This window comes from Penicillium rubens, assembly GCF_028828025.1.
Source record: "Penicillium rubens strain IBT 27055 chromosome Unknown utg000002l_segment0_segment0, whole genome shotgun sequence".
In the NCBI taxonomy this organism is placed as follows: Eukaryota; Fungi; Ascomycota; class Eurotiomycetes; order Eurotiales; family Aspergillaceae; genus Penicillium; species Penicillium rubens.
Window position 1 is genome coordinate 7395737 of NW_026890600.1, and position 270323 is coordinate 7666059.

The following is a 270323-nucleotide window of genomic DNA, read 5'->3' on the forward strand; positions in this document are numbered from 1 at the left end:
GGAAGCTCTTTAGTATATAGAAGCTTCTCGAAGAATAAGACATTTCTTATAATATACGCACTAGATATCTCACCGACGGTAAGGGAGACATTGTAGGTTACGTAGATACGACTTCTAGCGTCCTATACCTTATTAGTCCTAAAGATAAAGATCTAAACGAAGTCCTATCTGACTCTAACTCGGATAAGGAAGATATTAACACTATAAATAAGGTGATAGCTTATAAAGTATACCGATATCTTAGTTATACCGGAAAAGCTCGTATTGCTTCTACACTATAGTATATAGAGTAGCTAGGTGATAATAAGTAGTATAGTATAGAGTATTTTGACTATAACGCCTATTTTTGTAGTAAATCGAAATAAAAGATATCTCGTGAACCCTAGGCTAGAGTGTAAGACGTAGTATAGAAATTCCACGTTAACACCTAGCTAATTAAACCTACTAGACTAAATAGGGAGAACTACTAGCTACTAGTTGTTAACGATACTACCTATCTAATCGAGGGGATTATACTAAAGAATAAGAGCGATACTTTTTATAAGCTAACTACCTTCTATAAGAAGATTAAGCTACTTACTAGTAGATACCCTAGGATCTAGAGGATAGATAGCGGTACTAAATTTAAAGAGTTTATTAAATAGGGTGAAGCGAAGGGAATAACTTTCGAAATCACACCTCCGTACACTATAGAGCTAAACGGCACTATAGAGCGTTTCGGCGGATATATCAATGATATATAGAGGACTATAATTATTAATGCCGGTATATTAGAGGATATATAGCTATACGTAACAGAAACTACTATTTATATCTATAATAGACTAGTTAATCTAAAGACTAAGGTCTCTCCGCTCACGCACTAGCGTAAAGAGCTAGAAATTAAGAACCTTAAACCCTCTCTTAAGTATCTCCGACCCTAGGGGTCCACCGCTTACATATATATTCCGAAGGCGAAGCGCGTATAGGTAAGGAAAGCGGCTCCTAGAGCGTAGAAAGAAAAGCTAGTAGGATATAAGGGGGATAGAGGTCATATTTATAAAGTATAGGACCCTACCACAAAGAAAGTAACGACTTCTTATAATATCGGCTTTCTATAGCTAGGAGATAAAGATAATATAGGACTAATACTAGTTTAACCCTATCCTAACCTAAAAGGGCTAACGGATAATAGTGATAACGCTATCGGCTTTATACTAATTTCGCTTATAAACGACGAGGAAGACTCTACGCCTAAATAGTAGTAGTAGGTTATACGCGTATAGCCTGTATAGCTAATATAGACGCTAGCTTAGTAGAGGTTTATATAGACGCCTATCACACTATCTACAATTTATCTTCCTACTATTTACGGAAGTGTCTCTACTATACTAGAGACACCGCGTGAGAAAATATAGTAGTAAAAGGCTATCGCCGCACCCCCTATATGTTAACGCAAGCTTTTTTAAACCCGTTTACCTATTATTTATAAAGAGCCTATTATATCTAGAGTAAGACTAGACTTTACTAAGGCACTAGAGCAAACGGTTTAGTAGGAAGCTTTATAGTAAGCTACCCTAATTTATTAGAGAAGGACTAATTTCGGAGAGAGACTTCGCGTATTTATAGCGTAGGTTTCTTAGCTAGCTAAAAGTATAAAGGAAGTTCGTAAAGAAGCTAATAATATTAAGAGAAATGCTATTACTAGGTAAAGCTCTAAGATAGCTACGTTAGATAGAACTACACCTTCCTCGGAGAGATAGAGAGCGGATTATTAATACCCTTTCTCTTCTCCGTAGTAAGCTCCTTAGTAGTCTGTCTCTATATAGCAAGCTAGTGTGTCACCGCGTTATAAGATTATATAGGCTATAGAGATAACGATATAGGATATACCTTCTAGTAATAAAAACACACCTATTATAGCGAGATTAGAGATATCACTAAGTCGTGAGATTATCTTAATTAAATCCTCGCCTAATCTAATTATATAAGATCCTACTACCCCGGTTCCCCCGCCTCCCCGCCGATCGAGATAAGCGAATATCGGAATTCCCCCCGAGCGATACTATAACCTAAAGTAGAAGCTACTTACCGTCGAGTATAAGAAGCGAGACCGAGATATATAGCGAGCTACTACGAGAGCAAAAGCGAAGGACTTAGGCGGTAATAACTTGATAGAGGGTGGTAGAAAGGGGTCTATAGGACCTAGAAGTGCTATAATAGCTATATTAGTAGAAAAGATTAATATTAATAAGCTATTTCTCTATAATAGAAAGCTATTATATATAAAAGACGTTAATTTACTATCCACCTATAAGTAAGCCTAGAAAAGTCCTTTTTAGACTTAATAGGAGGATGCTATATAAAAGTAACTTAATAATCTAGTAGTAAAGGGGATATAGAGTCTGATTCTTAAGCCGCTAAAAGCTAAAATTCTGCCTAGACAGTAGAGATTTACTATAAAAACTAATATATATAACGAAGTGTACGGCTTTAAGGCTTGATAGGTTATTTACGGCAACTTCTAGGAGAAGGATAGTAGAGAAACGTACGCCCCTATTATAGCGGAATATATAATCAAGATAGTGTTTACTCTTATCGCTATCTATAGTCTTAAATAGAGATAAGTGGATTTCACTATAGTATATCTAAATACTTTATAAGAAGACGTAGAGACTATCTATATAAGATAGCCTACCGGCTTCGAGTATACTAATACTTCTAGTGATAAGAACTAATAGGTATATACGTTTAACTAGGCGCTTTTCGGACTAAGGGACTCTACTTACCTTTAGAATAAAGAGATAGATAGTAAGCTACGCTAGATTAGTTTCTATCCGCTTAAAGACGATCCCTATATCTATATAAAAGGCAAAGGTATAAATTTGACTATTATAATAATCTATATAGACGACTTTATTATTACCGCGCTATAGGATAAAGATATATAGTAAGTTGTCGATACGCTCCGCTAGTTCTATAATATAAAAGACCTTAGTGAACCGAAGTAGTATTTAAACTACGCTTTATATAGAGACTATACTAATAGGACTATTATAATATCCTAGATAGTATATATATAGAAGGTTCTTCGCACTACTAATATCTCTAGATAGAAAGAGACACCCCTACTAGCTATATAGAGAGAGACACTAGCTAACGCTATAAACGTTCTCGATAACGAAGCTTTTAACTAATATTAGTCTATTGTTAGTATACTAAACTAGTTAGCTATTAAGACGAGACCTAATATCCGTTTCACTATAACCCGTCTTTAATATAGACTAGCAAAACCGACGTTTTCTAACTATAAAGCAATACTATATATTATTAAGTATCTTCGTAGTCACCTAGACCTTACTATCGTTCTTAGTAGGACTAACGAACTCCGCTTTCACGCGTATACTAATACGTCCTATACTAATTGGGAAGATAGTAAGTCCACCGAGGGTTCGGTATAGTATCTAGCTAGTTCACCCGTTATATAGGCTACTAAGAAGTAGACAATTACGGCGAATTCAACCACTATTGCTAAGTGGTGCGCTCTTAATCAACTATATAGGGATACTATATAGCTAAAGAAAGTCGCTGATTCATTCTAACTTCCGCTCTATTGTCCTAAGATCTACACAGATAATATCAATTCCTAGCTTCTTCTCTCTAAGAAAGGCGGAAAGTTAGCAAATCGATAGCTAACACTTCGATACTTCTTCGTTAAAGACGCAGTTACATAAGGTCATATTGACATTAAGCGAGTTGATACCAAGAAAAATGCAGCTAACGGATTCACGAAAGCTCTAGGCAAAGAGCAATTTAAGACCTTTACTAACCTACTTAGTATGGTCTAAATCATCAATTACAACTATGACAATATGGAGTTTTTTGATATCGCACGTAAGAGATGGGTTTTGTATAGAGATGCAGTCAGGTCTATAAGGGGGATGTTAGAAAGATCACGTGACATCACGTGATGCCTTCACAGGTAGATAGTCCCAGACAGCCTCTCACCTTCAGTCTCTTCTTTTCCCTCTCTGTCCATTTCAATACATACGATACTTTCTCCATTGATTAGCATCGTAGCATTTCCATGAGTATATAATAACGTAATCCACTAGCGAGCTGGCCACACTAGCGAGCTGGCCACCCTACAAAAAACGCGTCCATGAATTAGCACTTAGTCAATTAAACTATCTACCATGCCACCAATTCGCTCCCAATCCTCCAAAGAATCAACTGAGCAAGAGGGTAGGATCTTATTAGCTATCAAAGCTTTTAAAAATAAAGAAATCTCTTCAATTCGTGAAACTGCGCGCCGTTTCAAAATCCCCCGTTCAACCCTTTCTTCACGTCTTACCGGAATACAACACCGCGCGAATTGTCGCGCAAATTCGTGTAAACTAACAGAAATTGAAGAAGAATCTCTTTAAAAATGGATTCTCTCTATAGATTCCCGGGGATCAGCTCCCCGGCCGTCTATGGTACGAGAAATGGCGAATCTTCTCCTTGAAAAGCGTGGCACTACCCCGGTTCTTTCGGTCGGCGAAAATTGGGTGACGAAGTATGTGAAAAGGCATCCTCTCCTATCCTCCCGGTTTTCGAAACGGTATAACTACGAGCGTGCGAAATGTGAGGATCCAAAAGTCATAAAGGACTGGTTTGATCTTGTTCAAAAAACCATCCTACAATTTGGGATCCACCCGGACGACGTTTATAACTTTGATGAGACGGGTTTTGCTATGGGATTGACAGCGACTGCGAAGGTTATTACGAGAAGCGAATACTACGGTCGGCGAGCACTTTTACAACCTGGAAATCGTGAATAGGTGACGGCTATCGAGTGTACGAATGCGGCTGGTTGGGCCCTTCCACCGTGTCTGATTTTTAAAGGCAAAGTCTTTATTGAATCTTGGTTCGATGGTCTTCCTTCCGACTGGCGTTTCGAAGTTAGTCCTAATGGCTGGACTACTGACGAAATTGGACTTCGCTGGCTTGAAAAGCTCTTTATTCCGACCACTTTTGTACGGATGAAGGGGGTATATCGGCTTTTAATACTAGATGGCCATGGAAGCCATTTAACACCGAGGTTTGATGAAATTTGTGAAAAAAACCGGGTTATACCAATCTGTATGCCCCCGCATTCATCCCATCTTTTACAACCTCTAGATATAGGCTGTTTTGCGGTGTTAAAACGAGCCTATGGGAGACTGGTTGAATTCCGGATGCGGTGCGGATCCAATCATGTGGATAAATTGGACTTCTTGGATTCCTATCCTACCGCACGAATGGAAGCTTTTAAACCAGAGATTGTTAAAAACAGCTTCCAATCTGCCGGTTTAGTCCCTTTCGCGCCAGAGAGAGTGATTTCGAAGCTTGATATTCGGCTTGCTACACTAACCCCCCCCCTAGCCGGGGTAGTGATTGGGATCCAAAAACACCTTCAAACTGCAGGCAATTGGAAAAGCAAGCTTCCTCTATCAAAGCATTGCTTCGTACGAGATCAGGAAGTCCCCCAAGTCCGCTGAATTCCGCTATAAATCAGGTTTTAAAAGCTTGTCAAATGACGATGCAATCCGCTGCACTTCTGGAGAGAGAAGTGAGTGATTTACGTAGTGAAACCGAGAAGAAGAAGCAAAAGCGTGCTAGATCTGGGAAGCATCTATACGCAGAGAGCGGTCTCTCCGTGCAGGAAGCATCTGCGCTGATTATACAGCCGGTGGAAGTAGCTGAACCCGGTCCCGGTCAGCATGGTGAATCAGGTTTACAACCGCGTACAAAACCCCCCCGGGGGTGCGGAGTATGCAGGAAGCCAGGACATAGGAGAGAGACATGTCCAGATAGATGATGTTTTTTTAAAAATTTAATTTAATGGCGTTTTGGTTGAGATAAATGGATTTGAAATTAGTATGTTGGATAAAGTGGCCAGCTCGCTAGTGTGGCCAGCTCGCTAGTGGATTACGTTAACTCTAATAATATAGAGGGCGTACTCGCTATATTTATAATTAGTCTTTCTACTACTTAACTAGTAGCCTATTAATACTAAGATAATCTACTACTAGAGCTATAGAACTAGAAAGAAGTAGTAAATCACCCTTTTATAGAAGGCTTCCTTACTATAGTAGGACTTAAGGTCGAATTAATTAAGCTTTATAGGATATATAAAGTATATCCTCCCCTATAAGATAGGAGTATCTAGATACTTCCCCTAACCTAGGTATTTACCTATAAATTCGATAGTAACGGCTTTTTAGTAAAGTTAAAAGTAAGAATCTATATCTATAGAGACCTCTAGATAATTAATTCGGAGGAAAAGTATATATAGCTATACTTACTATATATATTACCTACGCTATCTTTATACTTATTACTATATTTAATCTCGATACGATATAACTTAACGCTATTAATACCTTTCTAAATAGCGATCTCGATAAAGTTATATATACGTAAATACTAGAAAGATTCTATAATAGAGGTAAGGTATAGAAGCTTTTTAAAGCTCTATATAGACTAAGAAAGTCACCCTACTTATAGTAGTAAGAAGCTACTTATATCCTTAAGAAGCTAGGATTTAAATATATCCTAGAAGACCTATATCTCTTTATTAGAGATAGGATTATTATCTTCTTCTATATTAATAATAATATTATTATATACTACCGGCCGAGGCTCTAAGAAGCACTCTAGCTATAATAAGAACTAGAGAAGCACTAGAAGCTTTAAGAAATAGGAGAAGCTTTATAGTTTCTTAGAATACGTATTCTCCGAGATATCTAGAAATATAAGCTCTAGCTTTACTAGGATTCTTATATCTCTTCTATAGCTACTAAATACGGACTTATATATAATCGTAAGTATTTAATACGGCTTCTAGCGAATCGGATAAATAAGTTTACTAGCGTTATAACTAGAGAGTAGATCTATAAGTATTAATAGAAGCTAGGCTTAGCTCTCTATCTAATAGTTATTACTCGCCTAGATATAGCGAAAGCGGCTAACTATCTCGCTAAGTTCCTAATAAATCTAGGACTAGAGCACTAAAACGCTATAAATCGGCTAATTTAGTATCTATATAATACCTAATATCAAGCTCTCGAGTTTTATCCTACTTATAATAATCCTACACTCTAATTCTTAAGTAACGCTTCCTTTAGTAATTATATTAATTAAAAGAGCTCGGAGGGCTTCCTTTATAAGCTCTTTAGCGCTACTATTAACTAGAAAGCTAGTAAATAGAAGATAGTCACTACCTTAATAATAGAGGCGGAGCTACTTACTATTTTAGAAGCTAGTAAAATAGTAATATAGTAGAAGAGGCTTCTTAATATAGTCGGACTTAATTATAAAGTAGGTCTTACTATCGACTATAATAATAAGTAGATAGTTAACTTACTAACTCGCGAGTAACCTTAGATATATATAAAACTCCGCTATATAGATATTTATAACTACTAGCTTCGCTAGGAAATTAGTACTAGCTCGATTTCTATTCGCTAGGTTATAACTACCGATATATAGATAGATAGACTTACTAAGCTACTTCTATTATAGTCTTATAAGGCTTTTATAATATCTCTCGGACTTATTAATATTAAGCCTTTAGTAGAAGAGTAGATTATATAAAGATATTAACTTCTATAGAGCCTATAGGTGGCTTCTAGGGGGGTATATCGGCCGGAATTACTCCTTTCCTATACGTTTATTTAGTCCTTTATTTTCTCTATATAGTAGCTACCTTAGGTATCACTTACTAGCCTTAGGTATCACTTACTAAGCTATTAGCGCTACTTTATAAGCCTAATATAGGCTAAATAGCTAAGTATATCTACTCTTTATAAAACACACTCGCTTTACTTTTCTTACCCTATTATATAGTAGTAGTATTAAGTCATATAGTACACTTCTCTCGTCTATCATAAAATAATCTATTTCCCTAAATTTAGCTTTATTAGCGATCTATTTAATATATATATAGTAGTCTATACTATTTCTAGCTAGAGGTTCTTTAGAAAAGCTAAATCTTTAAAAAGCGCTCTCGTTTTAGTAATAATTACCCCTTTAGATCGCTTTATAAAGCCGTTTTACTCTAGAGTGCTAATAACTATTATCTATATTATAATTCCGTTCTTTTTAAGAAAAGTGATAGTCTTACTATCTATTAAATCTTTATTATCTAAATAGAAGATATAAATTAGAAGGTTAAACTAGTAATAAAGTAGAGAGAGGAAAGTATAAATAGCTTACTAATAGCCGCTTTTCCGCTTATATATCTCTCCCTAGTGATAGCGAATCCTATCTAGATAGAAATAAGAAAGCTAGATATAATTATTATACCCTAGTTTAAATATAATTAGATTAAAATAAATATAACTAAACGGTCTAAAAGGGGTCCTTTATACTCTATATAAGATTTACTACTACTATCTATTTAGCTAGTAGGTTTTATAAAGGTTAGGATTATAAGGTTTAGTATCTATAGTTAGAGAGAAATCTTTAATAATCTCTATCCTATTAACTATAATTATAAGCTTTTTAATACGCTCGCTATATAGATAGCCGAGGCGCTAGTACTAATAAATAGCGGAAGCCTTAAAAGTAAGGGGCTATATTATATATTTTATTATATTAAAAGTAGTAGTTATAAATACTATTAGAAATATAAAACCTACTTATAAAAGTATAAAAAAGTTCTTAATCTCTTTTAGCTTATAGAACGTTTTACTAATATTTTTATTAATAATAGTAAGTTTATCGAAATTAGCTTTATATCTATACTTCTTTATTAGTATAACCGAAATTAGATTATAATAAAAACTAAGGGAATACTCTATATCTAAAAGAGTAAGATTAATAGGCTTTCCGGAGCGTCCGATAGTCCTAAGTCGGACTTTACTAGTTCTATAAAGCTATATAGTAGTATTACCTACTTTTAGAGTCCCCTCTATCTCTTTAAACTTAATAAAAAGACTCTTATTATTAGAGATATACTTACTAGTTATAGAATTAACTAGCTATCTATCTCTAATAGAGCTTTATATACTATTTATAAAGAAGGATATATTAATAGGTAGTAAAGATAGTATTATTAAAAAACTACTATCTTTATCTTTATCGATTAGTACGAAGTAAGACTAATTTAAAATCTCCTTCTCTTCTAAAGTAAGCTTATCCTAAAGCTCTTTTACTTTATTTTAAAGCCTCTATAGGAGCTTCTTAATATTCTCTAGTATCTTTTTATTAACTTCTAGATCTAGTTTCTAGCTATTAAGTCTAGACGCCTTTATTAAATAGGAGTATACTATAAAAAAGTATCTTTATCTATATATATATATTAGGTCCTCTCTTTTATTTAATTTCTTTAAACTAGATTTAGTATTATTATTAAAGGAAGAGGCTAGTTTTACTTCCTTTTCTTTATTAAAGATTATAAAAATAGCTAGTATAGCTTTATTTTCTTTCTTTTAGCTAAAGAGTACTTATTTAAAGTAGTAAGTACTTATAATACTTATAAAAGTTATCTTATATTTCTCTTTAAAAATCTTAGTCTATTAGTAGTAGTAAAATTAGGGTTCTAGCGGTATATAAGTTTAGAAAAGGTTATAAATAGTATTATTATTATCTTTAATAAATTTAATCTCTACCTTTTTATATTCTTAGTAAAGGTTCTTAACTCTTAAAAGCTAGTTATTAACTATAGAGTCTTTAATAGGTATAAAAAGAAGTTTATACTATAATCTATAAAGAAGCTAGATCTATACTATATTAGAGAATAAAAAGCGTTTTTATAGTATTTAAAGTAGCTTCTTTATATTATTAATATTAACTATTAGGTACTAAAGGTTAATAGCTAGTATATTCCTAATCTAGTTAGCTACCTTTTCTAAAGATAGTTAAATAATCCTATATTTAGTAAGATCTACTTTATAATCCTTCCGATTATATTAATAATCTATTCTTCCTTCTATAGTAAGGCGCTTTATCTCTAGATCTTTCTTATACTACTTACTACTTTAGTCTAGTTAAACTAGCTTTACTAGTATCTTTAGCTATTTCTCGTTTTCGAGCGTTAGATCGATATATTCCTAAACGTTAGACTTCTTAGCTATTAACTCTATCTATATAATCTAGATCCGCTATTATACTAAGTTTTTAAGGATAATTTATACCCTTAGGGTACTTCCTATATCGGTAGGAATATTTAAAGAAGTAAAGTTATTATAAAGGAGTGATATCTTAGCGTTATATAGTGTTATTTTCTTTATTATTCGTCTTCGGAGGTTAGTAGAAGTAAGGTATAGCGTTAACCTTCTTTATACTTAGGGGTATAGTACTTTCTAGTAAGCGACTATATCGTTATAAATCGATAAGGGTATTTTTAAAGAGTTACTAGCTAACCGGGCTTATAACTAATAAACGAGAGAAGTGTACTATATAACTTAATACTACTACTATATAATAGGGTAAGAAAAGTAAAGCGAGTGTGGTTTATAAAGAGTAGATATACTTAGCTATTTAACCTATATTAGGCTTATAAAGTAGCGCTAATAGCTTAGTAAGTGATACCTAAGGCTAGTAAGTGATGCCTAAGGTGGCTGCTACATAGAGAAAGTAAAAGACTAAATGAACGTACGGGAAGGGAGTAATTCCGGCCGACACTTCATAATCAGACGAAAAGGGGGGGGGGGGGGGGTGTGTAAAGATCAGACCGACTGTAGATATACTCTGTGGCTGGAGATATTCGGGGGCTGTGTCTTTTACTAAGGCAATACCATAATAAATGGCACTCGTATTGAAAACTGACTGCTAAGAGCGACCTTTCCGAAAGGGGCACTAGTCCATTGCCAGCAGGTTAACTCCATTGCCAACAGCGCTTCCCCTAGTAATTATAAGTAAGCTTAATAAATCTTTCACTTCTTAGTATCTAGTATAACTATATACTAATCGGTTCTTCTTCTTTATTATATTCACTAGTATTAACTAGTCTCTATAGATTAGGGGTTAGGGTATATAGGTTATAAGTAGCGATAGTTTCTTATTTAGTCTCTTTATTAAGTATAGGGATAGGCTATCTATCCTAATTTATAGGTAGGTTTTATCTTAGACTAACTATCTTAATTAGTTAGTAGTTCTTAGTTCGGTACGGGTTCGGGATTAATATAGGTTAAGGTCTTAGCTATATAATACTAAGAAACGAAAGTGGGGATATAATAGGGCCGAAACTAATTAAATTAATAGTTTATATAGCCGTACTATTATAAAGAAATTAAGAGAGGTACTTAGTATTATATGACCTACTAGTTCTTTATAAGAAAAGAGTGCATTTAAATTTAGAATACTAAGTACAAGGGGGGAAAGAGAAAAAGGGGAAAGGATCGACACTATAAGATCCTTTTATACGTCGAGACCTCTAGTCGGGGACTTTAGGCAGAAATCTCTATCGAACCTCGTCCTAGACTCTAGTCTGTCATATGCCGGAAACAAATATCAAACATTATCACGTGACCGCAAGAACCTCCAGATCGTCACACTTACTAGCCTTAGGTATCACTTGCCTAGCTATTAGCGCTACTTTATAAGCCTAATATAGGTTAAATAGCTAAGTATATCTACTCTTTTATAAAACACACTCGCTTTACTTTCCTTACCCCGTTATATAGTAGTAGTATTAAGTCATATAGTACACTTCTCTCGTTCAACATTATGCTCTAGAAAGTGATAATATGCGTGGAGAAGAGAGGAAACTATCTGAACTAGCTAGCTAATGTGTGAGGGAGCAAAGGGAGTCACGTGACCCAGTCACGTGATCTCTAACGCCTTTCTTTCTTTCTCTTCCTTCCATATACTTAATAGTTTGAACAAATTGCACTCTTTTTCATAAAGATCTGGTAGGTCACATTTGACACCTTCGCACATCTATATTCACATCTTAGGACTCGGTGTTAGGCATAGTGCTAGGTATCGTGCTAGGTATAGGTGCTGACAAAAGTGACTTATTTTTACTATATATTTATATACAAATTGTAGGTATCTGCTATAGTCCGATAGTGTTAGGGGTAGTTTAACACAAAGGCGGTGTGAGGATTTAAAGGCGGTGAGGAGGTCGGTAGGCAGATATAGGTGCCGAGGTAAAAGCGGTACCCGATTAGGAAGGCGGTACTAAAAATTCAGGCAGGAGGGGGTCCCGGCCCTAAATATAGGAGAAAACCGGTTTTTCTCATGTCAATACATTGATCTACACTTTCATCAGAATTTTTTTTTATTTTTCTTACTTATTTTTATCATTTTCCCCTATAACCTCCAAGAGTATAAGAAACAACATATCACCACCCCTTTATTAAACGAACACTAGTTTGCTTGACATGAGTCAACGTAACAAATTAAAAAATAGAGTAACACGTTCATAATCAATTTCTGACCCAGGTGGGCCACACTTCGGGACTCCTTTGGCAGGCCCAGCAATAGCTTCCAAGTCGACCCTTGTCATGCCAGGATGCAGATGGAGATCATATGAAAGTGTAGCCCCATCACCAGATGAATGAAGACGCTGCATACCCATGAGTGTAATAATTTTCACTTGTCTCTGGGAGGTACTAGCCGCTAAACGAGGCCTGACCGTCAGTATATTATGCGACGGAGGAAGGTGGATCGTGATATTCTGTTGTGAAATAAGCGACGAAGGCGGGATATCTAGGCAGAAGTCCGACTGCAACGACAAAGAGGCATGCGTGAGAACCCGAACATTACGAATCAAAGCCATCCCTGGATCTGACTTGTAGTTAGCTAGAAGTCCTCTAAATCCAGTGGAAGTCAAACCTTGGCCTGATCGCCTCAGAAGCGAATCCATGGGCGATGAACCAAGATGCAGCTGGTGAAGAACATGGGCTAACAATGAGTTAGCAAAGGCCGGGAGCCGAGGAACACTTGCACTTGGCGACAATATGTCTACCAAGCGTAACGTACCTGAAGCCGAAGATGAATGGCGAGCGATATCTGAAGAAACACCAAAAGACGCGTTGGGTGGATTTTGCGAAGTGGGAATTGTTGGGGCATTTGCTTTGGTCACCGAGCTCAGTAAGCCTTGGGCGCTCATTGAACTGTTCTGTTGTTTCTCTGAGCCAGATGGTGTGTTTGTGGTGCTCGACCTGGTACTATCAAGCTGCCCCCCAAAAGACCATCCTCGAGGAATTCTATTGATTTCTTGACCTGCTAATCCAGCCCCGGCAATATCCTGCTTATGGCTAAGGGATTGGTTCTTGGATGTGACATCTGAGGGTTGTCCATCGATTTTGGATAGTGTATCGGAGCTCTGCCCAGGCATTTTCAAGGTTAACCTCTGCGCCACTGGGGGCACAGCAGTGCCCACTTTCAATTTGATGCAAGACGTATCAGGGGCTCCATCTACCTCAAGGGGGTCCGGAATAAGCTTTTTAGCTTCGGCAACCCGCCGGTGGAAGTGATCCTGGGCCTCTAGTGTCAGCATGCCGAAAGGGACAGATGGCGAGAGCCTCGCGGTATAGGCTTACCTCCAAAACTCCCGCGAGAATAGAGATATCGCTGTCGTCTTCGTTATATTCCCTAGCGTTTCGCCATACATAGCTGACCTCCTCTTCAAAGGACTGCCATGTAGGATATGCGGTGGTTCTGGATGAATTCTTCCTGCTGTCGGTACCACGAACTCTTTTTTGAATGCTTCGTAAGGACACTGGATGTTGGATGATCTCATAATAATCCCGGTATAGGTTCCGGTCTGGCTTCCCAATGAACGGGTAAGAAACATCCTGGCCACTGGTTCGGGGTGTCAGCTTTAAGCAAAGGCTCAGGATCGGTGATACCAACTCAGAATCCTTGAGTCGGGTCAACTCGGACATAATCTTGTCCTGTGCACTCTGAAGAGTATCACTTTCAAAATCTGCCTCGGGCTCGGCCTGCGACTCCGGGGTTCGATCTGGTTCCTCTAGTGACTCTGAGTCCGGATGCGACGACGCATGATTGGACTCTTCGGGAGACACGGGATCATCGTCCTATCACACCCACCGCAGCTTGGGTCAGCATTTGAAACACGCGATCCGATCTATGTGCAAAACAACGACATCGGATAGTGAATAGAGACATTTGAACAGCGTAGATCGAACTGTCATAGTAACGATGTCGCGATTGCCCTCCATGCAAGCAGAAAGGGCCAATCGATATGTGCTTAATGCAACAATTGATACTTACGGAAACCTTTCGGCGTTTCGTTCTACGAAACTTCATATCTGGAGAAGCTGCGGCAGCCGCCCGTCGTTTCGAGGTCATCTTGGATTAGTTCTGATAACGTCCCGAGTCGCGAGTCAAGTCACACATTGAAGATAGTAATTTGTGACAAAATACCAACAGAGGGACTGAAAATACAGAATTTAACAGAGTGTCAATTGTTTGAAAGAATTACAAGTAGTGATAGAGTATGGCAAAGGGAGATGTCCGCATAGACATTCCTCGTCTTAAGACGTGTTGCCGACGCGTTTCATCCCACATTAGGTAAGCCTGACCCGCAGCCCTGGAAGTGGGTCCACTGATATTATATAATTCAGAATGGTACGAAAGAATACATACCATAATTACAAACTTGATCAAATGTTTGCATTCCGTTACTATGTACAGTGTGTTGGACATTGAAGCAACTGTAAATTTCTATACTGGCTTTCACCACAGTGTAATTTTCGTTTGGCTTTGATCACGTGGCTAAAACAACAGCGACTGGATTGATACCTGAGGCATCCAATTGTTGTTTCCCTCCCCCACTATTTTCCCGAGTCCCGCAAAACAAGCCCGGTGGTTGTTGTTTCGACAACCCTCACTCTTTTCTCTCTGCGTCACTCTTATACTCACCTGATCACTCATCCTCGGTATCTTTGGTCCTTCGATACAACGTCATATTACATATCTCTAGGGCCCCTACCCTGTGAGTGTACGTTTTCAATTGCCGTCACATGCGATAATCATTCAGCCACATTGTGAGCCGCATCCTCAGGCTACTTATTTACAGGCCTTGTTGCTTGAACAAATGGAGAAGACTGATATTGACAATCTGTATAGCCTCAGATATCTTCGTTCTGTCATTTCTTCTCATTCCGCTATCCCAATGGACATCGACCCAGCTCGGCGCAACAAGAAGCCCCGTCTTCTTTTGGAGACGGAGCGCGAGAAGCTTGATGAATTTGTGGACTCCATTCACTACTCGGCAAGGTGAGGACCTTATGGTATTGTGGTAGACTCTCCATTGACTCCTCCATATAGATACAACGACGACAAATTTGAATATCGCCATGTGCAGCTCCCAAAGAATATGCTCAAAAAAATCCCCACAGACTACTTTGACAGCTCTAAGGGGACTCTGAAATTGCTTTGGGAGGAGGAATGGCGAGCTCTGGGTATTACACAAGTACGTTGAGCATAATCTCAAGATTTGTATGGGTTCTAACAATTGCTTGCAGAGCTTGGGATGGGAGCATTACGAGGTTCATGAACCTGAACCTCATATCTTACTGTTCAAGTCAGTTAATTGCAAACTTCTCCCTTGGATGTATCACTGACCGTCGTGTAGGCGCCCTCTTAACTACCAACCCCCCTCCAACAATAAGTTAGCATTGATTGGCGGTGTTGTACTTGGAGATATGAGCAGTTGAGAAGACATTGCTTTATGTTCGTTCATGGCAGGCACACGCATTCGCAATATTGCTCATTAGCGTCCACAAAAGCTTCACAATTGAAGTTCTGGAATGAGACCAAGTTTCATTTTCTTCTTACCAGCCATTTCATTGACACGCTAGACCAGGCTCTCTCTCTCTCTCTCTCTCTCTCTCTATCATGCCATCCGGAAGACCAACATCTGCCTTATCGCACGCACCTGGACTGTTCTCGCGTGACCACTAAACCGCGTTCTTTTGAACTCTCCGTACTAGACAGTGGTTCCTGAAGTTGATGTGAGAATCTTGGAATATCATCCTAGTGAAGTTATCCTATGTCGAAGGGTGTTGTGAGTGGGGGGCATGTACCTCCTCTGCTTGGTTCCTCTAGTTGATGCTTGAGGGGAAGCAAACAGACCAAGCATTCACAAAAGGAGTGGAGAAGTAGGAAGGTAGGTATATGCATACCTGGACCATCCACTTAACGTCGTCGGTCGTTTGGTTTCACAGCTTTAGTTGCCTACCTAGGTATTTTGCTAATGGTTAGCAAATCAAGTAACTTCTTTCCATTCCCACGCTGCCTACAACTCTCGCTAGTTGGTCGCATGGCGTCTTTGTTGCGCATATAATTTACCACGGAAGGACATGTTGTATTGCGCTAGGTAGTGACGGAAGTAAGGATCAAGCTGATCAAGTAAAACATAGGGTCCACGGGTACTTCCAAGGTTAGTAATACACACTACAACCCGTGGACCCGTGGACCTTTTGGTAGTAATATAGATTTATATGCTTATATGCATATTGTAAATAACCCCTTGAGAGTGTCATTCAAGCCCAACCTTGGTAGTCCCTGCTTGCATTGAAAGATGCGCCTCCTAGTACTTTATATATTCACCTGGAAAAGGCACGGGCACCGAGTATTAATAACATTTGGAGCCATGGCTGCTTGTGGTAAATATAGAAGTGATCTCGAATTTGTGCTGAGTCACTAGAACTGCGGAAAAACATGTACCTACATAGTAGTATTCATACAGACGTCAAGATGAGTCTTAAGCTCAACATACAATCCGTGAACCTGAAGGGAAACTAGAATATCTTAGGCCTTGAGATGAGAACACTTAAAAAGTCCTGAGTATATGTGATCAACTTCCTAATGCATTCTGTCTCCTCATGTTCAGATCCTTGAGTGTCATTTCCACTGTTCGCCATTCACGTTTGGCAGGATCATACTCGCCTTTCACCTCAAATCGACAAAACCCGTTAGGTCCCTTCAACCCGACTGGACCCGTGATAAAGAAGGCTCCACGGCGAGCAGACCCTGGACTTTGAGCCCGTTCATGGTTCAAGCGTAATTTGAATGCCTGTGATGCCAAGTGTAGATCCGAGCCCGGGCCGAGGTCTGGTAACGGTAGCCGCTGTAATAGAGATATGAGGGAGGATGGGTGGTAGTTGGTGTTCTCGGTATTAGGCGGCATATTTTCTTTGAGCCCGTCGCCCAGAGGTGGTTGTAGCTTAGACTGATCCTTTTGGCTAATCCAGTTCCCTCCTTTGTCACCGGGCGCGGCAGAAAAATCATTCAACAAATCAAAGGCATTCAGCGGCTCCCCTGCAGGTTTCCTGAAACGATCCAATTGCCTTAGTAATAGTACCAGATACGCATCTCTGATTGCTAGAGCAACATGAACTGGTTTCATGAAGGTCTGTAACCTGTCGCCTATTTCGGGGTCCATCGGCTTCGCGACCCACGATATACTGTCGTCTTTGATCTCCACCCTGTCTACTGTCAGTACAAGAACCACACCTTTAGAGATAAGCAGAACATACCCCGATCGCACATATCCCGGAGGGGCACGGTTTGGAAACTGATGGACAAGCCAGAATCCCGTGAGGGCGAGAGGCTCTCCAAGTATCTGTGACATCTGCCTCCCCGCATTGTCTAAAACGATTGTAGCGAGTTCATCTATACTCGTAAGCGAGTGATCTTGAGCGGGGATTGTATCGATTCCTCACCCCTAAGCTTCTCAAGCTTCTTCCGATCCTTGGATAACTTCACAAATTCTTGCCATTCTGGATCTGATGTAGTGTACAGCTCGCCTTGTTGCAAACGAGACCAGCCAAGCGGTATGAACAGCGCTCCCTCATTTTTGGCTTCTTTCCCGGTTATTTTGCCGCTTTCCAAGGAGGTTTGGCGTGGGGCTATCCCATCCGGGTTGGTCACAGGAGGTAGATCAGCATCGTCAATGTCGTCATCAAATCGTATCAGCACGAAGGTGCTCCAGAGGTGGAATGCGGTGCCGTACAGAAGACATTTTGATATGAACGACCTGAGGGATTCTACGTCAGTCTGACCAAAGAGACATTGGTTTTGCTATAAGATGGGGTCTCCTACCTTATCCAAGGCCGTCTAAACCTCACACGTCGTACATTTTGTGATTTTGAAAAGTCGGAACGAGGGTGTGTAGGACTGAAGAGAGACGAGCGTGCGTGAGGACTTCGAAGCAGATACCTGAGCCGGAGCATTGGGAAAAGCCAATCCCTGCAATGATTCTCACTAGAGTATCATCTCAATTTGGGGGTAAAAAGGAATGGACAGAATCCTTGAAGACTGATATACACGAGGATCTGGCTTGCGAGTGTGAGGTGAAAGGCTCGGCGGTTTAGTGGATTATGTAACATGCGGCATTGCAGCGTCCACAGGTTGCCTACCGCATATACACTGTAACTAGACACGTACACTACTATAATACATACATGCACTAGTGCTGAGCCCTCAAAATGAAAATGGCATTACTACTGGAACAAACTCCTGGGCTAGAGATTGATGACATGGACATTGCATGTAGTACACAGTAGATCACGTGATATCTTTTTAGTGATATCTTATCAGGTGCCCCCAAGTCGTCCACGGGTCCGTAAGCCAAATGGTATTCTGTCCTTGACTGCCCGCTGTTTTACCCAACAAAACACCAAATAACCCCCAGAGAGAGTCTTGAAGTGGGCATCGCCACGTCTGCCAAATTAGGCTTATTTTACATCTGGCCCTCCCGATTCTAGCAATATGCGCTGGGTGTCCGCCTTCTTTGCCCTGGCACTAACAGGTGCATTGCAAGCAAATGCCCTGGATGCTACAATCTTCACGTTTCCTCCCAAGACAGCAAGCTATCCAACTGCTAATCCCAACCGACAAACAATATCAGAAGATGAGGCTCGACTGGTCTTGGAGCTACGCATGAAGTCCTCTGTAGCATCGGTCCTCGGAATGGTAGATGGAGACACTGTGAACCGCTTGAACCATTTTGCTCAGGATGATCCCACTCTCTTTGGGGGAGCTACCGGGGGGATTGCTTTCAAGAAAAGCATCTTTATTTTGGAAGGGATTGACCAGGAAGTTGGTAAGTGGAGGTGGATTCACACTTGACTGGAAACATTGGCTAATGTCCCTGCAGCCCTAGTCATGCAACAAGCCCAACCAGACCATCTTCATGTTCCTCAAATTTCCTCACCATTTATCAATCCTGATCTCCTGGAATCATTTACCGAAAGCAGCACTACTGCGAAAGAGGACCGTGGACAAATGTGTACATACTACAACGATGCTGGAAGGGCTTCATCATCGACATCCCAGGTAGCAAAGCCAACTTTAATAGTATCAAGGTGCTCTCGCTAATCTTCCAGTTATACCAGACACCCGAGGAATGCCTATTCAGGGACCCCATGTTTGATGATGAGTCTGATCTGCTCGCCCGTGACTTCATTATGCTAGTCGATTCAGTGGAATCCTGGGCAAGCAAGGATCACAAGGATTCGGCTCTGAAGTTGTCCTTTAAGGTATCGACTTTCCCCCCTATCTCATTAGTGAACGATGTCTGATCCGACGCCACCAATTTCAGGATATGTCTGGTGATTATTCTCTTGGAACCAAGCTCCTAGAGACATTGCTTCTTCACCTAGCTCAAATATCATCGACCAGCCACCGTGAAATCACGACCGTGGTTTTACCTGCTGGTGTTAAATCAGAAGGACTCAGCCGCCGAGGCGCGAAGCAATCATTGGCACCAGTCAGCCAACGAAACGCCTTCAGGAGGTCGATGCAGATTTCTGCACTGCAGTCAACCCTAGCGCCTATCTGTCATGCTTCAAACTCATCGTGTGCCGAATCTACCAATGATTGCTCCGGGCATGGTTCCTGCTATCTGAAATACGGCTCGGGTGTTGAGGGAACTACAGGCAATTGTTTCGCATGCCAATGCAAACAAAGTATTGTTCGGAATAGTGATGGTACCAGCAAGACAGTTCAGTGGGGTGGATCAGCTTGCCAGAAAAGAGACATCAGCTCACCTTTCTTCCTCGTTGCAGGGGTGAGTCTGTTTGTCATCGTTCTGGTTGCTAGTGCGATTGGGATGCTTTTCAGTATGGGCTCACAGGAGCTACCCAGTGTCATCAGCGCTGGTGTAGGTGGTCCTAAGTCTCAGATGTGAACATATGGACCTGTATAGGTGTTAGGGGGTGTTTTTCCTTTCTTCCTTTGCCATCTTTTTAGGGGGCAGGGCTTCATGTTCTTTGCCTCATTTATCCCTTAACCTATAAGAGAAGAATATGTTGTATAATGTGTACAAGACGGTACTATGTACTCTGGTGTTGCGCACCAAGAGACATATAGATATTCAACTAGTAACAAACCATTCAGCCCGCTAAATGGACTAAGAATTGGTGGAGAAGCAGTGGCTGCAGTAGCACCATAGGACAAAGTTCCCCATGGCATGGAATAGGATGAGAGACAGAGAAAGACAATTCATGAATCGGCTGGTGGCCACATGTGCTCCAGTGCAAGTTGCGCAAATAAAGATAAATTACACATATCAAGTCATAAACAAGGAAAATAAAACTCCAGCCAACATTCCAGATGTGGTTCCGGCATGAAAATGAAGATTAGTCAAATCGTGATGGGGTATGAAAAGGGTAGCAGCCAAGATCTATCATGTGGTACCAGCTTCGACTTGACGAGGTGTGCGTCTTTCAGAAGGCAGTGGATCCACAGGTGAACCCCCAACTACAGGTGGTCTTCTTGACGAGGGATAATGGAAGGAACTCTGGCGGAGTCGAGTGGGAACGAATCGAGACCAGGTGGATTGACCCGGAGAATTTGAGGCATGGGCTGGGTTCCAAGGCTGATCATGCCCATTCCGCACATGCTGTTCCCGGGTTGTAGATATGTCTCTTCCCTCCGGTGTCGATTGAAATATTCGGCTAGGCAAGCCCATCTGAGCCCGGAATCCATTTGCCCTGCCACCATTCCAAGCAACTCGAGGAGGCCTGGGAATTGCATCCGGATGGTCCCAAGCTATCCGACGACCCTGGCGATCCATGACAGACTGTGCTTCAGTCTGTGCGTGGGGTTTGGGTACATAGTAATCGGTTTTGCACAGAGGACAACATGCCCTTCTGCTGGTCAGCCAGGGGTCGACGCATGAGGCATGGAAAGCATGTCCACATGCAAGTCCCCGGATATCATCATCGTCCTCAATGATGTCCAGGCAAATCGCGCAAGAATCGCCAGGGTTGGGCAGAAGATCAGCAGAAACAGCATTACGAATATAGGCACCACCATCAGCATCATGGCCCTCGAGATCAATGTTGATGTTTTCATTCGCCAAGGATTGCTGCCATTTCTCTTCCTGCGTACCTGCACCGGTGGATTGCTGAGTAGAAGGCACCCCAGATACTGTAGGGCCCTTCTCTTCCGAAGTCTGCACTGGTGGGCCATCTTGCAGCTCTTGGATGGGAGTTCGTGATGTGTCGTTGGAATCCACGTGGCCATGGCCATTGATGGATGGTGGTATTGCAGCTGTGTGAAACCCAACCGCCGTTGTCACGATACCACCATCATCTTTTAGGCTCTGTGGTCTGCTATTCGGAGCCGTGATACCTCCTTCCGTTGAAAGACCCTGGTTGGCGCGAGATGACCTCCACACTTTGTACTTGACGAGTGGAAACCGCCCGTTTACCTCGTCCATCGTCATTAGCCGTTTCTCCCTTCTCCTGCGATGAGGTCGTGGCATGGTGACCAAGTCTATGGGCTCTCCTACTTCCTCACTGCGGAGCTGACGGTTTCGTTGATTGTATCGAAAGCAGTATTTGACTCCCACAATGATCCTGCGATGACCGTCAGATGCCATCTCTGAAATGCTAGAACAGGACAGAGGGAATATGAAGCGACATACCATAGATTTGTGAATACAACACCGAAGCCAAGAGCGACGAAGAATAATAAAGGTGAGCTTGTAGCATTATTCGAGCCCGAACCCTCTCCGCCGCTACTTGCAGTAGTGGTGGCAGCACTGCTAGAGGCTGATGTTGAAGACATTCCGACTAAGGTTCGGTATGAAAATGACCGCGCTGGTCCCACCCGGAACGGCGTCACTCGATTATTGTTGGAAGTCTCAGTTGCCCCAAGTTTGATCCTTCATGCCTTGAGTTGGGTGTACAGGGCAACCCTGTATGTAAATTCCGGGCCAGACTCCAGCAGATTAAGTCCAAGGCGACGAGAAGGTGGATAGGAACGATCTAAGGGTATGTACCCCCCATGCGACAGAATGTTTGGAGATTAAACTTGATGGCCTGTCACAGACGATCGACCGCAAGCAGAACACACAGAACTTCCTGCGAAGAGAAGGTGAATGCCGAGGGTCGATCTCATGTCATTATTGGTAGTAAGAGCAGAGGGAGGGTATGGAGGGAGAGGGGGGAAGAGAAGGATAGAAAGAGAGAAAGAGAGAAAGAGAGAGGGAGATACGGAGTAGAGAGATAGAAAGATAGAGTGAAAGTGGATCAAAGAGGCCTTTAATGATAGAGACTGACACCTGAGGCTGTGGATCACGGGACTGTTAAGAGTCTTCCCAGGTAGATTTTCTCTGAGCAGGGGATGAGACAAGGGCTATTTACACCCTTTCTTTTCTTTTCTCTTCTTCTATTTATTTGGAAATATATTGTGTGCATGTTATTGCTTACATATGTAACCACCTTCCAAGGTACATATAATGATGGCCTGCAGCGGCCATAGAACATTTCAAGGCTTCAACTATCTGGTACTGTAAATACACGTTTACCTTGTACAACTGTATAGTACATGTACTTACAGTCAGTACGCATTAATCTTAACACCCCTCACCTCCCATATCAAGTCTCTATGTACCGCCTAGCAAACCGCTTATCAAGTAGTGATTTAAGGCGTCTGAAGTGTCGTAAGTATCTGGTATAAAAAAGGATTTTGTGCCTCGGAAATAACATTCTAGTCAATGTGATTTTTAGCAGAGCAAGTATGTTAGGATTAATGCGGAATCACTGTATATCTAGGTATGGATAGTATGACACGTAGGCAATTATTCAGTAACCCAACAATTTGTACCTAGGTATACAATAATGCATTTCGACTAATGAAATCTGTATGATCAGTTCCAGGATATGCTTATATTCATTATATATTCATACTGAATTGTAGTTAGGTATGAGAGGTTGATATAGTACACTCCGGGACTTCAAAGGTGCAGTGGGACCTCCGAAATATTGGGCTAAACCTTTGTACCTACCTAGATATACCGCCCTAACTATATACCGCCTCCATGTTTTAAACATGCTGCCATAAGAATACATAGTCGGCCATAGTCTTCTTAGTTGTCTCCTCAGTACATAGTTAGTCTTCTCCGGCAGTCTTTTCATGCGCCTTTTCAGTGGTCTTAGGTCTTTTTTGGCAGTCCCCTTAGGTACATGCCTTTCGACTGCTAACCTCTTAGCGCTGGATCACGTGGCTGCACGCTTACCCATATTCAGAAGGACCGGCAGAATTTGGGAGGGTGGTATATCTGGGTATAAAGGCTCAGCCCGATATTCTGGAGGTCCCACTGTACCTAGGTAGTTCTTGGTTCGTAGTCCTTTTAAAAAATGCCAGTTACCTTCCTATCTCTAAAATGAAAGAAGGCTGTAATGTATACATGTATATCCCAGAGAGGTGGTCAATATAAAGTCCTGCATGGCCACTAATTTGACTCCGTACCTTCCGAAATCCCCTGCTTCACCTGGGGGGTCTATCAAAATGCAAACTTCCCTCTTCATCACATCTGCACAACCCCAGTTTCGCTATGGCCGAACCGAATCCAGTGGTTTTCTTTGATATTGCCCTTGGAGGTAGGTTTCATTGTTTGCATGTGATGGCTTAGGCATTTGAGTAGTCATCTAACTTGACGAACCCTGCTAATATAACCACAGGCGAGTCTCTAGGTCGAGTGAAAATGGAGCTGTTCGCCAATATCACCCCACGAACTGCGGAGAATTTCCGTCAATTTTGTACTGGCGAGAGCAAGAACCCCAAAGGGCAACCCCAGGGCTACAAAGGAAGCAAATTTCATCGAGTGGTAAGTTGATGAAGCTCCTTGGATATCGATACCGAATTAATGCTCGCTGCAGATCAAAGATTTCATGATCCAGGGCGGAGATTTCATCAATGGCGATGGGACTGGGTCATGTACCATCTACGGCACCTCGAAATTTGCTGATGAAAATTTCACTCTCACACATGACCGTGCCGGTTTGTTAAGTATGGCTGTAAGTCTGAACTCGAGACTAGCTGTCTAGCTTTCTATATTGTAGGAATTTTCATTAACGACAACAGAATTCGGGCCCAAACACCAATGGTTGCCAATTCTTTATCACAACCACGGCCACACCATTCTTGAACAACAAGCATGTGGTCTTCGGCCAGGTGATTGACGGGATGGATCTCCTTAAAATGGTTGAACACACGCGTACTACTAAAGACAAGCCCAACCAAGATGTAACGATTGTGCAATGTGGAGAGATGTAATGATAATTACACAAATGGAGTGATATCTGTGAAACAGCCACGTCCTACAAATCTATAGCTCCTAGAATTGTGGGAAAAGTGTCCGAATTATGGAAATATATCAATTTCATATGGCTTCAGTAACCAGGACCGTTTTGCGGATATTTCATAGTGATCGGCACAGATATGATATATCCGAATCTACCAAAAAAAAAAAAAAAAAAAAAAAAAAAGGATAAAAGACTTCACAGAATCATGCCCTTAGGTCTAGAGCTTAAACTTATTCAGATAATCCGCAGCCAGTGAGATAGCCTCCTCGACCTTGTCAGTGTTGGTACCGTTACCAATGGAAGTAGGCCCCTTTCCTCCTGCTTTTCCTCCCACAGCGCCAGAGACGACGGCTGCCCAGTCGCTTGCCGAAGCACCTTGGTCACTCAGTCCCTGTGTCCAAATCAGTATAAGAATCTCTAATATTTTACTATTTGCTTTCCCCAACTCCAACATGGGAAAGACTTATGTAGCCTGCTACTCACCTGAGAGATGTAACATCCGTGTGAAACCCGACCTTGTTCAGAGTCCGCAGCCAAGAGATAGACACTTTTACCCTGCATCTTTGATTTGACATGGTTGAGGGATTCACTGACAGCCTTGGCATTGGCAGAGATCGGAAGCTGGACCACAAGCCACGATTTGTCTTGATTTTCGGGCGTCTCAAAATACGAGGTGATAGCCTCGACTGCCTTCTTCGATTCCAGTTTTTGTTGGGCCTTTTGGCCATCGAGGACCTGCTTATTGATCTTGGCAAAGCGTTCGCGGAACTTGGCCTTTTGGACGGCGGAGATTACAAGCTGGTTGAGATCCACCTGGACTTGCTTAGCCTCCTGTTCCTTTTCGGAGCCCAAAGGCAATGCGTTCAGCCGATCAAGACGCTGTCCGAATTCCTCGGCAACTCTCTGCACCTCATGCGCATCCTCTCCAGTGACGGCAATAATTCGACGAACTCCCTTGGCAATGCCACTCTCCTCCAGGATGATCAAGTCCTTGATATCGCCTGTCTTCTGCACATGAGTTCCACCGCAGAACTCGATGCTGACTTCCTGCCAACGGGGATCTTTCACATTCTTCAGGATCTCCTCCAATTCCACACCGACAGAGACAACACGAACAGGATCGGGGTAAGTCTCGCCGAATACGGCCCTAACGCCGGAAATTTGCTGGGCAGTGGCAAGCGGAAGTTCTTGAGAGTAAACCGCACAGTTCTGTCGGATATACTCAGTCGATTTCGCTTCGATGTTCTCGAGCTCGGCATCAGAGATTGCGGTTTTGTGGGAGAAGTCAAACCGCAGCTTCTCAGCGGCCACTAGGGAACCCTTCTGCTCGACACCATCGCCTAGGACCTCCTTCAGAGCGAAGTTCAGGATATGGGTTCCGGTATGGTTATTCCGGATGGGCCAGCGTCGGAGCTCATCGTACTCGCAAATGACAGAGTTGCCGACAGTAAATGATCCGTATTTCATGAAGCCGGTGTGTAGAACGTATCCGGCGTAAGACTGTACATCGCCAACTTCAAGCTCCGCTTGTCCGTCAATGATGATCTTGCCTGTATCATTTTCCTGGCCACCCTGTTCGGCATAAAAGTTCGTACAGTCGAGAATGATGCCAAGCTGTGCTCCCTCGGGGACATCGTCAGTGCTCTTGTGGAAAGTCTTCCCGTGGTAGATAGCCTTGACGTGAGCAGTGATGTTACCTCGGCCGAATTTAGGCGAATCATCCGTTTTTTGTACGTCGTTCATTTTCTCCAGCTTGCCTAGATCATGGACATCAAGCTTGACTGTGTTCTCAGCAGCCTTCTTTTGACCTTTGCTGGCTTCCTTCGCCTTCAAGCGAGCCTCTTCAAATTCGACATCATCGATGCGGAGACCACGTTCCTCGGCCATGATTCGAGTCAGATCAACAGGGAAGCCAAAGGTGTCGTACAGTCTCCACACATCGGCACCATGGAGCATATCGGTGCCTTTGACTTTAGCCTGTTGAGCGTATTGCTCGAACTGCCGCTCACCTCTATCCAAAGTCTTGGCAAATGACAACTCTTCCTCGTCCAAGATTTCTACAACATCTTGCTGCTTGCGCTTGAGTTCAGGGAACATCTCACCCAATTGATCCACAACAGTCGGCACTAGCTTGGCGAAGAAATTTCCAATATCGACCTGGAAATATTTCCGGGCATACCGAGCTCCTCGGCGTAGGACACGGCGAATCACATAGCCCCGGCCTTCGTTGTTGGGAATGACGCCATCCGAGATAGCGAACATCAAAGTCCGCACGTGGTCTGCAACAACACGGTAGGCTGTGTCAATTCCATCGGCGTCATCGGCGCCAAATTGGCCGCGGTATTCCCGGGCCCCAGTGGTATTCTGGATAGCCTGGAAGATCGGAGTGAAGACATCGGTATCGTAGTTGGAAGGCTTGTTCTGGAGAATGGACACCAGTCTTTCAAAGCCCATTCCGGTATCGACGTGTTTGTTGGGGAGGGACCTCAAGGAGCTATCCGGCTCGCGGTTATATTGGATGAAGACGTTGTTCCAGATTTCAAGCACATTTGGGTCGTCTTCATTGACGAGATGAGCAGCGTTGCGCCCACCGATCCGATCATAGTGCACTTCACTACAAGGTCCACATGGTCCTTGATCACCCATTTCCCAGAAGTTGTCTTTCATATCTCCAGGAAGAATGTGAGATTCTGGAACGCCCACTGATTTCCATAGTTCTTTGGCTTCCAGATCCGGTTCCAATCCACCAGCTTCATTGCCCTCAAAGTAAGTAACGTAGAGGCGATCGGGATCTAGCCCGTAGACTTCTGTCAACAGGGTCCACGAATAAGTGATGGCTTCTTTCTTGAAGTAGTCGCCAAAACTCCAGTTGCCGAGCATCTCAAAGAAGGTCTAGAGATTTCGTCAGCATTTCTTCTATTTGACGATAGGAATGGGTTCCAATACTCACATGGTGGTAGCTATCCTTGCCAACATCATCCAGGTCCTGTGTCATGTTAGTCAGTATACTAAACTCCTTCTAAGACCCCTCTAGCGGTTTCCAGGGCACACCCACGTTATGTTTCCCACCAGCACGGAGGCACTATCCAATTGTATTAGCAACAGTCCCAAGTCGGATATTTTAGTTATTGTGGAGATATCCAATACCTTTTGCGAGTTCGTTGCGCGCTTCATCTTTCCAAAGTCCGACGAGGCATCAACGGTGCCCAGGAAGATGGACTTGAACTGGTTCATTCCCGCATTGGTAAAAAGCAGAGTCGGATCCGATAGAGGAGCGACAGGGGAAGAAGGGACTGTATAGAGGAATTTCAGGTCAGTCAATGTTGTTGGCGGGGGCGGAGGGGTAGGGGGAAAAAAAAAGGAATGGGCTCAACGCACCAAATGTATGGCCATTTTGTTTAAAATAATCTAAAAAGGTATCTCGGACTCGCTGAGCAGTCCATTCTGAGCCGGGAGAAGCCATCCTGTCGAATGTGGGAGGGTTGGTTGCCAGGGAGTGAACAAAGCAAGAGGAGAATGTTCTGGGTTGATTTCTGCGAAAGAGATGAGTCAAAGCCCGTTCCCCGTTCGTCACCAACCCAGAAACCCGCATCGAGCAAAGGAATCTGACTCCAGATCTGTGCACTTAGTTCAACCACCTTTCCCCCTTTTTCATTTGCTTTATTATCACACACTTGCAAATACAAGAGAGAGAGAGAAAGAGAGGGAGATAAGAAAGTGTGGATGGCGGGTGAGGAAGGTCACGGGAAGAAGCGTCCGGCCGAAGCTGACCCCGATGGCGCACAACCGTTAACGAAGAGATTTGGACACCTGCGAATAGGTAGGCAATTGAGGTTGGAGGTTGTGGAAGTTGTTCAAGTTAACATATTTTGTAGATAATAGCGTGCCAATCTCCGCTCGGGCCAAACCCAAGGGGCATATCCAGCATAACCAACACCATGACTACATTGACCACATTGATCACCAACATAATCGACATAACCATGAGCTTTCTGACCCAAACGATGCAATGATCTTGGATGACACCAAGCATACGACTTACATTTACAACCTGGATCAAGAATTAATGGAAGCCGAGTCTCCTGGTTTGGTGTTTTCACCATTTGCGGAGAAAGTGCTCTCAGTCCCTCAATCCGTTCTATCCGACTCGAAACCCTCAGGTAAAGAACTTGTTCTTTATACGGAACCATCTTCCCTCACGGTTCCCAGGGAAAAAGATAATGTTCGAAAGGCAATTCTTGAATCTCGAGCACGAGCTAGAGAGAACAAGACTACGGAGGATTTATACGATGATCCGATGGATATTGATAGTTGAAGTGTGAAATACGGAGTACATAGATAATTAGAATAGCGAATTGTATAATTTTGTACCTATTAGACATCTTAAGGCAAATGTACCCTTATAATAGACAATAGATGTCCATATGTATGCTACTACTAGTATATAGTATATAGTATGTAATATATGTAATATACTACCTATGTTGTACTCCGTACACGGGTGAGAATAACCGGAACCACGTGACTCACCGCTTCCGAAAAATTTTCTGGTTTTTTTTTTGTGGCTCCGACTAAATAATGCACTTTGATAAAAAAAATTTCCTCTCTCCCCCACCATCCCTCTTCCCATTCCTCCCTCAAAATCACATCTAAAATTTCACAATGGCCGATTCTGAGGTTTACGACGGTGCTGTCGGCATCGATCTTGGTGCGTTTTTGCTACTCTAAATTCGATCGCACAGCCGCTAATTGCCATTTTTCGTTTTTAGGCACTACCTACTCTTGTGTTGCCAACTACGAGGGCACCAATGTCGAGATCAGTACGCTTTCCCCCCCCAAAAATTCGATCTTTCCATCTTTCTCTCAAATCTCTCAAATACTGACTATTTGATCAGTTGCCAACGACCAGGGTAGCTACACTACCCCCTCCTTCGTCTCTTTCACCGACAAGGAGCGTCTGATTGGTGATGCCGCCAAGAACCAGGCCGCCATGAACCCTGCCAACACCGTCTTCGATATCAAGTGAGTTGGAAAAAAAAAAAATCTCTTGCCCAGCCCATCAATTCGAGATATGCGCATTCTCCACAATTACAAATTCGTTCTGACTCAAATGGAACAGGCGTCTGATCGGTCGCCGCTTCGAGGACCCCATCGTCAAGAAGGATGTTGAGTCCTGGCCCTTCAAGGTCATCGACCAGGGTGGCAACCCCGTTGTCCAGGTTGAGTACCTTAACGAGACCAAGGTCTTCTCTCCCCAGGAGATCTCCTCCATGGTCCTCATGAAGGTATGGCGAAATATATATGTCATATTTGTGGGATTTGTTTGCTGACTAGTTGGCACAGATGAAAGAGGTCGCCGAGATTAAGCTCGGCAAGAAGGTTGAGAAGGCTGTCATTACCGTGCCGGCTTACTTCAACGACAACCAGCGTCAGGCCACCAAGGATGCCGGTGCCATCGCTGGCCTGAACGTTCTCCGTATTATCAACGAGCCTACTGCTGCCGCTATCGCCTACGGTCTCGGCGCCGGCAAGTCTGAGAAGGAGCGCAACGTCCTTATCTACGATCTTGGTGGCGGTACCTTCGATGTCTCCCTGCTGAACATCCAGGGTGGTGTCTTCACTGTCAAGGCCACTGCTGGTGACACTCACCTTGGTGGTCAGGATTTCGATACTAACCTCCTTGAGCACTTCAAGAAGGAGTTCCAGCGCAAGACTGGCAAGGATCTCTCCGGTGATGCTCGTGCTCTCCGTCGTCTCCGCACTGCTTGCGAGCGTGCTAAGCGTACCCTGTCCAACGCTACCCAGACCACCGTCGAGATTGACTCTCTCTTCGACGGTGAGGACCTCAACTCCTCCATCACTCGTGCCCGTTTCGAGGACCTTAACGCCAAGGCTTTCTCTGGCACCCTCGACCCCGTCCAGCAGGTCCTCAAGGACTCTGGAATTCCTAAGAACAAGGTTGACGAGATCGTCCTTGTTGGTGGCTCCACCCGTATTCCTCGTATTCAGAAGCTTCTGAGCGACTTCTTCGATGGCAAGAAGCTCGAGAAGGTAAGACGAGACAGCACCACTTTATCTAACGTCTAAGCCTAGTTACTTACAACTTTCTCTTAGAGCATCAACCCCGATGAGGCTGTTGCCTACGGTGCTGCCGTTCAGGCCGGTATCCTCTCCGGCAAGGCTACCTCTGCCGAGACCGCTGATCTGCTCCTTCTTGATGTTGTTCCTCTTTCCCTTGGTGTTGCCATGGAGGGCAACATCTTCGCCCCCGTTGTCAACCGTGGCCAGACCGTCCCCACTATCAAGAAGCGCACTTTCACCACTGTTGTCGACAATCAGAGCACTGTCCAGTTCCCCGTCTACCAGGGTGAGCGTACCAACTGTGCTGACAACACCTCCCTGGGAGAGTTCACTCTTGCTCCCCTTCCTCCCATGCGCGCCGGTGAGGCCGCTCTCGAGTGTGTCTTCGAGGTTGACGTCAACGGTATCCTGAAGGTCACCGCCACTGAGAAGACCTCCGGCCGCACTGCCAACATCACCATCTCCAACGCTGTTGGCAAGCTTTCCAGCGCCGAGATTGACCAGATGGTTGACGGTATGTTTTCTCTGTTGATTCTATTTCTTTTTGACTATATGCTAACGTGACTTTAATGTAGATGCTGCCAAGTTCAAGACCAGCGACGAGGCCTTCACCAAGCGCTTCGAGTCTCGCCAGCAGCTCGAGTCTTACATCTCCCGTGTCGAGGAGATTGTCTCCGACCCTGGCATGTCCATGAAGCTCAAGCGCGGCAACAAGGAGCGCATTGAGTCTGCTCTCAGTGACGCCATGGCCCAGCTCGAGGTTGAGGACTCCACCCCCGAGGACCTTAAGAAGAAGGAGCTTGCTCTCAAGCGTCTGATCACCAAGGCCATGGCCACACGGTAAATGCATACATGGGAAGACATGAACATAGACTTATGGCCAACGAATTTTCCTCTTTTTCCCGGGACTCTGCTTCTCAGGGAATCTGCACCATGTAGACCTTGGGCAGAGTTGGTCTCTGTCACGCTTTGTTTATGAAGCCGGGCAACTTGGGCGCAGTTTTCTTTTCTTGAAAAGTATGATTTGATTTGTTTTTTGTAGACGAAGTTCGCCATCTGCAATTTAATGACATTGTGATGATCTCCTTTCGTAATAATTGGAACACTTTATAGTTCTATACCATGCATGGTAATATTGGGGTTGAATTTCTTATTTTCTTTTTCTTTTCTTTTTTGGCCGCGAGGCTGAAAGGCGGGTAACGTGAGAGATAACTTCGGAACTGTCCACCTCCGCCTCACAACTTTCTACACCAACCACTTCTACCATGCAACGCATTATAACCCAATCCATTCGCTCCTCTTGCCCTCGTCTTGTTGTGCGCCCTCAAGGGACGCAAGTGTTTCGATTTTCATGTCTCCTACCCCGAACACAGCGCGGCGTTCCTCTGAACGTGCGTGAGTTTACCAATTCGCCTGCCCTATACAAGAAAAAGGACAAGGCCAAAAAAGCTTCAGCTTCAGCTTCCGAGCCAGAGGAAAGCTCCAGCGCTCCTTCCGAAGATCCCTTTGATCTTTCCCAATTACACAATGGCATTTCCACAGCTGTTGCTCGGCTAAAGGATGATCTGTCCAAGCTTCGCGCAGGAGGGCGTTTCAATACCGCAGTCCTAGAAAGTTTGAGGGTCCAGCTGAGCAAAGATAGCAAAGATTCAGTCAAATTGGGGGATCTGGCGCAGGTTGTGCCCAAGGGAGGACGCATGGTTACTCTTTTGGCGGCCGAAGAGGATGTAAGTTCATGCCACTCGACCGCACTGATTTCTTTTCTTGTCGGGGACGTGAGCCTGATATTGCTGTACCAATAGGGAACCAGTACTAATACACTTTGAGCAGCACTTGAAACCTCTTACTTCAGCAATTGTCTCCTCAAACCTCTCCTTGACCCCTCAGCCTGATCCCCACAACGCCCTCCAGCTCAACATTCCTATCCCACCGCCTACAAAAGAATCCCGGGACAAGAACGTCCAAGCTGCCAAGCAAGCATTCGAAAAGGCCGCCGGCGTAGTGCGTGACTCTAGGGGTGCCATGCATAAACGTCTTCAGGATATGCAGAAGAAGAAACTAGCTCGGCCAGACGACGTGCGCAAAGCCCACGACCAGATGGAGAAGGTTACAGAGCAGGGCCAGAAAGAGGTGAAGGATGCATTTGAAGGGGCCAAGAAAACATTGGAACAGGCATAAAAAGCCCGATTGGCAAGCCAAGGAAGGGTTATGAAAAATTATACATATAGCCTATGGCAATGGGCGTTTGTAGAATAATACTTTGTAATCTAGGTACAGGCATAGGCACAATTGTGAAAGATAGGGGAACATAGGGAAATGAACCCGGTTAACGAAGCAAATATAATACAAATCACTCTCTAGCACTCAGTTCACACACATTAAACGCTCTTGGTCTTGCGGCCAGCAGAGACAAGAGATTCAATCTTGGCCATGAACTGTGAGGTCTTCCCAGTCGTCTGGTAGGTCCCGTTGTTCCTGAGGTTCTTCGACACCTCTCCCAATACGGCATGTCCGTCTTTGCCGACTTCAAACTTGGGGTAGTTCCCCTGAACGAACGTTTCCATGAGAGACTTGGTGTTTGCTGCGTCAATGGGACTAAACTCGACATTCCGAGGCTCCACAAGGTCACCCTTGCGCTGTGAAATTCGATCGGCACGAAGCTGAGCCAATCGTTTGGTCTCTTCCAAAGCCTCGGCCTTATCATTTTCATTGTGGAACAGAACACTCTGGCCCTTCCATAGGCGCCTTCCAAGCTCATAGGGCGCGATATAGCCATTGGCAAAGCGGCCGCCCAGGCTGGAAAGCTTTTCATAGACAGCAGCCGAGCGCGAGTTCACGTCTGTGGGAATTGAAGGCCAGGTCTCTTTCAAGGTAGAGTAGTTGATCTCCTGGGGCTCGTAGCGAATAGGGGTTGGCCGGGATTTGATGATTTGCTCTTGCAGAATTTGGTCGATAGCCGCCGCTTCGGCATCTTCGCCCTCATCATTCTCCGAAGATCTTGCGTTCCTGCGCGGGCCGTTTCGGTTACCTTTGGCGGCTTTGGCAGCTTTGGCGGAGGGTTTAGGTTTGCGATTTGGGGGTTGGTTGCCGCCTCGAACGTTGCGTGATCTCGGGCTGCGGATAATCTTAGGTTGCTCTCCACCGCTAGCTCGTGCCGCCGCAAAAGATCTAGCGTCAATCACTCGAGGAGGACGAGTTTGAGACTGGTTGGTCCGAGCTGGGGGGCCATTGTGATTGCGAGGTCGGTGGGAAGGTGTGGCCGATGAGGGGCGGGAATTTGGTTTACGGTTGTCTAATGGGTGTCAGAATTCAAACTCCCAATGGCCACAATAAGTGAGAGGCAGTTGTACAACTGTATTTATCTCAATGTCTGCTTCCCTTGTATGTACTTACCGGATGGCTGGGTTCGATCTTCGGCCACTGTACGAGTACAGGAGAACTGGCGAGCAGGTGTAGAAAGACCAACTTTTGCCCGTTCGCAGTGCAGGGAGATCTGTCTCAGCTGTGGCCGAAACATATTGTAATCTGAATGAATCGGATCGTACGCCTAGAGCGCTTTGGCGAAGAGACTTGATACTGTTAGACGCGGAAAGATTGAATGAAGAATTGCAGTCACGTGAGTCACCGCCCTCCTCCGGGCTTCCAAGTAAACACCCCATTGTCAACTCTTCCATTGTTTCATTGCAATACCTTTCTGACTGCCAAGATGCTTCGTCGAAAGCCAACAGCTATTGCTATTACTTCCGAGGATGTTGCTGCTTTTGAAGAAGCCAGACTTCGCAAACTGTCTGAAGAAAACAAACACCCAGAACAGCACGTAAAGGGAACCTCCAATGTCAACCTTGACCCCAGCGATGAATTGAAACCACTTCCAGGTGACAAGGCTAGGATTGTCCGGACCCGCGAAGAAAGAATTGGCGTTAGTCGGCGCGGTTGACTGTCCACGCCACGATCTTGAGCCCCTAGACCACCATTTCATGTTGCTATGACTTGGTCCACAATACGACACTTGGATATGAGGTACATAACCCGATCATGATCTAAATTACTTGGAGTTTCTCTCTGGGTGGCATTATTCACCATTAACAAAAATGAATAGGGCAAGATCTTTGTTGAAAACATAACACTCGTCCCATACATCCCACACCATCTTCCTCGTATGACAGCATATGCAGCGAGTGATCGAACAATAATAATAGAGCATGGTGTTTTCTAAAGCACCAGACGATCATGACATTGATAGGGCATGTGTTTCTTTTTGCCGATATCTACCAACATCCTAGCATATCCCAGCATTCCCCCTATGGTTACCCATTGGCTGGGACATTGACTCAACACTGGAGAAGTAATGATACATTGGAAAATCTTGACAGTACAGCAAACAATGTACATTATTTTGTTGAGGACACATCTATCGAGCATCCTGATAAGAACTGATGCTCTAAGAGACCCCTCTCTTTTGGCTTATTTCAGGATTTATTCGTTCTGATCAGTGTCTTTTCCACGACTATCAATTCTTTCCTGAATTCAGTCTACCAAAGAGACCAATTAAAGCAAGCTTTTGACGTACGACAGGACTCATGCATCAACTATCATCCCGGCCGTTTAAGAGATGTCATGATGTTTGGGCATCTCTACCTCAGACCTTTCTTCATTGGGCCATGCCTATGTCCCTGGTGCTTGTAGTGTAAAAAGAAACAGAAATATTCCACAGGGGAAAAAAATGGAACAAAAAAATGGAATATACAGTGACGATAGCAATGGTTGGCTAGGATAGTGAGACAAGAACCAGCAGGCCAAGAAGGGAAATCGGGGGATTGGACGGGAGAGAAACAAGGTCGTAAGATGGTTTGGTATTTGTGCGTCTTATCCTCTTTGGCGCTTGGACATATTATTGTCGGAGCTAGCATCAACTGGATAATTCCATCGCCGTTTCAGCCCTTGTGGATCATACACACTGGCAACACTTTGCTGCCAGTCTCGTGCTGAAAACACAACTGGAGGTGTCTGGAACTGCGAAGGCGAGAGAGAGTGGGTAGATGTGACAGAGGGCACTTTGTTGGGTGTCTCGTATTGGATAGGGTATTGGGGGTTCATAACGTTTTGTACACTCGGTACTGAATTGTTTATAGGCATTGGTGGGGAGTTTGTGCTGACGGTAGAAGGGTTCACGGAGAAGGCCATGTCCCATTGACTAGAGTGAAAGATTAGTATGAGACCAAGCGAGAGTCGAGTGTTGAGAGAAGTGGATCATGTACATACGTGATGATTCGGGTCGGGTCCCAGTGATTTTCATCGACCGAAGGGGCATCTAGAGGATGAGTTGTTGAAGGCTGATGGGCAACCATCCCGAGGGATTGTATCTGGGAAGATGTGTCGGACTTCGAATCTTCAGCACCAGCCGAAATCGGAGGGGTTGCCGGGAGCGGGTTGTAACGCACTCTGGATTGGATTTGATTCAAGTGCGGATGGTAGTGCGCATCCATAGGTGGACTGGGATGGTAGGGTTCCGAGGGACTGCCGTATGGGAAACTGGGCTTCAACTCGAAAGGACGCTGCATATCGGCGGAGAAAGCCAGTCTTAATGAATCGATCTGAGCCTGAATCTCCGGCATGGGCCAGGCGGCGGAGCATGTCTCGAGAATTCTCATATGACGAGTGAAGAATTCTCGGGCATCTGAATTGAACTCCGGGTCGGGGGAGGTAATTGCAACCTACTCGTATTAGAATGTCTGTGCTACGAAAAAGAAAACTCCCACAGATTGTTAAATGCTTACCAGGTGCAGCATCGTACAAGTCAGGATACAATATATGGCAAAATTGATGCCTCTTTGCATGTAAAGTAGGCCAGATAGCCCGAACCTCTGCAAGATGGCTTCTTGTAGTCGACAGAGGCTTTTTGCCGAGGAGTAGCACAGTGACATATGGATCTTCCATTCACCGCCGGCTGCAAAAGATTGAGAAGCGAAAAGCTGAGGGCGATGTAACAAAATAATGGCGAGGTGGCAATGAGAATGCATATTACCCACAAAATGAGATGGAAGCCACGGTGGAGAGCCATCGGCAGGATAGTTGACCTGTAGGTCTGGAGGAAGGTTGCGAAGCCAGTCTGCGAAAAGCGGGTTGTTTTGTACAAATCGGGCATCTGCGCCCCAGTCCTTTTGCTTCTTAACTTTGTGATAGATATCTGTAATTATGCGGATGTGGTGCGCATTGCGAACGAAATAGGCGTATTGTCTTGAGCGGTCGATCTCGTAATGATCGAGACCTCTGATATCCAGCGTCGGACGCATTTCCACTGTCTCAGGATCGACCCCGTAATCCGAGCGGCCTACTTTAATTAGAAGCTGTTGATTCTAATAAAGGATGGGACGGAGATAGACTTACCTTGGGGCCCGCCGATCATTACCTCAACCACCATGAGAGCCTGCCACACTCTTGTGTGCACCAAGCATTCAATTGGACCCAGTCCACACGGCCTGCCTTCAGCGTGGTTACTGTAATGTTCATGAATGTCCAAATCCTTCGCCATTGAGACAATAGTCTTGACGGTCTGCCACGACCGATAATAGTACCCTTTCTTTGGCAAAGATTCCCTTGCTTTTAGTAGCAGAAGTAATGCTTGGATAGTACTCAAACGTGGCACATCCATAAAGCTAGTCTCGTGTCCTATAAGATGTCAGTTTTTGAAGATGGCTGCAGGAATGTTCAATATTGACTTACTATTAGCCAAGGCAAGCCACTGCGCGCCTTCTGCGGGCTCATCAGATAAGCGGCCCGCACAGGCAAAAAGGGCCTCGAGAAGAAGGGGAGAGATGGAATGGCGATCATGCTGCCATTGATAGTACAGATGGGCACGAGATACGACAGGAACATATGGATGTATCTCATCAAAGTAGATCTTGAAATAAGCCATAACGTCGTCTTCGGCAGGCATGAGCTCGGGGGAATCCGAATCGTCACGCCCGATCCGGTTCTGAGAGGTGGGAGTTGCTCTTCAACGTCGTCCTGGACAGGGGCCTCGGGTTCAATTCGATCGGTGCGTTGCCTTCTAATGTATGGAGCTATGGAAGGGTGGGAGTGTTAGCCAACAGTCGCGGGAAAATACATAGAAAGGCAATGTGCCATACCAATCCCGCTCTCATCAATCTTCAACTCCCCAAGTACATCGCTGAGGTTTTCTGCAGTTGACTGATCGTTATCAACATACACGTTCCGATCTGATGATCCCATAGACGGAGTCTGCGGCCCCGGAAACATCTGAGGCTGTTGATAAGTTTGGTGCGACATTGCCATCTGTGGTGACTGAAGATCGTTGTAGATGGCGGGTTGAGCCTGGGGAGGGACGAATTGCGAATACATGCTCATTTGATCATACGAGGAAATAGTGTTCACAGTTGGCTGACTGTTGTCCTTGAAGATCGGGGCGACCGGAAATGTATGAGAACCCTCAGGTGCGCTAGAGGGTCCTCCGGTCTCGAGAGTAGGCTCGCTCTGGCCATCAGGGAGAAAGTCTCCATCTTGCCCGATGGTCGGAGGGACACATACCAGCTTTAGACGAGTGCATGCAGAACAAGGCCACGTATTTGTCGTAGCTGCGTCACACTTGATTTTCCTTTTTCGGCAACCGTTACAGGCTCGCATCACTAAACGCCAGGCTGGTCAGTATTTGTTGACTCGTCATGGGCGCTTTTCATACCCTTCAATCTCTTATGTCGGTTATGCTCATCAACAAATACATAGTCTACACCAACGAATAGTTAGTTGCCAATGCAACATGCAAGGAACGGATGGTGCTTAAGGGACATACTTTTCTGGCCTTCTCTCGGGGGGCCCGCTGGGGGCGCAAACGAATAACCTTGCATACTTGGCCGTTTGATAACAAGTGTTGAGTTTGTAGAATGGCGTAGACTGTGGCAGTTGAGGTAACTCAAGCTGGTATTGGGACTATCGGGGTATCAAGAAGGAAGGAAAAAAGACTGTGCTGGACGTTCTATCCACAAGGACCCGCCTCGGGAGATTGAAGGACGTTGTCGGTTTGTAGGTGAGAGACAATGCAGAGGTCGAATCTCGCCCTGCGAGATAAGGATTTGCCGCGAGTGTTCTAACTGCGCCCAGGAGGCGATAGGTCTGAAATGAAGAGCAAAGGCAGAATCGTGGGATGCTGGAGTAGTCGAAGTCCGAGCAGATTAATCGGGGCAGACAAACAGTTATGGTCGCGACAAGCCCCAGAGGCGCTGGTCGATGACAGACTCCAGGTTGCTCAAAGGCTGTGATTGACTTGCCGAGGCTCCGCAGAAAATTGATCGGCAGAAGTTGCGAAAGTCCCAAGAAGTGCAAGTGTTCTGCAAGGCAATTTGAGAGGTTTGGCTCTCGGCAAACCGAATGCGACGTATATCAAGTGCGTGAAGCTGGACCGAAAAAGAGAATCAGGCTGACTCGGGGCTGGAATGCACGTGGTGAATAAATAGCTGATTGCTGTTAAAGTACGGGGCGGATTAGCGTCGGTTCCCACACATATAATCCAGCTCAACTAAGACAACACAGAAGAGTATCGAGAGTTCCCCAAGGGCAACTGCTTACAAATCGGATAAGTAGAAAGGGTTTGGGTGCATATCCATCGATATCAATGTCACAAGGTACTCCACATTTGAATCAACGAGCCTGGCGCATAGCTCAATTGGGAGGGAATATGTGGAAGAAGCGCGGAGCATTAGGAAGAGCAACCCAGGTTCACAAGTGGAGACATGGAGACATTGGCGAATGGGCTGTAGGGCTGTTTATTGAGAAAAAAAAAAAAAAGAAAAGGGGAAAATTAAATTGTGTGAGAGAGGGAGAGAGAAGAAGAAGAAGATCAGAAGCTGAGGGGTGGTGCCAAGTTGTGGAAGAGGATCCAATAGCGCCCGCCGCTGTGGATTTTCCCAGGGTGGAGGGGCGATCCGGATTGGATTTTCTATGTTGTATACGGGATGTAGGGATCTAATTTGGATTATATACGGAGTAGATGATCTTATACTTGGTTTATTCTATAGCAGGGAATTATTCCAGCTGATTTCCACGTACGGAGTATAACATATACATATATCTATATATACAACATAGGTAATAGCTATATAAGAGTTATATTAGTAGTTGGTGAATAAGGGATGAGGGCGTCTCCACTTAGGAGTGATACTGTTACCTTAGTGAATCAGTAGTACAAAGTTATTTATGCTATTATGCTATTATAATGAGTTATTATGTACGGGGTACACGGAGTACTTCCGAGGTTATATAGAGGGAAGTACGTGTTATATGCTATATACCTAGGTATCTAGGTATACTACATGTATGTAACTATAACTGCAATGATGCAATAGTGTCACATAGGGAAAAAGTAAATAAGTAAATGACCTAAGAAATAAACAATCCACACTCCAAAGCTTTCTAAATAGACCCAAATATTCGAGAAAAAAAAAAAGAAAAGAAAAGAAAACGAAAAAGACACGTTCTGGTGAAATATAGAATTAGGCCCAAATTGCCGGGGAGACTTCGGATAAAAGTGATTTTCAAGCCCGTCGATCTTCCCGAGCCACTGGGATTGTCAGGTTACATATTCCGTACATACATAGTAGAACTTTAGCCCTATTATTAGGGATATATAGGGACATATTAGGACCGTTAATGATCCCAATATAATTACAGTATAATGCATAATCTATACATGTATTCCTTATAATAACTACATAGTTAATATACTAAATCGCGATATATTAAAATTGGAAAAAAAAAAAAAAAAAAAAAAAATTCAAAATACAAGATAGGGTGGTTTTACAGACGGTACTTCGTGCGGAGTCATTACCGAAGACTTCGCACGTGAACATATGATAAACTGATAAACGTTATCGCAGTTCTGACCCTTCTACCACTACACCTTACTCGCCACTCTCTACTGGTCCTTGTATCTATTTCATCATGGCGGAAATGCAAAATTCAAACCCTACGATCCTCAATTCCGCTGATCTCCCCACGCGGTTGCGACCCACCGCCACTCGCAAGTCCGAGTATGGTGGTATCTTCACATCGGCCCTGCCCCTCGCCCCAGTAGACTTTGAGAGTGCCCCGTCATCTGACTCAGAGGATGACAACCTACTAGAGGAGCCTATTGATGAACAGGAGATATATGGTAAGATCGGATACATCTCTTCAGCAAAAAGCCCCGGAGATGATTACCCTTGCTCAGTCCACTAAAACGATCAGATCTCATCTCGTCGATCTCCGACCCGGAACATCCAATCTCGCTCGGTGAATTAGCCGTGGTCTCTCTCCCAGATATCGAGATCAAACCAACCCTTCCTGATGTCCCTGACTCGCCTCTGCAAACTGTCACCGTGCTGATCACGCCCACAATCACGCACTGCAGTCTGGCAACCGTCATCGGTCTTGGCGTCCGCGTTCGTCTGGAACAGTCTCTCCCCTCAAGATTCAGAATGGATGTCCGAATTAAAGAAGGTACACACAGTACCGGAGACGAGGTCAACAAGCAGCTCGCTGATAAGGAGCGGGTTGCCGCAGCCCTAGAGAATGGTGCATTGATGGGGGTCATTGCCAAAATGATGGAGACTTGTCATTGAAATTTCGGAACCACTTTGTACTATAAACGGGGTAATCCATCGATGATGCAAATCCCTAGGTAACGACATATCACCAGCAGATAGACCAGGTCCTTTCGTGTCACGACCGCCTACGATGAATGACTCTAGATCTTGAAGAAGCATTGGGATGAGTATTAGAAGTACATATGAACTTTGCTACCACCACAAGATTGTTTACACCGGATCAAAGGACTCCCCTTCCGAATAGCCAACCCTATTTTGAGCAGTGAAAATTTTGAGATCATGAGTCCAGCACGCCACTTTCCTTCAAACCCTTCCAGAGCTCCGGCTCCAAAAACTTACTCACAGTAACATCTTCAGCCAGACCCTTGCGCCTCCGTGTTTTTAAGACAAAGTCACGGGCAGTAGCCATGGCCGGGGCCATCTCCAATGGTTTGAGCTTGATATCCCGGTCCAGTGGGTCACCAGGAACCACACTCCATTTATCGAACGCAAGGTTTACCATAGCTTGACCTTGTGTGTGAATTCGGAGATCGGTCTCAAATCCAAACGAGTCAATCACTGGGATTAAACCACGTACAGAGTAAAGAGGCGTTCCCGCAATGGGACCGTCTGACAGGACGTGACCTCTTCGGCGGGACAAGACTGTGTACACCGAAGCCACGGAGTCTGCAGGTCCTGTCATCGTAACGGAATAGATCGGCTCCATGAGACGCGGAGATGCCATAAGGAACGATGAGTATACAGCACGGCGGGCTGTAGGGATAATCTGGCCCCCACCGCGGTATATGGCCTGATCGGCCAGGGACACGTCTGTGAGCCTGAACTTCGTGTTTCGAATGGCTAAATTTCAATTAGTGTCACATTCGTCATCTGCGCCGAAACCGCAAGGTCATTGGCGAATGAGGGGGGGGGGGGGGGGGGGTCAAAACTTACGTTCTTCACAAAGAGGACCTTCCCGTGTACCCCAGCTGAAGCCTTGAGTGATAGAGTCTCTAACGGTACCGAGGAGTTTCTTATCCACTTGAGAGGGTAAAGTGTCATCTTGGAGAATATTGGGACCCATTTCATCCGGTCCGAACGCCCAGATGCTTCGCGCTGCAAGCTTATCCCAATCGTAATTGTCCTCGAAGTATCGGGCAACCTTCCGAATAGGGTCCTTGATACTGACTTTGCCACTTTCAATATCCTCTGCAATCCCATCATCTAAAGGCTCCGCAATCATGGTGATTTTATTCTTCTTATTCGGGGTGATGGAGTAACACATGATGGCAGAGGTTTCCACCACAGTCTCACAGAAGCGTGTAACAGGGTCGGAGACCTTGATCTCCATCTCTGAATATAGTCTCCGGAGATCATGGAGCACACAGTCCATGTAAAGCTCACCGGTTCCTAGAACCACATGCTCGCCAGATTCTTCAACCTTGGTTGAGATGAGGGGGTAGCTCTTGTTGATTTTCCGCAGTCCATCCAACATCTTGGGGAGTTCTGATGGATTGACCGGCTCAACGGCGACCTTAAACACTGACTCGGTCATGTGCCGAATTGGACGGAAGATGTACGCCTCCTCGTCATCTTCGAGCTTCAGGGGCACCAGCGTCGCAGTCTTGACAATGGAGTTGTCGACGCCACCCAAAAGAACCCAGTTCCCGGCGGGGACACCATTGGTCGGGATGTTGTAACGCGTTTCCGCAATCCACGTGTCGGAGATGGTCGCCACTACCATGTCTTCCTCATCCTCTGGTGTGTAGCCCTCACCGAGGACACGGACCTGCTGACCAGGTCGCGCGGTACCACTCATAATCCTTCCAAAAGAGTGGAAACTTCCGGCATCGGTACTGCTGAAGAGTTTGGTGACATGGATAACCAAAGGTCCGTCTTGATCACAAGCGACCATTGAGGCCCCAACCTTGGTATCCACAGGCCCAGTGTAGTATCGCTCCAATGCTCTCTGGGCACCTTCCACAGGGGAAGGAACGTGCTGGACAACCATGTCCACAAAGCCAGTGGCCGATCCAAAGAATTTCTCACAGACCAGACTGAGCAGCTCCTTGGCATCGGTCTTAAGCTGAGATGGCTTCAAATGGACGCCGACGCTAGCCAGAGTCTCTTTCAAATCCTCGGGGCTCTCGCTTAGTGTGTGAGAGTAGAGCTTGTAAATCGACTCCAATACAAACTTGACAAATGACCGCTTTGCGTTCTCCTCCACTCCTTTGCGAGTGAACTTTCGGCTCTTGGGATTGTAGAAGATGTCACCCCAAAGTCGCGCAGCAAATTCTGCCGAGTCTAAGCTCGGATGATTGTCTGCGTACATCCGGGCAAATGACTGCAATGTAAAGCACCAATTCATCGAGCTTGATGCAAATGCAACATTACCCTTCTCCGGGCTCAGTCGTCGTCGCTCGCCTTGCCCTGGCAAGATGTTCTCGATAATCGTATTTACCTCTTCAATCACATGCTTCAACTTGAAATAGGCATCATTGGGAGGAAGCTTGAGCTCGAGAATGAGTCGATCCATCTTGTTGACGACCAAGGTCAAGGGAAGATCTTCCAATACTGCATGTTTGATAATCTGCTCGGTGTTCGCCTGAACACCTTCGACAACATCCACAACCAGTACCACACCGTCAGCTAGGCGGATAGAGGCAGCCACCTCATCGACAAAATTCACGTGCCCGGGGGTATCAAGGAGGTTGAGCAGGTGAGATTTGCCTTTAGTGCTTGGGAGAACGAGACTCATCGGTGCCGACTTGATTGACACGCCCCGCTCTCTCTCTAGGAAATGGACATCAGTGTATCGCAGTTGTTCTTCCCTCTTCCGCCCTGTGCGCTTCTCCAGTCGCTCTGTTAGGTCGTGCGTGAATTTGACCAACATATCCATGAAAGCAGTCTTTCCATGGTGCAGGTGACCAACGATTGCGATGTTTCTTGTCTGTGCTGGAAAGTTCAAGAGATCAGACATGAACTCCCGAGAGAAATGTACGGGTGGGAGTTCAGTCTCTGCAATCGCAAATTTCTTCTGCTGGACGGGGGCAATGATGGGCTCTGATAATGGTTGGGCATCTTCCTCCTGAACCATAGTTTCGACATCCTCGCCGTAAACTTGTTGTGCGCTGGGGTAGTATTGCTTATCTTCGTGCAATATGACCGCATTCGAAGGACCCTCTGGGGAAGAAGACACAATCAGCGATATTTTAGACTGTGAATAAGACACGTTGACATACCATCGACTTCCATCAACTGTTGATCATTTATCTCCTCTTCTTCTTCATCATTGAAAGCCTCATCAAACTTGAAGGCTTGAGGTTGGACATCTTCATGATGCTCCTCGTCGGATTCCGCATCACCGATGTAGTTACCAAACCTAGGCACAGTTAGCAAGGTTGTAGATTCAATGAGTTAAATAAACATACTCATCATAGAGGTCATCCATAATGAATTGTAGAGAAAAGGTGTGAAGGTTAAAAAAAAAAAGAGGGACTGTAGCTCCAGACGCGTGTCGGAGAAGTTGAGGATCTCAACTTTCACTTGGTCCGAGCGTTTTTCGGAGTACTCGTGCCTACACCGTACAGCTCCTCACTCCCCACCATACAATTTCACTCTTATAGATGCCCCTCCCTCTTTGATCTGGATTATTTCCCACTTCTCTCGACTTCTGTATATTCCTATATTCTCTACTTCTGCTTTTCCCCCTTCCAAAATGTCTTCTCTTCCTCCTGTCTACATTGTTTCTACTGCCCGTACCCCCGTGGGCTCTTTCCTGGGGTGAGCATTCCTATATTCTTCCTTCCCCCCCCCCCTGAAGACTTGATCTGACATTGGTTACTGTAGCTCCCTTTCTAGCTTGACTGCTCCTCAGCTTGGTGCACATGCCATCAAGGGTACGGCATATCAAACTATATTCTACCTACCTTCAATGCTAATAGTACTTTACAGCGGCTGTCGAGCGGGCTGAGGGCATCAATGCCTCTGATGTCGAAGAAGTCTTCTTCGGTAACGTTTTGTCTGCTGGGTGAGTTAACTTTACTACATACTCTAGCGCAATTGAGACTGACATATTTTCGTTTATAGTGTTGGACAGAACCCCGCCAGACAGTGCGCCATCGGTGCTGGCCTTACCGAGTCTACCGTCTGCACCACTGTCAACAAGGTCTGCGCTTCTGGCCTGAAGGCCATTATTCTCGGTGCTCAGACTATCATGACCGGAAATGCCAATGTTGTTGTCGCTGGTGGAACTGAGTCCATGTCGAACACCCCTCACTACCTGCAAACCTCTCGCAGCGGTACCAAGTTTGGCAGCCAGACCCTGGTTGACGGTATCCAGAAGGATGGTTTGACTGATGCCTACGGCAAGCAGGATCTCATGGGTGTTGCGGCCGAGGAGTGCGCTGAGGACCACGGTTTCAACCGTGCCCAGCAGGATGACTATGCTATCCGCAGCTACGAGAAGGCCCAGGCTGCCCAGAAGGCCGGTGCTTTCGACTACGAGATTGCCCCTATTGAGATCCCCGGCTTCCGTGGCAAGCCTGGTGTGACTGTTTCCCAGGATGATGAGCCCAAGAATGTGTGTACATCTTGTCTGCGTCAAATTATTGTTGGCTTTTGACTAACCATTCCTCACGGCTTTTAGCTCAATCCTGAGAAGCTCCGCGCCATGAAGCCCGCCTTCATCCCTGGCACTGGAACCGTGACCGCCCCCAACTCTTCACCCCTGAACGACGGTTCCGCCGCCGTTGTCTTGGTTTCCGAGGCTAAGGTGAAGGAGCTCGGCCTCAAGCCTATTGCCAAGATCCTGGGTTGGGGTGATGCCGAGCAAAAGCCCAGCAAGTTCACCACTGCTCCTGCTTTAGCTATTCCCAAGGCCCTGAAGCACGCCGGTGTGACACAGGACTCCATCGATGCCTTTGAGATCAACGAGGCATTCAGTGTTGTGGCTCTTGCCAATCTGAAGCTCCTTGGTCTCACCGAGGACAAGGTCAACATCCACGGTGGTGCGGTTGCAATTGGACACCCTCTCGGGGCCAGTGGTGCTCGTATTGTGTCTACCCTGCTCGGTGTCTTGAACGCCAAGGGGGGCAAGCTTGGCTGCGTTGGTATCTGTAACGGAGGTGGTGGTGCAAGCGCCCTGGTGATTGAGTCCATTTAAAGAGTAAACTCTGTTGATAAAAAAAAACAGGGATGTGAAACGACCTTCGATCTTTGCATGTGAAATACCAAGTTCAGTTTTGACGGGGCAGATACTCGGTGATTTTCTGCAGACATACCCCATCCTGCAGCGATGAACATTTGCAGTATCAGTACCCATTTTCTCGGTATCTAGAATAGTTAATGAGATATCCTTGTGTGTTTATACCCTGAATTCCACTGGTTGCTTCGTATTTGTCTCGGATGAAGAGAAGAGTCGAGTTTGAGGGTCGATCTTCCAGCATTTCAACGTCAAGGCATTCAGTTCGTATTATATTGCCATTTCTATCTCGACTCGTTGAAGTTATTCGTGGATTACAGTTGCAATATCAGTATAGGTAGCGGATTCTACGCCAACTTTCTTCGACTCGAACTTGTAAAGAAAAAAGAATCAAATCTAACCAAAATCCCTGACTGTCTCACTGTCCTGGACTGTGGCTTAGTTTCCGTTGGGAACAACGTCATGATTGGGCCTAATGTCAACATCATCACGGGAGAACGCGAGACGGGGATCGAAGCGCGAAAAGCCCATAAAGGACTGGAGTTTACGGGACCCTTGTCATTGGCGATGATTGCTGGATTGAGCTAATGTGACGATCTTGGCTGGAGTCACCATCGGCCACGGATGTTCCATCGGTGCTGGCTCCGTGGTGAAACGGGATATACAGGCCCCGAGCGTTGCAGTGGGTAGTCCCGCTCGATTAATTAGGTCGGCGCGAGGATGAATCAAGTGTGTTTCATGCGCTGCATGTGTTTCTTGAGTACCCTCCGGGATATCCACATACAAATGCCTGAAATCCATGGATAAATAAGAGTGTTATTAACCTGGTATACATTCAAAGGAAAAGTCGCTCGCTTCGTTAATCTATCAGGCATCATGAAGAAATCCCACCGAACAATAATTAAGGCTCTCAAGCAAAGGCCCCGACGAATGCCATTAGGAGAGCGCCGCAGGCAACAGACACACAAGCCTCAACACGTCGCCTACCTCTGAGGGTCTCATAACTCGACTCACTCAGGAAGTCCTCGGCGAGGAGTTCCACCAGCCCCGCAAAGAGCAAAAGACCGCTGCTGATGGCATTGGTGATGCCGACCATCAGCAGACCTGTTGCGCTAGCAGGATCGTAGAGATTGTGTAGAACCAAACCGATAGCTTGGCCAAGGGGAGTTGTCGTTCCGTATGCCAGTGACATAAGCCATGGTTTCATTGAAGTCGGAGCGAACAGATCCGGTATGAGCGACGCAATCCGAGACCCTAGGGCGAAACCTTCAAAGGTCTGATGAAAACTGATTGCAATTAATAGGACAACGAAGGAGGTGCCAGTCGCAACACTGAGCGCCATGCCGATGAAGATGCTGTGAAACAAGATGCCAGCCTCCAAAAGGAGACATTGTAGTAGCTGACGTTGCGGATTCTGGATTGGCGCATCTCTGTCAGTCTGCTGTCGGTGGCTTTCGCTTACACGGGGTCGATGTCGGTGGACAGGCCGTGACTGCGCAGAATGGGCTGTCTGTCCACTGATAAGTCCGTCGTCATCCATGTAGTCATCCAGCTCATCAAGGTCGTCCTCATCGTCCTCTTTATCCGGGGATGAGGTTGCCAGGTGATGGCCGTCCGATTCATGGGACGAGCCAGCTCTCGTCGCCCGCGACTTGGAGCTATGTCCCATGCTATCTAAATAGATATTATCTGAAACCTGCGGGGCCTCTAGCCCCGAGTAATCGACTGGATTTCCCCCATCAGGTATTGAGTCACACCCAACCTCGCCAATGAGATTATCATGCTCGCTTCCGTGCACATGCTTTGCACCTTTCATTGCGAAGAACATTTCCACGATAACGACTGCAAAGACCGATATCATCGCAACGAATCCTGCCATAGCGCGATAAGTTTGGCTCCAAAACCGGGGGAGACATGGATCGGTCAGAGAGACGAATGCAGTGGGGAGCAGATGGACGAATGCCGTGGCAATCAATACGCCCGTTCCAAAATGTCTTGATATAAAGAGGAACCGACGAGGAATGGGGAGACGAGGGAAACGGCGCGCCAAAACCGGAAAAGAGCAAGCTATTATAGTTTCAGCATTAGTAATGGCCAACTTGAGAGATGCAGGAGAAGCCAGTGCATACCGAATGTACTCAGCCCAAGGATGAGGAACAGTGCCATGACATGCAACGGGGTGTTATAGGCCCCCCGCTGCTTGGATCCGCATGCCGGTGTATCATCTGAAGCTCCATCTCGCCGAAGGAGTTCTGCTCGCAAGAGAGCATCGGGGATTTCTGAAATTGCGGAGAGGGCACGCTTCAAGTCTGCTCGGAGAATAGTTAGTAACCAATCACGATCAAATTTGCAAAGATAGCTAACCTGACGGTAAGACATTTGCAGTGTGCCAGTCTTGGGCATTCTGCATCTTGTTATCTCAAATCCGTTGAGCTGTAACCACATCCCCGGTTGGAGGGGAATGTTCCGCTAACGTAGGGATCTAGGTCAAGCAATTGGGTTTAAGACGAGGTATTGCGCCAAGATGGTAGACCAGGAAGATGAAACATAGAGAGATATTATATCTTTAAAAAGAAACAAAAGAGGCTTAGGGTGGCTTTCTTGGATAACGTGAGTCTGGATTCCCTGAGCTCCTAGCTTAGTCATCTCCCACGTGGGCGATACAGGTCCTGGGATTTGATGAAGAAAGGAAAATGACATGGATGTGTGTGATGTACGGAGTACATGACATGGAATAAATACTTAAGACTCATTCATGTCCTCTACCTGCTACCTTAGTCCATCCTTTGGTACCCTTAGGTCGGGAAGAGGCTTCCTCATTGCCTTGAGTCCTCCCAGAACGTGTTTTTGAAGTTCTGTTTATTTCCACCGATCCGGATTGAGACGGGACAATGACCTTGCCACTTTGCCGGACAGATGACTGAGGAGGAGAATCCACGACCGTATCATCCCATTCTTTTTCTTCTAGCAATTCCCATTCAGCACTGGCCATTTCCCCTAGAAGGTTGGACTTCAATTTATCCACAATCTTGGTTGGGGTTGGGAGTTTCCATATTCGCATGAATTCAACTCCTTCCGATGCTCCCAGGAAAGAATGTGCCGTGCCATGAGAATAGTGACCCAACATGGGAAAGGAAGTTGTTCGCTGAATCGTGGTTTTGGGAGAGTCCTTGGCAGATTTCATTTGTGTCTGCGTGTCTCTCCCGGCAAAAGCTCGCAGCAGAGTGGAAGGGTGTGCTGGCGGAGCAACTAGAAGTTGCCACAAACTCTTCCCAATATCACAGACTTCCTCCCAAGAGTCCGATGAGAGGTTTATCCCTTGCGTTCGACATAACCATGCAACGTTCCATGCCAGCAGGGTGGCTCCTTCAAGAAAGAAGGCATATGTTGCGGGATCCTCCTTCGCTAACCGGGGTAGAGGCTTGTCGATAAAGAGAGGCCGCGGGCGTGGTGTGTGGATGCGCGGGTCCACCGTCCTTGATGCAGCTGGACTCGAAGACTGGTAATCAGCTCCATCGTGACCGTCGCGTGACCGGTATGATGCTGAGGGGGTGTAGATCGTAGGCGCGGGATGGTTTTTGTGAGGGAGTGTAATTTCGGCGGGAAGCCTCAAGGAGAGATAGTGTGAGACAATGATCAGAAGATGAGCGATGTTAGAAAAAGACGTGGATATCTGTTCATGTGGAATACCTGTACCCGCCCTGTTAGTATGCCACGGGATGAATGACTGCTTGAAAGCCACCTCGGGACGGTGTGGACTTGCCATTCATATCCCTCAGGTCGACAATAAAACCACACCCAAGTACGTATGTCTCCCGACCTTGGCCCTTCTTCGTAGCCTTCCGGAGGCCATATATATTGGCGACTTCTCGACAAAGATAAATACGTGACTCCGCCGTCTTGCTATGAAGGGAATGCCAAACATGTTCCACCCGTTTGCTGGTATTTTGAACGCCCGCCAAGATTCCAGTTTCCCGCTCTTCTAGTTGGAAATTGGCAGATTCAGCATCTGACCGTCTTCTTGCTAGGACTTCTTTTTGCTTTGCAATCTTGGCTTTTTTGGCTTCTACCTCTATTTTCAAAGCCTCAAGCTGATGCGAAACCAATTCTCTCTTTGCCAAAGACACTGCATGTCGAGTGCTTATCGTTTGGAGGACCCAGCGTGGAGAGCAAGCTTTGTCTGTATCGAGCAGGTCTTGTGCATGTGGGGAAGGCTTATCCCAAGGGCTACCACATGTAACGGCGCTTTCGATTTGCTTTCCAAGGACTTCTTTCTCCAGAAGAACTTGGGTACTGTCGATTCGTAGTTGATATAGCTGATTGCGGGCACATGTCGGACAGTGGAAAGAAAGGCGGGAATGAGGGGCACGTGAGCATATAGAGCAGCTCATCGCAGACAATTCGATTTTATTTTGAGCGGTTTTCTGAGAGCGTAAGGGGCATTTCCATGTTGCGTTCCAGGATAATTATGGGTGCTACTTGAGTCGCCGAGAACCATATAGCGGGGTGAGAAGGGGTCATCAAGGAGATTCAAATCCCACATGACTCAAATAATATGCTGAGATAAAGGATATGAGCGGCCTCAAGTCATCTTTAGCCAATCCTTAGAGAAAGGAAGAGGAGAAAAGACGGGATGATGTGCACATGCACTTGTCGACGTCACCTGATCCGTTATCGCAATCTTATCTCCCGTTTTCGATAGGAACCTTTGAAACATCCACGAATCAAAACAAAAAGCGACTCCAAATTCCACTGAAACAATCGTTCGTTCTGATATGGCTTTGCTCTGACATATCTTCATACCAAGCCAACCAATTCAGTATGCAGTCAACACCAAACAAGCCCAGCAAGATTCCTCGACCGGGGACAATGTCACCCCGAGGCAGTCAAGGAAGCAAAAGCTCGGGCAGTGGGAGCTTCCAAGAGAACAAAAGCCCTCGCTCACCGCAATCACCGATCCAAGCTCCTACACCTGCCCCTATCTATGATGAGATCCCACTTGTCTCTGGGTTGACACAAGGACTCGAGGACTGCAACTGGGAACAACTCCAGGGGAAATATGCCGATGCAATGGAGGAACATGGCCGAGTAGAAGAGAATCTTCGTGTTGAAACGGCCAAGCTTCTTGAGGTAAGTTCTAAAAACACGCCCTACTTACAATTTCGTGTCTGAGCAACTGGTAGGTTTTCATGGCATGGTCTCAAACTACCGTTTCGCAAGACGAGAACAGGGCTTTGAAAAGGTTCAATCAATCCAGCTTTGGCTTAAGATAACGGACACATAATTAATTATCCACAGGTTCAAGACCCAAATGCAGCACGTCCAAAATTCCGAAGTCAATGTGGAAAACAAAAAGAAGCATTGTGAGTCCCCCTTTGTCCTCTTAGGATCACAAAGACTGATCGCTCATCTATCTAAAGATGTGGAAGTAGTAAAGGCTTTCCAAAATGCTCTCGCCTTGTTAAACGATCAAATGAAGATTTAAGCACATGAGCGACACGATGTTTATGAATTATGAGGTTATGTTACCCTATCCCTTCTGAAGACCAATCTTCCAAGACAGGAATTGAATCAATATGCAAAAGCCATCCATTATGTACTTCCTCACTTATATGATGGCCAAAAAAGAGAAGAAAAAAATTAACTAATTAACTAAATGTACTTACTACAAGTAAAGAGAAAGGCCGTTGAAATCCTTCATGACATTCATAGGAGACAGCTGAAAGTATCACCATTCATCATTGCAGGCAAAGGACTACAAGTTGATTTCTCTGGTAGTCACCATCATTTCTAAGGCCTTGGTGATTATCCTCGAGATCGTTCACTCCGGGCAGCTCTCCCTGTTATGTCTTGCCAGCTGGCGTTGAAGCGTCTGCCGGTATTGGCCAATAACCCTTCCTCCTCGGCTTCCTCCGCATCTTCATCGAGTTGGGCTTCGTCCAACTGGGGTGAACGGAGAAGGGAAGTAACAAAGACAATTAGATATAAGCCTGCGGTGTTGGTGTTAGATCAATGCGAAGATGGAATTCCGGTGGGAACGGAACGAGAAAAGACTTGCCTAGGAAGAAGAACTGAGCCCAAAAGAACACCACTCCAAAGAATGGGTAGTTCAGGGTGACTCGGTTCAAGAATGTGCTCACGACACTGGGCGTGCAAACTTGCTGCGCAGCAGGATTCTTTGCCAACTCTGAGCATGGCTTGATAAGTTCTTTGCTGTTTGAACAATCTGGATTTCTGGTGAAAGCTCCCGGGGCACGATCACAGAATGTCTGTGGGCCGAATGTGGCATACTGGGGGGCGACTACCATCGAAATGGAATAATTAAGTGCTAAAATGATCAGCATCAACATGGCGGTGGCTAGGAGTAGAGCCTGGGGAGATGTGTGGCCATGTCTGATTTGGAAAATCCTAATCCATAGGAAGCGGATTCCGACCACGGCAATTCCGACCACAGAACTGGAGAAAAACAGTAATACAAGGGCGGTAAAGATACCGTAGTCAAAGGGGAAAAACCTGGCGGATTTAACAAGCGCCCAGTTGATGGGGTTAAAGATGTTGACATGTGCGAGGATGTATCCACAACGATGCTTGCAGATCGAGTTTTTTGCTTTGTCGATTGCCGTTAAGAGCATCGATACCCACGTGAGAAAGGCAATGAATAGCAGCAAGATACCTCCCAGGAGCTTGAAGGGACGCAACACTGCCCCGAGTTTGTACCATGCCCTTATCAACCAGCTGCGGCCTCCGCCTTGGGATTCTTCGGCTAGACGTTGGCGCCGGATCAGGGTCCTCTCTTCCCGCACCAGTGTATCTAGTTCTCGGCGGTCCTTGGAGGACAGAAGCTCGGGGTCTCCGGCACATCGTCCCTCAAGCTGCCGTTGCCGCTCTTGGTTTATGTCAAGTTGTTGGGTAGTGCTCGCTCGCAAGGTAGCACTAGAAATTGATGGTGCAGTCTTCATCAAGCTGATTGGCAGAAGGGCCAGTCCCACGGATGTGTATACGACATAAAGACAGAGCCCAATTGTCATCAACAGGCCAAGAGCAAATGTGAGAGCACGCTCGCCATCTTTTCAGAGTCATATCAGTTTCACAGTTCTGCCCAATGCCAGAATACTCGAATACTTACGGTTTTCAGTCAGTAAGCGCTTGAAGTAATCCAGATCCATGTCATTCTTTCCCCGTGACACTGGGACGAAGAAACCAACTAGGAACAAGATCAGGACGACCGCAACGAACGAGAGCGTGTATTTAAGAGCACCCCAAATCCGTTGGCCCAGAGTTTGGTTCCCCTCCTCGCTCGCGACCTCGTCATATTCCTCATACCAGAAATATGTGAATGGAATGACCAGAAGACAGAGTAAGGCATCCAAGGAGTAGAGAAAATAGTAGATGATGGTCAAGGAATAAGTGATTCTGTCCACCACATCCTGCGTTGCCCAGTCCTTTCGCTGGCCTAATTTGGACGACGTAGTCGATGACACTAAAGCGACATCGACAGGAAGCAAGAGCACTGTTGCGAGAAGACTAGTAATAGATATGATGCAAGCCAGGGTGACTGAAGGAGATCGGTCGCGGGGGGTTTGGTAGACATAGATAAACACTGACGCCACTGCCAGTAGAATAGCTACCACCACCCCATACACAGCCCAGATGAGGGAAGTCTGAAGGAGTGCCATATTGAAGGATAGCAGTTCACACTTTGCACATTTGTTATGAGGTTTGCATCGACAACCCTAGCAAAATCCTGAAGGGGTGCCAGGAATGAGACTTACAATAATATCAAATCAAGATTCCAGCTTCCCTCCCGAAGCTGGCGATCGCCTGTGTCGTCATTGGTTATTCGACGCTAAACCAATTTGATCTTTACAGCAAAATGGCGGTAGGATTTATCAGGCAGAATATGTTGACCGTTTGATTCTGCCAGACCAGTCAGCTGACCCGCTCCCATCTCCGCTTTGTTTCCGCTTCAAAGGAGCTACAAACTTGAACTACACAAGGTAGAGATCAATCTTGATCTTGATCTTGATCACCTCTCGTTTTTGTATTAAAGCTTTTATTTGCGTCATCTCTCTTTTTGCTTACAAGGCTTCGCATTCTCAGTTTTCCGCTCCGAGGTTTGCAATTGCAATGTGCATCTCAGGCCATATCAAAAACACAATTTAGCTCATTGGTGGTTTTCTAGCGGTATCAAGCCTTTTACGAGCTTTGACGGCGGACGAAATCTTCAAATGCAGTGTTACACAGAGCTATTACCCCCAACGGGGGTCACCCATGCTTTGGCAGTTCCTTTCATCTCAGCAACCGCCAGCAATTTGGTTGTTGTCAGAACCTCTCTATTGCAGGTCTTCTCTCTCGTTAAGATCGTCTCCTCTCAACCACAGAAGGAAGTTCCAGAGCCTCTTTCTTCGCAATCCTCTCAGCCAGAAACGAAATTAGTGCTGGAAAAAGAATACCCACTGTCCGGAACCGTGACTGATTTAAGCCGCGTGAAAATCTTGAACACCAGGAGTGGCGGAGAAGCCATATTGATAGCAGTCCGCAATGCCAAGCTCAGCTTGATTGAGTGGGACCCTGAGCGTCGCGGGATATCAACAATTTCCATCCATTACTACGAGCGGGATGATCTGACTCGCAGCCCCTGGGTGCCTGATCTGAGCCGGTGTGGGAGCATTTTGAGCGTTGACCCAAGCAGTAGATGCGCGGTGTACAACTTCGGAATTCGCAACCTTGCGATTTTGCCCTTTCATCAGGCGGGTGATGATTTGGTGATGGATGACTACGATTCGGAACTTGACGGAGAACGCCCAAGTCAGAACTCTGGCGGAGGAGCACAGATTGAGAAGAGAAAAGAAGAACCAGACCACCAAACGCCCTACTCCTCGTCTTTTGTCCTGCCATTGACTGCCTTGGATCCTTCATTGCTACACCCCATAAGTCTTGCGTTCCTATACGAATACAGGGAGCCGACATTTGGAATTTTATATTCCCAAGTCGCAACCTCTACTGCCCTTCTTCATGAAAGAAAGGACGTTGTATTCTACGCTGTGTTTACGCTGGACCTTGAGCAGCGAGCTTCTACCACCCTTCTTTCGGTATCTCGTCTTCCTAGTGATCTGTTCAAGGTCGTGGCACTCCCACTTCCAGTAGGAGGTGCCTTGCTTCTTGGCTCAAATGAAATTGTTCATGTGGACCAGGCCGGTAAAACCAATGCGGTGGGAGTCAACGAATTTTCAAGGCAGGTTTCTTCATTTTCAATGACCGACCAATCGGACTTGGCGTTCCGCCTCGAAGGTTGCGTGGTTGAGCGACTGGGTGGTGATAGCGGCGATCTACTCCTAGCACTTGCATCCGGCAACATGGCATTGATCAAATTCAAACTTGATGGTCGGTCTGTCTCCGGCATTACTGTTCACTCTCTTCCAGCGTATGCAGGTGGAGATATCTTGAAGTCGGCCGCGTCATGTTCCACTTGTCTCGGGGATGGAAACGTTTTCATCGGCAGCGAAGACGCCGACTCGGTGCTCCTAGAATGGTCGCATACATCCGCCTCTACTAGGAAAGCCCGGCTTGAGTCAAAACAGACAGCTGATGGTCTTGATGATCTTTCGGATGAGGATGACCAGATGGAGGATGACGACCTTTATTCCTCGGCGCCTGGGCCGATACAAGTCGACAATCGCATGGGAACCGACAGTTCAACCCCCGAATTTTATAACTTTCGGCTAAATGACAAACTTTCTAGCATTGGCCCACTGAGGGACATCACTTTGGGCAAAGCTTTCTCGAATACCAATCGAAAAAGCCAAGCTACAACAGGAACTGTTGCTGCAGAATTGGAGTTGGTGGCATCTCAAGGATCAGACAGAGGCGGTGGCTTGGTAGTCATCAAGCGCGAAATTGATCCTTTGACGACCATGTCTCTGAAAGTCGATGATGCGGATGCTGTTTGGTCAGCTAGCGTTACAAAAAGGAGAGGGGCTTCCAGCACAGACAACCCGTCTTGTCAATATGTGGTTATCTCTCGGTCTACGGATTCGGAGCAGGAGGTAAACGAGGTCTTCATCGTGGAAGAACAAAGCTTGAAACCTTTTAAGGCACCGGAGTTCAACCCAAACGAAGATTGCACGGTTGATATTGGATCTTTGGCAGGCAATACTCGTCTAGTTCAGGTTTTGCGAAATGAAGTCAGAAGCTATGACATAGGTGCATTCTACTCCAGCGTGCTAGAAAGCATTACATGCGCTAATGTTGAACCTCTACAGACCTCGGACTGTCACAAATCTATCCCGTTTGGGATGAAGACACCAGTGATGAACGCGTGGCTGCGAGCGCAAGCTTTATAGATCCTTATCTTGTGATTATTCGGGATGATTCATCAGTATTGCTCCTACAGGCAGATGAAAGTGGTGATCTCGATGAAGTGTCGCTTTCGAGTGAGATTAGCTCGTCACGATGGCGCTCCGGATGCCTTTATCACGATAATTCACAGTCATTCAGCATTGCAAACTCATCGTCGAAGGACTCTTCAGAAGATGAGGTGCTTCTATTCCTGTTGAATCTGGAGTATACGTTATCGGTAGGTCGTCGCGAAAAGAACATTCAAAGCACTGGTTCTGATTCACATCACAGATCTTCCGACTTTCTGGCATGAAGTTGATCGCGATCATTGAAGGCGTCGACTGCTTACCACCCGTATTGTCGACCGAGCCGCCCAAACGATCCAATACTCGCGAAACCATGACAGAATTTGTTGTTGCCGACCTTGGTGATAGTTCTGGTCTTTCACCTTATCTGATTGTAAGAAATCTTTGTCAGTCCGTGGCTTTTTTGGTATCTAACTCAACCATTCTAGGTTCGAACCGAAAATGACGACCTTGTGTTCTACAAACCAAGCCTAATCCCAGCAAATGATGGCCATGGGTCGTCTCGTTTGCAATTATTCCGAGACTCAAATCATGTTCTACCAAAAAGCCCTTCAGGGGAGGCATCATCTCAAATACAGAAGCAACAGCGGTTGAGGCCGTTGAGGATCCTTCCTAATATCTCAGGGTTTAGCACCATATTTATGCCGGGAGCTTCATCAAGCTTTGTGTTTAGGACAGCAAAGAGCTCCCCGCACATCATTCGTCTTAGAGGAGGCTTTACACGTTGGCTAAGTTCATTTAACTCGGTGGATACTGGGCGTGACAATGGCTTCATTTATGTTGATTCTCAGGTGAGACTCTTTATCCACAGTTGTGATGCGATCTACATTTACTAATTCTCCTTTTGTAGAACTGTGTCCGGGCTTGTCAACTACCTTCCCAAACTCAATTTGACTATCCGTGGACGTTGCGCAAAGTTCCAATTGAAGAGCAAGTCGATTTCTTGGCCTACTCTACGTCTTCTGAGACATATGTTCTCGGCACAAGCCGCGAAGGAGACTTCAAGTTGCCGGAGGGTGATGACCTGCACCCTGAGTGGCGGAATGAAGGTTTGTGATTGCTTGAAGCGTTTCCCATCATGCTGTGCTAATTTATACCAAGAGCTATCATTCTGCCCGAAAATACCCGAAAGCAGCATCAAGGTCGTCAGTCCCAAGACATGGACCATCATTGACAGGTAGAACTCCAACAAAGCTCGAGGCATGATGAGCCCGAATACTAATATTTATAGTTATCCTCTGGATCCCGATGAACAGGTGACAGCAGTGAAAAATGTGAACATTGAGGTTTCGGAGAATACGCACGAGCGGAGAGATCTTATCGTCGTCGGGACCGCCATTGTCAAAGGGGAAGATATGCCAGCTCGCGGGACGATCTATGTCTTTGATGTGATTAAAGTCGCTCCAGACCCCGAAAAGCCAGAGACAGGCCACAAACTCAAGCTAATCGGCAAGGAGTCAGTGAAAGGTGCAGTGACGGCACTGTCTGGCATCGGTGGTCAAGGGTTCGTAATCGTGGCCCAGGGACAAAAGTGCATGGTCCGAGGTCTCAAGGAAGACGGGAGCCTGCTTCCCGTTGCATTCATGGACATGCAATGCTACGTCACTGTCGCGAAAGAGCTCAAGGGCACTGGTATGGTTATCCTGGGAGATGCCGTGAAAGGACTCTGGTTCGCCGGCTACTCGGAGGAGCCATATAGAATGACACTCTTCGGCAAAGACCCCGAATACCTGGAGGTGGTGGCAGCGGACTTCCTCCCTGACGGGAATAAGCTGTATATGCTAGTCGCTGACAGCGACTGCAACCTGCATGTCCTGCAATACGACCCCGAAGACCCCAAGTCCTCCAACGGCGATCGACTGCTCAGTCGAAGTAAATTCTACACTGGCAACTTCGCATCATCGGTAACTCTTCTGCCTCGAACGGCAGTTTCATCGGAGCGCACCGAATCATCCGAAGAAGGAATGGACCTGGATGAGACCTTCGCGAGACACCAGGTACTCATCGCTTCGCAAAACGGGTCTTTGGCGCTTGTGACGTCGGTTGCCGAGGAGTCATACCGTCGGCTATCCGCACTACAGTCTCAGCTAATCAACACCGTCGACCACCCTGCCGGTCTGAACCCGCGTGCTTTCCGAGCCATTGAAAGTGATGGCGCTGCGGGCCGGGGTATGGTTGATGGTAATCTATTGCGTCTATGGCTGAATATGGGCAAGCAGCGACAGACTGAGATTGCGGGCCGGGTCGGTGCGACGGAATGGGAGATCAAGGCGGATCTGGAGACTATTGGCGGTGATGGACTCGGATATCTATGATACCGGAAACAGATGCCTTTTGCATTAGTTTGATGAAATTACAAAAGCGGACTCATTGAGTGAGCTTACTCTTTCAATTAAATCCTATTATACGTCTCCGGAAGATGAAAGACAAGTGGTCAACCCGAGACGGGATTATAATATATTGATGGCATGAGAACATGTATGAAGGTTCTCTCGGGCTCTGCAGCGAAGCCCCATCACGATCAAGTGAATAGCGTGATATCATGACACAATGGGATATAACTAAACCACAACCAAAAGGGCATAAAGAAAGAGAGATAAAAAGACCCCAGTGCCAATCCCAATCCGGTCCAACGTGGGTAATCCAAATAAATCCAAGTAAATCCAAGCCCTAAATCAACCCCCCAAAACAAAAAAAAAAGAATGAAATCAAAAAACACCTCAGCACGCCGCATTCGCTATTTGCGCCTTGCGCGATTCGAATTCACAGATAAGAAAATCATCCGCCCCCCGAACCCCCAACCCAAACAAATGACGCAGCAATATCAGTAACACATTCGGTATGTCAGCTCGGAATCAATCATGTTTTGGGGCTCTGTGTTTCCCCATGAAACCACAAAGTCAAGTCTAAAAAGAGCAGGTAAAAAATCAAGAAACACCCCATCCTAGAGTGATAATGCAGATGCGAGAAGGGAAAGACAAACAACACCCGGCACCGTTAGCCCGATATCCCAGTACTAGGGAGTTTAGAACACATCTTCTGCTGCAAAGTACCGTTTGCTCCGGCCTCTAGAGGCCACAAATTTCATCTCCGGCATATTAGTGTGATGCACCACATGTGGTCGATAGACAGCGTCGACGGGGGCTTGCCAGTCATCCATGCCGAGAGGAAAGTACTCGTAAAGAAGATCAGTGCTTTCGTTAGGGAAGGGGAGCGAGGATGCGAATGACTGGGGCAAGTTGGCAGGCTCTAGCAATGGCATGGATGAAGCAACACTCCGCGAGGGGGTCTGAGAGACAGCATGAGAGAGCTTGCGCATCTTAGAAGGCGGGGCAGATTGGTCGAGACCCAGCGATTGCTGATGTGGTAACTCGGCAGCAAAAGGGGACACCATCTTTGGTTCCAGGTGGAGGTTAGGGTCACCACCTTCTTCCTCGTCTAGCAACGACAAATTGATCGGTGCAGTGGCCGCTGTTGTAGAATTGACCCGGCGATGTGAGTCCGTCGCCTGGGAGAGTTGCTCCGGGCTGGAATGACGAAACATGGACTTTGGGACATGAGACATGACATTGTTTGATGCGGACTGCGGGATGGGGGTCCAATCCGGTGTCGCTTTGGTCTGCTGCATGATGCTCGGCGGGGGAACGGACGTGGTTTCAGGAGAGCTGCTCTGGGCCGCTGGTTTTGTCTTGGCTGGAGTCACGCTAGCACGACGCGGGACGGAGTCGCTTGTTGGCGTGCGGTTTATGGCAGAATTCGAGGAGTTGGCCTGGGCATTCTTTCGCGAAGCAGCAGCACTCCCGCTGAGAGGGAGATCTTTGCGCGACTGAAAGTTGCGTGGGCTGCGGCCACGAACGATGACGGGACCTGACTGCACCTCTGAGATGGGGATCTTTGCACCAGTGGATAAAGTCGCGACCACCTTGAGTCGGACGACAAAATGTTGCTGTAGCTCCTTTCGGCGACCATTGTTGGCCGTCGCGACACGGAATTGTAAGCGTTTCCAAGCGATAGGGAAAGTTGCATAGTCCGAGTCCAGATCCTGGCCTGCCATGATGTCCAAGGGAATTGGGGGAGGTTCCTTCTCAATCTTAGCACCGGTGCTAGGGTTGTTCTCCTCCGGAGCCGGGCCAGAATTGGCCGCCGCCGCCGAGGGGGTCTTCCACGGCACCGAGATGATCTTCACTGGGTTTCCTTCCACGGATTCTGTGGCTGATACGGTGAGTTCCTGGGCGAGGATGGGGATTCGGTCGCCTTGGTCGGTCATGATATAGCGCATTCCGCGGGGCAATGTTACCGAACCGGTGATTTGGAACAGATTTCGACGATAACACGTCAACTCGGCACCTTGTTGTGGCGGGGCATTTTCTGAAGGGGATGTTGTATAGGGGGACTCAGCGAGAAAGAACATCCCGTGCAACTGCGCCGACACCGATAAGGAGGTTCGGCGCATGGAATAGTCGAGGAGCGTGAAGTGGTATACCGGTATCGAAAAGCTTAACAGCTTGTTGTTGTGGTCGATCGACGAGTCCTGGGGTTGTTCCTGGGGCGCTGGGTCAAAGGGCGCCACCATCTCGCTGAAAGGGTCATCGTATGCAGAAGAGAAACGCCTCAGTTGATGTGATAGATTAGGAGGCGCAAAGTTGGCGAGATCCTCACTAACTTGGAATTAGCAAAACCCATTTCACAGTCGAGCGGAGTGGATAATCCACCCCCTCTCGTCCCGCTTGGAGATCTAATCACCTAACAAAGGTCTCGGAATCGAAGTTGGAACGGTGATCCGGCATATCCAGGCCGGACATCGCATTGAGATAGTCGGTGCTCTGCAAATTCCCAAGTGACAATGGACTGGCCAAGTATGGTGGCATCGCCATAGTATCGAAGCCCTCCATGGTAAGAGGTTATGCGATACGGGAGGCACACCCGTGGATGATGGGAGGAAGAGTTATAGAATTGCCTAATATATATAGGGACAGTGGAGAGAAAGAGGAGAGAGGGAAGTAAAATAGAGAGAAAGGGTAAGAGAAAGAGGTTGAAGAGAAGCCAATGAGTAGACAAGACCTGGGGAATGCTGCAACGGGAAAGATAGACTAAGGCGGGAGCGAAGGCGGAGAGGACATTTGAGACGGAAATGGAAATGCCTAAATGTAAAGAGAATTAGAGTGTATCTAAACAATAAAAGAAGAGCAAATCATCGAGGAGGAAAGAGAGAGAGAGAGAGAGAGGAATCTCGACCTTCTGCACCCAAACGATCAACGGATTCGGGGAATAGTGGAGCCGCGGTTTTTGCGGAGAACGAACGCAGCGCTGAGTCATCATTTTCTTTTTTATAGAAAACAAGTTTTATGTTTTATTCTTTTATTCTCTTTGTCGTTTTGTCTTTTTTTCTGTTTTATATTTTTGAAAATGTTTTAACGTTTAATGTTAAATTACATTTTGATTAATCTCTTTTTAATCTTTTTTTTTGGGTCCTGAGTAGTACGGAGTATCTCAGACAATTCATATCCAATAACAATTTAACATGCAAATCCCTCAGCACCGATGGGGTAAGACTTGATCGCCGGCTCTCGGCAATCATCTCTCGCTGGGCCCTGAAGATCAAGTTTGATATTGTTATATGGATAATTCCCAATATAGCATTCTATACGGGGTATATGCTCTGATACTACAAGTAGTCTGTACCTAATACAAATTGTACAAATCTCAGATTAAATTCACTTTAACGATACATACCCACCTGCCTATTAAGGTACTACTGCTTCGGGTCGACCCTCCTGAAAACGCCACAAATATAATATTATTATTAATAAATGTTAGAGTATTGAGGAGTTATCATTGCACCTTGTGTCTCTGTAGGTCTGGATGAATGTATATCTATATCTATATCTATAGCTGTTCCAATATTCCAACTAATGCATCTATATTGTACATAATTCCGTTCTCACATCTCGACAATGCAATCACATTCGTCTCGAGGATGATCATCGTCGGCCGTCTGACATGCAGCTGGAGGGGCCAACCCACATCCAATCAGAATATGGTAATGGGGCAGAAAGCGGTGCCCCCGTACTTCGCTGGACCCTGTACTTTCGCTATTAACGCCCCACTGGAAACGGCAATACTAACAATCTGCAATCTGCAATCTGCAATCTGTAATGTTATCATGCATGTAATATTTTGAGCATTTGGATAAGTACCTCGGTAGCCTTGAAGTCGAGCTGGTTGTTCTCGGACCCGGCGACGTCCGTGGGTCTGCTACAGATCCAAGTTCATACTTCATATAAATTTGTACGGAGTACGGAGTATAAGTATGTTTGTAGTTAGTTCTTTATACACGGTACATGTGCACTTTACACTTTATTTCTTCGTAACCTTGGAAACCCTCTCTATATTTCATAAAACACAAACAAAATCCGTTGTGGAAGGAGATACAGCCTGGTCCAGGGGCTTGTCAGACAGTAAGAGAATGGGAGACTGAGTGGCGAGAGAGTAAAAGAGAAGCTTCCTCTCTTTCGCATGTGAATCAGAAGAGTCTGTGCATTTACCCGATTTGATTATCTCTTTCGCTTTTTTCCTTTTTTTTTTTTTTCCTTTTTAAATTCTTCTTCCGGCGCGTTTCCTGATGCAGCCTACCAAGTATACCAAGGTTCTGACCACGGGAGCCACCCACGGTTGGACATGGCGCCAGTTCCAAGGTTTCAAGGTTCCAAGGGGAACATTGAACCTTTGGAAGCTCCAGCCCTTGAGACCTCGCTTTCAACGGTGCCGGATCTAACCTTTCAGTTTGGGAGATCCCGAAAAGCTTCATGTATATAGAGTAGTATATTAGTATATAATATATATTCTAGGTAGTACATCCACTCAGGATATATCTGCAACATTCCTGGGATCGTAGATCAAGAGTGTAGACCTCGAGACTCCCAGTTTAGCTGCGAAAAATAAAAAATAAAAAAGGTTCCGCTTGTACAACTGAGGGATTTTTAACGCAAACAGAAAACTAAATTGGTTCGAAACTCTGAACCAATAAACTTATTGGCCCGGGTCAAAGTTAGGCCCCGAGGCCCGAGAAGCCCGTTTGGGGGGTTTCGATTTCTTTGATTCTATATAGAAAACACGGAGAAAAGAGAGAATAGTCTTCTTTATATACTAATTCCTTCTGTCACATTTACTGAAATCAGACGAAATACTCCATAACACAGGCCCTTTTCTTTTTTTTTTTCTCTTTTCGACCAAAAAAAAAAAGCGGGTTGGCTTTTGTCCGCCTCCGGCGCCAAAGCGGAGCTCCGTTCTACAGGGAATTCCCACAGTTCCCACAATTCCCCCAATTCCCCCATAAAACCCTGAAGCTAAGATGTGCATTGTCCGTAATAAATCGAGTTTAGCCTTCGTGGTCCAACGGACCTCCGGTCCAGTAAGATCTCGGCTTTAATTGTGATGCCTTCTGAAAGTTAAAGGGTTAAAGGGTAATTACGGAGAAAATTAATATCAACCTTGGAATTCCTCCAGGCTTAATTAATCTTGGAACTTGCGGTTCCTCCGTAGTGTGTAGACCGATTCATTTAACCTGTATTTTGACACCCTGCGCTAGGTATAGATCTATTTATTGGCTCAATGTTGCAACTAGAGCAAATCTAGTGTTGCTATTACCACTATGTATTTAGTTATTCAATTTAATCAACTTTGCTTTAGAAACAGACGATAGTCAGATAAAAGGTGCTTACCATTGCGCCAGCCAGGCTTCACTATTTGGAAACCACCACATTTGATGAAACGAGCCAATTCCCACTATACAAATCCCCATGTTCGTCCATTCGCTTTTATGAAGCTCAACATCAGTAGGAGGCATTTGCACAGTCGGAAGGCTTCAGAATCAAGTCGACAGTTATGGGAATAGCTTCAATTTACAGTAATCGTAATGAGCCCGGTGACCAATAAAAGTATTGATTTATTGACTTGATTGGACCGAACGACTTTCTGTCCTACCCCAAAGACTCTAAAGACACAGATAATAGAAAATATCTTGATACCTAGCTATGTGGGAAAAGAAACTCGGAAGAAACCGATACTGGATCGTGTGGAACAGAAGTAAATGGACCAGATCCAATTGAGTATATATAAAAAAGAAGCAGAAAAATATATAGAGAAAAGATAAAATAAATGCCAAACCCAATGCGATATGGATATCATAGACGCGAATAAACCAGAACCGAAAATAGTAGAAAGGAAATGGAAAAAACTGAGAGTCGAATCAAGTCTGATACCTACTACGCATGCATCATCGTCCATGTAGCTGCGTCACAGTTCACTTCCTCGAAGCTGTGCAGCATAGTGAAGCCCATCGTGGAGAGATGGTCGAAGTTACCGTCGCCGTCGACCTATGTTTGGTTAGAGAATGATCGTAGAAAAGAAACAAGCAAACATACACAATCCATAACCACAGCATCGGCGCTTAACTTCCGGATCTGCTTGATAGCTAGCAGGATAAGGCCCTGCATAACCGCGGAGTAATCTTCACCGCAAGGGGAAATGACCGGAGATGAAATGCCTCCGACAGAAGCCTGCGTGGCGCGCAGCACGGGCATGTGCTCTGCCAAGGCAGATCGCACATTGTAAATCACGACACTCCCGAGTATGACCCCGTCAGAGGGCCGCTTGGCCCGAATGATCCCGCAATTAGGCGCATCGCCCAGAGCCATGCGGTATATGTCGGCCACGCCTTGCCGCGCATATGTTTTAATGTGGTCGAGGATCGCCGGCGCAAAATCCCAGCCATACACGAGGTCGTATGAGACCTCGGCACTCTGCAGCGTCGCAGTGAGACCTTCGGGCGGCACCCATGTCGACAGGTTGCGCAGGATCACGCTGCACACTGGTCGGGAAAGGGCGGTGTTCCACCCCATATTCGCGAACCATTGCCGCAGCCGCTTACGCTCCACAGGGTTGACAGTCGGGATGCCAAGGTAGATTCCTGGTAATCGGGATCCTAACTGGAAGCGTCTCATCCCGCTCCGCTGAAGTAGAGTCCGAATCGCGCGGCTGTGGAGTGAATGTCCGATTGATAGTTTCCTTCGAGAAGGGTCCACAATCAGACAGGCAAGCACGCCGGTGCCTGTTGATCGAAAGAAGTAGGTCGCGCAGAACCCATAGAGGGCATGTGTGCTACTGTTCCGGACAACAAAATGGGCTTCGTCGACATCCTCCTTTCGTAGCAAGAAGCTGCTACTGGTAGCTCCAAGAAGTTCCGACGGCTGGCCCAGTGCATAGTCGGCACGGACGGTATCGAGCAAAGCATCCAAGGCGAAAGCGTCGCGATCCTCGTTCCAATTTTCGACAAGCCAGTGCTGTCGAGACTGGTGGATCTTCTGCGTTCGACCAATGGAGCCGGGAAGGGCCGCTGAGGGTGTCAAGTCGCCATACAAGACCTTGACCAATGCTTGGAGAGCTGTTTCGGTGAAGTCATACGTGCATATATAAGTACCAATTGAGGAATCCATGGCAAAATCATACGGCGAGCTAACTGCCACCACAATTAATGGCCTCTCGCGGCGTTCACCAGATGAGTTATACTGTGATTGACAGATCATGGAGACATGTTTCGAGAACCCTTGCTGATATAGATTGCGATTCGCATCTGCCGTGACAACGACTACAGCACTCGCTCTTTGAATGAGGTCTTCGTGGATGGGACGCACACCATTGGAAGTATAGGAGGTGTGCAGCACGCGCCCGTTCCTCTGCCGCGACAGTGATCGTCCAAGTTCTTTGAAGACACCCTCTCCACTCAAAACCGACGAGGTTCGTTCTGAAGATAATGCATGCGCAGACTCTGTGACCGAAAGAGAAACTGCTGATGTTGGGAGTGGCTTGACTAGCGGAGTCAGAAGCAAAAGTTCTTCGTCTGCCTCGATGACATTAGACAACGGAAGTAAATTATTCTTATCTCTCATCACTGTGATGGAAGAATTGTAGGCTCGGGTGGAAAGGTTGGTATGCGAGGGTTGCATCTGTGTAAGTGAAGAAAGCCCCGGAGGGTTCAGTGCCTGTTCCCACGAAGTACACCGTGCCTTCAAATCCAAAACGCGGCGCAACGATTGTTCAATTCGCTGACGGCCGATGATACCGTTCTCCACTCCGAGTTTCAAGCCGTTGATGGCTTCTTGTTGGACCGGGAATGAACGACATAAAAGGATGACATCGCAGCCGGCGTTCTTCGCCATTACCGTGCCACCTCCTACTCCAATGTTATGTGTGAGCGCCTCCATTTCCAAGCATTCGGAAACGACCACCCCTTGAAATTGGAGATCCTTTCTCAACAGCTCGTCAACCACCTGATCACTCAGACAGGCGTGCATCACGTTCATGCCAGCTGATGATAATGAGACACCTCCCACCATCATGGCATCTAGGCCTTGACTTATAGCGTTGCGAAAGGGTACAAGTGCGCTGAGACTGAGTTGTTCCAGGGATTCCGTAATAATTGGGACATCCGTCTGGGAACCGAGAAATTCCAAGTTACCATAAGATGGGAAGTGTTTTCCACAAGTCACTAAACCTGCTTCTTGGTACCCCTTCATGAACTGGACGCCATATCGAGACGCCTCTTGGGGATCATCGCCAGCGGTACGAACGCCTAATGGTTGGTTTCGCACATTGGTCAAAACATCCAAAACGGGCCCTAAGATCCAATTGACCCCAACTGCCTTGAGTTCCTGTGCTGTCGCGACAGCCACATCGTGGGCTAAAGATTTGGACCCAGTGGCTGCGATGCCCATGGTACTAGGAAATTGGCGAATATATATTTCATCGTATAAACTGTTGACACCACCATTCTCCTGGTCCATGGCAATTAGTAACGGGACGGGATGGCCTGCATCACGCGCAATGGTCTGTAATTCCAAGACCAATCTGGTTGTATCCTCGGCCGCTATGAATGCGTCAGTGACTGTCCAAGATGCTATTGATGAAGGGCCATTTTAAAAGCTACATTTCAGATTTTTCGCAGATAGCAGCACCGCGCCCAAGTGGTAATTCTCAATAAGTGATCGAATCTGTGGGTTGACCGAAGTTCCATCAAAGCCCATCATAAAGAGCTGGCCCATCTGCCTATGTCATGTCAGCGTACCCGAGGTGCCATATTTCCTAAACTGGAAATAGTCTAAATAACCCTCAACCCCAGAATTGACAGTTAGGTTCCACAGTGAAGGGAGATACCCCGACAGGCAGATTTTGGGGGGCGAGGATTAACGCCGATAGGGGATGAGTCAAGCGAAACAAGAGAATTGACTTACCTATCTAGGTCCTCCCAGCCCGGGGGCAGCATGTCCTCTTTCCGGGCCATCGCCCGAGGAGGAATGCCTGCAGCGGCCCAGAGAGGTAGGATGCGGAGGGTGCAATGTCGGGAGATCCAAGGTGAGGACACCGCAAACGTCTGACAAGTAAGGAATATGAAGCCAGTGCACGCGTAGTCAGGTGACAGGGGGGTTAAAGGGTTGCAGGAGTCAAAAAATCGGACCTCGGGAGCTTTGTCTTTCTGCCCCAGAGCCGCAAATGTCGGGGAAGAATTGGGACTAGAGAGATAAGGAGATAGGGGAGAAACTCCGCTGTCAGGGTCACGGGATCTTGGCATATTCTAGATTTTATGTACATTGTTATATGTAGTTACTTGGTTATGTATGACTATATTCAAGAAAATAAGTATAAGTACATACTCTCCGCACACAATGTATACTGTTTCCATAAGATACGTCGGAGATTATTGAGAAGAGATCATAATATATATATACCCATGGACACCCAAAATGGACTGTCACGTGATCTGTATGTAACTGTAATCCGGATCCAATTCCAAGTCACGTGCCCCATCAATACCAATACCATACCCGGCTACGACGTTACAAGCTACAACGTCCAGGGTTGCACTGGACCATATGTTCTCCAGCTTTTTGCCGACATCACCGGATGCAACTCCTACACTTCTCAAATGGAACCTTCAGACCACCATGTGCATGATGGAGCTCTATACTCCAATCAGAATGCCTGTTTCCTTTTTTTTTCCCGTCATCGCACTCTTGGCTTGGTTGTTGGGCCCCATGGAATACACCCGAGTGGACCTTGAGACCTTGATAGAAACCGTGGAATTGCCCAAATGAAGTCAATGGCTATCTCAGTGGATTCTTCTTTGTCCAGGATGCGGTAACCCGTAGACGTCAATCCGGATAGACCCCCTGAAGGCCCCCAGTCGTAGAGGGGGAGGCAACCATCTAGCACGTGTCTATGTATCTATACGACGTTCTCTTTTTGTCACTGTCGTACACTCCACCAAAACTGTAACCCATATGGTCCCTTGTACCTTATCGAATGTTCTCTTTTCTTTTAGATATCAGCTTACTTCTTCCCTTCCTTATTTTCCCATACTTCTTAGCCCTGTCTCCAACTTCCAAAGACTCGTGACGTAATTATGTGAGTGACAGTCCTCTATATCTTCTATATATCGCATTCTGGCATACTAATCTATTGGCTTCTCAATATAGGCGTGTCATTATCAGAGAAGATCCTCGTGAGGTGTCTGTGTATATTGCAGACTACATTATCAGTAAGCTGAAGCACAGATCCTCGATGCGCTGATGCGCAAATACGGAGACTAACTCTTCCCTCTTTAGGCCGCATCAAGTCGTTCAATCCGACCCCCGAGCAGCCGTTCGTGCTTGGTTTGCCTACTGGTAGCAGCCCTGAACTCATTTACAAGATCCTCGTGCAGCGTCATCGCGCCGGCGAGATATCCTTCAAGAATGTCGTGACTTTCAATATGGTATGCGCGACAACAGTCACGGAGTAAAACAGCCCACTAACTCCCAATACAGGATGAATATGTCGGTCTGCCTCGCGATCACCCCGAGTCCTACCACAGCTTCATGTACAAGCACTTCTTTTCACACGTGGACATCCTACCGCAGAACATTAACATCCTGGACGGCACTGCGACTGATCCTGTAGCCGAGTGTGCATCGTTCGAAGCACGGATCGCCCGCTACGGGGGCATCGAGCTCTTCCTGGGTGGAGTTGGACCAGATGGCCATATTGCCTTCAACGAGCCAGGCTCCTCACTGAACAGCCGCACGCGCGTCAAGACACTGGCCTACGACACCATTCTGGCAAACTCCCGTTTCTTTGGTGGCGACACGGACAAGGTGCCCCGCATGGCTATGACTGTTGGTATTCAGACTATTATGGATTCCCGTGAAGTGGTGATTGTAGCCACCGGAGCGCACAAAGCGTTTGCCGTGCAGAAGGGCCTCGAGGATGGCGTGAACCACATGTGGACCCTCTCCGCACTGCAGCTGCACCAACACCCGCTCATCGTCTGCGATCGCGACGCCACTCTCGAGCTCAAGGTCAAGACCGTACGGTACTTCGAATCGATCGAGCAGGCCGGCACCGATGCCCGCACTCAGGGACCGGCTCTCGTTTATCGTCCTCGGACTTACGTCCCGGCCCCACTACCAGCTAGAACGCCCAAGTCCCAGCAGCCTACTCCCGATGGCACCCCCGAGAAGGTGCCAAAAGATCTCCGTATCAACACTGAGCTGCAACGCCGCGCACTGGAAGAAGAGGAGCTCACTCCAGATAGCATGTCCTCGCGTCTGGTCGACTCAGCCATTGGCGGTATCGACGGTGCGCTGAAGAGCGACCTTATCTTTGATCGCATGGGCACCAGAATGACCACACTCTGATGGTGAACACCTCTCGAATTTGTGGCATTTCCATTCAGCGGGTTTCTTTTCGGTTTAGTTTCCCTTTTTCCCTTTTCTTTTCTTTGTAAGGGGAGAACGGAAAGATGGGTTCTGTCTTTTACTGCTTTGGCTTACAGGATCCATGGGTGTTATCTAAGGAGTTTCTCTGGTCATTTCAATTATTCCTGGCTTGATAGATGCGTTTTCTAGGGGTTAAGTGACATCAAAGATTTTAGCTATGGATAATTCAAGCTGTGTACAATTAATCTAAATCTCCATATTTATACGTGTGTACATATGTATGTAGCGTAAAGTCGTTTGAGGTCAGTATATATGCCTTATCGGTGCGCTTGTGGACTTCCAGCACAGAAATATCAGAAACATATACAAATGCCTCAGTAACAGAATGAAGATACAGAAAGAGCCTAGACTAATTACTTAATTGTGGCGCTCGAATTGTTCTATATTCCGTACATTTTATGCTCCTTGCTTTTTGTGTCGTACATTGCATGACATATTAACATTATAGCTTGGCGAAGACACTGACGACGGCACCGCTCATATCAACCAGAGTGCTCTTGTTCTGCAGCCAAGCCTCAATACCGCGACGACCATTCTCCACGCCCAGACCGCTCTTCTTCCAGCCACCGACAGCCATCTCAGCAGGGCTCTCGCCCCACGTGTTCACCCAGGTAATACCAGCCTGCAGCTGGTCAATGACGCGGTGAGCCAGGTTCAAATCCTTAGTGAAGACGCCAGCAGCAAGACCGAGCTCAGTAGTGTTGGCGCGTCGCACAGCCTCCTCGACGGTGTCATAGTACAGGATGGACATAACGGGACCGAAGATCTCCTCTTTAACGATTCTCATGGAGTCAGTGCAGTCGGTGAAGACGGTCGGCTGGACCCAGAAACCGGCTTGCAGATCCTTGGGCACCGTAGGCTTCTCGACACCACCACAGAGCAAGGTGGCGCGGTCAGACTCAATACCGTGGCGAATGTATGCGACAACCTTGTCGTAGTGAACTTTGGAGCTGAGGGGACCGAAGTTGGTCTGCTCGTCAAAGAGCGGGCCAGCCCGCACATATTGGATCTTCTCGAGCAGACTCTTCTCGAAAGCAGCCTTCATGGTACGCGGGACAAAGACCCGGGTGCCGTTGGTGCAGACCTGACCTGTGCTGTAGAAGTTGGCCATCATGGCGCCATCAACGGCGCTCTCTAGCTCAGCGTCCGGGCAGACAATCAAGGGGCTCTTGCCGCCCAGCTCCATTGTCACATATTTCATGTTTCCTGAGGCAGCGCCTGCGACCTTCATACCGGTTGCCACTTGGCCGGTGAAGGAGACCTTGGCGATGAGTGGGTGCCCGGTCAAGTAGGCACCGACATCACCGGCACCGTTGATCACGTTGAAGACACCATCGGGGAGGCCGGCCTCGGTGTAGATTTCTGCGAGGGTCTGACCATGAAGCGGGGTGTATTCACTGGGTTTATAGACCATTGTGTTACCGGCGGCCAAACAGGCAGCGGATTTCCAAAGGGCACTGAAAATATCCAAGTCAGCTTCTTTTCTTCTCCGGTGCAGCAAAAGCAGGATCGAAGAACTTACATCTGGATGGGGTAGTTCCAAGCACCAATGCCGGCACACACACCCAGAGGGGACTTCTTAGTGTATACCCAGGCATCCTCGCGGAGTTGAGTAGTCTCGCCGTTGAGACCACCACCACCAATGAAGTTGGCATAGTACTCCAAAACATCGGCGCCAGTCGTGACGTCGACGGTGCTAGTCTCAGTAAAGGCCTTGCCGGAGTCCAAAGTCTCGACGCGTGCAATTTCATCGTTCCGCTCCCTTAGCAGGGCAGCGGCCTTGTGAAGAATCCGAGCACGAGCAATCAGCGGGGTCTGCGCCCAAGCAGGGAATGCGCGATCGGCAGAAGTAATGGCGGCATCGACGTCCGCGTTGGAGGCAATTTGGATGTCGGCCAACGGAGTTGCAGTGGCGGGGTTGATAGTCTGGAATGACTTGCCGGAGGTTGCGGCTTGGGCCTTGCCATTGTAATATAGCTGACGAGGTGGGAAGGAGAGCGACATGATTGATTGTGTATATGAACAAGGAAGGTCATACAACATATAATAGGATACGAAGATAAGAGAAATGATAACTAACTAGACCTCGGGAAAGAATAACCTACACCGCCTTATAGTTTCTCCGAAATAAAAGCCAAAAAAGTGGGGGGGCATGTATCCAATCTGCTAGTCCGATTACGGTGTAGTGTACTCGGTACTCGGCCGCCCAGCATAATCAGTACGTAACAGTCAAGTACTAAGTACGCCATCCGGTCAGCGGCTGAAGGTGGCTGAAAAACCTTGGGATTGTTTTGCGGGTTATCTTTAACCAGATTCGTCTTGAACATCTTCTTATGGCTTGAAAGTCGGGAATTTCATACTAAGAAAGGCATTTCTTAGCGGAAATCGGTGAAAAGTAAGAAGAAAGTAACGTACGCTCTAGCATCGGAAGGGAATTCCTATCATGGACACACCTCCTCTTTTCCCCAATTTACGGATATCAACGGACACATTGAACAATTCATACCTAGTACTTATGCCGATGAAGAAGAGCTGATACCCGGCCGTTAAGAGTCGGTGGACATCATATTATCTAAACCATCTCCGACACTTCTCCCCACTTTTTAGTGATCGCCACCACTCAGAGGTCAAAGATTCGCCGAGTCTAACGGGAAAGAGAAAAAAGAAAGAAAAAAAGAAAAGAAAAAAAAAAGAAGGGAAAGCTGGGCAATCACCCCAAAAAGATTGGATCCAAGGCCTTTCTCCGATCATACCACCCCCGAGTAGACTGTTTGAAAATTATCTTTTAAGAGGTCCCTCCTTCTCCAATCTTCCCCTCAGCCTATCCCTCCTATTCCCCCGGTATTCAACATGGCCACCACGAACGAGTTCCCCGCCGTCGATGTTAACAGCTACGACTACATTGTCGTTGGCGGCGGTACTGCCGGCTGTGTGATCGCCGCACGCCTGGTCGAGTACCTCCCTAACAAGCGCACTCTCGTTATTGAGGGAGGTCCCAGTGATTTCATGGATGACCGCGTTCTGAACTTGAAGGAATGGCTCAGTCTGCTCGGAGGCGAGCTTGACTACGACTACGGTACCACCGAGCAACCCATGGGTATGACACTGTTTTGCTATGCTAAGTGAGTAAACGAGCTTGTGCTGACTATCCTCATAGGTAACAGTAATATCCGCCACTCCCGTGCGAAGGTCCTCGGTGGTTGCTCCAGCCACAACACTCTCATCTCCTTCCGTCCCTTCGAGTATGATTGCCGTCAATGGGTTTCCAAGGGTTGCAAGGGTTGGGACTTTGAGACCTTCACCCGAATCATTGATAACCTGCGCAACACTATCCAGCCGGTCCATGCCCGCCACCGCAACCAGCTGTGCAAGGACTGGATCCAGGCCTGCTCTAGCGCTATGAACATTCCTGTCATTGAGAACTTCAATGATGATATCCGTAAGACCGGTGAACTGACTGAGGGTGTTGGCTTCTTCAACATTTCCTACAACCCGGATGATGGCCGCCGCAGCAGTGCCAGTGTCGCCTACATCCACCCCATTCTCCGCGGTGACGAGAAGCGTCCCAACTTGACCATTCTCACCAACGCTTGGGTTAACAAGGTTAACGTTGAGGGTGATACCGTGACCGGCGTTGATGTTACTCTGCAGTCTGGTGTCAAGCACACTCTTCGTGCCAAGAAGGAGACTGTTCTGTGTGCCGGAGCTGTCGACACCCCTCGTCTGATGATGCTCTCTGGTCTTGGTCCCCGTGAGCAGCTGTCCGCACTCGGCATCCCCGTTGTGAAGGATCTCCCCGGTGTTGGTGAGAACCTGCTGGACCACCCTGAGAGTATCATCATGTGGGAGCTCAACAGCCCCGTGGATCATAACATGACCACCATGGACTCTGACGCCGGCATCTTCTTGCGCCGCGAGCTACCCAACGCTGCCGGCTTCGACGGCAAGATTGCCGACGTGATGATGCACTGCTACCAGATTCCGTTCACCCTGAACACCACTCGTCTCGGCTACGACGAGCCCGTGAACGCCTTCTGCATGACCCCTAACATTCCCCGCCCCCGCTCCCGCGGTCGTCTCTTCTTGACCTCCGCCGACCCTTCCGTGAAGCCCTCGCTGGACTTCCGCTACTTCACCGACCCTGAGGGCTACGACGCCGCCACCATCGTGGCGGGTCTCAAGGCCGCTCGTGAGATTGCCAAGCAGTCCCCCTTCAAGGATTGGATCAAGCGCGAGGTTGCCCCCGGCCCTAAGGTGCAGACTGACGAGGAGCTGTCCGAGTATGGCCGTCGTGTTGCCCACACCGTGTACCACCCCGCCGGTACTACCAAGATGGGTAACGTTGCTACCGATCCCATGGCGGTTGTGGACCCCACGCTGAAGGTCCGCGGCCTGAAGGGCATCCGCATTGCCGATGCCGGTGTCTTCCCTGACATGCCCAGCATTAACCCTATGCTGACGGTCCTGACCATTGGTGAGCGTGCCGCCGAGCTGATTGCTGGTGAGGCCGGCTGGTCTCGCAACCAGCCCCGTCTGTAAAGCATGGACTTCTTACGCGTCAAAGATCTGATATGCATGTAAAAAGTTATTTCATTTTCGGTCTTATTTTGGTTTTATTATAGCATATGAGCGAACGGCGCATAGCTCCCTCAGAGTTGGGCGCGGAGGATCGCCTTGTGAATGCCGGCCGAGTCTGATTCTGCCCGGTGTGCGACACAGACTTGGACCTTTTATTTATCTACCACATATACAATTTATCATGGATAGACTTGATATCCGAGAATAAATTTTTGAAGATTTTGAAGATTTTGAAGATTTTGAGATTGAAAATCTAAACAAATATTCAAACTGAAGATGGAGCTGGTGCGATAACCATGCGCTTGCATTTTATGCTCAATGCAAAACCACGACCCCAAAACGCCTGTAACCAACCCGAGATGAAAGAGCTGTTCAACATATGACTGGAATAAAGAAACCCTAACCCCCAAAAGAAACAGATCCCATCCAAGCTTGAGAGTCACCTCATACCGCCAAAGCGGCAGCCTTGTCAGTATCGTGGATCTTAGCACCCAGCTTCCACACCTGATCAACCGTCAAGGCCGGCCCAGTGAAGGGATCCTCATTCTCACCCAGCACGATGAGATCCGCATCAGCACCGCTTTCCAACGACCCCTTAACACCCTCCAAGCCAAGCAGACGTGCCGGCGCAGCAGTGACAGCATTGATAGCCGCAGCCGTCGAGGCACCCGACCAACGACGGAAGTTGTTAACACACTCGATAAGCGTAGCTGATGACCCAGCAATCTTATCAGAGCCCTCAAGCGTCAACCGCGCACCGGTCTTAACAATCCGCTCTCCGTTCGTCCACTCATAGACACCGTCAGGCAGACCACACAGGCGCATAGCATCGGTAACCAAGATCAACCCATCCGGGTGAGCATTGTACGCGATCTTGATGGAAGTGGGATGCAGATGAATGCCGTCGGCGATAACACCGTAAAATGGCCTGCGGCGCTCACTCTGTCCCAGCAGACCGAAGATACCTGGGTTGCGGTGGTAGAAGGGTCTCATGGCATTAAACAGGTGGGTGATCATGCGGGCACCCTTATGCGTGGCTGCAACAGCCTGTTCGAAGGTCGCGTCGGAGTGGCCAATTGCGTAGATGATGTTGCGCTTGGCGATTTCAGGAATGTGGGCCATCATGTTGCCTACTTCGGGGGCGGCTGTGATCATCTTGATTGGACTGTCGCTGCCCAGGTTATCGGCGCCGTAGCAGTGGAGAAGGTCGTCGAATGTTTCCGCGGCGCGCAGAACTTCGGGCTTGTGAATGCCGTTGCGGCCGGGGCTGATGAAAGGGCCTTCGGCATGTGCGCCTAGTGACTCGGCGCCGTCTTGGGGCGTATGGGTCCCTGCGGTTGGGCCGAGGGAGGGGAGGACCTGGAAGAGTAAAGGTTAGGAATGGGGAATCTCGCATGGCTTATAGCGACACTTTTGCTCTTTGCTTACCTTCCAGTACACCTCGGGGGTGGAGCTCACGAGGGTCGGCAGGTAGGAAGTAACACCGGTTCGGGCCAATCCACGGTTTACCATGCGCAACCCCTCATCATATTCCTCCTTTGTCTCACAGGGTACGGAGAAGTCAAAGCCGTGAGCACCGTTCAACTGCACATCGATCATACCCGGGGCGATGATACGGCCGCCGAGGTCGATGATCTCGTCAGGGGACAGGTGCAACCCATAGAAAGCTTCTTGATCCTTCAGGATCTTTCCAGTGAGAGAATCAATCCAGAGATCTTGCTCGATCAAGTCCAAGCCGCGCACCAGGCGACAGTTGGTGAACTTGGTAATGCGCGGGGTAGAAGTCTTGCCCGGCATTGTTTATAGGAAATATTCCTTATCAGATCAGATCAAGTAGTTGGGAAGTAGAACCGATAGAAGAGGGGGAAAATCCCAAGTACATAAAGATCCAGGCACAATGATGTAACCGTAGACTGCGTGACATTCGGCATGCCGATGTGGTATACCATATATACTTGGATACTAGTAGTAGTAGTAGTAGTAGTAGTAGTAGTAGTAGTAGTAGTAGTAGTAGTAGCTGTATTGTAATAATACACCTCGATACTCGGCCTGTAAATTATCATAACCGGGCTTGACAATACCGTATCAATACCGTAGTACCTTAGTCCCCGCATGCTACACTCCGCATGCGGGTCTTTTTCCTTTCCCAACTTTTTCTTTTTTCTTCTTTTTTTTCTTCCCAATGCAACATCTCCCCATCCGCATTGTCGCATTGAAGGATATCCCTCATTTTCCTATTATAACTCCTTTTTTTGATTTCCTTGGTTTGCAACTTCTCCAGACTCGATGACTCCATCTTTTCTTGTCCCCCGCAACCTTCCCCTCAATGGCTACGTGTATGTCGCATTGAGAAAAATGGATCCAAGATAAGAAAGTTTCAGACTCGGTTATATTAGTTTGTCTACTAAAAAGCCTTAGCCTCCTAATAAAAAAAAATATATTCCTCTTTCAGATACTTTTGAAGGGATTAGTATCTACATTCTTCATTTCTTCACCATTCTTCACCATTCTTCACCATTCTTCAGCCTGTTTCTCACGTGGAGTACATTCTTTGGACCCCTTGGCTCGCTTGTTGATTGATTTTGACTATTTTTCCTTTTCCCTTGCCCCTGTAGATCTTGTTATCCTACAACCATGACTGAGTCGGAGAAGCAAGAAGGAGAGAAGCACACGGAGCTGCCGACAGCACAACATGCGTCCATGTCTGCCCCTGTGCCTTCTTCTCAGGACCCCGAGTCAGGTGTGGACCAATCGGTGATAGGCCCAGCATGGATGTACAAGCCACTATTCAAAATTGGCAAATGGGAGGCTCCCTACTTTGCCTCGCCGGATATGCAACTATATCTGGTGTCATTTGTCTGCTTTTTATGTCCTGGAATGTTCAATGCTGTCAGCGGTCTCGGTGGCGGTGGTCAAGTTGACGCCCACGATGTGAACAATGCAAACACTGCACTATACAGTACCTTCGCAGTAGTCGGTTTCTTTGCCGGCTCTATTGCCAATCGCATTGGTCTGCGGCTCACACTCTCCCTGGGTGGGTTCGGGTACTTCCTCTACGTTGCCTCGCTCCTCTCGTACAATATCAACCAAAACGCGGCCTTCCTCATTTTTGCCGGAGCTCTGCTCGGTGTCTGTGCTGGTCTGCTGTGGTGTGCTCAGGGTGCGGTCATGTTGAGTTATCCACATGAGCATGAGAAGGGAAAATACATTGCTATCTTCTGGGTGATTTTCAACTTGGGTGGTGTCATCGGTAGCTTGGTACGTTCACTTTGCACACTTTGAAATCCCATTTAATAATAAAAAAAAAAAAGGAAAAGAAAAACAATATACTGATATCAACAGGTCCCTCTCGGTCAAAACATGCACTCCACTGCCGGCACCGTCAATAATGGCACCTACATCGCCTTCCTTGTTCTGATGGCTATTGGCTTCATTCTCTGCTGGTGCCTTGTCGATTGCAAGCACGTCAAGCGCAAGGATGGCTCGCGCGTTATTGTGATCAAGAACCCAACCTGGAAGTCCGAGTTTTTAGGTCTTTGGGAGACACTGATCCACGATTCATACATTATCATGATGTTCCCCATGTTTCTGGCCAGTAACTGGTTCTACGCATACCATTTCAACTCAGTCAATCTCGCCTACTTCAATGTTCGCACTCGCGCCCTGAACAGTCTTCTGTACTGGCTGATGCAGATGGTGGGCGCGTTCGTCTTCGGCAAGCTGTTGGATTTGAAGGGCCTCTCGCGTCCGTGGCGTGCCAAGCTCAACTTTGGCGTTTTGCTCGCGATCACCATGGGCATCTGGGGTGGAGGATATGCCTTCCAGAAGCGTTACACCCGCGAAACCGAGGGTCTCGGTACGGATTTCACCGACAGCGGCTACATTGGACCAATGTTCCTGTACATGTTCTACGGATTTTACGATGCAGCTTTCCAGACCTGCACTTATTGGTACATGGGTTCTCTCTCCAACAACAGCCGCAAGTTAGCCAACTTTGCTGGTTTCTACAAGGGAATCCAGTCTGCTGGCGCTGCCGGAATGTGGAGGTAAGCAACCCCTGCTCTCTCTCTCTCTCTCTCTCTCTCTCTCTCTCTCTCTCTCTCTCTCTCTCTCTCTCTCTCTCTCTCTCTCTCTCTACTCTTCCCCTAACTAACAAATGTTCAGTCTGGATGCACAGGAGACCTCATACATGGCCGAATTTGCCTCTTGCTGGGGTATACTGGTCGGTAGTATGCTTGTTGCCTCACCTGTGATTTTCTTCAAGGTCAAGGACAGCACTGCCGTCGAGGACGATCTGCGATTCTCCGACGAAACTGCCGCCGAAGTCCTGGGCCATACCAATGAAATGTCTGAGATGAATAAGCCTCACACAGAAAGCCAAACTCCTACCGAGACTCTCCGCGACTCCCATGAGGAGACTACTACCAAATAATGAATTGCTCGGCGAGGGACCCAACAATCCCTACCGGTCATCTGTATCACCACGCGGTCAATTTTTGATTTAAATCACCTTCTTCATTCTCACTACAGTTTGACGAAACATCTGCATTTACGAGGCGTGTGACTTTTCTATACCCGCGAGACTCCCGGGCCACAACTGCGCCACGGGCCGTGAGGATCATATTCAACAAATACTCAATGTCAGTCAACTCGGTTTCTTGATCTTGTACATTATCTAGTGTGGCTCTGCTTTGTGGGTGCCAGGGACTCTCATTTCGGGTGTACTTTAGGTCTACTATGGTTATGGGGAGTAGTCTATCTAAATGCGTACATATGTAACATCTCAAACTACAATGCCATTGAACATATTATCAATATTTAATCAGGTCCACCCATTGGCCTCTCTCACATTAGCGCACCGGACCCAGAAGCCTTGGTAGCCGTAGGCAACGGCACCGAAGACTGGGTGTGAGTCGCCGACTCGGGCCCAGTTGAGCCAGAATCCTGCTTCAGCTTCTTTTCTCCTTTGGGCAATTCCCAGCCATTCAGCGTACGGTTAAACAGCTGCAACGAAGCCTCTGGCTGATAATACGGCACCTCATGACCAGCTTCATAAATACGGGTGAAAGAGAAATTGCCATACTCTCTGGTCGCGCCATACTCGACACCATCGACGAGGAAGGGCGCATAGCCCGCCTCCTGGAATTCCTTGCTGTGCTTGTAATTTGCCGCAAGGGAGATGGCCTCGCCGCCGAACCAGTTGCAGATGTAATCTGCGTCACCGTAGATAAGGGCGACGCGGACGGGGCGGGAGAGGATGTCTTCTAGGTCATCGAGGAAGGTGGGCCAGACGAAGTCACCTGTTTGCTGGAAGGCGAAGTAGACTTCGTTGTTGGATTGCGTGTAGTTTAGATCGACACCCAGGGCGTTCATTACCGAATCTTTGGCGAGGTAGTTCGTATAGTAACCTTCTGGGGTTGGGTCGTCGCTTGGATGGCGGATGTCGTACGTGCCTCGGCCGCTGAAGGCGTAGTAAGGGCTCTCTGAGGTTCCGTAGCTTGTTAGTTGTTCTGGTAGATGTAATATGTAGTCGGGGTATATAGGTACAGTCTACATACCGACGTTGTCTCGACACATGTTGGCTGCCTCGGCGCAAAGTGCGAGGTCGGATACCGAGGTGCGGTTTGTAAACCTGCAGGTTCTGATTTGGTCCTGGCAGCCGTTTGGCATTTCATTGGCAAATTTCATGTAGTTGTAAACTGTGTCGTTGATCTATATTCTTTGTCAGTGTGGAAGTATATCATTACATCTTTGATGACTTACAGCCTTGATGCCGTAGGTGTTGTTCACCGCAAACTCAGGGTAATACTTGGCTTGAATTCCTTCATCAATGATACCATTGATGATACCCAAGGTGTTGAAGTCGAGTTGAATGCCGTCCTGGGCGCCGCTGGCAATCTTAAGGTTCTCTTCATAGAAATGATCGAAGAACTGCCCAGGGTTAGACAATTCCAGCGAATGGAATAGGAGTCAGACAGGCAGTTGACTTACAGTAGGGCCATAATGTCTACAATAAGTCAGTAATGGATACATCAACAGATAATTTCAGAAGCATTAGAGTGAACTCACCCTCCATAACTTTCAGTCCACAGATTGAAGCTCTTCGACTTGATCTTCGAGTCCAGCTTGGGAAGACCACCTAGGAATCCCTGCAGGACTTCCCAGGTAGCTTTGGCAGCAAGTACAGTTGTATCAATTGCAGTGGCGTTGATGACTGGATAGCGGCCATCAATACCTGCATATGAAGGGTCTTCATATGAACCAGTGATGGGATTAAGGGTGCCGGGGGCTTTTTCGGCGTAGGAGAAACCTGCGATTATATGAGCCAGATGTATAGGAAAAGGGAAAGGAGAATAGAAAGATATTCGTACCGACACCCAGTGGCTGAGAGATGAATAACATATTGGAGACCTCACTCCACGAGTTCTTGTTGATATAAGATTCATTATGCTCGTTGACACCACAGGGACCCAATTCCTCGAACAATCCAATCAAGGAGTCACTACCCGGTCCACCATTTAACCACAGGGTAATTGGCGCATTTTCCGGGTCATGGCGAGCCTCGAAGAACCAGAAGAAAGTGTGCTCTGTTGGAGAGAGGTCCACATAACCCGCATAAGAGTTGACACCCGGGGTGGTTTCACAAACACCCTCTTTGCCAGGCTCTTTATATCGAATAGTGACATTATTAGCCGTCTTGATAGTCTTCACACCTGTTGGATGCTCGGGCAGCTGGCGGCGGAAAAAGGCCTCTAAGCTCTCCGAACCATCCTCCGATGGCACCACGAGCGCCGCTACAGCCGGCAGTAATGGAATCCAGTGGGAGACACGCATAATGGGTTACTTGTTACGAGTGAAGATTACAGGGTTATTTGGGGATACTTATAGTCCCAGAAGAGGGGAAAATAAACCATGATAAGGAATTATTTCACGCTATTGGGGGAACTAAGCCGGGGATTTCATCGATCTCCGTTGGAGCTCCGGGGGGGAAGGTCGCATCGTTTTTAAGAGGGGAAAAGAGTCAAAGCTCCACTCGGGGATTCGACGTGAATTGAACGAGGAAAAAGATCGTCGCTAGACTGTACAGTTGTACGGCCCTGCGGGCTGTGTCTCTAAACAGCAGACATCTCAATTGGCCAAGAGCTGTTGTACGTTGTACTTCCTAGGCAACAAGACAAGGATCCTTCAACGCAGTATGACGTGATATGTTTACGGTCTGATTCTTTTGGAAGATACTATTAAAGTACTTATTCGAACAGGACATGCTTAACAGAACAATCTATGTAGTAGCGGTAGCATCGATAACGCCCAGAGCCATGATAGTAGATAATGAGTCTGGTATCAATGACCTCCAGCCTGGAGGCTAGGTGAGTGTGAGATCACGCGAAAGATGGAAGGATGTACTTGACAATAGAAGGACTGTAGATTGTAGTCACAGTAAACGATTTGATAGCTTGGCTTCCTGACTAGGTTGCGGCAGTCCCGGCCAAGCTGACAATACCAAGGTGTGTTCCAAGAGTCTTTCCTAAGTAGGAAGGTCTATAACACCAGTAGACTTGGAAATTGAGTTTTGAAGTCGACTGACCAAAAGCTTAGATGTATTACTTCGTGTTCTTTAAATAAACAGTGCAACCTTTGGAATTCAAAGACGATGGAGAGAGAACGAGAGAAGTGAGGGGGAAATCACCAGGTAATGTAGATGCAAACTGATCAAACAAGACAAATCAAGCAAATCAAGCAAACAAATTAAACAAAGTACCCAACTTTGGGAAATATCCATGATAACTAGTGCATGTTAGTGCATATTAGTGCATATTAGTGCATAGATTGTCCTACGTGGTCGTAGTGCATGTAGCACTATGTAAATAGGATGTTGCTACTTGTACGTTTATACAGAATGTGTGAAAGCCTGAGGCACTTGAAGTCAATCGTATTATATCTCTATGTTGTACATAGTGTACATACTCCGTCCTCCGTACTCCGTATCAGGTCCCGAAATGGACCGCTTCTAGAGTTGCCGATCTCGCATATCATTTCCCATTCCCTCCTTTCGTTTAGAAATAAAATAAGAAGTTCGGGTACAATATGGAGTGTAAGGCTATCACGAACTGCCCTACGTTGTACGGAGTACCTCATGCCCTACCACATCACGCCAAGTCTCGTAGTTTGCCACGTCTCCTAATACATGTAGATGAGCCCTACTCGGTACTCCGTAGAGCCCTAGAGGATGTCTCTTTCGTAAAAGGGGAAACATACTAGGAACTAAAACCGGATAAACCATTGATCCGAAATTAAGTGCCGTGGTCTCAGACTCTCCGATCTCCCAAAAGTTGTTGTGATTTGATTCAATTTCGATACATTGCCGGGTGGTCATTGGCTGATTTGGGGGGGATGTCAAGTGGAAACGTTGCCGACGTGGACCCTCCACCACGTAATAACCCCCATAACCAAAAAAAGAAAAAAAAAAGAAAGAAAAAAGAAAGAAAAAAGAAAGAAAAGAAAAGAAATTAAAGAAATTAAAGATGTCCAACATATTTTCCTCTCTTTCATCTCTTTGTTCAAAGGGGCCATAAGATACCCTTCTCCCTGTTTTGACATATATGTGTTTCACTGGACCTATTCAAAAAAAGTAAGTCAGTTCCACCTTTCTATTGATTTCTCTCTCTAATCCCATATAAAGTAGTACCTTGCATATCTACACCAGCCATCCTCAGTCCAGATCTTCACCATGACTAAAGCCATGGGCTGGTTGCAATTGTGATTTTATAAATGGATAGGGGCTATTACACCAAAACTTCAAAAGTTTCGTTCAATTTGTAACTTGGGGCATTTTATCTCTAAAGTGTGCAATCATCGGCTTATACTCGGGCCACTGCGAACGTGTAATAGATCATGGATACGCCGGAGTCTCCTGTTCACACGCCCGATATTGCGAAGCAACCGGACACTCAGAAAACATCCAGTCCTTACCCATCCCATCCCCTTGCCCAACTCCAGGGCCCGTTTGAGGAATCAATTATCGAAACGACCGATCGTTCTAAAACTAATTGGATCGTTGACATTGACGCGCAAACCCGCCGACGGGACCTATTAGAGAACGATGAATACGAGCGGCTTTGTGGGCGAAAATGGCGCCAAAGGGCCTCTGAAAAGTGAGAGAAGTTGTACTCCTATCAAGTGGATGGACTGAACTAACCATACAGGTACCATCCATTTTGGAAATTGATCTCCCAAATGACTTTCGGAGTCCACCTCTTAGCCAAGAGCCTGGCAAAATCCGAAGCCTCAGTCATGAAGATTCTACAGAAACATGTGAATGAGTTGGATGGCTTCTTGGAAAGGACCACCGAAGACTTCTTGATCATCCGACTAGACGTTCGCACGCGAATTCAGTATCTCAGCCTACCGCTGGGAAACCTTGACGTCTTCGATGAGATGCTAGAGGACCGGAATTTCCGGCTATCAGTTGTCGCCTATAATGATCAGATTGAACATGCCATTGAAAGATTCACCCTGGCCGTCACAGACTGCCTGAAGGACCTACAAAAGGCAAAGGAGGCTATGGGCGCACTGTGGTTCTACTTCCGGGAACTCACGGACGGGGACTGCTTCAAGTCCGAGAGCCTCAAGGCTTTCCACCAGGCCATGATGGACAATATGGAGGGCTGGATTGTCGCAATCTCAAAACTTCGTCGACGGGGCACTGCTCTTCAGAAAGCCCTGACCCAACTTGGCTTGGCGACTACAGAAATGCAACGACGGGTGGGAATAGCCAGTAGGAAGGATGTAGTGAGTTGACAGACCTTGATTTTCCGATTCCAGCGCTAATGGTCACAGCGATCGTTTGTTAAACACACCAACAACACTGTGAATCGAAACAAGTCGGTCAAGCAAAGACTCTTTGCTAAAGAACGGCCCACATCCGAAAAGCCTCTTCCTCGGGATCCATTATCGAAGCCAAAGAGGACAAGGACACCAACGGCCTCCAAGCAGTTTGAGAGTGCCACAGTTAAAAACCAAACCGACACCCCTGCGGATCCACCCATCCTGGGCGATGGCATTCGGCGCAGGATCATGAGTCGGGCCAAATCATGCAGTGCTCTTATAGCAGAAGCCGGCGCAGGCGCCGGCAACGAAGCCCCACCTCCCCTTCCATCGACATCCGGAAGGCTCAAACGCAAGCTCTCCAAGCCCTTCCTACCCAAACGGTCTGCCAGCGAGAAAATCAACTCGGCTCAATGTCGACCGAAAACAGCACCTTCACAACCCTCACGACTCTCACGCACCATCTCCATAGAACAGCCCCGGGCATTCTGCACCACCCCGCGCCCGCGAACTGGACAATCCACAGCCCAATCGCCCATGCAAGCGCGACAGGAAGCCCACGACCGACTCACGAATGGCCGAGAGACCATGAAGGAGCAGATATCCCAGTTCCTCAAGACGGACCGCGTGGTCGAAGCCTGGGATAGCGTATCCAAAACCGCATGCTGTACACTCCCGATTGCCAAGGCGAAAGATTGGCCCAGCAGCGTATTCCGAACCAAGTCTTCTACTACCCTCGAAAATAAGGTCAACGACACCAGTCTCTCCGGGCCGGATCTGGACAGGCAGATGTCCTGGGTACAGGAAACGTTCGAGGTATTACCTACATACTCGTTCAAAACCAAACCCGACATGTCGCCCCGGATCCATGTTTTATCGGTGCAGATGACCCACGAAGACACCAATGGGGCTGAGAGAGAGGCGAGTTTGGATTTGAAAAGTGAAATCCGGTCGAGTATCACCGCGTTACCGGCTTTGCCATCCGTCCCGGCTTAATGGTAGGAACTTCGTATATTAATAATTGTTGACTTTATTATAAAGATTACATTGTGGCATCTAGATTGACTAGTCAAGGTTGAGGGATATCTATGAAAGTGTAGTACATCATCACTCGACTCAATAGAGACAATAGAATTATAGAGAATAAGACCGAATATGCACATGTATTTAATTTTTATTTGATATTTATAGTATAATATGATATGATATACAAGATATAATAATAGAATAATAGAGTAATAGAATAATAGTATAATACTTATAAGGACTATAACTACCTAGGTATATACTCCATACGTACTACTATGTGTTCACGTGCGTCAGCCCTGCCCCAACTGCGCCACGCAGTCTTCCTCTTTTTCACTTTGCTTTTTCTTTCTTTTCTTTTTTCTTTTCCTTTTTCCTTTTTAATTCGAATGACCCTGCTGTACTCTCTTTAGTTCTCCTCTAAAATATTTGATTCAAAATTGTAAGTACTGGTACAACAGTCACCATACAAAATAAGGCGGCCAGGCAAGTCACAGTACCTTTCCCCCCAAACTGCAGCCTAAAGTGCCAAGGACCCACCGCTCTCACCAGCCTCCCATTGACGTCGAACATCTCACATCCTTGAAGATTGGGTTCTTCTTCTTCTTCTTCTTTCTTTTTTCCCAATTTATCCCTTCTGTCGCAAATAATTAGCCCCTCATGCCAGTCCTATACCCTCGATACTGGTGAGTACACTGTGATAACCCGTCAAAAGACATATCGCTGATCCCTCACAGCTCTGGTTACTATCATGGCAATGACTGCTATTCTACCTGGGACTCTTGGGGTCGCTGGGTAGCGTTCGCCGTGATCGTCGGTGTAGCCTTCCTACTTTTCTTCAGTTTCGCGTGAGTCCTACCCCATCTTGTCTTCCATTCGATCTCGATTTTAACAAGCCTTGTTTCAGATGCTTCAACGCACGTCGCCGCCGAAATCATGGCCAGCGCCCCATCACAGGAACCGGGTGGATGGCTCCTCCCCCCGGACCTCCTCCGCCAAACCAACCCATCTATCAACAACCTCCCTACGGCGACCCTTACTACCAGCAAAATGCGCCCCCTCAATACAGCCCGAACCCTCAGCACCACGGCTACTTTGGTGCCCAAAACGCATCACCACAGCAGCAAGGCATCGAGTTGCAGCAGCCTCCGAATGCGTACGGTACCAACGGATATGCGCCGCCACCTGGCCCACCGCCCAATGGCCGCAAGGACTAAACTCATACGCATCTTTTCAAAGCTTAATGAGCATGGTTTTTAAGGTCTTCCGATGTTGCATATATCCCGATAAATGTGCCGGAAGGTAATGGTTTACGGCGTTGTCAATTGCGAAATATGTTCTTCTTTTTATTTGATCGCATACCCGCGTGGGTGGATGGATGGATGGTTTTTTCTTTTTTTCGCCTACTACTTAATGCTTCCTCGTGTCTTCCATGTCATATCTAACTGAAGTTCAGCTGAGTTCAAGCATTTAGTCTGTCTGAGATCCCTGAAAAATGGGACTTGGGTTATGAAGTTCTAGGTTCTTTCTCGTACAGTTCTCTCTAATGATACTTGTACATCTTGAACGGCCAAATGGACTTGAATTAAATAACCCAAATTAGAATTGCTCTTTCAAAGTAAACTGGCCCTAATCGATTCACTGGGGCATCGTGTGCTTTGCCGATCGCCTGGTTTCAGAGCAAAAGGTCCAATTGGCAAATACTTTGAGATTGGGCCAGTTGAACTCGCCAATTCAGCTCAATTCTTATAAACCGGCCTCGCAGGTACATGAACATGTATTGCGATTGATATTTTGAGATTAGCGGGCTGATTAGTGCCCCAGGCACCCCATCTCCGCCCTATATTCCCGCTCCGCTCTGCATTTTCCTCAATGCGACAACCTCATGGATATCGACGATATTCTCGCGTCAGTGGACCGCGGTCCAGGTGCCAGTCTGGAGTCCGCAGCGCTGGACCACCAGTTGCTCACGCGCTTCTGGGTAGCCGAACGCGCCGTGTCGGAGGTACTACCGTGGCCGGCGCCACTGATGGAGCGCATAATGGACCGCGTGCGGATACAGGTACACACAGCACCTACACAGCAGCTACATAGCAATACTCCCTAGAACGATCTCTAATACAATCCGACACCTACAGATCGAAACAATCGAAGATCTAGCCGCGTCGTCAGAAACAACCCTCCCAACAACCGCAAACACCCACAACCCCAACCTCAACCTCCGCCTCTCAATCCTCCAAACCGACCTCGCCCGCAGCCAATACATAGTGCGCAGTCTTTTACGAGCCCGACTCGCCAAAATAACAAAATACAGCATGCACTACCTAGTGCTGCTAGCCTCGCGCAACAAAAACCCCCTCGCCTCGCAAACACAATCAACCGCCTCCTCACAGAACCCCAACCAGCAGCCCGAGGACTCCGTGCCGGATATATCAGAGCTGACGGATCTCGCTCCGCTGTCCGAGCCGGAGACGTCGTTCTTGCATGCACACCAGACCCTTCTGGCTGGCCACTACGCGGGGTCGTTTATGGGGGCATTCCCGCGGCAGCTGAGGCGGTTGGATGATAATGCCGGTGGGACCAGTATGATCCAGGGGCCCGATTTGAAGGAGGTTGTTTTTGTTCGGTGTCTTGGTGCGGAGGTTCCGGTTGTTGTTGGTGGGGAGGAGGAGGAATATGAGACGGGAGTTACGATGCGGATGGGAGATGTTTGGGTTGTCAGATGGGAAGGGGTTAAAGGGGCTTGGGGGAGAGGGGAGGTTGAATTATTATGATTCTTTCGAGTCTTTGCTTTTCTTTTTGGGACTGGGGTTTGATATTCGACTTCATCATAGCGGAGTGGCGTTTGGGTTATTTTATGATATATTTTCTTATTTCTATGGGAATTTGCTTCTACCAATGTAGATAGATTGAGAGATACTATGCATGTCCTGCCAAAGCAGTTCCCATTGGTCAGTAAACAAAATATCAAATCAGATGGGTTTCTACGGACATTTCATTTCTTTCAATCCCTTAAAAAAGACGCCAATCGCTAAGCTCAGAGAAACGCAAAGCTCCTGAAAACACAAACACCGAGATGCGAGGACACCCCAGATCATAAAATCATAACAAGCCAGAGCAAATGAGTCCAGATCACCGAGATAGTCTGACTTTATGCGACATATCCATAGGTGGGTGGCTCTTCCGAGACTCGCTCCAGGTATTCGCGGTCAATCAGACTCTCAATCCGACGCTTGATCATGTTCACGTCTGGAACAAAGCGAGCGGAGAGTTGCGAAAGAGTCTCAGTCATTAGTTGAGAATGAGTAAGCGTTTTGCGTTGTCTGTGCCAAAGGTTAGTCTGTCAGATCATATAGGGATATATATGGAGAAAGGGACATACTTCATAATGCGGACGATGGCAGCTTCGATCGTACCGTTGCGCTCATCATTCATCTTCTTTTCAGTGACCTTGCGTTGATCTTGGTTCTCGACCTTGTTCGCACCGCCGCTGACAACTCCGATACGCACTTTCACAAAGGGGCTCTGGAAATCATGGTTGAAAAGGAAACGGTCCGTGGGCTTCACATCCTTGCTCATAGGGTCTTTCTTCAAAACCCGGGTCTTTGGGGCAACGGCGAGCGATTGCAAGTTGCGGGTTAGGTCGTGGTCTTGGATCCGGGTGCGGCTTTTGATTTCGTCATAGGTGAGGGCTTCGCCGTCTGGGATGTCGTTGAATAATAACAGGATGACCATGGCATATGTTGACACGTTGAGTTCATAACGCTGGACTTTGCCATTGGAACGTACGAAAGTGGCTCGAAGATCGCCAGTGCCCATGCTAGCTTGCCACGACAGTTTACGGCCGCTGTGCTTGTCGAGATAAAACCTCTCAAAGCTTTGCTTCAGTGTGTCAATCTCCCGTGGGAAAATGCAAGGCAATTGGACCATTCCCTCTTTGCTTGCCATTATTTCCATCGGCCACATGGTACTAGTGAGAACGTTGATCTCCAGGTCCACGGGTTTCTGGTCAGGGTCACCACTGCGCGCAATGTGTTCCTTGTAACTGGTGGTAAGATCTTCCGAAATGGTCATGTCCTTGAACATAGACTCAATGCGTTGGGTGAACTGGTTACCGACCTCCAATTTCATCTTGGAGATCATCTGTCTCTCTGCATCCATGCTGACAGAGCGTTTCATAAGAAGACGGCGTGATAGATGTTTCTTATAATAAGTCTCAAATAGATCCTTGTCCTTGATGTAGCGCAACAATGTGATACCATTGTCCAGGAGAACATCTACCTCGCTTTCTGTCTTTCCCTTAATGCCCTTCTTCAAGTTTTCATCGAAGAAGAGAGACAGATACTCAGAGTTCCGTACATTCATGTTGATGAAGTTGGCAAAGCTGGCTCCGATTGAGCCTTGCATGCCCTGGTCGGAGGCGAAGGCGTTCTCCCAAATGTTATCGAATTTCCGCTTGAGGCCAAGGATGTCGTCGACCCAGCGGATTGCTGACACTGTTTGCTGATTCTGAGGCTTTTCCTTATCTTTGCCCTTCTCGGGCTTTTTCTCTTTTTCGCCATCTTTGTCTGCCGACTGCCCTGGGGCTTGCGGTAAGAGTATAGACGAAGCATTGATTTCTTTGCCCATTTCCACAATCCGTTTGTTGACCATGTTCGTCAAAGCTTGCTTCTTTTTGTCGACTCTTTTATTGAGCATGTAAACATTCCGTAGCCCTTCCAACTGATCGTGATCCAGCATGCGTCGGACACCAGTTCCCTTGAGATTGACGACTTCGTCAATATTGCTCCGGATCAGCTGCTCGTCAAGCAACTCCAGGACCTTAGGCTCTGTTGTGGCCGACAACATATAGCGGCATCGCTCTTCTTCTTCAGTGATCCGTTGGGTCGCGAGTCGGCAAAACGTGGCAGCGTCTCCTATTTCCAACAGCCGTTGCCCTTCTGCTTGGTAGAACTCCTTACTCGTTTCGAGAAAGGCTGGTTCAAACTCGGTTAGATATAGCTTTGAACTTTCCTCCTCTGTTGCAGTTTCGTAGAGGCCCTCCAACATTTGTATGCAATGCCGAATGAGGGGCCGCTCAATGATGTGGCCAGAACGTTCCAGTTGGATCATGAACAGTATGGTGGATTCGAGCAGATCCATGACAGTCAAAGCGGAGCCGGCACGGACGGGGGCTCGTAAGATATGGTCTCGGAATAGAGCCATGCAGGCAACGTAGATGGGTGGGTGAGTACGGCTTGCTACCATACGGTCCTGCGCAGGAAGTTAGAGCATTATAGAAATACCATAGAGTGTAAAAGAACTCACCATGTACATAAGAACATCGGTAACCATGCCCATGCCCAATTGATGATCTTCCCAAGCATCCTTCAAGACAGTGAGGAACTTCTCCCCCGCCTCCCTCCTCTCACTCGACTGGTCCTGCGCATCGGTGGATTTTTGCGCCCGCACTAGGCTCGAAGAAATTGAATCAGTAACGAGGGTTCGGACGTTGGTTTTCAGCCAGTCCTGCTCCAGTTGCTTGACTTGTTCGTAGAGATCAGGAGCCCGCATCATCAACACGATCTTGTAGGCATGACGGTAGATCTCTTCGAATGCCAGGGTCGAGGCATTTTTGGTATTAATTTCAGTCAACGATGATGAGAGCACCGTCCATATAGAGTCGAAATCTTCGGTATTGGCATGGGAGACTCCCTAGAAGTATAACTAGTTAGCGGATAGCTTCATAGTATTGACCCCGCCGCTCAACGAACCCTTCGGGGAGCTCGAATCTTGTGACGAGCCCTCATTGCTGCCATATTGAAGGCCACAGTAAAACCAAGAGAAAGTGAGTAAATAGAGAACCCAAGGAGAAAAAGAAAAAAAGGTCGAAGAAGAACTGCGCTCTTCTCTCCGCGGAGGCCAACCCCGGAAATTCTAAAGTTCCGTCTGTCGCTGACCGAGCATCGTCATTTCAGTGATTTTCTTTTCCATCCGAATAGTCTCCCTTTTGCCTTGCAAATTTCTCTATATCTTTTGAAGTTCTTTCTCGGATTCTAAATACCTGTATACCTCTACACACACTATCACCATGCGCTCTTTCACCTCGGGTCTCCGCCCATTGAATGCTCTTGTGTCGCAAGCACAATCATCCACTACTATTGCACGCGCACAATCCTCACGCTTCCTCTCGACACAATTCCCATCTCTACGCTCAGCTCGCCCGTCATCTATTCTCCCTCAATCGCAGCGTATCCTTGCCCAGACCCAGCTGCGATACAACTCCCACGCTCCTCGCCCTCTCACTGAATCACCGAAAAGCCAGGCGGAGCAAGAGGCTGAATGGGAAGCACAGAACCAGGAGCGTCGCAAGAACGAGGAAGCCTACCGCATTACATTCACCTGCAAGCCGTGTGGTCATCGCTCTGCGCATCGCATGTCCAAGCAAGGCTACCACCGTGGAACTGTCCTTATCCAGTGTCCCTCATGTGACTCGCGCCATGTCATGAGTGATCACCTTGGTGTCTTCTTCGAAAAGAAGACAACCCTGGAAGATCTGTTGAAGGAGAAGGGTCAGACATTGACCCATGGACATACGGATGGCAACTTGGAATTCTGGGAGGATGGGTCTGTGAAGAGTTATGACCTGGAGGGTAAGGAGATCCTGGGAGCACGCAATGATGATAAGTCGGCTTGAGTTCATTTGAAGTGAAAGCGAGTGAAAGTGAGGTTCCTACATAGATTCCATAGATTCTTTGTGGATTTGATGCATATCAGGTGTTTTTGTTTGGTCTTGGGCGTGTATATTATGGCGATGGAAAACTCTCTACTCAGCATGGCAGGATCCAAGCATCGAGAAAAGGAATATATTGGGGAATTTGTACATTAGAAATTAGTCGACTACCTTAATTTCATAACTCAGAAAGTCTACACATATTGAGAAAACACAAGGTCTGTACAGAAAAATCAAATTGTTCTGAGAAGGTATATACAATGCAAGTATAATATAAGTAATCCATCCCACCAAAACGCCTGAATTTTTTGTATGCCAATAACACCATTTCATGAGACATGCGAATAGATGTCAGATCCTCTACCAGCCCCGTCTCTTTCCACGGTGCTCCAAGCCCTTCTCACGGCGCTTGTCTCTCTTCCGCTCGTTCTTCTTCATCTTATCACGTCCGTGCTTCTCAGGGTCAGCAACGGCGTCGATGCGACGCTTGGCCCGTCGTCCTTCACGACGTTCCTTGATAGCCGCCTGGACCCTAGAAATATGCTCCACGTATTCGGTGGTGCCGAGTTTCTTCTGGAGGAGATCCAAGACCTCGTGGCAGTTGGAGACGAGAGACTTGTACGTGTTCTGGAAGGTCTCATCCGATGAGCGTGGCGCCGGGATGGATGGATCCGTCAGATGCTGTAGGGGAATGAGGATGACGCGCAGAGAAGGACGGATCTGTTCAACCTCGATGTGGCGGATGAGCGCGGCAAGGAGTGTGATGGAAGCTGTCTTGGGGACGAGAGCGTTCGCTCGGCCGGAGATAGTTTCCCGCCGCAAAAGGGAGGAGACCTGCTTGAAGATGTAATGAATCGCAGATCTGTTGTATTCCACCTTGGCTTCCTCCTTTGCCTCTCCCTCAGCTCCACTGCCAGCATCCTCATCCTCGTCCTCGTCTTCGGATTCAACATCCTCACCTGCCAGTTTCGGAAGTTCGAGTCCGTTTTGGGAGCAGCAACGTCCAAGAAAGACAGTGTTGCGTACACTCTGCATAGCAAGTTCCTCGGCAATGCCAGGGGTACGTAGACTGCGGAGACTAGCACGAAGAAGTTGCAGCATGGCCGGCTTGTCCATGGCGAGACCGGAACTTCCAGTCAGAGGTAGGGAAGCGTAACCAGCAGCGGCATTTGTCTTGGCCAGATCAGCCATCCACAGGCCTACAAGATTTGCAGCACAGGTCTTGACCCACGCGTGGGGGAAGAACAAGCACTCTTGGACGGAAGTCCAGATAGAAGCGCATTCCGGGCTCAGAGCAAGCGGGGAAGCCGATTTGCAAAGCTTTGTGAAAAGTTGCAGGGCATAGTAAAGAGCTTCCCAATTGCCATTCTCATGGTCATCAAGAACGGGCTGCATCAAGCCGGGGAGGATGTCGATAACGAAACGAGCCTGTTTGTCCTTCTCGGTCTGCTCGGCCTCGAAGTAGATCCGCATGGCCTGCAATCCAATACTGCATAGAGCCATGTTGTCGGTCTGCTCCAACCACGACCGAAGGGGAGTAAGGATAGTCTTCATCTGCTCCCGATCCGCACGGTTGAAGAACTCTCCTAGCAATGCACCAGCCAACTCACGGCATTCCGGCGACTCGTCGTTCGCCATAGCAAGGACGATAGGCAGAAAGAAGGTGCTGATGATATCCTGTGCTAATTCTGGGCCGGTCTTTGAAAGGAGCGCGTGCATCGCCTCCATAACTGACTGCCGTCCGGACTGATGCTTGTAGTCCAGATTCTTCGCAAAGAAAGCGAGCTGTTTGTTCCAGCGACTCTTTGCCTGCGGGTACTCGATCAGGAAATGAATGTAGGTACCGCGAGCAAGATCCCGGGCAGAGCGAGTTTGGTTCGTCACCATCATAGTGGCGATGTTGTCCATAAGCTCATACATCTCGGGAACGATGAGTTTCCGGGACATGACTGCGCGGATGAAGTTGAAAGTCACACCTTGGCGATCTGGCTCCTCGATGTCGGAGGCCAGACGCTTGAGCAAGTATGCAAGATGCCCGTCACGGAGCTTGGTGTCCTTTCGTTCACGCAACATGGAAGAAATCAACTTCAGGGAGGCCTGTGCCGCTTCGGAGTTGGTGCTAGGAGACTCCTTAACAAGTTTTACTGCTTCGGTGAAATAGACGTGTGAATTCTCGTCAATCTCTGGCAGCGGAAGCTTGATAATCGTGGAGAGCAAACGGAGAGCAGAAACCTTCACTTCCTCGTGAGACTGAACAAGCGCATCACCAATGATGGGAATGAAGCCCGACAAGTTAGAAGCTGTCAACAACGAATTAAACTTGTTGAGGATAGCACGAAGCACATCCAGCGAGAACCGGGTCAACTTGTAAACATGAGAAGATGTTGCACCTCTGTGCTCGCCCCGCTTGGCTCCTTGCAATCGGACTAAGAACCGCTCCTCGTACCTGGTCTTGGGCGCAGCCGGGCCTGCATCTGGGGCATTGTCTCGGTAGGCCTCTTTGATGACCTCGTAACAGAAGACCAACATATCGCGACTTTCGGCGTCAGGATTTCTCAGAAGACCGATGGCAATTCTTCGCATGAGCTCATCAAGCTTGTTGACTAGCTTCGAATTGAGCTTTTCACATAGGAGTGCCTGCAGAGGCCTAATCAGATTTGACAATTGGCTGATAGTTGAGACCTTAGCAAGGAGCTCCATAGAGTCATAGCTCTTGCTGCTCTTGACTTCCTGCATTTTGCTGGTGTATCCTTCAGCGTCCTTTTCTTGGCCGACTGTGCCAAATGTATCGTCCATCACAACCGCAACCAGTTCTTTCAAACAGTAATCCAGATCTCCTTGCTTGAAGTGATCAGTGGTGGTCACAAGCATGGAATGAACGGTGAATGAGAGAACGTGAAGCTGATAACCTCGGGCGAGAACGTTGCGAAGTTCTTTGAGGATATAGCCGAAATAGACAGGACCCAAAAGAAGAGCGAGCTCGTTGAGCGTTTTCCGTGCGGTGTCACGGGAATCCTGTGCTTTGCTCTTGAGGGTTGTGCATACGTCCAGCAGGACTGGCGGGAGACGAATAGCCAGTTCTTCTTCGGGGAGGATCTTGAGAAGCTTGACAGTGGTAATCGAAGCGGGCAGACGCATACTCATCTCCTTCTCCTGCTTGTGGTGGATGTAGTTCGTCAGGAAAGGAATGAAGTTTGTGGTCAATTCCGTTGAAACCTTCGTAAGAGAAGGAACAGTCTTGGCGAGCGTGCACATGGGCTGCTCAACAATATCCATCTTATCGACCTCACCATCAGTCTGGTTCTCCGTCCCCTTCTTTCGACTCATTGCACTAGACAGCGCGTCAGACATGCGGCCCAGCAGTCTGAGGATGTTCTTCTCCTTTTCAGGCTTGCTTGTCATATAACTGCGGTACCTCCGGAAGTTTGCTCGGAACTGGCCCCATTCCAGCCATTCTGAGAGAACACCAAGTGTTGCAACACCTTCGGCAATCAGGTTGTGGGCGTTTTCATCAGCAGCATCCTCGAAAATGAAATGCTCAATGAGGGGAATGAAAATGGTGCCCAGGTTTGTAGCCTGAATGCTGCCTTGAGCTGCATCTCCAGCCAGACGCCGCAATGCACGTTGCCGGCGGTGCTGTTGGATGTGAAGAATGTTGGTGAAGAAAGAGGCCTCCTCATCATCACCGACGAGAAGGACGTGCATGTCCTGCACGGATGGTCTGGTGGGGTTGAGTTTGACGAAGTAGCCAATGACAGCGACAACTTCAGAGCGAATAAGTTCAGACTTCTGTCGGATGCCGTATTGAAGAGAGGGAAACAGAACATCATTGATGAGTGCCTCAAAGTCTGCGTCTGGTTCCGTGGACGCTCTGTCAATAAATCGTCTTAGACCAAAGGAGGCGCTAGATCGAATAGCAAGCTCATCTTCATCCCTCAAATGGAAAAGCATGTTATAGAGAAGAGGTTTCCACTGCTTCGCGCTCAAAGTCTGAGATAGTTCGTCGCTGACTATTCTGAAAGCCTGCAATCGTCTCGCATAATCGGGTTCGAGTCTTGTAGTTGAGCGAGAGTTTAGATCTGCACATAATTCGGCAACAATCTTGAGGTTCTCGTCGTGGATAGCAAAAGCACTAAACACCCGGGCCAATACTTCTCTGTTCGCATCATCCTTGAAGTAATCGAACATGGAGCACACCGCATCAAACACTTGTTGGGCAAGCTCGGCATCTTCTTTGGGATCCCACAAGGGCAAAAAGTGTTCGAGGATTTTCAATAAACCAGACTTGGTTCTCGGGCTGACACGATCCACAGGCTGACGAAGCAGATATGTTGTAATCCCGATAAGACTGGCGGTCTCTTTGGAAGATTCGACGCAAGGGGCGATTAGGGAAAGAGCGTTGACTCCGGAGTAAAGAACGGGCTTCGAGGGGCCTCTCTTGAGAAGACGACCGAGATGGAAGAGAGCATGCTCCAGGTAAGGAGAGAGGACTTCGGATTTAATTTGCTCAGCTGGGAAGTCAGGCATCTCTTCAGTTTCCTGCAATTTTTTGCCCGTAGACTGCTCAACCAACGGCATGAGAACCTCGTCCAAGATAAAGTTCTTGACTTCGTCGCGGGCAGACTCAACCGCGAGACAGTCAATTACCTTAGTCAAGACTTTGTCATTGTGCTGCACCAAGTAGAATGTTGACCGTGGGGCAGCAGCCCAAGTGGAGAACAATCGCAGAAGGCCTGAAACACCCTGCGCTGTCTCAATAGGGAACTGATCCAATCTGCTGTCAATCATCTCCTTGAAGATGATACGAACGTAGGGAGCCCAATCATGGTTCGGGACAATCGAGAAGACCAAATTGAGACAGCGAATACACGCCGAACGAATATTTTGGAGTACAGGCAAGAGGCGTTCATCTGGACGATCGCTACCCTCGTTGTAAATCGCCCGGCATGCTCGCACCAAACAGTAGACAACTACATCCATCGTCTGCGATGCAAATTCAGTCATACGGGTTTGGAGGGTCTCAAAGACAGTATCAATCAGCTTAAGCAGACCCAGCTGTCTTCTTGGGCTTGTCAACTCTTCTTGGAAGGCAGTCGGATCGCACTCATTGTTGTCTTTGACAACGTGCACGTTTGCAAGAGGGCCAAAAGAAAGCTGCATGAAAAGACCGAAGTCGTGCTCTGAGAGGTGCGAGATAGTTCGAAGGATGGTCTTTCGTCTGCCGGCTTGGCCAGCGGCGGCCGAGCCAGCCTTAGAAATCATTCGACCATAGAGTAGTCGAAGGACCACGGGAAGGAGAACAGCACGGTGCTCTTGTTGAATTAGGCTATCTTCGTCGCCAACATGTACGAAGACAGCAAGCTCATCCTTGAACCTGGCCTCATCCAAGAGATTAAGCAGGTTTTCCTGATACGGGCGCACATTCGGATCTTTCCAGGTGAAGAGGACTTTGAGAGCATGTTTCTGCAGGTCAGAGTTACCATGGCTCAGAAGTCCCAGGACTGCCGCATGAACCTCGGGTGCTTTAAACAAGACAATGGGGTTGAGGAATCGCGCGAACAAAGCAAGCATGGACAATCGATCCCGGAATCCCCAACGTACTTGCTCATCACCAGACTTAGCATCTTCGACCTTGGTCTCGCCAGTTGGGGGCGCGTCATCTTGGTCCTCACGCAATGCCCAGGACAAGAACAATGGCACAATCTGGCGCGAGCGTTTCTCAGCAACGCCCGGTGCAGCGTTCAAGACACGAAGTGCATGGGTTCGTGGGCAAGCGGGAAGGATGTCTGCGACGGTGTGGTCCTGTTTGAATTGCTGAGATAGTACATGATACGGATCCTCGGTGTTCTTGGTATTCGCGGCGAGTATTTTTTCGACCTTCGCAACGTTGTAACACTTGAAGTTGCTCTTGACGAAAGAGCTTTCATCATCTTCTGTTGGAGTGTCGCTGGGCGCTTCGGTATCCCGCTCTGACAGCCACTGGATAGACAAATCGGACACAATCTTCTCACCCTCAGGATTTTCGCAAATAGTCTTCAATGCAGCAGCAGAGTCATCCCACAATGGAGCCAACTTCTTCGAGAACAATCCGAAGCAAAAGTAAGGGACCAAGGTGGCCATCCATCTGCGGTGAGCAATTTGGGGGTAGAGAATCGCAAGTTTGCGGATATGCATAGAGATGGTCCTCACGGAGTCCATTGTCAGTGGACTCTCTTCGACTTCAATGGCCAACTCCACGGGCGAGGGGTCATCTTTGGCAATGCGAACGATTAACTCCCGTAGAATCCGAAGAGATACCAGTCTCAGCCTGTGCGACGGGCTTGCCAGGTTCACAATCAAGTCCTGAGCAAAGTCTTCCAGAGTGGGGTGTTCAAGCTCGGCTGCCACTGGGAGAGAGGAAATGAAAGCAAGGGCACCCTCCAAAAAGACTGGGAGGCGGGAGAATTTTGTAGCAGTGGCAATGATCAGTTTCAAGAGGCCCGAGTCAAGCTCTCCAACTTTGTTGGCGAGTTCGACATAGGTTTTGAACCCTTGACCAAGGAAAAACACCAGGCCCTTCGTCTGGGCGTCATTGCCTTCAGCTGCACCATCTTGGAACGCTGATAGGAGGTTATCGTGCAACTTGGAAACAATATTGGACATTGTAACAGAATCTGCAAACAAAGAGATAGCGCCTGGAAGCTTCACCAGCGCATTCAAAAAGGCTTCATCTTTCGTGGGGTACTCCAATGAATCAGTGATGCGAGATTTGAAGGCATCTGGGCAGGAAACGTAGCCAGGTTGTGAGGTCTCGGGCGTGATGCAACCAGCCTCATGCAGGCGTAGCAGGGTGAAACAAGTCTCCCACTCTGACTTTTGCCATGATGAGTTGATAAACTTTTGGAAAGGGGAAAGAACCAAGCTCTGGAATCGCTCCGATCCCCACTCAGAGAATGTTGCGCAGAAGAATAAGAAGTATTTGGAAAGCTGGCCTGTAGACACCAGGTCCATGATAGGGCGAAGGAAAGGTAGCAACTCGTCCATGGGGGACATCTGAAGGGCGTATGCGACGCTTGTAAGGATCTGTGATATCGTTGCTGATGAGACATCAGATGCCGACACCTGCTGGAGCAGGGACACTTGGATTTGATGAACAGTCTTCCAGTTTTGGATTCTGACACCCTTGCGAGTTGTCACAATCAGCAACATTATACGGCAGCACTCTGAGAGATTAGGATTCGGGGCAGATTTTGAACGATCTTCAATATAAGCCTTGACCGTGTCGAGAACGGGTCCGAAGGTGTCGGGAGTCGTGGCGTGGACAAGACTGACGACCAGACCAAATATAACTTCTGCAGGGTCATTGTGGTTTTCGCTAGTCGGCGGGATCTGACTTAGAACACAATTTAGGATATCCATGCCGTTGGAGTGAAGCCCGTTGTTGACTCCCCTGATAGCATCAGAGAACATGGTCATCAATCCTTCCCTGTAGTTTTCAGTATCCTTGTTGTCATCGGCGGCATTCGAGATATCATCGAAGAGGAATGAGACGGCAGTCTCGAGGGGTGCTTTGTTTTTGTAATAAACCAGGCCAGCCTTTCTGATAAGAAACGACATCGATTCAGCGGCGAACCTCGCCACAAATGGCTTTTGTCGTTCTTTCCCGAGATATGGAGTCATGATACCCAGCAGCTGTCGCAGATCCGGTACCAACAGACGGGAAAGGAATTTAAAGATCCATGCAAGACAAGTGAAACTCCATTCAACGACCTCAATATCGGGATGTGTCGCTGCAACGGATGACACCAGTGTCACCGCCGTAGCAAAATGTTTTTCGAACTTGACGCCCAGATCCCGAGCAAATTGCGCAAGCAAGCTCAAAAGCGGCTCCATAGAGAGCTGGTCTCTCTTCTCGATGAATTCCACCAATAGGCCCATAATCTTTTCTTCATGATACAGAACTTGCGCAAAGCTCTCGGAAAGAGGGTTGACATGCCGTACGAATTGTGTAAAGTTGTCTGAAAGGTTCATTTCGAACCAATGATCGAGGGCCGCTCGGAAATAAGAAGATGTTTCGTCTTCATCTTCGCCGAAACTGGCGCGGCGCACGCGGTGGATCGGGTCGATTTTGAGCTTGCTGATGCGTGATGAAAAGCCCTCGAATCGGTGATTTTTCGTGGTTTCTGTGCCCGTTTTCAGGCGCCGTACAGGCTTTGATTTTGAGCCTGTCCCCACCATCTTGACGGGTCTGACGAGCAGCACTGTTCGTGAGAAAGGTACTGGTCACTTTTCTTTTTGGCTGATCCGCATGGAATACAAAAAAGTTCTTCGGAGCGGGATTTTCTTATTCCGGGGCAGATATCTATGTATATCACGTGCTGATAAGGTGGCCCAAGCTCCTGCTTTCGAGAACCCGAAGATGTTCTATCCTGCGACTAGTCGCATGTAGCTGATCTCTGGTGGCACATCCAGACAGTTTGGGCATTTGGAAGAATCTCATACTCTTGGGGATCTTTCATCTTCCTATTTCCCATCTTTCCCACCGCCGTTTTATCAACTTTCCATCAAAATTTTCAGCATTTTCCTCTACCAATTCAATCTACCATCAAGACAGATCCAAAAATGGCTCCCAAATGGTATGTATGTTCAGATCCGCCCGTATTCCAGTCACTAACCCAATTCATATGTAGTATTGTCATTGGCAGCTTGAACGGTCAGATACGGCCCGTGTTCACCAAGCTAGCCAAGCTGCAGCTAAAACAGGATTTCTCCTTTGCGATCATTCTTGGCGACCTCTTCGGTGATGGCTCGACTGAAAATGAGCTCGAAGATATTAACGCCTTGCTACAGGGGAACATCACCGTGGCATGCCCAACCTACTTCACCCTTGGTGACCGACCACTTCCCCCTCAAGTGGTCGAAAAGATTGAAGCAACTGATGAAGTGTGCCCCAACTTGTTCTTCCTGGGGAAGAGGGGAACCTTGAAGACAACAGATGGTATTCGTATTGTTGCCCTCGGTGGCACCATGGAAGCGACAGAGGGTAGATCCAAACCCGAGAGCAATGCTAGTGGCAAGTTCCAACCGACCTACAGTGAATCCGATGCTCGTGCACTGTTTGGGATTCACAAAACCGACATTCTTATCACCAATCAATGGCCGAAGGATGTCCGTCTAGGATCTAGCTGCGAGGTCTCTGGGGATAAGGAGACCGTGCCATCTGAATTACAATGCATTGCTGATGTCTGCGCGACTCTGAAACCCCGGTATCACTTCTCTCGGTCAGATGGTGCTTTCTTCGAGCGTGAACCCTTCTTTCACATGCCAACGGAGGGAGGTGAAGATGTCTACCCGCTCACTCGGTTCATCTCATTGCCTACTTTCGGCTCGTCGAAAAATGCTATTTATGCCTTTACCTTGGACCCAACGGCACCTTTCCCAAGCAGTATCCCCACAGGCTCCACCATTTGCCCTTGGTCAGCGGTGCAAAGCAGGCGCAAAATGCTCCCAAGCCAGAGCGAATCATACCAGCGCTACGCCCCCTCTGACCAAGATAGGGACCCGGGACATCAACGCCGCCATAAACAACGCGCCCCTCCGCCAGGCCCAGAGAACTGTTTCTTCTGCCTCTCGAACCCCAACATCGCCACCCATCTCATCACCTCAATCGGCAATGACAGCTACGTCACCACCGCCAAAGGACCTCTGCCCACAACCAACTTCTACCCTTCCCTAGGCTTCCCAGGCCATATGCTCATAATCCCCTTCGAACACTCCCCGACCATCGACCTAATCTTCGACCCGGCCATCCGCGCCTCGACTTTCGCCGAGATGCAACGGTACCGCGAATCCCTACACCAAATGCTGAATGAGAGATCAGGAGGCAAGCTAGGTGCTGTCACCTGGGAAGTCAGCCGCTCAAACGGTATCCACACACATTGGCAATTCCTGCCCATGCCAGTGGAAAAGATCCGCTCCCGACTTGTGGAAATGGCATTCAAGAAGGAAGCCTCGAACCTGGAATATTCGACGTTCAAGACCGTTCCAAGCCCCGACGAAATCCACAACCACCATATGATCGATTATTTCCGAGTCTTCATTTGGACGCCTACGCCCAGCAGCGAAGCCGAAACCAAAGGCGACCATTGGTCTGCACCTGAGCACACAGGCGTTTGGAAGACTGAATCCGGAGAAGAGAATGTTATCATCATGAAAATTCTGCCCGAGAACCGATTTGATTTGCAATTTGGTCGTCGGGTTATGGGTAAGGTGCTCTATCTGGATGAGCGTATTAACTGGAGGGATTGTGTGCAGACGGACGACGAGGAGACGAAGGATGCAGAGGCTTTCAAGGAGGCTTTCAAGAAACATGATTTCGCGATGGAGATTGAGGAATGAATTTGAGATCAGCAAGTTTCTTCTTCTTTTCCAGGGGTCATACATGGCAAGTGTGCGTGGTATGGTGAGGAATCTTTCGACGGGGAGCATCTTCGGAGAGCTACCTGTCCGTGTACAATACGATGAAATGTGACAAATGAGTCCAAATTTGAAGCCAAAATTCACAATTACAGATTTCCATGGGGGCACATAAGAGATAGGTCATATTAACGCGTCTTCCCAGGCTGTTCCGGTCAGAAATGGAAAACATCAAGAAAGAGGTCCCGACAATGCTCCCAAGATTCCTAGCGATGGCAACCCCTTGGGCTATGCTCGGATTTTCAATGACAAGATGTCCGTTGAGCATCCAATCGCAGTCTGAAACTCCTATCCCCAGATCGTGATCCCCTCGACACTAAAGGCTGGATACATGGGTCCTAGCTCGAGGACAGTCAGATGGCCATACCCTGTTATTTTCATCTACTAGGTATGTATCCATGGTATAAACCCGACAATATCCCAATCCAACAATCTGGAAACCCTCAAAGCTCTGAATATCATAAATTCTACGGCGAACCAAAGGGTGGGTCATTTCCGCTACAAAAAAATGCGCATCATCCCGAAAAGGCTGCCATCCAGGAGTACCGAACGAGTCAGACAAGGCTGACTCCAGGATACAAAAGAGTTCAAGTGGTGGAAATAACGGAAGAAAAGGAAACCTTTAATTTCAAGCCCAAATTTAGTCCGGGGTCAAGGTAAGTATGTAAGATGAAAGACGAATATGGCGTAAGAATGGTATCAAAAAGGTACAACGAGAAGAAGAGAAAAATAAATAAAACGTCCTGTTCATGAAACGGCCTCGATCGACGAGGATCATACTCAAAAGTTGCTAGAAGCGTTGACGGTAGGCTTTTTACCGCTCTGCAACAGACTCGGAGGCCTGGTGTTGTCGGGCTCGGGAATGGGGATGGTGTTGGCGTGGGGGTTATAGGTAGCGTACTCTGAGGGCGAAGCAGCCGAGAAGGCAGGAGGGGGCGAAGAAGGAGCGGGGGAGAAGCCGCGGTATGGAGGCTGGGAGGTGTAGGTTGGGGGATACTGGCTAGAGCCGAAAGATGGCTGGCGCTGGAAGCCTGGTGTCGGAGCTGCGGCTGCGGAATGGTCTATCTCCGAGGATGGAGAGAAGGCCATTGGCACGGGGCTGTAATTGGTGTGCGGCTTGTATGCAGCCACGGGCGAGGGTGCGGCCACGGCGTGGTAACCATTGCCTGCGCCATAGGAATGGTCATCGTAGGAGCCTTGGTATTGTTGCTGGTCGTAAGGGTTGTGAACTGGTGCGCCGACAGGCGATGTCACGCCCGGAGAGCGCGGTCCGTAGGGATCGTGGGCTGCGGCGCCATAGCCAGCTGCTGGGGCCGGTGACATGCCAGGTGAGCGGCGCCCGTACGGATCTTGAGTGGCAGCCAACGCTGCTGGGCCGGGGGAACGTCGGCTGTATGGATCCTGGGCAGCACCTAGTGCCGCTGGGCCCGGGGATCTTCTCCCATAGGGATCAATGGCTCCCCCGGGGGAGGGTGTGCCCGGCGAACGTCGGCCATACGGATCTTGGACGGGATTCAATGCCGCTCCCGGACCGGGAGACCGGCGTGCACGCGGATCGGTAGGCCCAAATCCTCTGTATCCCGCCGCGGCCGCCCCCATGGTTGGGTTGGGTGAATAGTCAGAGTAAGCGACACCAGGTGTGCCGGTCTGTTTTCGGTCCGGGGGATTCAATGGCTCCATTTCAACATCGTCGCGATGATTTGGGTCTTCAACATGCTTGTCAACGGCACCAGCCCAGGTAGGCATCTCAGGCAGGGCGTCCTCATTGACATGAGCCGGAGACTTAGGCGCATCGAAATGCGCAGTCTGCTGCGCGCCGCGGAAGGAGGGCGCGCTCTGTTGCGCACCACGATATGAGGGTGGGGCTGGTGGCGGTTGATAGACAGGATTGGGAGCTGGTGGAGGTTGGTGGAAGTCGTCAAAGTGTTTAGGCGTTTTGTTTCTGCGCCTGCCTGGCGGACAACAACAGCTACAACAGCACTTGCAGCATTGATAGCCGCAACAGAGGCAATTGATGATGCAAGCTAGTACGGCCAGTAGAACTACCGAACCAACGATTATACCGACGATGACGGGCCACCTTTTGCGCCAATTAATTAGTATCATGCCAGATCATGCGCAAATGGGGAAGGGAGGGCGCGCATCCCTTAGGAAGAACTCACTTGCAGTACGATTTGGCCATACATTTATCCCAGCTCGAAAAGGTGTCTGGAACCGACTCGAGATCACTCGCGGTACCTCGAGCCCATAGTGTAATGTTTGCTGGACTCATCTTGGAAATGAATAGTGGATGCGCAATGCGATAGGAAGGGAATCATCCGATTGCCAATGGCTGCGAAACAGCCTTGGGCAAGATTTTCCGAACCAACTGGATTGGAATTAGACGCAGTCCAGTTTGAATTGTAGCGCGTATGAGATGTACAAATTGTGCCGGGCTCGGAGTTAGCGAGAGGGGGCGTCCGAGTTATAGCGATAATGGAGTGGATGCGGAGTCACACAATAGATTCAATATCAGCGAAGATGTACGCAGTGTACGTAACGTACGAAATAGATGCTAGTTCAAGATGGTCGATCGAACAGGCAGCAAGTTACCAAAATAGAACATTGAATATAAAAAGAATAAAAATAAAAACTGGAGAGAGAGTGAAGCCCTAGAATACTTCCAAGGAATGAAACGATAAGTCTCAAAATGGCTGAAACAGCCAAACCGCCAAATTGGAGAATGAGCCTTTGGAAGGAGAGAAGAGAATGAAGTTGAAGCAGTTCGAGGGAGAAGGACAGGACAGAACCCCATAGTTCCCCCCCCGCTTCCCGCCTATCACATTCAGCAGAGAGACTTGAAACGACAATCCTCATTAATCTATTCTGTCGATCAGTTGGCATTTTTCCTTTTTCTTTCTTCTCTTTTGGCTTTTACAAAAGACTTGAAGTTATTTTGAAATCTTTGAATTTTTTTCATTTTTTTTCTTTCATTCTCACAAAGGGAAATCAAACATTTGTAAACTGGTTGTCTCCTCCGATTACCCTTTCCAGACCATTAAAATCTCAGGAAAACACGTCCAGGAGAGAAATTGCATGTAATACGGCAATTCTCGTTATGTACAGCTGTAAAAAGTCACTCTCGATGCAAATATTACATCCAGATCCTCCGCACTACCCAATGACACGGTTCAAAGGGTGATATTATCGGACAATTGAAAATACAAATGCTCCAGGCGAAGAAGTCAAGAGACTGGCGTTGAGCATCGAGATGCAAATTTGGTACAGCGTGGAATGACGATTAATCCACAGTAGAAAGTCTGTACAGGAAGGACCAAATAGTGGATTAAAGGGCGATAATGGTGTCAAAAAGAATGTTCGGGGAGAAAAGGAGATGCCAAAGTGTCGGCGAAATGTTCGATGAAAATCGTCATTGGGGGGTATTGTTGTCGCGGGGGGAAAAAAAAGGTCCCACGGAAGAGATATGAGAAATCGGAAACCTGGCGATGATAGGCCGAGGACGTCTTCGTGCGCACTTTTGCGAAGTTGCGAGGTCGTAAATAGACATATGAAATGGGACACTCAGATTCGTATGGGTCATGAGAGTCGATTACCCAGGAAGATCATGGGCGACGGTCATAGAGAGATGTGGCAAGATGCCACGCAAAGGAAATATTGGAGGCAGGAACCCAGCTAAACAGGGTGAGTCAAAGAGAGGACGATACTGAGAGCAGATATCAAAGAGATGAGGGAAAAGGTGAATAGCGCAGGTGATTCAGCACGCCACCGCAAATCAGACCTCGGCAGGACTGAAAAGGTCGAGAGAAATTGAGGGTGAAAAGAAAAGAAAAAGCCGCCATAAAGCATCTTGGAATGCATCAGCCAAACACCACGCTCCAAGGACAAGACGCAGGGAAAAAGATAGAAAAGGAAAAGGACAAGATGCAAGATGCAAGATAATGCAAAGCACCAAAAAGGAACGGTACTAGTCGATCTAGTAGGAAAGCATCCGGCGGCCGGGGGTCCGGGCAGGGACTGGGCTTTGAGAAAATGGAGAGCTTAAGTAGCGGTTACGCTCGTTGTCGCCAAGTCGGCAACGTCCAGTTGGGCTGTCCTCCATTTGGGGTGATTGTTCACCAAAGGCAAAAGTCTGGGCACGATTCAGCTTGGAGCGCTGCTTGACCTTGCCAAGTCCACGCTCGCAGGCAAATTCATGCTCCTTGGCACTCATCTCGACATAGTTCTGAGGGTAACAGAGAGAGCGGTGCTCAGCAAAGAATGAGCTGTATCCACCATCCAGAATGTACATATCGGGGTATGACAGGTTAGGGTACGTATCAACATTGATGGCGCGATCATGGTGTCGCAGGTACTTGGCCATGATGGGAGCCCGGTGGGCAGAGTACTCGCAGTGTAGGATAAGCGCAGTGCGGGCCTGAGGGGCACTGAAGAGTTCACCGGCGAGACGTTCCTTGTCATTATAGTTCAATGCGCCAGTGATGTGACCCCCCTCATACTCGTACTCGAAGCGGCAGTCGATGATGAGAATGTTGTCGAACTGGTCATTGAATTTGCCATCCATGAGTTCCAGAAGAGTGCTTTTGTCGATGCGAGGCAGAGAGTCCGCGCGATCCTCAGGGATGAAGTGAGGCAGCTTCATGCTGGGCGGACTTGAAATGTCACTGATGGACTGGAGGGGTGTATTTGTTGCTACCTTGGCCTCTTTATCGGCAATAACATCTGCCGGGTTCTCAAACATGCTCAATGACCGCCGGCATTGCTTGCGCGGACGCATCAAAGGGTGAGACGGTTTGCGGATTGAACTGTGGGCGGGCGAGCCGCTGCTACGAGCATGGTGGAGTGATGGCCGCATCCGAGGCGGCGCCAGGTGAGTTGAAGAATTGTTGCGCGAGATCGGACGCTCACGGGGAGGCGAGTCCCCAAACATATCCTCCAGAGAAGTGGAGGTGCTAAGAGACGTCTTCGCTCCAGTTCCAAATCGGAAGGGAGGTGCTTTACTCTCCGGTGAAGGCCGGGTCAGTCCAAGTTGGTAAGACTGAGCCTTACTCCTCGCCAGACTGGGACGCAGGAAAGTGGGCCGCTTCCTCCTGTCCGATAGGAATTCATGTTAGCGGTACTGATTTGAGTGGGTTGACTCTCACGTGCACTTACTCAGGCGGGCATAGAGGAGACTCCATCGGAGACGCTTGTAGAGGACTCGGGAGCGGAGACACCATTGGTGATTCCATGGGACTACCCCCAGGTGTCGGAGACTGTACCTCGATCTCGGCGGTGACAAAGAAGGCCGGCTTGTGAGGTAGCGGAGACATTTCCATAACGTCCATAGCTGGCGCTGGTGAAGATGATGGGAGCGGCGGGGTGGTCATCACATCATCTATATATATAAGGTATCAGTAACTACTCCGCCCTGCCCTTCTGTGCCATTGATGCCATTGCTTACCACGTCCATTGGCTTGACCGAGCATACTGGCCGTGAACAAAGACCGGCGTGGTGTGGCTAATTGGGGACTAAATATAGAGTTAGCCGGGCTTTGTCCCTTTGAACTTCATGAAACGCCCATGGAAATCTCCACATACCTTTGATCGATATGGAAGTTCTGAGAAAGATCAGCAGCCAAACTGGCTGTGGGAGAAGAACCTCGAATGGGTTTCACGTTGAAGTAGTCCGAGCTAGACTTCTTCATAGACAATTCCTTGAAATTGAACGGGTTCCCACCAAACCCGGACATTGAACCCAAAGAATAAGAAGTCGGTGCTTCGGAACGAAAGCAATGGCCGAACATGACTGACGGAGGTTGCATAGCAGCGAGAGGTGAAGAGTGCTCCATGGTGCTGCGACTGGACCAAGAAGCCGACGTTGTACAGTTTTCTGGGAAAGCAACCGGAACAGATGGAAAGGCAATCAGGCCCTGACCATAGGTGTCTACCCAGTACTAGGTCCTACAAACCGAGCTTCAAAAAGAAAAAAAAGTGGTCTCAACGCACGTCTCCACGTTTGCAATTTCAACGTTATGGGTCCCCACGATCGCCGTGACAACCAGTTTCCGGGAAGAAAAAAAAAACCTAGGTCCCAGACCCTAACCACCAACGACGAGAGTTGTATTTCGTTAAGTCACAGGATTTATCGGTCCATGGCAAGACTTCGGAGGTTTTTTTGGAGGGGGTGAATATGGTGAATATGGTGAGTCTGTCGGTTGTGATTGGAGGGGTCGGGGGAGCTCGTGGGTGCTGCAGGACTGAGGGGAAGGTCCAACAATATGATATGGATTGTCGGCGGACAGAACCGATTAACAAAGTTGTTCCTCTCAATGTCGGGAGGAATGTCGTGAGTAATTAAGAAGAAGAAGAAGAACAAGAAGAAGTAGGAACAAAGAAGAAAGAAGTGAAGCTGAAGGGATGGGCTTGTTGCAATGGGCAACGCAGGTGGGGAGGATCTCCGAATGTACAAGTATTGAAGTATTGAGAAATACTGCGGCTCCGATTTTCATGTAATCGGGAAATTTTATTAAATATTGAAATAATAGGGAAAGACGGGGAGAGTCTGTATTAAGAGGGTAATAGACGTAATATGGAGTAATTATTGTAGTAGGTATGTATAGTTAAAACTTCCTTTATAAGCGCTGTATGGTAAAATGCCAATTAAAAAAAGAAATAAAGAATAAAAGAATAAAGGAATAAAATACATTATAATTTCCAAGATCGGTATGCCATAGTAGTTAACCGTAGAGAGTAAAGGATAGACACTTCTCTAGGGGCCAAATACTTTTTGGTTGCCCGGGGCTCCCTTGCCGCAGCAACCCAGCGCCTATCACAGCTTCTCTCAGAGAGACGACCTCAGTCTACCTCTAGGGCTAAGTACTCCGTGCTCCAGTACAATAATGTCTTGGGTTTAGCTTTGTCTCCCCTGCTCAATGGAAGGAGGATTGTCTCTCTATTATACGCTATACGCCATACGCTGTATGCTTATGTCAGATTTCCTCGGAGCCTACCTAGGTACCTAGGTACTGTTCCATCTTCCTTCTTACGCATCGTATCCACCAAAAAACTTTTTCTTTCCCGTGTCAACCACAGGTGAGCTGAAAAAAAAAAAAAAAAAAAAAAAAAAAAAAAAAAAACGGGACCCAAAAGAGATCGAGTTCAATGCAAAATATCCACTTTTCCTGTTCTCGGGAGAAAAAAAAAATTTAAAGCTTCCTGCAAGTGATGGGAAGCAAGTCATGGGAAGCAAGGGTGCTACGATTGAACGGCGTCTTCTTCATTGGTCTCCAACGTCACGATATGCTTCAATTCGAAGAATCCCCTTCACTTGAAAGAATGGATTCACAATTATAGTGCAATATAGTGCTCCGATCGACTCAACTAGTCCGATTAAGAAGCCCTGTGATCGTCTTACCGAGGTATTGATTGGCCGCATCGGAGAGACCGTGGTATTTCAAGATCTCTTCATCTCCGAAATGCAAAAAGAGTTCACACTATCTTGGCCCTATTAGGGGATATCAAGAGCCGATCAGAGATTGGAATCTGTCCATGTTGTACGGGGTATGGAGTAATTCCGTACAATGTGGGATACTGGACGAACGACGGACTCCGGAGTAAATTGCCGTTCAATTGCTTCAAGATCGGAACGTACAACGTAGTATCGAGTAAGGAATGGTAGATAATCCCATTCTTCCTCTCACAATCGAAGACGCTATAGTATTCCGCTCATACATACCCGTCCTGCCCTTACTTGTACCGACATTCTTGTTGATCAAGGGCTCGCGATGACCTTCAATGTCCCGCATCCCTTCCATGCCCCTTGGTAGGGTGTTTGACCTTCAATATACATTAATTGCCCAAGGGTAGGGCTATTGAAACCTTCCTGTCTGATGACATTCGATATGCTTCTTCCAACCTCACCGAAGTAATTGAATTAACCTCACTCCGGAGTTAGGGCTACTACTAACAGCAGTAAGGATGAGCCGGGGTAATGATTCATGCGATTGACGCAATTGTTGAGACCATGGTTCGTTCACACCTTAAACAAGTTTATTAACACAGATTTAGTACAACATACGGAGTAGAGGTCGCGTCTCATTCAGGCTATCAGATGCGATGTTTATGTTTACTATGGAGTATCCAGCAAGATCTCAGATTCGCCACCATCGGCTTTTTTACTTTGTACAAAGTATATCCGGAGTATTTTCGAAACTACTAGTCGCTGAAGTCGGCTCTAGTCATCCAGTCATAGTGCTCTGGTGGACACTCTCAGGATTCACTACTGCACCCCACGGTGTGCTATTCTGGACCCTCTCCGTGAAACACCGGAACGAGCTTCACTGGGTCATGGGATATCCGGTCAATCCGAAATGCATCAACGGGTCTTTTCAATATTTACAGTTGCCTTCTGCATTTATCAAAGGCATTGTTACACACCTCTCCCCGGTGGCAGACGATGCGGTGTGCAAAATCCACGACGCGTTCGGATAATTTTATTGGCCCGTGATGCTACGTCATATCTCCTGAACATGACAGTGCTCCGTGCACTTCGATGATGTCCTAGTAAGATACTAATGAACCTTGGAAGTCGAAGACTCAGGCCTTGAAAACTTTTGAAATCTTGAATCCTGAGAGGTCGGATCGCATCGATGGTTGTGCTGTGTTGCGCCATGTTTTGATGTGATAACACTCGAACACATCTTCACGAATCACAAAACATTTCACTTTCTCAGGCGCTTGCGGATGGAAACCCTCTGGGCTGACTGTATCAGCCCAACCCGATCTGCCTCTCTGCGCCACGCAGAGTCGCAGCTAAGGTGGGGTCGGAGAGGACCCCGATGATGTGACCGGTCAATTGCATCACAGCGCCATGTGCGATGGGGCCAGTCATGTCAGCTCTCCAGCCGACAGCCTTGGTCGCTGCGGGGTTCATCACATTTCAACTCGTGTCCTGCCAGATACACCTGCATGGTTGTTGTCTAGGCCTTTTTCCCCTCCGTGCTCTTGGACATTTTCCCCTCTTATTGTCCAATGTGATGTCACGACCTTGTTGATTGTTGATGGCGCGTAAAACCTCCGGTAAACAAAGCCACGAAACTAATGCGTCGTCCCGTGATCACACATGACATCAAAGAGATCCCAGAAAGATCAAGATTTCCGACCTTTCTCGACTGGGATTTGATCTGTATTTCGGTATTATACATCTCAGTACTGGAAATACCCTTACCCTATTATGTTTTCCCCTGGTCCTTTTCTATATTTGTCAATTAATCTTCTCCCGGGAGCCCCCGATCTGCGCCGCTATTGGCAACCCCAGTCATTTATGCGCCAGCTTCGTGCCTGTCAGCTCTCTCTCAATCGTGCTATCACTTCTTAGTGACGCCCTACTCCCTATTTGGAAGCTGGCGACTCTCCATATCACACAGCTCCAGTTGTGGTCCATATCTACTCCGTACTTGTCAAATGCACCCAGCGTGATAGATCGAGACGCCTACTTAGACGCCGCTGGACTGGTATATTTCTTAACCATCTTCTACCGGTCTAGACTTTCTTTTGTAGCACAAAATAGGCTGTCTTGATATAATATATTTGTTTTGTGTTTTACTGTATCTAGACCACCTTAGGCTAAACCCATAACCATCCCCGTCTTTACTTAAACACCGTGTACTCCCCAATCCCAGTACTCAGCCAAATTTCATTCCGAACTTCTGTACAGCCTCCCAAGTCACACAAAACCGTATGATATTGTGACAGTTGCATAATCAGGCAACCCGTGAAGCCCCTGAACGCCCAAGATCTGACACCCGACTCAAACATCTATCACAACGGTTGCCAGGACTCCCAGGCCCACCAAGACGCCCGACTCCATATATTATCAATCCGAGACCCATCAGCCTACATCAAAACCACCTGCGCAATGCCCACGAAATCCATTCCCACATGTTACCAGCACGACGACTACCTAAAACTAAAAACTACTTAAACCATGCAGATCCACGGCAGACGATCCCCCATCCGTTCCAACACATCAATTCTGATACAGAGGTAATTTTCTCCCGACTACATAATATTGATTCTGTCAAACGTCAAACGACCTCCAGCCAAATTGATAGTTCGATGCACGGTTCCTGCTTTTCCCTATCAAGAATATGTCGCTTTGTCCGGCATACTCGTATACAGATCAGCCTGGGGCGGGTCGGTGCATCCGCGAAATCAGCACAAGCGGAGCCCGGATCCTGAAGCTCGGATCCAGCGCAATTAGCGGGTTTTCCTCGGCGACATACGATTGTATAAATGGATGCTGGTTTCCCGGTTGCCTTTGACAACAGGATAGTTCTGCGTCTGGACTGGTTTGAGGTTGATGGCTCAGCTGGAACTTCGGTGATCTCGTTTTTGAGATTCGTCATTACCCCTGAATCAGTCTGGACTTCTTTTTTGACCCCGGTTTCTCTGACAGCTCCGAATACACCATGTGATTTCGCTATTGAAATGCTGCTTACATGTTGTCCTGCTTGATCTGTTGCGTGGTTTTTGAGGCGTCTTTGCTGCGGCTCCCAGGGGCTTTCAGCTACTTGGCGACAGTCTAGGTCTTGTGGTTTTGGGGGCTAAAATTTTGCTTGGCTGGTATCGTAGGCTGAATATGTAGCATTTGACTTACGGGGTAGTGATTTCGAATCTCTCCTCATAAAGCTGTGGGCAGATGAAGGTTGCGTTGCTCTCCAGGGCTCCAAGTCTCGCTGAGAATGGGTCAGATGGCACAATATATATGTGCTTGGAACCTTTGAATATCTTCGCACATATCTTCGCACCGCCACACTTGGTTTCCTAACAAGTGCAATAAATCATAAGCTCCAGGTCTCCTCCTCAATACTCTAAAAAATTATCCACCTTTAGTGAGGTCGTTTGCCCGTCTCTTTGGAGCATCAAAATCCTTATCAGCTTATCAGTTGACACTAGTCCGAAATAGGCTAAAGCATGAATTTTTCTGAGCAACTCGAACGGCCGCAAGGAGTGTTGAACGTGCCTTTGGTTTGCAGATCTCCGTTGTCAAGGCCTGAGAGCGGATAATTCGATCGTTAATTGAACCTCGCACATATCCGCCATCCCCAAACCCCCAGACTCAGTAATGGGCCCTCCCTTCGCCGGTTCAAAGCGCCGCCGCGAACCTCACAATGTCGACGTGAAGCTGGTGGAACTCTACGAGGATCTTGCTAGCGAAAAAGATGACATTCGCCTCAAGGCTGCCCAAGCACTAGTGTCACAATTCACTCCGGACCAGAACCCTGCCGATGAACAGATCAAGAAGGTGCTGTCGAGACTCTTCCGTGGTCTCTGCAGTAGCCGCAAAGCTGCTCGAATCGGATTCTCAATCGCCTTGACCGAGATCCTGAGTCAGGTCTTCTCATCGCCGAGAGAGACATCACGCTTTGGCTTCTCAGATGCTCTGAACCTCTGGGAATCTCAGTCGAGTTCCTACGGCAGCGAGTCGGGACAGGTTGGTGGCTACGCATAATATAAAATGTCGCACGCGCTAATTAGGTTATCCTTCCGGTTCATATAGGAGCAACGCGACCATCTTTTCGGCCGTCTTTTCGGCGCGGAAGCGATCATCAAGTCTTCCGTTCTGTTCCAGCCCACCGTGCCCTTTGAGCAATGGACCCAGGTTATCGATCTTGTTCTCGAACTCGCACAGAAGAAGCCATGGATCCGCGAAGAGTGTGGGTGGATCATCTACCAGTGTGTCTACGATCTGGCTGCGCGCAAGATGGAACCCAAGTACATCCAGTCTGCGCTGGAACAGCTATGCGTGCGCGACCTCGCCCGGTCGCCCGAGGGTGTTGCTATCTGGTTGGCGGCGAAGGATATGTTCCCCAACGCTACCTTCCCGAGCAAAATCTGGAAGCATGATGATCCCTTGGATTCGAAAGAGCGCAGCAGTATGTCGAAGATCATGAAGGAATCGGGTGCAGCGGCCAGCGAGGGCGAGAACAAGGTGAACACTGCGAAGTCCTCTGGCGTTTGGAACAACAAGCTTCACTTCGCCTGGGATGCGGTCCTGTCTCGCACCAGTGTAGAGGCGAAGGACAAGTCGAAGAAGTCTCGTATGACCTTCACTGATTTCTGGACTGAGGTTGTGGACAGTAAGTACCTATTAAACAGCGGAATTATACCTGAGATACATGGAACTAATAAAAACCTCCTCATAGATGGATTGTTCGCTGCCGCATCCTCGGACGAGCGTAAATACTGGGGCTTCCTTCTTTTCAACAGAATTCTCAACGATGGCGGGTCGCAACAGGCCTCTCTGATTTTCACCAAGAATCTCATGCGATGCTTGACGAACCAGCTCGCCGTGGAGGACCGGTACTTGCACCGAATGGCCGTTAAAGTGGCCAAGGCAATCCAGGCCCGTGTGTCCAAGGAGCCTGAGTTCGCAGCTGCAGCCATCCGTGGCTTGATGGGAACCAGCGGCACGCTGAACTTCGACCAGGCTACCAAGACCAAGACTGTTGAGAAGATCGTTGCCGAAGCCAACCACGAGGCATTGGAAGAGATTGTCCCATTCTTCGAAAAACTTATTCAAAATCCTGGCACAACCGAGGAGAAAACCGCCGCATCCAACCGTCAATTCGTCGCTGGTCTCCTCTTGTCAATCGTGCGCTCCAAGGCTTCTGCCAGTGAAGACGATGCGGATGACCTCCAAGCAAGTCTTGAGCAGATTCTGTCTATCTTCGTGCGCTTTGCGTACTTCATGGATGCCGGCAAGGGTTCCACTGTCCCTGAGCCTCCTCTCTCATCAGCGACACAAGAACTCCTGCGCAATCGAATCAACTCCTGCTTGAACAGCCTTATCTCCAACCAAAAGTTTGCCGCTACGCTCCCGTATGCTGTGGTGAAGCAGATTCGCGATGCAGCCAAGTCTGGCGAATTCGGCAAGTTCATCATTGCTATCGATGAGAAGCTGTCGGAATCCGTGAAGGCTGCTTTCAAATCTCTGAAGAAGTTGTCTAGCAGGGTATGGTGCCCCCCCCCCTCATCGGCCTCTTGGACACTTATACTGACTACAATATAGGAGAAAAAGGAGAAGGGCATGGCTGCATTCAAGCTGCTTTACTCTATGACTATCATGCAGGTGTACAATGGAGATGCAGACGCGGTATCCATGCTTGATGAGCTGGAGTTCTGTTATACCAAGTTCCTGGGCGACAAGGAAACCAAGACAGAAGATGCTGGTGATGCCTCGGATGCGTTGGTTGAGATCCTTCTCAGTTTCGCATCCAAGCAGTCGCAGCTGTTCCGTCGTATGAGTGAGCAGGTGTTTGGCGCCTTTGCTAACCAGATCACCGAGAACGGGTTGGAATCTTTGACCTCGGTATGTAGCCTCAACCTCTTTCAGACATGCATTTTCTAACTAGATCAGATTATTGAGGCCAAGGAGAGTCTTGCTGGACAGCAAGAGATGTTCGAAGAGCAAGACGATGAAGGCGAGGAAGAAGGAGAAGACGACGATGACGATATGATGGATGTCGATGAGGATGAGCTCGACAGCGATGTTGAGGTTGTCGAAGCCGGCGGCTCTGGCTCTGGGTCCGACGACGGGGAGGAGGAAGATGAAGAAGATAACGAAGAAGACGCAGAGGAAGTCGCCGCCTTCGAAGCCAAGCTAGCCGCAGCTCTCGGCACACACCGCGCAGACGAAGACGCGTCCGACTCCGACGCCGACATGAACGACGACGAGATGGACGAGCTAGACGACAAACTGGTGCAAGTATTCCGCGCCCGTCGTCAAGAAACCTCCCACCGAAAAGACAAGAAAGACGCACGTGAGAATATGGTAAACTTCAAGAACCGCGTCCTGGACCTGCTCGAGATATTCGTGAAGAAGAGCCACACCCGCCTGCTCGCGCTAGATATCCTCCTGCCGTTGCTCCGACTATCTCGCCGGACCAGCGTGAAACAGATCGCCACCAAGGCCAACGGAGTGCTGCGGGAGTACACGAAGGTGTGCAAGGGCAATTCGCTCCCGAAGATCGAGGACGATGGACAGGTAGAGGCGCTCTGGGAGCTGCTCCGGTCTGTTCATAAGGAGGCTAGTCACAGTGGACCTATGGGCCATGCGACTGCTTGCAGCCAGGCTAGTTTGCTTGTTACTAAAGTGCTTGTTGCGCATGACAAGGATGCTATTGCGGGTGTTGTGGACGTTTACGCCGCTACTCGCAAGGATCAGCTCATGAGCACTAAGTGCCATGTGCAGCCGTCGTTTTTTTCCGAGTGGAATAACTGGTGTGTCTCTGCGAGCAAGCAGTTGAAGTGAGGTTGGGTACTCTTGTATAAAGATTGCGAGTATGATCTGTCGCTAGTTATCAATATCAATGCCATTATCATGTTCATTCAACGATTACCGTCTAGTCCACCTCTAAATTACTACTACGTTTGGTCTGGTATCTCCCTTCCCTGGTTTCATATCAAGATCTATCGTCGCATATATATATTAAGTAAACATCAGCTTGGAATGATTGTTTTCAATTTTATGAAAGGAATGAAAGGACCTCGGCATGTATTCCCAGATTTACTCCAAGATATATAACAGTGAGAAATGTGAAAAATACGATAATTTTATGTTTGCCATTTCAACATCCGAGCTTAGAATGCCCTGCTCTATGTATCTCGTCATTGTATACTGTCTCCTAAGATCAGGACAAACCATAGAAAACCCCCCTAAAAGCCAGCAACATATCGATGCCCAGTCGTCTCCTCCAAAACCTCCAACTTCATCCCAACCTCAATAGCCCCCTCATTACGCGGTGCGCTCAACATCCCAAAACAAGGCTTATACTTACTCCCCTCATCAACCCTGCGATACGAAACAAGCGTATCCCACGGCTGCTTCTTATTCTTGAGCGCCGTATCTGGATCAACATTAGGCACCTGGCAGCGCGCACAACGAGCCACAACATCCAGATCCAGCGGAGACTGAATAGCAGCCCCACTGTCCCCAGCAGAATCACCAGAAATACCAACAGCATTCCGACCAGTAATGCGAACCAACTTCCACGAGTCCTCACTCCATGGCGCCTTGCCGCGAACAACAATATTCGGACGGAACCGCTCAACAGTAATCGGGTCTATACCCACCTTTCCTAGACGAGCATTGAGCTCTGCCAGCGAAGATTCCGACGCAATCTGTACAGGATGCACATCCGGAAAGCCGGTCGTCTGGACGCGACCCAGACGGTGTGGGGCGCCGTTACCCTTCAGCACGCGCGGGGTCGGGCCCTTGTGGACGAGGACAACGTCGCGACCCAAGAAGGCGGAGAAGGGGGCGTTGATTTCGTCGCTGTACCTGTACCCGTCTGTGTCTGTGTCCCAGATGTGTACGGGGCCGATATTTGTATTTGCCGCTAGCCATGGCGGGGATGGATGGGAAGGGATGCGGATTGTATGAAATTGACGATCTTGGTCTTGGTCTTGGGTGGATTCGTTGGATTCAGGTTTCGGGATACTCACGACCAACTCGTCGCCGTCGGCACTTAGGGCGGTGCGGATGCGGGTCATGTCGGGGATTTGGCGAATTGTTAGGAAGGTATTTGACGATGCGTCGACGAGCATCCAGCGGCGGTCGAGGTCAAGGCCATGCTGTTTTAGGACTGTTGATTGGACTTCTATGCCTCGACAGGACTTTATAGGGTATATGCGCAACGAGATGATCTCCGTGGATTGTTTGGGACGCTGGCACCATAGGAGAAGCTTGGTTGGGGATTGGATCAATTTGGGCCATCCCGTGAAGCGCGGAATCAGAAGGATTGGAATCAGGAGTATAAGACCTAATATTACTGCCGACGTCATGTTGTGCGACTGCAGCATGTTTGCTGGGAGATGGTTTACCTAAATAGGGCTTACAGTCCACTGGAACCTCCGAAGTATTGGGCCAGCCTTTGTACCCGCGTCTACCACAGGTACCGCCACATATACCGCTTGCCTGTTAAAATACTGCTAGCTACCCATTAGGTATTAGGTCACGTGTGTACACAGTTATACCACACATTACACTGCACCTGCTGGAGTGTACGGAGTATGAAGACCTGAGCTTGACTGTATACTTAACAACACACCGTGCGAGCTGCATAATGTTGCAAAATACACCTATACACAGATCCCCGCGTATTTAACCTGCAGAAGTGGAAGAATTTGTAGGGCGGTATCTTGGGGTACAAAATTTGGCCGAATATTTCGGAGGCTCCAATGTATACTCCGTATATGCGTTACCTTTTATATGAGGCTACAGCCTTATTTTGAGGTGCTGAGGCCAGGTAGATGAGGACTTTCAATTTGCTATAATTTTTATAATTTTCTGTTAATATACTGTGCCTTACCCTATTATCCTGTACATGGTAGCTGCGTTAGGTCCAACGACAAAAGAAGCCAGGGAAGTATGAATCAGGCACCTTGTGCCTGGGAGATGCCACATAAATATGCAACAAACGAGATGGAAAGAAACCGGTAATGCATATAAGTCCAGGAAAAACAACTGCTGGGGCCCAAAAAAGACAAAAAAAAAAAAAAAAAAAAAAAATTAACACAACACTATGCACCTATGTAGACACCCCGAAAGAGTATATTGTTAAAGACAAAGCTGACTGCGATACTGCAATCTGGTTATGCCGAATGCTCCTTATCGAACCAGCACGCGACCATTGCCTTAATTAGGGCGAGTGTGACAACCCGGCCTTGCTCAATATTCGCATCCTCTGACCCCCCAGGGACATGGAGGAACAGGATATTGCGATCCTGGCCTTGTAATTGGGCTAAAGACATGCTGGTGTAGAAAATGAAGTCGCACAGGTAGTGACCTGCGTCCTTTGAGATCCGGAGATCCGACTCGGGAGCAAACGAGCGCCACGTCTCCAGGAACTGGTCGTCGGGCTGGTAAGGCGAAGCAGAGGAGGGATCATCTGTAGCACGACCTGGGATCAGAATCGGCGGCAGCCCCAGCCCTTTCCATCGCTTCTCGCCATCCACATAGCCGGGGCGACCATTGATATCGGTAATGTTATAATCATCACGATGGGCTAAACTTTCGACGGAGTAATATTGCCGCGGAGCTGCGATGCCAATATGAATAATGAGATCAGGTCTGCGACCACCATGATTGGCAGCGAACTCCTCCAAAATTAAGGGAAGGGCCTCTCGAACAGTGGCATACGCCACTGGGATCGGAGTGGGATGTACATGGAGTGAGACTCGACGTGGATCCGAGTCCTGGTCTTTAGACGGGAAAAGGAAAGATGATGGAAGAGAGGAAGCGATCAGATATGACGCATTCACAAGGTTGGTCTTGAAGGGCTGGTTTACACTGTTAGTTCTCGGCTCGGATACAAGCAACATCCGAAGCGCAGATCACTTACCCCAAAGCCTGTTATCAGGACGGATATCTCATTAAGCGAAGCCGAGGATTGTGGTCGGCTGTTCCCGACAGGGGTGGGGGTGATATATGGAACAGCCGTGCCGTAGTCACCCATATTTACGGATAATCTCAAAAGTGAAGTTGAGAAGAAAGACGACTTTTAAGCGGGGGGAAGTTGAACAGTTGAACCTTGGGAAGGGCATCGAGACGAATGCGGGGTCTTGGCGGAACCTTGGGACTGCAATGGATTTGGACTAGCCTAATTCCGTTAATTCCGTTAAGCTATATAACTGACCAGTTAGGGCTTCATATTTTAGGATCATACATACAACGTATGTTGTATGTCGTATGTTGCAGCTTCGCTTAGATCTGTCTGCTATTGCTATATGTCTTCAAAAGAAATTATCTTCTCTGGGTTACCGAGACTTTCTTATTCTTTGTATCACGGAGTACAGAACTGGTTTCCCCCCCTCTAGTGATTCTACCGTTCAACTTGCAGAATTTGCAGGCCTCTACGGAATATTATCATTGGCACGGTTATAGATCGCAAACCATCTGCATACAACATATGCAAGTGGAGCCAGACGGAATAGAAACCCCGGTCAAGAATTGCCTGTTCGGGTAAGGATCGCTTAATTTGGCTCTCGTTCTCGCATTCCAGGCTGGGTATACATCGATGTAGGCCAAGAATATTATTTTCTCGGAGCTTTGATGTTCTGGTAAAAGGAGTTGGTCAGCGAAGACCTTATTGGACCTGTCGCTTTTCAATGTTGCTTGGCTTTGGCTCGGTTCGATTCAAGTTGATAGCACTTGATACTGACGTGGGTCCCCCCTTGTTAGAATATCCAGTCCAAGGTCGGTTGGGGGAAAAAAAAGATGGAGTCTCCGTGACTGGTCGATGGCTCGGGAACTATTATAAATGAGAAGGCCCTCGGAGAATATCAGTTTCCAGGAAACTGGGATGTCGCTTCTATTGTCCCCCTGCTCCCTCCGTTTTCAGTCTCGACCTTGACTATGGCAGTCATCAGTGAATTACTCAATAGTCCCTATGTTGTACAGAGTGTGTGCATCGCCCTAGTGGCGGTGTTCATAACAAGTGCTTGGCCCGATATAGCCAACGAGATTCCCTATAGGCGCATTCCTTTGGTTGGGAAGACCTGGTGGGAGCTTACCAACAAAAAGGCCCGGCAACGCTTTACTCAGTCATGTCGTGAACTAATTGCCGAAGGCTTTGCAAAGGTGAATCTTTTAACGGGAAACTATGACAGTGATCTTTGCTCTCAAATATGCTAACAAGCCTTCGAAGGGAGTCAGTGTCTTTCAGATCATCGGAGCTACGAGCCCGATAGTTGTATTGCACCCGAAGTTTGTCGATGAAATTAAGAACCACCCAGATCTGAGTTTTGAAGACTCCATCAAAAAGGCAGGTTATGAGACCGGAAATAATCCGTGACCATGGCTAACTTGCCGATAGACATTCTTTGAGAATCGCATTCCTGGATTTGAACCATTTCATAATGGCACCGCTTTAAAATCTACTGTGGAGATAGTGCGGACCAGTTTGACCCAGGCTCTCGGTATGCATCTACGACTATACATCTCACCTACGAGATAGAATTGACTTATCTTTCCTATTTTAAACAGGGTCTATTTCACTTCGGCTCTCAAAGGAGTCAGGTGCGATATTGAAGGAATCCTTGCCCGCCACCGATGGTATGTTAAAGCACCCCATTTGCAACCCTCTCGCTAACACTTCCACCCTTCGGCAGAATGGAAGCCCTGCCATTTCGCGCAAAAGGTTCCGTACATGGTAGCCCGCCTCTCCTCTCTGATATTCGTTGGAGAGACCATCTCCCACGACGATGAGTGGATCGATGTTTCTGTGAACTATGCCATCGATGCGTTTATGGCTATGCGCGATCTGCGAGAATGGCCATCCATTCTCCATCCGGTCGTACACTGGTTCTTGCCCTCTACGCAAAAGCTACGCAAGCACTTAAAAATGGCTCGCTCCATCATCAGCCGCGAGATAGACAGGCGGGCGTTGATTCGCGCGGGTAAGCTCCCTGCGGATGATCCACCTCGTGGACCTGACGCTCTGGACTGGTATCGTGAGACCGCCGAAGCCCGGAATAATTTGACCTTTGACCAGTCTTGTGCTCAGGTTGGATTGGCGCTGGCCGCCATTCATACCACGTCGAACTTGTTGACCAATGTCATTTATGACCTCGCGGCATACCCAGAGTACATCCAGCCGCTGCGTGATGAGATTCGTGCGGTTGCTGCTGAGGATGGAGTTCTGAAGAAGACTAGTTTGCTCAAGTTGAAGTTGATGGACAGTGTAATGAAGGAATCGCAGCGTACTAACCCACTCTCATTGAGTAAGTCCACATTCTCTCCATGTTCATCATTCAAACCTGTCGTTAAGAATGGCTTGTTTTTGACACTCCACCACAGCCTCCATGAACCGCCTCGCTCATAAGCAAATTGTGCTCTCCGATGGAACTGTAATTCCCAAGGGCGCCAACATGTTTGTTTCCACGAAAACACTAGAAGACGACAGCATCTACCCTAATGCTTCCACTTACGATGGCTATCGATTTTACAAGAAACGCCAGCAGCCCGGCAACGAACACAGACATCAATTTGTAACGACGACAAGTGAGCACTTTGTCTTCGGCCATGGTATCCACGCCTGCCCTGGCCGGTTTTTCGCTGCCAACGAAACCAAGATTATGCTCCTTCATTTGCTCCTGAAGTACGACTGGAAACTACAGAGCGGCGGCCGACCCCCGAACATCGAAAATGGTGTCGAGTCTATCACCGACCCACGTGTTGAGATTCTATTCCGGTCGCGTGAGTCGGAGGTTGACCTGGGTTTCCTAGGTGAGTAGTGGATGGATCTAAGCAGCGCCTTTCCCCCTCCTTTCGTTCTGTACATTGGATTTACGGGGGTAGCTTTTGTGTGTTTTAATCACCAAATGATGTTACTTATAAGCCAGGGGACAAGCTGGATCTTTTTGAATGCTCCGTTTGAAATATCGAGTCATTTCCAAAAGGACCAGTCCAGGGCTTCGAGGTAGATAGCACTCTCCTCGAAAGTGGAGTTAATTGGTATGTGGCCCACAGTTCTGCGGGTATACTGTGGCTATCCATTATAAGCGAGATGAGATCTTCCTAAATCTGTTGAGAATGGATCCCTCCAGGGCTGGATTGGAGAATTCATCACAGATTTCAATGCAGAATGGTTCAACGGTGCATAAGTCACACATATACACTCTTTACGGAGTGGCAATGATATAAAGGAAGTAACTGTCCCCCTGCTGGTTATATAGGGTTCACATGCTAGATATCACGTGACTGGTAAGTATACAAGAAGCATACGGTAATTTTCAACACGTGTGGGACGCGTCGCGCGTCAGTGGAGAAAAACGAACGTGAAGCTTCTCCAACCGCTACGCCTCCTCCATCGTCCCCTCCCAATGGGGTTATATGGGTCTTTTGCTCTTTGCTCCAGAGATCCAGACCGCACAATGAGAATTAGGTGATCGGCGGTACCCAGGTACCCGTACAATATAGATAGGAGGGTGTTTTTTTGGGTTTCTTTGACCGCAACAAACCAATTCACTACAAAAGGGAGACCATAAAAAAAAAAGGATGGACTTTTACTTTTGAAGCCTGAGCCACTACAAGTATGATTGGAAGTTTAAAAAAAAAAAAAGAAAAGAATGAGCTGAAGAATATCAGGGACGACCATCACACTTCTATACACAGCCTAGCCGTTCTCCGTTCTGTTCTGTACAAGCCCTTGCAGCTAGGGAGACGATGTCTTGAAGATGGAGAACCGATCTACCATACGGAGTACTCCGTACGGAGCACATGGTACCTGATCCCAAACACCAGCCCCCTCATTTATGAGGGTCGACAACACCTATCTACCTAAGTAGGTACGGAGTACTCGGTACTCTCTGTACTCCGTATAGCTTACACTGCATGTATCTTCAACAGCTTAGAACCAAAAAGTGGTGATTTGCCCAAGGTGTCCTTACCTCCCAAGGTATGCCAATTTATTTGTCCACAGTGCATGCATTAAGCAAGGCCCAGATGGGGGGTGTCCACACTCTATATAGGAAAGACTCGAGAAAATCTAAACAAAAAAAAACAGTCTGTACTCTGTAAAGAAGAAGAGAAAGAAGGTTGAATCGAACATTTCAAAGACTTCATAGGAGTTTTTAGTACAACGCATAGGATTTTCGCAGTGGGCCAAGTACAACAAGTATAGGGTACCAAGTCCAGTAGGCAGTCCAGTACGGGGAGCACAGGTACCAAGTACCCCCACCACTCCCGCCTCACCCTACGCCCAATCCCCCAATCCTCTTCTTCTCTCTTCTCTCTCTCACTACCAACACCCTTTCCACCATTATCGCGAGATATTCTTCTCGCACCCCTTCTCCATTTGAGGAGACGTTCTTTTCTTTTGTGTGTTTTTTTATTTCCGGGTAATGACGAAATCCTTCATTCCCTACTACTCGGACGGGATGGAGCCGCAGATGTGATCTGGTGATCCCCGATTTCAAGTTGCCGCATTCCTAAGGACATCACGCACACCGAGACCTCGGTTTATTTTCCTTCTATTTCCACGTTACTTCTGCATCATCTTCTGTCGTTGCATTTTCCTTGTTTTTTCTCTTACTCCCCTTGACGATTCACGACATTGACGCGACGCTGCGCGCTTCGACTCGAAGCCGCGTTACTCATCTACTTTCAACTCCCGAGTCCTCGAGTTACTCCCATAAATCGCATTGACCCACGCTCTGCGGTTCGCAAGACCTCAAGACCGCCAGCATGGCTCAACGACAACTTTCGCGCACTCTGCCGAAGAACTTTACCTTCTCCCTCGGCGACAATGAACCCAAGACTCCCGAGCGCCCTCGTACCACTATGGATGTGCCTCCACCACCTCGTCACTCAATCTCCAGTGGTCGTTTGCCTAGGGTTCGGGCTCGCGCTGGTACCAATGTTTGCGCACGCATGGACATGGATATGTTCCAGTTCCACGGCTCTGATGTTCCTCTGCCCTCAATTGAAGTGCCCCAGTCGACTATCGATTTCGAGCCGCCTTCATTCCGCGATTTCGCCAATGACGAGAGATATCTTGCGCCTCCTCGCGCGCGAATGGATTTTAAAACGCCGCCTGCGCAGATCCGCGGCACGCCTTTCGATTCCTGCGACACTGGAAACCCGTGGCCATCGTGGGACCAGACGCCTGGCCCGAACAACATCAAGCGCCCTGACTCGGCCTGCTCGAGTCTGTCAAATTCCTCAGTAGAATCCATCGAAACGTTCGCATCACGACCATCTGTAGGAAGTTTCACCAGTGTCGAGAGCGACCTGTTTGACTCGCACTTCCCTTTAGAAATGTCCAAAGAACCTGAAATTGAGTCGCCTTCGCGACCTCAGAAGCAAGCGGCGGATGTCAAAGTGTCCAAGAAGTCCTGGACTCGCGAGATGGATACCCACTTGTGGAATACCTATCAAATTTATCTTCAGGATCCCACAATGACTCCATTCAAGATGACACCTGGCAGTATCCCCCCTCTGGGGGTCACCTCGCGTGTTGCGCGACGCGCCAAGAAGACATGGGGCCAAAAGAGCAGTCGCATTGTTGAATCTGTCTCGAAATCTGTTGATCCCATCGAAATTTCTACACCCAAAGCTGTGCACGAGGAGATACAACCAGCCTGGCCCAAGTCTGACTCCAAGACTCGACGACGCCTCAAGATGCTATGTCGACGCAAATTCTCGATTTCTCCCCACTATCAGCGCATCATGCAGTCTCGCACCCCCGAGCCCGTCGTCGAGATGTTCGGCCCTCCTACGGATACCCGCGTTAAAGACTTTGCTGATAGCTCGGCCTACGCTACTCGTGACCTCGGCGTTTCTCTTGTCACCGAGCCGACTGCACTCTCTCAGGTTACACAAAACTTGCCGTTGGCCCCGGACTGGTTTAACAACCCCGTGTCTGCTCATGTCGAGCCAGCAGTGGCCAAGACCCCCAGTCAGCATCTTCGTGTTGAATCTGCTCCTAGCATTCCTCGCCTGGGATCTCCATTCGTGTACAGCACTTGGGGCCCCGGTGGATTAAACCGCCAGATCCATGATCCCAGTGCTCGACGTGAGACCGTCCATGTTCCGGGTTATCGTGCCCGACGCAACACCTACTTCGACCAGTCTTTGCCCAGTACTGATGATGTATTCACGAGCGTATCCAGAAAACAGAATAATCCTTCCGATCAAGAGGTTGAACGTCGCTTGGAGAACTACGTTCGTGACAACAAGTTCCAAGACATGGGCCATGGTCGGGTCCGCATTCGCAATCGTGGAGCTACCACTAGCGCTGTTAATCCCAGAGATATGGACCAGCTATTCTCTCCGCCCTCGTCCCTCAACTCAGGCCCAATTGAACCCGAGGAGACTACACCCGTTCTGAAACCCCCTATGAACCCATTGTTGGACCTCGGCGAAAACATCAAGCGCCTTGGCTCACCGTTCCGGATCGAAGGAGGACGCAAGCGTCGCGAAGCCCCGAAGCGGGCCATTAGACGAGCACCTGCACTGTCTGATCCATTCTCGAGCGACGGCCCTAGATATGCTGGACCTGATGACAGCACTTCTCCTATGCAAGTTTCTCCGGATCGAGTACATGACAAAGCTCCCGGTACTTTGCCATACAATGCCTCAGAGGACGGCCTTTCTGATGCTGAGCGCATCCGCCGGCAAATCTTGAATATGCCCTTCACACGCAACTAGTTGCAGCCTTCTTTTGCTGTCGAATTCCCAAGTATCCGTTTCATCGTGGCCTCGATTTCTTTGCGAGATTTTATCCCCCTTTGCATTATGACTTGAACGAGATACCGATAGGGCCCTGGTACGGCCTTTGCATTTCCAGCCTTTTTATGACAGTAACACCACCATCGACGACTGTAACGATACGTTTGAACGTTTTCCTCGCCCTCAACCCTCAACGTCACGTTGAACCCTAACGACAAAAAATCCCCCCAAAAAAAGTGATGGGTCTTTCTGCTTTTCATTTGGTCGAAACCCGCACACAGTACATCGGCATCTGGCTGTTGGTTACCTGCCTACGAACATTGACCTCGTCTGCCGTAACAACAATCACCTTGTGTGTCTGTTGTGTTTCGCACCTTTTACTCGGTGAAACCAGCATTGATTTTTCTCGATGCAGTTTTATCATTCATTCACTCACAACCTCATTTCCTTTTCTTTCGACGGGGCTTTCACCTGGAACAAAATCACCCAAATATACCAAAAAAAAGTTGAAAACAACCGAAAACCCATATCTGCTGTGAGCAATCAGCAACAATCGCTATCTTTTGCGACCCACGCTCCTTACATATTCCCTTGTATCTTCTTTTCTCAGACCTTGTCTAGTCGTTTATCCCTGCATCTCCTACATGGTACAACATTCCTTTCCCATGTCATCTTGGAGATGCGGCCCGACTTGATAATGGTCACCTTTCGAATTACCCGTCACACATGGAAACGACTCCCTGCCTCTATGTTGGCCCTTGTCAACAGGATGGCAATGCACCCCCCCAAAAAGCGAATGTGCAACGATACATATGCAAGTACATAGACGAACTGAAACGAAACGAACACGCATGAATATTGCAGTTGACCAACGACATCCCTGATACGCAAGCGAGGTGTTTGGTTTTCTTTTGCCAGTGATTCCCATTTCTTTGCATCTCATGATCTCAATCTTGAAGCTGATTTCCCCGGATAATTCCACTTCTTGATTGGTGATCCACGATTTCCCCATGCCCTCGATCCTCGATTTGATTCCGCTCGCGCTCCATGATTCCCCCTGTGGCGAGCCTTATTGGGTTTGCATCCGGATAATCGCGTGTCTTTTTCTCAGGTCTTCTTTCTTGCCCTCTTCTGCGTCTCATGGCGTATGGATGTCTGTTTTTTTTTTTTTTTTTTTTTCAGAGCTTTTTTGCTGGATCTTTCTGATCTTCCTCTGGAGCTTGTGAGAGTTTGGCCGTTTTATCTATTTTTCTTCTGATTTATTCTTGTTCCTGCGAGGGTTGATCTTTTACAGCAATGGCTTTGTTTGATCGAACTGATCCGCCAATTGAATTACCATCTTTTCCATTTTCATCTCTTCTTTCGATTGTAGGTTACCGATTGCTCGCTGACTTTGTACCTGAGTCCTTGAGCAGATTCCCTCATCCTTGAAGGACTGCACTTTTGCCACGGGGTTTCAATGCGTACGTATGTTGCAGGTATCACTCGCAACAGATAGACCCCCTACTATATTCCTCGTTCTCGCTTGGAGCATGCTCTTACAAGGTTTTATACCAGGCTTGTCAACCTTAGGGGCCCCGGGCCATCCACACTAGTTACGTAAGCTCTAGTTTGGTCCGTTTACCCCCGGTTTGTTATACTTGAAAGTCATAGTTAGCAGCGAGCAAGAGGAACTCAGGATACTTGGAATGGTCATGAATAGCTGGCCTTAATGCGACGAAGAGTCAGTATCAGATATTATCTACAGACTAGGCCAACATACCAACAAACAAGATTAAATCAGAACAAGAGTAACAAGCAAACATAACATGAGAAGAAGATGGGGGTATAAGTTATAAAAATATGTGCAATAAGCAATTCAACACAACAACCGGATCAGAAACAAGACAAAACGAAAATCACTTCTCCAGTTTCTTCTTCCGCTCAGCAAGCAGAGCCTCAATCTTCCGAATCTGAAGAGCAAGACCCTTCTTCTCGGCATTGGCGAGGAGCCACTCCTCCATGCCGCGACGAACATACCGCATGGAATGCAAGACGGGCAGAATAGGCGCGGACGACAAACCCGCATCGACTCCGTTCTCGCGCTCGATGCGCTGCCAGCGCTCGGCACCGGGGTTCAGCAAGAGATCAAAGACACCAGCCCAGAGCTCACGGTCCCAGTATCGTTTCAGAGATTCGCGGATGCGATAGGTGCGGGATGATGGATTGCCGCTGTTGCCGTCGGTGGCGGTAGATTCGATGTATTTGCCGAATAACAGGACATGGATCACGCCGGCAATACCGTAAAGATCGATATGGTGGGTCCAGGGGCGCATCTCGCGGATCTCGTTGCACTCATGCGTACCGGTTTCCCAGTCGGCGATGAATTGCACACCTGGCGAGAAGGCTTGCATGTCGATGCTGCGGCCGAAGTCGATCAGGGCTAGGCCCTTTTGTTGCCAGCCGTAGGAGCCGCTTGGGGAGTAGTGGATGCTTTCGCGGGGATCGAAGGCGGTTTCATCGGCACCGAGGTCGAGTAGGGAGAGGGCCTTGGAGGGTGGCTCGTTTGGATTGTGTTCGTCTAGGCGGACGAGGCAGTTGTCGGCTTTGATGTCACCGTGCAGGACGCCGTTGGCGTGGAGTGCTTCGACGGTGCGGAATAGCTCGACGGAGAAGAACATTGCTAGGACCTCCTCAAGACCGCCTTCAGAAGTATGGTTGGGATTGATGGTCTCGTTGCGGACGAAGTTGACGAGGTCGAGTATGGTGCCTTGTCCTCGATAGTCCTCCACTAGGAAACTTTCACGTTGATGAACATGCAATTCGTGTGCGCGAACAATGCTGTCGATGGCGCGAGAATGATCCGTAGATTGTCGTAGGCGGCTATATGCTGTGCGAATCATGTAAAACTCCCACGCACTTGATGGTCCATTTTCGACCTTGACTGCTTCGAAGGGGAATCGTGGAGTCTCATAAGCGTTCGACTTTCTCAGTTGGGAAGTTTTGCCGTTAGGGGTTCTGCCATCATCAGAGTCCGAGTCATAAGATTCAAGACTGTCGACACTCTCGGCGAGATAGACGGGGGCATAAGCACCGGCTCCTAGCTCACGTCTAATAATGTAGCTTCGTTCCGCCCCTGGAAATTCGAGTATAGGTGTGTCAAATGCATCATCCCCGCCACTCTTTGAACGCCTGGTGCTAGTCTTGACGAATTTCTGGATCATCGAAGCATAGTTGCTATCTTCAACATGACCGTGATAACCCGTGTACGTCGCAAGTGGCTTTTCCAGGGAATTGAGAATCGTGTTGCGAATGCCTTTGTCAGTCGGATTGCACTGCGCATCCCTAATTATCGGTTCCCGTCTCCGGAGCTTGGGCGCGAGGGCCTTGAAGGCCATGGGACTGAATGGTACATCAGCTGCAGACTCAACAGTATGATCTCCGTATGGCGTATTTGTCCCTAGTGGACTGGAAAGCAAAAAGTTATTGTCTGGTGATCGAGGCTTCGAGGGCGTTTTTGTGTTATAAATGCTCTTTCGGGCGGTTGTCAAAGAAGGAATGGACTCCGTTCGCTCCACAATAGGTGTCATGAAGGGAAGGCGGTTCTGAGCCATGACCGCAGGGTCACGGTAGGTCCCCCATGGCGGAGCATAGTCCTCTGGCATTTCCGGTACAAATCCTTTCCTCTCCGGTGTTCCTTGTGTCGAGCTACCCTCCGCTTCATCACTAACGACAGAATGTGAGGTGACTTCCGCATTTTCAATATCTGGGATATCACGATCTGGGTTGAACTCTGTCCAATCGCTGCCATCGCCATCGACGCTCTCAGCTCGTGTCGTGTTGGCATAGTCGGTATCATCGTAGGATTTGTGGAAAGTTTGAGTCTCCTCGTCTGCAAAGTCGCTGGAGGCCGCTGAAATGTGCCCTGTGCCTGTACTATCTCCGTCGCAGTCGTCATCTTCGTAATCGCTACCGCAGAAGCTATCTGCTTCTTCTTCAGTCTCTGCCTTCAATGGCTGATTGAAAATGCTATAGATCTCATCCGTCGCTGCACGAGTGTGCATGGTCATTGTCGGTTCCCGAGTACTCTTACGCCGAACCTTTTTATTATTGGACGGGGAGTCAAACTTCATTTTGACTGCACAAATGTCAGATCAACCTGCCTAGGAAGTAAAAACTGATACTACTCACCTGTTTGTGTTTGTGTTGTTTCCCCTTTGATCTTGGTGCGACTCGCTTTGCCAGTTTTGCCCCCATGGCTCTCGCCTTGATATTTGGATTGATCGTGATTAGCTGCGGCAAGATTTTGGCCTAAATGCTCCGGCAATTCCTCTGGTGAATGAGATTTCCCTGGCAGGGACTCGGTACTGCCTGCGTTCCCAGAGATCTGTTGCAAGGGCTCTTTTTGTTGCCGCCAATTCTTGCCCATCCAACCACGCTTGATGGCCCTGAGTTCTTCGAAACTCATCTCATGTGCAGGGTTAGTGCGGTCAGGATATACGGATTCCAGGTCGATAAATACACGTTCGCGTCGGCCGGTGCGCGGGTTAATCGCTTCCCTTACGTGATGTTCGGGTACTTCTTTGGGTGGCATTGGTCTTTTGGAAGGAAGATCTGGATTGGACTGAATACATAATAAAATACCATAGGTTCATGCCAGCAATTAGTCCTGTGATCGTAAATATGTGGAGGTCTGAAGAGGGAAAGGGCAACCTGGAATAAGAACTCACCTCGTCCCTGAAGATAGCCATCTTTTGTGTTGGCGCTGCTTTCTTCGCAACCTTCAATGTTTCTCCTGCCCATGGCTTCGCCTCCACTTCGTTCTCCTTCTTACGGTCCCGAATCGATCCAATGCTTTCCCATCCCTTTGTCGATCCACCAGTTGCGGGACCCGGTGCAGCAGAGTCGGCGTCTGAGAAGATAGCCATCTTTGGCTTTCCAGACTTGGTTTTCGCGGCACCACCTGTCTGAGACGAGGGCCGTGAAGCTTGTGGGTCAGCAGAGGCATCTGATGGCGCGAACGGGTTCATCTTGGCGGCCAGCGCGGGACGGACAGTCGGCAAAGCAGGCGACGAGGGCCCGGTATCTTGTGGACGCTGGTCGTATCGGAATTGAAACTCGCTGTACTTCCGGGCCAATCTTTCAACGGGTCGCGCCTCACGGTCGATACCGAGCCTGTACACCTCATCGGCTTGTGACCACCGACCAGCACCCTCTAGCCAGCCGGCAAATTCCTCATAGAAAAGAGCCAGACTTTCACCGATCTTATGACGTGCAAGGAATGCAAATGCTTCGCGCGGGGCATCGGAGAAGAGTCGAACATAATGAAGCCATAATCGTAGATACCGAGGGTCGTTTCTGTAGTGTGAGGATGAAAGGAATGACTTCGTTGCCCGCTCCAATAAGGGGAGAAGACCGGATTCTGCGGTCGCTTGTGCGGACGGGTATGCGTTCAGGGTCCACTTGACATAACGGTCATAAACATCGAGCGGATCGTCCGATTCTCCTATCGACTGCAATTCACTTTCGAATTCTTGGCGCACAGCATCGTTGATGGTTCTGGTGCCGTTTGGCGATGGCGAGGGAACCTTGTCGCCGTTACTACCAGCTGAAAATATCCGGGCGAGTTCTCTGGCTGATCGGCCACCGGGCAGTGATTGGACGTTTTCCTTTTGTGCTTCGATGATATCGAAATCGACCAATTCGTCGGGGGCTGCCATGTTAGTGACAACGACAAATGAGATGAGATCGCACAGATCCCAGATTCTCGTCGACCAAAAGTTCAAATTGGGCAAGTAATAACTCTGGCGGGGCTGCAAGGAGAATCTTTGGTTATCGATAAACATCACATGACTGTTGCCCGGGAGACCGTCACGTGGTCCGTACTTCTTCCTGGACTTCCATGCGTTATAGTTGTACCCTGCTGACAGCGTCGGAGGATAGAATACCCAATTGAGACTATTCTACAAGCTCAATTTGTTTTATGACCACAGTCTTCAATGAAGTCTATATTTCGGTCATCGTGAGTCTTCAGAGTGTGTAGGGTCCCATCTTGGTCCGCGAGGCTTGGCAATATCAACTTCTTCGGGTCTTCGATCAGAGTACCCACCCAGCTCCAAGAGGCTTTGTACACTGTGACCACTTTCAGTGCTATGTGTTGCCAAGCATCCGAGTCGCCCATGTGCGAAGACTCTGGATCCAAGGTCAACCATAAAAGGAACCTCAGCAATGGAACATCTGAACTGTCGCCACCCAGACGATCCAAACGGCAGAAATCCACTACGAATTTGAAAGAACTCTCTTCTCCAGAAGCCTCGGAGTTGGAGCCCGAAGAATTTACTCCTGCGTTGAAAGAAGAGGTTGACGACAAACGTCTGGTTCATACTGCCAAGGAGAAGAAAAAGAAGGCTCCAGTTAAGAAGTCCAACGAAGACGTCAAACCTAAAAAGGCGAGAAAGTCCAAGAAAGACCAAGAAGTCGAGAGTATGCCTCTGGCACTGCGGACGAAGGGTCTGCGTATGTTCGTCGGTGCTCACGTCAGTGGTGCAAAAGGTCAGTGTTCTCGGCATGTCATCGACTCAATTCGATAATAACTCAATGCTTGTCGAGCAGGTGTCTTTAATTCAATACATAATAGTGAGAATATCGGGTAAGTTCGAGGGTCTTCCCATTACATCCAAGTTTTAAAATTTGTTCTAATCTTGCAATCAGAGGAAATGCAATCGCCTTGTTCTTGAAGTCACAGCGCAAATGGGACAACCCAGCTCTCCAGGACGACCATCGCGATCAATTCCGTAAACTTTGCGTAGAAAAGGGTTACGATGCGGCCAAGTGAATATGTCCCATTTGAATGGATCCGAATGCAATCACTAACATCTACTACCCAGGCACGTTCTCCCTCATGGGTCTTACCTTGTCAATTTGGCCCAAAACGATAAAGCTAAATCCAAGCAAGCATACAATTCCTTCTTGGATGACCTGCGCCGATGCGAGGCACTTGGAATTACACTTTACAACTTCCAGTGAGTCGACCGTTTACCAACCATATCAGCCCAGACTAACAACACCAAGCCCCGGAAGTACCAACCAGACTCCCCTGCCCGAAGCACTTTCCCGCCTGGCAGAGATGTTAGTCCAGGCCATCACTGAAACGACGACCGTAGTTCCCGTCCTGGAAACAATGTGCGGCCACGGCAACACAATTGGCGGCGCACTGTCCGAATTCCGCGACCTGCTAGCTCTAATCCCGAAAGAGCATCACTCTCGCATCGGCATTTGCGTTGACACCTGCCACAGTTTTGCAGCCGGCTATGATCTCACATCACCAGCCGGATTCAAAGCCTTCCTCGCCGAATTCGACGAGCTAATCGGAATCCAATTCCTCCGAGCTCTGCACCTCAATGACTCAAAAGCACCGCGCGGAAGCAAGCGCGATCTGCACGCCAACATCGGCACGGGGTTCCTAGGCCTGCGCGCATTCCACAATGTCATGAACGAGCCACGGTTTGAAGGGCTACCTATGGTCCTTGAGACACCCATTGACCGTGTTCCGGAGCAGAACGTAGCTATCGGAGATGATGCAGCCGATGGCAGTGAGAGCGAGTCCGAGAAGAAGAAACAGCCAAAGAAGGGACCCAAGAGGCCTTCTGGTGCGGGCGCAGCTGCTGTTCCCGATCCGGGTGTGTGGGCGGCTGAGATCAAACTACTTGAGTCGCTGATTGGTATGGATCCTGAAGGAGAAGAGTTCCGGGCTCTTGAGGCTCGTCTTTCAGAGGAGGGTCGTGCGGAGCGCGAGAAACATCAGGATCAGTATAACCGTAAGCTCGAGGCGGACGAGAAAAAGAAAGCGAAGGAAGCAGGCAAGGCCAAGGGACAGAAGAGTCTGATGGACATGATGAAGGGTGGTGCCGCGAAGGAGTAGATGTGTATTCTTTCTTGCGCTCGGAGCAGAGGTTTAGCAAGGCGATCAAGAATGCTTGTTGTGGTTCTGTGTACTTTTTATGTTATTCTTCGGACTAAATAATAATGAAGAACGAAATCATTACAACACTCGAAGGATCCCATAATACAAAGGAGCAAATCTGTAACCCTTATTTATATATAGCCGTTGGAAGTGGGAAATTCAATTGACGGTATCAGTTAAGCCAAAGCCAAAATCCAGACAACCCCCTTCATGCAAGCAGAAATAAGAAATTGTATTCTGGTCCACCCAGAGTTCGATCCATAGCTGTCAGGGTAGACATGCGATTCCAAGAGGGATACTAGGTTCTCTTCGAGTAGGTCACAGACCCTCCAACATGGAAGAGAATATAGGATAAAAATTGTCATATGCATGTGCAATATAGGTGAATGAAAATAAGAGAGGAGTGGTTAAGAATGAGTGTGAGATGCTAATTCTGGGTGAAATTTTGGTTCCTAATGGGCGAAACAGACGAGCTGGATTGTACGCCCGGCGATGCTTCGCGATCAGGGACATGTAAGTGAGGGAACCCTGCCTCAGCCATTGTAGTGATGGTCGCAGGTGCTGATTTAAGGGGCGAAGACGGGCCGTCATCTTCTAGAATGATAGAAGTCGAGATCGAGAGACCGCGCCGGGCACCACTAGAGCGCACTCGGAATGAGCGTTTGTCACCGGCTGATGACGATTGGGGATCATCGTTGAGGTATCCACCCGGCGTAGGGCTAATGATGCTGGAGTCCTGATGGGCAACTCGGCGATAATCCCCCTGATCGCCACTGCTATGCTCAGCTTCGTCGGTATCAGATGTAGGACTCGACTCGCGACTCGATGGATCCTCTTCCGGTAGCTCGCTGCGCATTCCTGCAATCTTCATGTAGTTGTACGCTGCAATGCTGCTGATAGTAACGACCAAACCGGTCACATTGACCGTTGTGAGTTTATCATGGAAGACAATGCCCGCGGCACTGATTGTGACTACTTCCTTGAAGATACCGCAGATGCTAAGTGTGACAACTGAGGACCGCTTCAGAAGCGCAAACTCAGAGGAAATCATGCAGAACGCAAGTACTCCAGGGAAAATCAGAAGGAACGAGCCAAATAGGTTCCCTTGTTTGCTGGCGAGCGCAAGGTATCCTTGGTAGATCTCATGAGGACCCTCAACAGATAGCGCGATAGTGATGAGCGAAAGGAACATGATAGGAGTCAGGAGAAAGAGAGTTGAGAATGGATTTGAAGTAGCCGGGTGGCGAAGCAAAAGAATTTGTGTCAGACCCCATCGGAAGCCCGAAAAGAATGCAGACGCAATGACGAGTGCGAAGCCAAGCGCATTGAAAGCTGTCTCTCCAGCGACCATCATCACGACTCCTATTGTCATTGTGGCAATGATGATGATTAATTTGGTGGAAGGCTTTTCGAGACGGAAAAGGAAGGCGAATAACAGGACGAAGGCAAGAGCAGACGATTTGCACATGGTCAAGAAAGTAAGAGAGATAAACCTCAAGGACATATTCCCGAGACCAACGTCAAGCGAGGTTGCTGCACCACACGGAACGAGGCGAGTGAAGTAGAATAATTTGGACATGATGGGTTGCGGTTCCTCAGGGCCATCGAGGGGAGATGTGGCCGCAGACCTTGTCGGTTGTCGCGGACGGAGCGATGGAAATATCCAGAGTATAATAACGGAGAGAGAGAATTGGACAGCCATGTGTAAGCTCGTTGTGAAAAGAGGGAAAGGAAAGACGACATCGCTCTCGGAGAACATCCATTTGTTGTACTACAAACACGCCAATTGTTAGTTCCTTCTCGACTTCCAAAAATTATTGCGAATAAACACTCACTATTGAAATGGACAGTGAGAAGAGATACCACAGCAAGATCAACCCACCGTTGATGAGCAGCCTCTTGACAATGTTTCCGTCTGACAGAATCTCGCGAATAGAACCGTGGCTCTTGACATCTGCGATTCGAGCATCCAACTTGCGGCGTTGCTTTCGCCGTCGACGTCGCTGACGTTTTTGATGTGTTGTGAGTCCAGTTTCCTCGTCATATTGGTCATCATCCGAACTCATCGGGTCCAGCTCCAGAGTCTCCGCAGCGGATAAGATATCGGACGCATCGGTGTCTTCTGCGGCGGTCAGAGGTTCCTGTTCCTCGCGCTTGTGATTTCCTCCATCTCCATGCGACCAGAGCGTGTCATTGCGCTCTGTGGAAATTGGTTGTGAGGCTCGCCCTGTCCCGGTAAGCATGGAGCTTCGCCGACGATGGTGGGCGCCGGCGGAGGGCCCCATTCTGATAACTGGGACAGTTACGAGGTATTAAGTTAAAGAGCGAAACTGAGATGTTATCTCCATTAACGTGGATGGAATAAGATTTGTCACACAACAGTGCACGAGGGCAAAAAGCCTCGAGAGTTTCCAAGGGGAATATGCTGACAAAGAATCAACGAGGGGGATGTCAAAAGGCTGAAGAAGTTGGGGAAAAATCCAAATGCGAAAGCTCAAAACAGGAAAAATGAAATTAAAAGGAATGAAAACGAGAGAATATAATGAAGAAAGAGATGAGTTCAAAGAATGGCAATGGGGAAATTGAAATGGAAATTGAACTTGGAGGATGTCTCTCATTTTCCCTTCTCTCCTTCTCTCCTTCACCTCTCTCATTGGTTAAACACCATCTTAATATCTTATCCCCACTGTCCGGTCGATCCGGGGTCAAGGGGAAAAAGGAAAAGATCATTTCGGTATTTCGATATCTTGATATCTTGATATCTCCCGATATTCCAGCGTTTCCCGAGATTGGTGAAGAGTTGGTGATGTCTGAGGAATATCTTCCCCGTCATTTCTCATTGGCGGACTGAAACCTCCGCCAGCTTCAAGCGGTATACGGAAGCTCAACCTCCCTTGATCATTCCATTTTAGCTGGTGGGATTGGCATGGATTGTTGTCGACAAGATTGACAAGACCAGGTTTCACTAGCCTCAAATACGAGTCCATTTGAGAACCGACAATATGTCTTTGGCCGAGCTCAAGGTTTATCTCCAATGAAGGAGAAGAAGCCCTAAATCAGGCATAGCCATGACCTCAGATCCAACCATTATCATCATCATGTCGTGGTGTCTCCCACCAGTTCCGGGAATAATATATGTCGGAGGGTGCGGATAATAAGCGACATTGGGGGTTTTCTTTCTTCATCTTCTTCTCTTCCCATCTTCCTTAGGTTGATGCTGCAAAAGAGCATTCGGTCTTCATCACCGGCATTCGGAACTTGTATCAGATCAATTGATAGTTCTCTCGCATTGTCATCATGTCTGAATTTCAGTACAATGCCATTGAGGACTACGGCTTGGTCGGGGACATGCACACCTGTGCCCTGATTAGCAAGGCTGGTAGCTTGGATTACATGTGCTGGCCAGTCTTTGACTCGCCTACCGTTTTCTGCCGCCTGTTGGACGACAAGAAAGGAGGGTTCTTCTCCGTGAAGCCCTACAAGACGGTGGTCGATGCCCACAGCAAGCAGCGGTATCTTCCATACTCGAACCTGCTCGAAACTAGGTGGACCAACGAGGATGGCGTCGCGACATTGCTGGACTACTTCCCCGTCACACCTAAAAAGGGTGTGCAGCAGTCCCGGTTGTTGTCAGGATACTGTCCTTGCAACGAACCGGGGACCAACCGCTTCAAGTCGGGTCTGCAGCACTCGGGCCTGATCAGAAAGCTGGAGTGTAGCCGTGGCTCAATGGAACTGCAAGTGCAGATGTTCCCGGCTTTTAATTATGCTCGAGACTCGCACAACACCCGTGCCAAGCTGGACGATGACATGGCCAAGCACCGGCTGCAGACCGTCCACTTTGAGAGTGAGACCGAGCGGCTGCAACTCGAGATCTTTGCCGATTCACGAGAGCCAGATAAACTTGGTTTCCCCTCTGCGTCTTTGAAACTGGAGGAACGAGATGGCCTCCGTGGCCGCGGATTTGTGGCCTGGATCCGTTTGTCGGAGGGGCAGACCATCCATCTGGTCTTGCACAGCCCAGAGAAGTCTGTCCCCAGCACGGCCACCATGGGAGCCTACCTCATGAAAATGGAGGAGGAAACCTCTGACTATTGGACTGACTGGACACGCAAGTGTCAATTCCGTGGTCATTACCGCGAGACAGTCGAGCGCAGTCTCCTCATTCTGAAGCTGTTGACGTACAAGCCCACGGGTGCAATTATCGCGGCGCCCACATTCTCGCTCCCCGAAAATGTCGGAGGCGCCAGGAACTGGGATTATCGGTATTCCTGGGTGCGTGATACAGCCTTCACGTTGTATGTCTTTCTCAAGATGGGCTACAGTCAAGAAGCGGAATCGTATGTCAATTTCATCTTCGAGCGGATCTTCCCACATGCTTCCCATGACCTTGATCCCAACGGCAAGAAACCTTTCTTGCCGCTGATGTTCACCATCCGGGGAGAGTACGACATTCCGGAGGTGGAACTGGACCACCTCGATGGGTACAAAGGCAGCAAGCCTGTTCGCGTCGGCAATGCTGCCGTCTTCCACACGCAGCTGGACATATACGGCGAATTGTTGGACAGTATCTACCTGTACAACAAGCACGGAAACCCCATCACCTATGACCAGTGGAACTCTATCCGGCGTATGATCAACTACGTCCTCGGGGTTAGAAACCACAAGGATATGTCCATTTGGGAATCCCGTGGCCAGGTCCAAAACTTTCTCTATTCGAAGATCATGATGTGGGTGGCCCTGGATCGCGGAATTCGCCTTGCGGAGAAACGTTCTAGCCTGCCATGCCCGGATCGCTTTGAATGGATCAAGGCCCGGGACGATATGTACGACGAAATCATGAGCAAGGGGTACAACGAAGAGCGCGGCCATTTCTGCCAGAGTTATGAGAGTCCCGAGGTCCTGGATGCATCCATCTTGATTGCGCCCTTGGTATTTTTCGTTGCGCCAAATGATCCGCGATTCATCAGCACCCTCAGGAGGATTCTGCAAAGCCCCGAGCATGAGGGTCTGTCCAGCGCCAAGATGGTGTTCCGATATGACCATGAGAAAGCCAACGACGGTAGGTTTCTATTGTTTCTTAGGATAAACAAGTACTGATACTCGCGTTGCACAGGTATGGCAGGGGGTGAGGGTGCCTTCATCATGGTAACCTTCTGGCTTGTTGAAGCCATGGCTCGTGTAAGTTTTCTGGAACTGCCAACTAGAAGAAAACATTGAACTAGGCTGACTAGGCTGAAATTGGAAATACAGGCTGCCAAATATGATGTGCCCATTCCAAACATCTGGAAACTCGCACTTTCGCACTTTGATAACATCCTGTCCTACGCGAATCACCTGGGCATGTTCTCTGAAGAAGTGGCCATTTCCGGTGAGCAGATGGGCAATTCTCCACAGGCTTTCAGCCACCTGGCTTGTGTTAGCGCTGCAATTAATTTGGGAAGAATTGGAGGTGGCAGCTAAGTATAGACTGACAATGATACTGTTGTGTTTGGGGGGGAAAAAGAACAAAAGTTGTTTGATGCAATTCTATAATTTTTGCCTAAAAGTTAGAAGACAGAATACAAATATGATCCTTTTTGTTACTTCTTTACAATTTGTAGTTAATACCAATATCTTCTATCTACACTTGTTCGCCTCTGATCTCTAGTTAGCAGCCTTGGTGCCAACCTTGGAAGGTGACTTCACCCGTGGACCTGACAGTTGCTTACATAAAGCACCAGACGATCACCCGGGAGCTCCAAGGCTGGCTACCCCAGATTCCCTTTATTTATCATCTTTGGCGGTCTTTGTGCAAAGCGAACATATCTGAACAAAGCAGCTGCCAGGGTGTGCTTCTCTTCAGCTCTTGGCTGGAGATGTTCTTCACCAACCCATAGTGCCTTATTATCCCCTTGACCTTACAGGTATCCCCACTCTGTCTAATGGCGGGCACCAGCTTGGATTGGGCTGATAAGCCTAACCCGAATCTCGCCTTGTTGTCGGATGAAGAGGATATTGTTTCCAGCCCAAGCACTGCTTCAAGGGAGCTTGAAGGTGTCGCCAAGCAAAATCTGACACTGGCTTTGGGGAAGTTGCGCTTGGAGCAAGAGGGCTTGAATCAATCCTCCGAACAGGACGCGACTCCAACAACTCCCCGCACGGAAGGTCTAAATCACACCCCTCCAGAACCGGAAATGGCGAAACCCCCTCTGCAGCTGCTGGACTTGCCGTTGGACATTCTGAAAGAGATCATCAAAGAGGTAACACAGGTCTTCCCCGCAGATCGTGAATACATAGCTCACAGTCCTGGTCTACAATAGGTGACCCATACGACTGACCTGACATCGCTCGCTCTTACATGCTCTGCTCTTCATTCCCTAGCTATTCCGCACATGTACTCCCGATTCGACATCGTCTGGCCCGAGTCGCTGAACCCATCAACGGATGACTACTCGGGGGTGGATGCTCTGTCTTATGGTTTGTCCACGTTGGTAATGGGAGAGGATGTATTCAATCGTCTGCCGCTGTCTCAATCTGGCCAAGTCAAAAGTAGCTGTGTGAACTGTGGTTGCGATAATCTCCATCATCAGCCGGACTCGGACCCTCGCAACAACAAAGATCGCTTCCGATCGCGACGAGGCAATCATTATGCACAGTATACCCGCACATTCTCTATCGGGAATGGCCCTCTTAGCTGGGTACAAGAATACTCGGTAACCAAAGAAGTGGGCAAGATGCTAGGGACGCTGGTTGCCTTGGCAGTTGCGCGAATGGTGAATCTTGAGGCCTTTGTTTGGGACATGCCGACTGGTGTGGTCCGTGAAATATGGCTGGCGCTTGCGTCGTTGGCAGATCGGCCAGGACACGATTGTCGCCTGGAACGCATTTGGGTGCGCTGGCATGACAATTCAGAGAATGCCTTACGCAGTTCGTCGGCGGCGGCAACGAGACTTTTCCAGAAATACAAACATGTGGAACATCCTTCCTTGTCTGTACTGCCTCCGCTCAAGAGCGTGGCCGTTCTTGACATAGATGAACCCGCTTATGTGGAGGAGCTGGCTCTTCTCATTGAGCGGTCACGTAACCGTCTCTCCGAACTCCGAATTGGTATCGCCGAAAAGGCCCATATGAGTGCGTGGCTGTTGTGCGGGAAGGACTCTGCTGGCTCAACGGGTTGGCCTAGAGCTGATGGTGTACTTGGTATATTGGCACGGCGGCACCTTGACAAAAACCAGGACAATGCTATAATCACCTCCCTTGAAGATAGCTCGATGCCATCTGAGGGTTCGATAAACAAGTCACCAAACTCTACCGAAAGCGCAGCTCCATTGAATGCAAATGGCGAGCAGCAGCCTCCCAGCACTACCAATGACAAAAAGCCCCCACCAAACTCTGGTGTGCCCAACCGGAGTGCCCGCTCACAGCCACCTTCTTATAAACTTGACTACGAGATACTTTCCCTCAAAGTACTAGAGCTGGAACGTGTACCTCTTTCTGTGCCAACACTGCTGCCGGCCGTTGACTGGACTGGGTTGACTACTCTCACTATCATGCGATGCGAGGATCATGAAAAGCTTTGGAGGGCTTTGCGTCGGAAGTATGCTCCTCCTGCGATGCCGGCAAAACGTCCACAGGATGCAGAACGTCGAGCAAGCGCCAGCTCAGTTGAGTACTCTCTAAATTTGAAACATATTCGCACGGACACTGTTTCACCTTATCTTATACTGTTTATCAAGGATGCGCTGGCCCCGAATACCCTGGAGAGTGTTTATTTGCATGAATCACCAGGTCATGAATCTGCCGTGCATATCGACGCGATTTACAAGCACATTCTGCGAAAGCACAGGCAGAGTCTGCGAAAGGTGCTGATTGATGCCACTGACCGTATAATTGGCGCCGGATATTCGGGCACGCGATGGCACAAGTGGATGTTCAACCACGACATGATATCCTTTGTCACAAGTGGAAAGATGCCGCAATTAAAAGAGCTGGGAATGGCGATGCATTATCGCGATTGGGTAAGAGAACGATCACTAGCATTGAATATTTCTACCAGACCAGTTATGCTAACGTTGACTCCGCAGCATTTCTTCCTCCAGAGATTGCCGAATATGTCTCAGCTTCGTGCTTTGTATCTACCACACATTCACCATACCGTTCACCGCGACTTGAAAGAGCTTGCGCTGCAAGTTTTGGACATCGTTAGCATACGTCCAGATCTGAAGATCGCCTACATTGGTCTCCATATCAAATGCTACCAAATTCTTGAAGCAAGACATGACGATAATCCACTAGATTTCGACGACAACCCCGCGATTGATCATTCCCCGACGCACAGCGAAGATGACGATGAAGGGTGGGCCAACCCCGACCACGAATCTGAAGAAGACAGCGGTGATTCCGATGATGCCTCGGGGGCGGCTGATACAGACCTCCTTTCCAGTGACCCGGACGACTACGACACCGAACCTGATGAAGAACAGGGTGCTTCGCGGGTTCGGTACCGGCTACAAGAGATTCTATTTTACGACGAAAAGGTATCAATTTTCAAGGCGCGTCATGGTGTTTTGTGATCTTATCTTGGCTTTGCATTCTATATCAGGAGTCGTCTAAACCATTTGCGGCGTTTGAGGAGAGAGCGTTTAGGACCTCGGGAGATACCATGGCTGTTTAGCTTAGCACTAAGGTTATTTGTTTTGAACCTTGGAATAACACGTTTTTTGAGTTAAGGTTGTGCTTAGTGTTATCACTGTGTACGCTAACGCACTTGGATTCTTCTCTTTTGTATCGCACCCCACCAATGCTGACCGTGTCTTCTGGGAGTGGTAGCAGAAGGACCTCCTGACTCGCTATCGTCAAGTTGGCGGGCCTGTCAAACTCATGGATCACACTGAAGTCCACCCTCGACTTCGAGATCAACTTTGGCAAGTCTTCTCCTAATAATACACTTGAGAGCTTGCGTAATACCCAGAGTGGTACATTGTGCTATGGCCACTGGAATAACGGTAAATGCCACTGAAGGTCCCAGGTGCACAGACTGAAGGTCCCAGGTGCACAGAACGACTCTTATGTGGCGAGTTATAACTATATGCCACCACTTAAGGATCTGACGACAAAGTTCTAAGCTTTCGCGGATCTCAGCCACGCTAGGCAAGGGTTAATTATCTGCTTTTCATTCATGAAAGTCATAATGTCGTAAGATTCCTGGTTTATGCTAAGATACAAGAACGCGCATTCGAGAGCCAGCCCTAGTGTTCAATTGATATTTTTATGGCGACACAGATTGATTCATGCAAATTCCCGATGGTCATTCTCATACTGGGCACGAATAAGTTCGGCCTCAATCACACGTCTCTTGGCCTTTTCTTCTTCGCTAGAATTGTCTTTGAACACGTGGTCCATCTGCTCGAGGGTCCGGCCCTTGGTTTCTGGCACAAAGAAGAAAGTCCATATTCCGGCGAGCAGGCAAAAGACAGCGAAGAAGACGTAAGCACCGTAGCCAGTGTCTTGGACGAGAGGCGGGGTGATGAGACCCTGCAGAGATTATTAGTACCCGTGACACATCGAGGGACCAAATAATGGCAACGAGAAACTTACAATGATGAAGTTGTTGAGCCAGTTGGAGCAAGTGGAAAGAGCAACACCCTTGGCACGAAGGGAAGAAGGGAAAATTTCTGGATATGTTAGATCGATGCCTGATTAACAGGATAAAAGGAGTAGGGACGTACCAGAAGGCATAGCCCACGGGATAGGACCCCAGGAAGCTCCAAAGGCAAGCATGTAGAATAGTAGAAAGGCCACACTGGTCCACCCTTCTGCTTTGTGGGACGGCCAATCATCCGAGTAAATCCCGACCAAAGCAGCAATAATAGTGTGGGATATGGCCATGAGGGCTGCACCACCTAGAAGCAACTTGCGACGACCGACAACGTCCATGGTCCAGATACTGGTAGTGACACCCACCAGCTGCACAACGTTGAGAACGCCGGACATGATAAGTTGCATGCTCCTGTCGAGACCCATCGTCTTAAAGAGGGTTGGAGAGTAGTAAATAAGAGCATTGATACCGATGAACTATTCATATAATCAGCATGTGTCGGTTACCTCTTATCTCCACATATAAAGAACTCACCTGTTGGAAGAATCCTAGGCCAATACCGATGTGAGTGCGACGCCAGCAGCCCTTCTTAAAGCAATCGGCCCACGATGAAAGCTCCTGCAGAATGGCATTCTTTGTGCCACCACCTTGCAAATCTGGATGATTTTCCCTGTTCATTTGCTGGTGGAAGCGCACTTCGGCCTGGATATCCATAAGCTCCTGGCGAACGCGTCTGTCGGAGGCTGGCAGAGAACGGAGTCTGCAAAGACTGTCAAGAGCTTCCTCGTCGCGACCTTTTGAAGCCAGCCAACGAGGCGAGAACGGAAGAGCGTATACACCAGCAGCGAGAATAAAACCCGGGATCAATTGGAGCAGGAAAGGGAGGCGCCAGGCCCATTCACCGGCCATGTATTGCGTGCCATAGGTAATCCAAAAGGCAATCACAATTCCGAGGACGATACACCATTCTTCCATAACCAAGAGGGTTCCACGGCATTCGGGGGGGCCTAATAGGAGGGATTGGAATAAGCATTTATATTCACATGTGGGAGGAAGGGAAAGAACCCTCCGAGTAGGGAGACATACTGATTTCGGAGATGTACAATGGTGCAACCATCGACAACATTCCGATTCCAACACCACCAATCAGCCGAGCTACAGTCAACATAGGATAACCGTAGGCAGCAGTTTGAAGCACGGAGCCAACGGTGAAGATAGCAACAGCGACGAGAATCGAATACCGTCGCGAGATCTTATCCGCAATCCAGCCCTGGTTAATAGCACCAATCAAAGCACCCAGCTCAATCATCGCCGTCAGTAATCCCTTCGCAAATCCCGAGCCCGGGTTACTCTCGTCTATCCGCGGGAACTCCGTCAAGAACTGGTTCATGATCAGAATCACCGACACAACACCTTGGTCATAACCGAAAAGCAAACCACCTAGCGTTGAGCAGGCAGCACACAGAACCACGAATGGGTTGGCTGCGAGACCGCGCAGACCGGGTGGGCCATAGGGCTCGCGGTCTGCGGCAATGTCGGCGTGGTGAGCGAAGCCTTCCACTGGCTCATGGGATAGTTCTTTCGTAGCGGGGATATCATCAGCCATATTGAGTGGAGATTCGGATGCAAGTTAAAAGAAACTTGAGGGTTATGTTTCTTGGTTGAAGCGGGAAACGCTCTGATAAACTCTACCTCGGAGGCACTCCGGGGATATTTATACCCATTTTCCCTAGCTACCCAGCTGGGGTAGTATACGAGTCTTGTTCCCTCCGTGAATCGGGACCTCTAGGAAGTCGGGAGGGGTCCCCCGGTCCGGAAAGCCAATGAGGTAAAGGCTTGGGGGTGCAAGTCGGGGTAGATGATGGAGTGGTAGACGGCTCGGCGGGTTTGGGGAAGATCGGCGCTATTGCGATTGTGGGGAAAACACGGAGAAGAGACATAATAGCACGCCGTCAATTGGCGGCGGCTATCGGCATTGTTCAGGGGCGTTACAACTGCCTCTTGGGTCTATACTCGGCCTTTGAGAGATAAGGCCCAACTTTCTTGCGTCTTCTGTCTAGCCAGACCGTGCATCTTGTATACGAAATAGGCATAGGTCAAGGAAGATAGGCCCCTGCAACATTGCATGGCATATAGATCCATCCGGTATTGCTTTGAGCCCTAGACGAGTCACTACCGCTCTATTAAATATTGGAATAAGCTTACGTCGTCCTTTATATACCTATGCCTAGGGATATAGTTAGTTCAAATATAGGCCTTTGATCACTATCACCTGAGCTGTTGACAATGATCATTTCAAATCATCACGCGGGAATAATCGTCATGACGAAACCCGCCAAGTAAACCTTGGAAGCCTTGGAGGTACCTACCTATTAGGCTATGTTGTTATACATCGTATACATCGAAGTCTCGGGCCGGCCATGCATTCGGAAAGTCAAGTGACTAGCCGATCTCTCCCGTGATGGTGTATATGTAGTGTCAGACATACCCTTTATCTGACGGGAACTAATATTAACAGGAATAGCCCTGGAGAATGTTCTATGTTGTACATTGTTAATATCCAGACCAGATACCCCACGGGGAAGAATCCAAAATCTAGTTCTTTTTTTTTTTTTGTGAATATCTTTGAATATCTTTGAATATCGGAATTCATTGTCCATCGTCCATCTTCCCTGAGCGGTGTCTCTTCCGGTAACCATTTTCCCCCCACACGGATTCCAGTTCCCGGCCCCCTCTCTCACCCTGCAACCTTCGGATTTCCCAACTTCATTCTGAAATCATGGCTTCCTTCATGGGAGACCTGTGGTCCAGCATCTTCACCCCAGGACCCACCCCGACCCTCTTGATCGCGACCAACGTCACCTTCGCCGCACTCCAGATTATCTTCTTCGCCCTCCTTCTAGCTACCTACAGCCTTCACTTCGTCGCCCTATCTATCATCAGCGGTGGACTATGGTGGGCCATCAACTGGTTCGCCGCCGAGGTGCGACTTGCCCAGCAGGCGCAGGAGGCTGAGAAAGAAAAACAAAAACAAGAGTCCGGTGACGCGAAGACGCGGAAGAGTCCCGCTGTAGGAGAAAGCGCCGACAGCGAAACGGAGACCGAAGCTATCGTGGCCAAGAGGATAGATGACAAGTCTGCTGCTGCCGCGACCGGAAGTGCAGCATCCGGTTTGCTGCCCACGGCGCGCGATCCTAAGAAGCGACCCAGCACTGGTGGTGAGGGGTCTGGGTATGGGAGCACTGATAGCGAGTGGGAGAAGGTTGATGATACTCAGTCTTGAGGGATACTTGGCAAGGATACGCATCTTAAGGATACACACAAGCTCGAAATATCTACGCTCTCATCTCGGTGGAATATGGTTGCACACTGCATGCTCACCAGGTCCCGGGCCTCTCAACGAATACATAGGACGCGTTTATGGTGATGCAAACTCTGTGTCGACCTTTCGTGTGCCTTGGCTGGGATCTGGATTTGGGCCCCTTTTTCTTTTAATCTTTCTGGATTTGAATTTGTACATATGCAATGCCCTCTTGTTTTGGAGCGATACCCTATACTATGTAGATGGTGAAATTTACAGCTCGCGCTTGGTTTCGATTTTTGGCAGGAACATAATATCCTCCTCGGATATATTCATTGACAATAACATTCCAAACGATCACCACCGTTACCATCTCATCCACCCGACAACAAAAAAACGAAGTAAAACCCGGTGGAGCTGAAGCTTTAGCAAAACATCCACGTGACCTTCAATCCAAACATTGGCATAACAGAACCATCGAACACGAAGCTTCGTGCAGCAACTAAAATCACCAGCTGCATCTCACAATGCCCGATGTCCCTTGATCAAAATGCTCTCAACCGTACCCCTCAATGTGGGACGTAGGCGCGTCTGCGGCTCCGTTTTCTCCCCCGCGTCGCTCGAAGCTCACCCGAAGTCGATCTCGGATTTCCGACGCGAGCAGACACCAGTCGCATCGTTCCAATCATCCGACTCATCGTCAACCTTCAAAGCAGACTCACAGTCAACCTCATTCGCGACGATTGGGGGTTCGACGGACACCACATCCCCGGAGGAAGACACGTTAAACCAGGCGCGGCAGGCGGCCAAAGAGTTCCTATCCGTGCCCAACCTTGGCTTCGAGTTGCTTTACAACTTCCGAAATACCGATGGAAGTCAAGTGCTGAAAGAATGGAACCGGCTCAGCCCTCCGTCGAAGGAGACGGCCGAGGCGCTAGAGTATCTTATGCGAACTTCTCCGTGGACGTTGTTTGAATGGTATGGGAATGATATTCGGAGGCATTTTCTAGTCAATTTTCGGACTGGGCTATCCAAGGTATGGACGCTGTGCGTCGTTTGAATTGGTTGGTCTGTCCGTGCTAACGGTCTCATAGTTGTTAAAGTCCCCGGGGGAAGAAGGCCTGCTCCGGACAATAGTGGACTGCTTACAGCTTGCGCGTCGAATTTATCTCGCTCCCGTCGTGCACTATTTGCTTCCTTTGATAACTACTCCCCACCAAGGAGGGTTCTTGGCTCAGCTACAGCGTGCCTTTCACACCGTGGTTCAATACAGTTTACCATGGAAGAAGATTTCACCGCTTCTTGCCAGAGAGCTCACGCAGGACGCTGTGGTTATTTTAGGCATTGATACCCTAGATGAAGATTCCGATGCAGACATAATGAGTCTGGATGGAACGGAAATGGAACGGGCATACTCAGTCTCGTACAAAGACTGGAAACAGGGATCACCCGAAGTCCGGGCACACATGATGGTTGATGGTGAAGATGGCCGCGTGACTATCGCACGGGATCGACTTTTGGCGTTTCTCAACGGACTGCAGCTTGTCGGACTTGGCGGTGATCAGGCCCAAAAAGTGTTTGCAAATGTGATGAACATCATGATGGGCGACTTCATTCGTGCCGCATACGCCGGCGAATGGGAGTCGCCCTCAACCGTGCCGCAGCACCTGGAACAATGGATTGAAAATGTCTATGCACGGCTCGTTGTGCATGTTCTAGCCATCATCAATTCCGACCCCGCTGGAGCCCAGTCCGGGGCGATGGAAGTGAGCCTTCGCGACGTGGAAAAGTGGCAAGTGATGGGCATTGCTCGGCTGGGAAAGCTTCGAGTCAGCGAACTCTTTGATGTGATTGTTGATTGGCCTGCAAGCAGCGGGGCGGTGGAGGATCTGCGACGTTTCACAAACAACTCGTCTGGAGCGCGGTTGTATGCGACGAATATCTTTTCTGTTAACTTGCTCCAGCGACTGTTGCATCCCGGTGCTTCTACAGTCGAGATCTTGCAGGTTTACATCTCGATCATTCGAGCATTCCATATCTTGGACCCGAAGGGTGTTCTGCTGGATCGCATCGCCCGACCAATCCGGCGATACTTGAGAGACCGCGAGGACACTGTGAAGGTGATTGTTAGTGGTCTATTGGCGGACCCTGCGACAGCCGAGGGACCGACAGCTACCGGCGACACCTTGGCAGAGCTGGCAGCAGAGCTGACTAAGGTCCACCATCATTCCATGCAAAATAATAGGAGCGAGTTAGACTATGATGACTTGTACTGGGTGCCCGATCCAGTTGATGCCGCTCCCGACTACAAAAAGTCGAAGAGCGCAGATGTCATTGACAGTCTGGTTAGCTTATTCGACTCGAAGGAGACCTTCGTGAAGGAAATGCAGACTCTTCTCGCAGACCGCCTCATCCAGAAACGCCAGAACTACGACCAAGAGGTTACAGTACTTGAGCTCCTGAAGGTTCGGTTCGGTGATTCGGCATTACAGGCATGCGAGGTGATGCTGAAAGATATCTCCGATTCACGACGTCTTGACCTCACTGTGCGGAACGATCAGATGTTGTCTGGATATCGGAAGCAAGCAGGCGCCGGAAAGCTCCACGCCAAGGTTCTATCACGCTTCTTCTGGCCGGAATTCCAAGAACAAGAATTCAAGGTCCCCGATGAAATCACCAAACTGCAAGCGCGGTACGCGACCTGTTTCGAAAGGCGCAAGGACTCGCGCAAGCTCATGTGGCGCAACGCTTTGGGTCAGGTCACTGTCGAGCTGGAGTTGCAGAACCACACGTTCAAAGACGAAGTGACGACCCGGCAAGCAACCGTAATCTACGCCTTCCAGTCCGACTCGAGCGAACCCGCCACGAAGACAATTCCGGAACTCGCCGACGAGCTCGAGATGAGTCCTACCCTTGTCCGCAGTGCCTGTCTCTTCTGGGTCAGCAAGCGCATTCTTACCGAGGTACAACGCGACACCTTCCGCGTGTTGGAATTCCTCCCCACAGAAGACGAGGAACACCATGCCCACGCAGCTGGCGACTTCAGTGACGTCTCGGATAGCGAAGCAGGCGATACTGCCAACGCAGCGGCAGCAGCCGAAGCAGCCGCAGCCGCCGCAGCAAAGGAATCCGCCGAGGCGGCTGCCATGGAGAAAATGAATGTGTATTGGCAGTTTATTGTGGGAATGCTCACGAACCAAGGACCTATGGCTCTGAATCGTATTGTCATGATGCTGAAGATAGCCGTTCCCGGCGGGTTCCCGTTCAGCAATGAGGAGCTGCGCGAGTTCTTAGGTGGTATGGTCTCGAAGGGCAAGTTGGAGATTGTTAACGGGGGTAATTACAAGATCGTGCATTAGCATCAGCTACAGGGCGTCTGTCGGGTGTGAGCTTTTTTTTTTTTTTTTTTTTTTTTCTTTTGGCGTTGCTGGAACAGATGTACAAAATACCCTTTAAGGAATATGATTTATGAATGATATGTTGGTGCAATTGGGTAAATCCTTACAAGCCAGCCCTGGAGGGTCATCATCTTCTTCCCATTTATCGTCTACCCGACCTTTTTACATACTCCCCCTTCTTCATACTCTTCTCCCTCATCCCATAAGCATACAGCAACCCTATCAAGAGAATGAAAAAGAAGAAAAAAAGGTATCATTCAAATCTGCAAATCCCAACCAACCCAACTAAACCTCACTCGGCATCTAAAAGTGCAACAGGAGCCTGATTATCAACCTGAATTCCACCCCTCTTCTTCTCATTACTATCCCAGAACGGCAACTTCCAGCCACCCTCATTCTCGGGTGTCGCCAGCCAAAGACGCATAAGATGGCGACGGGGAGCAGGAGGCGCATGATCCGTGTACGCGGTGCGGGCATGCAGGACGTGAGCATTCGACAAGAACTGGATATCGCCGATATCGAGGATCATGTGTAGCGACAAGCGCACGCAGGTTTCTTCCAGCACGCGCAGGGCTTCTTGCTGTGCGTCTGAGAGCGGGGGAATAATTCCCGCGTCGCTAAAGCGGCCGAGGGAGCGTACATAGTATGGATCCCATCTGGTGTTATTGTCAGATATTGGAATGTGGATTACCCGCGGGGTCGATAAATCATTGGAGAAGGAGGTTGGAGAAGGAGGTGTGAGGGGACTTACTTTGTATACACACGGCCCTTCCCGCCGCGCTCGAGGTACATCACGCTGGTGCGAATATATTCGTCCTGTCCCTCGCTTGTCTCGCCCTTGCGATCGAAGTACCAGATCGGTTCGGTGAGGGTCTTGAGGACGTCTGGGCGTTCTATGGCGAGGGTGTTGTAGACGTGGTGGGAGGAGACGAGATCTGATTCGCCGCCTTCAAGGGCCTTGGCGATGCAGAGGAGGCCGACGATGTCCGAGTCGTCGGCGTGGAAGTATTGGCTGGGTGGGGTGTGTTAGTTGCTTGTTCGTTCTTTGTTGCTTGCCCATTCACTGGCCACCGAGGTTGTCAAACTCACCGAGCATTGGTGCGGTAGATGCGCACTTTGTCAATCTGGGTCGAGTCCTCGCCGAGATCCTTGACGTGGCCGAGGACATGGCCACGGCTGTTCTGACTGACGAAGTAGCCGAGATATGTGCCGAGACCCATGTATGCCACGGCGGACTTGTGGTTACCCCATTTCTCGACGGGGAAGCCCTTGAAGAGGATGAAGCCCTTGCCGTCGATGAGGTCTGCGCGCAGCTCGTGCAGATAGGCAGCTAGATTGGGGAGTTTGAAGTTGGTCTATTGACGGTGTGGTTAGTTTCGGGTTTTATAATTTTCCAAGAATGACTTGCATTGTTCTCACCTTTGAGATTCCGGTCAACGGGGTCTTGGATGAAAGGAAAGCATCCGATGCCGAGCTCAGCTCATCGATCTGGTCCTGGGTGAAGACATGCGTCCATTTTTCTGGGTTCTCACGGTATTCCTCGGCCTTCCAGACTGTTGGGCCGGTGATTTGTTTAGGGAACTTTTCGAAGGGGATGATGTGGTCGTATAGCGGGGGATGTTGACCGGTGGTTTTCAGTCCATCTGGGAATATATCCCGTGAGATGGGCCCTGCCAGGTCATGGGGGGCAGTTGGGATAGAGGAGGTAGCAGCAGGAGCCATGGTTATTAAAGATGGGAATATGTAGGTGTACAGAGAACCGAAGGGTTGGGTTATGTTTATATATTCTACATAGATGGTGAGCAATGTAGTGGATTATATGGCGTGACGAGACCCGATAATTTTACGACATAGCTACCTCGGTAGGTTACCTAGGTATATATCCTTATATAGCGGAATGAGTGCCGCTACTAAGTGAAGCTGATTGGGGGTTGAAGGCCGGGATGGCGCAATTTGCGGGGTTGGATGTTGTGATGGCAGTGGGGGATCACGAATTGGTTTGATATTTAGGACATTCTGTGAAGAGAATTAATAAAGAGTGTACTAAAGAGAGGAATACGCTAGATTGTAGGTTCCTCGTGAAATAGCAATATAGGAGTTGACGTTGAAATAAGGGCAAGGTACCCGAGGATTCTAGTATCTACCTTGGGGGGAATAGGAATATTCAAATAGCACTTAGCAACACATCTCTAAGATCCTGTCACAGTCTCGGCCGATAGACTATGATTATCCATCCTCCAGCACAACATATTCTGACCACAGCCGATCATATCGGCAGTCGTGCATGAACCCCTGGTCGGGTTGTTTAGATCCAAAAGAAGAAGTGCTTTAGGCAGATCTCATCTATCAACCTTGGAACTCATGCATGTAGTTAAGCTATCGGGCGAGAGCTTTGACTTCTCTTAATGCTTTACTTCAAATATGGGTTCGTCTTAGGGCTTGGGGAAGCACATGGTAGAGATACGTTCCTAGGTCTTTAACCACTTGAGTCTCAAAGTTCTAAGTAGCAATTGATAACTCACACCTTACCTATGTATATATATTCAAAGTGTTTCTCTTTCTATATATAATCACCTTCGACCATTGCATGTTGTTCTTGCTCCCGGGCTTCTTGATATTCTACCTCTCTCTCAATGAATGGTCTTTGGGTGCACCGTTTGAACATGTTTTTCTTTCCTTTCTTACAGTCTCTTCCCAGCATTGCATCTATTCTAATTAATTTATGTCTTTATCTCTTTTCATATGGTTCCTGGCGCCTTCATCAGACCTTCTACAGACAAGGATTCGACTTCCTCTTTGGGAAGCCCCACCGGATTACTGAAATCCTTATCGGGTGTGAGGATGCGAACGCCCTTTTGACATCAAAGTTTTTCAGTCTTTTTATATTTGTACACTTGCATATCATATTCTCTTCGACATATTACGTTCATTTGGATAGAGTCCCGATACCCTAGCCGATGGCCCAACGTAAAATCCACGTGGCTGTGCTAGACGCCGACATCCCCTGCATCTCAGTATACAAAGCGCGGGGTCTATACAGCTCTCAATTTCGCGTCCTCCTGCAAGCAGCCGCCCAACGCCTGAATAAAATCCCAGGAAGCCTCCAAAACGGACCTCTCGCCGTTCATGTAACGGCCTTCGATGCCGTAGGCGGGTCTTTACCTCGTCTGGAAACTTTACGAACCATACCCCAAGCCCCAGCCGAGCCTCACGCCGGCGGACCACTGAGTCCAATAGACGCGATCCTAATCACAGGCTCAGCATTCTCAGCCTACGAAGACCAACCCTGGATCCATGCACTGCAATCCTACATCCAAACAGTGCACCACCACTATCCAAACATAAAGCTTTTCGGCTCCTGTTTCGGGCACCAGATCATCGCCCAAGCCCTCCTCAGCACCAAGGCAAACACGAGCAACGCTCCGGCATCAACATTCCACGTCACGCAGTCGCCCGCTGGCTTTGAAATGGGCATCCACCCCATCACCCTCCAGCCCTCCTTCACCGCGCGCTTCCCGCCTCTGGCGCGCGCCACAGCTCAGAAACCATTCCGCATCCAGCTGATCCACGGCGATGTAGTGGTACCGACGCCTGAGGCTGAAGCTGCTGCGGACCAGGGAGTCTCACTGCCGGCACCGTGGTCCAGTATCGGGAGTAGTGCGCAGTGCGCTATTCAGGGTCTTTATAACCCCGGCCGGGTCCTGACGTACCAGGGTCACTTCGAGTTTGATACTTTTGCCAATGGGGAGCTTGCGCAGGAGTTTGGGCGTCGTGGGGGTTGGTCTGCGGCTGTTGTGGACGAGTATCTGGAGCAGATTTATCGCTCACGCGTTCCTGGTTTGGAGGATGACGATGATGCCAAGGCTGCTGCCGAAGCGGCTTTGCTGTTCTTTGCTGGGGAAGATGGGGATTTGATGGGGTGTAATGGTACTGGTATGATTACGCCTCCTCTGGGTTGATTGGGGGGTGTCTCTTACGGTCGGGATAGGATGTGACAATGCTTGGACATGTATTATATTCAGTGGTATTAGCTGCAGAGCTTTTTTTTTTTTTTTTAATCAGTTACTGGGCACTCCATGTCCAAGCTGGTTTCTGCATTTCTGCATTTCTGCGTTTGAGCGAGTTTGTTCGGGGTGAATCCCTTGAAGGCAAACCGCGCGGCAAGGGTTTCAGATGACGCTGAGTATGGGACACGAACAGGAGTTATGAGTGTACAATTATAGTTGATCAGCTCAGCCACCCCTTAGTGGCGACACATTTACCATGATGATGTCGGACCCTGCATGGCTGACACACAGCTGGTATGTTGGTCTGCAGGAAGGGATTGCGGTCTAAACAATGGAAATAGGATTACGAGGGACAATGGCCATTCTTAGATCCAAGAGATCGGATGGAATTAGATGTAGTACGGAGTACAATGGAGTATAATAATAGGCTGCATGAAAGCTAGACGCACCTTGCATGAATTCTAAGCGATGCAGATAAGATACCTTTCAATACTTAGCTGTCTAGAACAAACGTCTCGACTCGCAAGCTCCCCACCTTGTCATATTAAGTGGAGCGTGACATGCTTGACATTTGTGTACATGTATGTATTCGATAGTATGTACAATGTCGTGTACAGGTCTGATAAGAGCTTTATATTATTATTTTATATGCTACTCCGTACATCCTATTATCAAGATACTACTTATACAACGGTACATACCAAACCCCCGAACTTGAAATCTCAGACTTTTCCGTTGATCGCCCCCTGCACGGCCACTCAGAACCGGGATGGCGTGCGAGTTGCAGCCAATGACAATGGAGGTAATTGGTGACTCGGTGGGGATTGGGGGCCAATCAGGCTGCTTTGGGATGCTCTTCATCGGCAGTTGGTTATACAAGGTATTAGGGGTATTGGTATTTTGGTATTTTGGTATCTAGGCAATCAAGTCATCTGGAAATATTGAAGCTCTTTATTAGAGTTAGGGGTAAACGGAGGAGGTCGGAGCTGAGACAGGTACGGAGTACTTGTATGATAGTAATGGAGTATGCCTATCAGTATACTTAACTAAGTAGGGCATATAAAGTCACGCACTTGCTTTTACACTATGAGTACACGAGCCCTGGAGTATACCTTCCCTTGTTTCTTCTGCTACATTATTATACGTATTTCTTCAATCTTAGACTATGTACTTCGTACTATCCATGGATGGCTCTACATAATAATCTGTAGTATAAAATTAGAAATTAGAAAATAAAACCACGGAATCGAATAATACTGTAATATTACACTGTAACGTGGCGCTAGTTTCGCCACCCGGAGCTTCCCTCCCTTCTGGAATGAAGCTCAGGAGCTGGGGAGAGCTTCGGAGGGGCCGCTGATAGCGCCTATCGCGAGTATTTCTTTTCCTTTCCTTTTGCCCGAAGATTGGAAAATTAAGCATCTTCTGTGTGTTGATACATATATTTTATTAATAGTCTGAATGAAGCATTAAAAGGCATCTAGGATGCCACATAAAAAGAATGTAAAAATGTAATGAAAATCGTTTAAGAGCTCGGTGTTCCACCGGGGTTTCCGAAAAGCCGTGCTATTCGGTATTAAAATACCAGACTATACCGTACGGTTTCATCCTTTTTCTTTTTTCTCTTTTTTTTTTTCTTCCCAATTTTCCCAATTTTATTTAAAATTTCACTTTTTAGCGTGGAACATTCCAAGAATGGGGTTTTTCTTACAAGGGAAGCTCAAAGCTGCACGCCCCTCTTTTTGGTTATCGATACTCAGATAGGGACGATAGCCACGTATGCGAGCTCGTACATAAAGAGAGTCAGAAATAAAGCTGTTCCTGACTACATATCTAGAATTATGGGAACTAGAATCTATAGGATAGAAATAAATACAAAATAATAGAAGAAAAAGAAGTACGGAGTAAAAATTAGAATAAGGCGAACTCTGCGTAATTACCCGTAATACCCCCCCCCCAGCACCCACTAGACCCTCGAAGTGCTCTGAATGTATGAGCCGCCCTCTCGTCCTTTTCCTTTTTTTTCCCTTTTCCAATTCTTCCTTTCTTCTCTTTCTACACACAAGAGCATGTTGAACTGCATTTTTGTCTATTGTTCACTATAAACCCTGTCTGTGCTCGGCTGACCTCTTTATTCGCCCCTCCTTTTTTTTATCTCAACTCCGGGGATCTCGGATGACCCATATGCAACCATGCCTCCTCGAAGCTCACTGACCAGCTCTTTTTCGGTAACCGATGCCAATAATGAGGTGGTCTGTCCCTTGAAGAATAACGACGGTTCCAATTGTCGCAAAAGATGTCTAGGTGTGAGTATTTGCCCCGAGCCCCGCCTATCACCGGGCTCGCGAAAGCTATATGACCCGTGCAACTCTGGAGTTCAACTCGAACTAATCCGGTTGGTGCTCATAGGAAAAACGCTATCGCTCCATGCAGGAGCACATTCGACGTGCGCATCCGAACCACTACATCCCGAAGCTCCCGGCTACCGAGGAGAGCTTCCTGATGATGGTGAACACCCCGCTCGAGCAACGGGTGCAGCTGTCACCCCCCGAACCCGCTCAACCCCGGCGACCTCAGGGTTAGTCTTTCTGCTCTTTTTGTCTTGATTCCTGCACATACTGACGGCTACCCACAGATGTGGCGCCGGAAAGGGACGTCTATGTCGCTGACGGCTCCCCGGCTACCCCTCGAGCTCTGGATGAACCCCACCCAGCTGCAGCCACTGCGGCGGTTGCTCTGGCACAACTGCATCACCATCGGCTGGCTTCGGACTGGGATACAGACATGGTTTGTCGCTCCGGGCTGTTGTGGGCTTTGAGCCCCGAGTCTCTCCACAGTGGCACTGACCCGCATTTCCCCAGGATACCCATTCGGATACCGACTTGAGTCATCCTCGAATGCGCGGAGCTATTGAACTGCCCCCGCTCCGCGATCATTTCAAGCAGGAATCTCTTCCGCCGTTTACGCCTCGTCCTCGCGAGCTTCTTCCATCCATCCTCAATCACTCCCCGCCCGGTCGCTCATCCACATTGCCGCCAATCCAGCGGAGAGACAAATTTTCCCGCCCGCGCAAATCTTCCATCACTCAATCTGCGCGGAAATCCAGGCAGGATCGCCCTAAATCAAAGGAATTCGGGCGGCGACCAAGTCTCGGTGACCGCAAAGCCCTTTCGGCAGAGCCGCAAACCGCGGCCTGGGCGCAAGGCAAGCGCTGGGAGGATCTGATTGAAGCCGCGACATCAGCAACCGAAGTAGACGATGAGCCGTATTCAGAGGTGAGTTTGAATGCAATTCTGGACTTTTCTTTCCACTGCTGATGCGCCATATACAGGCTGGTCGGTCTCCAACGATTGCCCCACTACTTTCCAACGTGACGTCTGCCCCCTCTGGGGTGAAAAATCGGTCCTCGCTACCACCCGCTTTCCAATCCTCGGGATTGCCTCCTATCTCTTCACATCGGCCATTCCCACCTCATTCATACGCCGCCTCGCCTTTGCACAAGTCATTGACCCCACCACCATACGAGAACCACCGCAGCCGTGAGAGCGACTTGGAACCATTCCCGTCTATTGAATCATCGCTCGATTCCATGTCTTCGGCATCCGGCAGAAATTTTGCGTCATCGGTTTCGGGAGTCGCGCCGTCCATAAACTCTGATTCCAGCCCAGTTATGAATCTTATCCCGCCCATCTCGCAGCGCCAGCACCACCGATTCTCCAATCCTACTCCAGCGTCTTTCCGCAACAAAGAGGTTCAGGTGTTTTGTGCTCAGTGCAAACGACCTTCGGCACTGAATGAGTGCTATGCCTGTACGGAGTGCATCTGTGGAGTCTGCCGCGACTGCGTGAGCATGTTCATTTCAAGTCCGCCTACTTCATTCCGAACCCCAGGGAACGGGTCGTTAAATACCGTCCTGTCACAAGGACCAACAAGTTACCCTGGTCCTCAAGGGTGTCCACGATGTCGAACAGTTGGAGGCAAATGGAAGGCATTCCAAATCGACATCAAGTGAAACGACTTCAAGACCGCCTACATATTTGGCTTTACGCATTTTACGACTGATGTTTGATACACTCATTCTCATATTGTTATTTATTCTTCATCGTTCGGTCGGCTTTCCTGGTCTTCTTTTTTATTTTTCACTACGATATGGCAGGATTCATCGTGCGGACGACGTTGCAGGAGTTCCTTTTTCCAGGCCAGGTCTTTTCGGTGCAGGTTTCCGACAGTCAAAAACCCGAAGAAGCTGGTCTTCAACATTCAAAGGTCTACATTTTCTTTCTTTCCGCATTCTGGGGTTCATGTGGACATATCTTTTGGTCATGAGGTATATGCTTTTTGATGCTCTTTCAAGTCTTTCATGTGATGCGAGCCTGTACTGCAATGGTTTCATTCTGCGCTGTTTATAGAAGAGAGCTGTGGTCGTGGGAGACAACCGTGTTCTCCCACGCCATCCAATTCTTGATTTATATAACTACCAATCTACTCATCCCAGATGACACTGCTGAGACCCTCCGCAGTCCCTACCTTTCCGGGCTCACCAACCTGTAGAGCAGCAATCTCCTCACCGAGATCTCCGGTCTTCGGATCCCGACGCACAATGGAAACCGTCGCAGAAGCCTGGTTCCCAATAGCAACCAGATCCCCAGCCCGATTGATCACAAAGGTCCGCGGCACCTTTCCAAATGCAGAAGCCGAGTCCCGCAACTTCACTGATCCGTCCACTGGCGACCGATCAAGCACAATCATCGAATCACTCGGCTCGAAACCCTGATCACTTCGGATTGAAACATAAAACTGATCTCCAATCCTACTAATCTCAGCCGGCGTGGCACCGTCGGGCATAACACCGTCGGGGTACGGCACCAGGGTTTGCGTCTTCTCAAAAGACAAACACCCAGATCTCGGATACGAAACGTCAAACGCCATCATTGTACCCCCGATCTCATTAAGGAGGTACAACATTGTCTCGCCGACAGCCGCCGTCTGCCGCGAATTCGTCGACCCATCAACCGACCGGTCGGTGTTATCTGCCCAGAACAGGCCGTGTCGCGGCCCGCTGCCGTAGGTAATGTTCACACTCGGACACTCGGACAGCTTACCCGACGGGCCATCCTCGATCGCGTACACGCGCAGCAGGTCCGCACCCAGGTCCGGACTGACAATGAACGAGCCGGTCGGGTCGAGGAAGACTTCGTGTGGGTGTGGCGAGTCCTGCTGGTCGACTTTACCCGGTCTGGTCAAGTTGAAATGGAAGGCTTGCAGGCTTGGTTGGTTTTGTTTGATGGGCAAGGCGAAGGTTGAGATGGCCGAGCCTTGGCTATTAGGTTGTTAGTACAATCCCATATCCACAACAGCATCAAGGCAAGCAAGCCAAGCCAAGACCTTAGGAATGTAGGCAAGAAAAAGAAAAACAGAAAAACATACTAATGCGCAATTGCAATAAACTTCTTCCCCGCAGCAGTCTCATAGATAACACTATTCACGCCGCCACCGACAGTCTTCGCGACAGCGCCTTCGCGCAGCGTGCCATCTGGCTTGACATGCAGGGCCGTCAGCGAGCCATGCGTGGAAGGATCGGCAGTGCCGGTCTCGTCGGAGCAGTAGACGGTGCGGGTGTGCGCGTCTAGGGTTAACCAGCTTGGCATGTCGCCGCAGGTGTTGAGGGTTTGCGATATGGAGAGGTCATTGTCCTTCAGGGTCAAGGAGTAGACATTGCCATTGTAGTGGGTGGCCCAGAGGTGGGCTGGCTTGGAGGTAATGGCTGCTGTTGTGCCTAAGGCCGAGAGGATGGGGAGGAGGGTATGGAGGTGCATCTTGGTAGATGTGTTTCTACCTAGGATGTGGGATAGATGGTTGTATATGTGTACAGAATACAGAGTAGTAGATGTAGATGTAAATGGGAAGAGTACGGGAAATGGGGGATCGGCAGTCCCTGGCTGTGCAGGAATGGATCGAGGGGGAAGAGGGGAGAAAGGGTGAGATTGTGTTTTTGTATTTAGTCTGTTTCAGCTATGCATATTGCATGTTTAACTAGTGAAGACTTAACTAAGACATGCAATTAATTAGGGTTAAGGGGACTCTGCTCTATTATTCCCCACGTCAGAATTCTACGAGATCACCATACCACCGTTACATGATGCATATACATGCATAACATTTGAAATGCAACATACAGAATACCTAGGTACTATTATAATGTCATTATGTATGTATTCATGTATTTCTTAATTTCTTAGCTTGGTTTCACCCCCATGTTGCGTGGGGGTTACTGAAACAGATCAGAAGGATATCTATTCTATATTCACATATAACATACAACATACATGTTTCGCTAAACGAGAGCCAAACCAGTGTAGCAAACATCGTTGCGCACAAGCTCAGTCTTGAGTCCATCTTCCAACGATACCGAGTACAAGCTACCACCCAGGTCAGCCACATACACAATATTGTTCGCCTTATCCAACTTCAAGCCAATAGGCTCGTGGAAGTGACGTGCCAGAATAACCTTCTCAAAGTCTATCTCTTCACCACCAACATAGGCACGATTCAGTGTGCAACCGAAAGGGTGCTCACCACGGTCCGTCCAGTACAGGGTCCGAGTGTCGCTATCTATCTCAGTATCAATGGGCTCGGGCAGGTGGCTCCACAGACACCGGATATCAGTCCGATTCTCAGCAGTCTCACCGGCAGGAATACCCAAGCCAGCGCAGTAGATCTGACCAAGACCAGCCTTGCAAGGTCCCTTCTGGGTCCAGTACAAGAGACCGCGCTCGGCATCGATAGCAACACCCACACACCAAAGGGTCATCTGCTCCAACAGACTCATGCCCGGCTCCGCACGGCGCTGCACCAGAACAACGTGGTTACTGCCATCAAAATCACAGCGGTGCACACCTAGACCCTCACGGTCGCAGAAGTAAACCTGCTTACGTGACTCGATAACCGAGATCTGCTTGGGTGTATGCACCTGGCCAACGGTGACAACACACATCACATCGCCGCCGTCCATATCAGCCGACCAGACGGAGCCATCACATGCTGCCGTGCTGCGGCCCATATTCGTCCAGAAGATGCGCTGCGTCTCTAGTGCCACGTCGATACCGTCAGGCAGATTCTGGCCGACGACGACGGGGGTGAGTTTCTGCGTTGCGAGATTGAGGCGGATGATTTTGCCGTTGGAGTGCACCTGCGACACATCCCTGGCGTTTCCCCCGAGCCCGACGTCCAGCAGGTAGATGTCTTTTGCGGCGCTGTGCGGGTGTGCCGGATGTGCTTCTGCGGAAGAGGATTTCGAGAGTGGCGGGTAGAGGCCGCCCTTTTCACTCTTCTTGCCGAGACGTCCTTGGTCGAGGTATTCCCTGCGTAGCCAGTCGATTGCGGCAGAAGGGAGACCCCTCTCTTGGATGTAGTTTTCTTCGATGAAGGCGACGGTATCGAGGCCGACTTGGTCCATCAATTGGCAGGGGAGGGGGCCATTCTTGAACATGTGTTCCCAGAGTAGGTCAATTTGGCCGGGGTCGCTGACGCCTTCGTAGAGGATTTGGGTGATTTCCCGCTTGACTGCTGCCCAGATGCGGTTGAAGATGAATCTGTACAGTTCTTTGAGTCAGTCTGCTGTGCTGATGTACTACGTTTCCTTTCCTTTTTATTCTTTTTTCGCTTTCGCGATAATACGTACCCGGTCGATTCGCGGCGAGCTGTCACTGGCAACATGCCACATTCACCCAAGACAGTCTCCAGGTAAGGGAAGATCTCGGGATCGGTCTCACCACATGTCATCAGCTCGACCGTACGGATAGCAGGAGGCATTGTGAAGTGAATATTGAAGATCTTACGCTTGCGCTTGTCGGAGACCTTGACAAGCATCAAGTTTGACTTGATAGAGGAGCTGTTGGAGCCGATGTAACAATCGGCCGGAGCGTACTTTTCCAAGTCTGCCAAAGTGTCAATCTTCAACCGCAGTATCTCAGGCACAGCCTCGACAATAAGCCAAGCGTTGGAAATAGCGGGCTCAAGCTCGGTGAAGGTCTTGCAGTTGCCGTAGGGCGCGGCCGTATACGACTCGAGGTCAACCTGGGAAATGGAGGTCTGACCCTTGGGATCGCCAGGGTCGCCCTCGTTATCTTCTTCACGCATCTTTTGAATGCGCGGCATCAAGGAGAACTCGACTTTGTGTTTATCGATGTAGTCCTCTGCATCGCGGAGAGCCACCGGCGAGGGATCCCGGATGTGGACATGGTAGCCAGCAGCGATGAAGACACAGCCGATGCGGCGGCCGAGGACACCGGCGCCGATGACTGCAACGGGGCGGTCTGTTCGGGGCTTAACACCCATATTGGACGTATGTAGGTAGGGGTATGGGAGAGGGAGGTGGCAATGTAGATGGGTGTTGGTATAAAATGTATGTAGATATGACGTTGAGAGCGGGACAAGCCTGGACTCTTTGTCGAGGGAAATATCACCAAAGCACAATTGATTATAGGCTTCCATATATATATTTCTGTTCAATCTAGCATTGGAATCTATGAGGTTCTCTATGCACTTGGGTCGCAATACACCATCCCAAGCTCATTGGACATGTTAGGGCTCCGCCACCCGAAGCCGGCATCATGAGTATGAGCTTCCAAGAATGAAGGGCTCGCGGATATCATGTCTCTAGTGCTTTAGTGTTGTCAAGGCCAATAAAAAATGCTTCCAGGAGTAGATTTCGGTATCTACTCTGCATCGGAGGGAGTTCGGATGGTGGTGGAGAGCTTTTCTGGTCAGATGCGCGCGGAAGTGATCCTTACTACGCCGATGAGCTTTTCGCGGAGATCAAGATTTATATGAAGGGAGAAGGACACGGAGCTATCAAAACAGCTATGAACACCTTCCTTGATCTCTCCCGAAGCCAATTTTCAGTAAGCGAAGAGTATATCGATGCTCTAAATATTGCTTACAAAGCGATTTGCGACCTTTATGTCGACATTCCTCCCTACTATGCTTTGCAAATGATGCTTTCCCAGCTAGAAGAAGTGCAGGAATTGAACAGCTTCATTGTCGTGAAGGATAATGAGCTGAATGCTATCGACAAGACGGTGCAGACTATTACCATTGCCGATTTTTACCGGTATAGTATCGCTATTCTAGACTATATCAAGACTAGCAAAGCAGATTCTATCGCTCTCTCTGCTATCAGGAATCAAAAGTCTGGATCTTCCAACGCTTCTTCCAACGCTTCTTCCAACGCTTCTTCCAACGCTTCTTCCAACGCTTCTTCCAACGCTTCTAATTCCAAAAATTTAAACAACAGTCAGAAGCGGCGCACCAACGAGCCGCCGAAGGGTGTATCTGCCGAAAACCATGTCAAAAAGTGGTTGTCTCACAAACCAGAGAAAAGTGACACTGGGCTGTTCATACTGCGGTAAGCCAGGTCATGGAGTCAAAACATGCTTTTATCTATGTCCAGAGAAGAGAAGCGACAATTGGAAGCCCGGAGATTTTACCGGCCAAGGCTCGGAGCGAATCCCTGGAGTTATGTCTAGCAAGGAGCCAGACTGAGCATTCGGTCCGTACGACGCCCGTGTCGATTCGGCCGCCATAGAGTATCCCTCCCTCGTTCTTGAGGTTGGGGCTTCTGAAAGTTTGGACCAACTCCGACAGGATGCCCGTTGGTGGTATTCTAATACAAACCGAGAAACCAAACTTAACGTGTTGATCGACGTCGCAAGCGATAATCCGTACCGCGTTGATTTTGAGGTTTGGACTGAGGGTTCAACCAGCCCACTGGCTGTTCAACGCGAAATCGTCCGACAACAGTCCTTGAATGTACCCAGAGAGCGTCGTTGCAGAACGGGGCGGTGACAGGCGCGCCTTTGATCCTCAATTTCGACACGCTCCCATGCACCGAGCGCCGCAGGTCGACAGAACTGCAAATTTGTGTTCACACTGACACGCGCAAAGAATACGTGTATCCTTTGCACTCATCGAAATGTGTATGCGATGACGGTGCCATGGAAGGTGGCGAGGAACGCCAGGAAACTCAAGACACGAGCAATTGCCAGACTGAAGCAAGCCACTGCTGTGAGGGAGCCTCTCCAGAGGTCCACGACACACTACACCGGAAAACGCCTGGACGAACGCATCGGCAGGAAAGCTGGAAATGTCGAATCAATCTTGATTCAGATTGCGGGAGAAGTATCACAACAAGAATGCGGAAACTGCCTCCAAAATGATGGACCTTGGGCAAAGTGTGTCCGTTACCACGACATCGATCGTGTTGTCACAGCATGTGGCAACTGTCAGTGGAACGGGCGCGCCACCCGCTCTCGGACGCTGACTGGCGTCGACTCAAACGATGTTCCTGGGATCAGTAAGTGCATAGTGCATTAAAACTTGTATAAAACGAGGCTTCACGATGGCAAGCTGACGATTAACATATAACACAGTGGCAGCCGGCAAGCAAGCCAACAAGTCATCCTCAAAAGGCAAAACTTCCTCTCACTCTAGATTGCCTCAGCCAGTTCAAAGCCCCACTAGCAGATCTCGCTCTATATCTCCTAAAAAGACCAAGCTAGGTCTCCGCGACCGTTCGGTTAACCTCCCACGTGCTTCTTATGACGATCTGGAGTATCAAGGAGGATTCTGCTGGATTATTCCAACTTAGGAATTTCTACGGCTTCCGCTACTTATTAAATTGCCCCTTGTTCCCGAAACTTCACGTGGTCACCGGCGAAACCACTCCTCTCAATCATCCATAGAAATTCGCGTGATTGCTCATCGCGAGCAGGCCGAAACCGGCCTATAGGCTATCAATCGTTTGGAGGAGTATGTTCGCCGTATGTAGGCAGAGCTTAGGCTATATGATTCTCGAAATGCCGCTATCCACAACGTAATTATAGCAGAAAACTTCGCCGAGCTTATCGTTCCTACACGGGCCTTTATCCCAACCACTATAGCCGACGACCACTAGGCGCAATTCAATCGCGTGCTTAGTATCAAATCATACATGTTCTAACTTGAACAATGGTCCGAGCATATCGTTAGTGCTCGCCTTGGCAAGTATCAGGAGGTGGTGGGATTGCTTGTGCATTTATTCCGTGCTGCACAAACCATGTCTCCCGCCCAGTCAGAGGTGACATCAGTTCAGACCTATTCCAAAGAGGCGTCTGCAGAATCCTATATAGGGTTTGATGATAAGGCAATGGAAGATGACGATATATAGGGCAAAGACATCAAGTCTATTGGCATTAACCCTCTAGATTATCATCCACCTGACACCTTCTTAGCAGCGCCATCTCAATTGCCAGACCGGGACCAAACGAGGTAGCAACAATATGCGTCCTTTTACTCTCTGAACGGAGCTGATCCAAGACAATCAAGACCGAAGCACTAGACGAGTTTCCACGGGTGCGATATATCTCCCAAGTTGCCTGGAGTTGATCTTCAGACAATTGCAAGACTTCTGCTACGCCATCTATGATTGCTTTCCCTCCAGGATGCAAGGCCCAGTCGAAATCGTGAATCCCTAGCGGTCTCAGCAGTTGCCCTCCTAATCTTGGTTGACACTTTAATTGTTCCTCGTATAAGGGAAGAAGTCTCTCAAACATTGGTCTGATTGCATGTTTGGTGTATTCGGGAATATGTCGACTGAGGGTAGCTCGATAACCTATATATATATGCAACCGAAATTTGGTGCGGATGGTTAGTCTAGGTTCATTGAAAGAGCAAATGACATTGACGAACCATCGACACCTGCATAAAATGTCATATACTCAGCGGTGCCCGGAACCAAATCACAGCCCCATTCTAGGAGCTCAAACTGCGGAGTAACTTGCTTGTCCTGAGTCATAGCATGCTCATTACAAAGAACAAAGGCGGCCGCAGCATCTGAGAACAAAGCCGCTGCAATGTTTGCTTGATCAGAATCCATACTGCGTTCTGCCATGGACAGACAATGTCGCACATTGGGCGTACACAGCTCACAAGCAAACGCTAAAATGCGGGCTGGCTTCCGTCGCAGACTTGCTCCGCCGGCTATCTGCGCTGCGGCCCGTAATATTGACAGCCCACCTGCACATCCAACGCCGTGGAGAAGCATGCGATCGACATGCGGTGGAAGGTTCAATTTACGGGCTACGAGAAAATCGTACCCCGGGTTACCTTGGTTGGTGCAGGTAACCCCGATCGTATGGGTGATCTGCTGGGGAGCGATATGTGCTTCTATGAGAGCCTTTTGACATGCTTGAACAGCAAGGTCGACCCCCGCTTGACGGAAGAATTGGTCAATCTCACTGATTGAAGGTGGGTCCGTCTGCGTCGCAAATGCCTTGTACGGTCGAACTGCAGATCTGGTGTCGATACCCGTTGTGCGGTTGACCTGAAGCAATTTTTTGATTCTAGCAAGAATTAAACAATTGCGGAGCAACCCAAGTCGACCAGCTTACCCTGGACGGGTCACATCGTAAAAGCGCGCTGCGAGGTTATCAAGGTCCTTGGCTCCTAGTAGATAGGGCGGATATTGAGATCCTAGTCCCGTGATGTACAAGGCTGGGGCCGATGAGTTTTGCATAGTGAGAGGATTTTTACAAAAAGTGGGGGAAAGCGGGTGTGAAGGATATGGCCACAGTGAAATAGTGAGCTGGCTGCATGCTTGCTTTTTCCTGTTGATGGCTTAGCGTCCAATGACATCGCAACATATCAGACATCCAAGCGAATATTCCCGTGAATGGTGATGGTCATCGAATACTATTTCAGTCGCTCAAGAAAAGAGCACCCGATAACTCTTGTCCTTGGAGGGCGAATGAGACCTAAAACAAAAACTTTGTTTGCAAAATACCCTATAACATTGGAAAGGGAGATGAATTGGTAAATTGGGATTCTAGCTGTCCAAAATATCAACATATCATAGCGCCTGGGACGATTCCACATTTGATTGCACCGGCGAGTCACCCATAATCACATACCAGACCTCGAGTGACAGCACGCCCAAAACCCAGTCCTGCGCAGCACTGATACTCGCCTTTCCGCCAACTCATGAGACGTTAGGCGGATGTTCCATGATCGGCCCCCCGAGTACCTGTGGCTATGTCGATATAGCAATATGGTGCCTTAGGCGATGATGAAGCAGCCTTGGATCCTTGAGGTTAGGGCACCAACGCATATTAAATCTAGTAGGTGGGGTTGACTAGCTCGGTAGTGGTCACGTTAACTACATAGAGGCCTACATATCATTGATCCGTACCATACATTGTTTACCCATTATTTCAGTCATTATACAAGCCAGCCCAATCCGGCAGGACACTCAACCTACCGCAAATCCGCACACGATTTGGGATACTGCAGGGCATGCTTGATCCGGCTGATGAGTCTCTCAGCATCCACCTCGAACACATAGTTCACCTCCCGGATACCCTGAGGCGCAAGTGCCTTCTGGTACACATGGATGTTTCCATAGTTGGGGCTGCCATACGATGTGTCCACGTCCAGATATACTTGAAAAAAAGTTAGCCGCAAGCCATGACACTTTGAATCTACCTTCCACATGACATACCTGAAGTCTGGTTGACAGAGATAGAAGGGTCGACCATCAAAGCGGCAGCTGTCTCATCCCAGAAGGGGAAAGACAGGTCGTAATACTTATAGAAGAGCTCGCTGTATGGGTTTGGAACCGAGCGAACCTCTTCCAAGAACTCCTTGGTCGGCATGACCTGGTTAGCAACATTGCCGGCGATAGTGATATTAGGAAAATCCGCGGTCAGGGCGATCTTAGAAGCTTCGGGGTCAATCATGAGATTGATCTAAATTGTCAGGAGTCAACACAAATCATGGGTTTATTGAAAGGATACTAACGTCCGATCCGTGATTTGCCAGCATGATACTTCCAGTGGCCTGGAGCATGTTCAGATCGACATACCCACCCATGATCACGAGATCCTTAGCAAGCGACGCAAACTGCGGGTCCATACGCACAGCAAGCGCAACATTGGTCAAGGCGCCCGCCGAGTAAATGGATACCTGGCCGGGATACTTGTGCACCATCTCGACCATGAAATTAGCAGCTGAGGTGGAGTTTTCCGGTCGGCCCTTTGGGAAGCCTTCCTTGAAAGCCTCCTTGACGATACGGTTCGGATCGCCAGAGGTGGGGTCGTTGCCCTCAGCCTCCAGAGTCTTATTCTCGGGCGCGAAAGCGCCTTGCCAGGGCAGTTTACCATGGATCATCTCCCATGCATGGAAGCGGTGCGGGGTGTTTATCAGCGGCCATGTGGCGCCCGGGTAGACTGGAATACAGCTGAGATTCCCGGCCTCTAGGGTTGCTACTGCGTGCAATGCGCCCTGTGGCTGCCAGCTGTTGGCGGTATCTAAAAATTTCGATTAGTGAACAATTGCGCCGATGCAGTACGCTATAGATACCCACCTGAGGCCAAGCCTAGGATTTCCACATCGCCATCAAGAGCAACCAAATAAGGTACGAAGCCCACGGTATACCAATCATTGTCCATGACAGCATAGTGCTTATCCGCCCGCTCTAGCGCAAGTGACCCCGTGAGGAAGGTAAGCATTGAGCTGCAGAGCAGCGGAACCGAGGTCGACCAATGCATTGTAGGGGTATGAGGTAGTCCGGCTGAATTGAAAAAAGGGAGAGAGAGAGCATACAATTCAGTATGCAGGACAGAAGCGATTGATAGAAAGAAACATCTCCCTTCACTCACCGAAGCCTTTATACTCTGGATTCCATCTCCATCACAAACTTCCCCATAGTCTCTCACCCCGTTGTAGTCATAGATCATCATGGACCCCACCAATCTGGGGAAGCAGTGGCTATGGTTTCCCAAAATGGATGTAGTTCCTGGATCACCCCACACTTTCACTGCAGATTTGATGTCAGCCTAAGACCGAGTGGGACCAGTTAAGTCCTAGCACAGTTGGGTTAATCTGTCCGGGGTCCCGATTCTTTCCCTCCCATTCCCGTAGATGTTGAATGAATAGTTCCGTGACCAGATTAGGGTTGAATAAAAACCTAATTGGCTCGCTATTATTCATTTCTCCACCCTGGAGTAGGATATATATCGAGATGGTCCGATATAGTGTTGCTTCGCTATTTATTCCGACTGGCTTATTTCCGATCATTGAGGATTGATCCGGGATTTCCTAAATACGAAGGATTGTTCATGTATTGAGTTGGCTTTTTTTGACCACCGACAAATAGAATTACAGAGTCGGAGAAATCGACACTCGGGACTGCAGATGGCGGGATACTCTATAATTCAAATGGACGAGGTCCCTCTGACGGATCGCCTTGGCTCTCTGCTGAACTGTGGCCCGCCAAGGAGAGAACTTGACATTGCTTTGGGACCGGTCTGGGTTTTGGTCTTTTTATTTGGAAGCTGTGGCCGGCTAGTCATCCCCAAGCTATGCCCAGGTGCATTATTCGAGATTGAGGTGCTGTGACAGCACTATAACAGCGCTACGAACCTCTCAATAGTCATAACCCTCGAGCGAAAGCATCTAGTCTTAACCCACTGCTTGGCTGCCGGTGTGGGTTGGTGCTTCTGGGCTTGATGTTGAGGTGGACACTGCATCACCAAAGACGCACGAGATACGGGTAGAAAAAGAAAACAAACCCCGGATGTATGTATGGTCGATGGCCGGAGACGGCCGGGGATTCGGGTCCGCCGTGGGGCTACTCCAATAGAGAGAGTCGAGCAGAAAGGCGAACGGTGTGGGATACAGCCGCTTGGTCATTTCAATTATCCTTCCAAGGTATGAAGTATAGATGAATAGAATCGTCTGGAGTGGGACACCTGAGGAGGGACCCAGCCGCTAAACCCCTTGGGGCGGTTCATAGCCTACGTGACCCAGAGCAGTTAATGTTTGAATATATGAGCTTGCCAATGAGATCATAAAGCATGAAAGCAAAATATGATGCGGAAGCTATAGAGTGATAGGAAAGGAAAGAAAGATACAAGAAAGAGTCTACTTATGGTCCTAAGCAGTGGCTAGGGTCTAGTATGTATATCGCTGCAGCCACAATCGCATATTGCGATTCCAGATCTTTTCCAAGGTTCCAAGGTTGGTAAAATGATCTTATGTAATCGCTTAAGACTTCCGAGGTTGGGTTAGCGTGAGAATTACTATGCGCGCGGTCATGTGATAGGTAGTAGTCACGTGGCCGACTAGGATCATGTGACCGGTTAAGCACACGGCTCCATGGGCGGACAAAATCGATGGAACGGCACAAAGGGTCCACTCTCCCCTACCACATACGATAGATGAAATATAGCGATCCTACGCATCCTCCGACAGACAACAGAGAAAGAGGGAGAGAGAGAGAACAATAGGGTTGAGTTTTGAGTTTTAAAGTGGATTGACTGACTTGGGTAAAAGCTAACTACCTACGGAGTAGTTAGGTATGTTGTATATACTCCGTACTCCGTATGTAAACTACATTTATACGCATCCCAACAATATTTAACTTTGAGAACCGTGTACTTCGACGTACATGGGTACTCATCAATGTCAGACTAAGCCTTGTCGAAACTCGTCCATGCACACGCGTCTAAAGAAACGGCCAATGAAACTTATGAACTTCTGTAGTCTGAGTTAACAATAAACAAGCAATCAATTGCTCTGATATGGGGGGTAAAGTGATGGAATCGAAGAGATGAAAAGCCTGTTTAACCTGGGTTCTGAACTAAGTGCCTAGGTAACTTGGTATTTCCTGGATGCCGAAAGGTTACTAATACAATCAATTCGGAGCACGGAGTAGTTCATGTCTATCTTGGTAGACACGGGGATACCTGAGTAGTGTAATAAATAGTATTCTCCCACTAAGGTAATTTACACTTGCAAATAGTTAGCCGAGGTAAATCAAAAAAGTACTAGTTATGTACTCCGTAAGTAGTTATACATATGTACGCTTTAGAACGCCGATCTTCACGGGTTGCCACCGACAATTTAGTTTGGACTAGTTTCACTGTCAGTGGAACACTTCCTGTCGGCAGCTCTGCTAGCTATCACTCTGCGTGTGGACACTTGAATCAAAAAAATCCCTATCTCCTTTTTCTTACGCTTTGGTAAACCTGTAAACTTCCTACCAATTACCCAATTGGTGATAGTATATGTATCAATGCACATATGTAGTTAGCAGGTGGTATAGTCTAGTACGTATTTATCCTGCCCCCACTACCTAGGTATATATTACAAAAATAGGGCTAATAATTATAATTCCTACCCAGGTAAAGTTGATAGATACGAAACGTCGGAAAATCTCCACTTGATAACAAACCTCGGAAACCTTCCAAGGTTGTGACCCTCGGAACGGACAAACCCCATTATTCAAGGTTGTCTTCCCACAAATTTTAAAACTCTGCACCTTCCGGGACTACTAGTGGCAGTGGGGTAGGGTTTGACACATACTGTGAATAAAGTCCTTGGTCAACATCCTGATCGATCTTCTGATAGTCTCGTAAATTCCCTATGAACACCAAAACACCTGCTCTAATAACGAGACTTTGTCTTATTATACAGTGTACATATGATATATATGTGTGTGCGCACTTGTATTTTCCTGTGCATTCATTATTCAGACGGTCGAGCAAAATTATGTTAATTCCCTAGGGCCGCGATGCAAGTACAATTTCCATTGGGAACATGTATTAGGGTCTACCAACACTAGTAGGTGCTATATCTAAGAAAGGCTATACTCCTTCACCAACTTCTCCGCACAAATTGCACCGGTGACATACGCAACAGCCTGGACATGGGCATTCACTAACACCGGCACAACCGACATATCCGCCACACGCAGGTTCTCAATACCTGTCAACTTGAAATCCGGATCAACAACCGCGTGCACATCGCCTGTCCTACCCATCTTCACCGTCCCTGTCATGTGCCAGCTCGACGAGATGTTCTGCCGCCAGTACTCGAGCAGGTCCTCGTCTGACTCGCCCTTAGGCATTGCCAGCTCGGCCACGTTGTCCTTTGTGTAGGAATCGTGCTTCGCGACACGGAATGAGTCACGCAAGGCCTCTATCGCGAGTCGGCGGTCAAAGGGGTGGGCCAGGAACTTAGGGTTGAAAGAGAGCGGACAGTCAGGATCTGAGGACTGCAGTGTGACTTCTCCACGAGTCTGGGCGTTGAACAAGAAGACGAGGAGACAGGAGTAGTTTAACGCCTCGTTCGGGAAATCCGGGATAACCCAGTGAACGGGGAAATGGGTGAGGATCTCGTAGTGCGGCACGGTCTCCTGTAGAAGATACTTCTGTTCGTCTGCTGGGAGGGCTTTGAATTCTGGCGAGGAAGTGAGCTGCTCGGTCAGCTTGAACCAGCCGATGCCCAACTCGCAGGCAAATTTCGCCCAAGGGCCTGTCCCGTCTTCTTCCCACTGCTTCTGCGCGGCTTCCATAGCGGCTTTGTCGCCATAAAAGGCTTTTCGGTCCGTGCTGGTTTCTGTGCGAGTGTTTACCATCGGCACGAAGCAGTGGTCACGGAGGCCCTGGCCAATGGCGGGTACATCGTGGACGACGGGGACTTCGTATTGCTGGAGTTGGTCGGCAGGGCCGATGCCCGAGTGCATCAGAATGCGAGGGTCGTTTAGTGAGCCAGCTGATAGGACGACTTCCTTTGTGGCGTAGTCTGTTCACCGCTGTTAGTGTCTGGGTAACTCGCAGCAGGGATAGGTCTCGTCCTCACATTTATTCCCGTTCGACTCAACCCCAACAGCCTTTTTCCCCTCCAGGAGGACACGCTGCACAGGGGCCCCAGTGACAATAGTCAAATTATCCAGCTTCTCCTTAACCAGGTCCCCGGCTGTCGAACGCAACCCTTTGTGCGCCGAGCTGATCAGAACCGACATTCCAATCGGATTTCCCGAGTTGTGATCTGGGTTCGATGGAAACCCAGCCTGCTCGAAGACGTCCAGTAGGTCTGTTAAATCCCGCTCCCACTCCCGCGCAAACCCCACATGTAACGGTCCCTCACTTCCGTGGTTCTCCATCTTGGGATCCGCGTACTTTCTATCTATGCCCTCCGGAATTTCGCCATGGAATGTCTCCAGAGCCTTAAACTTTTTCTGTACACCTTCCCACGCGAAAGTCTCATCGCCCACAATTCTCGCCCACTCCTGGTAGTCATCGCGGGCACCGACACTGTACACACCGAAATTGATGGAACTCGACCCGCCCATGCACCGGCCGCGACTGTAATCGATCTCACGGTTGTTGCAGTCCGTCTGCGGAGTAGTCTTGAATCCCCAGTTCATTGACTGGTCCTGGAAGGTGAGCCATCTCTGGCCGTCGACGCGAAGGTTGCGATCTTCCTTGTTGTCGCCTGCTTCAAGGAGGAGGACGCGGGGTTTTGCGGTCGAATTGGCAAGGCCAGCGGCGAGGGCGCAGCCAGACGGCCCACCTGCGAGATGCGTTAGGGATAGGGGGCCAGCGAAATCAAGGCCGAATGAAGATCACTCACTCCCTACAATGATAAAGTCAAAAGTCGACATCGCGCGGGGAACGACTTGGTGAGAGGTGTGGATGTCGGATAGGAGTGAACCTTGAAAGCCACCAAAAATACGAGCACGGATAAATAAATAAAGAATTTTGAGTCCAAAATTAGTTATTGGGAGGAAAGGAAGTATAAATATTTCGACCGGAGAACAGCGGAGAAAGCAATAGGGGGAGGGTCTCTACTCCCAATATGCTAATTTAAGGAAATTTTGAAGCCGTATAACGTGTTGAACAAGCTGCTCCATGAATTGGCCAATAGTAAGTTGGCTCGTACCACATCCCCACATCTGTAACGGTTTCTTTCCAACGTGTTGCGAAATATGACCCGTGGGTCTGGGTATGCTTCCCGTGTCGGGCACACGGATCGCCGGACCCGCACCAATTACAGGGATGTGCTCCTCCTGGGCGGGGCGAAGGTGGTGGAGCGGGTGGAGCGGGTGGACCTGACGCAAATTGACATGGATGATCTTCCAGGGGCTGATGATTCGCAATAGGTAATTGGCCTGACAAACTAGTCGGCTATCCGTATAACATGACGGAGAACGGAGTACATGGTAAATCTCTATGTCCTAGGCGTTCCCAGTGGGCCGGTCTGGCTGGAGCCTTTCTTTTTAATGCCCTCTAACTCCCGCCCTTATCTTCCGTTGTTTCATCCTCTACTTTGCTGACTATCGAGCACTTGCAAGAATGCCCGCTAACGTGGAGGCGTGGACTCTGTTGTCCTTGGCTCTGGTTACAATTATAGTGCGTATTGGGGTACGATGGAAGCTCGTTGGGCCGGCCAATTTTCAACTTGATGATTATCTCATGCCATTGGCGGGAGTACGTTATTTCGCCTGTCCTGCCTTCGGAAAAAGGTAGAATTAACATGATGCTCTTTGACAGATCTTCTTTGTACTGGAAACAGTAGCGGCGTACCTTGTCGGTGCCAAATTCCAGGGCCTGACTAACAGCTACATGACGCCTGAGCAACGAGCAAGTCTCGACCCCAATTCGACTGAGTGGTCCAATCGTGTTGCTGGATCAAAGATCCAGGTCCTTGGATGGTCGTTATACGTGGCTATTCTCTGGCTAGTCAAATTCAGCCTGGCAGTCTTCTACTCTCGATTGACGTGCGCTTCACATACCACCTTGGATATAATGAAACAATGCTAAATATCTCACAGGACTGGCCTCCAGCACCTCCCCACCCGAGTTCGGGTGGCATATATTATTTTAGGTGTGACTTATCTCGCAACAGCGTTGTCCCTCCTGCTATCATGCCAGCCCTTCCATGCGTTTTGGCAGATTAACCCTGACCCTGGCAGTGAGTTATGCAATCATCAGTTATAATAGTCTTATTATCTTACTATATCTGCGCAGATTTCTGTCAACCAACCCATTCCCGGATTTATGTTTTCGTCTCTGTGGTACTCAACATTGTCACGGACATGTACCTTCTCTCAATCCCGCTTCCCCTACTCTGGACTGTCAACCTCAACCTAAAACGAAAGATTCCTCTCATGGTTCTCTTTTCCGGCGCTACATTCGTCATGATAGCGGGAATTATCCGAGCTGCCACGATTATGAAGGTACGTCCCATGCAACAATAATATACCTACACAGAAACACGCGCCTATTACGTGCTGCGTATCTGACACATACACTACAGAACAGCCCCGATGGTGCTGAGGCTGGCTCGAAATGGGCCTGTCGAGAGACTTTTGTCTCAATCGTTGTCTCCAACCTGCCGATCATCCAACCACTTATCCGCAAAGGTTTCAGGAAGATCGGTCTCACCCACGTCTTCAGTTCCTCGGGGAAAACATCAGGACAGCCATACCAGCTCTCCAGCCGAGGTTTGAAGTCCTTTACAAATCGCGGCGAAGGCGATACCAAGAAGAGCAAGACAAACACGGCTGCGCCGACGCATATGCAGACTTCCGCATGGGGCAGCGATGAGCATATCCTCGCTCAGAACGAACCGTCGTCGAAGGATATTACTGTGGTTTCAGAGACTGTTGTGCAGAGTGAGCCATGGACATTCCAGGAAGGGTCTGGGGTGGGTAGCTCGACAACCCCCCCGAAGGAGTGGAATAGTCGGCTGTCTCAACGATGACAGCCATGTACATTTTATAATTAGTTGCGTTAGACCTTTTGAGCACTAAGGGTTATATGGGCCAAGGAGTATATAAATAAATTATGGGATGAATCCTTGGATATTGGATAGTATCTGAAAAGTCTGGCTTTGATGAGGGTTCTCCTTCTCTTTCGTGTTAGTTTTCTTGCAGAGGTGGGCACTGTCTTTCTTTTTTCTTTTTTACCTCTACAAAACTGGGTATCCACACCACTTCTAAGGTATTCTCAGCTATAGTACGCGGTATCGGCAGCCTCAAGACTTAGTATAAACTTCCGTAAAAGCGTACAATAGCACCCGTGGATGTTTAACGTGGTGGCCACCCAGCGCTCACGTTTAGGGAGCGTGGGCGGCTCTCTATTCACCCGCCTAAAATATTACTCACATAAATACTTAGCCCACGTAGCAAAAGGTGTAATTTCCTATTATGAAGCGAAAAAAGCTTTATGATCGTTTTCCCTTCTCTGACCATCTCTCCTAGCTCACATTTGTGAAGTAGAATATCTTCCGATGTAGTAAGGCAACAATATTGTAAAGCCCATGAACGCAATTCTCTTGCTTAGCCACCATTTCCATTTCCTCAGCAAGCGAAAATCTTCATATTCAGACCCCCAAAACGATGCTGATACCATTCGAACGCACAGAAGGCAGTCAAGACAGCGACCCAGGCGACGATGCTTGGCATAGAGCTCTTCTTTCTCCTTCGACGTGAAATCGAACCCTCGGGCTTTAGAGCAACATCCACAGTCAAGAGTACAATGACCAACTCCTAATTTCCGTGCAGGATTCATATGTGTGCTCCGGTTTTCACAGCACTGACATTCACGGCCACAGCAACCTCCCCGTTCTGCACAACTTCGACGGAGTGTATCACTAAGATACCATCTTTGATTTGATCGACACTCAATAAAACCTCGTAGAACAGGGCCTTTTAATCGTCCCTTGAGTTCCAACCGGCCATGTTCGAATTTGCAATAGCTTTTTCTTAGGTCTTCTAATTGTGGTTGGAGAACTTGTAACCTTTCGTGTTCCTGCGATGTAACGTCTTTCCCTTCCAAAGCTTGGACCTGTTCAAGGAGGTATTCCTCAAGTTGAGTTATGCGTTGAAGCTTTGAATCGTACTCCAAGAGGCTGGACATCAATTCTGTTGCGGGATATCCATCAAATTCGGTGCTCCAGGATCTAAAGTCTTGTAGAGACTCAGCATCACCAGACCACAAAATCGCCTTCTCTAATATCAGGTAAATAGTTTCCATCTTCTCACTTATGTGGTCTGCTGATATCTTGATGGTCTGAAAAGTTGAAAAACCTGCGCGGCCAAGGAAGTCTCGAGGTCGAAAAATCTATATAAATATCTAAAGCAATGTCGTCATTATACTTCATGACTTTGCGGCATTGAGGCATTATCCACAGACTTGGCGACTACAAGTGGATCGAGTGATAAATTATTATTATTTTGATGCGCACAAGCAGCCCATACTACCCGAACTTCCATCACTGCTCCACAAAATCCGTCGCATGTTCCTTATACAAAGTACTAGAATCCAAGATCTCTCCAGTAGAAGACCTCACAAAGTCGACCTGCAAATGCTGCTCGTCCAAAAACCTAATGGTACTGTAGCTGTAGTCCTCATCATACGCAAACTCCGTATAATCGGGCTGACTGCCAACAGAGCTCAACCCCTCAATATTACCCGCACCCCCAGCAACAATATACATGGGAGCCTTGGGATCTTTCATACCGTTGGGGTCGGCGGTACCATTAACAACAGGCAAGAACCGCTGCGAATTGTGCACATGGCCAAAGACACCGAGGTCAACGCCATACTGGTAAAACAGGCCCTCAAACGCCTCTTGGCAGGGGCCGCAGGAGTTCGAAGATTTACCAGTTGAGTACCACGGTCTGTGTCCGGCGACAATTACCCAGGGTGTGACACTCCGGTCGACGGAAGCGAGATCAGCCTTGAGGAAGTCGATCTGCTGGGTGGCAGTGCCAAATGGCCCGCCATTAAGCTTGGCAGAACCATCTGGCCCACTTGGTGCGTCAGGGAAATCTGTTTCAGTGTCGATCATTACGACGTGGGCCATGCCGTATTCGAAGGAATACCAAAAGGGTGGCAATGAAAGGCTGCGGGCCTTTCGGGCCAGGGCTTGGGCTTTCGTGTTGGATGACGAGGAAACAAAAGACTGCGGCATGGTTTTCTCGTATCGGTGCATGAACTCGGTGAAGTTGTTTTGGCCCTTGGGGCAGAGGTTGTTCAAGTATGGAATCTCAGAGCAGTCTGCTTCGTGGTTTCCCGGGCTGGCCATGTAAAGCTTGCGGCCTGCGATTGGTGCGAGTTGGTCGTAGAACTGTTCGATAATGGACTCGTAGGCTTCTTTGCCCTCAAACAGGTTTGAGAATTTGAGATACCAATCATCGGCGTAAGCGAAGTCTCCTGGGTGGATGATGAGCTCATAGTCGTCTACTGATTTCGCGAGGCGACCGATTGTGGTATGGTTTAGTTCTGGCTCGACGACTGGGATGGAGTCCTTTTTGGCGCTTTTGCTTGTGTAGCCGTCCTTGCCGTAGACACCCAGATCAATGACCACGTCCATACTGAAGGCAGTTTTATCACCAGGTGTACGAGGGCTAAGGAAATGGCCAACGGTCGAGTTGGTGGAGTCGATCTTATAGTAGTAGGTTGTCGCTGGGGTCAGGCCTGTTAGGACGGCGACATTGGACCACGTCCGGGAGGGGTCGTAGGTGGTCGACGAGGATGAGCAAGCTTTGGTGTTCAGGTTGCTTTCTGACAAGCCATAATGTACGCAACTCTGCTCGAGTTGCATATAGGTGTTCCAACCAACAGACACAGCTAGAGACGAACAAGTTAGTCCTCACTCAGGTTCACTATCTCTAGCAGAGTTCATACCATCAGGTCCATAGACTGACAATCGCTGCTGGAATGGTGTAGTCAAGTCCTTTGGGACCTCAGGATATTGATAACCAGCAAAGGCGCAACCAGCCACAAAGGGCAGCAATTTGAGAGACGAAATTCCCCCCATGATCAAATAAGGTAATTAATTCACAGAATCACATATGTCACGGAGGCTCCATGATTCACCTCTATATATAATTCCTTTCCTCGGCGCAGGTACCGTAAGCATAAAAAAGATCCGCACCATGAAAATGCAATCAGAGCCAATCATGCCCGAAATGCAAGGCACGTCGCTCGGTCTGCAGATCGGTCTCATGCATTGTTACCTTAATCCACGACTGTCATTTGGCATAAAGATTCACTACCGTGTTTTAGGATTAGTGTACAAACAACAGAGAGCGAAAATTCGGAGATGAACCAACTTTCGGCGACGGGTGGTTGAGATGTCGGAGGAAATATATTGGCCGAGCTGGTTTAGTGTGCACGTGTAGAAACAGAATGGATCGGTTGGTTTTCGGGGGGAGACAGTTGATCGCATAAGAGATGTTTAATTCATGTGATTGCTTATTTATGAACTGCTAATGATTGGAATAACACCAGGGCATAATTTCTTTGAGATTAAAAATAGATGCACGTGTTTTCTATTGCAATTGCAGAAGAGTAAGAAACAAGAAGAGGGTGAAGAAACTGACGATGATCACTGGTGGTTATATACCGACATTCGACCGGAAGTTGTACTGAAAATGATATTAGTTTAATTATTATACATGCGCACTCTCTAATAGTCGCTGAATATTGCTAAGCCTTGTCAAACCTCTATTTTATAACTCTATTCCAGGCATGGCACTTGGCTGGATGCATACAATGCGGGATCTCGACTCTATCCCCGACCGTATATATACCTACTAGGGGTGCTCCCTAAATAAATGCCCAAGACAGATCATAGATTGTTTCTAGGTTATCAGGTCTGTCTATCAAGAAGAGACTGACGAGAGAAAAACTTCACATTCTCACAAAAACGCTTGTCACGTGCAGTGCGTTGTTTGGCCTGACAAATCAGGCAACAACATCGACAGTGTCACGTGGCCCAACCGCGAAGACAAACAAGCAACAAAAAGGAGGTCTGGTCTCAGACTAGGAGGTCCTAGGAATCCCAAACAAATGGAGTCTGGAAAGTTGATCTCACAGAAGAAAGGAACGCATCTTGTGAACCTGGATCGGGCTGTCTACTCGGGCTGAATACTCGATGCAAGAGGTGACACTTCCTGTGCAACTGAAGAAGCACGTCCCATAGATTCAAGGAGAGCGAACCCAATTCTCTGCCCTCCGCCCTCTTCGTCTGATATCCAGTTACCATTTCAAGAGTTCGAAAGACTGGACGAGTTCAGCCTCTGCCCAGTCTTCGCCAAGAAAGCCAGCCCCGGGATGTTGGGTAATGGGCTTTGGGTTCTTGGCGAAGACCCCGGGGAAGACGGGGCTTCGGCTCCAGGGGTAGTGGCTGGCTAACTAACTTTATGCTTGCAAAACTGCCGTACGCCAAGGATGAAAGGCAACTTCCTTCTTCGGTCAGCTGGGCTCATTTACCTTATTAGCGATCTGGTCTATTTGCGGATGCAATGGGTGGACACTTTGATACTGTCGGTGCCAGTTTATGTGACTATTGGAGGCACCAAAAGCCGAGATGATTCATATGCCGATCTCTGTCACCAATTGCTGGAAACATCCATTGTGGATATTGTGGCTGCAGAAAGGGATTGCTCGGCAACTATTCCCGGTCATTACCATCGCTCGGTACTCCGTACGGAGTACATACGAAATAATCTGGAATGGCCCCTGGGGAATTCCCGCCCCCTCCCTTCTTCCCCCCACGCTGCAATGCAATTCCCCCACGCTCCCATGCAACTCCCCCACACAAATATGCGCCGACCCATAACCAGAAACTGCGGGGATTCTAACCCCAGACACGGAAACAAGATCTCATAGTTGTGGCCGATAGGAATCCAACGCCAGGTACGGAGTGCTACACATCTACTTATCGAAAACATGCTCCTATTCTGATATCTTTGAATATCCCAGTGGACACACAATTCTAATATGTCCCCAAGCCACGGAGGTCGACCTAGGAATGACATCGTCGGCTCTGGTAGTGTAACATTTTCGGCATCAGGTCTCGGAGATTGTCCGACAGCTTGGAGCCCTACTGAATTTTTTGTCTTCCCCTGTTTTCTTTCATAATGACGATTATTTCCCATGATCAGCATAAGCACGATGAATTGGTCAAACATGCAATCCGTCGAATCACTTTATGCTACATACGGGGGTAGTTCTTCGCAGGGAACAACTATACAGTCAAGCAGAGTCTCTCCAGGACTTGGTCCCGATCCTGCGCTGATCGAATTTTCCCCGCAACTTTTATTCCACCAATTGTGATTGTGCCCGACTTCGACTGCTGGTCACCAGCTTTCCACGCGGGGACTCTATATTGTGGTGGTTATCCTATTTATTGATACTGCTAAACAATTATTCTTCAATACCCATTCCACTGGTTACACAAGTGAATATCAATCTTGAGTGAGAAACTCTGCACTTCAGCATGGAGGGCAAGAAAGAAACCCTCCCAGAGGTAGTGGAGCCGCAGAGCGTATATGACGTCCAGCATATAGAGGAGAACCTCAAGGTATCGGTGGCAGGCAAAATCAACCAAGGAGAAGATAGTGAACTATATCTTGAAGCAATTCAAAGATATCCTAATGATGAGGCCATCGATAAAGACGCAGAAAAGAGGTTGAAGCGCAAGCTTGACATACACCTCATTCCACTTCTTGGAATATGCTACTTCTTTTATGTATGCTGGTCATGTCAATTTCGCTCTTTTAGGCCACAGCTAACACCGTCTGTCTCTAATAGTATGTCGACAAGACGACACTTTCTTACGCAGCAATCTTCGGTATCAAAGAAGACCTCAACCTAGTCGGGACAGAATACTCGTGGTTATCAAGTATCTTCTATTTTGGATGGTTAGTTTGGGCAATCCCGTCTAACCTACTCATGCAACGGAGCCGCCGGATGGCTTGGTATCTCGCCTTCAACATCTTCATGTGGGGCGTGCTTCTCATGTGCCAGGCTGCATCGCAGAACTTCGACGCGCTTGCGGCACTTCGAGTCCTTTCTGGCGCGTTTGAGGCGATTGCCGACCCAGCGTTTATGGTCGTCGTCTCCACATACTATACCCGTGCCGAGCAGCCTTGGCGTATCTCCGCATACTATTTATGGAATGGCATCGGTGTTGCCGGCGGCGGTCTTATTGGTATGTTTTCATTCGGAGTTTACCAAATTGAGTAGCAGTCACTTATTGTCGGGTTTAGGCTATGGAATCGGCAATATAAAAGGTGCTCTTCAATCCTGGCGCTACGAGTTTCTCATCATTGGTGCTGTTTGTTCCGCCTGGGGAATTGCGCTGGCTCTACTGTTGCCTAACTCGCCAGCAACGTTTTGGGGCTTCAATCGTGATGAGAAGCTCATGATGATTGCGCGACTGCGATCTAATCAGACCGGTATTGAGGGACAGAAAATTAAATGGGAACAAGTCAAAGAAGCGTATCTCGATTATAAGACTTGGTTATTTACTATCCTGGGTTTTCTTGCTAACATTCCAAACGGTGGGATATCCAACTTCTCCACTTTGGTCATTCAAGGCCTCGGGTTCGATACACTCAATACGACACTGCTTGGTATACCTCAAGGAGTAATCGTGGTTATTTGGATTGTGCTCGGAGGATATGCGAACGAACACATGCCGAAGAATAGCCGTACCCTGGTCTGCGCACTATTCATGGTCCCGACTATTGCGGGTGCCCTCGGTTTCTTGCTTGCCCCCGACAATGCATACGTCGGCCGACTGATCTGCTTGTAAGTAGATCTAACTGGTGCTTGTGACGATTAAGAAGTGACTAATTGTTCCCCCAAAATTTAGCTATCTCACCGGGTCATATCAAGCCTCCTTCGTGATATCCCTTTCCCTTATTACCTCCAACACTGGTGGACAGTCCAAGAAAATGATCGTATCCGGTATGATCTGGTTTGGAGCATGCGTCGGCAACATTGCTGGCCCCTTCTTTTACAAATCTGAGCAAGCGCCGGGATACCCCCTGGGAATTGGCTCTCTGCTGGTTGCCAACTGCCTTGAGCTCGCCCTTTTCTTTGTGCTTCGCTATGCCTTTATTTGGGAGAACCGACGAAAGGAGAAGACGCGCGATGAATTGCGGGAGAGAGGGGGTGAGGACGAGCTCATGGCCGATTCTACGGCCTTCGCTGATTTGACTGATGCACAAAACCCGAATTTTGAGTACGTATACTGAAGGGAATGAGGCAGGGTGCGACTGTGCACCTTCATATGATGGTTGCAGGGCTAGGTCGGAGTGTTGCGGCGGACAGTTTGGTTACATGGAATATATACATTGATAGATCCGTTTCATCGGCGTGCAAGTACCTGGAATGTTCAGAAACCTCACTGTCACCTCACAAAGGCTTCAAGTGACAGATTGCAGGGTAAATTTTCTACCGGATTAAAGAACAAGACCTCGATGTAATCGGGTCTATATTTACATGAAAGTGCTTAGAAATTCTCGGCAATCTCATCCTTGGGAACTCCTACGCGTATTTTTGTATCCCAGTCAGACAATATCTATAATTGGAATATCTTAACATCTTAACATCTTATTGGCCAATTCAGTGGAATCCCCTTGCAAATCCCTCCGTCATAATGGAGCTCGGGACCCGCGGGCCCCGTCGACTTGAGCCGAGACACGGCAGGAGTGTCCGTTAATGTTGTCGCGTCTCCCCTCAAGTTGCATTCTTGACTTTTCGCTCGCCTTTTAGAGGGGATTCTGCAGAGAAAAGTCTGCCTGCAGCCGCTATGTCGTCCCCTGATCTCAACAGCGACATTGATTTCATTCAAACACCACCAGCCAAACCCTCGAAATTCGAAACGCCTGAGGATTGTGGAATACCCCTCACAGATGTCAGTCTCCCAATTATTACTATGTGACCGATTGCTAACTGATTCAAGTCGGCGGCCATCCACAATGCGCCTCTTCCAGTTGATGGTGCTGGTAACCAGGGATTCTCTAATTCCCTCCTAATCGGTCTTCTGGTGGGCGTCCCGGCCGTCCTTGCTTATCTACTTGGCGGCGGTATGAAGACAACTATATTTCTTGGTCTAATCACGACTGTGCCAATCCTGGTGGGGTACTGGACATGGACATCCTCCTGCAGTTCTCGCATGACCGACAAAGGCAAATTGCCGGGGCGACCGATAGAACAGTATTTAAAGTTCAAAAACGAGGCAGACCGTGCCAAATGGCACGGCAAGAAACGTGTCCCTATGCAGACTTTCTGTGAAATGTATCTCGATGGTGTGGTCGACTTTAACGGAGATACTCTCGACATCTTGGAATATCGCCATGATTGGGCGCACTTCGGCTTCACCTGGGATCTATTCAAGTACATTTTCCTGACCTTTGCTCGCGATGTGTTGCTTCACACGAAAGACCAAGACGATCAGCAGATCCGTCCAAACTACGATCGTGGTAACGACCACTATGCTTGGTTCCTTGGCCCTCGCATGATCTACACCTCCGGTATCATCTCCGACACGTCAAAAGAGGAAACACTAGAGGAAATGCAGGATAACAAGATGGCGATTGTCTGTGAAAAGCTCGGCCTTAAGCAAGACGAGACTATGTTAGACATCGGCTGTGGATGGGGGACTCTGGCGAAATTCGCAAGTCTCAATTATGGAGCGAAGGTAACCGGTCTCACCATTGCGCGCCACCAGACGGCATGGGGTAACGATGCCCTCCAAAGGGCTGGAATTACCGAAGCGCAAAGCCGTATTCTGTGTATGGATTACCGCGACATCCCTCGTGCCCAGTACGATAAAATCACGCAGCTCGAAATGGGTGAGCATGTCGGTATTCGAAAGCTCACCACCTTCTTCCGCCAATGCTATGACATGCTGAAAGATGATGGTGCCATGTACGTGCAGCTTTCCGGTCTTCGCCAAACATGGCAGTATGAGGATTTGATTTGGGGGCTGTTTTTGAACAAGTACATCTTCCGTGGCGCCGATGCGTCTACTCCTCTTTGGTACTATACGATGTGCTTGGAACGGGCCGGGTTTGAGATCAAAAGGTGAGTTCTAAAAGGATATCACACACTGCCTTTGACGGGACTGACTATGGTACAACGTCAGTATCGATACCGTTGGGGTGCATTATTCTGGAACTCTATGGAGATGGTACCGCAATTGGCTTGGAAATGCCGACACTATCAAGGCCAAGTATGGCCAACGGTGGTTTAGGGTGAGTCTCATCTTATGTGCTAAGCCTGATAGGTTTTAACATCAAACAGATTTGGGAGCTCTTCCTCGCCTGGTCTGTCATCGCTTCTCGCCAAGGCAGCGCCACTTGTTATCAAATCCTCGTGGTGAAGAACTTGAACTCAACCCACCGCATCAACGGGGTTGCATCTCAGTTTGGGTTGTCGGCTGCTCTCGCTTCGAGCAAAAAGGCCGGTAAATCTAAGCTGGAGATTGTGTGAGGGATCAAGGACGTGAGGATAGGCTTCATGGCTGGATTGATAACCAGAGCTTTTGGAATCTGCGGGGTCCGCGGGCACGACTATCAAAGGGCATCCGGAGCCACGAAGTCCGGGATCTGCAAATTCTATCATGTTTCCCACATCCTATGGTTGTATGTTTTAGATTAAACTGAAAATTCGGTCGCATAGAGCATGAAGACACACATTTGTAGTTGGGGAGATGTAAAATTGTCCGCCCGATCCAGAGTTTTCACTCATCATCCGCTCACCACCCTAGTGCAGACAGTGCGTGAACTGGCGAAGGAGAGCAGTGCGAAAAACAAAGCAAAAACAAAAACATACAACAGTGAGGATTCGCTGGTGGTCACCCACCCAACTACTAACTCACCGGCGTGTGGCTTAAGTACGGCTGAGCGGACGGGAAGCCCTGTTTTCCACACCCTATGGTCGTATGTATTAGTCGATCTGTGGGAGAGAATTATAGAAAGGAGGGAGTTTGAAGTCCTACCTTACAATTCCCGACTTCCTCGCCTCCAGAATCTGCAGCGTCCGCTCAAACACCTTCTTCTGTGCCCGCTGTCCGACCTCGGTATAGACCCGCGCTTCCACATCCTGGCTCACCCCATCGCTCTGCGCCAAGAACGAAGGTGCGGCTGCCGACCTCGGTAGTGCGATCCAAGATGCGCCGTACAAGGCGTAGCACCACGGGAGCTTTGTCGCTGTTGCGCTCTAGGTTGGAGGTGCATAGACCAGGGTTGACGAGATTAATGATCACGCCAGTAGAGGAACTGAGGCGAGCGACAAGTTCACGTGTGAAGAAGACTTGCACGAGCTTGGTAGCTTGGTATCTATATAATGCCCAGAACCAACCAAAAGGAAAGCCCCTCAAGAAAGGCGATATCCCCCGTGGCCTCAAGCACTGGGGTTTGCGTACCCTATGGGCCTACTGGATTGACAACCACATGGCCAAGGTTGAACAGATTCAGTCGGATTGGCACAAGACCGCTAAGGACAGGATGAGTACCATGAAGGATGCCCAGGGCAAGATAGACGACGTCGCGAAGGAATTCGCAGACATCACCATGACTACTGGCGAACTACTGGCGATGCAGCAGTAGAAAAATTCGTGTTCCGCATGTCAAACCCAGGTAACCCGCTACCTGGCACTGCGACAAGTTCATCAAATGACCAAAGTAAGTACGGAATGTGGGGAGGTAATAACCTAGGAAAGCTGGCCTGTAGTAGATTTGGTATATTTGGATGTATATAAAGTTGGATGAGAAGTGGTTAGAGATGAGACCACCCGAGAAGTACCTAGTTCAAGCTGTAACTTGCATTTTGATACTCCAGTCTACGTTGGTCGATTAGTCCTAACTGTCGATCTTCTCCCTGCTTATATAACCCCTCTCCCCTCCAGGTCCATTTAAGCCCGTCGTTCCCTGGCCCCAGCAGGTTAAGCCACAATCGGGTAGCTGTTATTTACCCCCCAAAGACCAGTCGCCATGTCTAGGTCTTGGAAACAAGTGCGCACTTACCCTGACCATCTGGGTCATCCTGTCGTGCTCGAGCAGTACGTAAACCCAGAATACGAGCCAGAGCCCAGTGAACTAGTTGCTTTTCAGGTCTACAGCCTTGTTCCCCTGGACGACGACCACCACGAGCTCCGAGACTACCCCATGCAGATGTTCTGGAATGATGAAGTCAAGCCTTTGTTCGAGATTTATTCATACCGCCCGCCCGATGGCTTTGCCTGTATTGAGCATAATCGCATTGAAATCGCCCGTCGCAAGCAGCAACATCAGTCAGGGGTCGAGAATCCCCTCCCACTGATTCCAAGATTCAATCGTCTATATTCATCCTCGAATGTTGGATTTTGTGTCCTACTGCGGTCGCATAGTTATCGAGTGGGCAATATGCAGGACTCGGAGGAGGCTGAGGAGATAGGCGAAGGCCCAGACTTTCTCTATTTCAATCGTACATTTTCTAGCACGTGCACTAAGGCTGACGTGGCGCAGCATTTGCGTGAGGGCCAAGAGAAACTCCCTTCAGAGGCATTTGAATTCGTTATTGAGCGCCTTATAGACCAGATCTATATAGGCCAGTTAATGATTCTCGATATCTTCAATAATGTCCCTCGCTATCCGGAGCGAGACGCCTTAGGTATTGATGAGGGCGAGCCTCCTTGCCAGGATATACCGACAGAAGAACAGATTCGTGACCAGCTAGGCCACGAAACCTCAGTTGGCGGCTTCTCTCTTGATCCGGCATTCTATATTTCTCAGGAAGCCAACATCGTGACAGTCACTAATACCCCTAAGGGCGAAACCCCTGATATTCAATACATTGTCCATGCGGCCTTTCTCAGCCACATACGCGACGCAGAAGGTTCCTCTATCTTAGAAAGTACAGCGCGCCTCTTTACGGCGTCAATGTTCTCCAACCTCCCGGCCAACAAAACTCTCACTCTCAAATTCTTCATTCCAAAGTGCAATTCCTGGTCGGCCATCAGGCCCGCCCAGAACGAAGTTCTTGAGATTCTATCCCAGCAAAATGAAGAGAACCGAGAAAATCCCTTTTCTATTGGCGCCCTACACAATATCACAACAGGCGATAGTCAACCCCTAGCAGCAAAACGTTTTACTCCTCAAGGACCCGACCAATATATTAAAATCTCACAGGGGGCACACGACGGTAGCGGATTTCGCATGTTCACGGTTGTTCTTGACCGTGCAAAGTTTGTCTCGGAGGCTGGGGTGTACTTCTACATGACGGACTCGGACGAGTCTGAGGATCCGGACGCTTCATCTGATGATACGATCGTTTCCCGGGTCGTAGACATGAATACGGCTGCTCGGCGGCTGGGGGTGGTTGTTCTTGATGAATGATCTAGTCTGTTAGATCAATTGTTCATGTCTATTCCTGTTTATTTTGATCCGCAAGACAACTAAATAAACTGAAGGGGAGGGGAGTCTTCCTCAAGTTTCACTGTTCATCGACGTGGACACCGGCATTCCTGAAGTGTCCCCTCGCACTTTGCTCTTGCTCGAACTCGTTCAACACACCACCCCAGAAAAATATGAAAGCCCTGTTCGGGATTGTCTTGGTAGTATCCCCAGTACCTCCGAATAAAAGATTTGAGTTCGGAGAAAAATTACTCGATGGGGTTCAAGCCAGGCGAATAAGGAGGCAAATACATCACCTCAAGGGTGAGGATTGTCACGCCGTTCACACCTCTCTCACCCCAGTCTCAAGACTTCTCACCCATATCACCCACACTCACCCCAGAGTGCCGCTGAGAAATGCAAACAAAAACAAAAAAAACATACAACAGTGAGGATTCGCTGGTGGTCACCCACCCAACTACTAACTCACCGGCGTGTGGCTTAAGTACGGCTGAGCGGACGGGAAGCCCTGTTTTCCACACCCTATGGTCGTATGTGGTAGTGCTCACGTAGGATAGAGTAATAGAGTACGTACAGCTATTCAGGTAGTGAAATACTAAGGCTATATACTACTAGGGAGATAAAGGAGGGAAAAAAGCGTGATAATATATCCATAGAAAGGAGGCTATATATAAAGCTTCCGGGAAGGATAAACGAGACTAACTACCTAAGTAGGCAAATGCTTAGTCTATATAGCGACAAACGTATCCTATATATATCAATATGAAGTCAAAGCCGAGTTTAATATTGTTATAGTTAACTAGTTAGTTATAGGTTGGCAAGTATAAGATAAAAGAATAAAAATCAAATAAAAACATACAACAGTGAGGATTCGCTGGTGGTCACCCACCCAACTACTAACTCACCGGCGTGTGGCTTGAGTACGGCTGAGCGGACGGGAAGCCCTATTTTCCACACCCTATGGTCGTATGTATCAGATTCCATATGAAAGAGAATTATAGAACAGAAATCATTTAGAATCGGGTTGAACACGATTATAGCATATAGGTGACTCACTGTGAGAAACCCACTTCCTATTTAGGACCAGTCGCCTTCATCTTGAACAGGCCTTCCAGTCTCTGAAGCGTCCAGGGGCTCCTGGACAGTCCACGGCTTGTACTTATAGCCAGGGACGGCGTTTGTGTTCTCAAATGGTGCACCGCTGAGGAGGTGCTCTGCACATTTGCCGTAGTTCTCATGCGCGTAGTGCTCTGGGTCGTGATGCACCAGCCACTTTCCGACCATCTTGGGAATGATGTAGGAACAGCGAGACGAGGACGCAGGCCGTCTAATTTGAACCTGGATGTGTCTTCGGGAAAAGCACTAGCCGATATCAGTCTTCGGGATGCGCTGAGCCCCCGTCTCGGGTTCGTCTCCAAGGCCGCCGACACGGGACCCTTGCCAGCGCCCATCTTTCCCCACTTGGAGGTCGTGCGGTCCGTTCGGGATTGGGTTCTCCCCTTTTTGACGCGGTACATTTAAACCTCACGGAAATATCATGGTCCTGGTAAGGACTGCTTACTATGTCACTCGTCCCAAGACACGGACTAACTTACCAATTCCCCTCTTGTTGAAACCAAGTCAGCCGACAAACTCATCTCGGTAACTCCAAGAATCAGTACACAATCAGATTCTTGAACAATGAATTCTTTTGTTTCGACCAGAATGGCCCGAGCTGCGGTGTTTGGAAAGACTTTCCGCTTAGCTCTGCCCATGTTTGGCGCACGCAGCATCGCCACCCGCGCAACTTCCTACACCCTCAACACCGCTGCGAAGATCCCCGCGTTAGGGTTCGGTACATTCCAAGACCCGGATTCTCAGGAAGGCTCTGTCAGCCTAGCGTTGCGGAAGGGCATGCGACTGATCGATACAGCCCGTGTCTACAACGTTGAAGAGCAAGTTGGAAAGGGAATCAAGAAGAGCGGTATTCCCCGCGAAGACATTTTCATCGGCACAAAGCTGTGGTGTAATGACTACCACCCCGACGACGTGGAGCGCGCTGTGGATGACTCCTTGCGTGACCTGGACACCCCATACGTGGACCTCCTGTTGATGCACTATCCCTGCACCTTCAAGCGCGGCCCCAATCGGTTCCGTCGGGACGCTGAAGGCAGGATGATCCCGGGCGAGACAAACTTTGTGCAAACATGGAGGGCAATGGAGGAAGTGGTCAAGACTGGCAAGATCAAGGCCATTGGTGTTTCGAACTTCAGTAAACGTGAGATTGAGACTTTGCTCGAGGAGACTGGCACAGTATGTGATTCACGCGCGATCGCAAAATTGAAGTTCACTAATTCTTTTGCCAGGTTCCTGCCGTTCATCAAATGGAAGTCCACCCCTATTTACAGCAAAAGGTGAGTGGCTGAAGTCACAGGGAATCCACGTCGTTCAGTTTAGCCCTTTGGGTAACATGAACGATTTCTACCGACAGACCGGATGGTCCAAGGAGATTGCTCACATGATCCGGGTTATTGACCAGCCTATCCTGAAGGAGATCAGCGAGAAATATGAAAAGAGCCCTGTGCAGGTGGTACTTGTTTGGGGCGTCAACAGGGGTCGCTCAGTCATCCCTAAAAGTGTCGTCGATTGGCAGATTGAGCAGAATCTTGAGGCTGACTTCGAGTTGCAGCCTGAGGATATGGCTAAAATCGCGACTTTGGATGCGAAGGCTCGCTTCAATGATCCCAGTTTGGACTACGAGTGGCGTCTGTATCGTGATTTGGAAGGCATTGACGGCACTGTGAAGGGACGAACCCATTAGAGATAATTTGCTACAAGACTATACCTGACCAAATTTGGAACTTTTATTTTTCGTCTACTCAAAGCTCTAACTAAGTCTTATTCAATCTTCGGAGGCCGTCCACCATCTAATTGTACAGTCCGGCCGATACAACGATCCCCGACACGACATCTGACAGGATGATGGTTCCTCAGAATCTGGCAACCACGTTGTCCGACTACAAACAGGTACGCAAGTCCGCCCGCTTTCTGGAAACCGGCCAGCCTCCTTACCTGCGCCTCTGGCATCGTTCCCACTGAAAAAGGAAGGGACACCAAGTAGCGACTCGTCCTCTTAACCTGTCTCCGAAGGCCCAGCAGTCGTGGGGTCATTATCGGAAGGGGAACTTTGACAAGGGGAGTCCCTCAAGGGGCTTGAAATGAGATCGCGCAGAGCGGTCCCCGATACTACAAGAGCGTACTGGGTGATATAAGCGAATCTCTAAAGCGCTAGTATGATGTCCTACATTGAGTGTCAAATAGCCCTAAGCATGTTCATTGGTAGCTACATTTTTCCTTTGTGATTAAAGAAGCCCTAAAAGTCATACGTGGATTTGGCACCCAGGCGCAAAGATATTATCAGCGTAAAAGCCAGAAATTGCTTTAATAGCTTGCTTGTCTATCATTTTGAAGCTTTCTACTTTAATCCAAGATGCCCTTCTTTGTTTAGGGGAGAGTAAACCCGCCGTCGATCACCAGATTTGATCCCGTCATGTAGCTAGAGGCATCTGATGCGCAAAATAGGTAAACCTAGATTAAGTCAAGTTAGCTCACTGCCAAATGAAGTAGCTTGTCATCGCTTCTTACTCCCTTCAGCTCATAAGAAGAAGCAAATTGGCGGGCGGGAATTTGCGTTAGCCATTTGTCAAGCATCTCTTGGGGTGCATATTCCATGATTTTTGTTTGAACGTAGCCGGGAGAGACAGCATTGACTCGACAGAAATCCACCCACTCGACTGCGAGTGACTTTGCCAGCTGCAAAACACCTGCCTTGGATGCATTGTACTGTGGATGAGGTTAGTCTGGGTCTAATATTTCCATCTCACACATTAAGGGCAGGCTTCAATTGGACTACTGCTCAATATATATGCTTATTCCTAAATTGTGCTGTGCCCTTTGTAAAGCTACAAGTACAAGTTGATCAAGCATATCCATATCCTTTATCAACCTATTATCTTATGATGATGAATGTAGACCAATCATTATGTAATGAAGGACTGTTCATAGCCTAGATAGTATACTTCCCCTATAGGGTCAATCCATCACCCTTACACACATCTTTATATCAGTCATTCCTCTGACAAGAGCAACGAAGGATGAGGTCATCTCAGTCAATGCTGTGTTTTGCTTGAGAAGTCGTCAGGGCGTGCACGTGTCTAGTAGCTTTGGTTTGTACAATAATACCGAATAGTCTCCTGAAGAAAATATGTATTGAAGGGGGTTTATTCCTCAACAAAATGAAGATAGATATGTACGAAGTAAAAGAATCTATTCACGTCTAGCGCTGTCCTTGTCGCCAAACCTTTCCAACCCCGTTTAGCAGACTACCAAGGTTAGTCTCTTTAAAATAACTAGAGTTGGTATTGTAATCACTTACTGCCAATCACTCCGTTCACTGGGATGTCAATAGAGGTAGTGTAGCTGGCGGCGTCGCTCAAGAGATACACGTAGGCACCGCCGAGCTCCTGGACTTCTGCCAAGCGAGGGAAGCCGCCATAGTACTTAAGCTGCTGCTCCCAGTCCGGTTGTTGAGGTACCCAGTATGTCATAGCGGTCTTGACTAGGCCAGGGGATACGCTATTAACACGGATGCCGTACTGTGCCCATTCCATCGCTAGGGTATGGGTCATGTTACGGATACCGGCCTTCGAAGCACCGTAGGGAGCGGACGGAACACGCTAGGAGGTATTATTAGTACTAGTCGCGTGAAAGTTAAGATAGATAGATAGATACAAACCTTATTAGGGCGGTAAGAAGCCATTGATGCTGTGAAGACCACGGAGCCTTTTACTCCCTGCTTGATAAATGCGCGCGCAGCGGCACGCGCAGTATAGAAAGCACCGAAAAGGTTGACATTGAACAGAGTCTCGATATCCTCTTTAGTAAAGTCGAGGGCAGCCTTATGATGGGTACGTCCGGCGTTAACCACCATTCCGTGTAGACCACCAGCCTCCTCGATGATCTTATCGACCGCGGCGGTAATAGTGGCCTCTTCGGTCACATTGGCAGTAACAGCAAAGAGCTTGCCGGGATATTTTTTAGATAAGGCGGCAAAGTCATCCCCAGTCTCACCAATGTCGATCGAGTAGACTTTATCCGCGCCATTATCAAGGCAGCACTCAGCAATACCCAAACCGATTCCGCGGTTAGCACCAGTAACTAAAGCAATCTGATATTAGCTAACTATGTTTTGGATTGTCTAGCTTGTAGGACACATACTAGCAATCACCTTTCCACTCAGAGCGACCTGAGTGTGAGGGACGGGGTTTTCGGTGGCGGTCATAGTGGATGGTGTGAAAAGAATCGCGGTGTAAGGGAGAGGCGGATTATTGACTTGGGGAAAAATTCATGACACGGCCTGTCCTTTTTATACTTCCTTTCGAAGGGTAGAAATACTCGAACAAGGTCTTGTGCAAGGAAAACATGTCATCATAGCTCCCCTCACGTCGGCGATGGTCCGAGACGGTGTTGGGGAAACATGTGGTAAAGTGCCTTGGTGCCTCGAGACGGAGCCTACTCCACTCCGGTCCCGGTCCCCGCGAAGCGCGTACCCTAAGCTCAGATTCAGACATAACAAGTAACACACCTGGGCAATTTCCTATCACGCAATACGTAATACACTTGGTTCTTCTTTCTCTATCGGTGTTCGAGTTCTCCCACCCTTTACTCCCACTCTCTTTGCACAATGGCTGCGCTACCTGCCTGGAACCTGCTCAAAGGCAAGACCGCCGCCGTCACCGGTGGCACCACTGGAATCGGTCGTGCGATCGTGCTGGCATACATTAGTCAAGGATGTAATGTCGCTGTGAACCATTTGGGACTAGACAAGGATGAAGGCCTCCGCCACAGTCTCCTCGAGGAGGTCAAGGCAATCGAGGACACGGGCATCAAGGCGGGCAAGATCCTTGAGCTTGCCGGCGACGTGACCAAACCAGAGACAAGCACCAGTCTAATTCAAGAGGCTGTCTCGCAATGGGGGAAGCTAGACATTTTTGTCGCCAATGCTGGCGTATTCAAACCGGCAGAGCTCTTGAAGTGAGTTAATGTCTGGACGATAGGATCACATGCTATTTGGGTTCTTCTCCAGCCCACCAGAGGCCAGTGGCTAATGAACCTAGTATTGAACCATCTCTTTTGGATCACAGCGTCGATGTCAACGTTAAAGGCACCTTCTACTCCTGCCAAGCCGCCGCTCGCCAAATGGTGAAACAAGGGCACGGTGGTTCCATCATCGGCGTTTCCTCCGTTAGCGCTCTGCTCGGTGGTGGATTCCAAACCCACTACACTCCTACCAAAGCTGCTATTCTCTCTATGATGCAGTCTATGGCTATCGCCCTTGGCAAAGATAAGATTCGGTGCAATGCCTTGATGCCCGGTACCATTGGAACCTCGCTAGCCGCCCACGACATGAAGAACCCTACGAAGATGGCCGCCCTTGAAGAGCGTATTCCTCTCGGTCGAATTGGAGACCCGAATGATATGGCTGGTCCGGCGCTGTTCTTGGCTTGTGAGGAGATGAGCCGTTATGTGAACGCAACAGGGCTGCTAGCAGATGGTGGAATGTACAGTAAATTGCAGTAACTATAGTGAATTCGGTGTTGCTCAGATTTCAATTGGTATGGAATAGATCGACAAAGTGAATTGGAGTTTGATCAAGAATGTTGGTCAGTCACAGTGCTCGGCGGTCTTGTAGTGTGGTTAAAAAAAATTCCAGTCGGGTTTCACTCGTGTTCTGTTTTAATAAAATTCGTCTAGGTTTAGATTCATTTTCCTTCGTTGTTTCTCTTCAAAGAGTTATACGGAACGGCCATAAGGATAGGAACGAGGCACTAGATCGCCGCCAGTGCGCCATATCGTATTTTTCCAATATTAACTTTTGACCGCCTTCTACACCGCCAATTTACTATTCCCTCAGTACAAATTCTAGTAAATAATAGTTCCTGTATTAAAAGAACCACGAGGTTCGATAAGTAGACATAAAATTTATCAATTTCTATAGTTATCTAATAAAATACACATACTAATTTCATAGAAATGTTCTCCTGGCAAAATACCATCCATACAACCCTTGATTATATAATATACTGCCGGTCAAAAACCATAAATTTCTACAACCGAGTCCACGGATCGACGGGTGTCTTCCATGGTTAATAATCCCGAGTGGATACCTATCTTTCAAGGTTGGCATATTAGCGCCTTCCAAGGTACCCACTTAACGCTGATTGGACCAGCGGATCCTTTCTACGCCCTGTGGTTGATTTCTCCGTGTGGCTTGGCAGCTTATCTTTCTTGAATTGTCCTGAAACCTTGCTATAACATGTGTTCATCGTGTGTTAAGGATTATTGGGTTCGCTAACCTTTGGACAATTTACAAAGACTTCTTCACTTCTACGGAGGGAATATTTCCCTACCTGTTCCTTCTTTGGTCATCGTCGGCCCTAGCTCTGAAATGGAGGAAGCAATGGGATCATACTCAGCGGCAAACGAGACTGAAAAAGCGGTCCAAACTGCCTTAGCCGGGACGATTGGTGATATCGATTCACCAAATACTCAAAATGATGCGCAACTACCGCCCATCGACGGCGGAATGAATGCCTGGCTGTTCCTCGCTGCGTGCTTCGTTATGGAGGCTCTCGTCTGGGGATTCGCATTCACCTACGGTGTGTTCCAAGCGTACTATGGCGAAATCCCCCAATTCAAGGACTCCGGTAATATCGCTGTTGTCGGAACTTGCGCTATGGTAAAATTGAATATTCCATCTTCCGACCCAACCCGAGCCCGAGCTAACCTTTATACGCCAGGGGATTATGTATCTCGACCTCCCACTTGTCTTCGCTGCCTACAGACAATGGCCCAAATATCAACGTTTCGGCTGCGGTCTAGGTGTGCTATTAATGTGCGCCGCTCTCGGCTTGAGCTCCCTTGCCACAAACACCAACCACCTTATCGTAACCCAAGGCATCTTCTATGCACTCGGTGGCAGCATCGCCTACGCCCCCTGCATCCTTCTAATGGAAGAGTGGTTCGACCGACGAAAGGGCCTCGCTTTCGGTGTCATGTGGGCTGGCACCGGAATTGGCGGTGTCGTCCTCCCTATCGTCATGGAACAGCTGCTGGGCAGATATGGATTCCGGGTTACCTTGCGTGCCTTTGCAGTCGTGTTGTTTATTCTTACCGCGCCGCTGGTCTATTTCGTCAAACCGCGCTTGCCGATCGCAGATAACCGACCCAGTCCGCCACCCCCGAACTTCCGGTTCATGTTTACGTCCACCTTTGCCCTCTTCGAGTTTTGCAATACTGTCGAGGCCCTCGGGTTTTTCTTGCCATCCATCTACCTCCCGACTTACGCAGGCATGATCGGTGCCTCAACCTCCCTCCAAGCCTTGACTGTTATCCTCTTCAACTTGGCCTCCGTGGTCGGCTGCGTGCTTATGGGCGCCATCATTGACAAACTCGATGTGACGCTCTGCATCCTGGTTTCAACTGTAGGATCCTCTATTGGTGTATTCCTGATCTGGGGCTTTTCGATGTCCCTTGCTCCTCTGTTCGTCTTCTCAATTGTATACGGTCTCTTTGCAGGCTCATACACCAGCACCTGGCCCGGCATTATGCGCGAGGTAGTCCGCAAAAAGTCCTCCGCTGAATCCAGCATGGTCTTTGCATCACTTGCGGCCGGAAGAGGAGTCGGGAACTTGGTTTCGGGACCCCTTAGTGAGGCTCTTATTGATGGGATGCCATGGAAGGGGGACGCGGGGTATGGATATGGGAGTGGATATGGATCCTTGATTGCTTTTACGGGAGTTACAGGCGTTGTGGGTGGTGGAAGCTATATTGCGAGACGTATGAAGTGGTTGTGAACCCTGTCAACCGACTATGGCTAATATACGCCCTCCTCTACCTTTTAGTGGAATTATAATTAATTACTGGGGCGAAAAATATGTGTTCTTCGCGTGTACAATGAATAATACCACCGACTTGACTCGAATAATAATTGTCAACGAACTTGGCTAACTATTGAAGATTCCTCCTCACTCTATTTCGGTGAAAGGACGACTATACAGAGTATCACGACTCGCAAGATGCCCAATTTCTTCAGCCGGGTATTTCCTCAGGGCGATCGCTTGCTAAAGAAACGATACGACTGTGATAACGTCTCTCCCCTGTCGCTGGAGAGCCCTTTGACAGGAGGGCGGGGATAGCGGGTGTAGAGATTGATTGTCTAGAACGATTCCCAACAGAGTTGTCATTATTCTAGAAATAGTAATGCTTGGATTCAACTGTTGAACATCAGTGGCTTAGGTCTAACATAACAGACGCCTATGTATTTGGGGAGACCTAAGGCCTAAAAGGAAAAAAACAAAAAATAAACGTGGTTCTAACCAACTGAGCTATGGAACCCGATCAGCTGCTTCGTCGCTCGAATTTCCGGATTATTAACAACTCTTGTAAAACTACCTTGGTAACACTAGCCTTAACGTGCCTATAACCCATAGGTAGCGTGGTCTCTTCAGTTTCAGTAATAGACATCATATAAATTTTGGGTGGGTCAATCCTCCAGCAAGCTAGGCAGAGAGAGTAAAGAAATGCGAATTGATCTAGCAGAATTATATACAAGATGCTTCTATTTCATAGACGATTTATTAATACATAATAATGAATGGCTTGACAACGATAACACCAAACACATTTCCATCCACAAGAACCAACCCTCTAAATTTCGTGTATAAGCATATCCAATCAACTAAGAACTGGCCTTGAGCTCGGTCAGAATATCATCAGCAGCCTTCTCGGCGACCATGTAAGTAGACACAGCGGTGAAAGTACCGGGGATCTTGGGGTAAACGGAAGCATCAACGACACGAAGACCAGAGACACCGCGGACACGGAACTTGGAGTCCAAGACAGCTCTTGGGTCACCATCAGCACCAATGGGACAAGTGCAGGAGGCATGGTGGCCCCAAGCGCCATCCTTGACATAATCCTTGATATCTTCCTCGGATTGAACATCAGCGCCGGGGAGAACCTCAGTGATATTGACGAGCTGGCGCTTGAACGCGTCACGGCCAAGCTCGATGGCTTCGTACAAAGCAGTGAGATCAGCATCGTAGTCACCGACACCGGTGTCGAAGTAGTTGAAGGTAATCTCAGGCATGTCGAGGGGGTCAGCGGACTGAAGAAGGACGGTACCAGCGGTGTTGCGGGGGTGAGCCTTGAGAATAGCCCAGGTGAACCAGTTGTGCTCGTCAGTCGCGTTGATACTATAGTCGGGGAAGTAACCACGGAAGTTGACAGGGCCACCGAATTCGAAAATGTCAAAGTCATCGCCGGCGGTGGAACTTTTGTATAGCATAGTGGCGGCGAGACCGGGGGATGAGTAGATACCACGGTCGCCAAGGATAGGAGACTCCCAATCATCGATACAAGGGTCATCCTGGCCACGAATGCTGAAGGTGCACTTGTCCAAGCAGGAGAAATCCTCCTCGATCTTGCCCTGGACGGAGATCTCATAGTGGTCCTGAAGGTTGGTGCCGACACCCGGGAGATCCTTGATGACCTTGATACCGAACTTCTTAAGTTCCTCGGCAGGTCCGACACCACTCAGCTTGAGGATCTGGGGAGAGTTGTATACTCCACCGGAAACGATGACTTCACGAGAAGCGCTGGCGGAACCGGGGGTACCGGGAAGAGCAGATTTGGACATAGGGCTAGCCTTGTAGAGGTGTTCGCCCTCGAGGAACTCCACACCGGTGGCGCGGGGTGGGTTTTCAGTCTCGTCAAAGGTCACCTTAGTGACGTGGGTGTTCATGCGAACATCAAGAGGGTACTTCTTAGAGCCATCGTCGTTCTTAGCATCGCGAACAGCAATGATGAACTCGCGAGGACCATTACGGTGGGCGTCATCGGTGGCAATGGGAATCTGGTAGTACCCGGGCTCGGTGTCACGGCTCTTCTTATCAGCATTGGCATCGCCAAGTAGCAGAGTGCCAATGTTCATAAGGTGATCGGTCAAGTTACCGAGCGCAAGGGCACCACCGGTGAGCATGCTCAGCAGCTGAGTATCCTTCAAGACAATACTAAGAGGCGCGGTCTCGGTGGACAGCCAGCCGTCGTAACCGTGGCCCTTGACCGCGGGAAGCGAGTAACCGTTGTTCTCCAGCTTAGCGTAGTACTTGCGCATGTTGTCGGGTGTCCAAGAGTTATCGCCGGTGATGGTCTCAATGTATTCGAAGTCGGACTGGTGGGGGTAGACTGCAATCAAGGCGTTGTGGGCAGTGCAACCACCGAGGGTACCTGTACGGGGGTAGAGGGTTCCCTTCAAGGTCGAGCCCTCGGGAGGGTTCAGGCCGGTGTATATCCCGCCATCAGGTGTGTCGTAGCTAGCCTTCCAATCACGCGCCTGGCGCTCGTCATCTTCGTAGTGGCGAACAAAAAAGTTCCACGCAAGCTTCTCGTCTTCGGAGGCTCTGGCGGAGTAAGCAGGGATGGTGTAGTTGTAGTTTTCACCCTGATCATCACCGGCCTCAAGGAGCAGTGTCTTGTGACCGGCCAAAGCAAGACGAGCAGCCAGAGGGCCACCGCCAGCACCAGAACCGACAACGACATATTCGTAACCAGTGATGTTAACGGCCTTGGCCAGGCCGGACGTGGCGACCAGCAGGCCAAAGATATAAGAGAGAATCATATTGACAAAGAACGACTATGAGTGAGTTGGCCTTCCAAGAGAGATGATCCCGGCTTTTATGCATGGTTTTCCCCCTGAACACCGGGGATCGTTTTGCATTGTTCTCCATTTTTACCAAAAGCCGTTGAAGACTTGGCCAGCGTGCCGCGGCTAGCTCATGGCGATCCCTGCGCCAACAGCTCAGCCTAGTACTTTTCCAGGGACAATTCCCGAACGATCATCGATAGTTTAATTCGTACTGCGTACACCGCTGCTGATCCTCACAACGGATCCACATGTTTCGGGGGTTTCTCCTTTCCAGCACACAGCATAGTCGCCGGTTCGCTTTGCCAAGACATTGCGGATAATTCTTTCTAAACGATGTTCATCGTAATCCCTGCAATACGGAGGGACAATCTGTTAGGCGCCAGATCTGTGCAGTAAGCTTAAGATTTTGGATCCTTGCGAAAAGGGACCGAAGGAAGAGAAGTGGAGTGATAACCCAGAAGGGTAAAGGTAGTCCTGTTTCTGCAAATCATGCAAACATCCCATAAGCGACCTTGGAACCTGACATGTGACAGGGCGGCCCTTACCGAACAGCTCCACTTGAACCAGCAGAAATGGCACACGTTATTTAGGCCATACACGTCAGACTTCATTTCACTCGTCTCACCCTGGAGGAACACCGGTTGGACCGACGGAGACCAGCGTGCGTGGAACAAGAGGTCAGCTAGGTTGTCGTGGGCCTTCGCGGCTTCCTTGCTAGATGAGGGTCAAGCATTGTGAGAAAAAAAAGGGTCTACCGTCAACTGTGGGATGTGCAACACACGTTGCCAATGATCGACAGATATGGAAATAATCTCCCTGTCTGTGAGACACCTATAAAAAGCAGCAAAGGACATCCGAGGAAACAGATAAAATGACCTCATACAGCAAACGGTGATGCGGCAACGAGGTATCACGGGACCTACCTTCCGTAGCCAGCACTTCTGCATCCGCCGCCTACGCTGGAAGTGAGACCGGCACCAGATCCAGAACCGGGACCACCGCCGACAACGAGAAGGGGGGCAAAAAAAAAAAAAAAGACCCACACCAAGAGAGCTTTGACTTCGTTGTGGGGGAAGAAAGGAAGAGAAGTCTACGAGGAGAACGGTGGTGCCTTCCAACTACAGGACTTGTCCCAACACTTCTCTACATCCCCAGAGTACTTGTGATCAGATCTCAGTGCCCAACGGGATGGCGCTGCTAAGCCGCTGACGTGCGGGTGTTTGTTTTTGTTAGTCTCTTTTTGTCCATATCGATGACCAAATATTCATATGATCCATGGATGGTACAATGGTTTTGACGTGCCGAGACACCCCACGACGTACCGGAACTGACAACCTTGCAGAAGATGAAAGAAGATGAAACTTTGAGGCTCATTCTATTGTTGTAGATTACATCATAAATAGCTTCACGCCTAGAATATTTACCAGGTCGCCTTGATCCAAGGTTTGAGTGAATACATTCCCGAACAGTGAAAGTAGTAAAGAGCGTATACGGGGGATCCATTCTGGATGACGGCTCCCATGGTAAACGCTAGAATCCAGTGGTTGATTTAACGTTAATCAATATGTACTAGTATGCTTCGGGAATGAGAAAGTTAAATATTCCGTTTACCCTATTGGTAAACGGACTCGATCATAGCTGAATGGGGCATAGTAGCAATATCTAAAGCCGGAAAGGCGACATATAATGGGCTCCCATCCCTCGCCCCCTTTCTCTTGATTTTCCCTCCTCCAACCACCCTACTCGCGCCAACCGAGAACTGCTAGACGAGTGTCTGCAGTGTCCGACCTAACTTAGTTTCTGCGAGACGAGTGTCTGCAGTGCCCGACCTAACCCAGTTTCTGCTAGACGAGTGTCTGCAGTGTCCGACCTAACTTAGTTTCTGCTAGACGAGTGTCTGCAGTGCCCGACCTAACTCAACTTCTGCGAGACAAGTGTCTGCAGTGCCCGACCCGACCCAGTTTCTGCGAGACGAGTGTCTGCAGTGCCCGACCTAACCCAGTTTCTGCTAGACGAGTGTCTGCAGTGTCCGACCTAACTTAGTTTCTGCTAGACGAGTGTCTGCAGTGCCCGACCTAACTCAACTTCTGCGAGACAAGTGTCTGCAGTGCCCGACCCGACCCAGTTTCTGCGAGACGAGTGTCTGCAGTGCCCGACCTAACCCAGTTTCTGCGAGACGAGTGTCTGCAGTTCCCGACCCCGACCTACCGACGGTTGGCTGTTATAAGAGTGACTATCATACGACAACCCGGGTTAGCTCTCAGGGAGAGTAACTCAGCCGGTCTTCTACGAAGACCGGGGTCTCCTAGGACAGCAGTGGGCGTCCTAGGGGATCCAACAGCCGCGAGCTTGGACCTCTACGTGGTGCTGTTGACTAGTAGCCATTATGGTGAAGCCAACGCAAGCTCATACTCTTCTCCTTGTTCCTTCCTTACAACATCCCGTCACTTGTAGACTGACCGCCTCTCAGAATAGATATGGGAGCTGCGCATATTCCTACAGTATGAATACCCATAGTCTAGTCAAGTGGTTGACTTAAAGCTTGGCTCAAAACTGGAACGAAAGTATTTATAAAGGCCGATATGTCTATAATAACACCCTTTCTACCCCTTTGATCCTCGATAAACTCCCTGCTTAAGGCCTTGGCAAATAGATCCCTTTCTTTCATAATCATCGATTTATTATATTTTCTCTCACTGTCTTCGCCGTTAACTATCTACCTACTCAAAAAAGGTGAAACTACCCGCCACCTTGAGCGTCTTAGCCTCAAAAGTTTCCAATTACCCGTGGTCCGATCCTTTGTTCGTATTCCCATGCAATACTAAGTAGACGGCGTGAGCAGGCGGATAATCACCTTCCGTCGCCCGTTAGCCACCACGGAGCATCCAATAAAATGGCGGCACCATTGGGACTTTATGGTTTTATTGTGGAGATCGAATTATATTAAATCTTGGCATTTTGACGCCTTTTGCTGCGATTCCTTTCATAACATTAGGATAACAGGGAAAACATCGTGCGCTAATGGCGAACCTGGGTGGATCAGATTGACGACGTACAACGTACATGTATGCCGGGCGCAAAAGGGGTATAGCAAAATTGCAAGGGGAAATATTCCGAAAACCAAATTACATATGTCGTATTCATGCCAAGATGAAGAGAATATCGGCTTTCTTTTACCCCGCAATATCGGTACAATAGAGACCGACGACTAGACGATGATATAAATTAACCCAGTTTGAAAGTTGGTATGGTTTCTGATATCTTAAAGTAACCAATCGGCGATACCATCAAGATGCGACTGTTATCGGCTTGTCTAACTACCCTTCTGGCTGTCTCAGTGGAAACTAAATACATTGTCCCAGGAGGTAGATGGCGCGACACTGACGGGAACTTCATCAATGCACATGGTGCTGGGATCACCTTTGACCAGAAGTCTGGCCGCTTTTGGTGGTTTGGTGAGCACAAGACAGAAGAGGAGCCGGAAGGCGGAGGCGTCTCTGTTTATAGTTCGGAGGACCTGGCTACTTGGAAATCGGGGGGACTGGCCCTAGGTAAATCTCCATGACCGTGCTGGAAATAGGTCGATATTCTGACAAGTGGAGCTCCAATCGAGGGACACCCATATATCGCCCCCGGTGGCGTGATCCAACGACCTAAAGTGGCCTACAGCACCGAGACTGAGGATTATCATGTATGCATTGGAAATCCCTCAACTTTTGAATTCCAAAACTAATTAGACAGATGTGGTGGCATGCGGACAACTCCACCTATGGGCTCCTTCTCCAAGGTCACGCGGTCTCCTCCACGATCGAGGGCCCGTACACTTTTGTTGACGCAACAGCGCCCCTTGGAAACTGGTCCCAAGATTTCGGTTTGTTCAATGACTATAAGGACGGCCGATCATATGCCCTCTACTCGAACGGAGATAGTCAAGATGGGCGAGATGTGTACCTCACAAGCATGAATAACAACCTCACGGCGCTCGATGAGGTCGTGTACCGATTCCCAAAATTCGATCTTGAGGCACCTACTATTATGCAGACGGAGAAGAGCTACTGGGCACTTATGAGCCACAAAACAGGATACAGGCCAAACAGTAAGAGGTTCGCTTTATTACCGCGTATGATCGCTTGACTCACTTTTCAGATGTGGTGGCATTCCGGGCCGACTCACTAAGCGGTCCTTGGTCGCAGCCATTTATCGTTGCCCCGTTAAATACGCGGACTTTCAATTCGCAGTCTGGATATACGCTCAGAATTGAGGGGACGAAGAAGACGACGCACTTGTACATTGGAGACCAATGGGACTCCAATTCTGTCTGGGACAGTCGTTATATCTGGTTGCCTGTTCAGACTGATGAGTCTAAGAAGACTCTAGAGTTAGAGTGGCACGATGTTTATGATCTTGATGTGTACGGGTGTTGTCTTCTACTTTTACCATGGCATCCATACTAACTGATTTCAGGAAAACCGGGGAGTGGGAACCCGTTAAGGGAACAACATACACTGCCAAACAGGCGAAGACGCACGGTGATACATATAAGCAGGAAGCTGTGGGTATAGTTCTACTGTTTCAGACACCAGACTATCGCTAATATGATATTCTGAAAGAACTTTGCTACCGACGGCGTGATTCTCACTGGAATATATGGAAACGACAGCACCGTTACGTTTGAAAATATCGAGGGATCTGGCGAGCCCCAATGGGTGTCATTCTACTATCAAAGTACGTCTGCAGTCTCTATAGTTTCTATTTCCTTATGCACAATACTAACATTACTATTAGACACTGACGATTTGGGTTTCGGCGACCAACGTAAGTACTCTTCCATTTGCTGCCTAGGACCTGGTTCAGGTTCTGATATTCTAATACATTCAATAGCTGGAGGTACCCCGGACAGAATTGGCGGTTCATGGCAGCTACGTCGGATTAGCAGCGTGGTGGTTAACGGAGACCCGTCGAGCATACAAACTCTATACCAAAGAGATACCCACAAGGGAATCATACTGTCTACTCCGCTCCAGCTGACACTGAAGAAGGGGAAGAGGAATACCATTACAGTCGGGGGACTATATAATGGGTTTGATCACAAAGGTGCGGATTTGGATCGCATAGTTGTGTATCCTATTGAGAGGTGATATCCATGAATGGGAGATATATACGTGGTAAGGTCGGTCAGAGAAAACAGTTAGCAACCTGAAGATCTATAGTTTTTACCCTATGATCCGTAGGACTCCCGCAGGCAATTAAATCCGACTTCGCATGGACATTATAGTTTGTTATGACAGTTATAATACTTCTGAGGCATTGCTCGTAGAGTGCTGCTAAAACCGAGCTAAGTATAATCAGTTTTCTTCTCCATTCTACTTCTGGGCTAGCTTTCCAGCGCGACTCAGTACCTTTTCCAAACTATCTCGCTTCGGACCCTGTCAAGACGATCTGAGCATCTTAGGTCCGTGGGCCAAAACACCTTTTTCTCTTTACGAAGTCCCGACTACGTAGTTCTTTGAGAAGGTCTCAAAATTACGCTTATTGATCACACTTAATTTTGGGGCAAAATGACTGTGCTCCGAGGCTTGAAAACATTAGATGGGGGCAACGTCCGAATGGACCCGGAACGCCTCTTTTAGCCTCATGTAGCATTTTCCACCAAAGACCCTCGCTAAGCCGTTTTAGCCGGCCCCCTAGCCTGGAGGGATTTTGCCTTTGGGAAAAATTGGGAAAAAATAAGCCCCGTACTTGCCAGCGCAAAGTTCCTTCTCGTTTTCTTTCCTTTTTTTCCCTCTTCAACCCCAGCCCTACGCTTTTTATCTGATCTTCATCTATCCCGTATCTCTCACTATGCGCAGTGGGCTGGCCTTCCTACTCGGCTTGGCTGGCTTAGCCTTGACTAACGCATCGAGTCTGGAGAAGAGAGACAGTCTGGCAGTTCTCGCGGTGCCAATGGTGCGCGACACTTCGCGTCAGCTTTCCAGGCGATCGAAGACTGTCGACGTCGATCTTGATAACGAAGATGCTCGTGTAGGTCCAGCGCTAAGAATTGGAATGACTTGTAGGCTAACCTTGCATTCCAGAAAATATCCTATGTCGCAAATGTGACTTTTGGCACCCCGCCCCAACATTTTCTAGCTTATCTACACACCTGGGGTAATGGCTGTTGGCTTAAGAGCGTGGATAACCCTGATTGCGGGCTCTACGTGAACCGGTCCCTTTGTGGTGGATATGGAGGCTACAATATGAGTACCTCAACCACTGCCAAAAAGCTCGACGAGATATTCGTATATGATGATTCAGGTTCAATGATTGGTGGGGACTTTGTCAATGATGTTCTGACGATTGGTGGTGTGACGATGGACACTGTGAAAATGGGGATCGTCACGGAGCATAGAATCATTGCCAGTACGTCCGGGCTATCTAAACCTACCCATTATAATTACTAACGTGCTCTTTTCAGATACCTTGAGTCTTGGATACGGCAATGCATCTTCTACCTCCCTGACCCAGGCATTAGCGGATGCTGGTACCATTAACTCTCCAGCTTTCAGTCTCTGGGACCAGACAGCTCTGTTCGGTGGCATCAACAAGGCGAAGTACGACGGCGCCCTCTACACTTTCCCCATAGTCAACGGATCAGACCTTACAAAAGCTCTCCGTATTAACATGGATGGCATCTCGATCAACATGGATGGTACCTCGGTCAACGAAACATCCGCGGCATCAGAGGAGTTTCCGCTGGATGCCGTCTTTGACACTGCCGTTGGAATGACCTACGTGCCCAAGTCCGTGGCTCAAGCTCTGAATGCCCAAATTGGCAACACCTCCGTTCCGGATAAGTGGGGACAAGTGAACTTCTCTTGCAGCGCAGTGGGCGAGAACTCGACAATAAATTTCAAATTCGGGGAATTGGATTTCCTACTCTACCTCAGCTATTTTATAAGCCAAGAAAGGCACACGGCGTCTCAGCGTTTTGTTTCTGGTGAGGAGACGTGCTATTTCACGATATGTGAGAACACCAACTTCCAATTTGAGGCAAGCATCGTTTTGGGCTCCAACTTCATTAGCAAGATTTATGCAGTCTTTGATCTTGAAAACGACGAGATCTCATTGGCAGAGCGCAGCTGGAATTACGCTACGGACGATATTGTCGAGATTACATCGGGCAAGGATGGTGTGCCTGGGGCGAAGAAGCACTCCGGTGGTACGGACAAGAACAGTGAGTCTGAGCCCAAGAAGAACTCTGCTGTCATGCACATCGAGAAGGCTATGGGGATGAGTGCTCTGGTGGTCGGTACTGCTGTTCTGATCGTGATTTTATAAGTTCAACCTTGCCACTAGTAGTTAACCTTTTTACTTTTCGCGGTGACTATACGGTCTGGATTAGGTATACTGCAAATTTTATGTTATCAAAATAGTAAAAATCGAAACTGCTTGACCAACACCCCCTTTGGATAGAATGAGACTAGGGCCCCTAGGGCCTCATGCCTAAGGAAGTTGGCAGAATGTCCTTTGCTGGGCAGGGTTTTCCCACATGCTCTGTATACAATTAGTATCCAGACTGCAGTCTACATATGTATAAGAATGTCTACCCCCAAGTTATTCTGCATTCCAACACTATGTATAGTTAAGCCAGCCAAATACCTCATTATACCTGAGTTGTGACCTTGCATCCAAAGCAAACCTCTCAAAACTTCCACTGCTTTATCCAGTTCTCCATAAGGGGGGCATCAATAGCCCCCAGTCGTTGCAAGGTCTTACTGGCAGCTTGGGTCTTGGTAGTTTCGGTCCACGGACCAGCTTCGTCGGCGAACGAGATAGCCTTAAAAAAGTCGAGAATCTTGAGGGCGGGCTTATCCTGGAGATCGCTTTCTGTGGGGTTTGTGAAACTCTCAAGAGTCTCGATCCATGTCTTGATATCGACCTGTTCCATGTCGAAGTACTTAGTCACTGCCGGGATAAGTGATGACCATTCTGCGACTCGGGGATTGACGATGTGGAAGGCCGCACATGGCTCATCCTCTTGCGTTCCACGTCTGGTTCGGACGATGTCAACGATGACCTTTGCAGTTACATCCTGAATAATCGAGGTTTATTAGATTTTGAATAAAAAAAAATAATCAGCAGAGGCAATACTTACCACTGGAACCCACTGCACGGACACCGATCCAAGTCCATTCGGAATCTGCTTGATGGTCTTGGATGTCGCAACCAAGGATGGCACCCACTCCTGCTTATTCCACATGCCTTTTTCTGTCGTCGGGCCTCCTATCTGACCAACACGATGGATACTGGTCGGTACGCCACACTTGGCCGAGGCCGTAGCACAGATCCTCTCAGATACATGCTTTGACTCTCCGTATCCCTGTCGGAGTGCCGAGCTGGGATCGTCAAAGATAATCTCAGGAATTGAAGGACCTCTCTCCGGGCTGTAACCTTCAATGGTAGAGATGGACGAAATAAAATGAATGTGAGCTGCCTTTTCGCTGGCGACGCTGAATTCCACGAGCCGACGCACACCTGCGATATGGGGATTTTCGAAGGCCTCAACTCTGTGGTTGAAGTTCACCTTCCAGGCATTATGGATTATAGTGTCCACCTCCTGTAGCATCTGGTCATATTTGGCGTCATCGATGCCAAATTTCTCTTCACCGAATTGTGCCTGGAGGAATTCCACTCGGCTCGGGAACTTGTTAAAGGTGCGCAGTCCCTTCTCGCGCAGGCTTTGCAATTGCCTGGGTTCTGCATCATCCGATCTGTTGAGACAGTAGATCTTGGTAACACTGAGATCGCTCAGCAGCTCGTGGAGCAGGTAAGCTCCAAGTGAGCCAGTAGATCCAGTGAGAATAACTGCGTGACCCTTGCCGAAATCTTCAGTGTATTTCCCAACCAGATCAGCGATTCTCGTTTCCCGGTCGCTATCGCTTTCAATAGTGGCTGCATCCGGAGCTGAGTCGTTCCCTTGGAGAATATTGAGAACGTATCCAGACAGTTGGGCGATGGTAGGACGGGAGTAAAGTTGCTGGCTACCGAACATCGGGCCCAAGTTAGGTCTAGCAGACTTTAGAGAGCCTTGAAGAACTTGACCCAAATTGAGGGTTTGTAGGGAGTCTAGACCCGATGCGAAAATGTCAGTGTTCTCATCAAAGGAAGGAACGTCCAAGATCTCCGAGACAGCTGCAGTGACATGGGCAGTAATGTCTTCTCGTGTTGCGTCTTTCGCGATCTGCGCAACGTCAACCTGATCGCCATCGGCGTAGAGCGCGTCGATCTCGTCGGCATAGTCAACAAGCACGGTACGTCGCTTGACAGTACCCTTCGGTGTAAGCTGGAGTGGCTTTGCCTGAGACGCTACCCCGATGTGATTTTTCATGAGTTGGGCATGCCCCGGGGCAGACTCATTGGCCTTCTTGATACTCGGCCAGATCTCATCAATAAATGCGCTGGGCTCGCCACTCCATAAAGACCAATCGGGCTCGATGATGGCACCGGACTGAAAGCGGCCTTGACCAACAACTAGTGCTCGAGCAACAAGTGGGTGGCTGGAGATGATCTCCTGCATAGTGGTAGGGTTGAACTTCTCTCCGTTGCTCAAAACGATCACGTCATCGCGGCGTCCGGAATACAGCCAAACTCCTTCCTTTTCTGGGTGAGGAACAAAGAGATCGCCGGTCTTGTACTCGTCCTTGTCGGGGTATGTATGGAAGACAGCGTGGCCCGCTCGACCCTCCCCACCGGGGACGACGAGCTCGAAAAAGCCTTCACCGGCGTCTCGCATTTCAAGTCCAGCATTGGGGTTCCATTCCAGATACCGCCAGTCGCGTTTGTCTTGGTGCTTCAACGCTCCGAAGAGCCCGTTTTCGCTTGACCCTATAACCGACTGGAGATGGGTTACCTCGGAGATGCGGTCACCGATTTCCTGGGATAAGGGTGCTCCTCCAAAGGCAACGAAGCAAAACTTCGACAAAGACTGCATACCAAGCTCAGATTGACTGAGCTCCTCTAGCACAGAAGGTGCAATGAGAGTTGTCTCCGGGTGAGTTTCCGTGACAATCTGGGCCAAGAGCTCTGCCGTCAGGGGCTTCTCGGGGCTCAAGACGAAAGGAGTATCGAAGAGGATAGGCTTCATGATACTTAGAATACCCATAAAGTGGAAGAAGGGACTCATGACAAACACCCGTTTACCTCTTTCTGCGATGGCCACAATACTGCTTTGTCTGTTCTCAGGAAGGGGCAGAAGACCAGTCCGCTCAAGGACGAGGAAATACCCGTTGGTCATTGGAATTGGTTTCGGGAGGCCTGCCATGAAGAAGAAAGTGTTAGAGAAGTTCTGATCTGAGTCCAGGTAAGAAGCTGGACAATGACATGCACTCACCAGTTGTACCAGAGCTGTGGATGTAGACTGCAATGCGATCTTCTGGATCCTCCGCGGGCTCCTCCACCACGGGCGCAGAAGCTGAGCTATCCAACACCTCCCACAAACCTGGTGCCAACCATGCTTGCAATGATGGATTCGCCCCTTTCAATTCTTCAATCTGTTTAGTCCTCTCGGGGCTATACACAAACTTGGAACACCCAGTGACATCGAGGAGGTGACTTGAGGCTGACTCGGAGTTGCGAGGGGAGATAAGCAGCGCCTGTCTCAACGTCAACAAATTTCCAATTACCTAAAAATTCGATCCTCTTACCCTGTGTCTGAGTCTCATGCATGCAAACATGAATACGCAGTACCGAATGTCGTTTGCTCCCATGTATGCCAGAGTTTGTGGTGCATCAGAAGAGGCTACATTTTCCTGGATCCATAGAGCCATCCGATTAATGGCATTTGCCAGATCTGCAAAGGTGATGTCTCTCCATCCTTGAGAGATATCCGAGGAGACCGGGTGAACACAGTAGAGCTGATTGGGGTGTTTATCGGCGGTGGCATCCAAAATCCGCAAAGGGGTTCGTTGAGGAGCAATGGATCCCATCTTGACGAGAATTTCAGAAGATCAAAACCAAGGCTTTACGAAAAATAATGATTCTCTGGGGGGGGGGGGGGGGGGGGGGTGCCGCTTAATACATGTATATAACTATGTCAAGTGCCCAACACACCGAATTGGGCGCTTGACAGAGGTACTCAGCTATATCTTGCAGATCCAGTTCGCTAGCATCGACGTGCATTAACTTTACCCACTTCCACACGATAATATGCGTGATGGGAGTACAGCGGCGCCTATCTCGTCACATATGGAGTAGAGGGGTATGCATATCTAGAGAGTACATCCATGCACCCCGTAAAAAAAAAAATCGGATTGGCAGAGAGTCTGTGTCTTTATTCGCTAATATATGTGGGTATCGCAGATCTGATACATCCAAAGTTACGATCTTCTCAGGTTGCCCCCCCTCTCAGCTCACACAGCGGGCCCAAATTGCCTTATAATTAGGTTTTATAGCTTCAGCCGTGAACGGGCTGAGAAGCCTACTTATGTAGTAATACGAACACGTAGAAAGTACGGTGAGTGACCACTTCCACTCCTCGAAGTCTGTAGCCTTGGACCTTGGGAAGCTTAAAAGCTAACGCCCCTTTATTATTTAGGTAATTTCCTATTGCGTGCACGGGCAGTCCAGCTAGGCTACTGGGTATACAACAATCGGGGAACAGGCCTATCTCAGTACGCGCGTATATGTCGGATGCTTCAGCTGAAGAACTGCCCCACCAATTATGCTTGGCATGACGCTTCGCATAGTTTAGTCTCAGTATGGTGGGCCAGTGCTACGTGTAGATTACAAGCCAAAACTCATGGTCATACAATAAGATAGTCTTCCCTTGTCATAAACAGGGACCTTGGTTTTACTATAGTCTAGCGGTTGAGCTGTACTACTTTCATCATGCATCTCTGTACGGAATACTTCGGGCGTAGCTGAATCCTTGTCTTGCATTGGAGGAGTATTGCTAGCTTGTGTGGGTGTATCCACACCACTGGTGAACCACACCCAGCCTGAGATCCCGAGTGTGTAAATTGTTGGGATCTGCAGTTGGGGAAGGAAGACAGTAGTAGATTCGTTGGTGATATTGAGAGGGTAGGAGTTCAAGGAAAACCATCTAGCTCATGGGAAAATAAGGAAAACAAGGAAAACAAGTGATCTTGTGTTGACTTCGCCAGCAAGGCTACGGGTCAACAGCACCACGTAGAGGTCCAAGCTCGTGGCTGTTGGATCTTCTGGAACAACGAGAACAGTCCCAGAAGTCCCCGGTCTTGGTGAATGACCGGTCTTAACGTAAGATACGTCTTTCTGGTCACTCTGTTTAAGAGTCAACCCTTTCTTTCTTTCTTTCGTTCTTTCTTTCGCTCTTTTCCCCCCTTTTTCCTTTTCTCCTTTTCTCCTTTTCTCTTTTTCCCTTTTTTCTCTTTGGGAGAAAAAGCTATTCCTCGATGTACTCGCTAGAGGCTTCATCCATGCGCCGGGTTGGTCGCGTGTCGCGTCTGGTCAGGATGCATTTGGCGTTATCACGTTCTAGGCACTGAAGGGCAAGGAAGTCAGCATTATTTTGTCTCTATGTTCTCAATTAGCGTACCTTTCTCACATCTTCTCGCTTTTGCCTTTCTGATTTAAGCAAAGATGTTGTTGGTTGCCTGATGTAACTGTTTAGTGTATCAATTGTTAGCTTGTTATCGTACAGGCACTTCTTCATGCATTTTTTGGATGCACCATGCACTTACCGATTCCAGGAATATTTCAAGTCGATGCTGGTCACATCCAATTCCGCCACTTGGAAGTAAGATCATTTTCCTGAAGCGCCTTTGCAAACCCCCGAAGCACCCCGATGTCTGAGAACCAAAGGGTGAAAAGGTTTGCACCCGGAAGATCAGCTAGGTACCTAGGGACCTTGGCTTATAATATCCGCAAGTAGTTGCTTTCGCTCCTCATCTTCAAACTCAGAAAAGTGTTCTTTTCATCAAGAGTTGCCACAATGAGAATGAGGACACGAAGTGAGCTTGGAGTTTCGATGAAATAGAAGGAAAGGGAAGAGTGGAGGAGTGGGAAATAGTTGGTGAGGCAACAATTTTGAACCAATATACAAAAATAGCCCTTGTCGAGTCTTTTCGGTTGTCCTTTCAGTTGTCTCTTACTTCTTACTTGGTAGTCTTCGTAGTCTCGGAAAGGACTGTTTTTAAAGAGTATACCGGTAGCGTTAAGCCTAAACGGTTTATAACAGCAGGATTTACAGCTCTCTCCACCTGTGGGTAAGATATTCTACCAGTAGTAGGCCTTCCAAGCGCCTTATAATTGTTTAACTTGTAAGATCTCACTTATCGAAACAAATCCCGACCATAGCCATCTACCAATGCGGTACATATTTTGACCATGAAACAGTCTGATACGCACTCGCCGGCATAATCCTAAGTCCAATGATGTCTTCCGTTAAGATAAAACCTCTAGATTATCAGAGAAGCAGACGTTAACAGGTCCCAGGGAAGAACAGACCTGATATCTCGTTGACGAATAAGTCCAAGTAAAGATAGGACGTTTATCAAGACCGAAGGGAAATGTACAAAGGAAAATTTATTTGATATTATGAAATGCTATGACAACTCTTTAGGTGTTCCGACGACAGACCTAGGGGTTTGATAAGACGTATAGTGCGGGCGACCGTCCTGTGACTGATCGTTCAACGACCCTCCATCCGCCGATCCTGGTACTTGATCCAACTGTGTGAGCGGAAATTCACTATCCATCTCATCCATGCCATGCGTCCGTTTCGCCGTACTATTCTTGCTCAGAGCGGGTTTCGTAGACGGCTGTGTCGAGTATGCGGCACGGACACTGGAGAACAAGGACGGAAAAGCGGCCTTGAGGATTGGCCGAAGCATGGGTGCGCAGGAATTGGCAATGGCAAGAGCAGGCTCGGTGACGCTCCAGAAAGCAGCCCAGATCATCGAGTACGAGAGGTCGGTGAAATCGACCGTGGTGAGCACACGGATGCGGATGATGGTGATCGAGGAAATACTGTGATACTTGTTAGAGCGGTGGGAAGCCTAGTAGGGAAAGGAAACGGAGGGTAACGCACAAGATACCCAATCCAAAGATCCCAACTAACGCCAACTTAGTCGCCATGGACATCTGCAATTTCCAGACAAAGCGGATCGGCAATGCCATGATCATCACATCCGTGAGAAGGTTGAATGCTCCAATTGTTGAAAAAGCTACATTCTGACTCGCACAATGACCAAGCAGAGTCGGGTTCCAATTCTTCTCGAAGGGTGTGCAAATCAGGAAAATTTGGAGCATACTCCCAGTCCAGTACGCGCCAGCACATCCCATACAGATCCACGTCAGGAGGCGGAATTCCTTGGACACAAAGATGCGCAGGTAGAAGGCGAGGTAGGAGAATTTAGCCAGGACCATGGCATTGTAGTAGACGATTTGGTAAACCATCAGCATCTTCGCGATCAATACCGCATTCTCTGGGGGAATAGTCGTGATATGGTGTCGCATGCCGACACGAGCATAGTGATATTGCATTGCAAGCATTCCATATGTGTGAAATAACCCTGCGACGCAGCATGCATCGTCCCATCCTAAATGGCTTTTTCGAATTCGTCGGGAGATACCGCGCAATATGACGAGGAAAGTGGCGACCGCAACGAGAATTGTGTTCGCGATGAGCTGGTCACGCACGACGGGGAAGGCGAAAACATTGTATAATTGCATTTTCCCATTAATTCATCAGTTTTGGGCCTTTATACGCAGCATATATGAAATATAAAGGGTGAAGAAACTTTAATAGCCGTGAAGAGCTGTCAGTCTACGGCTAACAAACCTCATTGTCTCCATCTATTGTACAAAGTACTACGAAATCTGCACTAGGGTTTCACACTGGCTATTAATTGGCCAGACAAAACGATCATCAGGACATTTATGGGCCGTTGTGGGGGGCCGTTTTTGCTAAAACCAAATGAAATTACCAGTGTGGACTTGAAGGCTGAAGAGATCGCCTGTCATTGGAACGAATATCGACTAGTCGGGGCCAAGTCAAACTCGCAGAGACCATTTCCCCTATTATCTCCATTCCCTCGGCTATGAACAAATAGCATACAAACTCACTTGTTCCTTGAATGGACTGTGGACACTAGTCTCACCGGGGGATATAAGCGACCTTCCGAACAAGTTACAGAATACGGAGCTAACAAGATAAAGCTAACTTGGAGCTAACAGGATATGGGGCTCCCGTCCTCCGTGAATGCCATGTGCTCCGGTGTCCCGCTGTCAACTCTTTATCCTTCTGAAATATTCTATAATTGTCACCTCCCATCCATAGTAATCGAAGCTCGTTAAATGGCAACATGGATGACTACGACTACATCATCATCGGCGCAGGAATTGGCGGCCTTGTTTTGGCAAATCGTCTAAGCCAAGATTCCTCCCTTAATGTCCTCCTCATTGAAGCTGGCGCCAATCGGATGGGCGATCCTCGTATAGAGACCCCTGGATTTTTGGCCACGATGTATGGCGACCCGGACTTTGACTGGGATTACATGAGTGTCCCGCAGGTAAGCCTGCAGTAAACATCGGCTTCTCGTATCGAAACCTAATCAATAAATAGGTCCACGTAAAAAACCGACAAATCGGGCAGCCCCGCGGTCGTATTGTCGGCGGCTCTTCCGCATTGAACTTCTCCGCGGTTATGTATCCAACCGCATCTAACTTTGATGCGTGGAAGGCACTTGGAAATGATGGCTGGGGTGCCGAGGACATGGCTCCCTATCTTCGGAAATTTCACTCGTATACCGCACCCAGCGAGGCTACAGCAGAGCTGCTCGGCACAAGTCGTTACATGAAAATTGATAACCAAGGATGTGATGGTCCTGTCCCAGTATCTCTGCCAGACGTGTATGGCCCGTTTAACAAGGCCTGGAACGAGACATTTGCTGAGCTAGGCTGGGAAACTGATGCCGATCCTCTTGATGGTCACAAACTGGGTGCTTTTACTTGCCCGCTAAGCGTAGATGTCAAGACAGGGAGAAGAGGGTATGCGGCCGCATACTACTCCCCCGATGTCGCGGCGCGGCCGAACCTACGACTTCTTGCAGAGACAATGGTGGAGCGAATCATCTTCTCTCAACAAGAGGGAGACGTCATCGCCACGGGTGTGCAGATCAAGACTCAAGACGGTCCACACGAGATCAAGGCAAAGAAAGAAGTGATCCTCTGCGCAGGCAGCCTAAACTCCCCGCAACTGCTCGAGCTCTCGGGTATCGGCCGTACAGATCTTCTTCAGACCCACGGCATCCCGGTAATCGTCGACAATCCCGCCGTGGGCGAAAACCTCCAAGACCACAGCATCACGAGCATCAACTTTGAGATCGCCGATGGCCAAATCTCGGGCGATATCATGCGTGATCCTAACGTCGTCCAGACACTCATCAAGCTCTACGAGGAGACTCGCGGGGGGCCGCTTGCAGGCATGCCACTAAGCATGGCCTATCTCCCGTTAACGGATGGAAGCGGTGCCGTGCCGACAGAAGAAATCGAAGCCCTGCTCTCTAAATACCTTGACAACGATAACACCCCAGCCAACCTTCAAGCGCAGTATTCCCACCTCCGTAAGATGCTCCTCCAAAGCGACGACGCCTCCTCGCACTACCTCTTCCTCCCTGCCCAACTCCACATGAACCCAGGCAAGACAACCCTCACCGACGTGCTGGCCAAAACCTTCCCGGAGAACTACATCTCCATCATGATGCTGCACAACCACCCATTCTCGCGCGGCTCGGTCCACATTGCCTCGGGAAAGAGTGAAGACAAGCCCATCTACGACCCGAACCTGCTGTCGCACCCGCTCGATCTAGAGATCATGGCCCGGCAGTTGCAGTTCGCGGGGCGCATTGCCGAGACAGCGCCATTCTCCGCTCTCCTCAAGGCCGGGAAACGCATGCCTGTGAATACGGCCGACTTGAGTGACTTGGAGCATGCGAAAGATGTTGTTATGGATCGCTTGTATACATGTTTCCATCCCGCGGGCTCGTGTGCTATGTTGCCGAGGGAGATTGGTGGTGTCGTTGATTCTGAACTGAAGGTTTATGGGACGAAGAATTTGAGGGTTGTTGATGCTAGTGTATTCCCGCTTGAGCCCAGTGGCAATATTCAGGCTACTGTTTATGCGGTTGCGGAGCGGGCGGCAGATTTGATCAAGGGTAGAACCTGAAGTCGGGGTTGAGATTCTATATCATATGCGGGATGGGATACACATGGGACATGGCCTCTGGTGGTGAACTCCCTGATAGGACAGGTTTATTTCTCCACATTGTATAAAGGCAACTTGAAACTATGCTTTTACAGCGTATGTTGTAAGTGATATAGAAAAGTGACATATATGGAAGGCTTTAAAGTATTACATAGCGACGTCCCTCAGCAGCTCTATCAACTTCCTCATTGCGCTTTTCTTTCAAAGCACAGCTTTTCCACTTCAAGCATGGTACCGTCATCTCCATTCTGACACCTGCTCGTACCTACCTCCATCCATCCAGATCCCGGTTTCATCAACCGGCACCGGCTTCAGTTCGTTAATTTTCAGATCAGAATTCATATAAAGGTATTTAATATATTTTTCAACCAACATGTCCTATAATAAAGGAACCAAAAGTTTGAGAAATGAAAAAAAAGAAAGTTATTGATAAGAGTGGGATTCGAACCCACGCCCCTTTCGAGACCAGGAAACTATTGCTAGTTGTGGAGTTAAGGTATACCTTAACCTGGCGCCTTGGACCAACTCGGCCATCTTACCAATTGGTTAAAATGAAAGACACAATTGCTACTCACAAGTTGATTCCTACATCCCAAATCCCCCATTATCCCTTTGATGAAAAAAGTGGCAAGTCCAGGCCGGATTTCCTCGGGTGGGGCTTTCCCATTTCAGCTATGATCTCACAGATTTGCGGTATGGACAATATGAACTGTACTTTTCAGTCCGTCTGAATTTTCATTCAATTGGACTTATTCCCTACTCCGTACAGGGAAACCCCATACCATGTCTTATCTTTACCTTGAAAAGATCCCGGAAGCATAACAAAATTCCCGAAGGGGGCCAGTGGATCGGCAGAAGAACGTTCTCGGCCCCCGAGATCGGAAGCGGACAGCTCTGACGCAAGGTGCTCTTATTATTAGAACGGTCTCAACTTTCCAAGGCTGGGAACAGACTGGTCCACTCCCCAAAAGGCAAACTAATCAGATGCCAAAGGATTATTCCATATGGCTCTTTGCATTCGCAGGAAGGTGGACACCTTCAGGGGTGGCGGTTTGAGTCCACATGATGTAATCTTCTTCCTCCGGATCAGCGGTCAAAACCAGCGGTGACCCTCGCGAGCTGGTCGATTCAGCCGCAAATATTTCTTCTTCTCTCAAGCTCACTCTTTTCTTTCATTCTGACCATGGCTCCCCTAAAGCTCAACACCAAGAACCTGCAGTCAATTCAGGTCGCAGGCGATGGGCAGGTCCAAGTCCCAACCCATCGTTTCCGCGATGATTCTGTTAAGGAGGGAATCGTCCACATTGGTGTGGGCGGCTTCCACAGAGCTCATCTGGCCGTCTACGTCGACCAGTTGATGGAGAAGCATAATGAGAAGAACTACGCAATTTGCGGCGTTGGTTTGCAACCCTTCGATGCTGCCATGCGTGATGTCCTGAGAGAACAGGACCACCTCTACACCGTCCTGGAGCGCTCTGACAAGGGAAGCTTTGCCCACGTTGTCGGATGCATCAATTCCTACCTCTTTGCCCCCGACGACCGCAAAGCTGTCATTGCGAAGATGGCCCACCCCGATACCCGTATTGTGTCGCTCACCATCACCGAAAGCGGCTACTACTACAACGAAAACACACACGAGCTCCTAAGCGATCACCCCGATATCCAGGCCGATACCAAAAAAGGCAACGAAGACAAACCGTGCACAACTTTCGGCTTCCTCTACGCTGCTCTAGCAAAACGCTACCACGACGCAGAGTCCAAGGAGAAGGTCAAGCCCTTCACCGTTATGTCATGCGATAACATGCAGAAGAATGGCTCTATCACACGTCACATGCTAGTGTCATTTGCGCGCTTGATGCGTGACCCTGATGTCGCGAACTGGATTGCCGAGAAGGGCGCCTTCCCCAACGCCATGGTCGACCGCATCACACCTCAAACATCAGCCGAGGACAAAAAAGAACTAGCGAGGGACTTTGAAATCGAGGACGCATGGCCCGTTGTCACAGAGCCCTTCATGCAATGGGTTATCGAGGACCAGTTCTCCGACGGCCGCCCAGAGTTTGAGAAGGTCGGTGTCCAGGTTGTCAAGAATGTCCACGACGTCGAGGAGTTCGAGATGCACAAGCTCCGTCTGCTTAATGGGAGCCACTCGGCCATCGGCTACCCCGGCCAGATGGCAGGCTTTGAATACGTACACGAAGTCATGCAGAACCCACACATGCGCAAGTTGGTGTGGGAGATGATGCAAGAGGAGGTGAAGCCGCTGTTGCCGGACATTCCAGGCGTCAACATTGATGATTACTGCAAAACGCTCGTGAAGCGCTTCTCCAACTCCAAGATCAAGGACCAGCTGCCCCGCATCTGCCTCAATGCCTCCGGCAAGATCCCACAGTTCATCATGCCATCCATTGCCGAGGCCATTATGGAGAGCGATAAGAAGCAACGTGAATATCCTTTCCGCCGCCTGTGTTTCGTCGCGGCTTCCTGGTTCCTTTACCTCAACGGGGTCGATGACAACAAAAATAAGTTCGATGTCGTCGACCCCATGATCGATGAGCTCAGGGCTGCGGCTGAGGCCGGCCGTGGCGGTCCCAGCCAGCTGCTCGAAATCAAGAACCTCTTCGGTGATGACTTGCGCGAATGTAAGCGTTTCACCGACGAGATGGAGCAGGCTATGAAAGACATCGCTGAAAAGGGTGTCTTGAAAACTCTCGAAGAATACTTTCCTGACCGTACCTGAGGGCCTTAACTAATCACTGTTGGTTTTGGAAAAAAGTTACACTCTGCGAGCGTTGTTTTGGGTTATTTTTGCATGCGTCCTGGGATCAATATACCAGGGGGAAAATACGACATAAGAGATAGACGGTAGATAAAATTTACCTACTATGTACTTGTATATTGGAATGGATGTCGTTGGAGAGACACTGTCAGATTTGATTGAACTGTTTTCTGGATATGTTTTGGACAAAGCAAATTTTTGTGGGCGGGGATATAGCCATGGAGATCTACTATGTTTAGACTACTGCGAATCGTAATTGCATTTTGATATATACCTCCGGGTTCAACTTTCCAAGCCTTGTATGTGGAGTAGACGGCGTCCGGTCCCGGGGACCACTTGCTACCGATAAAGTACTAAAGGAAAGTGAAAACGGACTCACTGGAAACCAGAGATTCTCATTTTTAAGCCAATAGTCAGGTTCTATGAGCTATCAGAATGGTCAGTGACATGAAATTCATAACCAATCAAGAAGTCGACAGTTCTCACATTTGCATGCCGACAGCCATTCGTACCCGAGGAACTACCAAATACAAACAAGAGAAGATTTAAATATTTTCAGTGGATTTTGAAGTATCTGGGATAATAGAACACCCGCTAGCAGTTTAAAAAATAGGAGTATGTATGAACAATATTACAAGAGAAGATTTAAATATTTTCAGTGGATTTTGAAGTATCTGGGATAATAGAACACCCGCTAGCAGTTTAAAAAATAGGAGTATGTATGAACAATATTACAAAAAAAGGCCAAACCTACAAATCCAACTCGTGGAATAGGGGGCTATGTAAGACAGCCAGTAAACAAAAGACAAGTTTAAACCAGAACATGCAAAACAAGTCTCAAGTTTACAGCATGATCATGAAGACACCAGAGGCAACGGCAGCAACGGCGTAGGCACCAGCCTGCCAGACACCAATGTGCACAGCCTGGGGAACAGTACCAGCAGCAATACCCGAGGAGGTAGCACCACCAGCACCAGTACCAGAAGCACCAGCACCAGTGCTAGCAGCAAGACCACCGCTGACAGCACCAGTACCAGCAGAACCAGCAGCACTCATCTGAGTAGCGCAGGAGCCGGAGGCAGAGGTGGACTTCTTGGTCTTGGCAACACCGTTGAAGCCACAAGCCTCGCTACCAGCCTTGCCCTTGTTCTTCTGGTAGTAAACGTTCATAGCCCAAGCCAGACGCTGCTTAGCAGAGCACATGGAGTAAGCGCCGTAGGTACCGGAAGTAGCGTTGGACAGGACACCGGCCATGACACCATCCTCACCACCCAGGTAGCCGAAGGTGGAACCGACCTGCTTGTCGGTGATGTCGGAGTTGGGGACACACTCCAGGGAGTTGTACATGCACTCGCAGAGGTCGGCGTTGGGGGAGGGGGGCAGCTTGCTAGCGGCGTTCCAGTCGGAGCCGACGGTGGGACAGCTGCGGCCGACGGTGGTGGAGACGGAGTACTTGGCGGATTCGACGCCGGTCGGGGTGGCGGAGGCCATTTGCTTGGAGAGGTTGCTGAAGTCCGGGAGGGTCTTGACGTCGTCGCCGTCGACGGAGACAAGGCCGTACTTGTTGGCTTCTTCGTAGTACATGTAGACGATGCCGCCGGACCAGACGTCGGTCATCTTGTCGCTGTACAGGACGGGGACGTCGGTGAACTTGCGGGGACGGACTTCGTTGCAACCGTACTCGGAGAAGAAGGCGGGGACGGGGTAGTCTGCGAATTCCTTGGTGCGCTCGGCGTAGCCGGATTTCTGGAAGGAGGAGTCGCCGCACCACTCGTAGATGTTGTAGCCGAAGAAGTCGATGGAGTCGGCGGCTTCGTCGCAGATTAGGTAGTTGGAGACGGCTTCGCGGACGGTGGCATCGTCATCGGTGGCGTAGCCGACGGCCAGGGAGCTGCGGTAGTTCTTCTCCTTGATGTAGGACTTCATGTCGCGGACGGCGGCTTTGACGTAGGCCATGGAGTTGGTGTTGTTGACCTTGTTGGCGACTTCGTTTCCGGCGAAGAAGCCGATGACGTTGGGGTACTTGGCGAAGGCATCGACGACCTGGGAGTAGCGAGTGAAGAGATCCGAGTTCCAGGTAGGGTCGTCGGACACAATAGATTCGCTGGGCGAGGACAGATCGGTGATCAGGTAGATACCGGCATCGGCGAGGGCGTTCATACACTCATCGTGGTCCTTGCTGGGGTCGACGGCGTAGGTACGGACAACATTGGTGCGCAGTTGGGTCAGGTAGGGGATATCACGCTTGCAGGTGTCAATGGCCAACGGGTCGGTGTATTTGCTCTCGCTGGAACCACCGTTGCGACCGGTGTATTCGGGCTGGTAGGCGACACCACGGATGAAGAACTCGGTGCCGTTGTTGGAGTAGAAGAACTTCTTGCCCTTGATCTCAATAGAGGGAACGTCGGCAGCCATAGCCGCTCCCAGAAGGGAGAGACCAGCGATGATGGAGGCCTTCATTGTGTAAGGAAATTTAAATCCTAACGAATGTCTGACAGGTACCTGTCTCTGGTAGCGAATGTCGAATGTAAATAAGAGATAGAAAGAAGAAATCTAAGAAGGGAATAACGGAGTAGAAAAGAGACCCTGCGGGAAGAGGGAGGAAGGGGGGATATGTACGCGCATTCATGTGGATAAATCAAGTGCATATCATCCATCCATGTTTGAGTCCTTTTTTTTTTTCTATTTTTGTTTTTGTTTTTGGTAAATCAATTGAAAGATGTGATTGGCAATCCATCTGAACAGGAACAAGGTGGAAGACGTTCATATCCTCCATTATTGGCGGTGATATTCCACTACTATCCACTACTATCCACTACTCCTCCACTGTCCCTCCACTGTCCCCTTCCATCAAGCCTTTTCCCGTTGAGTCCTTTTGCTTATTTGCCACCCCTGAAACAAGTGTAAGCGCTAGTGTGTGGACGGCTCGATGATACTCGGAAAACCCTGGACCCTGACTGGAGGGTTTATGTGGAACTTCTCTTCTGCTAATCTATTGGAAAAGTCAGGACTGGTCCTCCGTAACTTGTTCACCGGACTTAAAGTGTATATATGTACATATGTATATCCATGGAGATGCCTGGACAATATTGTATGATAGACAAGATATCCAAAGCTTGTTCGTTGCCAAGGACGATCGATGCTATGACGTTCGGAATGAAATCTCTGGGCATCCTTGGCTAAGGCTTGTCTATTATACGGAGTACCACATCCAAGGTTGAACGGAAATATAACAATTCAGAAACCATCCCAAATAATCTGGTTCATGGACTAGTAGAGACTGTGCCTTAAATAGTACAAAGTATACCGTACTGTGTAGGGTACTTCTGGGGGCGTTTCGGGCCAATATTTATGTTTCACATCTCATCGGCCTATAATTTTAGGGGATTGATACAGCCACCCCCCTTTGGATCACACCACCCCCCTTTAGATCAGACCACCCCCCCCCCCTGCCTAGAGAATCAGGCACTAATCCTACCGCCTTCCTACTCGGGTACCGCATTTACCTCGACACCTACACCTTCCTACCGCATTCCTCACCGCCTTTAAGTTTTACACCGCCTTCGTGTCAAACTGCCCCTAACACTATAGGACGATAGCAGATACCTACAATTTATATGCAAACATATAGTAAAAACAAGTCACTTTTGTTAGCACCTATACCTAGTTTTGCGAGCGGAGCGAAGCAAATAATACAGGCAATATACCCAAGGTCTATGCTAAAAAATCCGCCTACGAATTCTGAGATCCTGGCCTCTGATTGGCTAGAAAATTCACCCGCCATGTGAATAGGGTAGGGCTAAATCACGTGATCAAACTTTTGGCAGGATGTTTGCCCGGCCCGGATTTCACGTGACGTTATTATTTGACAGATCACGTGATACCGGCCCAGCACCATCCAGACCCAGCTCCATACCCAGCTCCGCACCCAGCTCCATACCCAGCTCCAGACCCAGCTCCATACCCAGCTCCATACCCAGCTCCATACCCAGCTCCATACCCAGCTCCATACCCAGCTCCATACCCAGCTCCATACCCAGCTCCATACCCAGCTCCATACCCAGCTCCATACCCAGCTCCATACCCAGCTCCATACCCAGCTCCATACCCAGCTCCATACCCAGCTCCATACCCAGCTCCATACCCAGCTCCAGCTCCATACCCAGACCCAGCTCCGCACCCAGCACCGCACCCAGCTCTATACTAACCTAGCACTATACAGACCCAGCTCCATACCCAGCACTATACCCAGCACCATACCTAGCTCCATACCCAGCACCATACCTAGCTCCATACCTAGCTCCATACCTAGCTCCATACCTAGCACTAGATAGAAAAGGCAGCCTATAGGCCATCTTAGCTCGGATCCGGCCCGGATTTGCTTCCGCTACGCTTAGCAAAATATCAGCTGTACGCCTCTACCACCGGTGGGCGCTTACAGCTCGCTGGTATACCCAGCACCCAGCACCATACCCAGCACTATACCCAGCACCATACCCAGCACTATACCCAGCACCATACCTAGCACCATACCTAGCACCATACCCAGCACGACACCGAGGCCAGCACCCAGACCCAGCACCCAGACCTAGCATCGAGACCCAGCTGTTGACATGCATGGTATGGTATGTCTTTATGCCTTTGTCCCTTTGTGCAGACTGAGCCTTTGCTATGTCAGTTTGATATGTCAGTTTGATATGTCAGTTTGTCAGTTTGCCATTCCTTTGTTAGCACAGGCTTCATATACAGCCTGTTTTTCCATAGATTCATAGTACGCATCTTCTTCCCGATTTTCCCTCCATGCTACTTCATCCACTAGTCCTCCTTCGTAGCCTCAACACCAGCACCTAGACCCAGCACCTAGACCCAGCACCTAGACCTAGCACCCAGACCCAGCACTAGACCCAGCACTAAGTCGTAAGACGTGAATGTAGACGTGAAAGGGGCCGGAAACGCGCGCGGGGAAGTGTATAAGCAGCGTATTCGATTAATATGAGTAAACAAATGCTTAATTCAATGATAATATACATTTTTTTTGTGATCAAAATGCATGTTTTTTTACTATATAAACCGGAATTCCTATGGTGGTGGCAGAATTATATGGCAGAAAACTCTACACTGGCAGAAAGTATAGCAGAATCCAGTGTCGCACCCGATCAGGAAGGCGGTATAGTGGGAGCCTGAATTCCTAGGCAGGGGGGTGGTCTGATCCAAAGGGGGGTGGTGTGATCTAAAGGGGGGTGGCTATATCAATCCCCTAATTTTATGATATCCTTGGATCCGACAATGCTACAATTGCTGTACGGAGTACAACAGTTGTATACATAGTAGTATCTTATCATATTATCACATATACTGTTTAATATAGTAATATTCTGAATATTCCATTAACTTGGGACAAGACCATCAATATCCGAAACATCTTTAATTTGGACGATCAGACGGCACAGCAGGCACTAATATTTCTTCCCGTCTTTATTGCCGCTCTCTTTCCCATGGGGATAATGATATAGCCAGAATACTTTTTTTTTTTCCCTCAAAAGAAAGAAAGAAATGCACAATCTACAACATACAGCATACAACCCAATATCATTCGAGATCAGAACCAGGCAGTGCAGCTCAGGGGTATATGCACCCCTGAATATCATAGATCACGTCAAAGGCGGGTCCTAGCATACGATATCCTACAAGAAAGTCAATCCTCTCCCGTTCGGGGCTTCATGGTATGTACTCCGAGCCTATTTTGCTTTACCAAGCTTTGTGGCGGAACAATAACCTGCTGGGGATGGAGTCTCGGTGGATTCCTTGTTTTGCTATCAGTATAAGACATTTTCAGGCCATTGGGGCTATGAAAAAAACTCTCCAGTACTGGTTTGCAGTGGGAGACACTAGCTGAGACTGATAAGCGCCGCTTTACTTTGCTGTCTATACTCCGTACCGGGGGGACATGGTGAACGTATTAGTTAAATATGCGGAGGAGGATCTTTGTCGTGGATACTGATGACATGTTCCACCTTGTAAAGGACCAACTTGTCGCTGCGAAATAGACGTCATTTCCGAAGTCCAGAATAAGTCTACTCTGTACTCTGTACTTCGACTCAGTGTCGTTAGAGCCGGAATCTAGATCAAGCCCGTATAACCAGGCAATACTCCGTACTGTTGTACTCACATCCCCGCCAGAGATAGTGGTTCGCGTATGAGACATCTAGGATCCGCAAATAAATAATCCAGGAGCAACTTTCTTCCATTTGGCAATCACGCAGATGACATGGCAACCTCTCCACAATGAACAAGGGTCAAGAAGCGAAGTTTGTCCTCCGTTTGTACTCCGTAAAGATAAAGTGGATAATGTGAATCAAAAAGATCGATTTCAGACTAAGTTAATGAAAGACACGAAGCCCTGGAGAACTGGAATTCAAGCTCGAAGTGGCTAGCGCGAGGTAGGCAGCAACTATGTATTTTGGCCCCTAAGATGCCGAAATCCATAGGGCTGGGACTTTTTCCTTTTCTGTGGATTTGCACATTTTTAAATTTGAGGCTCTCGACTTCCATTTTGCTCTGCCTCGTTCATTCTGCCTTACTCTGACTCTGACTCTGCCTCACCTCGCTTCACCTCGCTTCACCAACGGCCCGACTGCAATCCTTACAGCACACCAACGCAACAGAAATGAAAGGGCGACAACCAACTACGTCAGCAGCGCAGCTGAGTGAGCTGAGCGTTGCTGGATATATGTTTCCTCGGGATAACGACAGCCTTTACTTTTCAAGGCCAAAGAGTGAAAATAAGCCACCGACGTCCGCAGTACCTGCCCGAGGCTAGCTGACCATTGATCATATGGCCTTATCACGAAGAGTGGTTTATAACAAAAGTCAATATGGATACCAGCATGTCTAATGATAGGATTGAAATTTCTTTGGGGGAGCGTGCCAGAGCACTTCCAACGGTCCAGCGCTTACATATGGGCACCAGCAACCTTGAAAACTAACACGTGACTGTTTGATTATGCGTCTAGCTTGACCGGGAAACCAACCAACACATACAACATACAACAGAAAAGGGGCTTGTGGCGTTCTGAGGAAATCAATACTCCGTACTCCGTACTCGAGACTTGATTGATCCAGACACTGCCAAGAGCGGGTCAACACCCCCTACACAATTGTTGGAAATTTCCCAAAAGACCCATATTTGCGACCCTCTGTGCCACGATTGCTCCGTACGGAGTACGGAGTACAACATACAGAGTACTATGTTGTATATTCGTATGACATCTGCAGGAATGCCCAAGCAAATCCATGTGTGTGCTATTTGAAGACTGCCGATGATCGCAAAACAAGATTATGCCAAGTCACCCAAGCACAAGACAACAAAGCTTCCACTGACGAAGCTTTCGGTTCCAAGCTTTTTGAGTGGCGGAGTTTCGTCCAACATACAACATACAAGTTCATATCTGACACAGTCACGCGCAACATGAATTTATAGCACTGGGCTTGAAACAGATACTTATCCTGACTGGCTCTTTACCAACTACCAACGCTCACTACCTTTCCCTACCAGTCTAGCGATCCGAGCTTGCTTTTTTCGAGACGCTAAGCTCATAATATTTACTCCACTATAGGCGCTATACCACAATACGGAGTACGCACTACCACGATCGTCCCGGACGAATGTGGCTGTGTGTCTCAATTCTTCTCGAAGTCCGTTCTCTAAAGAAACCTAGAAAATTGTTACCAGACAAATTTTATCCCTTCATTTTCCGACTCCATTTGCTCTCTTTCTCTCCGTTCGTTTCATAATTGTCACTCGTTTGGTCTTTGTTGACCTCCCACCCCTTGCTTGGGCGCGATCATTCTCACCGTTCCCCTGTCTGCGTGCCAGTGTTTGAGTCCCCTTTGAACTTCGCGGATCCGCCATTCATTATCCTGTGGCTGAATCCTAAGCCCATCCCCATCCAGCGCTTAGACTACTGTAATCGCTTCAGCCTGTGAGCCCGCTAAGCTACCCACATCTCGAAACCTTGAAGAAGTACGTGTTCCTCTAGCCCTTATAGGCATCCGTCGCAGGCGTCGCAGGTCCAAGCCACGCTGTGGCTGTATCACCAATTGGACGAAATACAACCTCACTGTTGGCATCTTATGTCCTAATTGCGGTTGCTTTGTCCTTGTTTTTTTCTATTTAAGTACTCTTGCACCATCACTTTTACTCACGGGTCCATTTCTACACACAGAGACTCATCAACCCACCATGCGTAAGTCCAACATCTATACATACTCAACCTCAACTGGCCAGTCATACTAACAATACAACTAGATAAAATTCGCAGTGCGGCTCGCGCATCGGCATGGTACGGCCCCTCCTTCAACCCATTCCAAAAGATCCAAACCAGGTCCCATCGATCGAACTCTATGCAGCTCGAGGGCGGACTAGCCCACTCCCAGACCCTGGGCGAGCTCTCAGCAGACCAGCAACGCCGAAGGGAAATGCACGACGGCATCAATGTCCCGGAGTACTCAAACACATTCGGGCCGGAGTTCGCTGGCAGCGACCATGAAACAAACAAGTCTCCGCCTGAACCGTCCATGGCGAGCCAGGATCCAATCAATGTCTCCTCGGTGCGCGGGGTCGATACGGAGACTGTTGGATCAGCGCAAGCGCGTCAGCGGAAGGGGGGCATTTTGGGCAAGTTCAAGCATCGCCATGGTGACGATGAATGGGAGGATAAGAAGTCGCATTCGGATAAGCAGTCTTTCACCTTTGCATCGCAGTTGAGAGCTACTGTCTTGAACTCGTGGATCAACGTTCTTTTGATCGCTGCACCTGTTGGAAGTATGTCTTGCTATTTTTGTCGTCTGTTGATGTATGGAAGCGGCGTGCTAATTTCTATTTCGCAGTTGTGCTATATGCCGTTGGAGCTAATCCGATTGCGATATTCGTGGTTAACTTCATTGCTATCATGTGAGCGATATATACCCACCAATATCGAGGACCTTCCGCTAACAGACGTCCACTAGTCCTCTGGCTGCCATGCTCAGTTTCGCAACTGAAGAGATTGCCCTTCGGTATGCTTGGATGTATCTGGTTCTATCCGATCCATACTCACATCTCTTCTAGTACGAGTGAAACAATCGGTGGCCTGCTGAATGCCTCGTTCGGGTATGCTTTGTTCTACCGTTGTCTCCTTCCACCGCAGCATTTCTAACCTATATAGTAATGCCGTTGAGCTGATCGTTGCAATCATCGCACTGGTCCAGCGCAAAACCCTCATCGTGCAGACCTCGCTCATCGGAAGTATTTTGTCCAACCTACTCCTGGTGCTGGGCATGTCTTTCTTCCTCGGTGGTATCCCTCGCATCGAGCAACATTTCAACGTAACAGTTGCCCAGACAGCCGCGAGTATGCTCGCATTAGCTGTTAGCAGTTTGATCATTCCGACTGCCTACCACAAGTGGTCTGATCGTCAGTGATGACTACACCCCAGAACCCGCAAATCGACAGAGAGCTAACGAGAGTTTTTTTTTTTCGAATATAGTTGGAACAGTAGATGGAACCGCCGCCCTATCTCGAGGTACGTTACTCGTTACTCGCTGGGACTTCCCAGCCGTGTCCATCGCTTTATCTATCTTCTTGCTCACACCGCACCACAGGCACCAGCGTCCTCCTTCTCATCGTGTACGGCTGCTACCTCTTCTTCCAGTTGAAGTCACACGCCGACATGTACAACCGACCCAGCCAGAAGGTCGAACGGCGAAGCGCAAAGGTCGAAGAAGGCGACGCCAGCCGGGGTATTGCCCAGATCGGCAAAATGACTGCCACACCGTTGGTCGGACAGAATCCCGACCACATGCAGATGGAGGATCTCGACGAGGAGCCCGAGGAGCCGCAGTTGTCCATTACCGTTGCCGTTCTTACGCTGATTATCTCGACTGCGTTTGTCGCTGCGTGTGCTGAGTTCATGGTATGCATATTTACGTTTCTCCGGGATCCGTTGTAGATCCATTTTTTTGTGTGTGATCGCAGTAAGCTCATTCATCTACCAGGTTGAATCGATCGATGCCTTGACGGAAACAGGTAACATTCGCGAGACATTCGTCGGCCTGATCCTGCTGCCTATCGTTGGTAATGCGGCTGAGCACGCTACGGCGGTGACAGTCGCATGCAAGGATAAGATGGATCTTACGATTGGTGTTGCTGTCGGATCCAGCATGCAGATTGCGCTGCTCGTTTTGCCCCTGATTGTTGTTCTTGGGTGGATCATTGGCGTTGAGGATATGGTATGGATGAGCCCTATGCAGACGACTATGTGGATTGAGGGCTGGTACTAACTGCGTCAGACTCTCAACTTCGACGGATTCCAGGTGATTGTACTATTCATGTCTGTTCTTCTGGTAAGTGGTTTCAGTTTAGCGGGAAAGTGATATCAGTATAATTATACTGACTGGTGTTTTATAGGTCAACTACCTCATCGGTGATGGCAAGTCTCACTGGCTTGAGGGTGTCTTGTTGATGATGATGTATCTGATTATCGCTCTTGCGGCTTGGTATGTGGTTGCTATGGGTGCTTGGCAGTTGTCTCTTACTGATTGCGTTTCTAGGTTCTTCATTTAAACCTTTACACGCATTACAGTCATCGGGCTGGGTCCCCGTTGACGATACGATATCGATCTTCCAATTTACCATCCCATTCCTGGGGACTTCTCTTGGTTAATATTTCTTCTCTATATCATGTTTATTTCCATTGACTTGTCTTTGGACTCTATTATGATCGCTCATAATATACCCACTCTGGCGATGCTTTCCATGTCCGACGCATTTTATTCCGTCCCCGACTCTATAGACAAAATTGGCTGGTGATGCTATTTCAGTTGGCCGCAATAACCCATATAACAAAAGTACAACAACATAAATAGCCGGAGAACAGCTCACATAACCGTCGTAATAGATCAGGCTAAAAAGTCAAGGTGCCTAACCCGGCAACTTGGTCCCGAGTGGGGATTGGCAGAACTTTTCGGGATTGAATTCGCCGAACTCAGAGAGTTCGCAGAGTCAACCTTGGAAATACCTTGGAAATAAACCCGTGGACGAATAAGCAGAGTACAATTATGCTAATAACACAGTTGATTAGTGCATACTTTTAGCCACCGGGGATTTATCGGGGTAAACGATCTTGCACGGTTAGGCTATCCAAATCCGGACTCGGGAGACTCGGTATGCCACCGATATTTCTAACCGAGCCGATGTGGGGGCTTGGATTGTTCCTGGCTTGTTCTTTTCGGATCCTTTTCATTTCCACTGCGGAGTTCCTCCGTACGGAGTCCCCGGAACTTAGGTTCCTTTTCTGGAAGTGTTTAGCCTATAACAGACCAGGTAAGAAATTTGATGACAGGATATATTCTACCTAAGGTTTGTATGAACCACGTGCCGACGGATAAGTTGGAATCGGTAACTGCTCCGCGCCGAGAAAGGTCAGGAAAGGGGGGAAAAGAGGATTTGATCCCGACCGGGGTTTTTTTTTCCTGGATCATAATATTATGTATTTATTTCCAGCCACGGCGCTGGAGGCTTTGTTTTAGCACTTGGATTGGACTATTTCTAAATCGAACGGTTCCGGCGGCACGGGATGTCTCGGATAATATGGGAAAAGGTTAGCAAAGATGAACAAGGGAGTTTCCTTTATTAATTTTTGTCAGCTGAGAGGCTACTCCATATGTGGGGGTAGAGAAAGGATGTGGAAGGACAATGTCGTAGCAGAGGGCAGAGGAATGGTAGGAATGGAGGAATGGAATGCAATGTTAATCAAGTATATGTCATGGAAACTGTTCCAATAATTTCCCTTTTAAGCTTCCCCACTATTATCCACCGGAGTACGGAGTATACGGAGTATAATATATCAAAAAGCCAAGAGGCCGGAGATTTACTAGACATGGGAATATTAGGCACATGACCATTGGTGCCCTCTCCTCGGACTTCCAAAGTTACTGTGCAAATATAAATACTCTAGGTTTCCTTGACTATACAATTCGATACTATTACTGAAAAAAAAAAAAAAAAAAAAAGAAAAGAAAAAGTCAAAACGAACCAGAACCTCTTACCTAATATAAAGTAAATGCGGGGTTATCCGGGGTCCAATCGCTGGAGCCTCGGAGGCGGCGGTCCAATCGTTGTATCGGACGGGGCCGAAATGTGACCGGGGGGAAAAACTCGGTGTATGAGACTTTTCCGATGTGTGACATGAACATGTGTATAACCTCGGAACTCCATTGGATTACTCCGTGGGATGAAACAGCATCTCTGATGCAGTCGGCCTCGGGGCTGTTTGCACTTGCACATGGAACTAATATTATGATATAAGGGTAGCAGCAGAAGTACGGAATAAGCAATTCAGTCCAATTCCTCATCCCGTGAAATTTGCGTGTTCTTCCGAAGGGATGGCAGCTCATTCGACCCTCTGCCGAGCGACCCTGATCCCTTCCCCGATTCTTCCACCTGTGACGAGTGGCAAGCGGGGGAAAACACAACCAACATTGCAGGAACGTCGCACGGAGACCTCCGTCGAATACGGGGTGAGAAGGTCCAAGGTAACAGCCGACGCCAATCAACTCCAGCCTAACTGTCAATGTAACTCCCGTGATGATCGAGGATCTCGCTTCTTTGCGGGGAGCCCCGACCAGGGTTAGTGGAGACTCTTGATTGGGTGCTATATCCCCTTCTTCCCCCAGATTGATAGGCTGGCATGGTAGGGTCATCCATGTTCTGGGGACGAGCCTATACCCGAGGGATCCAAATGGGCCGAGATACCCCTCTTGGAAAAAGGAAAAACCATGTGGAAGGAGAAAGAAAGAAAAGCCTTATGGTCCGGTCCACTGGATTTTCTGGGCATCTTGTGGAGTCTCGTCGGTTTTCCGTTCTTTTTTCCATGCCTCGCACTTATGGATTTTCTCGCTGTACTCTCCGAGAATGTCCCCCCCATCTGTGCGCACACATTCTCTTCTTTGCCTATTTTGGTGTTCCCGACGCGGGAAGAGACGGTGTATGGATTCCCGCCCAGACAAATGCCGATCGGACATCAGCTGTCACGGGGTAGTCAATTGCCTAGGTAGAAGGGCAAGGTACTTTTGTACCCTAGTCTGTATAGAGTTCTAGGCCATGGAACCAGGATTGCACGGAGTACAACATTGTACGGTACGGACGATGGTCCCCAAATCCACCGATGCCCCAGATTTAGGACACTGTAACTTATCCTCAGAGAAAAATGCCGGAAAGTGGCCGGAAGACAATCGGCCGGGGAGTGGACGGGTATTGTTATTCCAGCTAGTCCCGGGTGCTTTGGATCTGGATTTGGCCTGGTAGTCAAGACAATGTCCTACTTGACAGGCCAGATTGCACTTTTGCTTTTTTGCTTTTTGCTTTTCTTATTTTTCGGACCGTGAGCCTGAACCCGAGTCGGGTTGAGATGCGATGACGATCATGAGATCAGAGAGCGCTGGTAAGAATGGGGTATATTTCCTATGTAGGCCGCACAGGCCGCAGGATGTTTTCCGTGCCGAGAAGTTGAAGGTATATATTACGTATGGAGATGGAGGTAGATATGTATTGTATTTGAATATTATAGAGTGAATATATGAATATATGTATATATAAAAATATTTACTCTACTAACTATATAGTTATTGTATATTGTAGATAGTAAGAGTACATACTAAAGAACAATCCCAGTCAATCGGCAAGCCAGAAACTGGGGGGCTCCACCTCCACGAAAAGGCGCGTCCTTGCATACTTTTGGGATCCTCCGCAATTTCAGCGGCTCTTGATTTTCTCGGCTTTTCTTTTTCTTTTTCTTTTCGCTTTTTTTACCCTTTCCCTTTCACTTTTTCCCTCTTCTCAGGCCCTATTTCCCCGGAGACAATTCCCCGTTCCCTCCCGACTTGTGTTTCTCCCGGTCCGGTGCCCCGACTCTTTTGAGTTTCCCCCACACTCCGCCAATTCCGTTCTTCTTCTTCTCCCTTGGGCCTTCCCTCTTTCTCTTTTTCTCTTCGCCAGGGTTCTCTGGTAGGTTTCCCAAGCTACATCCCCGCATATGTAATGCTGATTATTATAGAAAACGTCCACATAATTTACCGAGATTCTTCCCGCAAAAAAAACCCCCCAACGTGTGACCCGGATACGGTAAATGGGAGAATTGCGCTTGACACAAATCGACTCGCATATTTGCAGACTTCGGGTCTGTCCAATACAACATGCGGTCCAGCATCGCTTGCGCTCGATGCCGGCGCAGTAAAATCAAGTGTGTCAATGCCGGCATCGATACAACCTGCCGCGCGTGCGAATCATCCGGGCGCGAATGTGTCTACCCAACCCCAGCAATCGGAGTGAGCAGCGCCAAACGAGATCTGGCTGCCCTGGCAGAAGGCGAGGATCGAAATGGAGACTGGGATGGCCCGAAACGACATCGTTCACGCAAGGTGGTAGGCATCTCTGGCTCGTCGGCTGGTTCTAAGCTCGGTGTGGATGCGCTTGATTCCTCAATACTTACAACAAAAGTTTGGGAGGCCGTCTTCGATCTCTTCCAATCGCATTTTGCCACTCTTCTACCCTTCCTACATCCCGCGACCTTTCTCGGCCAGATTCGACAGCTTTCCTCTCCTCCTCCCGCGACCTTTGATGGACAAGATCCCCGGAATCCCGGTTATAAAATGGACCCATCCTCCTCACTCATCCCGCTGGGCGTACTGGCCCTGACTGCTCGGTTTCACCCTCCGTTGGCCGCAGCTCATTCACCAGCATCGCCTAGTCATTCCTCGAATCCGCTTGCCGCATCGGAATACTATGCCGCAGCCCTTCGCAGCCGGCTGGCCGGCTTGGATGGCGCTTGCCTCGCTCAGCCGGACCTTACGCGCGTACAGGCGCTATTGATGTTAGCCTTGCACGAGTGGGGGATGTGCCGAGGCAAAAGTGCTTGGGTCTATGTGGGCATGGCCATCCGGCTTGCACAGGCCATGGGTCTACCCTTTGAACTTGAAAATGAATTCCCAGCGCGAGATCCTTCGCGGTCGTCTCCTGGATTGAGAACCGAGGCAGATCATTTTGGTCTGCCACGACGTGTAGAGCCCAGGGAGCCGACCTCTGATGATATCATTGCGCAAGAGACTAAGCGCCGGACGTTCTGGGCTTGTTTCATCCTCGACCGATGCCTCAGCAGTGGAAAGTATCGGCCTCGGATGGTCCGAGTAAAGGAACTCGGAATTCAGCTTCCGAGCGACAACGCTTTTGCTTTCGGCGAGCGGGTTCGAACGGCCCGGCTTAATGAACCGGCCGTTCGGCGTCCGCAGAGTTTCGGCTCCCAAAGCATGCAAATCCCCAGCATCCGTCAAAGTATAGGAGGCTTTGGCGATGAAAAACTCCCAGGACCCAATGGAACTCCTGATAACAAGCCCTGGTCACCTATCTCTCGTCGCAAGGACTCCAGCGAAGAGGACGTTGATCGATGGGAGGTTGGCGCAGAGGAGTCGGTGCTCAGCCGGGTTATTCGGATCATTCGTGTTTGGGGAAGCATCGCCAAATGGTCTTGCGCTGGCGGTCGACGCACGGAGCAGTATCCCCCCTGGCATCCTGAATCTCGCTTCGCCTCGCTCCGCCAGCAGTTGAACGAGTTCCAGGATAGTCTTTCCCGCAACCTGCAATATTCCCTGCGAAATACCGACACACATATCATGTACAAGACCACTCTGGCTTCGTATACCGTGATGCATGTTGTCTACTTCCTATCGGTGATTGTCCTTCACCGTGCCTATATCCCATTCCTGCCTCTCCGCTGCAATGAGCCTTCGGGTCCCTTGGATGAGCCGTTGTTCCCTGTCGATAAGGTCAATGGCCCACCCGATGGTTTCTGGCGGGATAGTGCCCGTGAGCTGTTCAAGGCAGCGCGGCAGATGATCGACCTCGTGGCCACTTGTCAAGCCCGCGGTGCTCTTGTTGAGAACCCCTTGGTCGGATTTGCTATCTACAATGCCGCTTTTGTCGGTGTTTATGGAACGCATTTCCCACACATGGATCCGGATGGATTGATGGGGACTAAGCCACCCCCTGCGAGCCACGATAGCCACCAGCTTGGTGTCGCACAAGCACGCAAGGCCTTGGATATCATCCGAGAGATGAGGCCTCGTCTGAAGATGGCCATGGGCTGGTTCCGCACCCTGAACCGCCTTCACAGCTACTTCTCCAAAGTCAAGCGCGATTTCCGCCGGGTTTCACGGAACCGCTTGGATAGCATGTCGGATGCCTCTGACCACGGCCTCAACGGGATTCGCCTCCTCCGCGAAGGCGGTGCTGGTGGCGGCCTCGAGGAATTCAAGATGCTCGAAAAACTTTTCCTTGACTTTGGAAGCATCGAGGACCAGTTAACAGATTCTGGGATGGACGACGACGGTATCGCAGTTCCCGCAGCAAGCGAGTCCATGTACGAGCGCACGAACATGAGTGACGCTGGAAGCAACGCCGTCAGGAGTGAAACCGGCGATCCCGGTGACCAGATGCTCGACGGTGTCGGTGGTCGCCGCGAGTCATGGGTCCCGGTCAACAGCCCCGGTCTGTCGCTACCTGGACACGAAGGTGACCGCCGTCCCAGTCTACCACTTCCCAACAGCCGCCAAATGCCATCCGGATCTCCGTACTCCCTCCCGTCCCTTCAGCAACACCACCCAGACGGCCCCATTTACACCACCTCATCCCCCAGCTTCCCCTCTCTATCCGCAACTACGCAGTCCCCCTCCCAGTACATGACGGCAACAACAAACCGCCTAAATCCCATCAACTCCTGGCTTCCAGCCCGCCCGCAGGCGCCTCCCCCTCCGTACTCCCAATCCCTCCCTCCTATCAACGCAGCCGCCTCACACACCATCCCTGTCCTCCCGCCACCCGGATCCGTAACTCAGTTGGCTCCCTCCCCGCCTCTGACCTCAACCGAATACCCAGACTCAAGCTTGCTATCAACGAGTCTCGGCGGAGACGACGTCCTCGCCTTCCTGGATGGGTGTGATTGGGGCCAGTTATCCATGCTTGCGCCTTCTGAGATTGGTATTCCCGCCGGTTGGCTGAGTACGGTCTGGTCCCAATTCAGCCGCTAAAGTTCCCGGAGAACCATTATCCCTCTCCCAACTCTTTAGCCGGCGCCCATCCAAACAGTGGCACCAACCGCCTTGCTCCATTGTATTATTACTCTTTACGACATCCCTCGTCCGTTACGGCTCACGTACTGTACGATCATCTCTCACCTTTTTCCTTTCCTATCTATGACTGCCGGCGACTCAAAAAAAAATGGGACATTCAAGCCTGCGGAAAATCCCAGTGCCGAACGCAGGCGAATTGAACTCCAAATCCAAACATTTCCTCCCTGGTCTGAGGCCACACCATCTCCAGGTCCAGACCGGGAATTGAAAACGGGATCACGAAGATTGATTATCACCTATACCCAGTGCGCGCGACCTCGTATTTGCCTTTTGTTTTGTTCTTGCTGTTGTTTACTTGCTACATGTTTTTCTTTTGTTTGGGTTATGCTCAATGCGTGCAAGGCGTTCCTCGTGGTTTCCAGCCAAGGTGGGCCGTGAAACCAGGGTGATTATTCGTTTACCGTCAAATGGGTTTCCTTTTTTTCTCTCTCCATTGGTCTTTGGCCAATTTGTTTCGAGCGATTTTCTTGATGGCACGGAAACCTGGCAGCGTGCCCGAGCTTTTCTTGGATTTATTTCTGCCCGTGTCGGTTCTTTATCTTTTCATGGTCTCGTTTTCCGGCCTTTTGGAGGTTGAAGTATGCTTTTGGAGATGCGTTACGATAACCTAGGCGTTGCACTTGTCTTCAAAACTGCAATTCTTTTAGGTCAATTTATCCGCCTTTATGGCTGTTTTTGGTATTCTTCACTCGGGTCTTTTCGACGTACGGCCAAATACTTCGTAACAGCCAGTAGCCGACGGACATTACTCCGTAGTGACCAGCCGGTTATGCGCGGGTGTTTTGCGGACTTTACGCCGTTCCTCGGGTAGTCTGCGGCTAAATGTTTGTTCACCCGAGGGAAAAGGCAGACAGATATACTCCGTAGTGACATCTTCTATGTGACACGTCTGATATGTCTCGGGCTAATTATCTCGTGGGTATCTCCCCTCTTGCCATATATGACACCTCCCAGTGATATCTTCGAAAATTGCTTCAAAGTCTTTGACAGACTACGAATATAGAGAACATTACCTGCTTCCAAATTTTACTCAGGTCTTCCCTGATTCCTGCTGCGTCTAACCGGAGGTTTTCGGGCTACCGTTTTGTAATATTCAGGTCGTTAGTATCAATTGTCAAAAAACAAAAGCGAGACAAGCCAGGGGCGATTGCTCTTGTACCGTCAACACCAAACAGCAACATCTCCTACCTATATCTACTACCTAAGCATAACTGCAGATCATTCAGATACCACGTGATGTCAACAATGTACAGCTGTAAAATGTTCCGCCGAAATTATGATCTAGCTTATGGCAGTCAGTCATGTATCCGGACTTCTCACACATGTATGTATATCACCGGCATCCACCGCAGAGTGCTGCTGAGAGATGCAAAAAACTAAAAACAAAACAAAAACATACAACAGTGAGGATTCGCTGGTGGTCACCCACCCAACTACTAACTCACCGGCGTGTGGCTTAAGTACGGCTGAGCGGACGGGAAGCCCTGTTTTCCACACCCTATGGTCGTATGTATCATGTTCTGTGTTCAAGAGAATGATAGAATACAAAGACGAAGACTGAGGATGGGAAAAGATAAGTGCTAATGCTAGAAGATGAAAGAATGTGAAGATGGTTGAGGATAAGAATAAGAAGATGAATGACAAAAGAAAGAAGGTGGATGAGATGAGTTCAGTTCATTTGTATTATGCTGAAGGTTCATATGCATATTTAGCTATATTTACATCTTGCTTCTGGTATTCGTATCACGGGTTCTCTTCCTTCCCCCTAAAGGCCTCATTCTCTAGAGGGCCGTCGCGCTTGCAGGGTCGCAGGGTAAACCTCGCAGAGTTCTCGATCTGGTATCTTCTAGAATTCAGGACGTAATTACTAGTACGATACCGGCTTATTGTAGTCTTAATTTTTACCTGGTTTGGAGAAACCCTGCGACTAGTTAGACCGCAGGGTAAAATATATCTAGGAGGGATGGGATTGCCGGTAAAAATAGGTAAGCTTTAGTATTCGAGGTTAGACTCCTATACAATATTCCCTAGCCTCATGCTGACAACTTACAGCATACATACTTTCAGCAAGTGGGACCAGACAGTCGGACGTGGTATCTTATACCACATTATCTGGATGCAATCATACACTGAGGTTTTTGCCACAAGAGAGGATCGACTGAAATTCTAGTCCTACATTTTTAGATTTCTCACTTACAATCAAGGAGGGAAGATATAAGCTGAATGTAATTGAGCAACCACGCATTGCCGTAGCTGCGTGCAAGCGAAACTGAAGGAGTTGAAGAATCCACTAGACAGGAGCATATGAACCCACATAGCTCCTGAAAGCCTCGGACCATGTCATAGGCTTAGAGAGCTCTGTACCCTTCTTTCTAGGCATTTTCGCGTCGTCTTAACCTCTTTACTGAGACTTTAAAGGACCTTCATTAGTAAACGTAAGAAGTCGAACGATTCTAAACGTACCAAAAGCGTTAACACCAACGCCGCCACCCTCCCCAATCTATGCAATCCCTCATATCTTCGATGTCAGCGAGCGGGTGGGCACAGAATAACCAGTCCTTAGTGTGGGCAAACTTCCGATTCAGTCAAAGTTGATCTCGAGCCACCCGGTAACCGCCATATTCGTACAGGAGACGGTTCACGACGCGGATACTGTATATCTTTGAAATCTCGTATTATAAACTTTGGACCGTCCGAGTTAATCATTCTTTCCCAGGGGCGAAGGCGATCAGGGAAATCGACTTGTTCGAGATCAACAACCATCACTCTATATCGTTGGTTGCCCTGATCGCAGAGTAGAAAATTGTCCAATCTCTGATCTCGATATAAAGCCCCATGCTCCGAAAACTGACGAAAGATATCCTCGAGATGAGTCCTCAAAACTTCTCTAGGGAAGTCTTTCTCACTGCGGGCCAGTTCATAGAGAGTAACGCCATCAATCTCGGACAATACAATTGCTGGGAATCCATCATAGTAACCTTGCCCAAAGAAGTAGGGAATCACTTTTCCTTGGAGCTCCTTCAATTTGTCGTAGACTGCTATCTCATTCCGAAATTCTTCCTCCCAGTTATGCTTTTGCTGTTTGACAATGACTGATGTGACAGTTTTGGGGAATCGAGTGTCGATATGAGCCTAGGTCAAGTGCGAAGCGATAAACTGTACGCCGTTCATCTAAAAGTTGCACATTGGTTGAATAAATTGTATGATGATCCAAGTAGATGATCTAGGATGAGCTTAATCAAGGCTTCTCTTAAAGTGTGACACCACTTTGCCTACATTTGATAGATTCTGGTTTTGGAGAAGGGAAGGCATGTTGTGGACTTGCATATTGAGAGAAGAAGGTCGGGGAATGACGCGCCTTATATATTTATCAACCCCCTCCACGTCATGTGATCAGCAGATGCAAGGGGAGGCAAGAAAAAAAGAAAAAGAATAGTGAGTGGCATCGCTTACCTTGTAAGGATGATCTGCCAGTTAGATCTAAGCACCTCGTAATATACTACTGTCTAGACTGGCCCTACCCGTAGCATCCCATCGGTGTGCTCTGCACCAACTTCTCTCTGCCCCTTCGCCTAGATAATAGCACTGCCAATATTCTATGTTGAAATTCACCTATCATCCCATGGTTATAGGTCAGCCGACTTTTATAGGTTAATTATAGGCTTATATCTTAACATTGAGTAATAAAAAGAATGGCGGCGTTCATGAGCCTATAGTATAGGCTTCTACATTGCTGTGTATGTACTCTGCTCTGGGCTTCAAGAAAGGAAACAATTCATAGTGTCATCATCAACAAGATGGCCCTCACGGTCAAACCATGACCAGTATCCTTTGTATTCTGGGCCATGGTTATCGTCCCTATTCCTCACGAACCTAAGATCACGCCAATACCAGAAGTCGTAATGACCTTCAAGCCCACCAAGGCTCAATTTAGTCGATGACCGTATCTCGTTCCCTAAATTCGTTTGCTTGGACTCCCCAGGCTAAAGGTGTGATCCTGGTTCGGACCCTAACAGTGGTCGCGTGACTTGGGTGATTCTCACCCTGGTTCTCCACCCGTTTATAGCGCACTCACCTTTGTCACCCCCGGTCGACGACACTCACCCATTTTTCACCAGTTCTATCAATCACGCACTCACATTTCTGACGTTAAACTCATCACTTGTTGTAAATGACCTGTATGATATAGACCTCTTCTACACAGAATATGGCACATACGACCATAGGGTGTGGAAAACAGGGCTTCCCGTCCGCTCAGCCGTACTTAAGCCACACGCCGGTGAGTTAGTAGTTGGGTGGGTGACCACCAGCGAATCCTCACTGTTGTATGTTTTTTGCTTTGTTCTTGTTTTTTTTATTCTTCATGTCTATCCTTAGCCCTATCTTCAGCCCATTCATCATAATAATCACCCTTTACAGCTGGCGATAAGATGTTAAGGCTCAGTCCAGGATTGTCTAGCGTTTCAGCTGCGCTATCTCTCGCTTCCTCTTCTCATTAGCTACTACGAAGCGATGGCCAAGTATCTCCAATTTTACGAGCCCTTGTACTGACATTTCATTGCGGACATCCTTGAGTATCTTAAATTTCCCGTGGTCAGCGGCTTCATAACCTATTACTTATCCACCGTGCTCAACAGTCTTCACAGCATTCACACTCTCGATCGCAAGCTATGAGGGCTTTGGGGGCTCATAATCAAAGCCTGTTTGTTTAGTCTGTGACATAACAGTAACCTGCTCTGATCCCACCCAAGCAATTATAGGGAAAAGGCGTTGAGTGCGAAGTTACTAAGGCATCCCTCTATAAGAGGTCCACACGGTCGGTTATAATTACTCGGACCATTGTAAACTCTTATCATCAAGGTGTATAGCGGAGGACAACACGCATCCTGAGCAAGCTAAATCCAAGGTTGAGGTGGTTTCGGCGGAACCGAAACTACGTAACTACCTTCTCCTCCTCGGCATAAGCCAACTGCGCCGCACCCTGCGTCTTGATTCCCACAAATATACACACAAGCGCCGCAATTATCTCAGGCAGAAATCCTAGCACCACACGGATAACCAGCAAGCCTGTGACGGGATTAAGCGACGCCCTCTGCGTGCACAGCGCAGCAAGACTGTAGAAGACTCGGATGCCGATGAAGACGAGCGAGAAGGCCACGGCCACAAGAAGCTGTGTACGAAACATTAGCACAGCATTTTGATGCGCACGGGGCTTAAGTGCTTACGATGTTCCCTGCCCTCGTGAGCGAGGAATTCCGTCCCCGGGGACCAACAAACGAGAACCCAGTCCAGCCAACCAAAAAACCCCACGCAACCACCATAATAGAGATACCAGCCCTGGAAATCTTCTCTGCCTTGAGGGGTTCCTCGTGCTCCTGGAGTTTTGAAGAGCCGGCAGCTGTTAGGGCCACGCCTGCGATGACAAGCATGTGGTAGGCAAGGACGGAGACCCATTCCATTTTCTTGTCGAGGGACTGGATACGATAGTGGCGACTGCTGGATTTAGCATAGATTCAGTGTCTATGGGCTGAATACTTACGCCTCGTGTAGAATGCCAGCTGCTGCGAGGAGGAGAGGAGAAAGACCGACGCTGGAGATAATATTAGCGGCGGCGCTGGTGTCATTGACTGCCAGCGCGCCACCGATAATGCGGAGAATGCAAAAGAAGAACAGGAAGAGCCATCCTAGAAGGCCGTAGCGACCGTGTCGAACGAGGAGGTAGAGTACTGGGATGGCGAGGACTGCGTAGATGGCGCAGGTAGCGGCAGAGAGGGGGTTGGTCATTGTGGAAGTCAGCTCCGGGGGAATACCGCTTCTTTCGCTCTACCTTGACTGAAGAGAGTAGACAAGAGAAAGAAGAGAAAGAAGGAGAAGCTATAAATAAGACGAACAGGCCCTAGGGTCATCTATATAGGACGTCCTTGTTGGGTATATCTCTTGCCCACCTATCATTCACTGCGCCACGTTGACAACAAAGATCGACATTCGGATCAATCAATTATATTGACGATCAAATCTTGGTAGGATCGACATTAGCGCTAGGCTGAAATCCCACTCGTCCACTGTTCCCCTCGTATTAAGCATATCTGTGAGAAGGCTTGGCATGAGCTTGTCCATTCGCTTGTCCATTCTCTTCTCCATTCGCTTGATCTGGCAGAGATGAAAAACAAAGACACGAGGTTTTCGCCCCTTGGCGGAGTAGCGAACTTTGTCGTGGGGGCCAAACTTGCATGCGAGGCAGAAACAGAAAAAGGATATTTAGCCCCCACGCAATCAAAGCATCCTTCTCGAAGGTGGAGTTCGTAAGGCCCAATCCTCAACCATAATGAACTCAGGGATAAGAGCGAACAGGGGGGCAGCATATTCAGGTATAGGATAGTGGTGTTCAGGGCATTCAGGTGGATGGGTTGAGGGGACTGAAAAGTAGGGCAAAAAGGAGTTTCCAACGAACTGAAGTTGCAAAACTAAAGGTTTTCTGCAGATAAAATGGCCAGGAGATAGCGACCTGCGCCGGATTGGCCTTATCCATGCCTTTTCAGGTAATTAAGGTGAGTTGAGGTAGGGAAGGGGTCTGGAAGAATAACGGTATCGCTTATCGAAGATCGAGCCGAATATGTAGTCACCTTCTGCTTTGTGCTCTTCTTGGGTTCCCCGGGTGGGCAGAGGCTGCCGTTCACTTTCTTCATAGCATACTTGCCCACGAATGCCATCTTAGCGAATATAACCCCGGCTCAATAGGATGTATGTACGTACTATGGTTACAGGCTCTATGATACTATGAGACTACCTAGCTGGTGACACACGTATTTTGTAACCAACTTGGATATAAAATCTCGTCCTTTCTCGTATGGATTTGTAGCCTCTACTTTCATTGCATCGGATTATATATAAACCAAATATAGGTAGGTCCATGTTGCTAACCCCAAATGAAGTATCCGAGCCCTGGCCTTCTGGACTAACCCTTAGAGATTGTAGCGAGTGAGGAGGTTCCAGATACTATAGTCCTAAAATCGTCGAACACGATCTCAACGTGGTATGCACAAATTTCTCCCTCTTGGTTGAACATCGGCATAATTTGTTGTAGTATTCCTTTTCCTTGAAAACTAGGAGATCCTATTTGGCCCAAGCATATTGCTGAATCACGAGAACCATACGTGTGAATAGCCCCTCATCCGTGGATTGATAGGCTCGATCCGGTTTTTGATAGTGGGAGATCATGCTATCGCGACGTGTTCTCCCCATTTCACTCTCCAGAGTGAGCTTCGTTGAGATATCCATGTATTGTAGACCAGAGCATGCGTAGGGGTTATCGAACGGTACAGTGCTTTTGTGCGCATCGGTAGAGAATTCATTGGTTCTTTAGCAGTTTGCTAATTATCTCGCGGGATCTCATGCTGTTTGAGGCTAAAATAACGCAAGTAAGCGGAAATTCAACAGCTATAGCGCGTTAGGCTTATTGCACCTTTGTATCGAAAATACCAAACAAGACGTTGTTGCTGACCAACATGTTGTTGATATTTCTACCTAGGTAGAAAATCAAAAATCAAAAACAAAAACATACAACAGCATGTCAAGGTGGTGGTCGCGTACTGCCCATAGTTCGGGCGTGGGCGCCTCGCTACTCTATTCAGCCCTCCTTAGGGCACTTCGGGCGGCTATTCACCCACCTAAATATTCTTCACCTAAACATTCAACCCGTATACCAAAAGGTACTTTCCCCCTTCTATTTAGAAATCTGTAAGTGACATTCTTCTTCCTCCGCTTTTGTTGAGGATAATGCATTCTGTCGAAAGTGAAGGGCTGAATAGATGGATTCACAGGTACCTCCCTTAAAGGTACCTTAGATGAAAGCCATTTTCAGCGTCCCCATTACTCTAAAATTTCAGTCACCGAAAATACACCCGTGGGTTCAGAGTCAGCATTAGCCGCTGGATTACATATGTACGCACGATACCCAACATCTGTTTCATATCCACACTATGTGGAGTTGTACTTTTGTCAGCAACCGTCTTACTTCACCTCTCTTCTTCCACCTCAACCATTTCCCACATCAAGTTTGATCCCATTGGAAGTTTCGACCCATTCCGCCCCCCTCATATCTATCGAATGGCTCAGCTTAGAGCAGACCTCAATCACCCAGGCTCCGAAGTAGAAAGATAGAAGACAGGTTTAACATCTGCTGCTAAGTGCTCAACATAACTTTGGTGTCCCTTCATTTAGGGGGAAAATCATCACTTCACCACTATCAACAGTTTCCTTCAGGTGCCATAGCATCCACGCCATATGCCAATCCTGCAAAGACCCCATTGAACCGAATGGTAAAATCAATCAGGCCCTTTGGGATATTATGGATTAGATCCCCAATAAGCCGTAGCTCTGGTCGAAGGTGTGCAGGCTGGGATAGTCGCACTCGAAGGCTTTTGGCGGATCCATCGATTTTGATAGCGCACGTTCTTCTTTCAGCCCGGCCACCGAGTCTGTTAATCCCACCGGCTGTGAGGCGAGTGGCTTTCGGGTCCTCCTCGAGACAGGCGGCACAGGTGAATGAATCGTTAGATGGTAAGATTTCCAGCCCAATACACATTTGATGTTGCCATATACCACACCTACTACAGTGTACGCCTGTATCCTCTAATCCGGTACGATCACCGCAGCAGGGTATAGACAGGTCCAGGCTTTGCACAGAAACATCCCTAAACTGGGGCACTGAAGCATAATACCATCGTTCAGCTTCGAAGGAAGCTTGTGCAAACGATAGTGCATCTCTTGGCTCTGAGCTATGGAGGATCCCTAATAAAACCTCTGATGGCATAGAAAACGGCCACTTCTCTCTGTTAGCCCAGGTCGTTTTCCAGCAATTAGAGGATAGAACCTGGGCTAATATCCGAAAGCCCGGGGAGCATTGCGTTGCCGAGGAATCGGTTAGGAGCGGGAGAACCTCGCTGCACGCAATGTTGTGTTGGGACAGTTCGACAAAAGCCACATGGTACGGTGAGATAAGGATAGACTGAACTTTCTGAGGTATGCGACTAGAACTATCGATGAACGCTTTGGCTCCGGCGATGGCTGTGCGAAGCAGTTGAGGTGACTCAAGGTCCGGTTGCAGCATAATGAGAAACCCGTGAAACCAATACCGTTCCTCTTCGGGAAATTGCCAGCTAGGAATCGAACTATGGTTGATGGGCAGTGCCACATCGCAATCGTAAGACACCTCAAAATCCCATGAAGCGAGGCGGAGGATAGCTCTATTAAATGCATTGAATACACGGCTTCCATAGTGCCACGTGATGGGGTCGTCAATCCAGGAGCGCCATTGAAAGATAAAGTCTAAGAAGAATTGTTGTTGAAGCTCGATCATAGCTGTAGGCAACTCCATCGGGAGATTCCATAGTTCTAGGCTTACTGAGTCAAATTGCGAGTCGTGATCTTTTTCAGAAACTGGAATAGGGGGACAATGTGTTTGTCGCAAAGACTCAACGGAAATGCTCGAGGCTTCACATATCTCGGCCAGGCTGGCTTCAAATGCTTGGGGCGTCGGAACGCCGTCAACAGCCGACCGCTTTGAAAGAGTGAAGGTGCCCGCATCCTGATCGATCGTGTAGACAAAATCGAAGTATGAATCTAGCGGGCTTGGAAAAGGAACTTGATCCCACTGTTCAAGGTTGATGGTCTTGTTATATATCTGCTTGACTCTGCGAACTGTCTCAGCTGCTTCTGGTGGGCTCACTCGAATCCGTGGATGACGGAGGCGGTACCAGCGGCCTAATTCAAACGATTAATATTTTAAGACAAATTATCATGCATTTTACCAACCGTCCACACGTAAGTTCCACAACCCCCTGATTCCCATTTCGGTAAACTCGGCAAGACGTCTCTCCGGGATACAATCCACGAGAAGAAATCAACGTCACGAGTCGTTGAAAGCAGCTGAGAGATCTAGAGATATCTTATTTGGGTGTGTACAAAGAAAGGGGCGTGGCCTCCCTTTGAGACTGAGGATAAGAGCGTCTGGGATGTTTGCAATGTTTGACATTCAGGATCGCGGTCAACCCACCGCCTACGCGGTGTTGTCGGTGTCGGGTGCACGCCGGGAAAGAATCCGCTTTGATACCAGAGGGGACCAATCTGACGATAATCTAATATATTGGGATGTGGGGGCTGAAGAGTAGGGCAGCAAGAGGGAGTTCCAAACGAATAAAAAAAAGGTGAATGCGGACATGTAACGATGAGGATTCGCTGGTGGTCACGCACTGTCACGACACGCACTATATATACCGGAGCCTGGAATATCTGAGCGTAACGCTCAGATATAGTGGTCTTTTGGCCTAGTGTGTAACTCGCCAGTCCAGGGGCAGGTTGTAACACGCACCCAACTACTAACTCACGGCGTGTGGCTTAAGTACGGTCATTAGTCGGGTGGGTGTCGCCTGGGTGAGAAATGGATGAGGGAGTCATTCTGGTCGACATTTACTATTTTACATTTTCAAGAAGTGAATCAATATCAATAAAAAAGCCATTGTCCGAGCGATAGGGCACTATATCTTACTCTCTCTATATATTTCAAGCAAGATCGCCTTACAAAGAAAGTATTAAGGATATTGCTAAGGAGCTACTATAAATTTGAGCATTGAATTAAGAATAGGCTTAGTTTCCTGGTCCCGTCTCCTATATATAGCTAGCAAAAATACATAAAAACACGGGAACAAAAACATACAACAGTGAGGATTCGCTGGTGGTCACCCACCCAACTACTAACTCACCGACGTGTGGCTTAAGTACGGCTGAGCGGACGGGAAGCCCTGTTTTCCACACCCTATGGTCGTATGTAGTAGATTATGTGTCGGAAAGACTTATGGAGTCATAATCAGTAAGTAGTTGGTTAAGTGGAAGAGCCTGCAGATCCAGTTGGGATTGCGTCTACGTAGCTCAATGGATTTTTCAACTTACTGTTCGTAGATCAGATTGTCCATACAGTCGAAAGCACTTATGGGTGCTGTGGGTAAGGCAACCAGGTCATATCTCACAGTAACTTTCGCCAGAAGCAGGGGAGACTGGTGTATCGAGATGTCAGAGTAAGATAGATCTTCATTCAATATCTGAGACTCTGCCTAAACATATAATTCTCAATTTACCCTTTTCTTTTTTGGCTATCGGATTGCAATGAACTAGCTTGTAGATCTGTTTTTTTTAAAGTTATACTACTTATCAAACCTCGTTGTTCTTTTACTTTTCCCCGAGACTTCCGTTCACTGTGTGTGGAGTCTGTGCTTCGTGATTTGAAACAATATGATGTCTGGTAGCGTTGTGAAAATCATCCAATCAGTCAGTTTGGCCGAGTGGTTAAGGCGTTAGACTTGAACTACCTGGACTATATCCTCAATGTCTCATAATCTAATGGGTTCGCCCGCGTAGGTTCGAACCCTGCAGCTGACGATTATTTTTTTATTTTTTATTTTAGTATTTCAGTATCTGCAATACACTTTCCTTACGGACCAGCTGATATATGGATTATGCTATATTTAATAGGGAGATTCTTGACCTGGAAAGTATTGTTGCCCTGACCGGAAACACTTGTCTTCGACACCAGCACAGTCGTGTCACGTGACTCTCGTTTCACTCCGGGGCTGCGATCAACTTCGTGCGACGTTTCGTCTGTGTCTTTCTATGTTTACTTCCAAGGTCAGTCCTACAACCACACTGAGCTTAAAACACTTTACACCTTTTTAAATCTATCTACCGAAAGCTATAATGGATACGGAGTCGACGGGTGAGAGAAGGTCATGGTCCAATACGACAGTGAAAAATACTTTCAACACTCTATCAAAAGATCGGAGACCACCGACAAAGAAAATGGGCCAGGTAGAATATACAACTAACTGGTCTTTATGAAGGGATGATTGGTGGATCTCTTTGTGTGCAACGACCGCCAAATATCTCTTTTAGTCTAGGCTCAGACACAATGAGCTGGATATTTGACGTATTTGTTTTGGAAACTCAAGATGGTTAACCGTATCATCTTCGACGCTTCGCATAGAAGTAGAGGGAAATTCCATTCAACTAACTAAGCGCAGTCCCAACTGGATCTGCAGGCTCTTCCACTTAACCAACTACTTACTGATTATGACTCCATAAGTCTTTCCGACACATAATCTACCACATACGACCATGGGGTGTGGAAAACAGGGCTTCCCGTCCGCTCAGCCGTACTTAAGCCACACGCCGGTGAGTTAGTAGTTGGGTGGGTGACCACCAGCGAATCCTCACTGTTGTATGTTTTTGTTTTTGGTTTTTGCTAATTTGACTGAATTCCGATAGTGTTCGAAAGCGTCGTTCATCCACGCCAGCCCCGCCCATTTTCACATATGTAGACTGGCTGCACAAAGAAGCCAAACGTTAACTCAGTTTTCCTGCCAACATTGGGTGTAAGCCGGGGAATCCATGGTACCATGGTGCCATGTTGCCATGTTAAGGTGTTAAGATCCGACTCCTTTTTTGGCATGAAAACACTACATACGTAGTTTCCTAGCCTTGCTCTTATATTTGTACTCAACGCCAAGATGTAGGTATACTGGCAGGTGCCATTACTTTTGGCAAGAGCGAAGCTATACATATACCCGTGAATATTAGAACGGGATTTGGGTAATCCAACTCAACTCCTTGCGATCTAATTTACTTCGATATTTGATCAAGTCATGGATCCAAGACAAAGCTTTCCGTTTCCGCTTCTGGTTGCGGGAAGCAGCCCAACCACGTCAACAAGTCCGACTGACTCTATACCTTCGATTTCGTCCATCCCATCCCTCGCATACTCACATTCGTCTTCCTCATCAGCCAGCAAAGTGCCTGGAACACCCACTTTCACAATTCCTATTATCCGTGAAGAGAAGCTAGGAAAATCATCTGATATGGCCTCTGATATAGAGGGAAATCGCAATCAACTCGCTCGTACGATGAGTCAGTTAGCGGAAGCAGGATTTCGCCCGGTATGGTCAAGAGAGCATGGATACCCGGGGACGATCCCCGAGGACATCGCGGAGTACATTGACAGCAACAGCCATCGTACGTACCCAGACCTATATCTATTTTTGGCGAAAGTTAGAGGATATTTTTACTGATCTTGACTTTAGGATTTGATGAACTGATTGGCCCATTAAGCAGCATTTTTTGGCTCGCAGGCCTTGATGAGCTGGTCGATGCAATTTACGACCCAGCGATTGCCCTCCAAGATGAGGTGCGACTCATCCCGACAAATGTCGGTGTGCCATGGATCTTGGAGCATCTGTTCGAAGAGGAAAAACTTCCAGCATCGATGTACGATCGGTACTTTTTTGGACACAATCAGCAGCCAGTCGTTGTTATGCCAGCCCGCCTTGATCCCATCCCACCCCAAGTTGGATTCCAATACACTTGTCATAGACTGGAGGAGCTGTTTCCCGCCAACAGACCTCAACGTCTGCCGCAGGATATTGCCACAGTTCGAGTTAAAGGGGATAAGAACAAGGACCGTCTATCCGCGAAGATCAGCAAAGACTACGTCAGCAAACTCGGCGGCGGCTCATTCTTGTACCGAGTGTCTACTCGGGCCGCCTTAGCTGCGATGATGGCCTTTTTCACCCCGGTCATTCACAATAGAAACTTGGACAACGAGTTGGGGCCGGGCATTTATACATCCGATTCTCTAGAATGGGTCCTGAAATTCGGATCCGTCAACAGTGCTTTGTTGGTCTTTAGAGACCCTGACTTCCGCAATTTAGACGTTTGGAGGCCCTCTATGCCCGAGTGGCAGCACATTATCGCGACTTGGACCCGAAAATCACTGTCGAATGCACCGGATTCGGTACCTCTAGGATGGAGAACAGCAGACGTGATTCAAGGGCCTATCTCGAAGCCAGATTCGCCAAAGAACTGTCTGCCAGAACCCGGAGACGTCTCACAGACTGTTGCAGTCACTCATGCAGGATGTGGAGCGCTTTCTGCATCACTAGCGATGATAATCTGGCTCGAGTAGATGTTCCCTGGTGACCTTGACCCTTCTGACGTTATCACATTATCGCTAGCTTTATTGTCGGTCACACTTTGGATTGTGGAGACGTAACCTGACCACTCTTTTGCTGTTAGTACTTGCTATATGTTAACTACGATACGTCTCCACGAATAGCCACAGCCACTAGTATTATTATGACCAATTCACCATCATCATGAGAACATCCAGTGAAAATTCGTAGTTCCGGAGCAAAACGCCATTAACGTATGTCGAGCGCAATCAGATTTGTGGACAAAACCCGCTGAAATGATATACCTGGTATAGCCCATCAGACACATCAGACACATCAGACACATCATCTCGAATTTTACAATCAACTGGTAAGATCTGAATGAGCACCACTACAGATGTGTGATTGCACGACACGACCAGGTGCCCCCAGCTGTTATTTATACCCCTTCATCTCCAAAGCATGATTCGGGAGGGGAAGGCTATGCTCTCATGAGCTTTCTAAATTTGCCTTACTATCGGGGGAGCATTTTGGATATGATTCGACAGCTTGGGTCTGCAGAACGTGGGATACACAAACCTGGAAGCGTATCACGGAAACAGGATTCGGCTGATCCCCGCTTGATCAGGGTGATAATGCAGGTGCGGTTTCCTATACATTTTGTTATCGGCTTAAGGTAAACATGGGGTAATAGAAAATGCGGGATGGACGCACCGGGCCGGTTTATGTTCTCAATCGGGAATTTACGTTATAGGCGAGGCGACAATTAGCTTAATTAGTGGGGTGCGTTTGCTTGTGGCCACCCAAGAAGCAAAGGAAGCTTTAGATCCTCCGATTACACCTAATCGAATTCCAACAGCTTATCAATTCCTTGAACAGACCCGCAAAATCAGTCGCTTACATTCGCTCGTTCGGCCTCGTGGTGGAACCCGAAAAGTGTCCCCGGCCCGGCCAAACGCGGGGTCCCCAGCCTGACCAGCCTGATCTTCCCCGTGGAGAAATCGTTTTGGGAAGTTCAACCCGATTGAGAACTACAAATGTGTCAATTCTCCTGGAATAGACGGGATATTGACCCAATTCCAACTTCCATCGCTCCTCAGCCTCACGACCCTTCCGAACTACCCAGAAATGACCACCGACGAGGTCCCCGATATATATAACGCTTCTGGAACAGAAAAGAAGGATATCAGCGTATCAAATCCGGAAGACTTCGCACATCGGGATCTTGATACCGAAGAAAAACACAGCCATGGAGAATCTCATCAACTACCGGAGTTGCAGCGGAGGCTCAAAAGTCGACATCTGCAGATGATCGCGATGGGTGAGCACCCCCAATACATGTTCTTTTCTTAGAGTTAATTCTCACACATATTTATACAGGTGGTGCTATCGGAACAGGTCTTTTCATCGGTACCGGGACTGCAATTGCCACTGCTGGTCCAGTGGGTGCGCTACTTGCTTACACCTTTGTCGGATCAATTGTTTACTCGGTGATGACGGCTCTAGGTGAGGTCGCTACCTACCTGCCTATCCCAGGAGCCTTTGCAGCATACGCAAATCGCATTATTGATCCCAGTCTGGGGTTTGCAATGGGCTGGATTTACTGGTTTTCGTGGGCTTCGACATTTGCCCTTGAATTAACGGCTACGGGCCTCATAATTCAGTTCTGGGATGATACAGTTCCGATGGCTGTTTTTATCGCGGTTTTCTGGGTTGTTATTATTATTATGAATATGTTTCCCGTCAATTGTTACGGTGAGATTGAGTTTTGGCTTTCGAGTATCAAACTTATCACCGTCGTCGGATTCATGATATTCGCCATCTGCATGAATGCCGGAGTGGGCCAGGAAGGTTATCTAGGGTTTAGATACTGGTCTCACCCCGGTCCCTTCGTTCCTTATTTGATCGAGGGCCAAGACGCTCTGGCTAAGTTCATTGGATTCTGGGCTATTCTCATAAAAGCCGGATTTTCATACCAAGGCACCGAGCTTGTTGGTATCGCCGCGGGTGAAACCGCCAACCCGAAGAAGAATGTGCCTTCCGCGATCCGTAAGACCTTCTTCCGAATTGTGTTCTTCTTTATATTCACGGTCTTCTTTATCGGAATTGTCGTCCCTTCTGATGACGAGAATCTTGGAGAAAGCAACGGTGCAGATGCAAACTCGTCTCCTTTCGTCATCGCCGCACGACGAGCTGGTGTTAATGCTTTACCGAGTATTATAAATGCGGTTCTGCTTACCGTCGTGCTTTCCGCTGCCAATTCCAATGTTTATAGTGGCAGCCGAATTCTCGTCGGGCTGGCTAACGAGGGTTTTGCTCCTCCCTTTTTTGCCAAAACAACTAAGCACGGTGTACCCTATGGTAGCGTTGGCTTCACAGCTCTTTTCGGTCTATTGGGCTTCCTTAACTTGTCAAACACGGGTGCTACCGTTTTCAACTGGTTGATGCAAATTGCTGGATTGGCTGGCTTTATCACCTGGGCATCTCTAAACGTTATTCACCTGGCATTTATGAGAGCGCTGAAAGCGCGAGGCATACCGCGCGACAGCCTTCCTTACAAGGCTACCTGGCAGCCATTCTTTTCTTGGTATGGCTTGTTCTTCAACGTCCTTATCATTATCACCCAAGGCTTTACTGCTTTCATTCCGACATTCAGCGTCACGGACTTTTTCATCAACTATCTCAGTCTCATATTGTTTGCGGTACTATATTTTGGCCACAAAATTGCTTTCCGCACAGAATTCGTGAAGCCGATCGAGGCTAACATTGACACTGGTCGGTATGAAGACTGAGGCAAACGTCTTCCCCGGTCTATCTGCAGCCAAGGACATTGTAAATAAATTTTGGAATTTCTAATAGCCAGGGATATGTTTAGCTTTCTGTTCCTCTCTTTCTACTTTTCCTTACTCCTCTGTCGATAGGACTCTTATAGAAATTTACAATGGTTTCGGTAGCCCCAGGGAGTACCTCTGTCCCGCATCTATCAAAGAATGTTACATTATGTGTCCAGCTGGTCGAAATTAAGGCGGGATGCCGAATTAATTTGTTTGAGAGCTTGGAATGGGATGGGTCCTACAATTTTCGAAGGCCGTCCATGATAAAGCCGGCAACACGTCAGGCGATGGAAACCGGATGAATGTCCATCCAGAGGCGTCAATGATATGTGCAGCATTCTCAAAAGAGCATGCAAAGAGTCGAACAATGCACTATTTGAGCTTGGTTATGCAAGATGAGGTTATACTTGGGAGATGAAAGAATACACTATCCAACTCTACAACTCTTTACTGACCTTCACTGTTTTGCTGTGCAGAAGTATATAGAAAGCTCTTTAATACAAGATGGTGATTAGAGTGTTCAATGTTTTTGAATTCATGTGAAGTACCTAGCCAGCGCTGGAGAGCTTATGAATGACCTGCTCAATCCATCCGTGGATGGATTCTTCCTTGACAGGTTACGACTCCTCATCATGTTTTCTCCTACGTTGATGAGCTTACATCACTACATTGGGGATACATCTACGGATGCGTGTTTGTGATAATGATCATCATGAGAGTTTTAGGCTATGTACAAGTGGCCGGATTGGTTTATATACAATTGAGGGCCAACTCTCCCTCCCCACCAATGGTCATATTATAAAAATACACCCCCCACTCCGCCACCGACACTGATCTGGTAGAGGCTAGGGGGAGAGAGAGAAGGTTGGATTCTCTATCTGTGTGAGACTGGATAATGTACTCGCTAATAAACATGTGAAGCCTGACAATCTAGTATCTGCTTGCCTGCTATAACAAAAATGCCGTCCCCATGAGCACTGTTCCCCCCTTCTGCTCTCCGCCCGCGTCCCAGTATCGGAGACGAGCCCCATTCTGCACCTCGATGGATTAGCGATGCTGAGCAGCAGTTTCTGGCTCAGGCGGGTCGTGATCAGACCGATGAGGAGGACGAATCGGAGACGGAGTCAGATTTCTTAGGTCTCGAAGACCAGGGATCGGATGCTGACTCCGAATCTTCGGAAAACTAGCCGCGCCCGCAGTTATCAGGGCAGCGCGGTCTTGGGCCTTGCAGTTTGCAAAGGCATCTTTAATGGCTTCCATGTTGAGTAGTGTGTCGCCACGCTGTCTCGATGTAGTGGATAGAAGGGATGAAAGAGGAAGCAAAAAAGAGGAGGTGAGAGAGACAGAAATTGCACGTGTTTGAGCAAACGATCTCAGCTTCTCGCCGAGACGACTTATGTTGGAGGCGTCGCTCAAAGGTCTGCTCGTTTACTCCCATATCCTCTCCCCCGGCCATATATAGTCCTCTCTCGATAGCCCAATGTTCATCCATGCTCTTTCTACAACGGCTTCGATTGTAGCAGCATCTTTACAAGTCGATTTTATGCATAAAATGTTGATTAATCGTCCCACCAACTGAAGCACAATGACCCCTTGCCGAGACTCCAGCCTATTTGGTAGTCCAACTATTTACCTACCAACTGTTCCCCCTCCTCGCTAGATCCAAGACTTGCAAATTGAATGTTGCGAATAGCATGTCCCTTCCACATGAGCAACATAACGAACATGAAGGAGAACACCGCAAAGAAAGCCATCATACCATAAACCCAGCCAACATCAACAGCCTCAACCCAAGGATTGATATAGAAGCTGATTGTCAATCCATACACAATACGATAAGCACCAATAACAATACCTGCCTCAGCCGGATACCGTGTAAAGCACTCGACTACATAATTCACCGTGACCGGAACACTGGCCAGCGACCCGACAGTCACAATAAAGACTGCGAGCGCGAGTACCATATAGTGCAAATGATACTGCAAAGCGGCACCAAAGATCCCCAGGCCGATAGGGTTGATCACAAGACTAGGAATCCACAGGACATGTAGTCGATATTCGGGCTTCCACACACCGCCGTTGTACCGTCGTGCCAGTGCGAGCGGCAGCCGATCATTCAGATAGTGGCCGTAGAATTGGACGACAATGATGCCAATCCAATGGCAGAACGTGAATGCCGCGTTTTGTTCCAGGGAAAACCCGTAGCCACCTTCCGAAATGGGTTTTTGGAGCCATACTGGCGTGAGTGCATTGACACCCACGTAAAATCCAAAGGAGATTAGTGTGAATATTCCCATGATGATTGTCACAGGGCACATTCCAATTAGGAAAGGGGTGATTCCGACTTTGGCCTGTTCGATTGACGTTAGATCGGATACAGGTCCTATGGGACGGCACAGAGCCTCAGGTTTTCTATTTTCTGTACATACCGTTTCTTTCCAGGTGGTCGACAAGACAACCCTCTCCCCGAAGAAGAAAGTGGCAAATCTATTGGCCAAAATTCCACCCGGAACATTGGGGTTCCTTTCAAGGCATTCACGGTCGAATCCAGTTTCCTCGAGGAAACAGAAACAACAGATAAGCGTCAACCCTAGCAGACCGACCGTCCACCAGAACTCAACAGGAAAGAAAGAGTGCGCAGAAACAAAACCGGAGAACGTCGGACCGGCAATCGTTCCAAACAAGAACGCCATATGCAGAGCAGTGAAAGCGCGACCGCGTTGGTGCAGGAAGAATAAATCAGTCACGATGCGAGGGCCAAGCACTGTAGGCACGGCACCGAAGAAGCCGGCAAAGAGCCGGGAGATCACGTATGCGATATAGTTACCAGGATCGGTCATGAGAGCGGCCCATATCTGGCATACTAGTGTGAATAGCACACACCAGAAGATCACGGAGCTGCGACCAAGCATGTGAGATATCGGGGCGAAGAAAAATGGGCCCGCCGCCATGCCGGCTAGGGCGGCTGAATTCTGGGGGATATTAGATGGACTGATATTGGATTTGGTGATGCGGAGTGTAAACTCTCTGTTAAAGGGAGTTGTAAACATACCGCATAGGACTCCTCCAGCTTCGTCTTGTTGTACAGTTTCTCCTGATCGGCCAGATTGAGCTGTCCTGATAAGGGCGCGATAGCACCAGAGAAGGATGCAAGGCATAGCACAGCCAGTATTACATATTTGCGAGTAACAGGCCAGTTCTGGGAGGGTTTAATCAGTTGTTTTCCGGGGCCAATGATGTTCGAGGGTCTTCTGTCGTACCAGAGGGTCCCGGGGGTGAGCACTAGGTTGGGGGACCAGGACAAGGTGATCTGTATGCTGCTTTTCCATTGGAGTTGAAAAAGAACGGGTCGTTTCGACATCCTGTGCTTCTTTGTGGTCCATAGCTGGCTTCTTATATTGCCTCGTCGGATCCAGTGTACCTAGGTAGTGATCAAGAACCCCCCCCTGGGAGCCGAGGTGTCTTTTGTTATCCCTTGCGTTGAGGTCTCCCCTTTTTTTTCAGCTCGCCTTGGGACACAAGATATCTTGGCGGGCTAGATCCAAAGCTCTAATTTCGCCAAGCTCTTTTGCCGAGCTCTTTGTACAGTGGGACCTCGGAAATATTAAGCTAAGCCTTTGTACCAAGTTATACCGCCCTGTATACCGCCTGCCCAGTATATACTGCTATAAGAAGTGTCGGCCGTAGCCTTCTTAGTGATCTTCTCAGGTAGTCTTCTCATGTGTCTTTTCGTCCTTTTTGACAGTCTCCTTAGGTAATATACCTTTTGACCCGTGGACTGTCTAAGTAGTGTTATTATCCTCTTCATACTAAATCACGTGTACACATCTTAACTGGCAGAACTGACAGAATTTGGAGGGCGGTATAACTTGGTACAAAGGTGTAGCTTAATATTTCCGAGGTCCCACTGTACGAGTAGGGGAAAGCTTGGGGGACACGTCAGCTTGGCCTTGGGTCAGTTGTGGGGTGTTTGGTGCGTACGTGGTATGGATCATAAAATGTAAGAGCATATAAAGCTCATTCGTAACATCTCCTACGCCTAGAATAAACGAGAGTTTGCACTTGACGGACTATCTTGAATCTGTATGTCGTCAAATTTGTCAAAATGTCCGAGTTATGAAAATAAAGGCCTGATATTTCAGGTGTCCACCAGAAACATCCATGGACGAACTTCAACTTCCGGTCACTTTGGGATTCTCTAAGGCTGTTACTCCCTGACTGCGGTTGAAGTGACTCGCATCTTCCGAATGGAACTGTCGGCCACTTACGCCGATAGTCCTGTCAGATCCACCTCGGAGAAAAAAAATACTCCAGGGAGAAAAGGCTTCGGCGATATCTTCAACATGCCGAGAGGTCTTTCGTACAAAATGTCGACTGAATCCTGTCGCATTATTATCTGCGTACATCATTTCACTAACTTAGACATGCGCAAATTATCAATCAATCTTTTACATCGATTATATACCGTCTAATCCCACCAAACCATGGAATCCAAACCAGATCTCGAGTCCCAAAAACCAACCCCACAGGTCGATTCTCCCCATGACACGGAATCAGAAGATGACCTGGCCCTGAAACCCCAGCCTTCAAACGCCTATGGCATCCCAACATGGCGCAAATGCCTCATCCTCTTCGTCGTCAGCTGGATGACCCTCGCTGTCACATTCTCTAGTACTTCATTATTGCCCGCAACCCCGGAGATCGCTACCGAGTTTTCTACTACATCGGAGATTCTCAATGTTACCAACGCAGGTGTGCTAATTGCTATGGGATTTTCATCTTTTATTTGGGGCCCTATCACGAACCTATTCGGGCGTCGCAATGCCTATAACGCAGCTATCCTTGTGCTTTGTGCATGCTCGGCCGGTACCGCCGCGGCGATCAATTTGCATATGTTTATCGCAATGCGCATTTTAGGAGGCTTTACGGGCACTTTCTTTATGGTTGCTGGGCAGACTATCCTTGCGGATATCTTTGAACCGGTACGTTGGTTTGGTTCCCATTGTCTTCGGGTTACTGACAAGAGTTGATAGACTGTGCGTGGAACAGCTGTTGGCTGCTTTATGGTTGGATCTGTCAGTGGGCCTGCCATTGGTATGTTATATCATCACTATCTCTATGCTCGTTGTCGGATCTCAGTAGCTTATTCTACAATTAGGACCCTGCATCGGCGGCATCATCGTCACATTTGCTCAATGGCGCATTATATACTGGTTGCAATTCGCAATGACCCTACTCGGCCTCGTCCTGTCTCTTCTTTTTGTCCCAAGTGTCCAAGAAAAGAGCCGGGACTCCGACAAACCCTTGAAGCTTTGCACTGTCATAAGCATGTTCAATCCTATGCGCATCTTTCGTCGATTTGTCTATCCCAATGTCTTTCTTGCAGTAAGCATTATCTGCCAGTACCACATCGGTACCTCCAGAGTACCTCCAGAGCTTATCGAGGGACTGACTAACAAGCAATAGTGCCTCACATGTGGCCTTCTTTCTACATTCCAATATGCACTTCTCACCTCAGCCCGCTCAATCTTCAATCCACGTTTCAACCTAACGTCTCCCCTCGTCAGCGGCCTATTCTACCTCTCCCCAGGAATAGGCTTCCTGATCGGAAGTGTCGTTGGCGGCAAGCTGTCCGACCGCGCCGTGAAGAAATGGATTGTTAAACGAAACGGTGTGCGTTTGCCTCAGGACCGACTGAACAGTGGTCTTGCCACCCTATTTGGGGTCCTCCCAGGTGCGACCCTGATTTATTGCTGGACCTTAGAGGAAGAAGTGGGTGGTATGGTTGTCCCAATTATTGCCGCTTTCTTTGCGGGGGTAGGACTTCTGGGTGCTTTCAATGGGCTGAATACTTATTCGGCTGGTGAGTGTTGTACCTTTGTACCATTGTCCTACTTACAAACTAACTATATATCTCTCAGAGGTCATGCCCCAAGCTCGTTCGGAGGTCATCAGCGCAAAGTACATGGTGCAATATATCTTTGCTGCCGCAGCGACGGCGGCTGTTGAGCCGGTAATCGGTGCTATTGGGGTAGGATGGACATTTACAATCTGTGAGTCTTCTCAATGAGATTATGATTGAGACATATCTAACCATCCGTTTAGGTGTATTCTTCGCTATAGCAAGTGGCTTCATTGTGCTTGCTATCACGAAATGGGGCCTTGACATGCAGCGATGGTTTGAAAAGAAGTTCAGCCTCGATGCGAAGACTTGACGACAACGATATGACGATTTCTTTTCCCATTTGCATTTATGTCTTTGCACCTTAGGCGATATGGAACGTCTGCATGATAGAGTTGGTTTATAGATGGTGATAGACAGACATGATGATTTCGTGAAATATAATAAATATAGAATCCGATACCAGTCTTTGACCATATAGAGCCTGCAAAAGGAAACATATTATACCATTTAAAGACACATTACTCGTTTCTAATTAGGTATACAATGTATTATGCCCATTTAGGCAAAGAAGATCTACGGGTTGCTGCCCAGATGCCCAGGTGGGCAGCAAATTGATTAGTCAGCTTCTCAGAAGCTCGGCCAAATCCCAAAATTGCCGAAGACTCGGGTAAGAACTTCAAATCTCCGACCGCATCCGGACGGCATCCTTTTCTGCACCTGAAAAGCCTGAAGATAAGGGAATTTGTCAGATGGCACGAAAAAGACATACGGAAGAGCAAGAACAGCAAGGTCGGGAGTCCCAAAGAAGGAAATTTGTCGCGTGCGTATTCCAGATACCTCACGCCGAACCCACCGTGCACTGACGCACGGCATCAACAGCTGCCAAAGATGCCACTCGCATAAAATCAAATGTTCTGGAGACCAGCCGTGTAGCAAATGCCGCACGGTAGGACTCGCTGATGAATGTGCCTACGCCACTCGGGATCGCCAGGTGAAAGTTAGTGAGAAGTATGCAAGCCACAGGTTATTATTAGACCAAGCCTTTAAAAAGCGTATCACACGTGTCAGGTCAGGAAGCTAAACCATCTTCTCCAGCTATTTAGAGCAGATCCTTGCAGAGAATCAGCGGCTCAAGGAACGGTCGATCACCTCGGCTCAAGTTGCCGAGACCAACGATCACTCGCAGAGGTAGATATCCCTTGACTTTATGCGAAAGATGAACTACATACTGAGATTGCGCAAAAGAGCCCCTTCCAAGGCAGCAGATGCCCCTGATGGAACAGGTATTCAGAATCCATTGATTGGAGATCGAGCCTGGTTCCACAGGTATGATCCCTCTTCGCCACCCATCTATATCGGCGAGGCAGCATGTTCAGCATTCGCAACACGGTTTCGGCGTTTCTTGTCGGGAAATAGCGCGATGCCACATATTCCTCGAACACAGTATGAGCGCGAAGAGACAATCGCCACAGCGAACGAAGCCGATATCCAGTGGCCGAGCCTTCACCATGCTCGGTTGTTGGTCCGGATAGCAATCCATCAGATCGGACATCTGTACCACCTCATGATGCGCAAGTCGACACTAGATAAACTGGAAGAGATCTACCAGACACAAGACTTTGACTGCACGGCTAACAAGTGTAAATTCTTTGCCCTGTTCGCTTTCGGCCAGGCGTATTCAATCCGATCTGAGCCCAATTCTGGCTCCAGGGTACCGGGCACGTCATACTTTGCTCGATCAATGAGTCTGGTCCAGATTCTGCCGGAGAGAACCAGTGTTACGCACTTGGAAACCCTGTTATTGTTGGTATGTGGCTCAGCATGTCCTATTGTTCGACATAAGAGTACTTACCATATCCCAAGTCTCTTTTTTCATACTATCTCAACCGGCGCCATTCGGCGTACATTCTCATTGGAAACGCTATGCGGATGGGTTTGACCATCGGCTTGAACCACAATATCCCAGAATCACAGCTAATTGACCCAGTGGAGCGCCAACACCGCATCCAAATATGGTGGACAATCTACATCTTCGACCGGATGTGGGGATCCAAAATGGGTCTCCCGATGCAAATCCTCGATGAAGATATCCACGTCGACATGCCCTCAACCATCTCCCCACGCTGGCGCCATGAAGAAGAACTCTCCGACTCGGAATACATGACCGCCAACATCAAGCTGGGACGCATAGTCGGCGAGACCATCACCCGTCTATACAGTCGGCGAAAGTACCAAGAGACCTTCCTCCAGCGCGTGCAGAAACTCCTCAAAGCCCTGAAAAACTGGGTAGAAACACTCCCCGAGTCCCTCAGATTGAACATGGAAGACCTGGAATCGAGCAAGAAACCCGTCGTCTCGCTCCACATGGCCTTCAACCAATGCGTGATCCTAACTACGCGCCCAACACTACTGCACCTCCTGATGACACTAAGTAAAAAGAGTAAACCCCACCCCGATACCAATAATACCGGTGGGGCCGAGACCGAAGCGGAGAGCGAAGATGTATCCGTTTCCCAACCCGTCCTCACCCTAAGCGAAGCATGTATCCATGCAGCGCGACATTCCCATTCCATGATCCTGACACGGTGGATCAACGGGTCCATGCCAACCTTTGGATATTTCCACGCCCACTACCTCTTCTCCTCAGCGTTGATCCTGGCAATGTCTAGCTTCGTTCCGATCGGCAGTCCAACTGATATGACCGGGTTCGACTCCGCGCTTGATCTGCTGCGCTCCATGACCGAGAATGGGAATTTGGCTGCGGCCGAATTCTATCACAACCTCGAGCAGGTGAAGGTTTGTCTGGCTACGTATCGAGGATTGAGGCGCGGTAAGGGGAACACCGATGTGGCTGCTGGAAGAGAGGCTTCAACAAGTAATACCAATGCTAGTGCTACTTGTAATTCTCCCCCTGGTGCTGGTGTACCGGCTTTGTCCGGGCCTTCATCGGATTTACCAGCTACTACTCCTTTCCTGAACACCGCGCCACTGAACCAATCGACGTCTATACCCGCGTCCTCGTTAATACCCGCGACACATCATGTCCTTGCTTCTGCCACCACTCAACCTGTCCACAGCCATGGAACCGACGCATATGTCTATCCCTTGAGGGATACTGTCAGTGGGTACACGACTGAGATGGCGTTTCTAGAGCCGACTATGCAAGATTTCCTGGCGCAGTCAGATATCGACCTTGGGCTGTTGCATCCTGTCGATGCGTTCTTCAACGAGGCGGAGAATCTATATACATGTCATGAATTTTGAGCCTGATTGGCCAGGAAATTAAATATTAATGATGATATGCACGTTTTAAACTTTTCTGGTTTGAGTGGAGTTGTCAATTGACTCGACACTCCAATGCTTGGTGGTATTCAGGTCAAGATACTCTATCATGCGAACAGAAATACCCCCGAGAATAAATGCAAGACACAATCTTATGACAAAACAGTATTGATGAAGATAAACCGAGATCATAATTGAGGCGTCAGATGAACAAGAATTTCCAAAGTGACGAGGGACGCGTAATGGATAAAACTTGCATGGTATATGTCGTTAAAGCCAGCAGGCAAAAGCAGATGCATCGCTTAAAGTCACTCTTTCCGCCAAGCAAGCCGGGGTATAGATCAAACTCCCATAATTACATGAGACAGGTTGGAGAACGCGTGTGCTTAGAGTTCGGTGTCAACACCGAAACCCGAACTTCGATCCATGCCGTGAAAGGAGGTCCATGCAGACAAGCCAGGCTCGCTGGGAAGAAAGGTCTCTGGTCGACATTTCTTCCAACCAGCGAGTCGCTTTGTCGATCTTCTTAGTGATATCGACAGCCTTGGCAGTGCCTACATGAGTGCGAGTGAACATCTCGGTGAGGAGGATGGTAGTTGACTGCATGATGTTGTGCAGGATACACCACCATGGAGCGACGCCATACAGCCAAGTCAGGTCTGGCTCCTCAGGCAGCAGGTCGAGCATTCGACCCGCCATTTGAACGCACAAGATTGCCATCTGGTCACACACTGTTCCCGGGGAGCTTGCTTCAGATGACTGTTGAGATAGATGGCGGATACAGGGCTGCAAGATTATCAGCTTGGTGGCGTAGAATTGGAAAGCAAGGCTAGCACGCTGCTGTAGAAATTGATGGGTTGTATCTAGTTTTGTAAAATCGAACTCTGCCGGGAGAAGAGACAGCCAGTTGTCGGCATGGTTGTTTAGTGTGGGAATGGCGGTTTCGATCTCGAGCCATGACTGTCGCGTTGCTCTTGGAGCGTAGAGGATATTAATAGCCTCCCGTAGGAGATGAGCCAAGTCCACTGCGTACAGAAAGTACAGGGAGGAGTTGGGTGTCAGATTCTCTGTCTCTCTCTGACTAGCCCTTTCTTCTTGTTTGCCCTTGCCTGACTCTTGCTGTTCCGGCGTCCTAAGAGTCACACTCTCATATGGTGAAGCAGCCGTATCGGAAATTAAGGAGGTGAAAAAGGCATTCCGAGCCCTTTTGTCGGTAATAATTTGCATAACACGCGTGTCCCAAAAGTCCTCCTCTGCAAAGGGAACGGGGAAGGGAGTGGAGCAAAAGATGTCCCCCGTGCCAGGTGGACGGCCTGTCGTCTCACATAGCACCATATCCAACATAAACAGCGCCCACCAAACCCGATATCGAAGTTCTTTTGAGAAATGGGTGATGCTCTCGCTTTCGCTTCGAATGTTTAGGCCCATAGCCACTGCGGATCGAATTGCAATTCCAATGAATCTCCATGACCTGGATGAGCAAGTCACATAGTTAGATATAGATCACATATAAATAAGGAAGGGAGGGAAGGCGAAGACCAACCTGTTAACTTGACCAACCGATAGGAGGTAAAAAGCAGCCAAGCCCTCCACCTGTGCCTGTTGCAAGTCGGGATGATCTATCACGTTACTTACATTCAGCCTCCACGCCCGTGCAAAATAAGTCTGATGATCATCGCAATTTGGTTGAGGCTGATCGATGAGGAAGGAGTGTCTGGTCGCAATGGCGAACACCAGGTTTAGCACTATAATCCACCGTTTCCCAGGTCGCACATTTGGATTCGCGTAAAAGGATCGATACTGATTCAGAAAGATTGCCTTTCCATAATCGGGAAGGTAGGATGCACAACATGGAAGTAGGTGTCGACGAGCCTGTTAGCGATTTGTTGTGGAGGCCGGCGTGCGAGGTCGATATCGTCGAGAACCAGAATTTCCGAGTCATCTTGGAAGTAGTTCACGGAAGAGATCGAAGGGCGTTCGAGGGTATGTTCGATTCCTTTCGAGCTGCTATGGTCAAGGTCGCGTTTGAGTCTGTACAACCATGCCATCTCCGAATGTTCACCCACAAACCCCGTCGACTGGACTTTTTCATCACGATCAAAGTCCTCTTCGGTGTAGTCTACAGCCCCGGAGGGAATAGATATAGGAGTAACATCTGAAGAAAGCACTGATTGATTGATATGCCCGCTTGGGTTGGTGAATAAGGCAGGGACAGGGGTAGGGGAAAGGACTTGGCTGAGCGGAGTGCGTGCGTTTAACTCCTTCAGTGTTTCATCGACCCGATGGGCCGACGAGGCATCCAGCTTGGGATAAAGATCGCGGAGCAAAGCATCAAAGGTTTCAACCCGTGTAGTTAGATCGTTCAGCTGCCTATGACTTGTTAGAGACAAGTATTGAGACAGGTGAAAAGTTTACCCATGGACCTACTTCACCATCTTCTCTCTTTTCCGATCGCCATACGAACACGGGACATTGGAATCCAGACATCGATGACAGGCCGGGCGATGGCCACTACATTTGGCCTTTTGTTCACGGCAATTTTCACAAGCTCGACTGACTCGACCACTGCTGGTCCAACTACTTGATTGTGCGTTCCGGGGGATAGCCACCTTGGCATTCACGCGGTCGGTTGTGTTGGATATAGGATAATCACGGATACCACGGTGATCACGGTGATCACGGTTATCACGAGGGATTTCGGTATTGACCTCAAAAGGAGAAGGTTGCGGGTATTCAGGGACGGCCCAGTCATAATTGAATTCATTTTCCAGGTTCGCATAGTTCGAATATTCGGAATACGGGGCAAAGTTCTCATCCATATCGTGTTAGGATATAGTCTGCAAAAGGATTTGAAGGATTTTTCGCCAAACGCGAGACGCTAGCGGAACATCAACTCATAAGGCCACACAATAAGAGCTGTGGAAGAATAAAATCCCCCTTGCACGAGAGTTAAAAAAAAAAGTAAAAATAAAATAAAAATAAAAATAAAAAAATACTCCGTACAAAGTGGTCGATCCCCGTACTGTGAATTTGTCGTAAAGTGGGTTTCAACCAAAATCGGGCCTTCTGGTATGTCGGAGGTCTTTGCCGGTTCGCCACTAATAGCGCTAAGGCCAATAAGCGCTTCGCTTTGCACGTTGGATGGTAATTTTGACATTGGAACCCATTCAATATGGACGGGTTGTATCGACGGAGTATATATGGTAGTTCATTCTTTGGGTTTGAACCTGCATCCATGATTTCCATAAGAGTCATATGGAACCTGATCTCTGATAGGCCATGACTCGTGTTCTGGAGGGTTTGGACATTCCAAATCGTGTCGCCCTCTTTCGGTCCGAAATCATTCCAAATCTCATTGATAGGTTGGCATTCATCCTTGTTCCAGGACTCGACAGGGTGCATCATGGATCCATTTCATGAAACGACATTGTTTTGGAGAGAACCACATACCCGTGGACCGCTCGCGGTAAGGTTTACCTAAGCGTTCCTCCCCCTTCAAGCCTCTTGGGAAATTTTGCAATATCGTTCCTGAGCTTTCAGACTCGGGGAACACGGAAGATTATAATAGGGCTTGTCTGGGTCGAGGGGTGCTTTTCTATCAATCACGTTGTCTTGTTGGCCTTGCCTCGGTTCGGGTGGGTCGATACTCGTCCGTCGTCAAAATGGAAGACCCACTGATGCCTGCGTCCTTCGGTCCCCGCAGCAAGACAACCACCACAACCCCATTGACGGAATTGGCTTTTGTTGGATGTCCAGGTCTCTTGTGGCAAGTCGACAGGTCTGATTGCGCTATCAGCTGCGGCTGGCAGTGGGGCAGCTGAATGTCTACAGCACTGCGGCAGAGCAATCCAAGCACCCGGTGAACCTGCGAAGGGAGGAGACTGATCCTGCGTCTCGTCAACGGTCATGCTAATTTGGTGGCTGATTTGTTGTGGCCAGTAGCTCTCCTCGTGTACGGGGTAGATCAGCTCCGCATCATGGGCTTCGCGGCCGTCGTAAGCGACTGGGCGGGGTTTTCCTTCGTCCTCCTGCATAAGAGCGCCTCGTCAAGAGACCAACCAGGCATTCAGGAGCTTACAGCTACAAAGAGCCAATGAATCAGCAAAGATATCGCATTACCTGTTCATTCGGAGAACAGAGGGAGCCGCCCATAAGGGGAAGGCTCAGAATCGACGCTCAAACACGATGGCTTTGCTGCTTCACTAACTCTGCGTAGCTGTAAGCTGCTGAATGGTTCTTCCCGGGTTGGAATGACGACTGCAAATGGGCGTGCTGATCAGGCTAAGCCCAACCACACGGACTCAAAGGACCGGTCCTCTGTATAGCTGGAAAATGTGCATCAAAGTCTTTTCCGGACCCCGGGTCCTTTCGGCTCCATTGCTCGAGTTTCGGGTAATTCGCTATGGGCAGCAATCCTAGCACGGCCTGTGATTTGTGAGGCCTTGTGAGTACCAGAAGTCTGCAGTTAGCATTTAAACCAGGCGAGACAGGTGAGACAAGACGTGAGCGAAAGCCTTGGGTTTGGCTTGGTCCCAATAGTGCACGTATTGGAAGTGCCGTGATATTGATGTGACCCATGATATAACCATGACATGAACCGTGACATGAAGTGGTGTTACTCGTATGTCACTGCAAGCTGTGCTCAAGACCGGTGTGACAGGTCCATGCAGTTTTGCCACGAGGCTATGAGTGTGTTGGGGAGGACAGATCTGCGGTATTGTCGAAGAAGGTTGGCCCGTTGATCCATGGATGACCCGGTTACATCATACCGAGAGGAGGCGCACTAAGCAAAAAAAACCATTGTGATCAGCAACATCAAAACACGATGAAGCCCTGGCATGCTTACGGAAGAAGGATATGACGATTAATGGCGCGTGGTGGGCGATTTCAGTCCATTTTTGAGGTGGCTTCAGCTTCCATGATTTCACCGCACTGCCAATTCCCGTGACAGTGCGGGTGCATGGTCAAGTTTCATAAGCTCCAACGACCAACTTCGTCAATCCAGTACAAGAAAACCTCGACACGTTCTCAGCGGGTACCAGCAGTTATGATTCGGAATCCTCGAGGTGCTTCAGGATGTGAGAATAGGGATGGACTTGGGAATGCGTTGCTCCTGCTTTTTCTGTTAGTGAGACACAGCAAACCCATTCAGTCATCATTCAGTGTCATTCTTGCAGGCAAATTCCAGACACCAATTGAAAAAAGATCTCCGCAAGCTCTGTGTTGAGGGTACCTAGGAGGTGTTCAGATTGGGCGTAGCTAGGAGGTGATGGACAGGGCTTGGGGGCAAGCCGGAAATCAACTCCGAATAGCGTCGGACCAATCAGGGTGGCAAAAGGACGAACATCATGGGCTTCTCCGCTCTTATTTTTTAGGCGAAATTGGAATTTCCGCTCCGAGCTTATCAGTGGCGCCAATAGCTCCGTGGAGAAACCTGTTTTGGGGGAATCAAGCCACATCTTTGACCTGCTCAACGGGATTACAACCACCTAGGACGCAAGCCGTCACATCGCAAAAGGGCGTTGGAAAGATCCCAAAAGGCCATAGGCGCGAAATTTTATCTCTTCATCGGTCTCGACGGAATGTTTTGATTCTACAGCTGGCTATCGTTATGAATCTAGTCTACAAGAGACAGTTTAGATGTCGTAGCACGG

The 270323-nt window shown here is 48.4% G+C and overlaps 92 protein-coding genes across 92 annotated transcripts, besides 5 other annotated features; 49 read left to right on the plus strand and 43 right to left on the minus strand.

The window, feature by feature from the left end:
* Nucleotides 1-12340: 12340 nt before the first annotated feature.
* N7525_005233 (bromodomain-containing protein) lies at nucleotides 12341-14271 on the minus strand (the record flags this gene model as incomplete). The annotated part of the gene is made up of 3 exons (XM_061213332.1): nucleotides 12341-13435; nucleotides 13500-13997; nucleotides 14194-14271. The coding sequence occupies 3 exons, from the start codon at nucleotides 14269-14271 to the stop codon at nucleotides 12341-12343; spliced, it is 1671 nt and encodes a 556-aa protein (XP_061070353.1).
* An 826-nt stretch (nucleotides 14272-15097) lies between these two features.
* On the plus strand, nucleotides 15098-15641 carry N7525_005234 (cyclin-dependent protein kinase regulatory subunit CKS1; the record flags this gene model as incomplete). The annotated part of the gene is made up of 4 exons (XM_002564991.2): nucleotides 15098-15201; nucleotides 15253-15397; nucleotides 15450-15508; nucleotides 15560-15641. 4 exons carry the CDS (start codon nucleotides 15098-15100, stop codon nucleotides 15639-15641), a joined length of 390 nt encoding a protein of 129 aa, XP_002565037.2.
* A 1142-nt stretch (nucleotides 15642-16783) lies between these two features.
* N7525_005235 (uncharacterized protein) lies at nucleotides 16784-18161 on the minus strand (the record flags this gene model as incomplete). The annotated part of the gene is made up of 4 exons (XM_061213333.1): nucleotides 16784-17414; nucleotides 17466-17601; nucleotides 17652-17965; nucleotides 18031-18161. The coding sequence occupies 4 exons, from the start codon at nucleotides 18159-18161 to the stop codon at nucleotides 16784-16786; spliced, it is 1212 nt and encodes a 403-aa protein (XP_061070354.1).
* Nucleotides 18162-18699: 538 nt separating this feature from the next.
* N7525_005236 (DUF3844 domain-containing protein) lies at nucleotides 18700-20119 on the plus strand (the record flags this gene model as incomplete). The annotated part of the gene is made up of 4 exons (XM_061213334.1): nucleotides 18700-19033; nucleotides 19088-19266; nucleotides 19317-19469; nucleotides 19532-20119. 4 exons carry the CDS (start codon nucleotides 18700-18702, stop codon nucleotides 20117-20119), a joined length of 1254 nt encoding a protein of 417 aa, XP_061070355.1.
* A 498-nt stretch (nucleotides 20120-20617) lies between these two features.
* Nucleotides 20618-22005, minus strand: N7525_005237 (E3 ubiquitin-protein ligase RNF103; the record flags this gene model as incomplete). Its single annotated transcript, XM_002564988.1, has 2 exons — nucleotides 20618-21794; nucleotides 21863-22005. 2 exons carry the CDS (start codon nucleotides 22003-22005, stop codon nucleotides 20618-20620), a joined length of 1320 nt encoding a protein of 439 aa, XP_002565034.1.
* Nucleotides 22006-23776: 1771 nt separating this feature from the next.
* Nucleotides 23777-24498, plus strand: cyp3 (putative peptidyl-prolyl cis-trans isomerase; the record flags this gene model as incomplete). Its single annotated transcript, XM_002564987.1, has 4 exons — nucleotides 23777-23822; nucleotides 23904-24049; nucleotides 24102-24239; nucleotides 24307-24498. The coding sequence occupies 4 exons, from the start codon at nucleotides 23777-23779 to the stop codon at nucleotides 24496-24498; spliced, it is 522 nt and encodes a 173-aa protein (XP_002565033.1).
* A 233-nt stretch (nucleotides 24499-24731) lies between these two features.
* On the minus strand, nucleotides 24732-28119 carry N7525_005239 (alanine--tRNA ligase; the record flags this gene model as incomplete). The annotated part of the gene is made up of 6 exons (XM_002564986.2): nucleotides 24732-24918; nucleotides 25011-27419; nucleotides 27478-27513; nucleotides 27583-27609; nucleotides 27675-27820; nucleotides 27906-28119. The coding sequence occupies 6 exons, from the start codon at nucleotides 28117-28119 to the stop codon at nucleotides 24745-24747; spliced, it is 3006 nt and encodes a 1001-aa protein (XP_002565032.2). The 3' UTR covers nucleotides 24732-24744.
* A 131-nt stretch (nucleotides 28120-28250) lies between these two features.
* On the plus strand, nucleotides 28251-28842 carry N7525_005240 (uncharacterized protein; the record flags this gene model as incomplete). Its single annotated transcript, XM_002564985.1, has 2 exons — nucleotides 28251-28347; nucleotides 28403-28842. 2 exons carry the CDS (start codon nucleotides 28251-28253, stop codon nucleotides 28840-28842), a joined length of 537 nt encoding a protein of 178 aa, XP_002565031.1.
* Nucleotides 28843-29189: 347 nt separating this feature from the next.
* On the plus strand, nucleotides 29190-31452 carry hscA (putative Hsp70 chaperone (HscA); the record flags this gene model as incomplete). Its single annotated transcript, XM_002564984.1, has 7 exons — nucleotides 29190-29235; nucleotides 29297-29347; nucleotides 29423-29549; nucleotides 29647-29812; nucleotides 29871-30578; nucleotides 30642-31122; nucleotides 31184-31452. The coding sequence occupies 7 exons, from the start codon at nucleotides 29190-29192 to the stop codon at nucleotides 31450-31452; spliced, it is 1848 nt and encodes a 615-aa protein (XP_002565030.1).
* A 421-nt stretch (nucleotides 31453-31873) lies between these two features.
* N7525_005242 (ribosome-recycling factor) lies at nucleotides 31874-32786 on the plus strand (the record flags this gene model as incomplete). The annotated part of the gene is made up of 2 exons (XM_002564983.1): nucleotides 31874-32335; nucleotides 32439-32786. 2 exons carry the CDS (start codon nucleotides 31874-31876, stop codon nucleotides 32784-32786), a joined length of 810 nt encoding a protein of 269 aa, XP_002565029.1.
* Nucleotides 32787-32986: 200 nt separating this feature from the next.
* N7525_005243 (uncharacterized protein) lies at nucleotides 32987-34125 on the minus strand (the record flags this gene model as incomplete). Its single annotated transcript, XM_002564982.1, has 2 exons — nucleotides 32987-33900; nucleotides 34002-34125. 2 exons carry the CDS (start codon nucleotides 34123-34125, stop codon nucleotides 32987-32989), a joined length of 1038 nt encoding a protein of 345 aa, XP_002565028.1.
* Nucleotides 34126-34314: 189 nt separating this feature from the next.
* On the plus strand, nucleotides 34315-34545 carry N7525_005244 (CDC26 family anaphase-promoting complex subunit; the record flags this gene model as incomplete). The annotated part of the gene is made up of 1 exon (XM_002564981.1): nucleotides 34315-34545. The coding sequence occupies one exon, from the start codon at nucleotides 34315-34317 to the stop codon at nucleotides 34543-34545; it is 231 nt and encodes a 76-aa protein (XP_002565027.1).
* Nucleotides 34546-35474: 929 nt separating this feature from the next.
* N7525_005245 (Zn(II)2Cys6 transcription factor) lies at nucleotides 35475-38473 on the minus strand (the record flags this gene model as incomplete). The annotated part of the gene is made up of 8 exons (XM_061213335.1): nucleotides 35475-35802; nucleotides 35871-36322; nucleotides 36386-36939; nucleotides 36996-37277; nucleotides 37328-37672; nucleotides 37739-38254; nucleotides 38308-38352; nucleotides 38419-38473. 8 exons carry the CDS (start codon nucleotides 38471-38473, stop codon nucleotides 35475-35477), a joined length of 2577 nt encoding a protein of 858 aa, XP_061070356.1.
* A 2089-nt stretch (nucleotides 38474-40562) lies between these two features.
* On the plus strand, nucleotides 40563-41221 carry N7525_005246 (iron-sulfur cluster assembly protein CIA2; the record flags this gene model as incomplete). Its single annotated transcript, XM_002564978.1, has 2 exons — nucleotides 40563-40773; nucleotides 40848-41221. The coding sequence occupies 2 exons, from the start codon at nucleotides 40563-40565 to the stop codon at nucleotides 41219-41221; spliced, it is 585 nt and encodes a 194-aa protein (XP_002565024.1).
* Nucleotides 41222-41483: 262 nt separating this feature from the next.
* Nucleotides 41484-44636, minus strand: N7525_005247 (U5 snRNP component Snu114, putative; the record flags this gene model as incomplete). Its single annotated transcript, XM_002564977.1, has 4 exons — nucleotides 41484-42046; nucleotides 42140-44368; nucleotides 44428-44567; nucleotides 44617-44636. The coding sequence occupies 4 exons, from the start codon at nucleotides 44634-44636 to the stop codon at nucleotides 41484-41486; spliced, it is 2952 nt and encodes a 983-aa protein (XP_002565023.1).
* A 267-nt stretch (nucleotides 44637-44903) lies between these two features.
* erg10B (acetyl-CoA C-acetyltransferase) lies at nucleotides 44904-46349 on the plus strand (the record flags this gene model as incomplete). Its single annotated transcript, XM_061213336.1, has 5 exons — nucleotides 44904-44968; nucleotides 45035-45084; nucleotides 45140-45215; nucleotides 45275-45767; nucleotides 45834-46349. The coding sequence occupies 5 exons, from the start codon at nucleotides 44904-44906 to the stop codon at nucleotides 46347-46349; spliced, it is 1200 nt and encodes a 399-aa protein (XP_061070357.1).
* Nucleotides 46350-46591: 242 nt separating this feature from the next.
* On the plus strand, nucleotides 46592-46976 carry N7525_005249 (sugar O-acetyltransferase; the record flags this gene model as incomplete). Its single annotated transcript, XM_061213337.1, has 2 exons — nucleotides 46592-46616; nucleotides 46726-46976. The coding sequence occupies 2 exons, from the start codon at nucleotides 46592-46594 to the stop codon at nucleotides 46974-46976; spliced, it is 276 nt and encodes a 91-aa protein (XP_061070358.1).
* A 322-nt stretch (nucleotides 46977-47298) lies between these two features.
* Nucleotides 47299-48798, minus strand: N7525_005250 (putative ZIP family zinc transporter; the record flags this gene model as incomplete). Its single annotated transcript, XM_061213338.1, has 3 exons — nucleotides 47299-48455; nucleotides 48518-48697; nucleotides 48753-48798. 3 exons carry the CDS (start codon nucleotides 48796-48798, stop codon nucleotides 47299-47301), a joined length of 1383 nt encoding a protein of 460 aa, XP_061070359.1.
* Nucleotides 48799-49137: 339 nt separating this feature from the next.
* Nucleotides 49138-50779, minus strand: N7525_005251 (Atg14 domain-containing protein; the record flags this gene model as incomplete). Its single annotated transcript, XM_061213339.1, has 2 exons — nucleotides 49138-50061; nucleotides 50117-50779. 2 exons carry the CDS (start codon nucleotides 50777-50779, stop codon nucleotides 49138-49140), a joined length of 1587 nt encoding a protein of 528 aa, XP_061070360.1.
* Nucleotides 50780-51209: 430 nt separating this feature from the next.
* N7525_005252 (uncharacterized protein) lies at nucleotides 51210-51873 on the plus strand (the record flags this gene model as incomplete). Its single annotated transcript, XM_061213340.1, has 4 exons — nucleotides 51210-51518; nucleotides 51572-51630; nucleotides 51687-51751; nucleotides 51809-51873. 4 exons carry the CDS (start codon nucleotides 51210-51212, stop codon nucleotides 51871-51873), a joined length of 498 nt encoding a protein of 165 aa, XP_061070361.1.
* Nucleotides 51874-52366: 493 nt separating this feature from the next.
* On the minus strand, nucleotides 52367-54064 carry N7525_005253 (uncharacterized protein; the record flags this gene model as incomplete). Its single annotated transcript, XM_061213341.1, has 2 exons — nucleotides 52367-53454; nucleotides 53515-54064. The coding sequence occupies 2 exons, from the start codon at nucleotides 54062-54064 to the stop codon at nucleotides 52367-52369; spliced, it is 1638 nt and encodes a 545-aa protein (XP_061070362.1).
* Nucleotides 54065-54616: 552 nt separating this feature from the next.
* Nucleotides 54617-59127, plus strand: N7525_005254 (cleavage/polyadenylation factor CFT1; the record flags this gene model as incomplete). The annotated part of the gene is made up of 7 exons (XM_002564971.2): nucleotides 54617-56591; nucleotides 56651-56964; nucleotides 57018-57185; nucleotides 57241-57603; nucleotides 57663-57861; nucleotides 57914-57989; nucleotides 58044-59127. The coding sequence occupies 7 exons, from the start codon at nucleotides 54617-54619 to the stop codon at nucleotides 59125-59127; spliced, it is 4179 nt and encodes a 1392-aa protein (XP_002565017.2).
* A 710-nt stretch (nucleotides 59128-59837) lies between these two features.
* N7525_005255 (acid phosphatase phoG-Penicillium chrysogenum) lies at nucleotides 59838-61704 on the minus strand (the record flags this gene model as incomplete). Its single annotated transcript, XM_002564970.2, has 2 exons — nucleotides 59838-61470; nucleotides 61556-61704. 2 exons carry the CDS (start codon nucleotides 61702-61704, stop codon nucleotides 59838-59840), a joined length of 1782 nt encoding a protein of 593 aa, XP_002565016.1.
* Nucleotides 61705-65076: 3372 nt separating this feature from the next.
* Nucleotides 65077-68150, minus strand: N7525_005256 (putative beta-N-acetylglucosaminidase; the record flags this gene model as incomplete). Its single annotated transcript, XM_002564969.2, has 4 exons — nucleotides 65077-65187; nucleotides 65236-67736; nucleotides 67797-67915; nucleotides 68101-68150. The coding sequence occupies 4 exons, from the start codon at nucleotides 68148-68150 to the stop codon at nucleotides 65077-65079; spliced, it is 2781 nt and encodes a 926-aa protein (XP_002565015.2).
* Nucleotides 68151-69283: 1133 nt separating this feature from the next.
* On the plus strand, nucleotides 69284-70542 carry N7525_005257 (uncharacterized protein; the record flags this gene model as incomplete). Its single annotated transcript, XM_002564967.2, has 3 exons — nucleotides 69284-69404; nucleotides 69472-69620; nucleotides 69673-70542. Coding segments are annotated over 3 exons (1140 nt in total), but the record flags the coding sequence as incomplete, so codon positions are not given.
* Nucleotides 70543-71065: 523 nt separating this feature from the next.
* N7525_005258 (betaine-aldehyde dehydrogenase) lies at nucleotides 71066-72627 on the minus strand (the record flags this gene model as incomplete). The annotated part of the gene is made up of 2 exons (XM_002564966.1): nucleotides 71066-72080; nucleotides 72146-72627. 2 exons carry the CDS (start codon nucleotides 72625-72627, stop codon nucleotides 71066-71068), a joined length of 1497 nt encoding a protein of 498 aa, XP_002565012.1.
* Nucleotides 72628-73473: 846 nt separating this feature from the next.
* On the plus strand, nucleotides 73474-75162 carry N7525_005259 (GMC family oxidoreductase; the record flags this gene model as incomplete). The annotated part of the gene is made up of 2 exons (XM_002564965.1): nucleotides 73474-73720; nucleotides 73781-75162. The coding sequence occupies 2 exons, from the start codon at nucleotides 73474-73476 to the stop codon at nucleotides 75160-75162; spliced, it is 1629 nt and encodes a 542-aa protein (XP_002565011.1).
* A 483-nt stretch (nucleotides 75163-75645) lies between these two features.
* N7525_005260 (N-acetylglucosamine-6-phosphate deacetylase) lies at nucleotides 75646-76998 on the minus strand (the record flags this gene model as incomplete). The annotated part of the gene is made up of 2 exons (XM_002564964.1): nucleotides 75646-76560; nucleotides 76630-76998. 2 exons carry the CDS (start codon nucleotides 76996-76998, stop codon nucleotides 75646-75648), a joined length of 1284 nt encoding a protein of 427 aa, XP_002565010.1.
* An 837-nt stretch (nucleotides 76999-77835) lies between these two features.
* N7525_005261 (unc-93 family MFS transporter) lies at nucleotides 77836-79633 on the plus strand (the record flags this gene model as incomplete). The annotated part of the gene is made up of 3 exons (XM_002564963.2): nucleotides 77836-78459; nucleotides 78544-79247; nucleotides 79366-79633. 3 exons carry the CDS (start codon nucleotides 77836-77838, stop codon nucleotides 79631-79633), a joined length of 1596 nt encoding a protein of 531 aa, XP_002565009.2.
* Nucleotides 79634-80046: 413 nt separating this feature from the next.
* N7525_005262 (uncharacterized protein) lies at nucleotides 80047-82035 on the minus strand (the record flags this gene model as incomplete). The annotated part of the gene is made up of 6 exons (XM_002564962.1): nucleotides 80047-80684; nucleotides 80760-80913; nucleotides 80965-81132; nucleotides 81193-81208; nucleotides 81271-81511; nucleotides 81573-82035. 6 exons carry the CDS (start codon nucleotides 82033-82035, stop codon nucleotides 80047-80049), a joined length of 1680 nt encoding a protein of 559 aa, XP_002565008.1.
* Nucleotides 82036-84093: 2058 nt separating this feature from the next.
* On the plus strand, nucleotides 84094-86022 carry N7525_005263 (uncharacterized protein; the record flags this gene model as incomplete). The annotated part of the gene is made up of 3 exons (XM_002564960.2): nucleotides 84094-84353; nucleotides 84405-84990; nucleotides 85039-86022. The coding sequence occupies 3 exons, from the start codon at nucleotides 84094-84096 to the stop codon at nucleotides 86020-86022; spliced, it is 1830 nt and encodes a 609-aa protein (XP_002565006.2).
* Nucleotides 86023-86712: 690 nt separating this feature from the next.
* N7525_005264 (resistance to Congo red protein) lies at nucleotides 86713-87269 on the plus strand (the record flags this gene model as incomplete). The annotated part of the gene is made up of 3 exons (XM_002564959.1): nucleotides 86713-86738; nucleotides 86790-86900; nucleotides 86960-87269. 3 exons carry the CDS (start codon nucleotides 86713-86715, stop codon nucleotides 87267-87269), a joined length of 447 nt encoding a protein of 148 aa, XP_002565005.1.
* A 668-nt stretch (nucleotides 87270-87937) lies between these two features.
* Nucleotides 87938-88826, plus strand: sld5 (putative GINS DNA replication complex subunit Sld5; the record flags this gene model as incomplete). Its single annotated transcript, XM_002564958.1, has 2 exons — nucleotides 87938-88114; nucleotides 88191-88826. The coding sequence occupies 2 exons, from the start codon at nucleotides 87938-87940 to the stop codon at nucleotides 88824-88826; spliced, it is 813 nt and encodes a 270-aa protein (XP_002565004.1).
* Nucleotides 88827-89203: 377 nt separating this feature from the next.
* Nucleotides 89204-91850, minus strand: N7525_005266 (cullin family protein; the record flags this gene model as incomplete). Its single annotated transcript, XM_002564957.2, has 4 exons — nucleotides 89204-89375; nucleotides 89435-91305; nucleotides 91360-91746; nucleotides 91806-91850. The coding sequence occupies 4 exons, from the start codon at nucleotides 91848-91850 to the stop codon at nucleotides 89204-89206; spliced, it is 2475 nt and encodes an 824-aa protein (XP_002565003.2).
* Nucleotides 91851-92122: 272 nt separating this feature from the next.
* N7525_005267 (DNL-type zinc finger protein) lies at nucleotides 92123-92728 on the plus strand (the record flags this gene model as incomplete). Its single annotated transcript, XM_002564956.1, has 1 exon — nucleotides 92123-92728. The coding sequence occupies one exon, from the start codon at nucleotides 92123-92125 to the stop codon at nucleotides 92726-92728; it is 606 nt and encodes a 201-aa protein (XP_002565002.1).
* A 396-nt stretch (nucleotides 92729-93124) lies between these two features.
* On the minus strand, nucleotides 93125-100981 carry N7525_005268 (uncharacterized protein; the record flags this gene model as incomplete). The annotated part of the gene is made up of 1 exon (XM_002564955.2): nucleotides 93125-100981. The coding sequence occupies one exon, from the start codon at nucleotides 100979-100981 to the stop codon at nucleotides 93125-93127; it is 7857 nt and encodes a 2618-aa protein (XP_002565001.2).
* Nucleotides 100982-101365: 384 nt separating this feature from the next.
* On the plus strand, nucleotides 101366-103141 carry N7525_005269 (CwfJ domain protein; the record flags this gene model as incomplete). The annotated part of the gene is made up of 2 exons (XM_061213342.1): nucleotides 101366-101379; nucleotides 101434-103141. The coding sequence occupies 2 exons, from the start codon at nucleotides 101366-101368 to the stop codon at nucleotides 103139-103141; spliced, it is 1722 nt and encodes a 573-aa protein (XP_061070363.1).
* An 858-nt stretch (nucleotides 103142-103999) lies between these two features.
* On the minus strand, nucleotides 104000-105491 carry N7525_005270 (uncharacterized protein; the record flags this gene model as incomplete). The annotated part of the gene is made up of 2 exons (XM_061213343.1): nucleotides 104000-105167; nucleotides 105382-105491. The coding sequence occupies 2 exons, from the start codon at nucleotides 105489-105491 to the stop codon at nucleotides 104000-104002; spliced, it is 1278 nt and encodes a 425-aa protein (XP_061070364.1).
* A 1701-nt stretch (nucleotides 105492-107192) lies between these two features.
* nimT (putative tyrosine protein phosphatase MIH1) lies at nucleotides 107193-109047 on the minus strand (the record flags this gene model as incomplete). The annotated part of the gene is made up of 4 exons (XM_002564952.1): nucleotides 107193-108306; nucleotides 108371-108593; nucleotides 108660-108727; nucleotides 108797-109047. The coding sequence occupies 4 exons, from the start codon at nucleotides 109045-109047 to the stop codon at nucleotides 107193-107195; spliced, it is 1656 nt and encodes a 551-aa protein (XP_002564998.1).
* Nucleotides 109048-114323: 5276 nt separating this feature from the next.
* Nucleotides 114324-117512, plus strand: N7525_005272 (DNA-directed DNA polymerase POL5; the record flags this gene model as incomplete). The annotated part of the gene is made up of 5 exons (XM_002564951.2): nucleotides 114324-114692; nucleotides 114759-115338; nucleotides 115405-116213; nucleotides 116271-116570; nucleotides 116619-117512. 5 exons carry the CDS (start codon nucleotides 114324-114326, stop codon nucleotides 117510-117512), a joined length of 2952 nt encoding a protein of 983 aa, XP_002564997.2.
* A 404-nt stretch (nucleotides 117513-117916) lies between these two features.
* Nucleotides 117917-119044, minus strand: N7525_005273 (MOSC domain-containing protein; the record flags this gene model as incomplete). Its single annotated transcript, XM_002564949.2, has 1 exon — nucleotides 117917-119044. One exon carries the CDS (start codon nucleotides 119042-119044, stop codon nucleotides 117917-117919), a length of 1128 nt encoding a protein of 375 aa, XP_002564995.2.
* An 810-nt stretch (nucleotides 119045-119854) lies between these two features.
* N7525_005274 (putative pyroglutamyl peptidase type I) lies at nucleotides 119855-120717 on the minus strand (the record flags this gene model as incomplete). Its single annotated transcript, XM_002564948.1, has 2 exons — nucleotides 119855-120541; nucleotides 120604-120717. The coding sequence occupies 2 exons, from the start codon at nucleotides 120715-120717 to the stop codon at nucleotides 119855-119857; spliced, it is 801 nt and encodes a 266-aa protein (XP_002564994.1).
* Nucleotides 120718-121616: 899 nt separating this feature from the next.
* N7525_005275 (cytochrome P450) lies at nucleotides 121617-123496 on the plus strand (the record flags this gene model as incomplete). Its single annotated transcript, XM_061213344.1, has 6 exons — nucleotides 121617-121841; nucleotides 121909-122025; nucleotides 122077-122179; nucleotides 122247-122315; nucleotides 122372-122983; nucleotides 123060-123496. 6 exons carry the CDS (start codon nucleotides 121617-121619, stop codon nucleotides 123494-123496), a joined length of 1563 nt encoding a protein of 520 aa, XP_061070365.1.
* Nucleotides 123497-125447: 1951 nt separating this feature from the next.
* N7525_005276 (uncharacterized protein) lies at nucleotides 125448-127412 on the plus strand (the record flags this gene model as incomplete). The annotated part of the gene is made up of 1 exon (XM_002564946.1): nucleotides 125448-127412. The coding sequence occupies one exon, from the start codon at nucleotides 125448-125450 to the stop codon at nucleotides 127410-127412; it is 1965 nt and encodes a 654-aa protein (XP_002564992.1).
* A 1919-nt stretch (nucleotides 127413-129331) lies between these two features.
* Nucleotides 129332-133132, minus strand: N7525_005277 (putative checkpoint protein kinase (SldA); the record flags this gene model as incomplete). The annotated part of the gene is made up of 3 exons (XM_002564945.2): nucleotides 129332-131550; nucleotides 131604-132036; nucleotides 132143-133132. The coding sequence occupies 3 exons, from the start codon at nucleotides 133130-133132 to the stop codon at nucleotides 129332-129334; spliced, it is 3642 nt and encodes a 1213-aa protein (XP_002564991.1).
* Nucleotides 133133-133561: 429 nt separating this feature from the next.
* N7525_005278 (DNA-(apurinic or apyrimidinic site) lyase APN1) lies at nucleotides 133562-135333 on the plus strand (the record flags this gene model as incomplete). Its single annotated transcript, XM_061213345.1, has 5 exons — nucleotides 133562-133964; nucleotides 134025-134061; nucleotides 134124-134243; nucleotides 134300-134434; nucleotides 134484-135333. Coding segments are annotated over 5 exons (1545 nt in total), but the record flags the coding sequence as incomplete, so codon positions are not given.
* Nucleotides 135334-135802: 469 nt separating this feature from the next.
* Nucleotides 135803-137660, minus strand: N7525_005279 (putative nucleotide-sugar transporter; the record flags this gene model as incomplete). Its single annotated transcript, XM_002564942.2, has 2 exons — nucleotides 135803-137146; nucleotides 137211-137660. 2 exons carry the CDS (start codon nucleotides 137658-137660, stop codon nucleotides 135803-135805), a joined length of 1794 nt encoding a protein of 597 aa, XP_002564988.2.
* Nucleotides 137661-138672: 1012 nt separating this feature from the next.
* On the plus strand, nucleotides 138673-140838 carry N7525_005280 (glycoside hydrolase family 15 protein; the record flags this gene model as incomplete). Its single annotated transcript, XM_002564940.1, has 3 exons — nucleotides 138673-140437; nucleotides 140492-140556; nucleotides 140629-140838. The coding sequence occupies 3 exons, from the start codon at nucleotides 138673-138675 to the stop codon at nucleotides 140836-140838; spliced, it is 2040 nt and encodes a 679-aa protein (XP_002564986.1).
* A 461-nt stretch (nucleotides 140839-141299) lies between these two features.
* On the plus strand, nucleotides 141300-143930 carry N7525_005281 (uncharacterized protein; the record flags this gene model as incomplete). Its single annotated transcript, XM_002564939.1, has 3 exons — nucleotides 141300-141617; nucleotides 141678-143375; nucleotides 143442-143930. The coding sequence occupies 3 exons, from the start codon at nucleotides 141300-141302 to the stop codon at nucleotides 143928-143930; spliced, it is 2505 nt and encodes an 834-aa protein (XP_002564985.1).
* A 715-nt stretch (nucleotides 143931-144645) lies between these two features.
* On the minus strand, nucleotides 144646-146561 carry N7525_005282 (sugar porter family MFS transporter; the record flags this gene model as incomplete). The annotated part of the gene is made up of 5 exons (XM_002564938.2): nucleotides 144646-144891; nucleotides 144955-145031; nucleotides 145086-145431; nucleotides 145490-145962; nucleotides 146042-146561. The coding sequence occupies 5 exons, from the start codon at nucleotides 146559-146561 to the stop codon at nucleotides 144646-144648; spliced, it is 1662 nt and encodes a 553-aa protein (XP_002564984.2).
* Nucleotides 146562-147734: 1173 nt separating this feature from the next.
* On the plus strand, nucleotides 147735-148238 carry N7525_005283 (V-type ATPase assembly factor PKR1; the record flags this gene model as incomplete). Its single annotated transcript, XM_002564937.1, has 1 exon — nucleotides 147735-148238. One exon carries the CDS (start codon nucleotides 147735-147737, stop codon nucleotides 148236-148238), a length of 504 nt encoding a protein of 167 aa, XP_002564983.1.
* A 568-nt stretch (nucleotides 148239-148806) lies between these two features.
* N7525_005284 (anaphase promoting complex subunit 2) lies at nucleotides 148807-151615 on the plus strand (the record flags this gene model as incomplete). The annotated part of the gene is made up of 2 exons (XM_061213346.1): nucleotides 148807-149292; nucleotides 149351-151615. The coding sequence occupies 2 exons, from the start codon at nucleotides 148807-148809 to the stop codon at nucleotides 151613-151615; spliced, it is 2751 nt and encodes a 916-aa protein (XP_061070367.1).
* Nucleotides 151616-151946: 331 nt separating this feature from the next.
* N7525_005285 (TauD/TfdA family dioxygenase) lies at nucleotides 151947-153376 on the minus strand (the record flags this gene model as incomplete). Its single annotated transcript, XM_002564935.1, has 4 exons — nucleotides 151947-152310; nucleotides 152406-152666; nucleotides 152744-153009; nucleotides 153074-153376. 4 exons carry the CDS (start codon nucleotides 153374-153376, stop codon nucleotides 151947-151949), a joined length of 1194 nt encoding a protein of 397 aa, XP_002564981.1.
* Nucleotides 153377-154611: 1235 nt separating this feature from the next.
* On the plus strand, nucleotides 154612-155613 carry N7525_005286 (type 1 glutamine amidotransferase; the record flags this gene model as incomplete). The annotated part of the gene is made up of 1 exon (XM_002564934.1): nucleotides 154612-155613. One exon carries the CDS (start codon nucleotides 154612-154614, stop codon nucleotides 155611-155613), a length of 1002 nt encoding a protein of 333 aa, XP_002564980.1.
* A 2240-nt stretch (nucleotides 155614-157853) lies between these two features.
* Nucleotides 157854-159673, plus strand: rfeD (uncharacterized protein; the record flags this gene model as incomplete). Its single annotated transcript, XM_002564933.1, has 5 exons — nucleotides 157854-157967; nucleotides 158071-158239; nucleotides 158297-158448; nucleotides 158523-158936; nucleotides 158993-159673. The coding sequence occupies 5 exons, from the start codon at nucleotides 157854-157856 to the stop codon at nucleotides 159671-159673; spliced, it is 1530 nt and encodes a 509-aa protein (XP_002564979.1).
* Nucleotides 159674-160143: 470 nt separating this feature from the next.
* On the minus strand, nucleotides 160144-161477 carry N7525_005288 (lactonase family protein; the record flags this gene model as incomplete). The annotated part of the gene is made up of 2 exons (XM_002564932.1): nucleotides 160144-160981; nucleotides 161089-161477. The coding sequence occupies 2 exons, from the start codon at nucleotides 161475-161477 to the stop codon at nucleotides 160144-160146; spliced, it is 1227 nt and encodes a 408-aa protein (XP_002564978.1).
* A 518-nt stretch (nucleotides 161478-161995) lies between these two features.
* Nucleotides 161996-163998, minus strand: N7525_005289 (3-hydroxyacyl-CoA dehydrogenase family protein; the record flags this gene model as incomplete). Its single annotated transcript, XM_061213347.1, has 2 exons — nucleotides 161996-163253; nucleotides 163343-163998. The coding sequence occupies 2 exons, from the start codon at nucleotides 163996-163998 to the stop codon at nucleotides 161996-161998; spliced, it is 1914 nt and encodes a 637-aa protein (XP_061070368.1).
* A 1647-nt stretch (nucleotides 163999-165645) lies between these two features.
* N7525_005290 (DUF3716 domain-containing protein) lies at nucleotides 165646-166309 on the plus strand (the record flags this gene model as incomplete). The annotated part of the gene is made up of 2 exons (XM_061213348.1): nucleotides 165646-166015; nucleotides 166092-166309. The coding sequence occupies 2 exons, from the start codon at nucleotides 165646-165648 to the stop codon at nucleotides 166307-166309; spliced, it is 588 nt and encodes a 195-aa protein (XP_061070369.1).
* A 583-nt stretch (nucleotides 166310-166892) lies between these two features.
* Nucleotides 166893-168214, minus strand: N7525_005291 (uncharacterized protein; the record flags this gene model as incomplete). The annotated part of the gene is made up of 3 exons (XM_061213349.1): nucleotides 166893-167352; nucleotides 167418-168041; nucleotides 168090-168214. The coding sequence occupies 3 exons, from the start codon at nucleotides 168212-168214 to the stop codon at nucleotides 166893-166895; spliced, it is 1209 nt and encodes a 402-aa protein (XP_061070370.1).
* Nucleotides 168215-168951: 737 nt separating this feature from the next.
* N7525_005292 (uncharacterized protein) lies at nucleotides 168952-170243 on the minus strand (the record flags this gene model as incomplete). The annotated part of the gene is made up of 4 exons (XM_061213350.1): nucleotides 168952-169136; nucleotides 169196-169442; nucleotides 169495-170003; nucleotides 170060-170243. 4 exons carry the CDS (start codon nucleotides 170241-170243, stop codon nucleotides 168952-168954), a joined length of 1125 nt encoding a protein of 374 aa, XP_061070371.1.
* A 3089-nt stretch (nucleotides 170244-173332) lies between these two features.
* On the minus strand, nucleotides 173333-175144 carry N7525_005293 (GMC family oxidoreductase; the record flags this gene model as incomplete). Its single annotated transcript, XM_002564926.1, has 3 exons — nucleotides 173333-174282; nucleotides 174340-175053; nucleotides 175114-175144. 3 exons carry the CDS (start codon nucleotides 175142-175144, stop codon nucleotides 173333-173335), a joined length of 1695 nt encoding a protein of 564 aa, XP_002564972.1.
* A 691-nt stretch (nucleotides 175145-175835) lies between these two features.
* Nucleotides 175836-177246, plus strand: N7525_005294 (uncharacterized protein; the record flags this gene model as incomplete). The annotated part of the gene is made up of 5 exons (XM_002564925.1): nucleotides 175836-175970; nucleotides 176034-176260; nucleotides 176315-176454; nucleotides 176511-176719; nucleotides 176800-177246. The coding sequence occupies 5 exons, from the start codon at nucleotides 175836-175838 to the stop codon at nucleotides 177244-177246; spliced, it is 1158 nt and encodes a 385-aa protein (XP_002564971.1).
* A 1512-nt stretch (nucleotides 177247-178758) lies between these two features.
* N7525_005295 (purple acid phosphatase family protein) lies at nucleotides 178759-180309 on the minus strand (the record flags this gene model as incomplete). Its single annotated transcript, XM_002564923.2, has 2 exons — nucleotides 178759-180119; nucleotides 180177-180309. The coding sequence occupies 2 exons, from the start codon at nucleotides 180307-180309 to the stop codon at nucleotides 178759-178761; spliced, it is 1494 nt and encodes a 497-aa protein (XP_002564969.2).
* Nucleotides 180310-182775: 2466 nt separating this feature from the next.
* Nucleotides 182776-184540, plus strand: N7525_005296 (uncharacterized protein; the record flags this gene model as incomplete). The annotated part of the gene is made up of 4 exons (XM_061213351.1): nucleotides 182776-183027; nucleotides 183090-183489; nucleotides 183548-184091; nucleotides 184156-184540. The coding sequence occupies 4 exons, from the start codon at nucleotides 182776-182778 to the stop codon at nucleotides 184538-184540; spliced, it is 1581 nt and encodes a 526-aa protein (XP_061070372.1).
* A 557-nt stretch (nucleotides 184541-185097) lies between these two features.
* On the plus strand, nucleotides 185098-186782 carry N7525_005297 (uncharacterized protein; the record flags this gene model as incomplete). The annotated part of the gene is made up of 4 exons (XM_002564921.1): nucleotides 185098-185202; nucleotides 185251-186374; nucleotides 186436-186544; nucleotides 186594-186782. 4 exons carry the CDS (start codon nucleotides 185098-185100, stop codon nucleotides 186780-186782), a joined length of 1527 nt encoding a protein of 508 aa, XP_002564967.1.
* Nucleotides 186783-187462: 680 nt separating this feature from the next.
* N7525_005298 (uncharacterized protein) lies at nucleotides 187463-187900 on the plus strand (the record flags this gene model as incomplete). Its single annotated transcript, XM_061213352.1, has 1 exon — nucleotides 187463-187900. The coding sequence occupies one exon, from the start codon at nucleotides 187463-187465 to the stop codon at nucleotides 187898-187900; it is 438 nt and encodes a 145-aa protein (XP_061070373.1).
* A 384-nt stretch (nucleotides 187901-188284) lies between these two features.
* On the plus strand, nucleotides 188285-189667 carry N7525_005299 (uncharacterized protein; the record flags this gene model as incomplete). Its single annotated transcript, XM_002564919.1, has 1 exon — nucleotides 188285-189667. One exon carries the CDS (start codon nucleotides 188285-188287, stop codon nucleotides 189665-189667), a length of 1383 nt encoding a protein of 460 aa, XP_002564965.1.
* A 1095-nt stretch (nucleotides 189668-190762) lies between these two features.
* N7525_005300 (uncharacterized protein) lies at nucleotides 190763-190969 on the minus strand (the record flags this gene model as incomplete). The annotated part of the gene is made up of 1 exon (XM_002564918.1): nucleotides 190763-190969. The coding sequence occupies one exon, from the start codon at nucleotides 190967-190969 to the stop codon at nucleotides 190763-190765; it is 207 nt and encodes a 68-aa protein (XP_002564964.1).
* A 420-nt stretch (nucleotides 190970-191389) lies between these two features.
* N7525_005301 (aldo/keto reductase) lies at nucleotides 191390-192485 on the plus strand (the record flags this gene model as incomplete). The annotated part of the gene is given in 3 exon segments (XM_061213353.1): nucleotides 191390-191977; nucleotides 192031-192078; nucleotides 192093-192485. 3 exon segments carry the CDS (start codon nucleotides 191390-191392, stop codon nucleotides 192483-192485), a joined length of 1029 nt encoding a protein of 342 aa, XP_061070374.1.
* A 1606-nt stretch (nucleotides 192486-194091) lies between these two features.
* Nucleotides 194092-195005, minus strand: N7525_005302 (uncharacterized protein; the record flags this gene model as incomplete). Its single annotated transcript, XM_002564915.2, has 3 exons — nucleotides 194092-194400; nucleotides 194460-194881; nucleotides 194942-195005. The coding sequence occupies 3 exons, from the start codon at nucleotides 195003-195005 to the stop codon at nucleotides 194092-194094; spliced, it is 795 nt and encodes a 264-aa protein (XP_002564961.2).
* A 402-nt stretch (nucleotides 195006-195407) lies between these two features.
* N7525_005303 (SDR family NAD(P)-dependent oxidoreductase) lies at nucleotides 195408-196303 on the plus strand (the record flags this gene model as incomplete). The annotated part of the gene is made up of 2 exons (XM_002564914.1): nucleotides 195408-195757; nucleotides 195841-196303. The coding sequence occupies 2 exons, from the start codon at nucleotides 195408-195410 to the stop codon at nucleotides 196301-196303; spliced, it is 813 nt and encodes a 270-aa protein (XP_002564960.1).
* An 868-nt stretch (nucleotides 196304-197171) lies between these two features.
* Nucleotides 197172-198579, plus strand: N7525_005304 (uncharacterized protein; the record flags this gene model as incomplete). Its single annotated transcript, XM_002564913.1, has 2 exons — nucleotides 197172-197462; nucleotides 197524-198579. The coding sequence occupies 2 exons, from the start codon at nucleotides 197172-197174 to the stop codon at nucleotides 198577-198579; spliced, it is 1347 nt and encodes a 448-aa protein (XP_002564959.1).
* An 884-nt stretch (nucleotides 198580-199463) lies between these two features.
* N7525_005305 (GMC family oxidoreductase) lies at nucleotides 199464-201404 on the minus strand (the record flags this gene model as incomplete). Its single annotated transcript, XM_002564912.2, has 1 exon — nucleotides 199464-201404. The coding sequence occupies one exon, from the start codon at nucleotides 201402-201404 to the stop codon at nucleotides 199464-199466; it is 1941 nt and encodes a 646-aa protein (XP_002564958.2).
* Nucleotides 201405-204723: 3319 nt separating this feature from the next.
* N7525_005306 (uncharacterized protein) lies at nucleotides 204724-206569 on the plus strand (the record flags this gene model as incomplete). The annotated part of the gene is made up of 8 exons (XM_061213354.1): nucleotides 204724-204982; nucleotides 205034-205122; nucleotides 205173-205527; nucleotides 205578-205842; nucleotides 205896-205983; nucleotides 206042-206156; nucleotides 206217-206246; nucleotides 206313-206569. 8 exons carry the CDS (start codon nucleotides 204724-204726, stop codon nucleotides 206567-206569), a joined length of 1458 nt encoding a protein of 485 aa, XP_061070375.1.
* Nucleotides 206570-207272: 703 nt separating this feature from the next.
* On the plus strand, nucleotides 207273-208748 carry N7525_005307 (uncharacterized protein; the record flags this gene model as incomplete). Its single annotated transcript, XM_002564910.1, has 3 exons — nucleotides 207273-207452; nucleotides 207506-207830; nucleotides 207886-208748. 3 exons carry the CDS (start codon nucleotides 207273-207275, stop codon nucleotides 208746-208748), a joined length of 1368 nt encoding a protein of 455 aa, XP_002564956.1.
* Nucleotides 208749-209112: 364 nt separating this feature from the next.
* N7525_005308 (uncharacterized protein) lies at nucleotides 209113-212395 on the minus strand (the record flags this gene model as incomplete). The annotated part of the gene is made up of 4 exons (XM_002564909.1): nucleotides 209113-209502; nucleotides 209566-211724; nucleotides 211801-212062; nucleotides 212114-212395. The coding sequence occupies 4 exons, from the start codon at nucleotides 212393-212395 to the stop codon at nucleotides 209113-209115; spliced, it is 3093 nt and encodes a 1030-aa protein (XP_002564955.1).
* A 2598-nt stretch (nucleotides 212396-214993) lies between these two features.
* Nucleotides 214994-216122, minus strand: N7525_005309 (uncharacterized protein; the record flags this gene model as incomplete). Its single annotated transcript, XM_002564907.1, has 2 exons — nucleotides 214994-215417; nucleotides 215479-216122. The coding sequence occupies 2 exons, from the start codon at nucleotides 216120-216122 to the stop codon at nucleotides 214994-214996; spliced, it is 1068 nt and encodes a 355-aa protein (XP_002564953.1).
* A 632-nt stretch (nucleotides 216123-216754) lies between these two features.
* N7525_005310 (GMC family oxidoreductase) lies at nucleotides 216755-218616 on the plus strand (the record flags this gene model as incomplete). The annotated part of the gene is made up of 2 exons (XM_002564906.1): nucleotides 216755-216961; nucleotides 217015-218616. The coding sequence occupies 2 exons, from the start codon at nucleotides 216755-216757 to the stop codon at nucleotides 218614-218616; spliced, it is 1809 nt and encodes a 602-aa protein (XP_002564952.1).
* Nucleotides 218617-219838: 1222 nt separating this feature from the next.
* Nucleotides 219839-221395, plus strand: N7525_005311 (mannitol dehydrogenase family protein; the record flags this gene model as incomplete). The annotated part of the gene is made up of 1 exon (XM_002564905.1): nucleotides 219839-221395. One exon carries the CDS (start codon nucleotides 219839-219841, stop codon nucleotides 221393-221395), a length of 1557 nt encoding a protein of 518 aa, XP_002564951.1.
* Nucleotides 221396-222277: 882 nt separating this feature from the next.
* N7525_005312 (glycoside hydrolase family 72 protein) lies at nucleotides 222278-223894 on the minus strand (the record flags this gene model as incomplete). The annotated part of the gene is made up of 1 exon (XM_002564904.1): nucleotides 222278-223894. One exon carries the CDS (start codon nucleotides 223892-223894, stop codon nucleotides 222278-222280), a length of 1617 nt encoding a protein of 538 aa, XP_002564950.1.
* A 1388-nt stretch (nucleotides 223895-225282) lies between these two features.
* N7525_005313 (uncharacterized protein) lies at nucleotides 225283-225594 on the minus strand (the record flags this gene model as incomplete). Its single annotated transcript, XM_061213355.1, has 1 exon — nucleotides 225283-225594. One exon carries the CDS (start codon nucleotides 225592-225594, stop codon nucleotides 225283-225285), a length of 312 nt encoding a protein of 103 aa, XP_061070376.1.
* Nucleotides 225595-229676: 4082 nt separating this feature from the next.
* N7525_005314 (hydrogen/calcium exchanger domain-containing protein) lies at nucleotides 229677-232037 on the plus strand (the record flags this gene model as incomplete). Its single annotated transcript, XM_061213356.1, has 12 exons — nucleotides 229677-229680; nucleotides 229743-230258; nucleotides 230324-230387; nucleotides 230444-230491; nucleotides 230544-230585; nucleotides 230641-230888; nucleotides 230962-230997; nucleotides 231077-231387; nucleotides 231470-231703; nucleotides 231764-231817; nucleotides 231882-231970; nucleotides 232025-232037. 12 exons carry the CDS (start codon nucleotides 229677-229679, stop codon nucleotides 232035-232037), a joined length of 1659 nt encoding a protein of 552 aa, XP_061070377.1.
* A 3629-nt stretch (nucleotides 232038-235666) lies between these two features.
* Nucleotides 235667-238552, plus strand: N7525_005315 (putative C6 transcription factor; the record flags this gene model as incomplete). The annotated part of the gene is made up of 1 exon (XM_002564900.1): nucleotides 235667-238552. The coding sequence occupies one exon, from the start codon at nucleotides 235667-235669 to the stop codon at nucleotides 238550-238552; it is 2886 nt and encodes a 961-aa protein (XP_002564946.1).
* Nucleotides 238553-242671: 4119 nt separating this feature from the next.
* Nucleotides 242672-242933: a sequence feature (Protein overlapping with rRNA (N7525_005316, KAJ5840128.1) was converted to a misc_feature.).
* Nucleotides 242934-243113: 180 nt separating this feature from the next.
* Nucleotides 243114-243205: a sequence feature (Protein overlapping with rRNA (N7525_005316, KAJ5840128.1) was converted to a misc_feature.).
* A 382-nt stretch (nucleotides 243206-243587) lies between these two features.
* On the minus strand, nucleotides 243588-244438 carry N7525_005317 (uncharacterized protein; the record flags this gene model as incomplete). Its single annotated transcript, XM_002564898.2, has 3 exons — nucleotides 243588-243824; nucleotides 243880-244147; nucleotides 244194-244438. The coding sequence occupies 3 exons, from the start codon at nucleotides 244436-244438 to the stop codon at nucleotides 243588-243590; spliced, it is 750 nt and encodes a 249-aa protein (XP_002564944.1).
* A 2461-nt stretch (nucleotides 244439-246899) lies between these two features.
* Nucleotides 246900-248504, minus strand: N7525_005318 (PHD finger domain-containing protein; the record flags this gene model as incomplete). Its single annotated transcript, XM_002564897.1, has 2 exons — nucleotides 246900-248416; nucleotides 248468-248504. The coding sequence occupies 2 exons, from the start codon at nucleotides 248502-248504 to the stop codon at nucleotides 246900-246902; spliced, it is 1554 nt and encodes a 517-aa protein (XP_002564943.1).
* Nucleotides 248505-248863: 359 nt separating this feature from the next.
* Nucleotides 248864-248982: a sequence feature (Protein overlapping with rRNA (N7525_005319, KAJ5840131.1) was converted to a misc_feature.).
* An 84-nt stretch (nucleotides 248983-249066) lies between these two features.
* Nucleotides 249067-249085: a sequence feature (Protein overlapping with rRNA (N7525_005319, KAJ5840131.1) was converted to a misc_feature.).
* Nucleotides 249086-249329: 244 nt separating this feature from the next.
* Nucleotides 249330-249518: a sequence feature (Protein overlapping with rRNA (N7525_005319, KAJ5840131.1) was converted to a misc_feature.).
* Nucleotides 249519-251346: 1828 nt separating this feature from the next.
* N7525_005320 (uncharacterized protein) lies at nucleotides 251347-252662 on the plus strand (the record flags this gene model as incomplete). The annotated part of the gene is made up of 2 exons (XM_002564896.1): nucleotides 251347-251713; nucleotides 251782-252662. The coding sequence occupies 2 exons, from the start codon at nucleotides 251347-251349 to the stop codon at nucleotides 252660-252662; spliced, it is 1248 nt and encodes a 415-aa protein (XP_002564942.1).
* A 1114-nt stretch (nucleotides 252663-253776) lies between these two features.
* N7525_005321 (uncharacterized protein) lies at nucleotides 253777-255440 on the plus strand (the record flags this gene model as incomplete). The annotated part of the gene is made up of 2 exons (XM_061213359.1): nucleotides 253777-253969; nucleotides 254029-255440. 2 exons carry the CDS (start codon nucleotides 253777-253779, stop codon nucleotides 255438-255440), a joined length of 1605 nt encoding a protein of 534 aa, XP_061070380.1.
* Nucleotides 255441-256529: 1089 nt separating this feature from the next.
* On the minus strand, nucleotides 256530-256742 carry N7525_005322 (uncharacterized protein; the record flags this gene model as incomplete). Its single annotated transcript, XM_061213360.1, has 1 exon — nucleotides 256530-256742. One exon carries the CDS (start codon nucleotides 256740-256742, stop codon nucleotides 256530-256532), a length of 213 nt encoding a protein of 70 aa, XP_061070381.1.
* A 365-nt stretch (nucleotides 256743-257107) lies between these two features.
* On the minus strand, nucleotides 257108-258865 carry N7525_005323 (uncharacterized protein; the record flags this gene model as incomplete). Its single annotated transcript, XM_061213361.1, has 4 exons — nucleotides 257108-257833; nucleotides 257912-258454; nucleotides 258535-258681; nucleotides 258743-258865. 4 exons carry the CDS (start codon nucleotides 258863-258865, stop codon nucleotides 257108-257110), a joined length of 1539 nt encoding a protein of 512 aa, XP_061070382.1.
* Nucleotides 258866-259966: 1101 nt separating this feature from the next.
* N7525_005324 (putative MFS transporter) lies at nucleotides 259967-261697 on the plus strand (the record flags this gene model as incomplete). The annotated part of the gene is made up of 6 exons (XM_002564893.2): nucleotides 259967-260464; nucleotides 260516-260576; nucleotides 260641-260867; nucleotides 260949-261345; nucleotides 261404-261535; nucleotides 261588-261697. The coding sequence occupies 6 exons, from the start codon at nucleotides 259967-259969 to the stop codon at nucleotides 261695-261697; spliced, it is 1425 nt and encodes a 474-aa protein (XP_002564939.2).
* Nucleotides 261698-262807: 1110 nt separating this feature from the next.
* On the plus strand, nucleotides 262808-264651 carry N7525_005325 (transcription factor domain-containing protein; the record flags this gene model as incomplete). Its single annotated transcript, XM_061213362.1, has 2 exons — nucleotides 262808-263194; nucleotides 263362-264651. 2 exons carry the CDS (start codon nucleotides 262808-262810, stop codon nucleotides 264649-264651), a joined length of 1677 nt encoding a protein of 558 aa, XP_061070383.1.
* A 417-nt stretch (nucleotides 264652-265068) lies between these two features.
* N7525_005326 (putative C6 transcription factor) lies at nucleotides 265069-267488 on the minus strand (the record flags this gene model as incomplete). The annotated part of the gene is made up of 5 exons (XM_061213363.1): nucleotides 265069-266140; nucleotides 266213-266262; nucleotides 266305-266469; nucleotides 266517-267039; nucleotides 267097-267488. The coding sequence occupies 5 exons, from the start codon at nucleotides 267486-267488 to the stop codon at nucleotides 265069-265071; spliced, it is 2202 nt and encodes a 733-aa protein (XP_061070384.1).
* Between the last annotated feature and the right edge of the window lie 2835 nt (nucleotides 267489-270323).